The 255,930-nt window shown below is 41.4% G+C and overlaps 6 protein-coding genes and 1 long non-coding RNA gene across 15 annotated transcripts in view; 3 read left to right on the top strand and 4 right to left on the bottom strand.

Annotated features, from left to right (window-relative positions):
• Positions 1-7,409, top strand: part of cdkn3 (cyclin dependent kinase inhibitor 3) — a 9,767-nt gene extending 2,358 nt beyond the window's left edge. Inside the window, 3 exon segments of the mRNA XM_033026450.1 lie at positions 4,546-4,768; positions 4,947-4,975; positions 6,268-7,409. Of these exon segments, the coding sequence (XP_032882341.1) occupies positions 4,546-4,768; positions 4,947-4,975; positions 6,268-6,434 (419 nt within the window). The 3' untranslated portion in view covers positions 6,435-7,409.
• Positions 7,410-8,559: 1,150 nt separating this feature from the next.
• cnih1 (cornichon family AMPA receptor auxiliary protein 1) lies at positions 8,560-29,042 on the bottom strand. The gene is made up of 5 exons (XM_033027258.1): positions 28,870-29,042; positions 27,945-28,013; positions 21,006-21,118; positions 12,662-12,805; positions 8,560-9,517 (listed from the first exon to the last, which is right to left on the bottom strand). Exons 1-5 carry the CDS (start codon positions 28,948-28,950, stop codon positions 9,490-9,492), a joined length of 435 nt encoding a protein of 144 aa, XP_032883149.1. The 5' UTR covers positions 28,951-29,042; the 3' UTR covers positions 8,560-9,489.
• Positions 29,043-34,947: 5,905 nt separating this feature from the next.
• Positions 34,948-54,933, bottom strand: gmfb (glia maturation factor beta). The gene is made up of 7 exons (XM_033027260.1): positions 54,805-54,933; positions 54,409-54,505; positions 46,995-47,044; positions 45,720-45,769; positions 41,637-41,719; positions 38,271-38,344; positions 34,948-37,019 (listed from the first exon to the last, which is right to left on the bottom strand). The coding sequence occupies exons 1-7, from the start codon at positions 54,805-54,807 to the stop codon at positions 36,948-36,950; spliced, it is 429 nt and encodes a 142-aa protein (XP_032883151.1). The 5' UTR covers positions 54,808-54,933; the 3' UTR covers positions 34,948-36,947.
• A 4-nt stretch (positions 54,934-54,937) lies between these two features.
• On the top strand, positions 54,938-67,966 carry cgrrf1 (cell growth regulator with ring finger domain 1). Of its 4 annotated transcripts, none has more exons than XM_033027252.1 (7): positions 54,938-55,154; positions 59,058-59,194; positions 61,679-61,856; positions 62,572-62,719; positions 64,001-64,108; positions 66,416-66,930; positions 67,333-67,966. In XM_033027252.1, coding segments are annotated over exons 1-6 (972 nt in total). In that variant the 5' UTR covers positions 54,938-55,152; the 3' UTR covers positions 66,815-66,930; positions 67,333-67,966. The 4 variants fall into 4 exon arrangements, with proteins under 4 accessions (XP_032883143.1, XP_032883142.1, XP_032883144.1 ...); XM_033027251.1 differs by having other exon boundaries at positions 55,148-55,273; XM_033027249.1 differs by lacking the exon at positions 54,938-55,154 and adding an exon at positions 56,883-57,041.
• Positions 67,967-79,073: 11,107 nt separating this feature from the next.
• On the top strand, positions 79,074-196,683 carry samd4a (sterile alpha motif domain containing 4A). Of its 4 annotated transcripts, none has more exons than XM_033027242.1 (13): positions 79,074-79,350; positions 80,149-80,671; positions 119,290-119,805; positions 137,343-137,606; positions 155,896-156,005; positions 163,191-163,277; positions 169,003-169,303; positions 174,959-175,044; positions 180,182-180,300; positions 184,479-184,680; positions 185,798-185,924; positions 190,128-190,211; positions 193,767-196,683. In XM_033027242.1, the coding sequence occupies exons 2-13, from the start codon at positions 80,476-80,478 to the stop codon at positions 193,793-193,795; spliced, it is 2,121 nt and encodes a 706-aa protein (XP_032883133.1). In that variant the 5' UTR covers positions 79,074-79,350; positions 80,149-80,475; the 3' UTR covers positions 193,796-196,683. The 4 variants fall into 4 exon arrangements, with proteins under 4 accessions (XP_032883133.1, XP_032883136.1, XP_032883134.1 ...); XM_033027243.1 differs by lacking the exon at positions 79,074-79,350 and adding an exon at positions 79,389-79,711; XM_033027245.1 differs by lacking the exon at positions 137,343-137,606 and having other exon boundaries at positions 79,075-79,350; positions 193,767-196,672.
• On the bottom strand, positions 85,905-106,229 carry LOC116977051. The gene is made up of 3 exons (XR_004413109.1): positions 106,058-106,229; positions 96,031-96,033; positions 85,905-85,924 (listed from the first exon to the last, which is right to left on the bottom strand). It is a non-coding gene; the product is annotated as an uncharacterized LOC116977051 (long non-coding RNA).
• Positions 196,684-211,462: 14,779 nt separating the features above from the next.
• Positions 211,463-239,983, bottom strand: gch1 (GTP cyclohydrolase 1). 3 transcript variants are annotated; one of them, XM_033027256.1, is made up of 6 exons: positions 239,480-239,983; positions 224,690-224,799; positions 222,130-222,185; positions 219,464-219,495; positions 215,118-215,202; positions 211,463-214,301 (listed from the first exon to the last, which is right to left on the bottom strand). In XM_033027256.1, exons 1-6 carry the CDS (start codon positions 239,820-239,822, stop codon positions 214,175-214,177), a joined length of 753 nt encoding a protein of 250 aa, XP_032883147.1. In that variant the 5' UTR covers positions 239,823-239,983; the 3' UTR covers positions 211,463-214,174. The 3 variants fall into 3 exon arrangements, with proteins under 3 accessions (XP_032883147.1, XP_032883146.1, XP_032883148.1); XM_033027255.1 differs by lacking the exon at positions 222,130-222,185 and adding an exon at positions 221,375-221,430; XM_033027257.1 differs by lacking the exons at positions 211,463-214,301; positions 222,130-222,185 and adding an exon at positions 221,375-221,430 and having other exon boundaries at positions 215,114-215,202.
• Positions 239,984-255,930: the final 15,947 nt, after the last annotated feature.

The raw sequence follows: 255,930 nt of genomic DNA, 5'->3' as shown, positions 1-255,930 counted from the left end.
GTGTGTGGGGGGAGGGTGAAACAGAGCTTTCTGTCTCTCCCTTCGGGGGAATGCGACTTTTTGTCGTATCCCCCTTCTCTTCCCCCGTCTGCGCTGAGGCCTAATGGCGGAGCTGGCGGCCTCCAACCTGCGACCGACCTCGAGGCTCCGGAGGTAGAGCCAGCCAGGACTCACCAACGCGAGGCTGGCCGTCTTCGAGCTGTGGCGACGTCCGGGTAGCGGCACGACTCGGCGCTCCGGTGAGGGTGGACGGTGCGGAGCTGAGACACTCCTGTGCGGCCGGCACGGCTACCGGCTGGAAGGTGCTCTCGTGGGGGCAGCCCGGTGCGGGGCTGAGACGCTGCCTTGTGGGCAGCCCGGTGCGGAGCGGAGACGGCGGCGTTCTGGCGGCGGCGACCTGGATCCGGGGCTCGGCCGCGGGCCAATGGAGGACACAACAGCTGCGGGCATCTTCGACCATCCCCCGGGCCGCGGAGCTTGAACCGGCCCGTTCGCGGAGCTCGGTTGAGCCGCGGGACTGACTTACCATCGCCCGGTGGGGTATCGCCTCGGCGCAGAGGGAGAAGAGGAGGGAAGAGACAGTAACTCTAAGACTTTTGCCTCCATCACAGTGAGGAGGTGTTTGGTGAACTCACTGTGGTGGATGTTAATTTGTGTTTATTGTGTTTTGTTATTATTACATGTATGGCTGCAGGCAACAGCATTTCGTTCAGACCGAAAGGTCTGAATGACAAATAAAGGATTCAAATTCAATTCAACCACATCCTTCCCATAGTGTGGCGATCAGAACTGAACCCAATACTCTGTGGTGCAACCAGCGTTTAGAAAGGTTGCAACAAAGCCTCCCAACTTATATGTTGGATGAAGCCAAGAATGCCTTTTTAGGTTTCCCAGTTAGAATACACCATCAAATGGAGAAGCAAGGAATTGCAAATGCTGGAATCTTGAGTAAAATACAATGTGAATTGAATTGAATACTTTATTGTCACATGCGACAAGTCAGTGAAATTCTTTGTTTGCATACCCAAGATATTGCAAATAACCGCCCATAAAGGACGCTTAGTTACAAATCCACCCCGGTGCCAGTTCCCCTTTTGTTGTCTTTCCCCCTTCCTTATGGCCGGGTCCTCCATTGTCCATTGTTCTTCTCCCTCCCTTATGGCAGTCCCCCCATGCTGGATCCTCATTCTTCTTCCCCCCCCCCCCCCCACGCCGGGTCCCTGTTGCTCTTCCCCCTCCCTCACCCCTCACGGCAGTGCCCCCACGCCGTGTCCTTTGTTCCTTCCCTCGGCAGCTATGTTCTCACTTCCACATGTCCGTCCTCGTCCGGCGCCATCATCAATCACCGCACCAACCTCTCCACTAACGCTGCTGGGTCCTCTCCAGATGCCTCCACGGCACCAACCCAGGCCCCAGCCACAGGTTCCGTCAACCCAGGCACCGACGGTAGTGAACTCGTCGACCCGCGAGGCCTAGACCACGAGGCTCCACCGCTGGCCTGGGCCACGAGACACCTCCGGAAGCCGTTCGTTGCACCAGTACCTCCAGAAGGCGTAACTGGAGTAACGCAGTAGGTCAGGCAGCATCTTTGGTGGGAATGAACAGGCAACATTTCAGTTTAGTCAGAATACGCCATAGTGTGCAAGAAGCAAGCAGGCACTTAACATTGATTTGAGAAAATAAATTGGTGGCCTTGAACTCATAATTTCACATTTAAATTAAATGCATATAGACCTGCAGCAAGTAGCTGTTCCCAGTCCCTATCTACCTACAACAGCTCCTGTCTTATGAAGAGTCATGAGTGTTTAATTGTCATGTGTACTGACAACAGTGGATTAATCTTTACTATTTTAATTAAACAGGTTGTAAATTTAAAGATATCAGAAGAAACCTTCAGAGAGATTTAGGTAATGTTTTCAGTATCTAATTTTCAGGTGGTGATTTGTGAATTCTTTAAGTGCAAATTTCCGTTACCCGACTGGTTGTATCGTGGGGGTCGCTTGTATTGTTTTTAACCTGTTATTGGGGAATGCAGGTGGAATTCGTATCAGACTTGGTTTCCTCCCCTTTCCCAACTGTGGAAGGTAAAATGAGAACCTGTGGAAACAGCAATTACAAGTGCATGTTTGTTGTATCAGTTTTCTCTTTCTTTTTCCAGACAGATTCTGCAATCTGCACAGTTGTTGAAATCCTGTTGTTAACACAAATGCCTTGAGATTTAGCAGTGCATAGAATATAATCGTATGAATTAGGAACAGGGCAGGTACTCGATCCCTCAGCCTTTTGCGGCTAATCTGACAGTAACCTCAACTCACATTCCTGTTAACTTAGTCACCCCTCACCCTCTAAAGTATCATTGTACCTCCGGCTTTACTGTATTTAAAGACCACCTTTGAAGAGTACCAGAGACTTGTGACACAGGAAAAAAATTGCCTCCTCTGGCTTAAACAGGATCTTAAATGTTTCAATCAAGTGCCCTCGCAATCAGCGTTAAAAGATACATCCAGTTGTAAACACTGCCCAGTCCATCATCGGCTCTGACCTTCGTACCATCGAGGGGATCTACCACACCTGAATCTAGCCTGCCCAACATTTCATCAGGAGACTACCCAACCATTTCTAGGAATTAGTAAACTTTCTTGGAACTTCAACAGATTAACACCTTCCTTAAATTAGGAGGCCATACTACACATAGTATTCTAAATGTGGTCTCAACAGTGCTCTATATATTTGAATCTCAACCTTTTCACTCGTTCAGTTCTCCAAGCAATCAATGATAATACTGCCCATGATAACATTGCTATTGTTAACTTTATTTGTTGTACTTGTATACAAGGAAACCCAGATTCCCTGAACTTAAATTTCTCGCCATTTAGATAAGCATTTATTTTTCCAGTCAAACTAGACAAATCTGACATTTTCTTCCAGATCTTTGCCCACTCGTGTAACCTACCTCCATCTCTTGGCTGCTTCATGAAGCTCTCTTCACACTTTATTTGTGGGCTTTGGTCCCATAGCATAGAAACAGGCCCTTCAGCCAAACCTGCCCACGCTGATCAAGATGCCCATCCTATAGTCTCACCTCCCTGCGTTTGACCCATATCGCTCTAAACCTTTCCTATCCATGTATCTTTTATATGTTGTTATTGTACCTGCCTCAACTACCTCCTCTGGCAACTCGTTCCATATGCCCATCTCCTTTTGTGTGAAACAGTTATCCCTCAAGTTCCTATAAAATCTTTTCTCTCACCTTAAACCTATGCCCTCAGATTCTTACCTACTCTGGATAAAAAGCTCTGTGCATTTACCCTATCTATTCCCGACATGATCTTATATAGAAAAAGACCCCCCCCCCCCCATCCTCCAGCGCTACAAGGAATCAAGCCTGCTCAACCTCTCCCTATAGCTCAGGCCTTTGAGTCAAGGCAACATTTTCATAAATATTCTCTGCACCCTTTCCAACATCTTTCCTATTACTGTGACCAAAACTGAACATAATACTCCAAATGTGGCCTCACCAATGTCTTATATAACATGTAAGATACGATACGATAGAACTTTATTTATCCCAGGAGGGAAATTGATCTGCCAACAGTCATAAAACGCAAAATACATGAAACATGAAATTAAAGTGGAAAGGATTGGGGATGTGCAAAGATTGGGGAGGAGTCAGTCTACCCCACGACAGAAGGGGAAATTGTAGTTTGATAGCCACAGGGAAGAAGGATCTCCTGTGGCATTCCATACTGCATCTTGGTGGAACCAGTCTGTTGCTGAAGGTACTCCTGAGGTTGACCAGTGTGTCATGGAGGGGGTGAGCTGTACTGTCCAAGATGCTCCGCAGCTTGAGGATTGCGGTAATATAACATATAATATGTAACATAACATGTAATATAACATAGCAACTTCTATATTCAATATTCTGACTGATGAAGGCCAATGTACCAAAAGCTTTCTTGACCACCCAGTCTACCTGTGACTCCATTTTCAAGGTACTATATACCGGCACCCCTAGATCTCTCTACAACACACCCCAGAATCCTTCCATTCACTATGAAGGTCCTACCCTGGTTTGACTTCCCAAAATGCAATACCTTGCACTAATTTGTTTTAAACTCCATTAACCATTCCTCAGCACACCTGCCCAAATGTTGCAATTTTTCATAACCATCTTCGCTATTTATGATGCCACTCACTTCCGTGTCATCTGCAAACTTACTAAACATGACTTGTACATTCTTAGCCAAATCGTTGACATAAATCACAAACAGCAAAGGGCCCAGCACTGATCCATGAGACACCTTTGTGTCATTAACAAATTTAGAAATAAATCATTGCTTCCTTCATCTAAGCCACTTGCAAAAATTGTTCAAAAGACCTCAGCACCGATCGCCTATGCCTACCAGAAAAAAGTCCAATCATGCTTAGTCTTTCCTGATGGCCAGCTAATCTTTCATACACATCCTACCCCAGAATATGTATTTTTCTGAACTAATCTTGATGCGGCAATAATTCATAACATCCAACTTCTTCAACTATTGACAGAGGACCTCAGGAGCTACAATGTGCAAAATGTGTTTGTGCTCTGCACCAAGGGAGAAATGGTGAAGTACAGGGTTCCAGGCTTGTTAGAATCCTACCGGCAGAAGGGATTCACGGTGAATCACTATCCTTTTCCTGATGGAAGTGTTCCAGATATTGCTAGCTGTTGGAAAATTCTGGAAGAGTTGAGAATCTGCTTGGAAAATGACAAGACGACCCTTATCCAGTAGGTGGTATTTCAGTCACTTGCAATAGTTCAATGTAAAAGACATTTCAGTCAGAAACTAGCACTGCAGTGATTGCCATTGCTGCAATTATTGTTTCCAGAAACAAATCATTTACATTATTCTGGTATGATATTGCAAGTCCACTTATGTTGGAAATGACACCGTGTTATGAAGCAGAGCTGTAGATGTTGTGTACATGGACTTCAGTAAAGCGTTCGACACGATTCCGCATGATATGCTGCTCTGGAAGGTTAGATCGCATTGGATCCAAGAACAGATAGCAGAATGGATAGCAAATTGGCTCCATGGAAGGAAGTAAAGGGTGATGGTGGAAGGTTGCTTCTCAGACTGCAGACCTGTGACTAGTGGTGTGTCTCAGGGTACTGTGCGGGGCCCGTTACTGTTTGTCAACTTCATCAATGATTTGGATGAGAACATACAGGGCAAGATTAGCAAGTTTGCTGATGATACCAAAGTTAGTGGTTTTGCAGATAGAGAAAATGGTTGTGAACGATTGCAACAGGATCTGGATCGATTGGCCAGGTGGGCGGAGGAATGGTTGATGCAGAAAATTGTGAGGTGTTGCATTTTGGGACGTCGAACAAGGGCAGGACCTACACAGTAAATGGTAGGCCTCTGGGCAGTGTTGTGGAGCAGAGGAATCTAGGAGTACAGGTGCATGGTTCCTTGACCCCAGAATATGTATTTTTCTGAACTAGGTAACTTGCGAGTCGCAGGTAGATAAGGTGGTCAAAAAAGCTTTTGGCACTTTGGCCTTCATCAGTCAGAGTATAGAGCAGGAGTCGGCAAGCTACGGCCCCCGGGCTGAATGTGGCCTGAAACCCGAAATCATCCGGCCCGCAGGCTGATTTTTTTTCCCCGTAATCATCCGGCCCACAGGCTGATTTTTTTTTCCCATAATCATCCGGCCCGCAGACTTCCTTCGAGCTCGGGTCTCTGAGATGCGGTACAGCTGAGCTCTGGCTGTACCGCATCCTGTGCAAAGCCGCCAATTTATAGAGGCCAATTAACTTACAAACCCGCACATCTTTGGGATGTGGGAGGAAATCCAGGGTCACAGGAAGAAAGTGCAAACTCCATACGCACAGCACCCGAGGTCATGATAGAACCCGGGTCTCTTGCGCCGTGAGGGACCAGCTCTACCACAGCGCTACCCTTGTTCTCACAACTTCATTCCAGAACCAGCTGCTCTCTCCATGCTATTTCACACCTCTCCTCATCACATCCTTTTATCTTTTCATTTCTGGCCTTTGTTCTACTATTTCCAATCCAAACTCCCCCTTGCCTGTATCCACCTATCACTTGCCTGACTTTGTCCTGTACCACCTCTCTTCCAGCTATCTCTCCCACTACACTCCCAACCTAAATCTCTGCCTATCCATGTCCTCCAGAAATGTTGTTGGATCCAGAGTTACTCCAGCACTTTGTGTCACCATTGATCAGGCTTGTATGAGAAAATTAGACACAAAGTGATTAGAGCTTGTGTGTAAGGATTTACTGTGTTTTATTAGAGAGCTGCAAAATAAATCAGGTTCTTATTTGTTTGTTTGATAGCAATACAACTACTTACATGATTTTCGGGATAATGTGGCAACGTACTTGGCAACAAAGGAAGACTCAGCAGGCCGCTCAGTGTCGAGATAAAATGCTGACATTTCAGGCTATATTTTCCAATCATTTGTAAATACTATACATCCAACTTCAAGCTTTAAAACAAATGATGTTCAAACATATTCAATACTTAAGGTTTCAAATTATTGTACACTGAAATTGATTATCCACATACATAAACCAGTGCAAATAATTATTTATTGTCATCAACGATAAACTCTGTTCCATTAGCAGTGTTATTCTTTGCCGTTTGTGAGTTAATAGATGTGAAATAGGTCACTCTGAATCTCCCAAAACAAGTTGTTGCTTGTACTTAGCTAATAAATTAGTCTACTGGCAAGTCATGAAAGTAAATTACTTTACTGGTATGACAAGTTTCCAACATTGAGGTTTAATGTATAGGGTGCTATACTATTTTCTGCCCAAGTGTATGTGCATTCCTCTTTGCTGAAACATGCATCTTCTCAACATTGCTAATGCTTTAGTTGGACTTTCCAACAATTAATAGAAAGAAAACTGGACACTTGAAATGGGATATTAAAGTAGAAAGCGAAAAATATGGTAGCGTCTTTTTGTATGAACCACCATGGGTTCCAAGACACTATTTGACACTCAATCAGGGAATTATTGTTCATAATTGTTACTCAACTAAGTAATCTTTTTCAGTGATATTGGCCATATAATTACTATAACATTTTACTTGAACAATTATTTCATTAATATATCAAGGTGCTTTTTGGCTAAAGAAAAACAATCATGAGGTGTGACACGGGCCAGAAGAGGAGTAATCTCGCTCAGCTACCTTAAAGTACCTGTTCTAAGCGTTAACACATTGTAGTTTGGTTATATGTATTCCTTCCATAACCTCAGCTTATCCAAAGCACAAAATTAGACAATATTCCAAATTAACCCAAAATTATTGGTTTGCAGAGGGTGAGTCTAAGTGCTACCAGATACACTGCAGCAAATCACCAAGACTATTTCAGCAGCACTTCCCAAATCTGTGACTTGTACCATCAAAAAAGACTACAATTACCATCGTAAACGCTGCTCAAACAAATGGTCCAACCTAAAAAAATTCACGTAATGCAAGCCTTGGACGTTATGGAAGTCATTCTTATTTGTTTTGAAAGCACAACCAAATTCATTGAAAAACTTGAACACACAAACGGTTTTAATTTGTCAATTTGATCCCATGCTCCCTGAAGGGCTGTGTACAGTAACTGCGAAGAACTTAGATCTACACGGTGCCTTTCTGCACACCCAAAAAGATTTAACATAGTCCCATAAATGTAGTCAGTATTTTACGGTAGAATATGAAGCCATCAATTTACACATGATCCCATAATCAGGAATAACAACCAGATCACCCATTTTAAACAGAAGTAGATAAACAAGTCTAAGCATAGCCTAGAAATCAAAAACTCAGTTAATATGGCATCAGAGTGTCATAGCACTGAATAAACTAAATTCTACTCAAATCTTACCTCCAGCATGAAGGATACAACACTTGAATGCAAACTTTTCTGCAATAATAAAGTTGCTAGAATGATACATCACAATTTACAGCATACTAACGTTTGTCAGAACCTAATTAAGCAACTGAAATGCAGACACATTATAATACTTTTGATGTGTTAATGAATTTTCTTTAATATATTTGATTCATGAATGGCTGGGGCAACAGAAAGGAGTGTTCTTATTACCGTGTGACCTATTTGCCAATTTATTAGATTCATCTTACTGGCAAAAATATTCAGTTTTCTCATAAAATACACAGCTAAGAAAGTGGGCAACATTGGAAATAAATAAATAGTTCAAAAGATTTGGGAATTCTGTATGTTTTCTGGAGATCACTTAAAAGTATAAAATTAAAGTCCATTATTATCTAGTTCTGCTTAAACAAAATATACTGCATTTTGACATACCAAAATTGGTTGGTAAACTGTCGAAAATCTGTTTTTCCATTTGCATGTATTTTTCAGGATATTAAAGTGTTCCGTCGACCACCCTTACATTTTAAGTCTCATTTTGTTAACCGAGTTATTTCTAACATTGCACAGAACAATATTTAGCCCTTTGTATGTTATCTAAACTAACACCAGGACAACGGCCTATGGTTCAATTAAACATCATTTTTGTATTCTTCAATGCTTAATTTATAATCCAAGCTTTTATTTGCAGGGCTTTGTACTGAAAAAACACACACAGCTGTAATGCACCATCTCATTACGACAAACCAGATATACAGAACTATTCTAAAAGGGAATTTTTGTTGTTTCAACTTCAAAACAAAATCTGAGAAAATAAAGATACGAGACTCAAATTTATTATGTCTTATAGTTCAGCTTTGACTACATAAATTTTTAGCTCAAATCAATGATTTTGGCACTGCCACTGGAGTGAAAACGGCTGAACACCATGTCCAAAAGAAAAAAACCTTTACTTAAAATGACATTTTACAGAATTTTCAAATTAAAGTTTTTACATAAATCGATCCTTTTCCATGCAAATTGACTGTAATTGGTTATACCTATCATTGCCCTTGTGAGTACAATATCAAGCCATTTTAAAATAAATTCTGTTGACAGTGTGAAGAACTAAAAGCTAAAGTCACGAAACCATAAACTGGTATGCTATGAGATTTAACTATTCAAACAGAATAATTGGATATTCAACATAGTTATCTGTTTGAACTGGTCACATTTTTCAAACATTTTGGCCTAGTTACATAATTCTGTATTACAGGATATATCCAGGTTATTTTAAGTTACATCACATAAGTGTGCAATTTCAATTTTATGCTGAAAATATAATCTTGCAATTATTGATTTTCATACACGTTCAAACATAATTCAGATTTTTGGGCCAAGGCAAAATTAAAGAAATCCTGCACAGGCAAAAAATTATAAACTTTGGGGGACAAAAGTCCATGAAAAGTGAGGGAAAGCAATCAATTTGTATATTTTTAAGCACGTCATATCTGGTGAGTTATAAGTTACGCTGACGAACCCGTTCTCGGAAAACCACCATCATCCTTTTGTTTCCTTCGTGGAGTGCATAACTTCATTGAATCGCAGAACTGTATTTAAGAACTCACCAGCACATAGATCATTCTGAAAAACAAAATTGTCAAAAATTCAAAAAATCTGTCAAAGCTGGGGATTGCTCTCAATTTAACTTTAATTTGTATAATCTCATCAGTCATTAAATCCAGCCTTCCTGGAAACTTGTTCGTATTTGGTGAAATAAGTGTTATAGTTCTATCATCTTGTTTGACAGAGGATCTAAAATTATGGAAGCTGCCTTTCATCTTGAAAGTGGCAGCCCCCCCCCCCCAAAGCAGCTAGTTTTTTTTCACCCATATTACTAACCTCCGCAAATCTAGTCTTATATACTCTAGTTACTGTCACATTTCTAAAGCTATTAAATTTTACGGCAATCAACAGATACGGACTTAGTGCAGAAAAATGTCATCGTGCAAACTAATTAACCTTAATCTTGTTGAATGGTGGAGCGAGGCCTGTGTGTACAAGACTCACAGAAACCTTCCACGAGCTATGTTCATTGCTACTCAATTTGTCGGTGCTCTAATGCTGTCAACTTGCGAGTACCCTAGGACTCTGTCCAACTCGTTCACTGTCCAACTAATTCAGTTCTATTTAATATAGAGACACAAGAAACTGCAGATGTTGGTTTACGGGAAAAAAAGTGCTAGAGTACTGGTGCTGTCTGTACGGGGTTTTTCCGTTCTCCCCGTGACTTGCGTGGGTTTTTCTCCGAGATCTTCGGTTTCCTCCCACACTCCAAAGACGTACAGATTTGTAGGTTAATTGGCTTGGTAAATGTAAAAATTGTCCCTAGTGTACGATAGCATTAATGTGCGGGGATCGCTGGTTGCCGCAGACCCGGTGGGCCGAACGGCCTGTTTCCGCCTTGTATCTCTAAATTAAAAACAAAACTAAACTAATCTAAGTTGGTCAGGCAGCATCTCTTGTGGACATGGATAGGCGGCGTTTCAGCTCCGGAATGGGTCCGCAGAAGGGCCCCGAGCTGAAAGTCCGCCCATCCATGCCCAGCTGAGCTGCTGCGTGACGCGCCAAGGCACTCCAGCACTTTGTAGGTTTTTTCCCCAGTTTATTACAGATGTCTTTATTCCTTAGTTCAACAGCTGGATCTCTGCAACTTTCAAGAAGGGTTAATGATAGGTGTGTATTTCAATGCTTCAATAGCAGTATACTAACACATGCAAATCCTTCCAATATTTAAAATACCAGACATAGGAACTGCTTCGTTCCCTCTTATCAGGCTTCTGAACGGTCCTTCCATAAGCAACGGTACTTTCCAATTCACTTATACCGCATTGCGGACATTGGACTTTGTTTATAGAATTGATGCGTTACAATGCTGAGAACTATATTCTGCCCTCTGCATTTCCCCTTTGTTCTTCCTATTGTACTCGAGTTCGACTTGATTTCATTTACGTATAGTATTATCTGATCTGATTGGATGGATGGTGTGCAAAACATATATTTTCTCTGTACCTAAACCAAATCCAAGATTAGTGGTAAAATAACACAAAGAGACAGAAGACACAGCATTGATTATCCAGTTTGACTGACCAACCATGAACAGGTTCCTTAATGTTCAAATGGCGCCCTAACACAAAGTATAGCAGCAGAGACTTCAAACAACATACTGTACATGTCCAACACAGTAAAACAATTTGCAGAAATAAAGCTGTAGTTGTTGTAATTGATTGCTCCCTGAAGTATTTTGATAAATATGACAGTAAATTTCAAATTGTTAAAGCCAACACTTAAAGGTTAAAAACACTGGGCTCATACATTAAACTCGCTTTTTTACATTCACTTTTTTATTATGGGGTATTGTGTGTAGATTGATGATAAAAAAAATGAATTCAATCCATTTTAGAATAAGGCTAAACGTAACAAAATGTGGAAAAAGTGAAGAGGTCAGAATACTTTCTGAATGCACTGTAGCATAAAATAGCTTTGAATTTTACAATATGCTTGAATGCTTTTAAATTGAGCCTCAACCACATTGGAGGACAAAAAACGCATACAAGTACTGAGATTTAAGTTTATGCATGAGTCTTCTGACTAAAACCCTGACAGAATAATCCGACACAGTTTCCTTCCCCATCATCACTGATGCCATCCAACTCTATTCGCATCTGATGAAAGTAGGAAGCAGTTCATAGAAATGTATGCATTTGTTATGAAATGTTATGAGCACCAAGAGCAAGTTAGTTGCAGTACTGAGTGTGTAGGAACAAACTGCAAATGCTGGTTTACACTGAAGATAGACATAAAATGCTGGAGTAACTCAGTGGGACAGGCAACATCTCTGGAGAGAAGGAATGGGTGACGTTTTGGGTCGAGACCCTTCTTCAGTACTGAGTACCAGACATCAGAATTAACTACTCCAGAGCAAAAATGTGCCCGTAAAATTACAATACTATCATCGTACCAAATCTTGAAAGTTAACAGAAACATTCCACCACAAAAACATTCAAACCAAACATTCACCGCTCCAACTTCTAAATTATAAGCAATATAAAGAGTCATCCATTATGTGCAGAATAACACCTTTACTGATGGCAGAGACAAAAGACTGCAGATGCTGGAATCCTCAGCAAAAAACAAAATATTTGAGGAACGCTGTGAGGGAGCTCTTTACCAGTCCTCATTTTAGATTCACTAAGACTTTGGGCTCTACCCCAAAGACGTGAAATGCAAAATTATCCCCGATATATTATGGAGCCTCACAGCTAAAGAATTCTATTATTTCTGTCTGTTGGCTTTTATCATCTGCAGGGTTTCAAAACCCAAGATTAATATTAGGTTTTGTTTATTATTATCACGTAAAGTAAGGTGCAGTGAAAAAATTTGTTTTGCATGCTACACAAACAGATCAAACATACCATATATAGATACAATCAGTTTAAACAATTGCAATAGATAAACCAAAGGGGAAGAAACAGAGTGCAGAATTTAGTTTTCAGCATTGTAGCATATCGGTTCCTTAGACATTATCAATTAACTACGTCTCATTTCTTCAAATTGCAGACTGGTTTAGTGCTTTGCTAAATTATGCAAAATTATGCAAAATGTCAAGTTTAAAACTTAAAAATTGTGCAAATCATTCTTAAACCATTTAAAGCATTCTGGTGGTGCAGAAATAGAAAATTGTTAAGAAAATATTTAAAGATGTAATTCACCTTTGCATTAACTTACCCATACAGGTAGTAAAAAAAGGATAAGAGGTAAAATGCTAGCTTGCACCACCCTTCCTTCTGACAGTATGCTAGTATATCAGCATTCATAATAGTGGTTGGATCATAGAGACCTGGAACACTCATCACGGGCCTTGTCATGTACCTGCAAAGAGACATTTTCTAATTAAAAAGAAAGCATCATTAAGTAATATATATTTTTAAAATCACTATTTATTATTAAAGGCAAAATCGATAAGCAGCCAGATACCTATTTATTAATCATTTATAAAACATATATTTTACAGAATATAACCACTATCTGCTGGCATTTATACCCCACGAGTTCCTCCTGACTTTCCTCAATTAAATGTATTGCTTAATTCTTTATTCCCTCCTCCAATGAAAGGATCAGTTATTCCTTTTCAAGATATTATGTGCATATGATTGCATCTAACGCAAAAAAAAGTCACTCCATTTTGGTTGTATACATCATGCGTGCAATGAGCTGTGGAAGAGGTAGCTGAGGCAGGTACCATAACAGCATGTAAAAGACATTTGGACAGGGACATGGATAGAAAAGGATTAGGGGAATATGGGGCCCAATGCAGACAGGTGGGACTAGCATAGAATGGGGCCTCTTGGTCAGCAGGGGCAAGTTGGGCCGAAGGGCCTGTTTCCATGTTGCACGACTGTAACTACAGATAACCTGGATAGTAGTGCAAAATACTGGATAATGGAGTTGGCTTCCTGAAAGGCAAAATTAATTTTAAAAATGCAGACTTAAGAGATCTTCAGATAATCATTAAAGATTTAGAGAATCTAATATGCTTCTATAAATTCACAAATAAAAAAAACTACGATTCTTGTAACGTAGGATAATAGTAGTAGGCCCATCGACCCCTTATGCAACTCTGCCATTCAATAAGATCAAGGCCAATCCAATCGCAACGCTCTTCCTCTCCTTAAACTTCTTTGTAGTTTAAATGTTATTAATAATAATTTAATATTCAATGATTTTATCTCCAAACACCCTAGGGTAGAGAATTTCAGTCACAATCCTCAAATAAGTTTCTCCATCTGAAATAGGTGACCATGTATTCTAAAACTTTGCTTTCTATAATAGCAAAATAATGTGCAATATCTGATATTGGAGGATTTTTAGGATACATTGGCCAAATCTCTACAGTGTTTTGAGGTGCATTCTGTCGGTAGCCCAAGTTGCAGAAGCATGCCTCAAAGCTGACAAGCTGTGTGCCAGATTTGATCAAGCAAAATCCAAGATTTTCCTACCCCCACCCCCTTGGACCACAAGATAGAAAGGGCCTTGGTGAGACCACACCTGGATTATTGTGAGCAGTTTTAGTATCCTAATTTGAGGAAAGAAATTCTTGGTGAGCATTTTCCAATGTTCTATAGATTCTGGATCAGTTCCTGTGAATTGGAGGGTAGATAATGTTATCCCACTTTTCAAGAAAGGAGGTAGAGAGAAAGCAGGGAATTATACACCAGTTAGCCTGAAATTGGTGGTGGGGAAGATGCTGGAGTCGATTATCAAAGATGGAAGAGCGGCGCATTTGGATAGCAGTAACAGGATCGGTCCAAGTCACCATGGATTTACGAAGGGGAAATCATGCTTGACAAATCTTCTGGAATTTTTTGAGGATGTAACAAGTAAAATGGACAAGGGAGAGCCAGTGGATGTAGTGTACCTGGACTTTCAGAAAGCGTTTGATACGGTCCCACACAGGAGATTAGTGGACAAAATTAGAGCACTTAACTTTATTTCTCCGTTTCCAGCCGGGCAACGTAGGCAGCTTTTTAGGTTGCCAAATGACAGTTTAGGTGGTCATTTAAGACGCGTGCATGATGCGCACGCATGATGGGTGCGATAATGTGCTTGGACGAAGTGCGTAGTTACCAGTCGGAATTATGCTCAATGAAGCATTCACATATTATTTCTGCTTCAAATAAAGTCACAAACTAAACATATTCACCAATCAAGACATGATATATACCACAATGACATGCAGCAAAATTATAATACAGTATATACAGTATCTCAACTCCTTTTACACGTTGCAATGAATGCAATTTCTATTATTTCTTTCCACTTCCAAATAAAAATGTGGTTGGATTATTCAGCGTATGATCAACCTCAGTGAGACCAAGCGCAGGCGATCGCTTCGTACAACACCTCCACTCAGTTAGCAATAACCAACCTGATCTCCCGGTGGCTCAGCACTTCAACTCCCCCTCCCATTCCGAATCCGACCTTTTTGGGCCTAACTCTGGGCCTCTCCTCCATGGCCAGTGAGGCCCAGCGCAAATTGGAGGAACAGTACCTCATATTTCGCTTGGGTGGGCGGCGCGACTCACCCGTTGCAGCGGCCCCTACAGCCTGTCTGTCTTTTTTTTAATTTTTTGTCTAGTTAAAATGTAGTTTGGTGTTTTTTAATACTAGTTTTAAATGTGTATATGTGGGGGGCGGGGCAGGGGGAAACTGTTTAAATCTCTTCCGTCTGGGAGACCCGACCTTTTCCCTGTCGGGTCTCCGTTGTCGTTGGGGCCTAGCACCGTGGAGCGGCCTCCAACCTGAACGACCCGGGGGCTCAGGAGACTGCGGAGCTGCGGACTACTCACCATCGTGGGGCTGGCCGGCCTCAGAACGTGGGGAGCGGTGGTGACTCGCTGCTGCGACTCGACTCCTGGGGCTCGGAGGCTCCAGCAACGCAGCCGCAGGTCCAGTGGACTGGGACATCGGGAGCTCGCGGGTCCGGGGGGAGAGAGAGACCGCTTCCCGGAGCTCCCGCAACGCGACTTCACCAGCCCGTGTCGCGGGGTTGGAACGACCCGGACCGGACCCGTACATCACCTGGCGCGGCTTCATGGCCGTGGGACTCACCATCGCCCGTGGGGGCTCCAACCTTATACTCTCAGACCGGGAGCGGGGCCGTAAATCGCCCCGCGCGGCCTAAAATGGCCGTGGGACTTATCATCACCCGCCTGGGGCTTGGACATCGGTAGAGACATGGAGAGCAGGGGAGAGAAAAGACTTTGCCTTCCATCACAGTGGGTTCACTGTGATGGATGTTTGTGTGAATTTAATTGTGTATATGTCTGTAGGACATTGTCTTTGTTTGTATGGCTGTGTAAACGAAATTTCGTTTGAGTCTCACTGAGGCTCAAATGACAATAAATTTGTAATGTATTGTATTGTATTGTATTGGGTAGTTTACACCCCAGCGGTATGAACATTGGCTTCTCCAATTTCAGGTAGTCATTGCTTTCTCCCTCCTTCCCCTCCCATTCCCAGCTCTCCCACGGCCTACTGTCTCCGCCTTTTCCTTTCTTTTTCCCGCCTCCCCCCCGACATCAGTCTGAAGAAGGGTCTCGACCCGAAACGTCGCCTATTCCTTCACTCCAAAGATGCTGCCTCACCCGCTGATTTTTTCCCAGCTTTCTTATCTACAAACGGGATCCCACCACTGCCCACATCTTCCCATCTCCTCCCCTGTCGGCATTCCGCAGAGACCGCTCCCTCCATAACTCCCTGGTCAATTCATCCCTTCACACCCAAACCACCCCTTCTCCTGGCACTTTCCCTTGCAACCACAAGAAATGCTACACTTGTCGCTTTACCTCCCCCTTTACTCCATTCAAGGTCCCAAGCAGTCTTTCCAGGTGCAGCAGAGGTTCACCTGCACCTCCTCCAACCTCATCTATTGCATCCGCTGCTCTAGGTGTCAGCTGCTCTACATCGGTGAGACCAAGCGTACGCTTGGAGATCGCTTCGACCAACACCTCCGCTCGATTCGCACTAACCAACTGCTGCAAGTAAGGCTTTCATTGTTCTAACAGGGACGTGAGAGAATAAAACATTCTTGACTTACATCGCTAATATGTGGGATAGAACTAGTGTACGGGTGATCGGTGGTCGGCATGGACTCGGTGGGCTGAAGGGCCTGTTTCCACGCTGTATCTTTAATTTAAACTAAAAACACTAAAACCAGAGGAAATCTAAAGAAGGATAGCTACCCGAAACGTCACCCAATTTCTTCTATCCAGAGATGCTGGCTGCTCCATGGAGTTCCCCCCACACAATTAAAGCATGGAATAGTCTTCACCCTACCATCGTTACCCTACCAAACGCAACTAAATTCAATGTAGCTCTTTTTTCCCCAAGAACCCTTTTTTGCTTGTCCAAGTTGGCGATATGCAGAGTACTGCCCTGCTGACTACAAATTCAGATGGTTCAGAAGTCAAGAGTCAAGAGAGTTTTATTGTCATGTGTCTCAGATAGGACAATGAAATTCTTGCTTGCTGCAGCAGAACAGAATATGTAAACATAATACAGAACAGGAGATAAAAGTTCAGTGTGTCTATATACCATAGACCATATATATACACACAATAAATAAACAGATAAAGTGCAATAGGCTGTTATTTTTCAGAGTTTGGAGTTTGGTGGTGGAGGGTCCACTCCAGTTTAAATTCCATTTGGAATATTTTTGGAGGACCAGGAAACCAAGAAGCAAGAGTCACTCCAGGGAGTTACTCCAGCTTCAGGGAGTGATTCTGCGTTGGTTTTCAGCAGTCGCGGCGACTGGTCAGCTCTCCCACAATGCAAAGGTAGGGAGAAAATGTCCGGCGCCGACCAGTTGCCGTGGCAGTGTGCATGTGCAGGGCGGCAATTGCGCACAACCAGCGGAGAACCATCGGCTCGAACATGGATGGCGGGCAGAGACGGAGAGGGACAGAGAGAGAGAGAGAGAGATAGAGAGGGGAGCCCGCTCAGAGTTGAACGATAGGTGTCCCGGGTACTTGCCAAGCCGGGCAAAATGGCACGGCTTTTAGGTTGCCCGGCGGGACTTTAGGTCGCCATTGGCTCCAGGGCAACCGTTAATTTCGAGCCCTGCATGGCATCGGGGGAGGGTATTGACATGGATAGAAAATTGGTTGGCAGACAGGAAACAAAGAGTAGGGATTAACGGGTCCCTTTCAGAATGGCAGGCAGTGACTAGTGGGGTGCTGAGACCGCAGCTATTTACAATATACATTCATGATTTAGATGAAGGAATTAAAAGTAACATTAGAAAATTTACAGATGACACAAAGCTGGGTGGCAGTGAGAACTGTGAAGAGGATGCTATTAGGATGCAGAGTGACTTGGACTGGTTGGGGGAGTGGGCAGATGCAGTATAATGTGGATAAATGTGAGGTTATCCACTTTGGAGGCAAGAACGGGAAGGCAGATAATTATCTGAATGGTACACAAAATTGCTGGGGAAACTCAGCAGGTGCAGCAGCATCCATGGAGCGAAGGAAATAGGCGACGTTTCGGGCCGAAACCCTTCTTCAGACTCTGTCAGATTAGGAAAAGGGAAAGTACAACAAGACCTGGGTGTCCTAGTACATCAGTCACTGAAAGTAAGAATACAGGTACAACATGCAGTGAAGAAAGCTAATGGCATGTTGGCCTTCATAAAGAGAGGAGTTGCGTAAAGGAGCAAAGAGGTCCTTCTGCAGTTGTACAGGGCCCTGGTGAGGGCACACCGGGAGTATTGTGTGCAGTTTTGGTCTCCTAATTTGAAGGAGGACATTCTTGCTATTGAAGGAGTGCAGCGTAGGTTCACGAGGTTAATTCCCAGGATGGCGGGACTATCATATAATGAAAGAATGGAGCGACTGGCCTTGTATTCACTGGAATTTAGGATGAGGGGATTTATAGAAACATATAAAATTATTAAGTTATTAGACACGCTAGATGCAGGAAACATGTTCCGGATATTGGGGGGAGTCCAGAACCAGGGGCCACAGTTTAAGAATAAGGGGTAGGCCATTTAGAACTGAGATGAGGAAAATCTTTTACACACAGAGAGTTGCGAATTTGTGGAATTGTCTGCCTCAGAAGGCAGTGGAGGCCTATTCACTAGGTGCATTCAAAAGAGTTAGGTAGAGCTCTTAGGGCCAGCGGAATCAAGGGGTATGGGTAGAAAGCAGGAACGGGGTGCTGATTTTGGATGATCAGCCATGATCATATTGAATGATGGTGCTGGCTTGAAGGGCCGAAAGGCCTACTCCTGCACCTATTTTCTATGTTTTTATCTATGTTTCCATGGACTGCCAAAGGCTGATTTGGTGCGCCAAAGATGATGGTGGATATCAACATTGATGTTGGCTTTCTTTAAGAGGAAGTGCTCATGAAAAGGGAAGTGGACTATGCAGGATATCATTGCAGATCTTCGTCATCAATGAGTTAAGGGGAATGGTGACTCATGATGGGGCAGATTGGCGGAGTTCCTTTGTCTTGCAGCAGATTACTGAAAGGTCCTTTCTATCATATGCTTCAATTAATAAATCAAGGGTGACTTGGAGTTTGTGAAAAGAAACATTAATTACAAAGCAGCTACAAAAACAAAGACATAAAAATGAGTCAAACCCATTTACTGCTCTGGTCCTTTCTTGCATATGGCGTGCACAGCCTAAAGTTGTAGGACATCTTGTTCTATTTGATCTTATTTGATTGTGCATTCGTCGAAACAGGGTGGACCACGTGAAGGTTGCAATCTCCCACCCCACTGCACTGCAACATTTTATATTTCTGCTGTACATTTCTGTTGATTCTACCCAGAAAAGATAGTAGTTACAGTAGTTGTAGATTTTGCACGCTACTCTACTTTTATCTTCAAAAACACACAGCAATCAAGTCAACTGGATTGGTACAGTTTAATGAATAGAGTGCCAAGTCATATTTTGCAATCCAATCTTGTTTCAATATTGATTTTTTCCCCTTGTATACAAACAAGCCACAACAGAACCTAGATCTGCTGTGCAGAAGGGTTTCGACCCGAAACGTTGCCTATTTCCTTCGCTCCATAGATGCTGCCTCACCCGCTGAGTTTCTCCAGCATTTTTGTCTACCTTCTGCTGTGCCAATGTTTAGTTTAGTTGAGTGATACAGCGCAGAAACAGGCCATTCGGCCCACGGAGTCCTACACACACTAGGTACATCTTTACAGTGTGGGAGGAAACTGGAGCAACCAGGGAAAACCCACGCAGGTCACAGGGAGAAAGTACAAACTCCGTGCAGACAAGCACACGCAGTCAGGGTCGAACCCGGGTCTCTGGTGCTGTAAGGCAGCAATTCTACCACTGCGCCACCCAATGTTAATGAGAGGGCATGTACTCACTTAATTTGTGAATAATCTATCATTGTTATGTTTAAAACATTACCTCATTGTTTTTAAATATAAGAAAGGTCAGTTGGTTACAAAATGCCTTATTTATTCAGACATTTTCATTTCTCCTCTATCTATACCTATAGAGCATTATCTGGAAGGAGAGGTTAGCTATACCTGGATTATTTTCTCCGGAACATTGAAGGCTGAAGGAAGATATGATAGAAGTATATAAGATTATGAGAGGCATAATTAGGGTCAACAGTCAGACCCTTTTCCCAGAATGGAAATGTCAAAGACTAGATGTCACAGCTTTAAGGTGAAAGGGGCAAAGTTTAAAGCAGATGAGTGGGGCAAGTTTTTAAAAAAAACAGCATTAGTGCCTGGGACATGCTGCCATGGGTAGGGTGGAGGCAGATATGATAGTGGCTTTTAAGACACTTTTAGATGGGTACGTGGATATACAGGGAATGAATTGATTAAGAATCATATGCAGGAAGAGGAGATTAGTTTAAGTTGGCGTCATGTTCAGCGTGGACATTGTGGGCCAAAGGGCCTCATCCTATGCTGTCCTGTTTTATGTTCCATGCTCTATCAGTAAATCAAATCAGTTTTGGCATTGCAAATTAAATGAAGTTTGGCAGGAGCATTAATATATCCATATAACATAGCTGAGCCACCATTTGGCCCATCAAGTCAACGCTAGCTTAGAGCAATTTTATTTCCCTAGTAATTTTCCCCTGTAACCTATTCTCCACACATTCCCATAAGTGTTCAATCAGATAAAATTTTAACCACTGACATTTATCAATTAAGCCCACAACAAGGTTTGCACAACCACAGCAATCTTAAAATGAACTAGAATGCCAGGAATAACTGCAAGATTTGACTCAAATTTAAATAATTTGATATTAATGATTCGTTTATCACATCTTGGTGAATTAAACTTTTTATTCTATTATGTACTGCGCATTCAAGTTACCCAAATGTTGATGTTTAAATCTGCCTAAAAATTGAAAAGATTATCAATCATTGGTGGGCTTGAGGCAAAAACATATGGAACGAAGACGCAGAGTAAAAGTGGCAAATAAGCTAACAAATGATGGGCAACAAACATGGTAAATTCAATTATCGATACAACACAAAAGTCATAGCAGAAGAAACATACAGACAACAGTAACCTACCTCCAAATATGATAGCCCAGCAATGGCATATTGAGAGCAAGTGTAATCCATTCAGATGCACAGAGAAACATGACACAGAAGAAGGCATGGATGAGATACTCGGGAAGTACCAGCTGAAAAGAAAACCTTAAAATGAGTATGCTTCTTTTTAGATTTGCTTTTAGTTTTAAAACCAGAGCCAAAAAAATCCTAATAAACTTTATGTTTTGCATGGCTATCCTATGGTATAAAAGTTCAAATGTTACAAAGCAATAGATTTTTGCAGTGGAGTTTATTTTGAATCTAATGCATCAATTTATCAAAGCCGCTCATCTTGTACTCAATAACACAGCAGAGTAAAATACTGGAGACACAAGGAATTGCAGATGCTGGAATCTCGAGCAAAATACAAAGTACTCAGTAGGTCATACAACATTCATGGAGGGAATGGATAGGCGACATTTCAGGTAAGGACCTTTCTTGCGACTGACTGTCATGGTGGAAGAATGCTGAAAAAGAGGCGGGATGGAACATAGTGGGAGAAATGGTAGTGGAATGAGAGAGGGGGAAGGGATGAGTTGTTACTTAAAATTGGAGAATTCAATGTTCACGCTGTTGGGTTGCAAGCTACCCAAGTGGAACACAAGTAGCAGTTACTCCAGTTAAATATTGCTTTTATCTCTGGGCACCATAGTTCATCCAGCCAGTGTAAAGAAACTAGAAGTATATTTTCTTTGCCAGTTTTTAACAGTTCCAGAAGTCTCATTCAGTTCCTAACAGATGCAAACCTTAATACTAACCATGAACAATGTTAAAAAAAAAAGTGCTGGACAAACTCAGCAGGTCAGGCAGCTTCTCTGGTAGACATGTTATAGTGAACATTTCAGACTGAAGGACGGTCCCGACTCAAAACTTCACCTGCCCTTGTTTACCAGAGAAACTGCCTGGCCTACTGAGTTACTCCACCATTTTGTGCTTTTTTTGTAAACCAGCATCTGCTATTCCTTATGTCAGCATTGGAGTTAGGGTTAACCAACATGGCACTTCCAAAAACCACCGGGAAATACAGAGAATTTATAAAAGACCTATCCATCCTATGCTAAATATGCTAAAATGTGCTATTTCCCAGTAGCAGTTTAAAATATGGAAAAAACAAGTTAGATCATATCCAATACAGGTAAAAAATAAGGTAGAGATAAAATGTAGTCGGAGACAGTAAGACTGGTAAAACTGGGGAGGGAATGGAGAGAGAGGGAAAGCAAGGGCTTTATCTTCAAGTAGCCCTTGCTTTCCCTCTCTCTCCATCCCTTCCCAGTTCTTCTACCAGTCTTACTGTCTCAGACTACATTTTATCTCTGTATCGCCCACTCCCTTGACATCAGCCTGAAGGGTCTCGACCCGAAACATCATCCATTCCTTCTTTCCAGAAACATCACCCATTCCTTCTTGCCTGTTCTGCTGAGATACTCAAGCATTTTATGTCTACCTTCTATTTAAACCAGCATCTGCAGTTCTTTCCTACACCGATAAAAAATAAACTGTGTGGAATTGAAAGGAAATAACATTTTAACCGAATATTGAAATCTTTGAATTGAAAATGGAACAAAAATCTAATTTTCGAAAATAGCATTTACCTACCCCTTCAAGGTTTTAGATCTTATGAGAGGCAAGCATAGCGGAGCAACAGAAGCAATACATGGAACAGAATGATTCCAACAAATATCATTCAAATTACTTAAATGCTAGAAAGCATGTACAGAGGTACAGCAGTATGGAATGAAACACCACATGGGGCATCTATACAACATGCAAGGCTATGGAAACTGCTGATTTTTGTCAGCATTTCAGAAAAATCATTCCTCAAGAACTTTAATCCCCAAAACATAACCAACGAGGTCTCATCCAAACATAATCATGAGGCAAACAAGACCTCAGCGGCCCCACTTTAAATTTCATATCTACAATCATGTAAATCTTCAAACTTCTGCACTTCGATTGGTGAGAATGTGTGAACTGGTTAAAGAGTCAAAACATTTCTAATTTGTTTCATCAGGCCACATTTGGGGTGTTGTGTGCAGTTCTGGTCGCTCCTTTACAGGAAGGAGGAGACGACTTTGAAAAGGGTGCAGAAGATTTTAGCAGAATGCTGCTTGGATTAGACAGTATTAACTGGTTGGACAAACCTGGATTATTTTCTTTGGAGCATCAGAGGTTCAGGGGAGACATAGATAGGGTGGATAATCAGAACTTATACCTCTGGTTGGAAATGTAAAAAACTTGAGAGCAAAGCTTGAAGGTCAGAGGGGGAAGTTAAAAGGAGATGTGCAGGCAGGTTTTCTTCTTTTTTTCCACACACACAGAATAGTGAATGCCCAGAATACACTGGCAGGGATGGATATGCAGGGAATGGAGGGATATGAATTGTGTGCGGGCAGATGAGATTAACTTGGCATCATTTTGGCACAGATAATGCGGGCAGATGAGCCTGATCCTCTGCTGTACTGTTATGTGTTACAAGTTCTTAAGATTTTGGCCAGCACTTTCAGGAAATGTGAAAGCTCTAAACAGATTAAAGAGATTCCCTGAAATAACTTTGGTGCGAGATACTTTGAGTAATTGGATAGTTACCCACAGGACATAGTGGGCTGTGAGGATATCTGCTAAAGGAACTCAACAAATTGAGAAATCTTTTCAGGATTTCAAAATACCTCTAGCAGATATAGAGAATTCCACATGCTGGAATATCGAGCAAAATACAGAGAAGAATCACAACCCGAAATGTTGTCTGTCCCTCCATGGAGATTTGAAATTCTGAAGGGTATAGACACAGACTGAACCATTGGCAGATGGGTTTCGGAGCCATTCCCTGCAGTTAAATTGGTCACTGCCTCTGGAGATTTCTCCTTCAAGTTGTCGGTGGCAACATTGCAGTAAGAGAACGTTGGCAGTGTGCATGCTGTGCGCTTATCTCCCACATCCTATGAGATGCTCTGGGTGTTCCGAGATCCAGTGTGGGAGCTGGGCGGGGCATTGGGCAAGAGAGGTGTCAGTACGCACTTGACATGCTTCAGGGCGGTACTGTTTTGCTAAATAATATTTCTGGAACTTTTCCAAAGTCATTTACGTGAATATTATGTAGTGATTCATGCAGTTATTGGGGTAATAGTCTAAGAGTATTGCTAGCGCACTCACACTTGTAATTGTCACTAAATCAGTATTTTATTTAATTAGAAATGTTAGTAAATAGTGCTGTGCATGAGTCACTATTAGTGATCAAAGCGAGTCGCACACACTACTATTCAGAATAATGCTTTAGGTAGGATGTGAGGCACTAGGATGAGTTTATGGAGCCGCAGGGGTGGTGTTCCAAAAAAGTCTGCGAACCATTGCTTTAAACCCCCCCTACCTATATATATATCTCTCCAAATGTCCTTTAAAGGGTGTAATTTTATCTGATCCTATAGTTAACTTGCTTGGCTACCCATTTATTTTTAAATCATCAGCAAATCATCTTTTCATCCACCTATAAACCTATACAATCAAAAATATATCTCAATCTTTCTCAGTTTTTGTTGTAATTCATTTGTTCATATTATTAAAATCTTTTTGGTATGATGAAAATATTCTGTTACAATTTAATTTCACATTCTTATCAGTAAGCACTCAATAAGAGAACCATCAAACAAATGTTATTTTCAACTATCAAGTTCCGGGTGACAGCATTCAGCCTTGGTTGTTAAGTAGAATCCTGTTCAGAGAATGATCAAGCATTGCCAAAAATAAAATGTAAATGGGCAAAAAATGAAAGTAAGCATGCAGGTACAGCAGGCAGTGAAGAAAGCGAATGGCATGTTGGCCTTTATAACAAGAGGAGTAGAGTATAGGAGCAAAGAGGTCCTTCTGCAGTTGTACAGGGCCCTAGTGAGACCACACCTGGAGTATTGTGTGCAGTTTTGGTCCCCTAATTTGAGGAAGGACATTCTTGCTATTGAGGGACTGCAGCAAAGATTTACAAGGTTAATTCCGGGGATGGCGGGACTGTCATATGCTGAGAGAATGGAGCGGCTGGGCTTGTACACGCTGGAGTTTAGAAGGATGAGAGGATATCTTATTGAAGCATATAAGATTGTTAAGGGTTTGGACACGCTAGAGGCAGGAAACATGTTCCCGATGTTGGGTAAGTCCAGAACCAGGGGCCACAGTTTAAGAATAAGGGGCAAGCCATTTAGAACGGAGACGAGGAAACACCTTTTCTCTCAGAGAGTTGTGAGTCTGTGGAATTCTCTGCCTGTGGAGGCCGGTTCTCTGGATACTTTCAAGAGAGCTAGATAGAGCTCTTAAAGATAGCGGAATCATGGGATATGGGGAGAAGGCAGGAACGGGGTACTGATTGGGGATGATCAGCCATGATCACATTGAATTGCGGTACTGGCTCGAAGGGCCGAATGGCCTGCTCCTGCAGCTATTGCCTAGTCTATTGTCCAAAATTGCAATGATGAGTACAAATCTTAATCACTGACATGCCAATTGAATCAATCCCTGAACAGCATTGATTACCTGGCTTTGATTTATGAGGAAATTAAATACTTCTGCACTACCATTATATCAGTCCTATTGATTGGCATCTTTCTTTTAAAATATGTTTCAAGTTCCCTGCTTTTCCGCCTGTCTTTATCCATCTTCTACAGTTACCCATACTGTATTGCTCTACATAGACTTGCTATAGTTTTCATTTCATTTAAAAAATCACCCTAATACAGCCTATAATTAATATAATAGAGTACATACTGAATGAATACCATGAAACATTTTACTAATATTACTGTCTTGAAAAATACTGTAAAAAGATAACAGGAGAATTTGCATTGTCAGCTCATTCGCAACCTGGAGAGCGAGTCCCCATACTTCAGACATCATTGCTCAAAGCACAATCCTGTTGGTATTAAAAGTGAGCTGGAAGTACATCTCAGTTCTGCTCAAAGATGTGTTAACTTATGTAACAACCCGGTCAAATTTCCATATTAACATTAATTTTAGATGAATTAATGAAAAACTTGAATGTTGAAGAAAATAATCAGTTCAACAGAATTACAAAAAGAAACAGTAAAGGCAAGTCATGTACCACTCGACTAAAACAAACATGAGTCACACACATATCTAATGACGGCTAAAAAAGATCCAAAGGACTCACAATGCACTCACCCAAAGCAGAATAGTAATCCAAGCAATAGAATGCTGGATTATATTATTAGAAAAAGTTAAAGAAAGTTTTGAATTAAACAGACCCACCCCACCTCATAGAGTTTCTAACTCTAAACCCATAGAGTTTCTAACTCTGACTGCAGAGTGTAATAGATGCAGTCTTGTTAAATTCAAGACTTGTCAGCATTCATTTCCCACATGAATCCACACCTGACTAATTTATCAAAGACCCATGACACCCACTTTACTGGAGACCACCACTGTAGCCTTTCTGCGGAACACAAGTGGCAACAAGGTCTAGGGGGATGCAATCCAGGGCCAGTTTCAATAGCTTGTGACAGCTAGTTGCTATCAAAAGCAACTTTCACCATTGAATAGACCATAACATTTAGAGAGATTTAAAATGTAGAAGTTTTTTTTAAATAACCAAGTTAAATTAAAGTAAAAATAGATGGAACTAAAATAAATTTAATATAAATGTGAAGTGAAATGGAAAATGTGTTATTTTGGACTTAAAATCTCCACTCAAATGGTGCTTGAACACAATCAATAGCTAGAAAAAGCTAGAACGCAAAGTGAATAGTTCTGACTCATCAGATCATAGCAGTCTGGAATGAATAACAGATTTAATGATGAGTAGAGTGCAGTCTGCAGTGGGAGCAGTGCAGCAGGAGGTCAGATGCACTGGCATCTGACCACGAAAGCAACTCCATCTTCCTGGCTGCTCTCCAAACCGAAAATGTACTAAACGCAAGATGTAAGAGCAAGAGAAGAAAAAAATGGCTCAATCTAAAAGAGTATTGGACTTGGTAGGAACCCCCAGATAAAATAGGACACGTGGTAAATATAAATGATTTAAAAAACAATACAACACACGGAGAAGTGAGGAACTTGACCACATTTCTGTGAAGAGTGAAAAATATGCCAAATAGTGTCCATCATCCATAATCAGCTGAAGGTTGTGTAAATATTTCAGCTAGTAATAAATTAAAAGATTGACATTTTGTCAAACAATTGATTAAAAAGGTACATATTTGGCAGTTCCAGAAGTAAATGTCTTCTGAAACTAACTCCCCATTTCTTGAAAGCCTGAACATCAATATAAAGATGAATATTTATTAGCAACAATTAAATGCTTCACCAGATGCACAGTAATGGGTTATGTTGGATGATGCTGGGCCATTTACAATAGTCTTTCAGTTATATGGCCTTCACAATATTATAATGCATTAATCTTTAATACTTCTTGATATTTACAATTAAATATCAAACTTATTTCATTCCACACTACATGCGACAATTTCAAAAAGTTCCAACTGCTATCGTAATTGGTCCAGGTGGACATGGCACTGATTTTAATTTAATCCATAATTCAAGTTTTATTAATATAGCATTCAATTCATATCCTGCAAATTTTGAATTACGACCTGAAAGACATTCACATATGACCCCAGGATAAAAATTAAAATGAAAGGCATTTAACTAGAAATTAGTACAAACCTTTAATGCCATTTTGACTCTTTTAAACTTTTTGACCTTTACAACTGTCTTTGGCCGAAAAAAATGACAAAAGCAGATTGAAAGAATGTTAGTACGACAGCTGACAAGATCATTGTAGATTAGCAACAGTCAGAATACAACAGTTAAGGCAGCACAAATCAATAGACTTAAAGACATGCCAAAGAGAAATAGAAAGAGAAAGACATAGAAAGAGAAATAGAATATTTGTAAATATTCAAAATCATTCCATTAACTTACAGGATTGAGTGTATTACATTGGTCTATAGGATTCTTGTAGTCAGTCTTCAATTCGTCAAATGCTATAATCTGAGGGGAAAAAAGCATATAAAATATAATTTACTAGTATTCACAAATGCATTTTCACAAACAAATCTAAATGACACAGTGAATCAACAGCAAATCCAATTTAAATCTATTCTGCACTCACCTCCTCTCGTCAGGGCTTTCATGGGGAAATATTGACTATATCATCATTAGATCCACTCAATAAAGATACAATTAGTCTGACCAAGAAAACAATCTACAGGTCTCAACCCAAAACATCATCCATCCATGTTCTCCAGATATGTTGTCTGACTCGCTGAGTTACTCTGTGTCTTTTTTTGTAAACCACTATCTGTAGCTCTTTGCATCTATAATTTGCATGCCAGCCTAGCAATAAGGATGTTGAATGAGATGATGGCAATACACTGATTGATTCCATTCTGTATCTGCCATTCAAAAAACGACCAAACCAAAATACTGGGATTCTTTAAACATGGGTTGGACGATAATATGATCCAGAATTTAGGTTTAATATTGTCACGTGTACCGAGGCACAGTGAAATGTTTTGCTTTGTATGCTGTCCAATCAGATCAGATAATACTATACATAAATACAATCAAGTCAAATGCAAGTACGATTGAGCGAAAGATAGGAGCTGAATACAGTTTACATCATTGCAGCGCATCAGTTCCAGAGTCAAAGTCCGCAATGAGGTAGAAATAGAGAACCATTATCTTGGTTTGAAGTCATTGCCCTCAGGCCTGACAACGGGCGCAACCCACCCAGGCCAACGCGACCACCCCTCCCACGTTCATCCATGATAAAAAACGCATAAATGCAACTTATCGCCCCGCATAAACTGCGCACGAAGCAAGATTAACATAGTGCGATACTCACATGCCAAATTGCGAAGAATATGAGCGCGGCAGTGAGCAGCAACGCCAACATATAACAAAAGGCCGCGAATGTAAACGCCATCTTGGAGGAGGCCAGGCGGCGCGGCTGGCCGAGTGGGCGCAGTGACTGACCGAGCGCCGGCTGACGTCAGAGCCGACCGGTCACGTGATCAGCGCGGCTGGATGGGCGGAGTGAGCGTGCCGACGTCAACGCGGTGGGGACACGTGACCCGGTAGAGCGGCCGTCGCAGTGACTGAAAGTAGCCTTATGTCAACCAAAGATTATAAATGTCACGGGCTGTGGGTCGGCAGCGCCCACACACGGGGCCGGGTGTAGCGGGGCCGGGGGGAAGAAGGGCCGGGGGGAAGAAGGGCCGGGGCCGCGGCTCTAGGCAACATCAGCTGCAGCAGAGTTGGGGACGGTCTGCTCCCTCCGCCCACCCAGCGGCACCCCGACCTCTTCCATCCTCCCCCACCCCACCCCCGGCCGCGGGGATAGACGGCCCGGGGTCCGCGGGTGTGCAGCCAGTCCGGATGCTGGGCCAGAAGAAGGGCCAGCTGTGCTGACAGCCATAGTAAATGCTTATCTGTAGTTCACCGCGTGTCCTCCAGTTGCCGTTGCGCGGCAACAATACGGGTCACGGGTCGTGACCTCAACTCCGTGCAACCTCCCTATAGAAAAAGGATGGGTGGCGTTTCAGAATAAAACCCTATTTCAGACTGAAAGTATGGGAGGGGGTGGAAGAGCTGTAGGCAAGATAAAAACATGACAAATCAGGGCAGACAACAGATGACTTCAGGCAAGGTGGTGCCTTGGTAGGCCAATTATCAGCTTTGGAATGTGTGGTCTCAAGCTGGATACACTGAGACAAACTGTGGAACTGGTTAAGCAACTGAGGTGGAGGAAAGATGCAAGGGAGAAGGGCGGGGTAGTGTTAGAGGTTAGATAATTCAACGATCATACCAAAAGTGTTACAAACTACCCAAGTGAAATATAAGATGCTTTTCCTCCAAATTGCGTGTGGCCTCAATTGAAATATGAGGTGTTTTTCCTACAAATGCAGTGAGGCAATGCAGGAGGCCCAGGACAGAAATGTCAGTATGGGAAGAGGAGCTTAAATAGAAAGTAACCAGGAGATCCCATTTTGGTGGACCGAGCGTAAGTGTTCAGGGAAACAGTTGCCAAGTCTACGTTTGGTCTTGCCAATGTACAGGACCCCACATCGAGAACACATGATGTAGCAATGTTACAAAATTTTGAGATTTTAAAAATCAAGTCTTTAATTTATCCCATCAGATAAAGCATAAAAAGAAGTTTAATTTGACACCTAATTCACTTTCATATCTTCAGTATTAAAAAAGTTATGGCCATTTTCATACTCGGAAATTGGCATCTTGCTCCCAATTGCTGTTTCATTGACTTAACACAAAAGCTGTGATCGAGAACATTTAAAAGCCGATAACTTTCTTAAAACTTAAGAGAACTGAAATAAATTTTATTATAGATTGAAGCATTCTGAAACAAATATGAAACAATCTTACTTAGATGACTTGAAATTAAAGCATATAATTAGTTAGTTACATAATTGTAGCTAATTACAAAATACAATTACTTGATCTAAACATTTATCCATTTCTTAAGAATAGATTAACATTTTTAAATAGCCTAAGTGTCCAAATAACATTCACACAAGAATTCAGAATATAACATAATCTTTAAATCTCATTGTCATTGGGTTTATAGGCCAAATGGAAGGAATTTAATGTTTAATAACTGTAAATTAATGGCCATTTAAATCAGCTTGCGAGTGGAATTTTCTGGAACGGGACCATTTGGAACATTCAGGATGCGGTGAATTTAGTCCCCCATATCGGCAGCAAATACACTGCCGGTTCTTCGGGGGGAAAAATCACCGTTTCGCAACTTAAAATGTGAATTAAATACATCTTAAGAAACACTTTTATACATAAAAATAAACTACTTTCTTTTACCTGTCCCCTACAGAAAATCCGGCCCCGTTGTCGGCATTGGCGGCTTCAGAAGCTGATTTTAAAATTACTCCAGCGATTAACTTGTCGGGTGAATTTTTTTTAAAAACACACAGAACGGCCGTCGGAACGATTCTTTAGCAACATCTTGCACTCCAACAAATATAATTCAGGACCAGGTCGGGAAAAAACCCCGTTTTAACCACCCCCCCCCAAACGCGTCAAAATCGCGCACACGGCCAGTGGCAGAATTGCAGCGCCGCTGGAGGTAAGTATTGTAACATACCTACATGATGCAGTAGATGAGTTTAGAGGAGGTACATGTGAACCTCTCCGTCTCACCTGAAAGGACTGTCATGGTCTCAGAATGGAGTTGATGGAGGATGTTTAAGGACAGGTGTTGCATCCCCTGCGATTGCAGGGGGAAATACCTGGTAAGGCATTGGTTTGGGTGGGAAGGGATGAGTGACAAAGGAGCAGTCAGCATCTGCAAGAGCTGTAGGAGCGGTCTCTGCGGAAGGTGGAAAGGGGTGGAGATGGGAAGATGTGATTAGTGGTGGGATCCCGTTGGAGGTGATGAAAATGTTAGAGGATGATGTGTGGAATGCAGAGGCTGGTGGGGTGAAAGGATAAGGACCAGGGGAACTCTGTCCTTGTTGCTTCTGGTTGGGGAGGGGGAAGCAAGAGCTGAACTATGGGATACAGCAGAGACACATTTGAGGGCCAATCTGTGACGGAAAGGGGGAATCCACGTTCGCTGAGGACATCTCGTGTGGGAAGAAGTGTAATCCAGATAACTGGGAATCAGTAGGTTTGTAATAGCCGTCAGTTCATAGTCTGTATCCTGCTGTGGAGAGACTTGTCTGAGGTAGTGCAGATTAATTTAAAGTCAGGGTGAAATTAGTGGTGAAGTCCATAAGTTCTGCACCTGTACAGGAGGTAGCTCCAATGCAGTCATCGATGTAGCGAAGAAAGAGTTGGGGCCAGTGTACGGAAAGAAAAAGGACTGTCTGACATAACCAACAAAAAGGCAGGCATGGCTGGGGCCCACGTGAGTGCCCAAGGCTATACCTTTGATTTGTAGAAAGTGAGTGGAGTCAAAGGAGAAGTTGTTCAACGCGAGGACAAGTTCCGCTAGGTGGAGGAGTGTTAGTTGAGGGTCTTTGTTCAAGGAAGTAACGGAGGGCCTTAAAGCCCTCCTAGTGGTTATGGAGGTGTCAAGATGCTGCCTGACCCGTCGAGTTTCTCCAGCATTTTGTCTTTTATTTGTAAACTAGCATCTGTAATTCCTGGTTTCTACTTACATCAATGTAGCAGATCACACGACTGACCGCTCGGCGCAGTTTGCCCAATGGACGCGGCAACTGGCATGGGCTAACGTCAAAGCCGCAATGTCACACGATGCACGGGAGGGACTTAGTGCGATATCAAGATGTGTGGGCTGAACAACCCGCGCAGATGAGTGTCGTCTCATGCTTTCTTTCACACCATGATACAATTAGTTACTGCAAAATCAGTGCTACTCTAATCCTTTGGGATTAAATTAGGTTAATGGATTAGGTCTCTGGCTCTCACAATTTCAGATCTCACCTCCAGCCTGATCCAGTCAGCCCTGCTCCTCCTTAAGGTCCACAAACGTCCCCACTGAACATATCGCATAACTCCATGGCCAATCCTTCACCAACATCAGGGGCACCTCAGCAAGTCACAAAGTGCTGGAGGAACTCAGCAGGTCAGGCAGCATCTATGGTGGAAATGACAATGATTTCTCTCAGTCTGAAGAAGGCCCCATTCCCTCAAGTTCTTCCAGCACTTTGTGTTTTGCTCAAGATTCCAACAGCTGCAGTTCCTTGTGTCGCCAGTTCTCTCAACCTTTTTGACAACTTCCAATACCCCAGCCCTATCGCTTAATCTTAGCACATAGAAAAGAGGAACAGGCCCTTTGACCCATAATGTCTGTACTAATCATGATGCCAAGGTAACCTAATCTCCTCTCCCTGCACATGATCCATATCCCCCCATTCCGTAGATACCTATCTGCCTATCTAAAAGCCTCTTAAATGGCAGTGTCATATCTGCCTCCTCTGCCCCCCTGCCAGGCACCCACCACCCTCCGTGGAAAAAAAACCTGCCCTGCAAATCTCCTTTAAACTTCGCCTCTCTCACCTTAAAACTATGCCCTCTAATGTTTGATAATTCAACCCTGGGTAAAAGGTTCCAACTGTCTACTTTATCTACATGTCTCATAATTTTATATTCTTCTATAAGGTCTCCCATCAGCCTCCAGCGTTCCTGAAGAAATAAATCCAAACAACTTTGAGTAGGGAAGAAAGAAGGAAAAGGGGAGGAGGAGGAGGAGCCCGAGGGCGGGCGGATGGGAGGGTGGGAGGAGACAGCTAGAGGGTTAAGGAAGGGGAGGGATAAGGATATTTCCTCCCCTTCCTTAACCCTCTAGCTGTCTCCTCCCACCCTCCCATCCGCCCGCCCTCGGGCTCCTCCTCCTCCTCCCCTTTTCCTTCTTTCTTCCCCCCCCCACCCCCCATCAGTCTGAAGAAGGGTTTCGGCCCGAAACGTCGCCTATTTCCTTCGCTCCATAGATGCTGCTGCACCCGCTGAGTTTCCCCAGCAATTTTGTGTACCTTCGATATTCCAGCATCTGCAGTTCCCTTTTGGACAACTTTGAGTAGCAAGTTGGTGCACAAATTCACTTGAGAGTCACACCTTCCAACTATGTTGAACAGGACTGGATCCTGTTCAGGCACAGTAATTTGTAATTTACCATAAGGTCCTGGTTCTCTTAAACATGCCATTATCTGTTTTAGGGCTCATAATATAAACTATAAAATATGAACTGAATGACTGGCATACTCCAAATAGAAAGTTTATTTTTGTAAACATTTTAAACACTGCTGGAAGTCACCACCAAAAGGCATTTTTGGATTGAGAGTGGCAATGTATTTGCTCTTCTCAGCTAATTTAAAAATTACAAAATATTACATTCCTTTTCCATTCCATCTCCATGCAGATTGCCTCATTGCTCCTATGCCAAGGTGCAGACTTACACCTTCAAGAACCAACAAGCTGCCTTTCATAAAATGAACTGTGCAGCTCAAATTATTTATGCAGTGGTGGAACAATTTTTAAATGGTTTAAGATTATTATGGTTGTATGGTTTAAGAAAAATGCTTAAATGGTTTAAGATTATTATTTTATATGGTTTCAAATTATACAAAGGCAATTTAGTTACATCAGTATTTTAAGTTTTCTTAATTCTCCCACCTGTAATGCGAGAACAGGATTGGATACAACATCAGAGATGGAAACTATTGCATATTTTAAATCCTTAAAATGTTTGTTATCTGCTAGCGTTTGGTTATCCAGACTCATTCTAAAAGCATAGGGAGGGGTAAAGAGAGACATCACACTTGTGTACATATGAATCTTTATTTTGTACCCACAGAAAAAGACCCATGAAAATCAATAATTGCACCACAAACTTCTGTTACTATTAATCTTGTCACTTACTGCTAGCATCACGCATAAGCATACTGAAGTGTCATGCCTCATTTCAGAATAAAGCATTCAATGAGCAGTACAATAATCGGGGAAAAAAGGACTTAAAACAGTACAAAAGATTTGTCGTTAATTTTATGCATTTGTAGACCCAATAACCATATAACCATATAACAATTACAGCACGGAAACAGGCCATCTCGGCCCTACAAGTCCGTGCCGAACAACTTTTTTCCCCTTAGTCCCACCCGCCTGCACATCCAGAGAATAACAAATGTACATTTAGTGTTATCATGGTAAAGCACCCCAAGGCACTTCACAGCTTCTAAGGAAAAGAAAATTGAGAGTCACGTGATAGATTAGCACTGATGGTCAAAGAGCTGCTCTTTAAAGTTGTCAGTAAGGAGCAGAGATACATTGAGAGTTTAAGGAAGGAATTAAACAGTCTGGAGGCTGACAGATAAGACATAGGCACCAATGCTGCTGCTTACAAGAGTCCACATCCAGAGAAGTACAGATATTTAGGTGGGATAAGGGGAGCAGCTCGCCATAGAAACAGAAGGGTGAGACCAGAGTATTTTTAAAACAAGGAAGATAATTGTAATATTGTAGTGTTGCTATATTGGAAGCCAATATAGGTCAGCTGTGAATGGTACTTTAAGAGAATTGGGATAGGGCTTGCAGAGTTCTACAAACCTAATTTCATAGAGGTGGCAGGTTACATTACCATGGCAAAATCCTGATGCAATAAAGGCATGAATGGATAACTAATATGATTAATCAATGAAAAATGCTCAAATTTGCTACAATATAAAAGGCCATCATGCAAGTGCATTCGACATTTAACAATAGTTTGAGTATTAGTTTTAGGAAAGCATTGCAAGGAGTGAGCAGTCATTAATTCTATTTTCATATGTTATGAATTAGTCATGCAACGACAAAATGCATCAGGTGTATCAAAAAAAGTATCTTAAAAATATGCTGTGCAAAATAAAAACAGCACCACAAGTGTTAAAATCGCCAGTGTGGATTTAGAACAAGGCATACATTTTTCAGCTGTGTGCATTTTGGAATACTCATTAGAAAAAAGTAAGAAAGAGATTGTGTGAAAGTTACTTGCCAAGATTCAGATGTTAATTGTAGTTTGAACATTTTTGCAAGTCTCCAAATTGCTTTTAACCAAATATAATGAAATTATATTTGCAGCTTCCATGGGAAGCATGCCATAGCATCATAACAATTGCTATTGCAATACATGAGGTACAGGCACATGCCTAATCAACTCAAGCACTGAAAGCATAAACTTTATAATTTACGCTGCATATAACAAATGGAATTTAAGATTTCATTGTAAAAACAAAACCCAATTAACCAATTACAAATTATTCAAATCAAGATGCAACTAGAATTATCTGAAACTCAAACAAGAGATTAAATCAATACTAGTACCCTAATGTAGACAATCTTTTTAAATTGTATTCATCAGATAACAGAAGGAGCAGAATGTTAAGTTAAAAAGGTGAACATTTAGTAACATCTTTAGAACATATATCAACAGGAATATGACCGGTGATGGTCTCAAACATGAACTAAACATCCACTGAAAACATTTATTCTTGCAACTATTATTTTCCATTCAGTAGAATTTGACTAAATTTAACATTTTAAAACATGCTAATAAGAATTGGAGATGTGTTCCAGAAGGGATTATAATCTTAAACAAATTGTCTTTTTTTTTTTAAAGTGCTCCTTTAAGAGAAAACCAATTGGCAATACAGCAAACACTTTACTTTCATAATTAAGTTCCAGAAGCAGACACAAATACCTTTCATTCTTCTCTGGGAAAATTAATTTGTTCGCAATGCTGAATGGGACTTTTGTTGGGAGAAGCACCTTAAATTTCCCTCAAATATTAAATCACTAGACACTGACAGAGGCACCGGCCATGGTCATTTTGAGGGACTTTTAATGCTTTACTACAGTGCAGTGAAACACCAGGTGGGTTTAGATTGTGTTTTGTCACTTTGCTCAAACATTTCAATCTTTTTAAAAACAACAGGAGAAACTGTTAGGATAACTGCTGGTTATAAAAAGTCTTGTGAAGTCATATAAGGGAATACAAAAACTATGGAAAATGGGTGGTGATGGAGAAAAGCCACAAAAGGTAAATGCACAAAAAGTTAAGGGCTTACAGTGAAACCAATACAATTAATCAATTTAGGGGGGTACGTTTACATAGCAGGCTTTTCAATATTCTTCAAGTTTTGAAATGAACCAAATCAAACCAGCAGTTATGAAATTTGCACGCACATAATCAAGCCAAAAGTAATAAAATAATATACAAGACCCCATGTCTTGTCTAACTTTGCTGGTTTACGCCACAAACAGAAAAAGGTTCAATGCTTGATAAGTTCATTTTCTTGGACAACCGCATTCAACATTTTCACAGTGCTTAAATCTGATACAGCTTGGAACGAAGAGTATAAAAGTCATTTAATTTTCCAGTTTATATGTATATTTGAAATTTGAGCTCATGTTATTAATTCATAAAGTAAAATGCAATACTGTCACATTTTGCTAATGGAAAAATCCAAGTTTTTTGCAAAGCCACTCTTCAGTGAAATCTTCTGTATTTCGAATTTCAAACACCTGAAAGAAAAATATAGGCTACAATCAAATTGGCCTGAACATTTGATAACAAGTGTTTGTGAAGCAATTCAACAAGGATTATCAGCAAATATTGCTACAGACCAAATGTATACAAGTTAGAAAAAACTTTACAAGGTTATTTTAAAATATACCAAAAAAAGCTCTCAAGTTGTGCTCAAGTTTAAACTTCAATGGGAAAGTGTTCCTAGAATCTAAGGGTTCAGGAGAAGACAAAGAGGAATGATCATTGTCCCATCACTACTGAATGAATACATATTAATATTAAATCTTCAGACTCACGGGCCAACGTTAGTAGACAACACTTTTTACTTGTTTTTAATAATTGTTATTGTATACAATTAGAACGTTAAAAAAAAATCTGGACTGCAGGAACCTTGAAATGAAAAGATGAGCCAAGATTACTTTTGGACTCACCACCTTGCCTCCATCAGAGAAGCAGGTTCAAAATGTGTTCAGAGACAAATGTGCATTCAAGCAATCAGCAACAGAGACAGGAAATGCTTGTGTACTTGAATTTATCAGCTGTCATGGATGCTGGCTCAATTGCTCCACAGACTGGCCACACGAATACTGACCTACACTGATGCTTCCGTTTGTTGGGCTTCAAGATTCTAATAGAGTATTTTTCCCCCATTGGAGATGAGTAACATACATTGCTAACCGGATCACAGATATTTTGCATCGTAAATTGCATTAACACTCATCAAAGGAAAAACAACATCTCTTTTACACCACTTGACAATTATTTTGGAGTTAACCTGAGCTTACTGAACGGAGCTTCCAAAGAACTTAACTTGCGTTTTAGTTTAGTTTCGAGATACAGCGCGGAAAGAGGCCCATCGGCCATCGGGTCCGTGCCGACCAGCGATCCCCGCGCATTAACACTATCCTTTCTACCAAGTCAATTAACCTACAAACCTGTACGTCTTTGGAGTGCGAGGAAACTGAAGATCTCGGAGAAAATCCACGTAGGTCACGGGGAGAACGTACAAACTCCGTACAGACAGCACCTGTAGTCGGGATCGAACCCGGGTCTCCGGCGCTACATTCGCTGTAACAGCAACTCTACGGCTGCGCCACCGTGACTTTTACTAAAAGTCACCAAGAGTGAATGAAAATCTGAAGATGATCTTACCCCAGATAATCAACCAAGAGACAGATTTCTATCATCTTCCAAGATAAAAGCTGTGTAATTTAGTACTTATTTTTAAAAAAATTATAAACTCTCACCTTGCTAAAATCTGCTACCTTCACCAGTCCAATTTTGCTACCAGCATAGATCATCTGCTGTTCTGGCTTGCATCCTAAAATGAAAGACACAAACCACAGTTTTGACTGGAACCTGCTCACCTTTAAATCACAAACAGACTGTCGCACACATGGAAATAAATTGATGAATTTTGTTGGAGCCGTGCAGGAGTCCAGAGTAGGGACAGAAAAATAAAGAAACAGGTAATTGGAAGCACAGAATCACAGTCGCAGATATTTTAATAAAATAAAATGAATTTTGTTGGAGCCGTGCAGGAGTCCAGAGTAGGGACAGAAAAATAAAGAAACAGGTAATTGGAAGCACAGAATCACAGTCGCAGATATTTTAATTTTACAATTCGTCCATGACCTGAGTATTTCCAGCATTTTTAATAAACGTGATACATTCTTCACTTCAATTCAAGCATTGTTAATTTCTCTCTGTACTGCTCTCATTCGTCCCTTTCTACTTGCACTCTCCCACACTGAGCAGCTATTCATTAATAAGCAAATATCACTCTCTGCCCCATCACTGACTTTCCCAATGTGTTTTCACCCTCTCTTTCCTGCAATTTAAAACTCAATAACTCCTTTTGCCAGTTCTGATGCAAAGTCATTGACCCAAAATATTAGGTCAATGCACTCCGACATACTGACTCTGGTACTGTGGGGCAGCAGTTCTACCAGCTGCACCACTCTGATTACACAATTCCCAGATGAGGAGAGATTAGGTCAATCAGGTTTGATCTAAATGAAACTTTATAAGTTCTGACGGTATGATAGACTGGATACAATGAGAATGATTCACCTAGCTGAGAGATCACATTCTCAAGTTGCAGGGCAAGATTTAGGACCAAGACTAGGAACATTTCTCTTTGGAATGATGAATTTTCTACCACAGAGAGTTGTGGTCACCAAGTTCATCTAGAAATAGAGATAAACCTCTGGTGCAAAAGACCAGGAGGAAAGGGTGCAGGAATAAAAGGGCCACACCATCCACTCTTGGTCCTATTATACATTTCTGATTACTTGCACAGATACTGCAAAGTAAAAAAATATCTTAATGCTGATTACACTGGAACCCCGCTTGGCGCCAATTTGTTACACTTATGATCCACCAATACCAACATTCACAGAAACATATTCCCCTGTAATTGGGGAGGAATACAAAATCTAGTCAGGCCGTGCACTGCTGTATTAGGAACCTGGGTGCTGGTATCTTAGTTCAATGACCATCTTTGTAGGGTGCATGCCTCATGGTAATGTGTGGAGAGAATGAATGAGAGGGCAATACTAGCGAGGCAGATAACTCCGTTCAGTGATGCATGGCTCAGGGCTTCAGACTGCCCAGTGTGTTGTTGAGGACCAGCAGCATCACCTCCAATTTAACAGATGGTCCAGATGATATATCAGTCATTAGGACCTTAACAGCCATGGTTGGGATAGCAACGCAGCCCAGAGTGGGTGATAACTTCCATCAAATCACTGCTTGATGAGTGGTATAGGATTCAAGAGGGAAACAGCTGTAATCTTATTGATTGGCGAAGCAGGCTTAAAAGCCCTTACTCTTCTCTTATAAAGGAGATAAGTCGTGGGAAGATTGGATAAAACGTGCGTCAGCTGCCTTGGTTCACAGCAGAAATGCCTGGGTGTGAAGAGAGAATATCTATTTTGACGGTCCATAGTGGGACATCGGAAGTACAGTTCAGATATATTTCATTGAATTAGATGTTTGGAAATTCAGAAGGTTCCAAAAACGATTGTTCCATTTGCAAGAATAACCATTGGCATCACATATACAAATACACAGCTAAGCACTTATACTGTTGGATACATGGTACTGATTTTATACACTGTAGGACTCCCACTCCAAATCCAAATATCTTCCATACAAGGGAGAGAAGGAAAGCTTCCGAGTACTTTGCAACATCACAGCTCTTTCAGGATTTCTACTTAATTACACAATAATATTTTAAGTGAACATCATGCAAAGCCAGAGGTGCAGACACTGGAAACTTGTTTTAAATATAAAATAATTAATTTGCAGTTGCATGTAGTTTGCCTTCCGCAGAACATAAACCTCCAACAATTTTAAATATGAAAACAATTCAGCATGTCCAAATTTGCCCTGAATAACTTCAGCAAATAATAATAATGCAATAATTTCAAATTAGAATTTTTTGATTCTCTACAAGCCCAGGCACAATTATTTTAGGTCTGTACAAGTTGTGTTTTCATCAAGTATTACTTCAGAATACTGAAATCTTTAGAAATAACTAGTCCAAGTTCCCCCTACTCAATATTCGGCCACTCACCTGTTCCCCCAACGCAATATTCCACCACTCACCCATATCCCCCAACTGCGCAGACGCGGCTCATTTCCACTCATCCCCAACATTCCCTCCCCCTCCACCCTCTCTCTTCTTTCTCCTCTCATCCTCCTCTCCCCACTCCCTCTCTCACCTCTCCGTCCCTCTCCTTTCCCCTATCCTCAGTCACTACCTCCCTCCCTCCCTTCATAACCCCTCTCCCCTCCTCTCCCTCTATCTCCCAGCTCCCGCACTCCTCACCTCCCCCCTATCCCACTCCCCCACTAAACACAATGTTTAAATAACATTAAACAACAATCCTCGCCCTCTCCTCCTCCCCTCCCCCCCCTCTCCTTACAAGAATGTAACACATCTCTCATTGCACTGGGAGTCCTGTCATTTGTTAACATTGTAACAGGCTTCCCATTGTGACATCATACTCTGCTAATGAGCAGTGCAGATGAAAGTGAAGTACTTTTTGTAAAGTTTAACTTGCAAAATATACCATCAACCTGAACGAAAGTCGATACAGCACACCACAGGACAATGGTGAGTAAGGTGGGGCAGAAATTGCAGCGCTATTGTGTACCGTTTTGGTGTAATTTCAGGATCACTCACAGACGGATCACGGACATACTAACAAACAAGATTGGAGTTTTAGTAACATACTAGACCAAATGGGACTCGAAGCCCCCACGGGAGGCTTGGTCCTCCAACTCAGCCCGTTGCCGAACGCAAGATGCCAACACTCCCCAGCCTCCCCAGCATTGGACTTTAGAAAAAAATTACAATTCACCCTCCCCTTCCTGTCCTGCCAGGAGCTGGAGTAAGTGTTGTATAATGGCAACATTGTTGCAAATGTTGGGTGGAGGACTGTGATATCCCATTCAGGTTAAAATGTTGGTGGAAGCAATTTTGAAATTAAAAAAATTACCAAATATAGAAAAGTTAAGACAAAAAACAGGATATAAAGATATAACAATAATACTAATTGATGTGTTGACAAATTGAAAGAAAACTTGAGAAATTGACTACTTACCCACAGGACTGAAGAATATAAAGCACATTGGATAGGAAATCCTTCCATCACTGTGTTTGTATCTGTAGCTATAAACTACATATGTACCAAGTTAAGAAAATTATTATTTAAAGAAGTATTTATCCACAAAGAGAGAAAAGTATTACTATATTTAAGATAGTGAAGCAATCCCTTCCAAATTAAAATGGGCCATGGGCCTTCCTTGCACATAATTGCTTTAGAATTATAATTAGGAAAATATCTTGTGGAAATGGATCACACACCAAGAACATTGGGATCATCAAATCTATCTGAAGGGAAATAAATAGACTTGCATATACTTGTTGATTTAGTTAAGCAACTTATGCACATTAATCCATTGCAATTCAAATGAAGAAATACTTGTAACCATTTCATAGGTTTTAATTTTATCCAACTACAGTGCCTTCCATCATGTTTGGTACAAAGACCCATAATTTATTTATTTGCCTCTGTACTCCACAATTTGAGATTTGTAATAGGAAAAAAAAAAAATCACATGTGGTTAAAGTGCACATCGTCAGATTTTAATGAAGGGTACTTTCATACATTTTGGACTCGCCATGTAGAAATTACAGCAGTGTTAATATTATATATTTCAGGGCACCATAATGTTTGGGACACTGCAGTGTCATGTAAATGAAAATAGTCATGTTTAATATTTTGTTGCATATCCTTTGCATGCATTGACTGCTTGAAGTCTGCGTTTCATGGACATCACCAGTTGCTGGGTGTCTTCTCTGGTGATGCTCTACCAGGCCTGTATTGCAGCCATCTTTAGCTTATGCTTGTTTTGGGGGCTGGTACCATTCAGTTTTCTCTTCAGCATATAAAAGGCATGCTCAATTGGGTTCAGATCGGGTGATTGACTTGACCACTCAAGAATTGACCATTTTTAGCTTTGAAAAACTCCTTTATTGCTTTAACAGTATGTTTGGGATCATTGTCTTGCTATAGAATGAACCGCCGGCCAATGAGTTTTTAGGTATTTGTTTGAACTTGAGCAGATAGGATGTGTCTATACACTTCAGAATTCTTTATGCTATTACCATCAACGGTTGTATCATCAATGAAGATAAGTGAGCCAGTACCTTCAGCAGCCATACATGCCCAGGCTATTACACCGCCACCACTGTGTTTCACATGAGGTGGTATGCTTTGGATCTTGGGCAGTTCCTTCTCTCCTCCATACTTTGCTCTTGCCATAATTCTGATATGTTAATCTTCGTCTCATCTACCCACAAGACCTTTTTCCAGAACTGTGGTTGTTCTTTTACAATACAATACAATACAATACGGTTTATTTGTCACATTGCACATAAGTGCAAGTGAAATGAATATGTTTTAAGTACTTCTTGGCAAACTAACCAGTCCATCCTATTTTTGCAGCTAACCAGTGGTTTGCATCTTGCAGTGTAGCCTCTGTATTTCTGTTCATGAAGTCTTGTGTGGACAGTGGTCATTGACAAATCCACACCTGACTCCTGAAGAGTGTTTCTGATCTGTCGGACAGGTGTTTGGGGATTTTTCTTTATTATCGAGAGAACTCTTCTGTCATCAGTTATGGAGGTCTTCCTTGGCCTGCCAGTCCCTTTGCAATTAGTAAGCTCACCAGTGCTCTCTTTCTTCTTAATGATGTTCCAAACAGTTGCTTTTGGTAAGCCTAAAGTTTGGCTGATGTCTCTAACAGTTTCATTCTTGTTTCTCAGTCTCAATAGCTTCTTTGACTTTCATTTGCATGTTGATAAACAGCAATAAAAGTTTCCAAAGGTGATGGAAAGACTGGAGGAAAGACTAGGTGCTGAGAGCTTTCTTATACTTGCATTAAGGAGGCAATTAAACACACCTGAGCAATTACAAACACCTGTGAAGCCATGTGTCCCAAACATTATGGTGCCCTGAAATAGGGAGGAGGGGGGGGGGAGGGGGAGGTGTATAAACACTGCTGTAATTTCTACATGGTGAAACCAAAATGTATAAAAATGGCTTTCATTAAAATCTAACAATGTGCACTTTAACCACATGTGATTTTTTTCTATTACAAATCGCAAATTGTGGAGTACAGAGGCAAATAAATAAATGATGGGTCTTTGTCCCAAACATTATGGAGGGCACTGTATGCTATTGGGATTGGTTTACTATTGTCACATGTACTGCTTTACAGTAAAAAAAACAGTTTTGTATGCTATCAAGGCAGATCATACCATACATGAGTGCAATCATACCATGCACAAGTACAACAGTTAGTCCAAAAATAGAAAGGGAACAGAATGCAGAATATTGTGCTACATTTACAGAGAAAGTACAGGTTAAAGTACAAGGGCTAAAATGAGGTGTACAATTGTACGATTGGTAATACAGGTACACAACCTTTTATCCGAAATTCCGGAAACCGAAAAGCTCTGAAAACCGGACATTTTTTCCAGGATGTCGTCTGCACATCAAAGCTCGCGTTTGGCGCCAAACTTGACCCGAAACGACCCACGGTCAACCTAGGTCTGTACTACTGTAGCTACTTAACATCTGTAAATCATTGCTTAAATGTTAGTCAGTTAGTTTGGAGGTCTTTTATGTGGTGTGGGGGGGAGGGGGTGGTGTGGTGTGTGGTGTGTGGGGGTGGGGGGTGTGGTGGGGTGTGGTGTGGTGGGGGGTGGTGGGGGGGGGTGGGGTGGTGTGTGGGGGGGGGGGGGGGTGGGAGAAGGGGGAAACTTTAATTCTTAGTCCCCTACCTGGTCGGAGAGGCAGCATCCCTCCAAGTTGCTTCTTCGCCACGTCCTCGCAGCCTGCCATCGAGAGTGGAGCGGCGTTTCCTGTCGGGGCCGGCTGGGACTACAGTTTTGGCGGCGGCTGGGATACCAGCGGGGAGTGGGCGATGCCTTACCGGGTCGCCGTGCGGTAAGCTCCGGAGCGTTGTGGCCGCCGACTCCTAACATCGCGGAGCTGGGGCTGCGGGCTTCCAGCCGTGGGCGGCGCTGGATTTGGAGTGCCGCAGAGCCAGGGATCGAGTTCGCCGGGGTCGGTGCTCCAACCGCCCCGCGGCCTGAGGGCTACGAGTGCCCCGGTCTCCGGTCTCCGGGGAGGAGGCAGCCGCTCCAGACTTTCCCAGCCGCTGAGGAATTGTTTCACCCGACGCTGGAGTTCACGGCAAGAGGGCGCTGAAAATCATCGGACTGGCTACTGCATGTAAGTATATTTTCATGTGTTTAGCTTAGTTTGGGCCAGTTTATGTTTAAAGTTTTACTTAATGTTTTATCTTTTTTTTTTTAATTATTTATTCGGGGGATTCAAGAATCCCCGAGCTAGGCCACCTAAGGCCATGTAGCCCCGCTAGGGTGACAAGAGAGCGCTACCTCCCTCACCAAGTAACTTCCGGGATCGAGGCGCAAACTCGCGACCTTGTGGCCACGAGCCGAGCACTCTACCACTGAGCCACCCGGTCCCCTGTAATGTTTTATCTAAAAAACGTTAAAATCTACGCTAAAAATCTTCCATTCCGAAATCCGGCTGGCATCTACTAATTCTTGTTAAAGTGAATAAATGGGTAATGTAAAAGCAATCAGAGATGGCTGCAAACAGCATTGCAAGTTATTACTTGTTTAGGATTATTGTCGTTTGCCAAGGTAGAATGAAAATAATTTGTTTGTGAGGTATACAATCAAATCAGATATTACTATTCTGGTAGAAGGTATAAAACCATAGACTATTTTCTAAATGGGGGGAAAATTCTGAAATCGGAGGTGCAAATGGATTTTGAAGTGCTGGAACAGGACTCCCAAACGTTTTACTTGCAGGTAGTGTTGGGAACATAAGAAATGCTAAGACAATAATAGCTTTCATTTTGTGATGACTAGAAAATAAAAGCAAGGATGTAATGCTGAGGCATTATAAGGTGCTTACTCTTTAACTTAAAATCTGTTTCACTTCTAACTTAACTCCAATTCAGTGAAAGTTCATTGAACTGAAACATTAACTGTTCCTTTCTCCACGCCTAACCTGCTGAGTTTTTAGAGAATTTCCTCCTTTTATCTACAATATCCAGCATATACACATCTTTCAAAAGGATATCTAGGTTGTTGGTCAGGTAGTTCATTCTGGAGTTCTTCTGGAGAAATATCCTAAATGAATGCACAGCATAAATTATATACACCAGACTTACAATATTATTTGCTGCAACAAGCACTTAACTTCAAAATCCTATATGCACACAGTTTAATGACTCCCCTCCTCATTCAAGATGCATTTGTTCAAACCCGGATGCGGCTTCAGTCACGACACCCATCGTCCTGTCATTTCCATTATTAGTCAGATAAATTCATGACAACCAGTCTTTCTCAATGTGTTGCACTTTAGGATACTAAATACATGAGGAAAGTACCCAATTAATGACAAGCCCCTTAACAGCATTGATATAGAGTCATGCAGGGTGGAAACATGCCCTTCGGCCCAACCTCCTCACTCCGACCAACATGTCCCATCTACACTGGTCCCATCTGCCTGCATTTGGCCCATATCGCTGCAAACCTGTTCTATCATATACAGAGGGATCTTGGGTCTAAGTCCGTAGCTCCCTGAAAGTGGCAACACAAGTAGATAGTGCAGTAAAGAAGGGGGTATGACATGCTTGTCTTCACTCGTCAGGCATTGAGTATAAGAGTCAGGAATTCATGATGCAATTCCATAAGACTTTGGTTAGGCCGCGGTTAGGTGCAGTTCCAGTCAGGAAGAATGTGGAGGCTTTAGAGAGAGGTTTACCAGTTAGTTGCCTGGATTTGGGGATATTAGCTATAAGGAAAGCTTGGATAGACTTGGATTGTTTGCTCTGGATCACCAGTGGTTGAGGAAAGTTCTGTTAGGATATAACATTAAGAGAGGGGTAGAAAGGGTAGAACGTTTCTCCCTACCACCCCCCCTCCTCCTCCATCCCAAGGTGCAATGTCAAAGACTATAGCGCATGTCTTTAATATGAGAGGGACAACGTTTAATGGCGATGTGAGAGGCAATTGTTTTCACACAGAAGGTGGTGAGTGCCTGGAATGCATTGCCGGGGTGGTGGTGGAGGAGGAGACATTTAGGAACCTTTTGGATAGGCACAGGGATACACAGGGGATGGAGGGATATGGATCACATGCAAGCTCAGGAGATATGTTCATCTTGGCATCATGTTCGGCATTGACTGAGTGAATAAGCCTGTTCCTGCGCTGTACTGTTCCATTCTCTAAGTAATCAGTCTGCAGTAAATATGAGCAGCTTTTAACCAATTCCCACCTCCTCTCCCACATTATGGTCGAAATTTGAATTAAAAACACCTCCTACTCAAAATAATGATGAAAAGATGCTGACCTCATGCTCTTCATCCAGTATCACCATCTGTTGCTCACGATCGATCTTCACTGTGACAAAAAGTATCAAGTTAGAAATGCTTTCTCTGTAAAACAACAAAACAAATGAAAGCTAATCTTCCATGGAGTTTAGTCCATCGTAGCCTGCAGTCGCATCTTGTGATGGAATAATGCTTCTTTGGCTACAGAAGGTGGAATTATGTGTGACCAAAAAGTAATGTGGTGATGAAGTGTGATCATAGGATTAAACAGTTTCAGCAACCATCTGCCCCCCAATCCACTCCAAAGCGAAGGGTGACCAGGACGTGCTCACTTTAAGCAGGCAGCTAAAGATTGTCCTAAGGTCAGCTAGAGGAGTGTGGGCAAGCCTGCATCTCTGTGGCTAAGGGGACCATGGGAGTGAAAAGCAATCAGGAAGCAGCTCTAGAGTGGGCAACGGGTCGTCTGAGACCTTGTAGTGGTGGAGGAAGGGGGTGCAGGGAACTGGCCAACAAAAGGAATGGAACGAGGGGGGCATCAAGGTATTTTGGAGATGCACCAAGGACCAGATGATACATGTGCTTGTCCACTGTGTTTCTCACCCATCTATGTTTTTGTATTCATTCAGCATGGATAGGCTTGAGTGCGTATCCACAGATGTATGAAAGCCATGCCTGGGCAACAGAGCCTGCACTCCAATGGTCTTGGACCTCATAACAATTGAGCCAAGACTTCATCTTGTCGAATCTGTCCTGTAGTCAACCTGTAACAACCTCTCCATTCAGAGGAAATTATGCACTGCATTGTCCATTCATCAGAACCAGAATAAAATAAAAAACATTTGTGACACCAAGAACAAAAATGTGTACAAACAACTATTTTAGCACACAGAATAAATGCGGCTACAAGGTCCCTTTTTCTCTGCCTAAAGTCATCAATAAAAATAGGCCATAATCAGAATGGCATACTAAAAATATTATTGCTCAACTCAGATCCCTTTGATGATTTGTCAGTTTTATTCTATTATGGGCCTTTTGTAATATAGTGGAAACTTTTGCCGCTAGTATGCATGTAATTAAAATACTATTCCCATCAAGTTTACATTCTCCATCATGTGCTGTTCACCATTTCTGAAGCATGTTCAGTGAAAAAAATCTCCATTGAAGTGTCATGAACAAAGCTCACTGACATTAGTGAGGAATTTGCTCTTAAACAGTACATTCTCCACCCAGTCACGTCTCTAAAGGGCATCTCTTCATTAGAGAAGGTCCCCGGAGCGGAACCCGAATAACAGACAATCAAAAATGAAGCAAACAAATTAATCAGGCACATTACCGCCTACTGCTATATTCACTAAATGTTAATTGGTATTTCAACAGATTGCACTATAACTCTCAAATTCAAGATACATGACTTGCCACATTAAGCATATGAACAAACTTAAAAGTAATGTTTACATATCATTTCATGGTTTGTTGCTGAAAATCATAGAGCACCTCAATTTTCAGTTGGGTTCAAAACCAAAGAAAAATACCAATCTGGATGGCACGCATAAAGAAATTGGCAAGAATGTACAAAATAGTAGCAATTAGCTTTGTCATAATTCTTAAGAAATATGAAGCTTGCTTAAAAAACTGACTGCAACGTATCATGGCATTATTTGAGAACGGAACACAATATAAATTTGTTTTTATATATTGGCTTGCAAGGATTCGCAGATTTTTGTAAATGTTTTTTTTTGCTTTTATAATAATTGAAATATCGATGCACTTGCAACCACAAGTTGAACTTTGTGCAAATGACAAAAGGAGATAGATTTTTGAGAGCATTTGAGACATAGCCCCCAATAGTGGCATCACTAAATTAGACAATGACCTAAAGAGCAGAATAAGAATAGCACCAATCTGAAGAGTGGAATGGCAGGACTGGAGGAGTAAGAGTCCAAGGATTTTTTGATTTTTTTTAATAGCAGAGAGCACACAAAGTTTTCTACCCAAACTAACATATCCAACATCCATTGATTTATGTGGGAAAGGAGATCATAGTATAAAAATAATTTGAACATGAGCACAAGAGATACAATCAAATGGAAACATACCACATCAGGATCACATTAAATAAGTGTGTACAAGAGGTTGTGGGCAAAATAACAATTTGGAGGAGAGAGGAACAAGGTTCATGTTATTTCTTCGAAATAGGTATCATTCATCGCAAAGGAAAAGGGAGCAATACTTTTTTGAAAAAAGGAGATTCATAAGAGTGGGATCAACAGGTAGAAATATAGTTTTGGTTTAAAAAGTCAAATTATAAAGATTCTTACTTAAAACCTGGTTTCCTATAAAATAAAAATACACGGTTTGCCAAATTGGGAATGCATTGGTCCAATCTACACTATGAATAATCTAAAGTTCTATTAAACCCAATTCTGGAGATCACTCAAGTCTTGAAGCATGCAAGGCTTATTTCACCACGGTCAGGGGGCTGAACCCCAAGAATATTAGAAAATAATGCATCAGTCTTCCTAACTGTTAAAGTTGTTTTGAGCATCTCCCGTTGTTTAAAAAAGATGGCCAATATTGGTCATTTTATTTTCTCAAGTTCCATCTCCAACTTTGGCTTTTCTTCAGTCAGTCACCCTAGTTTTAATCAAACATATGCCCTAGATTATAATAAAAGCAGACACTACACTTGTGCTTGGTCAACCAAACCATATATATAACCATATAACAATTACAGCACGGAAACAGGCCAACTCGGCCCTTCTAGTCCGTGCCGAACACTTATTCTCCCCTAGTCCCATCTACCTGCACTCAGACCACAACCCTCCATTCCTTTCCCGTCCATATACCTATCCAATTTATTTTTAAATGATAAAATCGAACCTGCCTCCACCACTTCCACTGGAAGCTCATTCCACACAGCTACCACTCTCTGAGTAAAGAAGTTCCCCCTCATGTTACCCCTAAATTTCTGTCCCTTAATTCTCAAGTCATGTTCTCTTGTTTGAATCTTCCCTACTCTCAATGGGAAAAGCTTATCCACGTCAACTCTGTCTATCCCTCTCATCATTTTAAAGACCTCTATCAAGTCCCCCCTTAACCTTCTGCGCTCCAAAGAATAAAGACCTAACTTGTTCAACCTTTCTCTGTAACTTAGTTGCTGAAACCCAGGCAATATTCTAGTAAATCTCGTATGTACTCTCTCTATTTTGTTGACATCCTTCCTATAATTAGGCGACCAAAATTGTACACCATACTCCAGAATTGGCCTCACCAATGCCTTGTGCAATTTTAACATTACATCCCAACTTCTATACTCAATGCTCTGATTTATAAAGGCCAGCACACCAAAAGCTTTCTTTACCACCCTATCTACATGAGATTCCACCTTCAGGGAACTGTGCACAGTTATTCCTAGATCCCTCTGTTCAACTGCATTCCTCAACTACCATTTACCATGTACGTCCTATTTTGATTTGTCCTGCCAAGATGTAGTACCTCACACTTATCAGCATTAAACTCCATCTGCCATCTTTCAGCCCACTCTTCCAAATGGCCTAAATCTCTCTGTAGACTTTGAAAATCTACTTCATTATCCACAACACCAAAGCCTGCTGGCTCCCCGGTTGAGAACAGTTTTAACCCCTCTTCCCATTCTGACAGGGCCGGCCTTATGCCGATTGGACCGATTTTTCCAAATTGCCCGCGTTAATTTTCCGTATATCATATGGAAATACAAATTTGCTTTGTTCAATAAAGAATTTAAAAAAATAATTCGCCATACGGATTTTTTTACAAAACGAACATGGATAACAACCGCTGCACGGCCATCAGACACAAACGATGTGTTAACTACTACTGTAACACTTGTTAACAGCCAGTAGTTAACAAGTAGTTATACAACGTGTCATCAATGCTCTGATCCACATTCCTCAGTAAATGTAATTGTGTTTTGAACAAGTATTAATGACGCTGCGTTCCTTTGAATACAATTCACGCGGCGTCATTAACACTTGTTCAAAACAGAATTACATTTACTGAGGAATGTAGATCGATGCATTGATGACATTGAGAATTTCTTAAAACTCACCATCATGATTGAGGACTTCTTCTTGGTGAGCTTCTTAGTCTGCAGCAGGTTAGTCATTCAATTTACCTACCGACCCACGTTGTGTCTCTCTGTCTGTCTCTCTGTCTTTCTCTCTGTCTTTCGCTCTCTCTCTCCCTCCCTCTTCCGCTCCATCTCATCTCTCTCTAGCTCTCTCGGCATTCCCGGAATCATAGATGTTTTGCGGTAGACAAAAATGCTGGAGAAACTTAGCGGGTGAGGCAGCATTTATGGAGCGAAGGAAATATGTAACGTTTCGGGTCGAAACCCTTCTTCAGACCTGGCCCAAAACGTTGGTTATTTCCTTTGCTCCATAGATGCTGCCTCAAGCCCTGTGCCACTGTGCGAGTTCACCCAAGAGCTCTCCCGAGTTTAAAATCTCTGTGTAGCATCTCTGTCCCTATCTTCAAATTCCCACTTTGAAATAAAATACAACTTTCGACTTAAAAATTTCGCAGCAGGATCGCGATTAGTCGATTCCCACGCATTTTCAATCATCGTTCGATTCAGTGTAATTTTCACACCTAGTTGATGTAGTTTTTTTTAAAGATACAGTGCATTACAATAAATTGTTTCAAGCATACCCGGTACTAAACGCACGAACATTAAGGTGGTTACTGGTGTTACAAACGGTTATAAATGAATATAATTTCAAAGTGAAATAGGAGGTATCCGTGGAAAGAATATTTAACCAGAATACAAGGTGAGGTCGCTGCAAAATGCTCACTTAAAACAATACGCCATCAGCTCAGGATTGTTTCTTAGCCCTCTGACAGGTGTTTCAATCTAACCTCGTAGCTCGCTGTTAATCGATTCATAGCTATTAATTTTCATTCCTGGTCCGTATCGAACTTCTCCAAATTCAAACGCTTCAAGTTACGCTTCTTGTGTGGTGGTGAGGGGGGAGGGGGATGCTAGGATATAATACCATATATTTGCATTTATATAGCAATCCTGCTGCGAAAACTTCAAGTCGAAAGTTGTATTTTATTTCAGTGGGAATTGGAAGATAGGGACAGAGATGCTACAGAGATTTTGATAGGAAGGAAACGTTACAGCAGCTGAGTAAAAGATTGGTCAAATGGTAGGTTCAATGAAGATCTGGCAAGGGGGATTGGGGGTGGGGGAAAAGTATCTATAGCTTGGGACTTGCCTAAATGAGTACTGAGGGATTAGCATTCCACCGAATTTCTTAGACAATAATACCTTTTATGCAATTATCACAACATTTTGCTGGATCAACGGACTATGTATGGTACATGCTCGTAAATTTGTGAAACAAATGTTTGTTTCTGGGATGGGGTGACTGATAATAAATAACCTACATTCTATATTTTGTCATAATGCGGCTGAAAATTTTGCATATTTTGTGATATTTATTGACATAGAAAGATACAACTGAGTTTGGGCAAGGTATTACCTTGCGGTTCTAAAGTGGGAAGCGGCTGTAAAAGGACAGCCGGGGGTCGGCCGGGGATCATCCAGCTCAAGAGCGGGTCAGCGGGCGATGGATAACAGGACAGCGGGCGGTGGAGCTTACTCCATATGTCAGTGCGAGTAACCTCAATTGATCCCTTGTTCGTGCTGACACAGGAATAAGCTCCACCGCCCTCTGTAATGTTATCCATCACCCACTGACCCGCTCCACTCTATGATCTTTGCTCTTGAGCTGGTCCCCTCACTGTTCAGACGGAGAGCACTGCTAGAGAAGGCAGGTATGGGATACTGAGTTGGATGATCAGCCATGATCATATTGAATGGCGGTGCAGGCTCGAAGGGCCGAATGGCCTACTCCTGCACCTAATTTCTATGTTTCTAGAGGTGAGCGGGCCGGCAGAAGGCGCTGAGATGGCAGTCGGTTCCGCTGTCCGGTGATGGAGGCTGCTCGTAGCAACGCGAGCTGCTTCCCTCCCTGGCCACAATGCGGTAGCTCCGCACCCGGAGCGCCGCGGAAGCGGTGAGTGAGTTACTGGCATGAACCCGACCCCCTCCTTCTCAACGTTCCTGCCTTCCCCGCAACCTTAACCCTGTCTAGACTCCCCACATGCTGTGAAAGGAACTCTCCCCCCAATTGGTCCCTTGATTAGTTGAACTAATATTGTCATTCAATAAGATGTCAACTGATTCATGTTGTCCCGGTGTGCTCCCGTTTTTCCCACCATCTTTCCACCTGCCGTCACCCTCCACCCCTTCAGTAATTCAGAAAGAGGGAGACTTGGAAGCCGTGGGAAAATTGAATTGTTACTTTATTTATTTTTATTTTTACGGAGAGAACAATCTGCGCATGCGCGGTTTAAGAATTCTTTTTAAGCCTACAGACTGTCATATTACTCACGACACGTGACTCATTTATAATTATTTATTTATATTGCTATGGAATTTTTTCCCCAATTGGGCCCCGCACCTCCTAAGGCCAGCCCTGCATTCTGACCTTCTCTATCCTGGCCCACCTCCACTGCCAAAGTGAGGCCATATACAAAGTGAAGGAACAGCTCCTCATATTCTGTGTGGGTAATTTATTTATCCAATTCTAGGTAATTAATCTACACACACCCACCCCCACTCTTTCCTGTGGCCCATCTGGAGTTGCACACAGTTCTCCCTTTCCCCTTCCACCAATATTCCTTCCTGATTCACATTTCATGCCACTTATATCCTTATCTCTGTCTCACACTTCTTGTCTTTTCATCTCTGGCCTTTGCCCTACCATCTGCCGATCAGCCAGCGCCAGCACCCCCCCCCCCCACACCTGTATCCACCAATCACGTGTAAGAAGGAACTGCAGATGCTGGTTTAAACTGAAGAAAGACACAAAAAGCTGGAGTAACTCAGCGGGACAGGCAGCATCTCTGGAGAAGGAATGGGTGATGGGTCCCGCTGAGTTACCCCAGCTTTTTGTGTCTATCCATCAATCACTGCCCAGGCTTAGTCTTGTCCCCACCTCTGTCTTCCTACTAGTCAGACTGAAGGTTGCCGACCTGAAATGTCACCTATCCATATTCTCCAGCATTTTGTGCCTTTTTCTACAATGATCCACGTGATACTCTCCATCTGTCCAGTCCAGTCCGCATTACTAGGTTCAGCAGCAAATTATTCCACTGGCATGTTAAATGTTGGATTTAAAAGAATCCCATCCTTCATCCATACTACATCTCTTTCAAAGGATACATTCAATGGATGGTGGATTATAAATTCGATGTCACCTCTAAATTTCCGTAGTATTTTTAATGTTGTATGAGGTTGGATTAGGGCGTGGCAGGGCTGAATTTCTAACCCCGAGGCAGGGTGCAGCACTTTACAGAATTAACTGTGTAACACGTGGTACTTACTGACGAGGGCCGCATTTGTTGTCTCTTTGCGAAAACGGAATTTTTTAATCTTTTCCAACAGCTGTTCGTCGACTCCGCACAAACTCACTGGGCAGCTCTGCGGTGGGAGGAGGGGTGGGAAGAGGGATGGGGAGAAGGATGGGGAGAAGAGTGGGGAAAACAAGCGCGGCACATTACACATATAAAAAGGTAAATGTTTCCAGAATTAACCACAATCCAGTCGTTTGAAATAATTTTCGAGCTGGCTTCCATGAATACGATTAAAACCAGGGGACGTAACAAGAATATAATTGTTGGATTCCAAGCCCTGTAAACGTTGTTCTGCCAGTCGGCGGGTGAGAAACTGCCTAGCCGGGGGTTGCCACACATTATCCCCCAATAGTATCCAGTTCTCACCATTTTCCTGTTCTCTTCCCGACACTTTCTTGATCCCGATTCCTGCTCTCCCTTCTGGTCTCTGCAACCTCGTGATGAGCACAGGAAACCAATCAGCAACTGGGTTCATGTCCCTCCTTTCAATGACATCATCTGGAGATCTGGGATGAGAGGAAAGGAAGGAGCTACCAAAACTTCTCTTGGACACAGATGGGTGGTCTGTTCAAGTGACTCTTAGAGACGCTGGAGACTCAATGGTCTCTTTAACATAAATCAGAATCCTTCGTAGTGGAGACAGAAGGAATTGCAAATGCTGGAATATTGAGCAAAACACAAAGTGCTGCTGTAGGCATAAGGAGAACTTCTTCAATGTAGGCATATGGGTCATGTAAGCATGTGTGGAAGGAATGAAAAGACGACAACGTTTCGGGTCGAGACCTTTCTTCAGCACTTTGTGAGACGCGTTTTAGATGAGCCAAAGGTCTTTGAGGTGAATTTAAACATTCCATGGAAACACAAGAAACTACACATGTTGGAATCTTGAGCCAAACACAAAATGCTGGAGGAACTCATTGGGCCAGGCAGCATCTGTGAGGCAGTTCCTGCTTCTGTCCATTTGGAAGATGACTTTTCGGCTTCCTCAGACTAATTCAATCCATTCATCTATTAATTTTCATCCAAAGATGCTGCCTGACTGTCTTAGTTCCGCTCGATTTTGCGTTTTGCTCCGTCACAGTGGATGTGCTTTTCACAGAGGCATCCAATAGCAAAATGTGGTTCAGGCGCACAGGCATACAATGATAAATGGCTGGCTGCTGAGCTTTAAATTAGCTTATTCCTTAAATCAAGTGGAATTTAATGAGAATCCCTGCATCTGAAATGCTCGCCATCAGGATGGAATGACAAAGAAACTAAATTGCCCTAGACGGGACAATTTATCCTAGACATTGTGAGCATTGTGGTAGTTTTAGTTTTGAGCCACATATCTGAGGAGGGATGTGTTGGCATTGGAGAGGGTCCAGAAGATGTTTGCAAGAATGATCCAGGGATGATTGGGTTAACATACGATGAGTGTTTGACAGCACTGGGTCTGTACTCACTGGAGTTTAGAAGGATGAGGAGAAATTACAAAAAAAACTTACCGTATAATGAAAGTCCTGGATCGAGTGGATGTGGAGAGGATCTTTCCACTAGTGGGAAAGTCTAGGACCAGAGGGCACAGGCTCAGAATAAGGACGTACCTTTAGAATAGAAATAAGGAGGAATTTCTTTAGTCAGAAGGTGGTGAATCTGTGGAATTCATTTCCACGAATGGCTGTGAAGGCCAAGTCATTGGGTATTTTTAAGGTGGAGATTGACAGGTTTTTGATTAGTAAGGGTGTCAAAGGTTATGGGAAAAAGGTAGGAGAATAGGGTTGAGGGATAGATCAGCCATGATTGAATGGTGGAGTAGACCCAATGGGTCGACTGGCGCAATTTGCTCCTATGACATGTACATTGACCTGAGGAATATAGCACAAGGAAAAAAATCAAAGGCATTATGCATTTTGATCTTTAAAAAAATATTTTAAAATATGTTTATTGGTTAGGTATTTATGGTATAGATCTACGAATAAATAAGAAATTAGTGGACATTTAGGAAACCAAGTACACCTTGGAATTTAAATTGGAATGGAGTGAAATTATCAGATGGCCTACCTCAGAAGTATTGTTAAGGTGGTAATGGGGGGTCTTGCATCGTGAAACGGTTAAACACTTGACAGAATCTGCAGTTCTTTGTATCTCTCAACACCCATGACCCTTGTCTGAAGCATCGCCTATTCATTTCCTCCTGAAATACACCCTGACCCGTTGAGTTACTCCAGCACCTTGGGTCTTTTTTTTTGTAAACCACCATTTGCAGTTCCTTGTGTCTACCTTGTACTTTTGGTTTGAAACTGAGCTAATTTTGAATTGAGACAAGAGGATGCTGGAGTATTGCGTAGAACACAAAGTGCTGGAGTAACTGGGGGTCGGTGAAGGGTCTGGTGAGGTTACGGCTTGGGACTCTTGTTTTGGAATGAATCCAATATCGAGCTGTGGGTGTCAGCAGCGCATGGACGTGGTACGCCGCGGCGCTCGCCGTAGCTGGGGCCGGCGGTTGCTGGGAGGCCGATGGCCGCCGTGTTCCTGGTCATGTTGTACGAATACTCGCCGCTTTTCTACATCGCCCTCGTCTTCCTCTGTTTCCTTGTGACCACGGCTGTAATCTTCGGATGGTGAGTGCGGGAGGGAGGGGCCAGGAGTGACAACAAAGTGCAGGCCGCGCCGACATTGACAGATAAACATTGCCAGAAACGTTGCCAGATTGAAATTTTAATTTAAAGCCAAACAACACCAGGAAAACGCCATAAATAACCCAAACAATACTAGAAAAACACAAAAAAACAGCCAAACAATCTTTAATATATTTTTCATACACACATCCCACGAAAAGTTCCAGATCCAGGTCATTACTATCCTCCCCACTGGAATGAGTGGAACATACGGCATAAATCTTGTCCGATGTGATGTTTTTCAGCATTTCTGGAGATGCAGTGAAGTCTTTGCACCATTTGCTTGAAAGCAATAGTTCTGCCCAGATTCTCACAATAACATCAAGAAGATTCAGCTGCATTCTGTTTCTTGCCTTCGTTTTAACGGAGGATACAAGAGACAACATTCACTCAATTACTGTATTAGGCAATTAAGGGCAAAGGTGGCGAGCAATACCGGATGCTGAAGTACACCAATCCAAAACTGTTCAGTGCCTCTAGGGAGTCTTTCTTAAATGGAGCATCTTCTTTCCAATCAACAAAAGGCATTTGCCTGTATTATTCTTCTTCAATTGTGTTGAACTTGTTTCCTGCATGGTGTATAACGGATAGCTCGGAAAACCTAGGCCTCGAAAGTTTACGTGTAACTTGACAGAGAGCTTCTTCTAGCATAGACATACATCTTTCTTTGACATTTTTTTATTTCCAGATGAGCTTCAGTACTGTTGTTCTGCTGTAGGAACTTATTACATGCTGTTAAGAATTTGATACCAAAATCTTGATGAGATTCTTTTCTGTCCTTTGGCATCATACAGTCTGTTCTGAAGACTCTTCTGGTGTAAGAATAGTTGTTGGTACAATTCATGAGGATCAGCTTTGGTTTGCTGAAAAAGGCTGTTCAGTCTTTCGAATTCCTGCACAACAGGTGTTGTAAACTCAAAGAACAAGTTGTTTTTGTAGTCTGACAACATTTCCTTTAGGAGTCTTGCTTTGAATTTTGTATCTAACTTTGATTGGGCTAGTTCAGCAGAAGTGAAATAAGCCTTCAGGTCTTCCCAGTTCATCAAAATATTAAACATAATCTTTCCACGCACAAGCCACCGCATAAATGTTATTAATTTATTGTATTATTGATTATTATAAATTTAGCTGTGTGTTATTGTGTGAATGAGCCTGTAAAGCTGCAGCAAGTAAGAATTTAATTGTTCTAGTGCCAGTACACATAACAATCAAACTTTGTTGACTGTTGCTTCCCAGTCATGGAGTCGCACAGCACGGAATCAGGACCTTCGGCCCAAATCATCATGCCAACCAAGATGCCCCATCTAAGCTAGTTGCATTTTCCTGCTTTTGGACCATACCCCTCTAAACCTTTTGTATCCATTCATATGAATGAAATTTTCAGGACCTAAGAATTTGGTTCCTTGACCAGCCCCTCTGATGCCAATTTTGCCAGCATGTTTCCTTCCTGTCTGAAGCTGCCAGGGAATGGTTTCATTGGAATTGGTTGCCTCTCATACCACACATTTGTGCATTTCGCTGAGAGTGGTAGACACTGCCTCGGTCCATCTCAGTTTCTATGATGGATCTGCAACGTTTTCCCCACCATCCAAGGGATCTTTGGAAGGCGATGGTTCAAAAAGGCACCCAATATCATTAAAGATCCACGTCACGCTCTCATCTTGCTACAACTATCAGTAAGCTACGGGTGCGTGAGAACCCTGTCCACCAAGTTCAAGAGCAGCTTCTTCCCAGCAACCATCAGGCTGTTGTACACTACAACACCAACCTCATCTATGATCTGTCGACTACTTGGCACTTAGGACTTTGGGGATTTTTTGCACCAGTATTGGTTATTTTTTTGTTTATTCCCATTTATCTATGCATATCGTGTTTGCAGGCCTGTAATGCTGTTGGAAATAAGAATTTCATTGTTCCGTTGTCGGTACATATGACAATTAAACACTGTTGACTCTCCAGGTTTGTTTGGGACATCCCCGTCATTGTCCGACAATCGGAGTCTGGATCGGGGCCTGTGGTCCAGACGAAGCGGATGGTGCAAGTGAAGAACCCATTCGCCCTGGAAATTGTCCATCCCTTTGCAGCCTCTGTTGCAGGTAAGCTACATGATTCACATTTGAGTAAATGTACGGTACTCCAAATGTAGGAAAGCATAATCAAAGACCTTTCCCATCCCAGTCATTAATTCTTCTCCCTGCTCCTGTTGTGCAGAAGATACTGAAGTTTGAAAGCACAAGCCATCAGACTCGGGAACAGGTCTTCCCCCCCTATTATCAGGCTGCTGAATAGTCTTTCCATAACCTAGGACCTCTGATTCTCTTCTACCCCATTGTGGACATTGGACTTTGTTTCAGAAACTGTTACACTGTACTGTTGGGAACTATATGTGCCCTGTATGTCCCCCTTTGCTCTAGCTGTTGTACTTGAGTTTGGTTTGATTGTAAGGTCTCAGATAAGAAAAGACGAGGTGATATGTAAAACTAGATGCAGTGATATACTGTAGGTGGAAAGGAATGGATGGTGGGGGAGGGGGAGGTTGTAAAGAGGAGTGGGATAGTGGGAGAAATGGAGGTGCACCTTGTTGCTACCTGGTAGTTGTTGGAATGGTTCATGTTGCAACAATGAAGGTAGAGCATGAGAGCAGTCAACCACAGAAAAGTGAGAGAGACACAAATAGAAATGAAGATGCTGAAATCTTGAGGGAAAAATACAAAGTGCTTCAAGACTCAGTGGGTTGGGCAGTATCTGGGGAGAGAATTTAAAAATAAACTATTATTTAAATAAAAAGTATATTTAAAAAAGTACAAAAAACTTTTCTTACAATCTCAATGTCTATACATTTATTAGTACCATACTCAATAATGTTCTACCTGTCTTTACACAAAACACCCTTGTCACTCATGTGGCCCCAGGGCATGAATTCCCTACTCTTGATTGAAGGTGTCCTCACTGGACTCAGCCCCTCAATGACCAGCAGCGGAAGGACCTTAGGCTGTCGTCAGACAGTGTTTCACGATGGAATCCTTATTTTGGCTGATAGATTGAGGGGGGTGAGCTGGAAAGTGCAATGGGGGTGAAGGAAAGCCTGGCAAGTGATGGGTTGATTGGCAGGTTGGTGAAGTGACAAAGGCCAGAGGTGAAAAGGAGACAAAAGGGTGCCAGGGAAGCGGCGGAGTGCATATTAAAGCGAGAGAGAGTAGAAAGGGGCGGGATAGAGGTAGAAATGTGTGCACACCTTGTCGCTGCCAAGTATTTAGACCTTGTTAGAATGGTTCATGTCGCAGTAACGTTGCAGCAAATGTAGGACATTCCTGATGTAGAAAAACATTATAAAGCAACAGCAGTCAATCATAGGGAAGAGTCAAGCTCCTGAACACCGATTTTCTGGCAACTGATGGTGCACCCTTCCTCCTATAATCAGACAAAATTACGAGCACATGTGAAATTCCCTGTGGGGCCACAGTTGGTATAGTAAACTGAATGTGAATGGATTGACCTGCTGACCCATCACCAGCTCCCACCGTCTCCCTGGCCGTTTACACTCCAAGCTCAAAGTGATCTACTGCCATCTTAAGTGAACTATGAATTTGAACTCCAAATCCATCTGCACATCAGTGCTGTTAAGGGAGTGGCCATTAACTGTATACTCTCCCCTTGCATTCAACATCCCAAAGTGTAACACCTCACACTTGCTTTAATTAAGCTCCAAGTGCCATTTCTGCGGCCGTTTCGAAATGTCACCTATCCAAGTTCTTCAGCGATGCAGTCTGACCCGCTGAGTTACTTCAGCACTTTGTGTTTTGCTGAAAATTCCAGCATTTGCAGTTCCTTGTGTCCAGTCATAATTCATAGATAGTTGAACAGAAATGTAGTTTATCACGAGACTTTGTGGTGCTGGATTTCTTTGAACTTTTGGCTAATGGCAAACGTAGTTTACATTTTCACTGAAGAAGGGTTTCGGCCCGAAACGTTGCCTATTTCCTTCGCTCCATAGATGCTGCTGCACCCGCTGAGTTTCTCCAGCATTTTTGTGTACATGCCATAAATAAGACGTTTGGTTGTTCAAACAATTTTCTTGCACTATTTTCTTATTTTTGGAAAATGAAATACTTTCCATGCACTCATTTGTACTTCCCTATCAGCTTAATTTTACTGAAAAACACATTATTTATCTTCTTACTAATGCTAATGTTTTAAAACTGTTTTAAATCTCTTAGATAGATGTAATTAAATAGATAACTTAGTTTGCCACTTGCATTCCATGTTAATATTTGACCATTTCTTCCTCCCATTTCTGTTCTCTAATTTCATTACCTGTCAAGCTTTCCTTTTATATCGCTGAGAACCTACTGGTTAACTTGCTCTTTATTTGGTTAAAATGGTAGGGTAAAAGTATCATACTTGTGACTGCATTGTAACTTGTAAGTGTTCCAGTTCCAGTGTTAATTTGGATGTCATTTTTATTTATGCTGTGTCTTCAGACAGCTTTTGAAGAAATTACTTTTCAACTAACTCAGTAGAATATTTTGAACTTGAATTGTGTATTAAGCCCAGAAATAGAAATCTGTTTTGTCTTGCAGGTGGAATAACCCTCAAATCTCACTGCACAGAGAAATGCACTCTGACCATCTATTGGGGATGCAGTGTTCATAAACTCCATGAAGGATTACAAAAGCATGTTTATTGCTTCAGATTAAAGATGCCACAGAAACTCGAGGAAGCAATAGACAAAGAATATCTCCATCGAGAAGAATTTCTGTATCTTTTTTTCATTTCTGTCGAACGTCAACAGTTCTGTTATATCTAAGTCTTTTAAATTATAGCACCTTTTTTTCAAATGGTATACAATAACTTGTTCATTTATTAATCTAATCAGAGCATAAGTAGATTCATTAGGAAAAAAAATGCATTGTATCAAAAGATATTTATGAATCAAGAATATTATCAGTTTGATATGTGTGAATAATTAAAGCACTGAGAAAATATATTTTCTGGCATATCAAAGCATTCAGCTTATAGCCACTAACCTCCCTCAACAAACTAATGACGATGGATGGTGCAATGATATTTCTCATGAAACTAAAAATAAGTTCATGTTTATTATCATATGCAAAGAAACAGTATTATTATAATCCCAGATAATGCTGAATGGAATATAATCGACCCATTTGCTAACTACATCATGATGTGATCAAAGGGCACTTTTTAATACGATTGTCAATAATTTTTTTTTTCACATCGTGGCTCATTTTCAGTCTTTCGGCATGGTTCAGAGGTGGCTTGTTCTGTAACTATTGGAGAGTTGATAAAATGAATGAATTATCAATGGTTCAAGTCTTGTACAATACTTTCTTCAGCAAGTGCTAAGAACCAACAACTAATAACTTTGGTAATATAATCAGGGAGAGAGCATTTTCTTTGGTGCACACTATTGTCTCAGGATATTGTTATTTTCTTTAACACTTTGGTCTAGTATAGAGAAAGAAAGCGATGATGAAAATTTCTCTCGGCTTCCTGAATATTTATCAATTAAAGATTTTGGAAATCTCCCTCGAGCACGATATCCATTAGTAGTGCTGTTAACATTAACAGAAGAAGAAAATCGGGACATTTATGAAATTGTAAGTGGATCATTTTGAGTGGTTATTAGCATTTCTTTAAATGGAAGAGCTGTGTTTTGAATTGTGGAGCTAGAGAAAGCAATTTAACATTTTAGGTCGATGTGAAACATTAATTTTGTTTCTCTCTTGCCTCTCCCCGCAAGTGCTCAGCCTGCTTTGTATTTAATGTTTTTTGCAATTTCATATTCTAGCAACTGCAGTATACATGGAACATTGAACATTACAGGAATAAGCCCTTCAGCACACAATGCCTGTGCCCAACATGGTACAAAGACCAACTCTGTTCTGCCTGCACATAATCCATATCCCTCCATATCCATGTGCCTTTCCAAAAGTCTCATAAACTCCACTATCGTATGCCTCAACCATCATCCCTGACAGTGTGCTCCAGACAGCCTCCCCCCCCCCCCCCCCCCCCCCCCCCAACACTCTAGATTAAAAAAAGATATCCCGAACAACTTCTTTAAACTTTGCCTCTTACCTCAAAGCTATGTCGTCTCGTATTTGATATTTCCATCCTGGGAAAACGGTTCTGAATGTCGACCATATCTAAGCCTCTCATCATTTCATACACATCTATCCGGTCTCTCCTCCAGCTCCAGTGTTCCAGATAAAACAATCCAAGTTTGTCCAACCTCTCCCTGCAGCTAATATCCCCTAATACAGGCAACATTTTTGGTAAACCCCCTCTGGAGCCTTTCCAAAACCTCTACATCCATCCTGTCAAGGGAAACCAATATTGGAATAATTTGTCTTCTAAACACATCCTAGCGTGTGGTGCATGAACCCAAGATGCTTTGCTCTGGTTGTAAATTCTAAACCATGATTCCAAATAATTTTGAAGACTATTCAACTAAAGAAAGCAAAAAGCAGTCTGAGGCTATAATTATTATACTTGCATGTTTTTCAAGAGGAGTTACTGGGTAGCTTTTCCTTCTCTATTCTCATCGGTTATTGATTCAATCAATTGTGTTCTTCTGTGGCCATGTTAAAAATGATTTTTTTTAAATGGCTGTGTTATAATCGTTTTTTAATAATCTGGTATTCAAAGTAAAATAAGAAACAATAAAATATTCTGTGCCAGTATGGTATTTTTCAGACCTGGATTTAATGAAATTGGGTGGAAAGAATGGTGATGTTAGTACAAGACTATATTTCACAAACTGTAGATACTGAAACTTAGCAGGTCAGGCAGCATCTAGGCAGCGTGTCCAACTGAGACTCATTTTTCTGTTCCTTTTCTAAGCATAATCATTGAATGCTTATGATTTGTATCACCAGGTTTCAATGGTAACAGTAATCCATGTTCCTGATGAGAAGTACAAACTTGCATGTCGAATCTTATACCAATATCTACTGACTGCCCAGGGTCATGTATATGACCTTAAGGTAAGATTTGCTTTCCACCAGTTATTGTGACTGTAGATGGATGATGTCAGCTACAGTGCCCTCCATAATGTTTGGGACAAAGACCCATCATTTATTTATTTGCTTCAGTACTCCACAATTTGAGATTTGTAATATAAAAAGTCACATGTGGTTAAAGTGCACATTGTCAGATTTTAATAAAGGGCATTTTTATACATTTTGGTTTCTCATGTAGAAATTACAGCTGTATTTATACGTAGTCCCGTCCCCCCCCCCCCCCCACCATTTCAGGGCACATGGTTTCACAGGTGTGTTTAATTGCAGTTTACAGTTTGCCAAGAAGTACTTAAAAGAGCAACCACAGTTCTGGAAAAAGGTCTTGTGGACAGACGAGATGTAGATTAACTGATATTAGAGTGATGGCAAGGGCAAAGTATGGGGGAGAGAAGGAACTGCCCAAGATCCAAAGCATACCACCTCATCTGTGAAACACTGTGGTGGGGTTGTAATGGCCTGGGCATGTATGGCTGCTGAAGGTACTGGCTCACTTATCTTCATTGATGCTGATGGTAGTAGCTAATGAATTCTGAAGTGTATAAACATATCCTATCTGCTCAAGTTTAAACAAATGCCTCAAAACTCATCGGCCAGCGGTTCATGCTACAGCAAGCCAATGATCCCAAACATACTGCTAAAGCAACAAAGGAGTTTTTCATAGCTACAAAATTGTAAATTCTTGAGTGGCCAAATCAATCACCTGATCAGAACGCAATTGAGCATGCCTTTTATATGCTGAAGAGAAAATTGAAGGGGACTAGCCCCCAAAACAAGCATAAGCCATACCGCATGGCTGCAATACCGGCCTGGCAGAGCATTACCAGAGAAGACACCCAGCAGCTGGTGATGTCCATGAATCGCAGACTTCAAGCAGTCAATGCATGAAAAGGATATGCAACAAAATACTAAACATGACTACTTTCATTTACATGACATTGCTGTGTCCCAAACATTATGGTTCCCTGAAATAGGGGGACTATGTATAAACATTGCTGTAATTTCAACATGGTGAAACCAATGTGTATAAAAATGGCCTTTATTAAAATCTGACAACGTGCACTTTAACCACATGTGATTTTTACAAATCTCAAATTGTGTACAGAGGCAAATAAATAAATAAATGAATGGTCTTAAATATTATGAAGGGCACTGTATTTCACCTGTTACAACGAATAGAACTTTGATGGATTAAAAAAAATTAAACTTTTGGGTGTGCATTCTCTACACACTCAGGTCCAAAGTGATAAGGAATTGGATAACATAGCAATCAAGAATAGAATTCCTTTCTTCCAAAATATTACCCTACAGTTGCGGAAAAGTGCATAAACATTGGAGCTATGGAGTGATAGGGCAGTACATTGAAGGTAGTTTATGATAACTTCATAAAGAACCGCGCATAGATGGTGAGCAAAATGGCTTGCGTTTCAAGAGGGTGGGGTTTTAGGATATTTTCTTTTTACTGCGGCCCCAAATGTGCAAAGGTTGATGAGGGCAAAGCCATAGACATTGCCTACATGGACCTCAGCAAGGCATTTGATATGGTTCCGTATGGTAGGATGGGAGGTTAGATTGCCTTGATCCAATGAGAGCTCGCTGGCGAGATGGAGCAATAGTTTCATGGAAAGAAGCAGTATGTGATAGTTATTTTTCAGACTGGAGGCCGGCGCCCAGTAGTGTGCCTCAGGGATCGGTGCTAGGCCCATTAATATTTGGTTACTATACCATTACTATATATCAGTGATTTGGATGAGAATGTAAAAGTCATGATTAGTAAGTTTGCAGATGACACAAGAAATCAAAAGTTTAAAATAAACTTTGTATCAACAGGAAAATTAAGTAATAGATTATTAAACATTATAAGAAATTGATCATCCTGACGTGTTGCCTTAACTTGCTTTTTCCAAATGCACGACTCTGAACAAACTGATCCTTTGCATTTGAAAGGCACAAGTGAGCCTGCCTGAACACTTATTGAGACATTATACAGTATCCTTCAACCTCCCCCCCACCAAAAAAAAAAATCAAAATAGCAGCTGCCAGCTTGCTAGTTGTCAAAGAGTTGTGAATTGTTCTAACCTGTCTGTTAACAGTCAAGGCCAATGAAAAATTAATCAAACAGACCTGGGAAGAAAAGGGAGTGGTGGTAAAAGGGGGGAGGGGGAGGAAAAATATGAAAGGTTTATTAGCTGATTTAAATTAATTGCTAGATTAAATAAATTCCTAACAAACAGTATCCTCTGAAATTTAAATTTTCCAATATTTATTGGCTAGAGACTTTTTATATCTGCTGAGGATGGCAGCTTACCTGAGGGGATCCCTACAGAAACCGATGCTGTGGACAAAAAGCTTCTGGAGAAGTTTGGCACTGCAGAAGGGGAGTTTGACTCATGGAAGGAAAGCAGCAAAGATTGCGTTGTGTGCCAGAATGCTCCTGTGAACTGGGTCCTGCTGCCTTGCAGACATGCTTGCCTGTGTGACTGTTGCATTACTTATTTCAAGCAATGTCCTATGTGTAGAGAATTTATCAGTGAATCCTTTGCTCTTATAAGTTCTGGAGCACGAACTGAGGACTGTGTTGAAAATAAGGCTGATCCAATATTCGAAGAAATCTGGGAGGATCCAGATGAAGGAAACATTCAAGAAGGTGTAAATGCAAGGATGGATTTTTAAATGGAAAACTGTAAACAAGGCAGATTTTGCTTTTACTATTCTGAATGTTTATGTGCAATCTAGAGACAATGTGATGAAGGATTTAAGTAAGGTGTGCTGTAATGGAGTAATGCGAGATAACATATAACATATAACAATTACAGCACGGAAACAGGCCATCTCGACCCTTCTAGTCCATGCCGAACACGTATTCTCCCCTCGTCCCATACACCTGCGTTCAGACCATAACCCTCCATTCCTTTCCCGTCCATATAACTATCCAATTTATTTTTAAATGATAAAAACGAACCTGCCTCCTCCACCTTCACTGGAAGCTCATTCCACACAGCCACCACTCTCTGAGTAAAGAAGTTCCCCCTCATGTTACCCCTAAACTTCTGTCCCTTAATTCTCAAGTCATGTCCCCTTGTTTGAATCTTCCCTACTCTCAGTGGGAAAAGCTTATCCACGTCAACTCTGTCTATCCCTCTCATCATTTTAAAGACCTCTATCAAGTCCCCCCTTAACCTTCTACAGAGATACATCAAACAATGTTGGCATCCAGATGAGTTTACAGGACAGCTTATCTTTCATGCTTTGAGAAGGAGGGAAAAAGAAGATTTAAATTATCTGGTATGCCAACTGTACTACATTTGTAACAAAACACACAAATGCTGCTTCGTTCAAATAAATTTGTATTGGACTAGTTTTTAAACATTTATTTGGTCTTTCAAGTATATCACACCATAAATGATTTGGGTTCTTAGAAATTTCAGTAATATTAATGTTCAAAGAGTCGCATCTCAAACTTTAGACTGTTTGTTGGGATGGTCAGGGGAGAAAAAGATTAATACAAAATTTTAAAATGACCACCGTGAAGAGAAAACATTACATCAACACTCAAGTTTCTGTATTTCTAGATTATTTTGTTCTGTATAGCTAATTTAGATGGAAGCACTCAATCTAAAACTAATTATGTTGTATAGTGTGTATATAAGAACTTTTTACAAAAAAAATTCCTTGTATTTATAAACAATGATTACCTAATGAATTATAATCAGTCTAATTATTATTAATGTCTAAGAATGAAGATTATTTGAAATTGTTTCCCAAGTCAACAGTTTTACGTCACAGTTTGACAAAATAAAGTAACACTGTATATTTATTTCAAAATCTGTAATGCTATGGATTTTTTGTACTGTTTTTTCCCTCAAGAGGTTTCATAGAAAACAAAGAACAAAAGTCCAAAATTAAATTACAACATTACCTGGAAAGTTCCAAGAGCATTTAAATTTCCTTCTAACTGTTGGAGGCCCCCTTTCACCAGATTTCAATTTACGAAGTGGAAAATTGCTGCCTAGTGTGCTCACAAACATGAAAGAGATAACCATCATTTGTTTTGTTGGTTTAGTTCAGCAATATCTCCATTTCCTCAACAAATATTCAGGGCACGATGTGAAATAAATCCAGCTCTGGTTCCCAATCACTACCATACCTTTTCGAATGTAAATTGTGTCATGAAGAAACAAAAATTCTCATTGATTTGTTCTTTCAAGTATATCACATCATAAATGTTTTGGGTTCTTACAAAACATTGTGTGATCCCATTGTTATTAATCTTTAAGTGTTGGGTTTAAAAAAAATGAAAATTACTTTGTTATATTTATCAAAATACTTTGGGAAGCAATCAATTCCATCGTCTACAGTTGAATTCCTGCAAAATTGTTTTATTGAGTTGGACCATGTATAATATAGTGTTTGAGATTCCTTGCTACTTTGTTTTAGGGCAATATTTGAACATTAAGGAATCTCTGACGGTAACTCTAAATTTGGTTGGTTAGTCAAAATAGATAATCCATACTGTTTCTTCTGTTTCTTCATTTTATTTTGCCACTGATGCTGGTTTAGGTTTAAGTTTATTATTGTCACATGTACTGAGGTACAGTGAAAATCTGTTTTGCATGCTATCTAAATGGATCAGATAATGCTATATGTGATACAATCAATTCAAACTCAAGTACAATAGGTAGAGCAAAGGAGAAGCTACAGAGTGCAGAATATAGTTCTCAGTATTGTAGTACATCAGTTCCAGAGACAAAGTCCAATTTCCACGATAGGTTAGAGGTGAATTAGGCAGTACTCTAGTTTATGGAGGGACATTCAGAAGTGTGGTAAGAGAGGGGAACAAGCTGTTCCTGAATCTGTTGGTGGATGCTTTCAAGCTTCTGTATCTCATAGATTCTGTGAAATCTCAGACATATGTAATTTTCATCTTTACAGATCCACTCCTGAGATTTGTATAAGTATTGTATATTGATGCTCCAAGACTGCACTGATGAAATAGGGCATGATCAGGAATTGAGAGATCAATTAAAGGCTACCTGAGTCTCTGGTGCACATAAAAGATCTTGTGACGTGACAAAATGGTAGTCTGGCAAATGTTTATTCTTCAATGAAATCTGGTCATTATCATATTATGGAACTTGCTGTGGACATTTATTTTGCATTATAATGACTCCACTTAAAAGTACTTGATTGGCTACAAACTACTTCAAGAGTTTTTCGAAGTTATGAAGGATGCCGTTGTAATACCTTCTTTCCATCATGTTTGACATTTCATTTTGTTGTGTTGAAGGGTAATACCTGCCACTTACTGCAGCCATATTTCCGCCTTTTGCCTAAACAAAGCCAATTGGCTGACATTTCAATTGTGTGAGAGAGGAGAATGTTTAAATGCTACATATAATCCGTAACTAGTTTTGTACTTACAATTAGTTCCAACCTATGCTAAAAAATGCATTCCATTTTTGTTGTGCTATTTTTCCAATTACAATTGACTTTCTTAAGCTATATTTTCAGCCTCATTAAATCTATACAATTATATCTGCAGTAATGTTGCATAACTACTTTTATGTTTTCTATTTATTCCTTTGATTTTTTCCCCATCCTAACACTGATGGGGGAATGAAAGCTTTCCACCATCTAAGCCTTGTGACTGGTATATAAGCACCTGGGACGAGTTATAGTCAGCCCTTTGGCCTCACTTGCTAGTCCCATTTGCTCTCAAGGGGCCCATATCCTTCTAAATCTTTCCGATCCATGCACCTATCTAAATGCCTTTTAAATGTTGTTATATTACCTGCCTCAACTATTCTTTGCCTTTTTCCCTTTACAAGGACCATTTCATGCTATTCGGAATGCAATATTTTAGACATTTTATTCATTGTGCAGTGAAACACTGTTTCAACGGGGAAGTGTTCCCTGCTGAGTTTGTAGATTGCCATTTATATAGTAATCCAGTTTATAAAATAATTTTGGAAGCAATTTCATGGATTGCATCAACAGTTTGATTTGTATTTCCATCTTAAGCTAAGATTCAATATAAATAAAATATCAATTGTTTTCCCAATGGAGTTGCAGTCCAGATACAAGGCCACAACCCAAAAGTCAACCATCCTTTTGCTTTCACAGATGTTGCTTGACCCACTGAGTTTCTCCAGCAATTTGTTTTTGTTTCTGATTTTAGCATCAGCAGTCCTTTGCGATGTGAAGGTAAGAATTATCGTTTTTTAACCACTCATCAGGAACTACCGCTTTGTTGTCTTCATTGCAGTAGAGCATTTGAAAATGGACTATTTACAGTTGATTCAGTATTCTTTCCAAAAATTCTTGATTTTTTTTTGTGGGGGTGGGGGGTTGGGGGTTCTGGTCATTATGGCAAGTCCAACTTTCATTGTATTTCCTGATCTGTCCCCAAGAAGATGGTCAGTTTATTTGTTGACGCGCTCACTTGACATTTCCCTGCCCATGTCTGAATGCTATCTCGGCCTTGCTAAATGTCGGCATGGACTCTTAAATTTGCTGAGGAGTTGTGAATAGGATTGAACATTTGGGCAATCATCATTGTATGTCCCATCTTTGATTGATTGAAAGATACAGCATGGAAACAAGCCCTTTGCCCACAGAGTCCATAGTTCTGTGTTATCCACTTTTGCATCCACTACCTACACACCGCATTATAGGATTGGTCAAGTTTGAAAATGACTTAATTGTTTCAATAGTACATTTTACAAGCTGAATGATATGTGTAATTAAGTTGTATTTCCTTGCTGTTTTATTCCTTGTATTTGCCTGTGCTTTGCTTTGGACATTTCTTTGCAAATTGTTTGTTACATTTAACACATTTTTTATTTACTTTCCTCTCTAACATTTGTTTTCTTTTCAGGCTAATATGACTTCTTAAAGTAAACGATTCATAAATTATCAATGCTTTGAAAATAATTTCTGAAGAAGGATCCTGACCCGAAATGCCTTCTGTACATTTCCCTCCACAGATGCTGCCTGACCCACGGAGTTCCTCCAGTGTTTTAAATGGGATACTTAGCCTGGTATATAACTTCTTAAAAAATCACGTGTTTAAAAGATACGTTTTTATTTACATTAAATGTTATATGCTGCTAATATAAATTCCAGTAGAGGGCACTGAATGCTTTAAGTTTGGAGAAGGCGGGAAGAAGAAATACAAATTCATAATATACTGTACACGTTTTCATTGTAAGGTTCATGTCAGAAGATTTAATAAGATTAATCATTGCAATAATATGAATTGTGGTAGGCATAACATTTTTAAATTGTTATCGACACTACGTCCCAATTGTTTTCAGTGCTTTATTGTAGTTATTTCCAGTATCATCTTTGTAAATCAGTTTTAGACCATATGCTGTCTTAAATTTTGTTTAATATTCTGAGAAACTGAATTACACAGAATGTTAAGTGCAGGTTAACCCATCCTATATAAATTTAACACTTGAATTTAAAATGCATGCATGGAACAATAGTTCAGAACTCTCAATCCGCATTGCTTTTTCTGCTTATTCAAATATCATGAGCAAAACAGCCCAGCTACTTTAATCTAATTATCCTCGATCTTTACTCTGCTTTCTTTAAACTTGCAAATAGGAAGAACTCAAAAAAAATTGAGTGTTGTATTGCTTCTGCAGTTTTCCACTTTTGAGCATCCACTTAATTCACATCCAGCGAACATAGGGCAGTGTAGCACAGGAACAGGGCCTTCGGCCCACAATGTCTGTTCCAAACATGTTGCCAAGACCAATCATTATCTGCCTGCACATAATCCATATCCCTCCATTCCATGTATGTCCATATACCTATCCAAAAGTCACTGAAATGCCACTATCCTATCTGCCTCCACCACCACCCCCAGCAGCGTGTTCCAGGCACGCACCACACTCAGTGGGAGGGAAAAACATAACTTGTACTGCACATCTCCTCTAAACTTTGCTCTTCTGACCTTAAAGCTATGCCCTCTAGTATTTGATATTTCCATCCTGGGAAGTAGATTCTGACAATCTACCCACTCAATGCCTTTCTATCTGGTCTCCTCGCAATGTCCTATGTTCCAAGTCAGTCCAACCTCTCCCTGTGACTAACACCCTCGTATCCAGGCATTGTTCTGGTAAATCTCCTCTCCAAAGTTTCCACATACTTGTAATAGGGTGCCCAGAACTGCACGCAATCCTTTTGCTCAAGAAGTAACCAGGCCACTTATTGCAACAATATGCAGTATTTTACTCTGATTCCTCTCTACCCTTCTAGCAAATTTCCATTCTATCTGCATGCTTGCGATGGTACAAGAGACTTTTCTTATCCTGGTTGTATTTTTACATGTATGTTACCTCCTGGCAGCATCAGGTGACATTGGTATCTGTCATATAGTAAAGAATAAAAGCAATGAGATATTTTAGAAAGTGAAGTTTAAAGTGAAAATTAAGTCAAAATTGGATGGCCAAGTTGTGGTTCCTTTCACTTTGGTTCGCCTTGAAACAATATTTGGTGCATTCACAAATGACACATGGAATAGATTTAACTTCATTATCCACACAAATTAACGCTTTATCATATATACTGATCTCAATCCAATTTTGCACTATTCCTAACCCCTCCTACTGCTATAATTATTGGTCTTGGATAAATTACTTCCCGAAGTTATAGATCAGGAGGACCAAACATCACCCTTGGCCTATAGCCCAAATTTCATAGACTCACAGCAGTTTATTCCCCTCAGCCATGACTTACGTTAAACCAGTTTTTAACCATGTCTTTCTGGTCATTCTAGAGCTAAGTTTATAACATCATAATCATGTGGATATGGTTCTCTTGCAAACAGATGTGATTAGTTCAACTTGGCATCATGTTTGCCACAGACATTCTGTGCTGAAGGCCCTGTTCCTGTGCCATACTATTCTATGTTTATAACATGTGCTACACCAAAATTGCCTATTTCCATGAGAAACTGTGTCTACAACTGCATCAGGGCTACCTCTTGCACCCATGCTGAACTCATATATGTCATTAACTTCACTACCAATTTCCATCCTGCACTCAAATTCACTTGGATCATACCCGACACCTCCCTCTCCATCTCACCATCACAGCAGTTAGACTATCGACTAACGTCTATCACAAACCTACTGACTCCCACAGCTATCTTGACAACACTTCTTCCCTCCTTGTCTCCTGCAAAGACTCTATCCCCTACTCCCAGTTCCCACGTCTCCGCCGCATCTGCGCCCAAGACAAGGTATTTCATACCAGGACACCCGAGATGTCCTCATTCTTCAGGGAATGGGGGTTCACCTCTTCTATCATAGATAAGGCCCTCACATGTTTCTACTTGGTATCCCATAGCTCCGATCTTGCTCCCCCTCCCCCCAGTCGCCACAGGAACAATGTCTCTCTGGTCCTCACCTTTCACCCCGCATTCAGCACGTAATACGCCAACATTTTTGCCACTTCCAACGGGATCCCACCACTAATTACATATTTTCATTCCCAACCCTTTCCGCTTTCCATAGAGAATGTTCCCTCCGCAACTCACTGGTTCATTCATCCCATCCCACCCAAACCACCCCCTCCCCGGGTACTTTCCCCTGCAATCGCAGGTGATTGAACATCTGTCCTTTTACTTCCTCCCTTCCATCCAGGGACCCCGAAATTCCTTTCAGATGAGGCAGAAGTTCACTTGCACCTCCTCCAATCTCATCTGGTGTATCCATTGTTCTTTGGTGTGGACTCTTCTATATTGGCGTGAACAAGCGGCAGACTGGGCAATCTTTTCATTGAACACCTATGCTCAGTCTGCCTTGGTCTACACGATCTCCTGGTTGTCAAACATTTTAACTCCCCTTCCCATACTGATGTTTCTTTCCTGGACCTCCACTGTCAGTGAGGCCACATGCAAATTGGAGGAACAGAGCCTCATATTTAGCCTGGGAAGCTTACAACACAGCAGTATGAATATTGATTTTAAGTAGCCGCGGCATTCTCTTTCTCTCCGTCCCAGATGTCCTGCTATTTCCACTGTTCGCATCCATCTATTCTTTCGTTATCACCTCTTCCACAGCCAACAATAGACCATCGTGGACTCAACCTCTTCATAGTCATCAATGCCGGCTCTGATTGGTTGTGAATCTTTCCATACATCTAGTCTTCCTCTCCCCTGACTTGGTCTGAAGAAGGGTTTCGACCAGAAATGTCACCTATTCCTTTTCTGCAGGGATGCTGCCTGACCCACTGAGTTGCTCCAGCATTTTGTGTCTATCTTCTATGCCCAATACCTCAGTTTCCCTGCAGTTAAAGCCCTCATCCATGTTTTTTAATCCTCTTTTTCTGTGCTCTGCTGATGATACTCCCATGTTATGACCTTTGTAAACATTAGGATTATCATAAATTGCTGCTTGTAATCTGTCAGAGTTTATCAATTCTGGTCCATATTGATTTTCAATCTCTGAATTATACATTTTAAAATTATCTTTGTGCTTGAAAACCTTTAAGACTTTGCCTTTCTGTGTCTGTTTAACTACTTCTTGCAACCACCACCCTACTTCTCTGAAACTTGTGTAACCTCCCCACCCTGTATCTCTATTACTGGTGTTGACACATTCACTATCTTGGCTTCCAGGAATTATCTCTGAAATTCAGAACTCTCCAAAATCATCTCCAAGAAAATTCTTCATGTCAGTCTTGTTGAAAGGTTTTATTGAACTACTGATTTATCATTATAAATCTTGAGCTCTGTCTATAGATGCAAGAGGAAAATACTACAGATGCTGAAAATCCAGAATATTAGTATTCCTCAACGTCAGGCAACATCTGTGGCACAGAGTTAATGGTGGGTTAATGATTGTACTTCAGATCAGGGTAATTTAGAGTGAAAAAAAGCTTTTATTTGCAGAGAAAGGGGAAGGTTTGTGTTTGGAGATGAGGTCTTTTAAATTAGGTTATTTTTCTATACGAAAAGTATTGTAAAATTACAAACCGTGGTTGTTAGACATTTTCCAGTTTGTCTTTTTTCGTTTTGATTCTCAATTCTGGCATACATTCCTGTTGCTCGGCGTTCTATTCTGTCTGGCCTGTTTTCTATGTTGCTTGTTCTTTCACTGTCGTGATGAGGATCATGACCGATTCTGTCAACATGTTTGGACGACGTCAGAAGCCAACAGCGAGCTATACGTCGTCTGACACACGAGCGAACGAACGAACTGCCGTGACTATTGTTTTCTCTCTTGCAATGGACATCTTTTACATTCCAACTGTCTCCTTGCTTCACTTTTCCTCAAATACACTAATATACGACAGCAAGTTTGCTACCAGTGATGAAATACAACACATTTGAAAACTTTTTAAATTATCAATTTTTAATACAGTTAAAAGTGAGCTTATGCAATAAAACGATCTGTAAAATGTAATTTAGCATTTAATTCAGCTGACCACTTAATTTCTACTTAAATCTTAGATAGGAAAAGTGTTGTCTGAACTGTAAAAAAGAACAGGGCTATGGATAATTACTCATTTAACTCATTTACTCATGGGGCTGGGAAACTAAGTAAGTCAAAGGATGTGGAGATTGGACATTGGACAGCAAAGTGTACTGGATGTAAGGATTACCCATGATCATACTGAGTGGCACAGTAGGTTTGAAGGGCTGCTTTCATTCATGCTTTTTGAGATTTTGGTAAGAGTTCAGTGGAAAGTTGGGCATGTTGCCAGCAGAATTGGAGAAATTTAGTCAGGGGTGAAGTGGGCTCGGTTATTTCATCAGGGGAGGCTATCAGCGTATTTGCTTTAAGGTATATAATAATGGTATGGTTTATTACTGTCACGTACTGAGGTACAGAGAAAGACTTTTGTTTGTGTGCTATCAAATTAAATTAGATCATACAGTGCATGAGTACAATCAAGCCATACACAAGTACAACAGAACTAACTGTTCAATAGTTTGATAACGGGAAGAAGCTGTTCCTGGATCGGGTGGAATGTACTTTCGTACTTTTGTATCTTCTGCCTGGTGGGAGGGGAGAAGAGGGAATGATAGGGGTGAAAAATGTATAAGCGGCTTACAAAGACAATTTATTTGTATTAGCAGTGAAGCAGTAATCTGGGCATAAATTTATGCCGAAAGGTACAACGACTAAAGAAAAATTACAGAATTTAATTTCTCCTAGGGGAGGAGATTGGTTGGAAATCTGAAAGAATGATTGTGCCAGAAACTGGGCTTATATCCAAAGGAGGACCTGATGGGGCCTTTGCATACAAGGTTATGCACTGCAAGCTGCAGAATGAAATAAGCTTTGTAACTCTGTTTGACTGCTATCATTGAGATAGGCCAATCACCCTGCTTTTATGAAAAAGATTCTACAGTTCTAAGATTACCCTTTGTCAACTTAAAGTAATTACCACTTGGACACAAAATGCTGGAGTAACTCAGCGGGACAGGCAGCATCTCTAGAGAGAAGGAATGGGTGATGTTTTGGGTCGAGATCTTTTTTCGGACTTTGGAATTGCCACTTTCTGTTGCTGTTGACAAAATGGGTTGAACTGAATTATATATAAAGAAAATGAATCAAAAGGATGGGATACTATACTGCAACCTTTGACTAAAATCTGCTCTCATTATTTGTAAAAATGTGTATTTATTCATGAAAAATTACTGCGGTAGTCAGAGGGTTATCCATTAAAGAAGAATGAACAATGTGAACACCTTTAATATGTATTTGGAGGTTGCCATGAAGAAATATGGTTAATGGTTCGGGAGGTTCTCTTAGAATGTTAAGAAATTAAATACAAGGAGAGTCACAATTATTTTAATTGAAGGGGTGAGTCTCCAGCATTGATTGATCGGGAATAGTTTTCAAATGCCAGCAGTGTTAGATTAATTTATTGTCACGTGTATCGAGATATAGTGAAAAGCTTTTGTTGTGTGTCAGCAGAATGTTTACAGTCAGCAGAAAGTTTACAGTCAAGCCATACACAGTATATAGAAACATGATAAAGGAAATAATGTCCAGTAAAGTTCGATTAAAGCTAGTCCAAAAGTCTCCAATGAGGTAGATAGATTAGGACCACTCTCTAGTGTTGATAGAATGGTTCAGTTGCCTGTTAACAGTTGGGAAGAAACTGTCCCTAAATCTGAAGATTTTCACACTTTTATACCTCTTACCTGATGGTGGTGGGGAAGAGGAAGTGACCAGGGTGAGACTCGTCCTTGATTATGCTGGTGTCCTTGCTGAGGTAGCGTGAGGTGTAAATTGAGTCAATGGAAGAGAGTTCGGTTTGTGTGATGGCCTAGGCTGCATCCACAATTCTCTGCAATTTCTTGTGGTCTTGAATAGAGCTTGAATGCTGTGATGCTTCCCGATAAAATGTTTTCTGCGGTGTATCTGTAGAAGTTGGTGAGAGTTGGGGACATGCCAAACCTCCGAAGCCTTCTAATGAAGTGGGGGTGTTGATGTGCATTCTTGGCCCTTGCTTTGATATGGGTGATCCAGGACAAGTTCCCGGTGATATCTACCCTAAGGAATTTGAAGCTTTCAACCATCTCTACTTTGGCGCCATCACTGCATATTGGGGTACGAGTACAACTTTGCTTCCTGGTCGATCGCTATCTCCTTTGTCTTGCTGACATTGAGAGAAGAGTTGTTGTCTTGACACCAGGTCACAAGGTTCCCAATCTCCTTCTTGTACTCCGTCTTATCATCATTTGTTATCCAGCCCACAATAATGGTAACATTTGCAAATTTGTAAATTGAATTGGATTTGAACTTGGCTGGAGTCGTGGGTGTACAATGAATACAATGGCAATTCAAACTTGGAGAGATAAGTGTTACCACAGGCTGGAATCAAACTGCCACTAGGTACAGGATAATGCTCAATATAGAATTCACTGTTGTATATAATCCATGTGGTACACTACCTTAGTGAACAAATTCCACATGTCTAGGTTAAGTTCCTCAATTACATTCTACTCCCCATATAACATCATTCACCTCATATTCACATTGAACATTTATCATGACCATGAGAATTAGATGTTCATGACATGTTATCATATCTGGTTTAACGATGGATTTAAACAGTGGCGAAATATTGTTTAGCTTCTAACTGCTGAAACCCTCCCCAATCTTTGCACATCCCCAATCCTTTCCACTTATCACTTTAATTTCATGTTTCATGTATTTTGTGTTTTTATGACTGTTGGCAGATCAATTGCCCTCCTGGAATAAATAAAGTGCTATCATATCGTATTGTAAATCCTGAGCAAAAACACAAAAGGTGGATCTCAGGGGGGTCAGGTGCCATCTGTGGAAGGAATGGACAGACACACAGATGCTGCCTGAGTTACTCCAGCACTGTGTGTTGAACTATATTTATTATTTGGAGACACAAGAAACTGCAATCTTCAGCGAACAAAAAGTGTCGGAGTGGGGTAAGACAGTATCTGCGAAATGATTTGCCTAATTAAAGCTTAAATGTACTTGGAAACTGTTTTAGGAATGTTAAAATGTAAACGTAGCAATTTTTCACTGTGATGAGCAATAGGGGAGGGTGTTAATTAGGTTTGTTTTGTATTGTTTTGAAGTACAGTGTGCAACCCTGGGACAAATCTGCAACTGTGGGTCACTCACATCAGAGGGACAGCGGCAGTACGCGCCCGCGGGAACGGCGCCGACGAGCAACAGGCTACGTCCATTCACCATTAAAGTTGCTGCTGTCGGAGACCAAGTCCATAACGCCCTCCCACTTGTTGCCGGGACCCGTTGTCCCAGGGAGGTTGCCTCAATCAAAAACTACACACATTTCACGAGGCTTCTTGTTTATCTTTAAATAAATCGACATCTCTCCCAGAGTTGGTGTGTTTGTATCAAAGGTTTGTATGTTGGGGAGGCGCGGAGGGAGCTCGAGGACGAACGCGCAGCGTGAGAGATGGCGCGCGACTGGAGGGAGAGACGGACGTGAGTCGGGTCGCGCGCGCGCGTGCGGCGTTGATCGGATCGGCCCGGGCCGCTCTCCATGACGTAATGCGGCGCTCGCGCTCGAGCTCGCTCGGCGGCCGGCAGCGGGCGTCGGGAACGTGGCTTCATAAAAATAAACTAAAATCCAGCTGCGGAGCCAGCGACTCCGGCCCCCTCCGCCAGACACAGACACAGACACACCGACAGACCGCCAGTTGGAGCTGGGCCTGAGCTGGCTGCGCCCAGGTTAGTAAGCGGGCAGGCGACCGGCCGGCAGGCAGCAGTCCAACGGCACATTGATTAATAATCTTCACACATGCTGCGTCTTTCATGTTATTTTTAGAGCAGGGGAGGGAAGGGGTGTGAACGTGTGGGATTAAAAGGCTTTTTATAAAATGACCCAGCCGCAGATATGCCTTCTCGAGTCCTAGTTTGGAGTTAACTTTCCCAATGGTTTAATTGCCTTAAAATAAACTGGGTCTGGAGACTGGCCTGTGGTGTGGATGGAAACTGTCCCAGCTCTCGCCCCGCAACCGCCTGTGGAGTTGCCGAGTTTCCGCAGTGTTATATTAACACGTTTAAGGCTGTAGACGTTCGACTGTCTGAGGTTTGTGTGGATAGTTTATTTTAGTCTCAAATTAATCTGCATTGGGCCTAAACCGATCCCGTTGCCCTGCAATGTTTTAAACACTCGTCTAGTCGCCCTACATTGGTTTAAATGCCTGTCTAGTTCCCCTATATTGTTTTAATGACCGTCTGTTATTCCAGTCTCTTGGACCCTTTAATATCTTCGTTTGGGGACCAACAATAGACGCTTTCTTTCGTTATAACCCGAAAAGAATTATTGTATTACATTTTTTTCCTTGCATGCCTTTTCGTTTGGGTACCATTTGTACACGCTTTCCTTCGTTATGACCCGAAAGGAATTGCTGCATTAGATATTTTTTTATGATTAGTTGTTGCAGGAATGGTGCAGCGTAAAGTTTGAGCAATTTGACGATGGTTAATTTAAAACAGTTTTTTTCCCCCTAAATTCCTTTCTAGCTTTGGTCATGTATGGAAATGTAAGCGTTGAGGAGTAACATTGACATCGTGGGGAAAGGAGCCAAAGATTTGTTAATACCGACAGGTGATATACTTCTGGAGTCTACTAGATTTTTATCCCGCTGGTTTCCTCGGAGGAAGAGGGAACGTGTCAACGGTGACGTTATTCTACAGAATTGGAAAAAATCGCAACTGGATCCACACACAAAAATGTGACAACCCCTCCTCTACATGTTTCAGAGCATAATTTTATTTTTTTGCGAGGGGGCGGCTCGTGTCGAATAATCACCGACGAAGTAATCCGGCAAAGTGCTGAGGTTCTTAATCATGATGTTTCGAGATCAAGTCGGCGTTCTCGCAGGATGGTTTAAAGGTTGGAATGAATGTGAACAAACTGTAGCTTTGTTGTCCTTGTTGAAACGGGTGAGCCGGACCCAGGCTCGTTTCCTTCAGATCTGCCTAGAGCATTCTTTGTCCGATTGTACCGAGCTTCACATTCTCGAGGGAGAGGCAAATGATGCCGGTAAGTTTAACGCAACCAATTTATTTTTGTGTAAGAGTGTGAATTTTGTGAATTTTCTTATCTCTTATTTGTGGTATGTAAAATAGTATTCCGATATCCGCATGTGGTTTATAATTGATAATTGGTGTATTCAATCGTGGTGTACAACGGCACCATATCGATGTGAAGAGTAAAACGGTATGATGCATCTTGTTCTGCAATTTCCTGTGCAATAATCCAGTCATGTCACGTAGAGTCTGGGTATCCTGTGTTCTCTGGACAACGTGGCTTGATTCCTTTTCTGATCCTATTAGTTACACGCAGCCTTTTGCTATGAATCCAGAAGCTGGTTAAATGTTGACCATTTTTTAATTGAATGATATAATATTGCCTTTTCTCTATTTAACCATCAATGCAAAAGGTTAAGGTGGGTCTTTAAATCCCTACTGGGAACTCGTTGAGGAAAAAAATCCATTTTCCTTGCAAGAGTTGAGACAATTTCTGACTCTACGTCATATTTGCAGAAGCTGTAACTGAAAACGGTATGTTAAGAATGAAAATCCATATGTTTTACTCTACTCTTTGTGACCGGATTAACTTGTGTAACATTGGAACCTGGAAAAATTGCATCCCTATAATTGTTTAAAATTGCTCAAAAGTTGCAGCACTAGATCAAATTATGTGTGTCTTAAGTTTTTTTTCCTAGGAATACAAAGGGTGTATTGGGGAAAAGTAATAGTAGGCTGTGCTCACAGATTGGTGGAAATCTTTAAGCTTGATTGCAGTTGGATATTGAACAGAGCCTTTAGTGTTTACTCAGAGAAAAGAATGCACAGTCCTCTTCCAGCTGTTCCATATTAGAGCAGGGAGCCTGCAAGACTTGGCAGCTGTCTGTACAGCCATTTGCTGACAGCCCCCAGTACTATGCTCTGCAAGGATATTTATGCATTCAGCATGCACTCGAGTCTGAATCAGATCATATTGGGGGATGGGGAGGTAGACTTTGAATACTGTAGTGGTTGTGCTTTGATTTGGGATATAGAAGTGTCAAAAATAGAGGAAAGCACTTGATAATCATCTCCCAAATATGCAGTAGTTGGATCAAATTGGAGTCAGATATTTAGTGCTGAGTATGATCAGAACAATCCATGATGCTCAGCGTATTGTCTCAATTTGATTTTTATTCTATGACTAATACATATTTCCATATAAAGGATAAGACATTTTATAAAAGTTTGTGGTTGGGACCTAAATAGATTTTGCATTAGTTACCAGTGGATCTGGTATTTGTGAACTTTGGTTTGCAGCCTGCACTGAGAGGGTGGAACTTTGCCAAGAAGGATTACAAATTTGTTACCTCATACATTTTCCTGTTTTATTCATAATGAATTGGATTATATTTTGAGGAAAAGTGACACTTTGCTGTTTAGTTAAGAACAAACATGTGTTTTTACTCAAATTTACTAGACAGCAAATTTCTATGTTCAGAATGCTCATTTGAGTACAATGTGCAGTGTTACAAACTTATAAGCCTTTAAGGGCCCGTCCCCTTGGCGATTTTTTTTTCAGCGACTGCTGGCATCATATCAGTGTCGCCAAAAGATTGTGAACATTTCAAAATCCAGCTGCAACAAAAAAAATATTGTAACACTTGAAAAAACACCGCAGGTCATACGTCGTCATGCCACAAATCTTTCGGTGACCTGATACGTCAGTCAATGATGCCGGCAGTCAAGTGGGACAGGCCCTTTACGTCAAACTGTATAAACTCTATGGGATCCTGAAAAATGAATAAGCATAGGTACCCATAATTTTCAGTAGCCATATTATGGTAGTATTACGTTTATAAAAAAAAATAAAAAAAATAAAAACCCTGTACAGATATTGTAAATAGTAACTGGCGGAGCAAGTAATTGTGGAGAAAATGGCAAATCGATTGCGGTAGTAATTAGGACCTTAAGTAACTCTGAAGGTATATAGTAAAGTGGAACAAATTTGGGACTACATTGATTATTTAGTTCTGAATTGATGGGTAAAATCCGTTCTTTTGGAGGGGTACCATACTGGCACCTTTCAGAACAACTAAGTCAGTTTTATGTGCGGACGTTCGAGTTTATTTCCTTGAAATTGTACAGCAGTGAAACAGGCCCTTTGGCCACTGTGTCAATGCCAACCATTAGAAACCAATCTGTACCCCTCCTATTTGCAAAACCCTTGGTCCGTAGTCGTTTATGCCTTGGCAATTTCAAGTGTTTGTGTAGATACATAAATGTTGTTGGAGTACTCGCCTCCACCACCTATTATAGTATTATAATATTATAGAGTCCAACTCAATGGAAAAGGTTTTTATGTTGCCACCAGACGCCTACTAGCCTAAACCCGACTCCTCTGCTTCCACCACAGTTGTAGATAACAAGTTTCAAGTCGCATTTGTACTCTCCATAAGGGCAAGCAAAAAAAAAGTTATCTGCACCCTTTTATTTAGTTTTGCTATATATTTTGATATTCATCTCCATACCCAGTACAATTTTCAGAAGCTTCACCTTTACTATCAATTGGCCAAATGTCATTAGTCTTTGGGGGACAGTTCTGTATTACCATTGATTCTTTTTTAAATGATAAAGGCAATTGCTTTGTCCATTGTGTAATATTTATGCTTTCTCCTTCTGGAGTTGTGCTACAAAGAAAACCCAGTCAAATCTCTATTGAGATTTGAAACGTGCATAGATTAGCCCTCAACCATGTACATTAAAGGCAAATAATCCCAAATCGATGCAATCTGTTCTCATAATTTTAACTTTTTAATCCCTGAATTCTATCATCCTTTCAACTGCAAGTGTTATCTCCCTTTGTTATTACATTGTTTAACCAATAGCAACTTTAGGTTTTCCATGGTTTTATTCTTACCTTCACAACAACTTTGGCACTTGCATGTTAAAGATTTGGTCTCATCAGCAGGCTGTTCTGTCTGCAGTTATTTCAAACTAAATGAAGTGAAATTGCTGAAAGTAATGCGAATTAAAGGTATTTACATAATTTCCCATTGATACATTGAAAATTAATGGACTTGAAGAATTGAAGTGAGATTTTCATTGTATTGAGTGATGTTTTAAACCTGTGTCAGACTTTGGGTATGAGTGTTGTCATTTCCATGAATACTTTTAAATTTAAAAGATGTTTAGAAATATTTATTTCAGCCTCCTCGTGTAAGTGTTCCAATCGTTACTTGGCACTCTGTAAATCGTTTGAATAAAACTTTTCCTTTCTGCTTTGGAGTCTAAGAATTCCTTTAATGTGATTGACTGTATGCACAGTTTGACACTAGAATTAAGGGATCTGTTGGAATTGACCCCCAGATAACAAAAAAATGGCATTGGTTTATTATTGTTGTGTCTATCGAGATGAAGTGTAAAACTTTGCTTGCTATCCAGTCAAATCATACTATACACGAGTGCAATTAAGTCGTACACAAACACAAGTAGTGTAACCAGAAAAATACTAGAGAGCAGAATATAGTGCAACTGGACCAATGCAGGTTCTCACCATACATGGTTAGATCTTTCTGCAAGCTCGGTGACAATTGACATTTCTTAAGAACTTTCCACAAATTCAAATTTAAATATCCCTACAATTACGCAAAATGGAGGGAATATTTAATATAGACCCAATTTGGAGAATGATGCATCGTCCTATTTGCAGAAGCTACATTCCAAGCTTTCTACAACGCACAATTCTCATTCCAGTCATCTTAAGGTAAAGTGTAAAATATTCAAATAGTTCAGCATAAGTTCATGTTTGATTACATTTTACACCTAAGCATTAGTTTTCTGATAAAATTAGCTCCTGCCTCTTCCATCCAAACACCTCATGACTTTCATCTGATGAATTGTTTTCATAGCTAATAAACCTTACAACCTATATTTAAATAGGTTCAATACCCCCAAAACAATTTGTCACAGAATCAGAGATATTGGGGACGATGATGTTTGATCAAAGAGTTAGGTGGCCTGAATTATCAGAAAAATGATTGCCAGATTTGGGACCTTGGTAGCTGAAGCTTTTGCCAGCCACAGTGGAGCAGTTAAATTGGGAAATGGAGAAGCACTTGGATCACCGGGCCAATATGGCTGTTGAACAAGATTGGGTTGATGGGATGACTGTAGATGGGTATTGGTGGTCAGATGAAATTAGTGAGCTGAAGGGATCATTTCTATGCAAGTATGATAAGGGAATTATAGTACTAGAGTAAAATGGCGATGGAATAAATAGAGTAAAAAAGCTATGGATAGAATTAAAAAGGAGTAGAAATGATGGGCCAAATGGCCTAATTCTTCTCCTATAACATGAAATTAGACAGGCTTTATTCCTGGAACTTCAAGCATGCCCTGAGTGTATTGGTATAAATGGGAGCAGAGGTAGCAAAAGCACGAGTGATTGTCTGAGCAACCAATGGTCTTGGAGTAATGGGTGAAGTCAAGAGATGACAGGGATGTGGAAGTAAATGGTCTTGGTGATTGGCGTGAGTATGAGTTTTTAAGTTTCCTTCTGTGTTACAAATTACATTAAGGTTGCATCTATTCTGATTTTGTTTCAGTCACCAGGGAGGCAGATCGCACAATTGTCTAGTGTATAATCTTGATGGGTACTTATTTTATCAGAGGAAACTTTTGCTTGGGCAATACTAGGGCCACCAAGACACTTTCTGCCTTGTTGTAGATGAAGTACCAGTGTGAGGTTAAATTGACATGCATGTGAAAATTAACACACTGATATCGCTGAGAGGCTCCATGCAGCTGTAGTGGAGAATCTAAGTCCTTGAGGACTCCAGAAGTAAAATAAACTACAGATGTGGAATCATGAGCAACTCATTAGGTGCTGGAGGGGTTCAGCGGGTCAGGCACCATCTGTGGAAGGTCAGTAGAATTAGGCCATTCGGCCCATCAAGTACTCCGCCATTCAATCATGGCTGATCTATCTCTCCAATCCCATTCTCCTGCCTTCTCCCCTTAACCCCTGGCACCTGTACTAATCAAGAATGTATCTATCTCTACCTTAAAAATATCAATTGACAGCCTCCACAGCCTTCTGTGGCAAATAATTCCACAGATTCACCACCCTCTGACTCATGAAATTTCTCCTCATCTTCCTAAAATAACGTCCTTTCATTCTGAGGCTACGACCTCTTGTTCTAGACTCTCACACTAGTGGAAACATCCTCTCCACATGCACTCTATCCAAGTCTTTCACTATTCTGTATGTTTCAATGAGGTCCCCCTTCATTCTTCTAAACTCCAGCGAGTACAGGCCCAGTGCCGACAAATGCTCATTCGTGGGATTATTCTTGCAAACCTCCTCTGGATCCTCTCCAGAGCCAGCACATCCTTCCTCGGATATATGGTGCCCAAAATTGCTCTCAATATTTCAGATGCTGCCTTACCAGCGCCTTATAGAGCCTCAACATTACATCCCTGTTTTTGTATTCAAGCTCTCTTGAAATAAATGCTCGCATTGAGTTTGCTTTCTTTTCTCTTTGGCCTTTATTCCTACTACCAAAATGCATGACTCCACACTTTGCTACACTATATCTCATCTGCCACTTCTCTGTCCACTCTCCCAACCTGTCCAAGCCCTTCTGCAGAGTCCCTGGTTTTTCTCTGCCTCAGAGGGTAGTGGAGGCTGGTTCTCTGGATGCTTTCAAGAGAGAGCTAGACAGAGCTCTTAAAGATAGCAGAGTCAAGGGATATGGGGAGAAGGCAGGAACGGGGTACTGATTGTGTATGATCAGCCATGATCACAGTGAATAGCGGTGCTGACTGGCCTGCTCCTCCACCTATTGTCTATTGTCTACCCCTCCACCTACTTTTGTATCATCTGAACTTCCGCAGCGAGACTCCTGACGGGCACCCGAAAAAGGGACTCTCTCCACTGGCTCCCTGTGCGGTTCCGTATACATTTCAAGACCCTCCTCTATGTCTACAAAGCCCTCAATGGGCTTGCCCCCTTCTACATTCAAAGTCTTCTCACCCACCACTCCACCTCCAGGTCCCTCAGATCGGTCGAATTGGGGTTGCTGAATATCCCGCGGTCTAGGCATAGGGGCGACCGCGCCTTTGCGGTTGCAGCTCCTAGACTGTGGAACAGCATCCTCCTTCCCATCAGAACTGCCCCCTCCATCGACTCCTTTAAGTCAAGACTAAAAACTTATCTATACTCCCAAGCCTTTCCTGACGTCCACTGAGCGAGGGCTATATGTATGTAGTTTGTTTGTTTATACTATTCTTATAGCAAATGTAAAGCACTTTGGCCAACGAGAGTTGTTTTTTAAATGTGCTATATAAATAAATGTGACTTGACTTCACTTGACTTGAACTTTAGTTTCTCATGTATTAGATTGTTTACAGTGTACTATGTTTACATATTCTGCTGAGCTGTTGCAAGTAAGAATTTCATTGTTCTCTCTGGGACATATGACAATAAAACACTCTTATTGAAGCAAAAAAATCATTAACGATCTTCTGTGTGGGAAGTTATCTTAGGCATCTTAGTTCAATGGTGATGCTTCCGTCACAGTAAATGGGGGGGGGGGCGGGGGGATAGCTGTGCACAATGTCATTAATAGGGGATAGCTGTTGCACAACACCTACCTTGGATGAAAATTTACATCAAGCAAAGCGTAGTAAATCTTAAGAATTCTCTACCAAGACGCCAGTGGATGCTTAGCCAACAAATATTGAATGCTGATGACATCAATACATTTTTGGACATGATAAATAGAGGATATACATTGATCAGACAGGCAGGTGAGTAAGAGCCAGGACTGTCAATGGTCTTATTGAATGGCAAGTCAGGTTAATAGAGCTGTTTGGGCATGACATGCTTTTACCTTTTATTCTTGTCTTGTGTAGCGAGTCATCAGCAGTAACTCATAATGAGTCCATGTGACCAGAATAACTTGGATTTTATAATCAGTATGGCTCTATACACTGGGTATAATTCCTTGAAACGAGAAGCAAAAGTGTGTTTAGATGGATATTTAAAATTCCATTCGTGGATTTGCCCTGGTGCAGTTACCAACCGACGCATTAGCATGCAACAAAAGTTTTTCACTGTATCTTGGTAACTCAAACTAAAATGTTGTCAACTGCCGCATGTGTCTCATTGCTTTCTATGGGGAAAACAATGTTTGCAATGTTTCTCCTTTATCAGTTTGAGGGTAGGGGTGCAAATTGGAATATTCTAGCTAGAAATTTAATATATGGTGAATTGAGACTATGTTGGAATTAAACAAAAATAGTGAGTATCTTAGCAGCTTTGGAATACAGTACAGTGAACCCTCGTTATAATGGAGCATGGAGGGGGGGGTGGGAGAGAAAGGGGCTTTGGCGGCTCTGGCTCCAGCGGCTCGCGTTCGGGCCCCGTGGGCTCGGTGCTGGGTCTGCCCGGCGGGGCCCTGGCTCTGAGCTGTGGCTCTGGCTCCATGCCTGTGTTGTCGCACTCGGGCTAAGTGCCCCGGCGCTCTCCAACTCGGCGGCCATCCGCGCCGAGATCCAGCACTTCTACGGCCTGATCGAGAGGGTCAAGGACGTGGGGCTACAGAAGCTGATCCGAGAGCCTCAAATCAGCATCAAAGGTAGGAGTCGACCGTGGAGCCGCTGCCCTTCGTGCTGGGTACCCCCTCCCGATTGTTGCTCCGATACCCCTTCACCGTTGGGCATCAGAAATTAAAATACGTAAACTCACCAGTGGCGCCGTCGGGTTGGGTCGCCGTTGTGATGGGGTAAAAAAAAGATGGCGATTTGGAATTTCTGGAAAGGCCCCAACTGCGCAGGCGTCCTTTGTGATGCCAGTAAAATGAGAACGCTACCCCAACTGTGCATACGCGAGTGGGGGTGCTGTTTTAAATTATGTCATCAATCTGAACGAAACATTGCATTTACATCACAGGACAATGGTGAGTAAGGTGGTGCAAAAATTGTACTGCTGTCGTGTACGGTTTTTGTGCAAATACAAACCAGGCAAACAAGATGAGAGTTTTAGTAATGTATGTATAGATAGATTGCACAAGTAGTAGAAACAAAGATGCTGGTTAATACACAAAGTGGTGGAGTAACTCAATGGGTCAGGCATCATCTCTGGAGAATATGGAATGGTGACGTTTTGGGTCGAGACCCTTCTTCAGACTCAGTCTAGAACTTGCCCTAGAATCCAGGTGAGTTGATGGCCCTGGCCTACTGGGGCCGGGGGAGAGGCAAGGGTTGGCGGAGTCATTGATCGCTGGCAGTAGGTCTGGCCATGAAATGGCTGAAAAGGCAGTACGGTCCGGAGCCCAGCCTGGCAGTGTAGGTCATTATGGGTGGTCTGGAAGCATGCTGCAGGGTGAGGGCAGCTTCAGTGGTCCCGGCCTCCAGAGAGACCGGGGAGGCAATGAGCTTTTTCTGCTGCATCTCCCGGCGCTGCTGTGGATCTCTGCATCTTGGGGGTCGAGTGCGCAGCGCGATCCATCCGTGGGTCTCGACCCTAAAAGTCATCTATCTATGTTCTCCGGAGCTGCTACTTGACCTGATTTATTACAGCACTTTGTGTAATTCATCATGGCACAAAGTGTGGTTCGAAGCAATTGCTTGTCAATTTCAATGTCCTCCCGCAGTGTAACTAACAGCCTCTGTTCTTAAAGACAGTGATGTTTGATTATGGTGGGGACGCTCCATATGCTATAACCAAAATCTATATTACAAAATCTCTGATCTTGACCACTTTTGGCCGACTGTGCTGCGATTTCCGAGAGAACGCCGCCACCTACGGCCGTATGAGAGCGGAGGATTTCTTCCGTCTATGAAAAATGAGAGAGATATTAATGTTTTTACAAAATTCCCCATTCTCTCTGCTGCCCCCGCTGGCGGCAGGGTGAGGGACTATAAAACCAGGAAGTGTCGTGCCTCACTCAGTCACTGCCAGACCAGGAAGCGAGAGGGTCACTGCTCTCTGAGCTGCGAATAACACTGAACGCACATCTACTCCACGGTGAGTCCCCTCGATGTGGCTGTAAAGTGGCTGCAGCCCTTTTTTAAAAGTTTGTGTTCACAAAATGAATTTTGGTTGTCGGGTGTCTGCAGCCCAATTGTTTGCCTCGCCTTTTTGACAAGTTTGTGTTCACAAAATGAATATTGGTTGTCGGGTGGCTGCAGCCCAATTGTTTGCCTCGCCTTTTTGACAAGTTTGTGTTCGCAAGATGAATTTTGGTTGTCGGGTCTTTGCAGCCCAATTGTTTGCCTTGGCTTGGCTTTTAAAATCGTTGCAATAGTTGGATGCCTGCCCAAGCATCCATACGGCCGACAATGTCTATACTAGCCCTCTGGAAACCAGTACCTTCAGCCCGCAACACACATACTAGCGCAACAGACCCCCCCCCACTGGCGAGCAGTATTGGAATTGGTGGAGTGGTGGAATATTGCGTTGGTGACCAGCCCTTCCATGTGATGCTGGGACCCAACGGGTCCCACTTAGTCTAGTATATTATAAAAGTTCTTAATCTTCTTCCTCTTACATTTGAGGCAGCAGAAGTCTGCAGCAGTGATGCCATCTGGTTCTACATCCATAGGTGCCCACCCTAAAAAGGAGGCATGCTCCGGATTGGCGCCAAGCTGCTGTCTCTGTTTGTTGTCGTTCACCTGACTGAGGTCAGTTGACAGGGCACACCACGGGGAGGTCGACAACATGAGCCCCAATGTTCGTAATGACGAGGGTAGATTGCATATGTGAACACAAATACGGTAATTCAGAACTTGCTGTCATTGATTCCTATACATTTTGGTGCTTTATCATCATCTCCCATGTAACATTTAGAATTAGGTGAACAGATGATGACTTTAGGAATTTCTGAGCCATTAGCACAGAGAACAAAAACCTTGTAACTGCACAGGTGAATTTTTAATAGTGTATTATGCATAATGGATGTTTACCAATCTGTTGCAACCCTCCCAAAATTATGTGAAATTTCCATCGCTACCTAATTATTTTAAAATTAAAGATGATTAATCAGGTTCTCCCTTGATCTCAGGAAAAATATTCTGCCAAATGAAAAACAAAAAGGTTACCATCTGGTTTGCAATCTCCAAATTCTTCAATAAGAGTAGCTACTGAGCAGGTTCAAATTGCTGGATATCAATTTGACGTGAAAACTCTCGCTAAATGTCAGACGTCCTTCAGAACTGCACAGTCAAAATGGTGTCTGAAAGTTGAGAACCATGCTACTGAAACAGCTATCTTTGAAGAAAGCTTCCTCAATATCAACAATGAGTAAAGCATCACTGCAGTGATGTGTTTGCATTAGAGAGGATACAGAGAAGATTCTGTAGGGCCGGGGACCCATTTCAGACTCTGAGGAAACGCATGTGGCTGTAGAAGCCAGACGGGTCAGAACATGGTTAAAGAGCAGGAGAGCAACAGGAACCACTGAAGGGTGTAATGAGAGAAAGTCTCACTGAACTCTCGTCAGATAGAAGAGGAGAATTCCTTCAAAGTAGGCGTACTTTGAGGAGATTTTGCAGTGGAAAAATGAAAAGGCAAGGAACTGCAGATGGTGGAATCTTGAATGAAACACGAAGTGCTGGAGTAACTCAGCGGGTCAGGCAGCTTCAATGGATGGAATGGGTAGGTGACATTTCGTGTCAAAAACCTTTTTCAAACTGAAGAAGGGTCCCAACCAGTAACATTGTCTGTCCATTCCTTACATAGATGCTGAGTTACTCCAGCATGTTGTGTTTTATTCTTATCCCATGGTGTCTGAACGGCACCCAAACCTTTAAGATAGACACAAAATGCTGGAGGAACTCAGCGGGCCAGGCAGCATATCTAGAGAAAAGGAATGGGTGACTTGACGGACGTCATCAGACTGCCCTTAACTGAACCCTTAACATCAGCAAGATGACAAGTTAGTTGTTGACTTAAAGAAGCCAGGGGGTGAACTCTGACCTTATCAGTGGAGTTGACGTAGAGATGGCTGACAGCCACAAGTTTGATATCACCAGCAACCTAACCCATTTCCTGCACACTGATCCAGTGATCAAGAAAGCACATCCTCATATTTATTTAGGTGCTTAAGAAGATTTTGCATGTCCACAGCATTCTCTTTAACTTCCACAGTTACTTTATAGGAAGTATTCCATCAGGGTACATCTCTTCTTGGTATGGCAACTGCTCTGTTCTTGATTGCTTGAACCTGCAGAGAGTGGTGAACACAGCCCAGTCTATCACAGGCTCGTCGCTTTCTTCCATGAGGTTAATCTTCATAAGGCATTGCAATAGGAATGCGCATAGTCTTTTCAATGATGCTTGCCACACTGGCCATTCCCTTTTCTATGTTCTACCTTCTGGGAGAAGATACAAGAGCTTGAGTGGTCCTCCACTGTCGGAGTGAGGCCACATGCAAATTGGAGGAACAGCATCTCGTATTTCACTTGGGCAGCTTACACCCCAGCGGCATGAATTTAGATTTCTCAAACATCAAGTAACCCTTGCATTCCCCCTCTCTCCGTCCCTCCCACACCCTAGTCCTCTTGCTAATTTCACAGTTTGTATCCCTTTGTTATCACCTCGTCCCCATCCAACAATAGGACATTGTGGGCTCCACCTTTCCTGAGTCATCAATGCAGACTCTGCTTTGTTCTGTACCTTCTCACACCTCTAGTTTCCCTCTCCCTGACACTCCGTCTGATGATTGGTCTCGACCCGAAATGTCAATTATTCCTTTTGTCCCAGTGAGGTTTCTCCTTTGTGTCGGTTTGCTACTATGTAGTGCAACCCTCTATGGTAGCTGATGTTCAGGAGTTGGACAGCTTTTTCACAAGCCATACTCAGTAGTGGACATTGAGATCTTTTACCTATTTTATGCTATTTTTTTGTTCCAAGCGTTGTTGAGCATGGAACTACTAGTTTGTCAGCTGAAGGACAGAGGTTAGTAAAACATAGAAACATAGAAAATAGGTGCAGGAGTAGGCCATTCGGCCCTTCGAGCCTGCACCGCCATTTAATATGATCATGGCTGATCATCCAACTCGGTATCCTGTACCTGCCTTCTCTCCATACCCCCTGATCCCTTTAGCCACAAGGGCCACATCTAACTCCCTCTTAAATATAGCCAATCAACTGGCCTCAACTACATTCTGTGGCAGAGAATTCCAGAGATTCACCACTCTCTGTGTGAAAAATGTTTTTCTCATCTCGGTCCTAAAAGATTTCCCCCTTATCCTTAAACTGGATAGACTCGGCTTGTACTCGCTAGAATTTAGAAGATTGAGGGGGGGATCTTATAGAAACGTTCAAAATTCTTAAGGGGTTGGACAGGCTAGATGCACGAAGATTGTTCCCGATGTTGGGGAAGTCCAGAACAAGGGGTAACAGATTAAACCTGTCTTCCTTGGCACTTGTTATATTTCCTGTTTGTCATTTAATTTTAAAAGTTTTTAAGAAATTTACATATTTATGATTATGTGTGAGTGTTGGAAATCACTGAGAAATGTCAGCAGTTCTTTATAGAATGTGATTTCCACCAAACTTACAATTCCATGCAAATATGGGAATCTTCAACTTTCTTGCGTTGACTTGCACCAGTCTTCTGTTGGATTCCACGATCAGGTCAGAAATGGAGAATACGTTTGCTGCAAACATCCAGCAAATTATATTGCAGAAATAAAAAGGAAATGCTGGAAATACTCAGGAGTTCATTGACCTGACATTTACTTGCTATACTTCAATTTTCTACACTGGAGAGACTGCTTACACTTTGTTGAATGCTTTTGTACACTTTTGTTGAAAGTGTAACACTGAGTTTCTGACAATTTATTTTGTTTTTTTTGCTTTCTTTCCATTCTGTTCCCTGTTCTTGGCCCCTTAGAGCAGTTCTAATGAAATTCTGCAGACTTTTGATGAACTCTACCTCATCTTTCAATATGAAAGTTTACAATTTTCCAGACTAGGTTCATCAATCTGGGGATATAACTGCTGTTCCCTTGTTTTCGACAGTAACTGTCATGATTCATCTCGTGGTTGTCCCATTACTGTCTCATTTTGCCTTCATCATTATTTCATCTCTCCAACCTAGTTTCTCACAAACCGTCATTTATTCTTACCTCTGCCTCCCTCAGTACTCTCTCTATTTGCCTGATGTTACATCTCTAACTTTCTCCAATTTGGATGAAGGTCATCAACTCAAAATGTTGGGAAAAATCGAGCTGGCTGTGGCTTTCAGTTCTGAAGGAAACCTGTGGCATTCTGTCGCTTGTAGGTAAGTACAGCCCAAACTTGTGTAGCGCTGCTTTAAGTGCCAAATAAGCCAAGTTACAGATGCTAGAACATCTATCATTCCACCGTGTGGCACAACTCCATGAGGACACACTTTCCATTTGAACGAGGATGCCTTACCTGGAGATAAGGAAAAGATGAATCCAATTGTATTTAATTTACTTTTGTGTATTTTAGTGAAAACTTTATTTTGGTTTATTTATTTGTTTAAATGTTTTATTAGCTTTCTTATTATTTTTGTAGTTATTGAAACATAGAAAATACAGCTGGGCCAATCATTGGACTACAAATTTGAAAGAAGAACATTCTCTTTGCTGACAGCTATATATCCTAATGTCTTAATCATTGTCACATGCTTAAATGTATATATATATATATATATATATTAAGATCTTGTAATTTATTTAATAGCAATAAATATATATATATGAGACATTTTAAAATGGCCTACAAAGTTTCTCAGAAATCGAGCCTGACTTCCTGTCAAAGTATGTCAGAACATTCCAGGATTGGAGTCTTACTGACTGAGGCCTCGCTGCACTTTGCTAACCAACCACTTTGGAATTAAATATTTTGGGATAATTGGAACCTTGGATCCATACAAAGTTACTTTGGGCATGGAATCTTTGGGTAGGTTTTTGTTGGTGAGATATTGGGCTGAATTGGTAATTGGTTTATTTTGTCTTGTGTACCAAGATACAGTGAAAAATGCTTTGCATGATATCCAGACAAATCGTGCCATACATAAGTACAAATCAAGCAATACACAAGTACCACAGGTAGTGCAAAGACCAAAATGCCTACAGTGCAGAGTATAGAGTAACAGCTACAGAGAAAGTGCTGAATTTTTAAAAAGTGCAGACGGCACATCGAGATAGGTTGGGAGATCAGGACTATACTTTTAGCTTATGAGAGTCAGCGGTCTAAAAACAGCAAGGAAGAATCTGTTACTGAATCTGGTGGTACATGCTTCCAAGCTTTTGTGTCTTTTGGCCGATGTTAGAGGGGAGAAAAGAGAATAATCGGGGTGCAAGCGGTCTTTGCTTACGCTGTCTGCTTTCCTGGGCAGCATGAAATATAGATGGAGTTAATGGGGCAGAGACTGGTTGAGCATGACTTGGACAAACAGTTCCAGCGACCATAGGTTATTGTTTAACTTGCTGAGTACTTTCTGCAAGAATCGTTTTTTATTTCGGGCTTCTAACATCTGCAGAATTTTGCTTTTATGGTATTGGTATTTATTATTGTCATGTATACTGAGACACAGTGGAAAACGTGTGTGTGCTATCCAGTGAAATCATACTATGCATGAGTACAATCAAGCTATATGTGGGTATAATAGGTTGTGCAAAGAGAGAATTACCAGAGTGCAGAATATTGTATTACAGCATTATGATGTTATAGTTATTAAAAAAGTGCAGATTTTTAAAAGGTTGAAGGGTCTCGATGAGGTAGGCTGGGAGATCAGGACTACACCCTTAGCTTATGAGAGGACCATTTAGTAGTCCACGAAAAGAATGGCAGAAGCTGTTCCTGATTCTGGTGGCAAGTGCTTTCAAGCTTTTGTGCATGAGATTAAATTATTAATTGCCCAGTAATTTACATGGAATTTCACATGTACCATTACTTTTACTAAATTTAGAATGTTTCATTTAAACAGCTCCCTAGTGGCCCTTTTATGTATATGATTGATCTGAGCTATTGGGAAAATCAAGTTTGAGAAAATTATTCAGTTACTACTTAACTGGAAAATGGCCTTTCATAATTGAAATAAAGTAAGTGAGCTAAATAAGGATGCATGCTCTCTTTTCAGAAGTTAGCTTTATTTTAAAAAAATGCAGTTGATATTTTGGCGCGTGTTCCAGGAGGGTGAAATAATTTTGCTTTGATGTTCCTCAGTTGTTATGGACTGAACTGTTTAGTTCCACTCAGTTCAATTGATTTGCACAGATGCACAAACATTGGGCCAGATCTTATGAGCAAATGACTGGCAGCCATTGATGAAAGCTGCTCCAGGTGCAAGTCGGCCAAGTTGCTGAAAATCCAAATGGAATCAAGTAGTCTATCTTCTGACTGGCCACTCACTGGTGGCGAAGCCCCCTTGCCAGAGTACTGGGACTTGCTCTCTGGACATGTAGTTTAGCATTTCATCTCCCTTTTGACAATCTGGGCTCCACTGAAACAAGAGAAAGAGAAAGGTGACAAGAGTGATGGGCAATGTACTAGAGGGCCAGCCTGCTAACTCAGCTGGGAATTCAGTAGGCCCTTTGGTAAATAGTGAGTGTTACATGTTTTGCCATAATTGTGGTTAGTTCATTAGCATATGTTCAAGTTAACACTGACCTATTGAGGGCGTTCTAATGGTAAATCTATGGATAATTTGCTACTACATGCACTGCAGTTGTTGCTCTGAATAGCATATCTGGATTTAGAAGGATGTGGAAGTTGAATGTCCAATCTTTATCTTTTACTCTGTGAGTTTACACAGCATATGGCTTCAGAATGATCTCAACTGAAAAGAATGTGGCTAACCAGTGTCATTTGGGATCTTCAGCAACGCTACGGAAACTCCACATTCTTTGGGCAAACTTATGGCATACTGCACATTCCAGAGTCATGAGGTGTAATGAATTTTGGTACTGGATACACTGATCTGTGCCTCATGAGGTTTAGGAAATGTATTCATTACATTCAACTGCACAAAAGTTCATTGTGGTAATGTTTTCCAGTAATGGATGGAGCATTTAGACCAAATGTTCAAAACAATTCCAATTTTAACTTTGACTTCCAAAAGTTCTTAAAACTGATTGTTTGTCTAAAGCAGTTTGACTGAAACAGCAGGTTATAATGGAGCAATTTGCAAATTTTGTTTTTAAAATTCCATTATTTCCAATAAATGGTTTTAAGCAATTTCTAACACTGTGTTGACCTCAGTTTGTAAATTTGTTTAAAAAAAAAAAACAGTTGTACTATTCTGTCTGTGGGTGTTTTTTTTAAACAATCGAATGAACTAAATTTGAAAGTAGTGAGTGCTTGGCGAACTCATTTTCGTCAGTTCAGCCATTTAGTTTTCCTGAACGGTACGCTGAAAATAGCGGCAAAGTTAACATGTCCAAATGTGTTACATAAATACACCATGAAATCCACTTTGATATGTAGTAATGTGTATATCTGTAGAACACAGTGCAACACAGCTAGGAATGTGAACACGGCCTTTTATTTAAAAGTTGCATCAGATGCCTGTGTAATTAGTACATTGAACTGAATTTTAAGTTTAATTGAAAAAGTGCAATCTTTTCATTTCGGAACATACTATTCTTTCCTGGATTTTGTGTTCTCTGTGATCTGAATCAAAAGAAAGTGAATTCAAGCCCCAATACAGTACTTAAGCATTGTTTCTTTGGAGTATCTTTTAAATAATTCATTTTTGATCTGCACCCGTTGCAATAGAAACATTCCACTGGTCAATCTTGATGCCCTGTTTGCAACAAGAAGCTCTAGAACTGAAAACAAGGTTCACTTCATCTCGGGTAACAGGTAACATTTAGTGTAAGGTACAGAGTGCAGGTTGCTTAACAAATGGACACGTGGAGATAAGAGACGTGTTAGTGGAATTGAGACGGGGAGGTGATGGGGAGCGAGAAAATGCAGCGGGAAGGAGACAGCAAGACGGTGGTGGTAAAGGAGAAAAGAGAGAAGAAACAGTGAGAGGGAAAGACTGGAAAAACAGTGTTCCTGATAGTTTGAGGCAACAGGCATGATGGACTATATTTCAATTTCACCAAGGCTCATTCACTCATCTGAGGTGATCAGTCATAACATTCTCATTCTCGTTTTTATGTCCCTCCATGGTCTCCCTCTATTCCTGGCCACTCAACAGTGATCAAGGCTGATCATCCACACTCAGTACCCAGTTCCTCCCTTCTCACCATATCCCTGACTCTGCTATCTTTAAGAGCTCTATCTAACTCTCTCTTGAAAGCATCCAGAAAATTGGCCTCCACTACCTTCTGATGCAGAGAATTCCACAGATTCACAACTCTCTGGGTGAAAAAGTTCTTCGTTATCTCCGTTCTAAATGGCCTACTCGTTCTAAATGGCCTACCCCTTTTTCTGTGGCGCCTGGTTCTGGACTCCCCCAACATCGGGAACGTTTCCTGCCTCCAGCGTGTCCAATCCCTTAATCTTATGTTTCAATAAGATCCCCACTCATTCTTATAAATTCCAGAGTATACAAGCCCAGCTACTCCATTCTATCAACATATGATAGTCCTGCTATCCCGGGAATTAACCTTGTGAACCTACGCTGCACTCCCTCAACAGCAAGAATGTCCTTCCTCAAATTTGGAAACCAAAACTGCACACAATACTCCAGATGTCTCACTGAGGTCCTGTACAACTGCAGAAGGACCTCTTTGCTCCTATACTCCTCTTGATATGAAGGCCAACATGCCATTAGCTTTATTAATTGCCTGCTGTACCTGCATGCTTACTTTCAGTGACTGATGAACAAGGACCCCCAGATCTCTTTGTACTTCCCCCTTTCCCAACTTGACACCATTCAGATAATCTGCCTTCGTGTTTTTGCCATCAAAGTGGATAACCTCACATTTAACCACATTAAACTGCATCTGCCATGCATCTGCCCACTCGCCCAAACTGTCCAAGTCGCCCTGCATCCTCATAGCATCCTCCTCATAGTTCACACTGCCACCCAGCTTTGTGTCATCTGCAAATTTGCTAATGTTACTTTGAATCCCTTCATATAAATCATTGATGTTTATTGTAAATAGCTGCGGTCCTAGCACCGAGCCTTGCGGTACCCCACTAGTCACTGCCTGCCATTCTGAAAGGGACCCGTTAATCCCTACTCTTTGTTTCCTGTCTGGCAACCAATTTTCTATCCATGTCAGTACCCTACCCCCAATACCATGTGCTCTAATTTTGCCGACTAATCTCCTATGTGGGACCTTATCAAATGCTTTCTGAAAGTCCAGGTACACTACATCCACTGGCTCGCCCTGTCCATTTTCCTTGTTACATCCTCAAAAACTTCCTGAAGATTAGTCAAGCATGATTTCCCCTTCGTAAATTCATGCTGACTCGGACCGATCCTGTTACTGCTATCCAAATGTGCCGCTATTTCATCTTTTATAATTGACTCCAGCATCTTCCCCACCACTGATGTCGGGCTAACTGGTCTATAATTCCCTGTTTTCTCTCTCACGCCTTTCTTAAAAAGTGGGATAACATTAGCTACCCTCCAATCCACAAGAACTGATCCTGAATCTATAGAACATTGGAAAATGATCACCAATGCATCCACGATTTCTATAGCCACTTTCTTAAGTACCCTGGGATGCAGACCATCAGGCTTGTTGTGTAATGAGACTCGGACACAGGAGTAATAACTCATAGTCGTTATTGTAACACAAGCAGAGGAAATATTACATGCTATCGTCTCCATGGTCAGTATCTAGTCTGGCAGTGAGACAGTGACGTGCTATATTAATAGTCCAGGGTAGGGATGAAGATCTGGACTGCACTAAATATGGAATGTGCAACATGCATAATATGTGTGGTGATAGATATAGTAAAGGCAGACTAATATGATTAATCTACACCCTTCCTCTTAAGGAATTAACCCATAATAAAATAGATATGGTAATCGCATGCAAAATATATGTACCACTGATTACATGTCGTAAGTATATGTAAGCTGAATGGAATAACACCAAAGACCATTCAAACGTAATCCTAATACTTTGGGTTAGGCATACAGGTGCGACCTGCACGTGTACGGTACAGTCCTGCATTTCCTCCCTTCACCAGAGATGAGATCGGTGGTAGAACAGGTGCAGGAGAATGAAGCAGCATCGCCGGCGGCAAAACTGGAGACCTTGGCAGGGGTCGAGGTGGCGTGGTTGCGGGCGAGACAATCGGATCAGGAGCGGCTGGCAATGGTGGTATAATCGGGCCGGTACCGTTGGATGGGGATGGAAGTCTACTTGTGCGGTTGGGATGGTACGGAGGTGGTGCTGGTTCATTCACAGGCAGGATGTGCTGTCTATTACATCTGTAGGTGCCGCCGTCAGCATTGACCAGGTATTGTTTGCCATGCCAATCAAAAATGTCAGTTGCCACTGTGGACCATGGGAGGTCAGGAACCGGCTATGAGAGAAGTGGCAACTTTTGTTGGTGTGGTGCCAAACTGTTGCACACCGCACAGGACTCTACCTTCTCACGTATATAATCAGTCATTCCAGGCCAGAAAAACATGCTTTTCTCTCGTAGAATAGTTGCCTCTGCGCCTGGGCGTCCCCCATAGACCGGCATCAAAGTACTTGTTGTGTAGGGAGGCAGAAATACAGCTTTGTGGCCCTTCACGATAATGTCATCTTGTAGTACTAGTTCATCTCGAACGGAGAAGAAGGGCCGATTTGTATCAATCCCAAAGATTTAAACACTGCCATTAAACAACCACGCGATCCCACGTCTGACACCATGTTGTGTAATAAGACCCATACACAGGAGTAATACCCAGAGTTGGTCGTGGGGGAGCTGCGAGTCGGCTGCCCTGCCAGCAGCGTATTTGTTATCTCGATTTTTTTTGGGTTTGTTTTAGTGTGTCCAAATGTTTGTTTTGGTGTCTCTTGGTGTGTCTTGTGTGGGGAGGGGAAAGGGGGGGACCGCTTTCGGTCGCCTCCTCGACGGAGAGGTGACTTTTTCCATGTCGCCTCCCTCGCGGCCTAACACCATGGATTGGAGCGGCCTTTCCCGGAGTCGGGCCCGGAGTTTCAGCAGCAGGTGCAGAGTGGACTTTTCCATCGGGCGAAACCTTGCCGGGTTTCGCCAGAGAGGAGTGCTCCGATCGCTGGCCTGGTGACATTGGCATCATGGGGCTGTGGTCTGCGGAGCTTCTAACCACGGGCGCAGTGTGGACTTACCATCCCTCGCCCTCGGGCTGTCTGTAGCGGCGACTATGGTGGGTTCATGGCCCGACCACGGGTGAACAAGGAGGAGGACTGACTGAACTTTGTGCCTTCCACCACAGTGAAGAATGCTTTGGTGGATGTTTGTGTTAAATATTATTGTGTATTGTGTGTTCTTTTTAATTGTATCACTGCTGGCAAATTCATTTTACTGCACTTTCCGATGTATGTCACGAATAAAATTGACTTTGACTTTAGACTTTGACTTTAATAACTCATAGTCTTTATTGTAACACAAGCGGAGGAAACATCACATGCTATCGTCTCCGTGGTCAGCATCAAGTCTGGCAGTGAGATAGTGACGTGCTATATTAATAGTCCAGGAAAGGGATGAATATCTGGACTGGACTAAATATGGAATGTGCAGCATGCATAATATGTGTGGTGATAGATATAGTAAAGGCAGACGAATATGGTTAACCTACAAGGCCTTGGGGATTTATCAGCCTTCAGTCCCATCAGTCTACCCAACACCATTTCCTGCGTAATGTGAATTTCCTTCAGTTCCTCCGTCACCCTAGATCGTCTGGCCAGTAGTACATCAGGGAGATTGTTTGGGTCTTCCTTAGCGAACATGGATCCAAAGTACCTGTTCAACCCGTCTGCCATTTCCTTGTACCCGATAATAAATTCACCTGGTTCAGTCTTCAAGAGTCCAACTTTGGTCTTAACTAATTTTGGCCTCTTCACATACCTAAAGAAGCTTTTACTATCCCCCTTTACATTCTTGGCTAGCTTACCTTCGTACCTCATCTTTTCTCCCCTATTGCCTTTTTAGTTATATTCTGTTGCTCTTTAAAAGTTACCCAATCCTCTGGCTTCCAGCTCATCTTTGCTATTATACTTCTCTTTTATTTTTATACTGTCCTTGACTTCCCTTGTCAGCCACGGATGCCCCTTACTCCCCTTGGAATCGTTAATACCGGTGCCCAAGAGGAGCAAGGTGACGTGCCTCAATGACTATCGACCAGTGGCACTATGGTGATGAAGTGCTTTGAGAGACTGATCATGGCTCAAATCAACTCGTACCTCGACAAAAACCTGTACCCACTGCAGTTTGCTTACTGCCACAACAGATCAATGGTGGATGCGATCTCACTGGCTCTCCACTCCACTCTGGACCACTTGGACAACAATAACTCATATGTCAGGCTGTTATTCATTGACTACAGCTCGGGAATTAATACCATCATCCCCTCCAAGCTGGTTACCAAGCTCTCAGATCTGGGTCTCTGTGTATCCCTCTGCAATTGGATCCTCGACTTCCTCATTCACAGACCACATTCTGTCCGTATTGGTGGAAATGTGTTATCCTTGAGAACAATCAGCATGGGATCACCTCAAGGCTGCGTGCTCAGCCCCCTGCTGTACTCTCTCTATACTCATGACTGTGTAGCCAGACATAGTGCGAACTCCATCAAGTTCGCCGACGACACCACTGTTGTGGGACGTATCACTGATGGTGATGAGTCAGAGTATAGAAGTGAGATTGACCAAATGGTGCCAGCACAATAACCTGGCTCTCAACACCAGCAAAATCAAGGAACTGATTGTGGACCGGAAGGGGTAGGATGGGGACCTACAATCCCGTTTATGTCGATGGTGGAAATGGTCCAGAACTTCAAATTCTTGGGCATGCATATTTCCGAAGATTTCTCCTGGTCCCAGAACACTGATGCAATCATAAAGAAAGCACATCAGCGCCTCTACTTCCTATCTGGGACAATAAACTCTCTTGACTTGACTTCATCCTCTTTGGAATGAACTGATCCTGCACCATCTGTATTATTCCCAGAAATACCTGCCATTGTTGTTCCACTGTCATCCCTGCTAGGGTATCTTTCCAGTCAACTTTGGCCAGCTCCTCCCTCATGGCTCCATAGTCCCCATTGTTTAACTGTAATACTGACACTTCCGATTTTCCCTTCTCCCTCTCAAATTGTAGCTTAAAACTTATCATATTATGGTCACTACCTCCAAATGGCTCCTTTACCTCGAGTTCCCTTATCAAATCCAGTTCATTACACAACACAAAATCCAGAATTGCCTTCTCCCTAGTAGGCTCGAATACAAGCTGTTCTAAGAATCCATCACGGAGGCACTCCACAAACTCCTTTTCTTGGGGTCCAGTACCAACCTGATTTTCCCAGTCTACCTGCATGTTGAAATCTCCCATAACAATCGTAGCATTACGTTTGCAACGTGCCAATTTTAATCCTTGATTCAACTTGCACCCTACTGTTTGAGGGGCCTGTAGGTAACTCCCATTAGGGTCTTTTTACCCTTACAATCCTCAGTTCTATCCTTACTGACTCTACATCTCCTGATTCTATGTCACCCCTCGCAAGGGACTGAATTTCATTCCTCACCAACAAAGCTACCCCACCCCCTCTGCTCACCTGTCTGTGTTCAATAGGACGTATATCCTTGAATATTCAATTCCCAGCCCTGGTCCTCTTGCACCCATGTCTCTGTAATTCCCACAACATCATACTTGCCAATTTCCAACCGAGCCTCAAGCTCATCCACTTTATTTCTTAGACTTCGTGCATTCATATATAATACTTTTAATCCATTACTCCCCTCACCCTTCACATCGATTCCTATTTCACGTGGCCATACTCTCCTATCCCTTCCTGAGATAACCACCCTGGAGGTCCTGCTTTTCAGCCTTCTTCCGAGTTTTCTGAAGTCACGCTGCAGAATGTCTTTCCTCTTCGTCCCGACGACATGCACTACCACTTCCAGCTGAAGTCGGGCTAACTGGTCTGTATTTCCCCATTTTCTCTCTCGCTCCTTTCTTGAAAAGTGAGATAACATTAGCTATCCTCCAATCCACAGGAACTGATCCTGAATCTATTGAACATTGGAAAATGATCACCAATGTGTCCACTATTTCTAGAGCCACCACCCTGAGGACCCTGGAATACAGACCATCCGGCCCAGGGGATTTATCATCCTTCAGTCCCATTAGCCTACCCAATACTATTTCATGCCTAATAAAAATTTATTTTAGTTCCTCTACCCCCTTAGATCCTCTGTCCTCCAGTACATCTGGGAGATTGTTTGGGTCTTCCTTAGTGAAGACAGATCCGAAGTACCTGTTCAACTCTTCTGCCATTTCCTTGTTACCCATAATAATTTCACCCGTTTCTATCTTCAAGGGACCCACATATGACTTTGCTACTCTTTTTCCCTTAACATATCTAAAGAAGCTTTTACTGTCCTTCTTTATATTCCTGACCAGCTTCCCATTTTTACTTCATCTTTTCAGCCCGTATTACCCGTTTTGTTTCCTTCTGTTGTCCTATGAAAGTTTCCCAAACCTCTGACTTCCGGCTACTCTTTGCTGTGTTACACATCTTTTCTTTTAATTTTATTCTATCCCTAACTTCTCTTGTCAGCCACGGTTGCCTCCTACTCCCCTTAGAATCTTTCTTCCTTTTTGGAATGAAATGATCTTGTGTCTTCCAGATTATGCCCAGAAATTCCTGCCATTGCTGTTCCACCGTCATTCCTGCTAGGATCCCTTTCCAGTCTACCTTGGCCAGCTCCTCTCTGATGCCTTCATAGACCCCTTTGTTCAACTGCATCACTGACACTTCCGATTTAACCTTCTTCTCAAATTGCAGATTAAAACTAATCATATTATGATCACTACCTCCAAGCGATTCCTTTACCTCGAGTTCTCTTATCAAATCTGGTTCATTAGACAACACTATATCCAGAATTGCCTTTTCTCTGGTTGGCCCCATTATAAGCTGCTTTAAGAATCCATCTCGGAGGCATTCTACAAACTCTCTTTCTCGGGGTCCTGAAACAATCTGATTTTCCCAGTCTACCTGCATATTGAAATCCCCCATCACCTCAGTGGCATTACCTTTATTACATGCCAGTTTTAACTGCTGCTGCAACTTACACCCTACATCTGGGCTACTATTTGGGGGTCTGTAGATAACACCAATTAGTGTCTTCTTGCCTTTACAATTCCTCAACTCAATCCACGGGACTCTACCTCGTCAGTCCCTATGTCTTCCTTCGCAAGGGACTGAATTCCATCCCTCACCAGCAGAGCTACCCCCCCTCCTCTGCCCACCTGCCTGTCCTTTCTATAGGATGTACAACCCTGAATATTAAGTTCCCAGGCCCGATCCTCCTGCTGCCACGTCTCAGTAATCCCCACAATGTCATATCTACCAACCTCTAACTGAGCCTCAAGCTCATCTACTTTACTTCTTATACTTCGCGCATTCATATACAATACTTTTAATTCCTTACGCATCTCACCTTTCACATTGATCCCTATTACATTTGGCCATATACTCCTATCCCTTTGTGAGCTTTCTTTCCCATTAATTCAATCAATCCAATCAATCAATCAACCTTTATTGTCATCTTGCAAGCAACAGTTGTACAGTGCAAAATGAAAAGACGTTTCCCAGGGAATACCGGAGCATCGCACATGAAATTTAAAACATTTCACACATAATAACACTAAAAACAATCCAGTCCCTGATGGAACAGTATAAATAGTTAAAAGTTAAAAAATAAATAGTTAATTCTGGGGTAATTTACTATCCCTTTACTCTCTTTCCCTTTAACTCCGTCCTTGACTATCCCATTTGACACACCCCCCCTCTCCCCCCCCCTTAGTTTAAAGCCACCCGTGTAGCAGTGGCAAACCTGCCTGCCAGAATGTTGGTCCCCCACCTGTTAAGGTGCAATCCGTCCCTTTTGTACAGTTCCCCCCTACTCCAAAACAGATCCCAGTGGTCTAAGAATCTAAATCCCTGCACCAGTTACTCAGCCACACATTCAGGTCCTGTATCTCCCTGTTCCTGCTCTCGCCAGCAGAAGGAACTGGAAGGAAACCGGAGATAACCACCCCGGAGGTCCTGATTTTCAGCATTTTTCCGAGCTCTCCAAAGTCACACTGCAGAATATTCATCCCCTTTCCGACATCGTTTGTGCCGAAATGCACTACCACATCCGGCTGTTCTCCTTCGCCCTTGAGGATTTCCTGGATCCTGGCACCAGGGAGGCAGCACACCATCCTCGAATCCCGTCTGTTGCCGCAGAAACCCCTGTCCGTACCTCTCAAAATGGAGTCTCCAACTGTTAAACTGAGTTCTTTTGTCCGTCCAATTCAAGAAAACGTGATTCAAACCATTGCTGCTAAAATCAATTCTTTATTCTGACAGCGCTGGATAATTCTTTAAACCTTCCACCACAGAGCTAGAAACTCTGGAGCAGGTCGAAAGAACTACTGCTTTGATACAAACAGAACACATTATATAGGTATTGGACAATTATGATCCAAAAGGAGTGGAAAACTATTAACCAATCATTATGGTTTACCATATATTTAGCTTATTTGCATTAACCAATCAACTAAATCCTTTCCAGCGATTGACAACACGTATAGTCACATGATTTTCCCTTTTCTGGCCCCTTTACAACCTTTTCCCCTCTGGTTTTCTTTAACCTCTTTGCTCAAAATCATTTTATTTCAATTAAGTAAAACCACAGAAATATAAAACTAATTCTCAGAGACCACCTCTCCGAATATAAAATACACATCATACAGCAATCACACAATACATACACACAAAACATATATTTTCACTTTTGGAAAAGAAAGTTATTTCTAAAACTTCAGATTTAAACAAAGTCTAATACTCACAATCCTAATTAAACACATTATACTTCACAAATAATTTCCCTACTTCATAGTTAAAATACAGTTACTTATGGATTAAATATGAGTTTTGCCCCTTTCTTACAAAGTGGTAAGGACTTAAGTTATTTCTACAATCCCCAACCACACAAAGGCCATTAATTGTCACACTTGATTGCTTCTTCCCACGCTCGGGTCTAGTTTAATTACAACCTCCCCCTTCTATCTCTGGACAAAAGGAATGTAAGGCCTCCTCACTGATAGCATTCCACACAGCAAATGGAAGATTATCAAAACAGAGTTACTTTCTCAGTTTTCTATTAACATAAGAAACCACCCTTATACAAAGGTCACACAACAATCACCTATGCCTTATCTCTTATCTCAACACAAATACATTTAAACAGCACAAACCAGATCACAGACTGTTATCTAGCCTTGGTGCCCACGACCCAATATAGACAACCATGAATCCCCTTTATTGCACACCCGAGCTCAAAGATGTGCCATAAAGAAAGAACACATGATGCTCATGTCTTGAGAAGAAACCCATCAATAACCTATACTCTAAACACCAAACTAAACCAAATACAACTTCTGACAGAGTCATAGCCGCTTCAAAGCAAACAAAGCTATGCCTATTTACATCACCATCTCCATGTTATAAGCCATCTGTTCTCCTATGTGTGTGTTCTTTATTTCTTTGTGGGCCATGTATTTCTGAAAACCTCAGCTCCAAGTCCTTCTCTTGCAACTTAACATAAGTTCCTCACACAGAGGTTATCATTTGAGCAATTCTATTGAATAATATTTCCTCACAACTACCATGGCGTTGCCTGACGTCGGCCTCTTTGGTTTTGGCTCAACAACACTTTTTGCTTCACAAGCCAGTCCGCCGCTCAGTGTGTTAACGTCTTCTGGCCCGACAGCTTCTAAGTGGGTTCTCAACACCCGGGGACCTTTGCATTCCATGTTTCCTTCCCTTTCTCACCGTCACCCACCTTCTCTCTTCCAGTAGCTTAGGTGTAACAATCTTACTGTAGGACTTGTCGAGGAACGACTCCGTTTCTCGGACGAACCTGAGGTTATCCACTTGCTTCTCCAGTTCCCCAACACTGTCCTTCAGGAGCTGTACCTGGATGCACTTCTCACATTTGTAGCAGCCAGAGGCACCAGTGGTGTCCTTGACCTCCCGTATCCTGCAAGCATCACACTGAAATGCACCTGTTAATTTCTAATTTATTTCATGGTGATCCTTTTGGAGAAAGTTCATAGTTTGGAATGCAAGCATTTGTTTTTAGTTACTATGGATTTTGATAAATAAATGTGTAAACTGCTTGTCAATTAGAATTAGGTGTATTGTTTTGTCCTGAAAAGCCAAAGCTGGTGGCAAGTTTTCATGTACAAAAGAACATTATCATTTAAGGAAGGCCAGCCAATAGTGCGTTGGAATTGTCAAGCCCTGTAGTTGAAATGGCATGTCTAAGGGTTTCAGTATATGAATGAGGATAGTCAATGTGTTGAAATCATGAGCCGCGGAGCTGGGGGTCTGTAGCCCCCCCACTTTTTTGGCTAGAAATGTTTCAATGTCTCGGGCTTTGGACGAGGCGCTGCTGTGCTCCTTCTTTTTTCGTGTGGCGTGCACAGCCTAAAGTTGGTGGACAACTATTTGATCTTCCGTTTGTGCACGTCGAGTTGATTGCATTAGTCGAAACAGGGCGGACCATGTGAAGGTTGCAATCTTCCACCCTACTGCTGTGCTCTGAACAACCCGGTCGTGGGTGTTGGAGAGCCGGGGTGGAGGGAGGGATGGAAGCAGGAGCAGCGGCTGGGGCAGATGCGGACTGGGAGCCGGGGCTGGCAACTGTTTGCCGGGCTGGCGAGTAGCTCGCTGCAGCACCAGCCATGGAGCAGCCTCAGTGCAATAGTCCCGGGTCATCGGAGGTGTCGGAAGCGTTGCGCTGCTGCCGTTAGAGTCTCTACGCCGAATTCGCCCTGGTGACCGGCATGGAGCAGGCTGCGGTTCAGTGCATCCTGGAAGACAATCAATGGCTGCTGGAAGTAGGTACCAAGCACTGGGTAGAAGCGGTGGGACATAGTGGCCTTCAAACGGGGGTGGGTGGAGAAAGCATCCTGCTTGCCTGCTAGATTTTCACTTACTGTAACTGCAGGGGAAATGTTCCCGATGTTGGGGGAGTCAAGAACCAGGGGTCACAGTTTAAGAATAAGGGGTAGGCCATTTAGGACTGAGATGAGGACAAACTTTCTTCACCCAGAAAGTTGTGAATCTGTGGAATTCTCTGCCACAGAAAGCAGTGGAGGCCAATTCACTAGATGATTTCAAGAGAGAGTTACATTTATTTACAAACTATTTACCTCAATCATTTGCAAAAGACTCGAGACTTTTGTACCAGATCTGATTAATGAAGACCAAACTGGATTTATTCGGGGGCGTCCAACACAGGATAATATTAGAAGAACCCTCCACATTGTGGATAATGCTCAAAAAAAGGATACAAATATGGTCCTGGTCAGTTTAGATGCAGAAAAAGCCTTTGATAGTGTTAGTTGGGTATTTTTATATGAAGTACTGAGGAGATTTGGTTTCAATGAAGATGCAATTCGGAGTATTACAACAATATATCAGGAGCCTACAGCTAGGATTAAGGTAAATGGAAACATATCAAAAAGGATCCAGTTAGAGAGGGGCACAAGGCAAGGATGCTGTCTTTCTCCTACACTCTTCGTTTTGTATATTGAACCCTTAGCACAAGCAATAAGGCAGAGAGAAGACCTGCAGGGGGTCAAAATAGGCGGGAAAGAACATATACTTGGTCTTTTCGCTGATGATATCATTATTTTTCTTGAACGACCAGATATATGTCTCCCAAAGCTAATGAACCTATTTGAAACATATGGATACTACTCAGGGTATAAACTGAATATAACAAAAACACAAATTCTTTCATTCAATTATTCTCCATCCCAACAAATCAGAGATGCATATAATCTGAAATGGAATTCTAAAACAATGCAGTATCTTGGTGTAACTATAACCAAAATACTTTCCAACTTGTTTGAAACTAATTATAACAAAATTGAAGAAAACATCAAAAAGGATGTTGAAAGGTGGTCGACCCTTCCTCTAGACTTCAGTGCCAGAATACAAACGGTAAAAATGAATATCCTACCTAAACTACTATATTTATTCCAATCTCTCCCAATAAATGTCCCCCAAGATAAATTCATAGCCTGGGAATTCATTTGGAATAGCAAAAAACCAAGAATAAAACTAGCAATACTTCAACTGCCGAAAAGCAAGGGTGGAATGGCTTTACCAAATCTGAGGAAATACTTTTATGCAGCTCAACTCAGACCTCTGGCTTGTTGGTGTAGACCTGATTATGAATCTCGATGGAAAGAAATGGAAAGGGAGATACAGGGTTACCAGACCCATATTTTGGTGGGAGACAAATATCTGAGAGTGGCTTTGAGACATGCTATGGATCCAATAGTAGCATTTACGTTAGAAATATGGAATGTTATAGTGGAAAAATACAAATTAAAAAGAGGGGTTCACTCATTGAAGTGGTTCGCATATGACTCAAAGTTTAAGCCAGGGGTGTATGATTCAAAATTCAAAGAATGGGCACAAAAAGGCATAACGGCAATGTATACAGTTTCAGAAAATGGCGAGTTTATGAGCTTCCAAAATTGAAAGTCAAAGTATGGTCTCGAAAACAAATATTTTTTTAGATACTTGCAATTAATAATAATAATAATAATAATATCTTTTATTGTCATTGCACGTCAGTGCAACGAGATTTAGTATGCAAAAGAGACTACTTTTCAAAAGAGATAAGGCCAGAACTAGATGAAACTTCAAATAATGTGATCAAGGTGATTGTGGATGCATACAAACAGAAGGGGTCTCGGGTCATCTCTGCTTTCTACCAAGCTTTGGTGGGAAGCGGGGGAGAATCAACGCTCTACATAAAAACAAAATGGGAAGCAGAATTAAAGATTCAAATAACAGAAGAACAATGGTATCAAGTGTGTGAAACACAATGTTCATCCACAAGCTCACTAGAATGGAGAGAATTTTGCTGGAAGAATCTATCTCGCTTTTTTATAACACCCAAAATAAAAAGCAGACAACTTGCTGTCCAACAACACTGTTGGAGGCTGTGTGGGAGGACGGAGGCAGACCACTCGCATATTTTCTGGAACTGTGTAAAGATAAGGCCATACTGGGAAAATGTTAATGCAGCTGTAAAAAATATCTTGGGTTATAAAATCCCAAATACCTGCCCTGTGATGTATCTGGGGCGTATTAAAGATATTGTAAAATTAGAAGATACATATTTGATTAAAGTTTTGCTTGCAGCAAGTAAGAAGGCCATTACCAGGCAGTGGCTTAATGAAAAAAGTCCAAAACAGGAACAGTGGTTAGAAATTGTGCAAGACATCTTTAATATGGAGAAATTGACATATTCCTTGAGAGTCAAGGAGAATTCATTTGAGAAGATCTGGGAAAAATGGACTGTTTATTTGAGCCATGACACCAATTAGATAAATGCCGAGCTAGATATGGGAAGATTGCGTTATATAGAACTAGATGGTATATTTGTATGAATATTGAATTATCTCCAGATAACTAATCAATGTAATGTTTTTTCTTTTTTTAATTTGGTAAGTGAACCACACAGTCTTATTCCAATTTTTTTATTTATTCACTTCTTTTTTTTTCCGCCTATCTACTTATTTTTTTGTTTTAATTGCTGTTTTTCTTACTTTGTTTTATTTATGGTGATGATGTTGCACTGTTTTGTATATATCTCTGAAAAATCAATAAAAATTTAAGTGAAAAAAAGAAGAAAAAAACAGAGTTACATTTAACTCTTGGGGCTAGCGAAATCAAGGGGCAAAAAACAGGAAAGGGGTACGATCAGGAAAGGGCCATGATCAATTGAATGACAGTACTGGCTCGAAGGGCCAAATGGCCTATTCCTGCACTTATTTTCTATGTTTCTATGCTTGAGTATATGGTAATAAAACTCGACCATGTGGCGGCACCCAGTGGTTGGGCCACTAGCTATACGAACCCTCAGCAGTCGGTCACGTGACTGGGCAATGGCGGGGAGGAGTTATCACGGGGTACAGGGATGTGTCCTGAGATATATAACGAACCCTGGGACAACCTTCTCTCTCTCTTACTTCGAGCTGACCAGCTCTCTTCTCTCTAGGGTTGAGTGTCCTTCCACCTCAGCAGGGGCTCAGCTTGAGCCCACGAGGCAACAGCCTTGCAGCAGCAACAACAACTTTGTTAGAGGACCAACGTGCATGTATAACAAACCTTTTGTGCCTGAATAAAGTAACCCATTCTCCACATTTGGTGCCTGTATATAGGTGGCCCCGACGTTCCAAAACGAATATTTTGGATTTCCCGACGCAGGCAGCCGACCATCTACCCTGATGACATGATGTCTGCAGCCGTTAGTCCAACTCTATGATAATGACCGCAATGGATGCAACCGTCAACTCTGCGCTGCACCCTGATGCCGCCTTGGGCCCCACCGCCGCTGTCGGGCCGCTCGACTCCCGCCTGTGCCTGGTCTAGCCGATAGCAGGCCGCCTGGCTTGGCCGCCCGCATTCCGGGCCCACCGCAGCAGACAGCGGCGCAGCAGTCTCGGCCCTCGCTTTCTCTCCCGCATGACCTGCCCGGAGCTGCCCCCCGGGGCTGAGAGGCCGCGCCTGCCGCCGCTCCCCCACCAGCATCAGCCCACCGGGGCTGAGAGGCCGCGGCTGCCGCTGCTCCCCCACCAGCGTCAGCCCCCCGCACACAGCATCACCGACGCCCGCCCGATGGTCCCTGGGAGCGGGGAGAGAGCTGGCCCGCTCATTACCCCACCGGCCACTGCTCAAGGCCTAGCCACCCAATAGGGCGGGCCTACCTGGGGCGGCTGCCCGAAGACGTCCTCACCGGCGCGGACCCCGAAGATTCCTGGGCGCTGACTGCCCTTCCAATTCAGATTCAGATTCAACTTTAGTGTCATTGTGCAGTGTACAGTACAGAGACAACGAAATGCCTTCCAGCCCAGCAGCGGGGTGGAGCCTCGTCCAGTCGTGAGTCAGCAGTCCTGCGACGGATTCCCCGGCAGCTTCCAGCCTCAGCTGCGGGCGCGTCCGGTCTCCGACGACACCGTCGACTGTGGGTGGAGTCCCTACCAGCAGCGGTGGGGCGAGGCCCGTCGCTGCCGGCTGCCCTGCACTCATCTGGAAACGCCTAGGTTGGCCGCCTGTTAAGGCCGCCTCAGCTGGCCGCCAAAATGTCCACCGCGGCCTACTCCCACATGGCCACCACGGCGACTACAAAAATGGCTACCGCGGCCAGCCGGCCCGAAGCAATGCTCGACCTCATGACGCCGTCAACAGCGTCACTTCTGGTCGAGTGGCGGCTCTGCAGCCCGACCGCCGCCAACAGCGCCACCTCTGGTCGAGTGGCATCTCTTCAGCCTGACCAACATCTACAGCGCCACCCCTGGTCGGTTGGTGTTACTACAGCCTCCAGTTTCAAGAACAGCTAATCCAACCACTTTGGACTTTGCTGTATCCTTGCTGTTTGCTCACTGCAGGTTTTTTTTCCACTGTACATTGTAATCACCTAGCTTAATATTACTATTCGTTGTGGTATTTGCATTGTTGCCGACATCTTTCTCAGGACACGATCCCCTGCTGGTCGACTTGACTGGTCTATATCTTGTCCGTCCTGTGACTTTTGCGTTGGTCTCCTTGCACCCCTCGGCATACCTCGGGATGGCAAACAGCCGGACGTCGACTGTGCCTGCGGGCCCCACCGTCCCAATCCACAGCCGGGGTGCCCCCAACCTACAGCAAGAGCCGCCCTCGAACATGCTCGCGCACCTTCCGGTAGAAGGTGAGCGTGCTCCATCCCTTTTCGACATCTGCCCTCACGGTCTGCCTGTTAATTAACGAGTCAGGCTGCCGCGTTTTGTCGGCCTGCTCGTTTTCCTGCCACTGGTTCTGGGGGGGTCCTGTGGCGGCACCTGGTAGTTGGGCCACTAGCTACACGAACCCTCAGCAGTCGGTCACGTGACTGGGCAATGGCAGGGAGGAGTTGACACGGGGTACAGGGATGTTTCCTGGGATATATAACGAACCATGGGACAACCCTCTCTCTCTCTCTCTCTCTCTCTCTCTCTCTCTCTCTCTCTCTCTCTCTCTCTCTCTTACTTTGAGCTGACCAGCTCTCTTCTCTCTCAGGGTGAGTGTCCTTCCACCTCAGCAGGGGCTCAGCTTTAGCCCACGAGGCAACAGCTTCACAGCAGCAACAACAACTTTATGTTCAAGGATCAACGTGCATGTATAACAAACCTTTTATGCCTGAATCAAGTAACCCATTTGTTCACCACATTTGGTGCCTCTACAACCACTTGATTTTGATGCATTCATGCATGGTGGAGGTATAATGTAGTCATAGAGTTATACAGTGTGAAAATAGGCCCTTCGGGCTAACTTTCCTACACCCGCCAATATGTCCCAGCTCCATATCCCTCCAAACCTGTCCAATCCAGGTATCAGTCTAACTGTTTCTTAAATGTTGGGATAGTCTCTGCCTCAACTACCTCCTCTGGCTGCTTGTTCCATACACCCACCACCCCCTTTGTGTGGAAAGCGTTACCCCTTAAAAAGTTACCTCTTAAAAATACTTAATACAAAAAATTGAAATCATACTTCTACAATGCACTAAAACATGATTTTAATACATCAGATTTCAAAAAGTCCCTACCCTGGGAGGGGGGACACCCCCCTTCCACACCCTCTCCCCTCTCGGTTGCTCCATTCCCTCACTGGGTACCCCCAAGGCCAGTGATCAGTGATCGCTCAGCCTCCCCACTTTAAAAAATGCTCCACGGCCCCTGGTTTAGACGGAGAACACTGCCAGATGTGAGCGGGGAACTGATGCCAGGATCCCAATGCTCAGCACTTCATGTTTCGGAGTTGGCTAATGTTATTGATTTGTAATTACCCTGATTTGTAATTAGTTGACAAAACCTTAATTTATTAATCCAGAATATCCAGGGGGATGGGATAAGTGTAATATTAAAATGACATGCAAGGTGTCAGGCTGTCTGTCACAACATACAGCCCCGATAACCCATTATTTCCTTCAGTTAAATATTGGGAAGGTAGCACTATTGTCATTTGCCACTCAACTATTATGTTTGTTTACCTCACTGACTATTTCTAAACCCCCCCCCCCCCAATTCCTTTGACAGGATGAATAGAAATGTCCCCAATCTCGTTTTATTTATTGAACACGTAGATGAACATCCTCATGGAGTGTAATCAGGTGGAAACTGATTCAGATGCGATATTTAAGAGCTTGTTCAAAGAAGGGGAATATTTTAAAGGAGTGACGGAGATGCTTGCAGGGGAATGTGTGAGGAGATTACTATTTGTGTTTAGTTTTAGCTTGAACCAGGACATCTGAAGATTCAAAGTTTAATATAGTAATTGTGCTGATACTGACCCCAACCAACCACATAATGAATATCATCCATTCCGGAGGTTTTACTTTTATGATGCCGTTTAAACTTCACTTGGATTTCAATCACTTCAATGTAAAAGTAATTGGGAATGGGGAGCATTGGAACAAAAATTTGCCCTAGGTACATATTAACTGTAATATAATAATGTATGCATGTTGCTAGGTGCAATCAAAACAAAGATGTTTTTATCATTGTTGTGTTATGAATACCACAGAAAATATTATGTACTCTCAAGATCACATTTAATAGAATAATATTGCTTAAATATATAGTTATTGGACTTTGCATCTCGGAAAAGTCCCAGCTGAGAGGAAGACAGCAAAATACTGAAAATATTGGGGGTGAAAATGACTTCAGGACAGTTTGTTAGGAAAATGAAAGAAATGGTAACAGAATACATACAGCTCAGTGAGTATAATTTTATGGATGAGAAATTGTGTTCAGCCAATTGATGACTTCTTTGACAAAGTAACTAGCATGTTAGATAACAAGGAAGCCAATGGATGTAGCAAATTTTGTTATACATAATTTGGTCTGTGAAGTGCCCCATAAAAGATTACCGCATTAGATAAGCACCTGTGGACTTGAACATAATAGATTAAGTCCAGGGGGTCAGATATGGTGCTTTATGTGTGGGCCAGATATATTGTTAGTGCAGAGGGGCTAGGAGTAAGACCAACTGGGAATCTAAGCAGGTAAGCAGCTCTGATCAGGGTAGAATAGGGGGCCAGGTGTAAGGCTGGACTCAGGGTCAGGAATGAGAGAAGGTATGCAACTGGAGGCAGGGTCAGGAGTAGTACCAGGTGTGCAGTGAGACCCAGGTTGGTCAACATGGGCCAAGTGTTTGATTATAATCTGATTTCCATACATCAATATACTAAGATCATTCATGTGCTGCACGTGTTGATCAGAGCCTGGGCTCTACTGTGGAATGTAATTTAGTCCAACCTTATTCATAGCTAATCCAATTTAAAGCATAAATATTGCATTCAAGTGTAAGTTAAAAGACTCATTACAGTATGCGCCATATTGCACAATTTCAAGCTGAAAAATGCAGAAGCTCCGTACCAATGTAAATTCCACACAGAGAGCTCCTGAGGTTAGGATCAACCCAGGTTGCTGCAGTTGTGAGGCAACAGTTTTACTAGCTCCGCCACTGTTGTTTGTCCATTTAATAGCTACAAGTTACTTGTGTAGTGTGATTACAATAGGTCAGTGTTAATGACCACCTTGTCATAAACACATAATTAATTAAGCTTTCCTTTGAAAGAAACTTCAGTGTGGGGTTGCTTACAGAAACTCCACTTTATTTCCAAAGTTCCTATAAACACCTTACAATGTGTTTACTGTGATTTTGTTATCAGATTGGTCTTTGAAAATCCAGTCCTTGAAAAGGTACATTAATATTCTATTAAATAATGAAACCAATTATTTTAGTCCCTACCACAAGCTATTCACTTACTATTGATTCTTTCCTACTTCCTGACCATTGTCTAACAATTCTGTTTGAAATCATGGCATCCCATTTTGCTCTCCTTACTCATTTTGATGCGGGGAGAGTATACTTAAACACTATTTCTGCCGGTTTTATTTTATCTGCTAACGTAATCCCCATCCACACTTGCATTGCTATTAGATTTAACTTAGATTTAAATACAAACTCCCAAATTCTTTATTTCACCAGCTCTTAATCTTCCTGTAAGACTTGCCCTTTTGACCAAGCCTTCGGTTACTTGTTCTAATGTCTAATTTTTTTGTCTGCAGTGATTTAAAAAATATTAATACACCTTTGTAAGCCAGCTCGATATTTTCCTATATTAGACACTCTATGACAAACTAACTGTTACAAGTGAGTTTGAAGTAACCCATAGATGTTGATGAAACACTTTCTTTAGGCTTTGATTTTCACCAAAGACTCAACTGTATTTTGATGTTAATAATAAAAAATAATTAACTTGGCATTGTGGGATTAACAAATGCATTTGTGACAGATGATTTGCTTTCTCATGTGATTATTCTGATCTTAGAATGTATAGCACTGAATTTATTTTTGTATGAATAACCGCACCCATATCTTAAAACATGGCCCACATTTTACCAACTCTTTTCTGAAATTGAATTTGTATCCATTATCTTAGGTTTTCTCACAAATCATGGAGGTTTCGTTTTTTGTAGTGATGGTACTAGAATGGCCACACGGGGGTGGTCTTTTGCTTTGTTTAGTATTGAATGTTAATGGCAGTTTTTCATGTTTGTTGCTGTCAATTTTGGCTGTCTTGGAAACTAATTGTGGCAAATGACAGTGAGGCTGGGCACATCGTTGTCTGACAGCACGTCACGTTGGTCACATTCTGCAGGACGAGTCTTCCTCGGGTAAAGGTTAGGTGAAGGATAATCCAATGTGATTAATTCAAAATTGAATTGGATGATATGAGGCTATTTACAGAGTAATGTCATACATTGTTTCCAAGCAGCTGATGGCCAAGTTGTTGATATTCTTGCATTCTGTGCAATTACACCTGATGAATATTTTGGCTACCGGAGGCTTTAGTTTGAAATATCATAATGAATTGTACTAGAACCTGCTGATCAATATTAAAACTTCCAAGTTAAATTAGAAAGTTTGGAAAATATGTTTCAGCTACATTCCTTCATTATTGCTATGCTATAATTCTGCAGAATTATTGAACTTTTTTCTGATATCCAACAACCCACCAATTTTTTTTATCATTGTAAGAATTATTATGAAATATTATTTTGTCATTGAATTAAACAACAGTACTTTTAAGTTTGATGGTGGACAAGAAAGAACTGCAGATGCTGGAAAAATCAAAGGTAGACAAAAATGCTGGAGAAACTCAGCGGGTAAGGCAGCACGATAGATGATGCTTCACCCGCTGAGTTTCTCCAGCATTTTTGTTTACTTTCGATTTTTCCAGCATCTGCAGTTCTTTCTTAAGCATTGTATTTTTAAGTTTAATGCATCAGTGTGTGTTAAGGCAAACAATATCAGAATTATTGTGCTTTGCGGTCACTTTAGTTTCAGAAGCTTAATACAATCTAAGCCCTCTGATTATCTTTTACTGTTGCAATAATTTGGAGGATATTGTTTTTTAAATGTGAATTATCTAGTTTCCCTCCAATTGTACAGATAAACCTGCTGTAAGTGAAGTGCGAATAGATTTCTCTCCAAACAACATGAAACTATATTCCAATTTGATGAAAAGTAACTTGGGGTTCAAATGGTTATTTCATTATTTTAGATATCTGTTGCCTATGGAGCACTATAAAATAATGATAATCAACTATCCTATTATTTGGAAATCCCATTGGTTTGGTATCATTGAGTCCAGTTGATATTTCCTATGCTTGCATGAAACCCACTAGGTCCCCATTACCCATGGTCTCTTGTAAACCACTGGAGCGCCATTTCGCATGCTCACTTGAAACCCACTAGGAACCCATTTACTGCACGCTCTTGAATCCCACTGATCCCCATTTCCTGCACTCTCTTGAAATCCACCAGGGCCCAATTTCTGATGCGCCCTCCAAACCTATCGTTTTCACTGGAAAACATATGTAACTTATTAAAGAGGGATGAAATGTGTGTTGAGGGTATTAACAGGAATAAAATCCATCAGTATGGAAATTCTGCCAGGCCTTCACCACAAACTCAAATGTGTTGGATTAACATAGTTTTATTGTACTGTATGACATGTTGTCAACAATAAACAAGCATCACTTGGAGCGAGTTATCATTACTGCAAACATGCCTCAATGCAGGCAAAATTTGGGTGAGTTCTTTAGTGCACTGAGAGGCACGGGATGCAATTACAAGTCACATGTTCTGCATTACATTAGAATACATTCTTTTTATCCCTTCTTTACTTAGTGTTTAATGTCATAGTGAGATAAATAATCTGAAGTGATTGATATAAGTGTAATGTTTAATGTAATGTATGCAAATAAATAACTAAATAGTCGCAATTAAAACTTGTGGATTGATGGTTGGCATTTTCAAGTTTCTAACTAAACTGGAATGACAGTAAGGACCTAAATAAATTAATGTTTTTGTGCTTTCAACTTTGTTTTTACAGTATTCATTAATCAATGGCATCAAGAATCCAAGGACAAAGTAATGATGTTGTTGCTGACCCATCTTCCATTGCTGAAGCCAGGCAATATTGAAGCAAAAATAGAGTATATGAAGCTATTACCTAAAATTCTGGCTCATTCTATTGAGAACAATCAGCACATAGAAGAAAGTAGACAACTCTTATCCTATGCTTTGATTCATCCTGCCACCTCACTGGAGGACCGAAATGCACTAGCAATGTGGCTCAACCATTTAGAGGATCGCACCTCTGGTTATGGAAACCAGAGCAGAGGACGCCATGACTCGATGGATTTTGGGCAAACTCTTTATTATCACCAAAGACAGAACTCTGATGACAAGCTCAATGGTTGGCAGAGCTTACGTGATTCGGGGATTTGTGTGTCTGCTTCGAACTGGCCAGAGAAGAGCCAGGCCTGTGAGAATGGACATTTACCACTTTATTCTTCTACATCTGTACCTACAACTATCAACACTATTGGGACTAGCACATCCACAAGTAAGTACATATACCTTGTGATGTAATAGTTTTCAGTTTTTTAAAAACTGCTAGTGTACTCTGTAAAACAAAAGGTCAGACAAATCATCAGTATTAGGTTACTTGTTCTTAAAAGAAAATGATAATTTGCAAAATATGCAGAGTAATTACATCAAATGCAGTTTTACCATTATGGTGGAAGATTAATTTAAAAAAGACTGAAACACCTTGGATGGCAACATTAAAATTTTAATTGGAAGATGGTTGTACAAAACACAAAGTGTTAGAGGAACTCAGAGTCAGGCAGCATCAGGGGAAGGAATAGGCAGGCAGTGTTTCAGGCTGGGGCCTTTTATTTGCCTGAAGAAGTGTCCAAACCCGAAAGGTCGACTGTGCATTCTATTCACTGATGTTGCCTGGCCAGCTGAGTTCCTCCAGCACTTTGGAGTTTTTTTGGCTCACGATTGCAGCATCTGCAGTTCCTTGCATCTCTGGAAGATGGTCGGCATTTTATTATTTCCTGGTTTGGGATGTGGTTTAGAATTATAGGACTTTCACTTCCATAGTTGAAATTCCAACAATTTGAAAGCCACCTTGCCCACAAAATAATTAATCATACACTTGGATTTCCTGAGTAAGAAGCTGCCAAGGATTTATTGGGTTCATTGCATCTAAAGTTATAGTTGCCCTTTCCAAAACGTTACAGGAAAAGTACAAAGATAAATATTTGGATTTTGATATTTTTCTCGCCCAGCAAATGGAATGTTCTGGTTATTGCAAAGAAAAAAGCACGAATATTGTATTTTTCACTCTTTCACACCTTTCCACCAATGATTAATTTGTGGAATGGAAATCGAGTGTCATAGCCTAAATAGATTCTTAAATGCCTTGCTCCTCTAAAGTGCCATGGTTTTCTCTACTATATCCTGCATCATTTGCGTTAAGCACCACAGTTTACAAAATATAACACTGATGCTTGTGTGAAACTAAATGTTGGTACTGCTTGGACTGTAATAATGTAAATACGTTAATAGACATTTATTCCATTTTTAATTGCAGCAAGATTGATAATTTTGCAGTCAATTGTGTGGAAGTTCAGTTCGGATAAATGCGAAATAAGAAGAAGCCAAGGTTTTATCAAAACTGCAGAAGTAATGTTGGGAGAATCTAATCTGTAGAAAAGGTTGCCAAAAATGATGATAGAAGCAGTTGGCATTGATTACTTCTAAAGTAAATTGGATTTGCCCAAACATTTTGGAATATATGATGAATTTGTGACAGGATCCTTGATTGCGAAAGTAGATTTAAGGACAGGTGACTGTATAAATGGTTCTGCAAGTGCTCTTTCACCAGGGGTAAGTTTGTGCCATGTCCAGCTCTACTGTTCCATATAATGATTGAGTTTCATTTCCAAGATTGTTTTACATCAAGCAACCAGCTGGATGTTAGAGGGTGAATTATGTCCCAAATAAATTAAACATGTCCATCCCAACGTTCTCTTAATTTGACTTTTATAATCATATAATAATATTTATTATGACAATCTCGTTGCAGCTGAACATTTCAGTAATTGGCATAAACGGTCACAAAACATGAAACATTCAATTATAAGACTTATTTCAATTGTGATTACAGAGCCTTAAGGCATTGCTTATTGGCAGGTTATCCCCAAAACAGTTTTCATCCTCTTCCATCAGATGGCTTCAAAATCTACACCTTCCCCATCTGTATCTCTTGCTCCTTTTTCTAACTTAAGTCGCTGCCCTATCAAATTTTCTTTTCTCTCCTTTGATTAACTAAATCAGCACTAAACTGGAGATTTTTGGATTCATTTACTAACATATTATTTCAATAAATGTGCTAAGCCTTGAAAGAGTTCTTGAGAACAATAAATGGAACAAGTTCATATGTAGGCTTGTTCTCCATCCATTTTGCTCCTCAGTCCCAGTCTTTTCTGAACAACGCCTTTAAGGAACTGAGGGGTCAGGTATGGTTGCTACACATTACCATAAGGGTCAAAGGAAGAATAAATCTAAAACTCTGGATAACAAAAGAGATGTAGAAGAAAGTAAGTCAAAGAAAGGCTATGTCTGACAAATGCTGGGTTGTAAATACCAGTAATTAATCGGTGGGAAAGTGAAAATTTAAGTCAGGAAAAGGCAGCATATGAGAAGCTTTGTTGTCAAGATAAATGGGAAACAAAAATGTTCATGTGGCATATAAATAGTAAACAGATAGTACATGGAGGACTGGGGCTCATTTAGAAAAAAAATGTGAACTTGCATGTGGTCAGTGAAGGAGTATTAAAGTACTAAATGAGTACTTTGCATTTGCCATAACTGGAAAAGAGGGTGTTTCCAAAGTAACTGTGACGGAGACGGTAGTTGAAACATTGAATACATTAAAAAAATGATAGCACAGAGGAATTGGAAGTAGGCTCAATTTAGAGTGGGTTGTCATCAGGATACAGAGATGGTGCCATAGAACAGAAAAGCTTTAAAAAAAAAAAAATTGTACTCCTATGTACAAAAAAAGCCAACAAGACACATCAAACAGTTTTGCCTCAATGGGGATACAAACATTTAGAAACATTAATCCAGGACAACATTAATAGTCATTTGGCAGAAAACTATATTGAAATCTGATAGAATGTATTGGTGCAGTAAGAACTGATGAGTGTAATGTAGTTGATTATAGAAACATAGAAACATAGAAAATAGGTGCAGGAGTAGGCCATTCGGCCCTTCGAGCCTGCACCGCCATTCAATATGATCATGGCTGATCATCCAACTCAGTATCCTGTACCTGCCTTCTCTCCATACCCCCTGATCCCTTTAGCCACAAGGGCCACATCTAACTCCCTCTTAAATATAGCCAACGAACTGGCCTCAACTACCTTCTGTGGCAGAGAATTCCAGAGATTCACCACTCTCTGTGTGAAAAATGTTTTCCTCATCTCGGTCCTAAAAGATTTCCCCCTTATCCTTAAACTGTGACCCCTTGTTCTGGACTTCCCCAACATCGGAAACAATCTTCCTGCATCTAGCCCAGTGGTTCCCAACCTTTTTTTGGCCATGCCCCACCTAATCACCTCTAAAATCCTGATGCCCCCCCCCCCCCCATATTTTAGCACGAGCAGACAAAGAAATAATTATCAGAAAATGGAATTTACTCAAAATAACATCTGAAACATAAACTACATATGTTTACCTGATGCCCCCCTTAAAAATCAAATTGCCCCCCTGTGAGGCGTACGCCCCACGTTGGGAACCACTGATCTAGCCTGTCCAACCCCTTAAGAATTTTGTAAGTTTCTATAAGATCCCCCCTCAATCTTCTAAATTCTAGCGAGTACAAACCGAGTCTATCCAGTCTTTCTTCATATGAAAGTCCTGACATCCCAGGAATCAGTCTGGTGAACCTTCTCTGTACTCCCTCTATGGCAAGAATGTCTTTCCTCAGATTAGGAGACCAAAACTGTACACAATACTCCAGGTGTGGTCTCACCAAGGCCCTGTACAACTGCAGTAGAACCTCCCTGCTCCTATACTCAAATCCTTTTGCTATGAATGCTAACATACCATTCGCCTTCTTCACTGCCTGCTGCACCTGCATGCCTACTTTTAATGACTGGTGTACCATGACACTCAGGTCTCGTTGCATCTCCCTCTTTCCTAATCGGCCACCATTCAGATAATAGTCTACTTTCCTGTTTTTGCCACCAAAGTGGATAACCTCACATTTATCCACATTATACTGCATCTGCCATGCATTTGCTCACTCACCCAGCCTATCCAAGTCACCTTGCAACCTCCTAGCATCCTCCTCACAGCTAACACTGCCCCCCAGCTTCGTGTCATCCGCAAACTTGGAGATGTTGCATTCAATTCCCTCGTCCAAACCATTAATATATATCGTAAATAGCTGGGGTCCCAGCACTGAGCCTTGCGGTACCCCACTAGTCACTGCCTGCCATTGTGAAAAGGACCAGTTTACTCCTACTCTTTGCTTCCTGTCTGCCAGCCAGTTCTCTATCCACATCAATACTGAACCCCCAATACCGTGTGATTTAAGTTTGTATACTAATCTCTTATGTGGGACCTTGTCGAAAGCCTTCTGAAAGTCCAGATATAACACATCCACTGGTTCTCCCTTATCCACTCTACTAGTTACATCCTCGAAAAATTCTATAAGATTCGTCAGACATGATTTACCTTTCATAAATCCATGCTGACTTTGTCCAATGATTTCACCACTTTCCAAATGTGCTGCTATCCCATCTTTAATAACTGATTCTAGCAGTTTCCCCACTACCGACGTTAGACTAACTGGTCTGTAATTCCCCGTTTTATCTCTCCCTCCCTTTTTAAAAAGTGGGGTTACATTAGCTACCCTCCAATCCTCAGGAACTACTCCAGAATCTAAAGAGTTTTGAAAAATTATCACTAATGCATCCACAAGACAGAACCAAAGTAGTTATTCAATTGGTCTGCCATGTCCTTGTTTCCCATGATCAATTCACCTGTTTCTGACTGCAAGGGACCTACATTTGTTTTAACTAATCTTTTTCTCTTCACATATCTATAAAAGCTTTTGCAGTCAGTTTTTATGTTCCCTGCCAGTTTTCTTTCATAATCTATTTTCCCTTTCCTAATTAAGCCCTTTGTCCTCCTCTGCTGGACTCTGAATTTCTCCCAGTCCTCTGGTAGGCTGCTTTATCTGGCTAATTTGTACGCTTCATCTTTTGTTTTGATACTATCCCTGATTTCCCTTGTTATCCACGGATGCACTACCTTCCCTGATTTATTTTTTTGCCAAACTGGGATGAACAATTGTTGTAGTTCATCCATGCAGTCTTTAAATGCCTTCCATTGCATATCCACCGTCAACCCATTAAGAATCAATTGCCAGTCTATCTTGGCCAATTCACGTCTCATACCCTCAAAGTTCCTTTCTTTAAGTTCAGGACCCTTGTTTCTGACTTAACAATGTCACTCTCCATCCTAATGGAGAACTCAACCATATTATGGTCACTCTTGCCCAAGGGGCCACGCACAACAAGACTGCTAACTAACCCTTCCTCATTACTCAATACCCAATCTAGAATAGCCTGCTCTCTCGTTGGTTCCTCTACTTGTTGGTTTAGAAACCTATCCCGCATACATTCCAAGAAATCCACTTCTTCAGCACCCTTGCCAATTTGATTCACCCAATCTATATGTAGATTGAAGTCACCCATTATAACTGTTTTACCTTTGATGCACGCATTTCTAATTTCCTGTTTGATGCCATCCCCAACTCCACTACTACTGTTAGGTGGCCTGTACACAACTCCCACACCCCCCATCAGTCTGAAGAAGGGTTTCGGCCCGAAACGTCGCCTATTTCCTTCGCTCCATAGATGCTGCTGCACCCGCTGAGTTTCCCCAGCAATTTTGTGTACCTCCCACTAGAGTTTTCTGCCCCTTAGTGTTTCGCAGATCTACCCATATCGATTCCACATCCTCCAAGCTAATGTCCTTCCTTTCTATTGCGTTAATCTTCTCTCTAACCAGCAACGCTACCCCACCTCCTTTCCCTTTCTGTCTATCCCTCCTGAATATTGAATATCCCTGGATGTTCAGCTCCCAGCCTTGGTCACCCTGGAGCCATGTCTCCGTGATCCCAACTATATCATAGTCATTATCTGCACATTCAACTCATCCACCTTATTACAAATTCTCCTTGCATTGAGACACAAAGCCTTCAGGCTTGTTTTTACAACACTCTTACCCCTTATACTATTATGTTGAAAAGTGGCCCTTTTTGATTTTTGCCCTGGATTTGTCTGCCTGCCACATTTCACCTTGCTACCTATTGCTTCTACCCTTATTTTACACCCCTCTGTCTCTACGCTCACACATTTAAGAAACCCTTTCCCTTTAACTCCATCCTCAACTATCCCATTCGACACCCCACCCCCCTTATTCAGTTTAAAACCACCCGTGTAGCAGTGGCAAACCTGCCTGCCAGAATGCTGGTCCCCCACCTGTTAAGATGCAATCCGTCCCTTTTGTACAGTTCCCCCTTACCCCAAAACAGATCCCAGTTTTAAGAATCTAAGAATCTAAATCCCTGCCCCGTGCACCAGTTCCTCTGCCACACGTTCAGGTCCCGTATCTCCCTGTTCCTGCTCTCGCCAGCACGAGGAACTGGAAGCAAACCGGAGATAACAACCCTGGAGGTCCTGCTTTTCAGCATTTTTCCGAGCTCTCTAAAGTCACGCTGCAGAATATTCATCCCTTTCTTTCCGACATCGTTTGTACCGACATGCACTACCACTTCCGGCTGTTCACCTTCGCCCTTGAGGATTTTCTGCACCCTGTCCGTGACATCCTGGATCCTGCCCTCGAATCCCGTCTGTTGCTGCAGAAACCCCTGTCCGTACCTCTCACAATGGAGTCTCCCACTACAATGGCGTTGCCTGACTTAGGCCTTTTTGGTTTTGGCTCAACAGCCCTATTCGCATCGCAAGCCAGTCCGCCGCTCAGTGTAAAAACGTCTTCTGTCCCGACAGCTTCTAAGTGGGTGAACCTGTTCACAAGAGGTACAACACCCGGGGACGTTGGCATTCCATGCTTCCCTCCCTTTCCCACTGTCTCCCACCTTCTCTCTTCCAGTACCTTAGGTGTAACAATCTTACTGTAGAACTTGTCGAGGAACGACTCCGTTTCTCGGACGAACCTGAGGTCATCCACTTGCTTCTCCAGTTCCCCAACACGGTCCTTCAGGAGCTCTACCTGGATGCACTTGCCGCATTTGTAGCAGCCAGAGGCACCAGCGATGTCCTTGACCTCCCACATACTGCAAGCATTGCACTGAATCAGCTTGCCTGACATTTCCTTCTTTCGTCTCTCCCTCTCAAGCGTATTGCGTAGTCTCCTCCCCTCAGCTTCCTCGCCGAAGACTCTCGAGACAAAGACTCACACTTTACTCACAGGGCACTCCCTCACAAGGCCACTCCCCAAGAGCAGTCTTGCTTATATTGACTGATAAATTGCCTAATTTACCAATTTACAAACCAAATTCCTCAGTTTTCAACTGTTTTCCCTGCATGGTGTGTGGACTTCCACAAGGCCCCAGGTGTCGAAATACTGAGTTGTTGCTCTGGACAATGATTCTCCTCCCAAATAAAAAATGGGTTCATTAACATGAGAAAGCAGCTTCTCAGCATTAATTCTGTACATTGTTCTTATGATTTCATGCACTCAAGATTGTCTTGCACTCTTCAAAACCCAAGTGAGTTTAGCCCAGTCTTTATCTTCGGGACAAATCTTCATCCCGAATTCAGTCTAGTGTTCCGGTTGTCATCTTAGTCATAGAGTTATAGAGTAGAACACAAAGTGCTGGAGTAACTCTGTGGATCAGGCAGCATCTCTGGAGGACATGGACAGCCAATGTATCCATGTCCTCCAGAGATGCTGCGTGACCAGCTTAGTTACTACAGCAGTTTGCGTTCTATGCAAGATTTCAGCAGCTGCAGTTCCTTGTGTCACGAAAGAGTCAGCGAGCTTATCCAGCACAGAAACAGGCTCTTCAAACCAAATTCGCTCATGCCGACAAGTTGCCTAACGAAGTCTGTCCCACTTGCCTGTACTTGGCGCATATTCCTCCAATCTTTTCCTCATATCATGACATAGCCTTTCAGAAATGAAAATGCGCTTTTGTACTCTAAACCCGTGGAAATTTTTGCCAAATAATAGCTTGTTATTTTTCATAAACCAGTACCCCATTACTATTTGTCTTTTGTTAATCAGCACCCAATACACCTCTGAACATCAGAATTTATAGCTTTCAGTTTCTAATTTTCCAAAGTGAATAAGCACACACTCACCAATATTGCATTATAATGCCACCCATCTTCACAGTTAATCTACAACTCATTGCAAAGTCTTTTATATCCTCCTCACAGCTCACTTTTTCACTGAATTATTTGCAAACTTGCACATCTTTTATCAAAGTGATCAATATAAATTGTTGATCGCCAAGGGTCCAGAACATTGCCATGTGGTGTTCTACTATCTAACCTGCCAACCTGATAATGATCTGTGTTTACATACAGTTTATTATCTTTCAATCAATTGTCTATCCATCTGAGGCCATATCTTCATGTATGGTATGTTATAGGTCAAGATAGCACATATAAGATTGGTACATCGGTACGGACATAAGGAATTCCAGATATGGAATGTATTAGCATGGATAAATAATTGTCTCAAATGCAGAAAACTGTACAGGCCTTTATCAGGTTGGCGGGCTGATATCATTGTTATGTCACTTGGGTTTGTCCTCATTGTTTCCCCCTTGGTAATTCAGATAATACTGTGCCCACTTGATCTCCCCCTCAGCTCTGATAGTTATTTTCTCAAGCAAATAGATTTCTCTGTTATAACCCATATTGACTGCTTGGTCACGTCATGAATTTCTGATGCCCTAGAAACATATTGATGTTAATGCACATCAGGATGTTTCCAGCAGCTGTTCAGTTAGTTTACTGTTACCTGCTTTTTCGTTTCCTTTCTAATTTTTTGGATTTATTATTTACATTAAGGTCGTTCTTTTTTGCAAATTTAAATTGACATTTGCTTTTAAAGTAAGATTAATATATGTGATATAAAGTATTGTTTTTGTTGGATTGTGGCAAATCAGAATGCCAAGTTTTAATATCAATATTGTGAAGTGTTTGAAAATGGTAATTTTTTACTGCCACTGTAGAATAGATCGGATGCATTAATCTCTCTGAAGTGACTATTTAAATAATCCATGCAGTGACTTGTTTGAAGCAGTCTGGCACACCTAGAGCGACTGGTACCAATGTTGAAATGGAAAAAAGTGTTCTAATACAAATATCTGAAAGATCATCACTGTTTGACCAAAATATTTTAACAATAATTTTTTTTAATGACTTGTTAGAATTGCTCAGCATTTGCTCTTTATTTTTGGAGAGGATGGAATTTGCATCTGAGAAATGTTGGCACTATTTACTTAAAATGTGTACTGTTATGAAGAGATTTGTGTTCATCATTTTAATACTTGAGTACAGTGTGTACATTGGAAATGATCATATGTAGCATTGATTTGCTGAGATTCTCGATGCCTGAAGTAAACTGACTTTTTTGGTTCCAAGGACAGTAACAAGAAAAAAACATTGAATTTGTCAAGGCAATTTTCTATGCGAGAAAATACTCTGTACAGACTGTTTATTAGTTTGTTCTGAACAAAAAGTGTAATTATTTACAGGACTTCTGTCAATAATAAAACTGATATTCATCTATTAGCAAAATCGGAAAATCCCCAGGTATTTCACATCTGCATCTTGTCTCCATGCAAAATGTTTATTTTATATAAACATATTTTGTTTTCCTGTGTCTCTGACATGTTAAACATAGTTCCAAATGCCCCAAAATATTACATTTGCTCTTGATATAAATTAAATTCTGTATTTGTAACACGTTGAGGAATCACTGAATTTATCAAAGAACTGACTGTTAATTAGAATTTAAGCTATTGATGTAAAACAATGTAAATAAGAAGCAAAAAGCAAGTTACTGGAGGTACTCAGTGGGTTGGGCATCATCAGTGGATGGAAATGGATAGATGGTGATTTATGTCAGGACCTTCAAGACTTGATGAAGGATCCTGACCCAAACCATCGCCTGTCCATTTCCCTCCACATATGCTGTGTGACCTGCTGAGACCTTTCAGTAACTTGTTTTTTGCTCAAGATTACAGCGTTGTTTCTCCGGTTTAAATAAGAAGTTCACCAATTGTAGAACGTATTCTGTGAAACGGGAACAAGAAACACGAGCAACTGCAGAATGCTGGAATCTGGAACAAATAATCTGCTGGAGGAATTCACCAGGTCAAGCAGCTTCCAAGCGAGGAAAGGTATTGTCAACGTTGTGCGTCGCAACCCTGAATCAACTGAGAGGAGAGTGAAAATAGCCAATATAAAGGGAGGACCAGTGGCGAGACGGGCCAATGAGTGATTGGTGGACAGTGGAAGGGTGACAGGCAGCTGGAGCCAGGTCGAGGCAGAAGTAAGGGGGGGAAATGGATTTGGGAGACAGAAACAGGTGGATGATATTGGAGGAAGAAAATGAAATAAGGCAAGTGGAGCCATAGAGGCGAGGGTGAAGGTGAAGAAAGCTGCTGGAGAGAGATAATCAGAAACATAAAAAGCTAAAAATAAATTGCTGGAGTAACTAACTCTGCGGGACAGGCAACATCTGTGGAGGGAATTAATTTGTCTGAAGAGGAGGCGGAACCTGAAACATCACCTATCCATTCCCTCCACAGCAGCCTGATCTGCAGAGTTACTCCAGATTGCCCAAGATTCCAGCATCTGCAGATCCTTGGATCTACATAAAATACTACTATTGAATTCTGAGAAATGAGGAAGATGATAACGGGAACCTTTTGGGGAGAGATGGGCAGATGGAAGCAGAACCAGATGGGGAGGTGGGAGAAGTATGGATGGTACCACGACGGGGACGAAAGTGTTGATGAGGCGGTAGGGATGAGAAAGTAGACAAAAATGGGAGGCAGGAGGAGGATCGGAAGGAGAGTGGGTGAGGGGAGGGAGCGGAAATCACACAGGAGGTGAGGGGTACCTGCAATTGGAAAATTGAAGTTGTTGGTCAAGCTTTGTGAGAGGTCTCCCAGCTGTCCAGTGGCAATGGATTTCACACAAATCCAACAGCAGAGCACAAACTGGCTGCAACTCCCCAATGGTTAAGCTAGGAACAGGAAGTCTATTCATTTGAATTGGGATAAAAGGCATATCTATTTTCCTTGACCACTTTGCATAAATGTTTTTTGCTTTGTTTTTATATATAGCAACATAAAAACTGTTAAAATTATATTAATAACTTCTGAATGTTACTGAATGGCAACTGACAAAGCCAGTAGGCATGACTCAGCCTGCTGTCAGTTTTTCCAGTTAATTTGGGAGCAGCACTTGTTCCAGCCTCTCAACTCAATGATATTACAGCACCAGAGATCCGGGTTAAATCCTGATTACGGGTGCTGTCTGAACAGAGTTTGTACATTCTCCCTTTGACCGTGTGGGTTTTCTCCGGGTGTTCCGGTTTTCTCCTCTCCAAAGATGCACAGATTTGTAGGTTAATTGGCTTCAGTAAAATTCTAAATTATCCCCAGTGTGCAGGATAGTGCTGGTGTACTGTTGCTGGTCGGCGTGGAGTTGCTAGGCTGAAGGGCCTGTTCTGTGCTGTATCTCTAACGTCTCTACATCAGAATAGGCCCTGCCATTGTATAAGGCCTCTTGATGCAATAAACAACCTGTCTGTTTCCCCCACCAAATGCTGCCTGACCACAAACCCCCACCCCCGAGTTTCTCCAGCATTTTGCATTTTTCCTCAAGATTACAACATCTGCACTCTCTTTGTCCCTTAATTTTGTTTTAGAATAATTTTGAGCAGAAAATTTGCATTTGATGATCTGAGCAAGGCAGTCCTAAATTAGTATGAATAAATGTATTGAGCAACGGTAGTTCACCACACACGCCCAAATGGTTAGCTTCAAAATATTGCTGTGATGTTTATTATACTACGAGTCTGTTTAGCATGCATATTATTTTCCAAATAAAAATTTATTCTAATGGGGAAAATTATTTTTTTGCTGTATCCACCATATTGTTGCTTTGTTTCTCTCAATCTTTTCGTCAACTGCACTTGTGCAAACCTTTTAAAGATTGAAACTAAGTTTAAAAAGCAGTCGAATTGAAGAAAGAGGTTTTATTTTTTGATTGGAAGCCAGGGCCTCTTTTTTTTACACCGTGCGGTCTCTTTCTACAAAGGGTCATCCTTAATTATATCCGAAGAGTTACTTGACTTGATTGTCGTTGCTCAGAAACATACTGGCAAATTTGATACCGTAATTTTTAAGATAAGCAGGTATGGGAACAATATTGTTTTGAAGATATTGTAAACAAATGGTTCTGGGGTTTGTTTGGTTGATATAAGACCTCATTGGCAATAAATAGTAAATTAAAAAGGAAAGCAGGACTTTTCAAAAAATTTCCAAATTATATATTTGAATATGATTATAATTTTTATTTCGGCTTGCTCTTGTGTTTAGTTCTTGTACATATGATTTTGATGATCGACTAAAATATTTTCAATTGAAGTACAATGATTTATGTGATAGACCTCTATTAAATACAAGATTTTAATATGTATTGAATCCAAGAATGTGAGGGGTGTGAACTTTTATTTTTATTTACTAATCGATGCTTCTCACATTTGTAAGCTGTCTACTTGGAATTAAATTGATATTGAGAATTAATTTGAAACGATACTGAAGGAAACAAGCTGGGACTGAAGGATTTATTCATCATCTCATTCAAACAGGTACATGAATAGGAAAGGTTTTAATGGGATGGCAGCAGGGACTATTGGAGATGGGGCATCTTGATTGGCGTTGACAAGTTGGGCCAAAAGGTCTGTTTCAGTGCTGTATGACTCTATCTTGGGTCTAATAGTACAATAGCCACGGTATCACCGGACAAAATATACGCGGTCGGCAAGTCTCAAAACAGCGAACTCTGCCCTATTCATCATCGCCGGTGACTTAAATCAAGCTATATTCAGGAACACTATAAACATGTCTCCAGCCCCATGCTGGGTGTTAACACATTTGATCACTGCCACACTACCATTCCTCGCGCTCATTTCACCAGGCTGATCATTTATCTGTGCTGCTTCTGAAGAGAAACTGAAATGTGAGGCACTAATGAAAAGAGCAATACAGTAGTGGTCTGTGGAGGCCAGTGGTTCGCTTCAGGTTTGCCTTGAGTTGGTAACCTGGAACCTGTTCTAGACCGTTTCATTCAGCCTGAATGCGTATACTTTAGTCTTCACGGTTTTAATCAAGAAAAGCATGTACGATAACATTCTGACAAAGATAATAAGGGCCTACCTATATAACCAGAAACCTTGGATGAAAACGGAGACATTCTGCTGAAATCTAGATTTGGGGCGTTCAAGAGGGAAGATTCCTCCTTGTCAAAGGAGGCCAGGAATGATCTATCAAGGATGCCAATCTATGTCATTCGTGCCAATATTGACCACGACCACTTGCTGCTCACCATCCCCTCTCGGATCCTACATTCACTCCACAAATTCTTGCAACAATTCTCCTTCTATGCCCTGTGTTCTATACTCCATATGCCGGCCCATGCAGCTCCAGGTCTGACCGCAGCTCCAGGTCTCACTCGCCCACACCTGCTATGGACCTCAATTTCACATTATCTTGTGCCAGATTGACCTATATTCCTTCCTCTAGCTTCACAATTCAGAACTCTTCTATCCTTATCTCACTTTTTTTTTCCGTCTCTGTCTTTTGTCCTACCATCTGACAATCAATTCCTCCCCCACCTGTATCCATTTACCATTTAGAAACCAAGATATGCAAGTGCTGGTCTACAAAAAAAGACACAAAGTACAGCAGTAACAGCTGGTGGGGAAGTCAAAGCCTGGCAGGTATTAGGTGGAATGGATACAGATAAGCAGGGGGTTTTGATTGGCAGATGATTGGTAAAGCACCTCGTATTCCTCTTGGGTAGCTTAGAACCTCATAGTATAAACATTGAATTCTCTAATTTCAGGCAACCCCCCCATTCTCTGTGTCACACCTAGACTCGCAACCATTTATTCCCTCCTCCTTACCTTTCACCTACATTCCTTTCTCTCGCTTCACAATTTGCAATTCTTCAACGTGTGTTTTCATTTCTGACCTTTGTCGAACCATTTGCATATCAAAACTCCCCTTCACCTATATCCATCTACCTGCCAGGCTTTCTTCCAACATTCTTTCCCCACCTACAATCAATCTGAAGAAGGTTCCCGAACTGAAACATCACCTATCCATGTTCTCCAGATATGCTGCCTGCCTGTCATCTGCAGTTCCTTCTTACACATGCTGCCTGACCTACTGAGTTACTCTAGCACTATCTCTTTTTATTCCATCTATCACTTGCTAGGATTTGTCCGCCCCCACCTCTCTTCCAGTTTCCTCACCACCGCAATCCGTCTGCAGGTGAGTCCTGACCCGAAACATCGCCTATCCATAATCTCCACAGATGTTGCCCAACCCGCTGAGTTACTCCAGCACTTTGTGCCTTTTTTATACACCAGCATTTGCAGTTCCTTGTGCATTCGTCAAAAATGTCCATCATCCTGGTCCTCTCCTTTCACCCTACTTCTGGGAGAAGAAAGAGGAGCTTCTTCCCCATTGCTTCCGACTCCTGAACTAATCATTTCTTGCACACCTAGTTCCTTACCCTTAACTCTACCTTATTCAGTTATTCCATTATTATACTTAACTTTTCCACATGCACCGTCCTGCTGTTATATTATTATTTAATGCAGTATTTATCAAGACTATGTATACTGTGAGCTTCATATGAACAAAGATTTTCATTGTACCCTGGTGTACTAATAAACGAATCTATGAATGGCATAGGTTTCTCAAATCACAAATGAGGATTGCTTATCTATATACTATTAAAACTCTGTGCCTGCCTCCTGCCGTCTGGCTGCCGTCCGGCTGCCTTTCTGCCTTTTGATTCGTTCCATCGTGTGATGTCACAATGCCCAATACTCGCAGATGTCCAATCGGAATGGCCGATGCTCGCAGATGTCCAATCGGAATGGATCCATTTACATGTACGGCTGCCGGGGGCATTTTTTCCCCCCCCCCCCCCCAATATTTCAAAAATAAACTGGCTTCTCACCCATAGAAGCAGCCATTTCGGTAGACATTTCACTTTCCATTCGAACTATCCACTCCTCATTAGATTTTGTTATGTTTATGTCCACATTTTTCATTAAAACATTCTCCCCCCCCCTTCCCCCCCCCCCCCCCCCACTCACTCATTTTGTCGCCTCCTGCTGGCCAGCGACCATAACGGCTGCTGGCGCCCGCATCTCGCCTCAAAGACGCCATTTAAAACCAGCCGCACTCCTCATTCCTGGGCCGCTTGAGTTGGAGGACCACGTCTCCCGTGGGGGCTACGGGTAGGGAACGGCTGCTTTGGGGGAGCAGACCCACTGCCCTTGGTCTAGTTTTCCATAAAATTAAAAGTAGCAAAGAAATGCTGTCTGATGTAATCCTGTTGATAGGCTTGGCAATTAAAAGATTTTTAATAAAATTAAAAATATAAGGCGTTGGTTGGCAACCACATGCTGAGAACACATCTAGGCATGAAAATGCACTAGTACCAAGGAAAGTAGCTTTTAGATGGCGCAAGCATGAAGAAATTGAAAATAATAATATTTTTAAATTCTGTATTCTATGAATAAGGAAAAGTATGGAAGAAATTCAGCAAAGAAAATTGGACAGGGTGGTGTAGAAAGTATTTGGCATGCTGGTCTTCATCAGTCAGGGCTTTTAGTATTTGAGTATGTTGCAGTTGTGCAAAATGTTGAGCACAAAGCGTGATTTTATACTGCTGTATAAAGTCATAAGGGACGTAAATAACGTGAATGCCTAGTCTTTTTCCCAGGGAAGGGGAGTCAAAAACGAAAGGGGATAGGTTTATGGTGAAAAGGAAGGATTTAAAAAGGACGAGGGGGCATCGTCTTCATACAAGGGGTGGTGCGTATATGATACGAGCTGTCGGAAGAAATGGTTGTGGCAGGTACATCGCCAAGTTTAAAAGATATTTAGACAGGTACATGGATAGGAAATATTTGGAGGGATATGAGCCAAACACTGGAAAATGGAACTATCTTAGATAGGCATCTTGATTGACATGGATGAGTTGGTGCTGTGCTGTACAGTTTTTACTTTTAATTCTCTCTTTGGTACATGTATTTATTAGACTTTAGCATTTTTCTTGCCAATAATGATTATCTGAAAAATAAGTCTTACTCCTTACTCCATTTTTGCAGATTAAGTTTGGTATATGTGCATTCAATATTCTTTAATGGAAAACAACCAATAGCACAGATATTAGTAAAAGACAACAGAATTGCATAGATTTCAGTTGTGGATGACCACTTGGCTTATTTGCTGAAATAATGATGAATGCTGCTTTGTTCAAACTGAAAGCTAATAAAATGTTCTAGCTCCTTCTCAGCAGCTGGAAATAAAAGCTCTTCATTTCACTGCCATGTTTATTCACTTAACATTTTGGCCACAAGATAGAGAGTAATGGAAAAGGATATGTGTATTAACCCATATGTTATTTTAGCCAATTGTGTTGTTTTCATTTTAAAATACAACTCTTAACTGTTCATCGTTTCCATTTTCTAATATCTGGAAATTGACATAAAAGTACTGATGTTTTATGTCGGTGTTATTTTCAGTTCAATGTTTCCAAAAATTGGCTGTGAACTTGAAACAGATCTTGGACTCTCTTTTACATTGCTTTGTTTATCTTAAGGAGGGTAGGGGGGGGGGGGGGGTGTTTAGGGATAGAGGAGGGTGGTGGAAGTATGAGGGAGGGAGGGAGTGGAGGTTGGGGGACTTATTGGAGAGATAATTTGTGTCTGCAAGAAAGCAGAAAGGGGGATCTGGAGATATGAGGATAAGAGGTAGCAAGGAGACCAAGGTTGGGACCAATTTAATATTTGGTGGGGAAGTAGGATCTTCATCAGGATTTACCTGGACTTGCAGGCTTTGAGTTACAAGGATAGGCCTGGACATCTTTCTTTGAAGCTTAAGGGTCTGAGGAATGATCTTGTTGAGGTGTACAAGATCATGAGGAAAATGAATAAAGTGAACTTTCAGTCTTCTAAGGGTATAGGATTCTAAAACAAAGGACGTAGGCTGAACGTGAGGTGACTAAAGGGGCTATCTTTTCAATCAGGGAGTAGTCCTTATCTGGAATTAACTGCCATAGGAAGCTTTTAGAAGTGGAAACATTTATGAATTTCAAAAGATCTTTGTACTGTATAAATGGTTCAGAGGGCTATGAGCCAAATGCAGGCAAATGGGACTATCCCAGAATGATAATTTAGTTGGCATGATGGCTGAAGGGCCTGTGTCCATGCCGTACAGCTTTATGTTGATCAATTTTGCCATCTTCAACCTGATAGAAAGCACTTTTTTTAGACTTTGAATGCACGTGGAACATATAAGAGTTTGGCATGGACTGAAATATCGCAGCAACAGTTAGGGTTCTATTATCTCTGTGCAAGTGGTAGTTTATTTTTATTTACTGTTCAACTATATAAATGATTCTTAAGTAAATTGATTTACAGTTTTTAAATAATATGGCTTTAGACCTGGTACGTCCAAAACCAAGAATAGTTTATATAATTTTAAAACTATCCAATTTGTGGGCTTAGGATGTCACGTGTATATGAAATTGTAAATAAGACAATAAAAACCTAGATCTAAATGTGAGATAGTTTCAACAATGGAACTTAATAACAATCATAATGATGACAAGAAAACATGTTTAATGCTGCCCTATTTGGTAGGTTTTGGATAACTTTGACACGTGATTGCCTTCAATAAATAACTATTATATGTTATAATATGTTTTCTAGTTCTCTCAGGCCAGACACACCACAGTCTTCTGAAGCGTTCAGTATCTCTTACCCCACCAATCAATGTGCCAAATCAGCCTCTAGGTCATGGATGGATGTCTCATGAAGACCTGCGAGCAAGAGGACCTCAGTATATTCCATCAGACCATGCCCCTCTCTCCCCACAGAGTAGTGTTGCTTCTTCTGGTAGCGGTGGGAGTGAACATCTTGAAGATCAAGCAGTGACACGTAACACATTCCAAGAAGAGAGCAGTGGCATGAAAGGTGGGTAACTGTTCTTAGAATGGTGTTCCTGAAAGCAGCATATAGCTGCAAATAAAATCCAAAATGGAGAGGTAATGTTCTTATTTCATCATCATCGCTGATCTATTGTATTTGTTGATGCAATGGGGAATTCTGAATACTAAGTTTTTTTCACTGTAATATTCATTTGGATATCTATGAAGTACATATAATCTGTGGCCATATTTTGGTAATTTGCTGGACATTTGTCTTGAGCTCAATTTAAGATAGCTAAAGAGATGTCGGTGAAGAACATGCCAAGCAAAGCATTTTTTAAGTAACTTATGGTGACTGTCTTTTGATTCATTAATAATATTTATTTTTCAAGCAGCTCCATAGTATCAGATAACAACATGAGATTATTTTAGTGGCCAAAGTGTTTAATAGATCTCAAAATTCTAACAGATGGGATAGAACAAAGAGAGAGCATTTTATACACATAACTATGCAAAAGTAACATTATGAAATCAATAGAGGATCTATTGTTGTCTAATTCAGCAAGTCTAGAAAAGCAAGTTTATGGGCGTTAAACTTTTATTCTTGAGGACAAGATCTCCAGTTTATGATAAAATCCAGAACAAAATTGAGGGCAGACTGGAATTTAAAAAATGAGGAGAATCCTTCTGGTGGTGGAAACTATCTCAACAAAATAGCTGAAAGCAACTTGATGTAATTGTATTCATTGTGCAAACTTGTGTTAAAATGAAAACTATCTCTGTTTTGAATGCACTCTATAACGTACAGGTGCACAGGATTCCAGAGATTTGCTACCCTCCGATTACAAAAAGTTATGCCTGTGGCAGTCCTGAATGGCCTGCCCCATATTCTGAAACGGTGAAAGCTCATTCTCGGCTCATCAGGCAGAACAAACAATCCTTGCATAGACTCTTTTGATGACACTAGGATTTTGTTAAAGTTTCAAAGAGAAAATTCCTCGTTCTAAACTCTGGTGAATACAGGCCTATTTAATTCAGTCTTAACTTATGCAACTAAGTTGTCATTTAGTGAATCTTCGTTACATTCACTCTGTGACTAGAATTCACCTGTTCAGAAAAAAGACGGTCTTCTCCAGGTACGGTCTTGTAACAACTTTTATTTATTTACTCAAATCTCTTAATACCATTGGCATTGTTGCATTGCTGCATCTACTACATTCTTGCTGCATCTACTTTGAGCTCACAGACATGTGTACAAGGACACCTAGGTCCCTTTGAACATCAACATTTTCCAATTTGTCACCATTATAAAAAATAATACCCTGATATTCAGTCTGTGTTGTGCACTAGACTTGATGACGTTTCATTTATTCACATTTATTTCATCTGTCTTGCTCTCCAACTCGTGCAGCTTTTCTATGTCTCTTGAAACCTCTTCACAACCTCCTCCTCCTTTGCAATACAACTTTGTTTTGGGTCATCAGCGAACATGGAAATATAACATATTGTCCTCATACTCGGATCATTGATAGAAAACGTGAATAGCTGGGGCCCAAGCACTGATATGTGTGATGCCCCACTAATAACAACCTAGCTATCTGAGAAATTTATTTCCAGTTATATAGCTTTGGCTTTTAACCCATTTTCAGTCCATGTAAATATGCTACCCCCAAATTTGGGTGCTATAACCTTGTTGCCAATATCTGGTGCTCACAAGTGTAAGCTAAACAAACAATTGCAGAGTATCTGCACTTTGTCTGCAACAGCCTTCCTGAGCATCGAAACACCCCTTCCCATTTCCACATCAACCTATCTGTTCATTGCCACATTGAGGCTAAATACAAAATAGATTAGTACCATGTGTTCCACTTGGGTAGCCTATAGCCCAATGGGATGATCTTTGAATTTTACATTATCAGCTAATCCACTCCTCCTGTGTTTCCTGTCCACATTAACAAGTCCACTCATGGTCTCTCTCTCTCTCTCTCTCTCTCTCTCTCTTTGTTTATTCTTTCACATTCATGTGGCGTATTTACTTTGGCATCTGCGAAGATTGAGCATATCCAGGAGGATTCTCTCGAACTTCTACTGATGAGCTATAGAAAGTATAGCTGGGATGCATCTCAGCCTGATGTGGCAACTACTTTGCTCTTGACTGCCTGAACTTGTAGAGAGTTGTTGACATAGCCCAGTGCATCACAGACTCGTCATTTCCTTCAATTCAGTCCACCTTCTGGAAGGCTGGATGTATCACCAGGGTTGTCTGCCACCCTGGCCATTCACTCTCCCTTTTCTCCTATCGACCTGGAAGAAGATGTAGGGGCTTGAAAGCCTGATGCCCAGACTTAAGAATAGCTTCTTCCCCACTGCTATCAGATTCCTGAATCAAACAGTTCTTTCACACTCCTTTCCTGGAGGTGCTGCCATGTACTCTTGCATTTAATTTTATCTAATTCGGTTATACTTTAATATCGTTTTGAACTACTTTCAGATTGCATTACATTCTTGCACCATTTTGTTGTTTTGCACTCATTGTTATATTTTGTATTTATCATTTCTCTATATGTGAGCCATATGTGAACAATAAAATTCAGTGCACCCTGGTGTTTGTGGCAATAACTTAATCGGTGTCTCTTGTGACTGCTGGTAAGTTATTCTTGGCAAGCAGTGGCTAAACAACCATGACAACTGAAAGTTTGTCAGGAACATTGTTCTTGGTACATTTATCTTTTCAGGTTTAAATATTATACTTTGATGGCCCAGTTTTGGTTTTTGGAATAAAATGTCATCAGCTTTTTTATTGTCAGGTCTTGTCTTATTTTATTGTTATGTTATGTCACATTTTGTTGCCATGTCGTATTTCATGTGCAGCCCACCTCAAATCGACTAGGGGCAATTCTGAGTTGAACAAAATCAATAAGTCAACAAACCAAATGGATCTTGTTCTGTATAGTAATAAAACTGAAACAAACTAGCAATAATCAAGTCTGAAGCCTGCATTGTTTTTTTACTTTTGATGAATAGAAGTTTGTCTTTTTAATGATTTATCTTGTGTCTGGAAGACTAAATAATTATTTTTTAAATGCTGCTGTTATTCAATAGTGTAACAGAAGAATAGAATCAGAGAAATTTCAAGCACAGGGGGTCCATTTTATCTATATTGCCATGAAAGATTATTCAGACTACTACTTTCGAACCCATGATCTATGATCCTGAAATTTATGGCAATTCAAGAACTGAGCAAAATATATTTTAAATGGTCGACACGGTGGTGCAGCGGTCAAATTACTGCCTTAAAGCGCCAGGGACCTGGGTTTAATCCTGACTACAGGTGCTTGTTTGTACTGCGTTTGTACGTTCTCCATGTGACCTGCGTGGGTTTTCTCTGGAATCTCCAGTTTCCTCCCACACTCCAATGACGTATAGGTTTGTAAGTTATTTAGCTTGGTATAATTGTAATTTGTCGCTAGTGTGTGTAGGATAGTATAAGTGTGCGGGGATTGCTGGTCAGCATGGATGCGGTGGGATGAAGGGCCTGTTTCCATGTTCTCACAAAACGATATGGGATGCTTTCACCATATTTTCAGTTAATGAGTTCTAAACCACCATTTTTGAGGGGCAGAGGAGTAAGCTTTATGTAATTTGATTTTTTTGCTTCAATATTGAAACACTTGCCCTGTACAGCTCAGGGAATTGGGCAATTTGTGTCCATGCTGTCTAGGACTTTCAATTTTCTACACCTCAATTTATTTTCTAAAGAAGAAAAAATACAGTTAAACCATTTTGTTATGACTAAAATTCTCCATTTATGACAATATCCTCATAAAATTCCTTTGCACATTATCTTGTTGTATCTTATCCTTCCTGTGATGTGTTGGTCAGCAGTGCAGAATATTCCAACTGTGGCCTAACAGATGTTTTAGTCAGTTTTAAATGACTTTCCTCCTTGCATAATCCAGAAAATGGCCAGGAGAATAAATTGTCTCAATTTTTTGCATGTGCATTTACGAATTGTTTACCTAATTGAACTTGGAAAAAGTTATGGCAAGCTATTTGAATCACTGCAGTGCCATTGGTGAAGATTCGCTCAAGACTTTTGTATGGTGAGTTACATGGTTTAGATTTGGTAATGGTGAAGGAATAACAATGTATTGCCAGTGTGCTGACTGAGAGGATAATTTGAAGTGATGTTGTTTCATGGGCTCACGGCACTTTTCTTGGTTGATGTCATGGAATTGGGAGTTGTTCTTGAAGAACATTTCACAAAATTCAACTGAGTTACAGAAAGATAATATTCACTTTCATTATTTATGATTGTTTGCAAAAGTGAGCTGCCATTTCTGTACCTGGTGGGAAATTGAAAGTAAAAACACTTAAACATTTAAATCCTGCAATTAAGTCATATCTGTGAAGAATTTCACTTTTCTTCTACCACTTTTACCTGTGTACTGCAGTTCATTGCTTTAATTGAGGTGTGCACTTAATTTGATTCATGGGCTTTGCTGTCAAAATAGGGCCCCGGGAGTGGCGTTCACTGTCATGAGACGCAAGTCTAGGAATGGGTAGGCTGTGGAGGCCAAGGACATGGGAATGTCTCGGGTGGGGGTATCTCTGAGAATATCTCAGACCATCTAGCTCACAACAGAATTACCAATTTATATCATGACAATTGAATAAAACCTCTAAAAGCAAAGGATCTAACTCTGAGCCTCTTGCCCCTCAGTCTTCTGGTCATTACATTTCGGTCACTTTTACCCTTGACTTTCAGGCATTGAGTCAATTTTAAATACAATGTGCCAATTTCCTTTGAATTCCAAATGCTTTAATGTTTCAGATCAGTACTTCATGTGGGGCCTAGTCATAACCTTTCTGAAAATCCATGTAGATTACAAATTTGCTCCTGTTGATATTCCTTTAATCTTCTCAGATTCAAGCATGTTAATCAGGAATGATGTTGCCTTAAACTGGTGGTAGTTTTATTAAACTGCCCATCTAAATTAATTTTAATCCCTATTTATACATTTGCTGTTGGAATCAAGTCAAAAGTGTTTAATTGTTATATGTACCAAAACAAAACAATGAAATTCTTAAGGGCCTGTCCCACGAGCATGCGACTCCATGCGGCAAGCGCGACCTAAAGGGCCTGTCAAACGAGCATGCGACTCCATGCGGCAAGTGCGACCTAACATGGTCGTTTGAGCCGTACGGCCTCACGGGGCCGGTCCCACTTCGATCGCCGGAGCCGTATGGAGTTGTGCGGAGCTGGTCCCGACATCGCGCGGGGCTCCGAAAAACTGACCGTGTTCAAAAATTCCGCGCGGCAACGGCCTGCCGACCCGCAGCCGCCTCGACGTCGTACGCACCGCCTCGACGCCGTACGTCACACGCGAACTTCCCGCGGACATCGCTCGAACTTCATGTCACTCACTCGACCTCCGCGCGGCCCCCGCTTCTGGTTTGGTCGCGCTTGCCGCATGGAGTCGCATGCTCGTGGGACAGGCCCATTACTTGCATCAGCGCAACAGGTTTGGAAATACAGCGCTCAATGGATAACATAAATAAACAAACAAAAAAGCCAAAAAGGTAGTTCAATCATGTTATTTAAATAATGTAAATACTTCTCCAAACATGTATCTGTACTCAGTTTATTTTTCGATCATATCTGCATTGTCATACGCCTGTGTAGAGTCCACATTTACATACAAATTGATTTATTTTCACTGTAAAAATCTTGTCAGATATTGTGTATTTTAATTGTATTCCCCCTTTAAACCTAATTGTTAATGTGTTGATAACAAATCCTTCTCTTCATATGGATATTAATAAATTGATTATGACATTTTAATTTTGATTATTACTTGTCTGCCATCTAATCAGTATACTCCAAAATCTTGATTAGAAGCTCTTTGTGGAAAGAATAATTCAAAAAATATTGCTCCCTCAGAGGAACTATTAATGTAGCTAATGCTTACTTTGTTCTTTTTAACTTTATTTCCCAAATTTGAAGATGTGAATGCTCATTGACAGTACTGCTTCCTACCTCAAGCACCTGTTCAGGTTACAAATTCAGTGGTTTCTTTATGGTTTCATTATTATCACGTGTACCAGGTACAGTGAAATACATTTTCATTGGGATCTACAGAACTTCAGATCTCAGCTCTGAAACCATAACTCGGTAAATGACAATCACAATGATGTGTACTGTTGTTTGCTGAAGATTGTAATATATGATGTTTGTTGTTAGCACGAGCTGTTCACAAATATTCATAGCAGGAGTTGACTTTGAGAGAGCCTGCAAATTATTGTCGTTGAAGTTATAGGGCAAAGTTTTAATGTAGTCGTATGACTAATCCTTTTTTTCAGACAAATGGAAGACAATAGCGCATTTATTTGCAATTTCTATAGTCAAAAGAGCATAGTGGTTCTCATACAGGATCTTGAAGAATCAGAATTTTACTTTCAATCCTTGAGAGCTGATAGAAGTCTCATATTAATGTGGAATTGGAAGAGTCCATGCCAGGTGAATTCAAGACAAAATAATTGACAAATCTTCTCTTGTCATTGGTTAAACAAACTTGAATATAAATTCGTCAGCATAAAGGTATGAGATTCTCAGCACAGAATTCACATAATATTTTTATTATATTTACAGAATACTTTATTGATTTGGCTTCAATTCCCATTAACAAGTATGCCATGTTATTTTTGTACGTTTTTACTCTGGGACCTAGAAAATACTTTGTTCGTTGTAAAAACTAGAGAATGATGAAATAAATCACAGAAACTGGTCCTTCAGAATACGTCTACCAATCCAAACTACTCCCATTTTCAGACGCTCCGCCATTGCCTTCTGTGCCATGTCATTTCAGGTGCTTGTCTAAATGCTGAAATATTGTGGCATTATCCACTTCTTACCAGGCTGCATGTTACCACCCACTAAATCCTTCAAGTCCCTTCTAAATCTCGTGTGCCTAACCTTCAATTTATTCCCTCTGGTTAAACTCTTCTGCTTAAAAAAATGTGTTTTACAATCTGTGTTCTTCATAATATACTTCAATTCGATGTCTCCTCTGAATCTTCTCTGCTTCAGCAATCCAGCCTTTCCAGTATTTCCACACATTGAACCTCTCCATTCCAGGCTAATGAAGGTGAATCTCTTTTGCACCCTCTCCAGTGAAGTCAAATCCTTTTTGTAATATGGTAGCCAGAGTTGCACAACACTCCAGGTATGGCCTAGCTAATATTTTATATTATTGTCCAATAACTTCCTTGCTGAAATATTCTGTGCCCTGCCAAATTAATTAAGGCAAGCATCTCTTGACGCTTATCTATATGTCACCCATCACGCTTCATGACACTCTACATGTTACTTATCTACCTGTGCTGCTGCTTTCAGGGGCACATATCTTGCAGCAGCTATTCAAAAAAATTCCATCCATTTTTTCAGATGGTATCTCCTGCTAACATAACTATGCTGACTCCATAATGAAGCTCTGCCTTTTCAAGTATACATTCATCCTATCCCTCAGAACCTCTCCAATGAATTCCTTACCACTGATTCACTGGCATGTAATTACCTGGCTTTTCCCTTCTGCCCTTCTTGAAGTCGTCAAGAGTTTTATTGTTATGTGTCGCAGAGAGGACCATGAAATTCTTGCTTGCTGCAGCACAACAGAATATGTAAACATAATACAGAACGGGAGATAAAAGTTCAGTGTGTCCATAGATCATATATACACAATAAATAAACATAAACTGCAATAATAATAATAGACTGTTATTGTTCAGAGCTTATTTGATGTTGTGTTTAATAGCCTGATGGCTGTGGGGAAGAAGCTGTTCCTGAACCTGGATGTTACAGATTTCAGGCTCCTGTACCTTCTTCCCGATGGCAACGGAGAGATGAGTGTGTGACCAGGATGGTGTGGGTCTTTGATGATATTGGCAGCTTTTTTGAGGCAGCGACTGCGATAGATCCCTTCGATGGTGGGGAGGTCAGAGCCGATGATGGACTGGGCAGTGGTCACAACTTTCTGCATTCTTTTCCTCTCCTGGACGTTCAAGTTGCTGAACCAAGCCACGATGCAGCCAGTCAGTATGCTCTCTACTGTGCACCTGTAGCAGTTTGAGAGAGTCCTCCTTGACATACCGACTCTCCGTAAACTTCTCAGGAAGTAGAGGCGCTGATGTGCCTTCTTTATAATTGTATCAGTGTGCTGGGACCAGGAAAGATCTTCGGAAATATGCACGCCAAGGAATTTGACATTTTTTACCCTTTCCACTATGGTCCCGTTGATATAAATGGGATTGTGGGTCCCTATCCTACCCCTTCCAAAGTCCATAATCAGTTCCTTGGTTTTGCTGGTGTTGAGAGCCAGGTTATTGTGCTGGCACCATTTGGTCAATCGGTCGATCTCACTTCTATACTCTGACTCATCACCATCTGTGGTCGGCAAACTTGATGATGGAGTTTGCACTATGTCCGACTACACAGTCATGAGTATAGAGTAAGGACCAACATCTGGAAAGATGAATGGAACCAGCTCAACACACGAGCCCACGACTGGATGGAGAGAGGAATCACTCCGACTAAATGCCTCGCCAGCGGGCACGACCTCCCATGGCCAACCTGGATTACGATTAACAGATTACGAGTGGAGCAGGGGAGGTGCAAAGCACTTATGAAAGCATGGAACTACCAGGCAGAAGACACATGCAGCTGTGGAGCAGTACAGACAATGTCCCACCTACTGGAGTGTGACGACGCCCCCCAGTGCAGCCCCCAGGACCTGGCTGAACCGACCCGACCAGCTGTGACCTGCGCCAGATACTGGCAGAACGACATCTGAGATTGCAACGGACTCGAAGAAGAAGAAGTATAGAGTGAGTACAGCAGGGGGCTGAGCACGCAGCCTTGAGGTGCGCCCATGCTGATTGTTATCGAGGATGACATATTTCCACCAATACGAACAGACTGTGATCTGTGGATGAGGAAGTCGAGAATCCAATTGCAGAGGGATGCGCAGAGACCCAGATCCATGAGCTTGGTAACCAGCTTGGAGGGGATGATGGTATTAAACGCCGAGCTGTAGTCTATGAACATACGAGTGTAGCCTGACATACGAGTTTTTGTTGTCCAAGTGATCCAGAGCGGAGTGGAGAGCCAGTGAGATCGCATCCACCGTTGACCTGTTGTGGCGGTAAGCGAACTGCAGTGGGTCAAGGTTCTTGTCGAGATAGGAGTTGATATGCGCCATAATCAACATCTTAAAGCACTTCATCACCACAGACTTTAGTGCCACTGGTCGATGGTGGTTGAGGCAAGTCACCTTGCTCTTCTTGGGCACCGGTTTTATTGATGCCCTTTTAAAGCAGGTGGGAACCTCAGACCTCAGAAGTGAGAGGTTGAAAATGACCGCAAAAACTCCAGCCAGTTGGTCTGCACAGGTTTTGAGAACACGACGGGGTATACCGTCGTGGTACAGCCATCAACCTGACATCTCTATTGTAGCCAGAAAGGATATGATGTTGCCAGGACAAGAGGTCTGAGCTATAGGGAGAAGTTGAGTAGACTGGGACTCTATTCCTTGGATCGCAGGAGGATGAGGGGTGATCTTATAGAGGTGTATAAAATCATGAGAGGAATGGATCGGGAGGGATGCACTTCCGAGTCTCTTGCCCAGAGTAGATGAATCGAGGACCAGAGGACATAGGTTTAAGGTTAAGAGGAAAAGATTTAATAGGAATCCGAGGGGTAACATTTTCACACCAAGGGTGGTGGGCACATGGAACAAGCTGCCAGATGAAGTAGTTGAGGCAGGGTGTATCCCAACATTTAAGAAACAGACAGGTATATGGATCGGACCTGTTTGGAGGGATATGGACCAAGCGCGGAGAGGTGGGACTAGTGTAGCTGGGACATGTTGGCCGGTGTGGGCAAGTTGGGTCGAAGGGCCTGTTTCCACACTGTATCGCTCTATGACTCTATAGCATTTTGGCCAGAGCCCCAGCAGTCTCAACCTTGCTTCTCATTTCACCCTGAGTTGCATTTCTTCAGGTTGCAGTGGGATGTAAGGTTGTATTCCTTGTGAAGTTCTCTTGTGTTGGAGCGACACAGTGGCCAGCTGGTAGAGCTACTGCCTCACATAGGCCAGAGACCAAGGTTCAATCTTGATCTCCTGTCTATGTGGAATCTGCACATTTTCTTGTGAGCATGTGTGTTTCCTCCTACATCCCAAAGACATGTGGATTTGCAGGTTAATTGGCCTCTGTAAATTGCCCCTGGTGTGTAGGGAGTTGATGAGAAAGTGGGATAACATGGAACTGGTGTCAACCGTTGATCGATGGTTGGCATGGACTAGGAGGAACGAAGGGCCTGGTTCAATGCAGTATCTTTAAATCTTCAATCTTTTGTTTGTATTCTTTGCCTCCACGCACAGATTGGCACCTTGGTTTCTGGTGAGCACTATTCTTTCCCTGGTTAACCTCGTGCCCTTAATATACTTAAAAACCTTTGGGATCTTCCATAATCTCACTTGTCAATGCTAGTTAATGGCCCTTTTTGGTCTTCCTAGTTACTTTTTAGGTATGCCCTACAATCTCTACTCCAGCAGGGCATCTTCGTTTAGTTCTCTAAACCTGCCATAAGCTGATTTTCTTTTCTTTATCTATCCCATGATATCTAGGGTTGCTTGGAGTTGTCAGTCATACCTTTTACCATTATTATAGAACATAATATCCATGAGCTCTGTGTTTCATTTTTCATTGACTCCCATTTTGAGTTTACCCGTCTTTATAATGTAAAAAACAACATGAGCAGGAATAAATTGTTCATTTTCATAATTATCACCAGTTAACCAGCATACTTTCTAAATAGAGATGTTTCAATGAGAAAAGGGAGAGTTGCTAATTAACAGCTGTAAAATGTCTGTTCTATGAGATCAGGTGTATCACAGATCACAAAACAGACCTCCAGGTTATCATCATTGCTAATTGTGGGGCATTATTGTGCAGAAATCCCACAGTGATTTCACTTCTAAAATCCATATTTGGCTGTAAAGTCCCATGAGTAATGCTGAAATTTTGAGAAATGCAATGTGAATGCAATCCTATCCCTGAAATTATAAAGATTTATCAGATCTTCTGAAGTGTATCCAGGGTGCAGGTACCAGAAGTCTTGGTTTGGTGTTTATCACAGGAATGCCTTGAAAGCGTATCACCAAATACAGATTATGTTCCATTTGGAGAGAACCCATTATGAAAGCTTTGTTAGTGAATTAAGGCATTTATTTTTTAATGGCTGATACATTATTGTGTTAACTGATATTTCTCAAAGTAATTTCTCAATGCACTATTTTTATGAAAAAGAGTAGGCATGGATTTGAAATGAGTTTAACCCAAGCCTAGTTGTTAACACAAGACATTAACAATGTTCTCGTTGTACCCAATGAAAGATTTATGACTTGTATGCCGGGATTACTATTTCAATATATTAAAGATGTCCAACTATTCAATTACTGAATTCATAATGGAGTATGCTGTTTATGCGCAACAATATAATAGCTTTTATTGTTTTCGGGGTACCTGAAAAATTATTGAAGATGGGCAAGCATTCGCATGTTTCTGACATATGCCTATGTCAAATCTTTCAGACTGGTTTGGTCAAAATCATCCGATGCTTCTTTTGACTGCGGCATAATGTTCTGTGTCTATCCTTTCTAACTTTTGAATTGGCTGATCACATATTCTCACTGTATCTCTGTTTGAATGGGACTACTTTAACCTGGTTCTACTTTCAACTGTTCTTAATCAGAGTACTAAGTGATGATCACAGTTTACATTTTTCCAGGATTATCCCTGCTGAAATCTACCAGGAATTTAATTTTGGTGGTACTTATCTAAAAGCTCACTTTTGCAATATCACCCCGTCACATGATTAGTTGCTGCAATTGTTCCCTTAAAATCTTCCCCTGTTGCCTTGTTAAATCCGCAGAATTGGCATGGATTCACAAAAGTACACTTAAATAAAATTTTCTGAAATAAATCATTTTTGCTCAAGCATTTTTTGCCCGTATCATCCTTCTCTTGTCGCTGTTCTTGAACGTGCCTCATGAAGTTTTGTGCTTTGAAAGCAACATGTTACTTGTAATTGTGTCTGCAGAGAATTGACTTTACTAGATAGGATTGAAGCATATATTTGAGTAGGTTAAGTTGTGTACAATCTAAATAATCCAAAAACAGTCAAACCTTAATACGGGAATACTATTGCACTGTCAGAGAGGTCGTCTTTCAAGTGAGACATCAAATCAAGACAATCACTTTGAAGTTGCAAATAAAATTTCCTAGCACATTTTGAGGAAGAATAGACGATTTAATTCTGGTGTCCAAGACAATTCTACTCTTGATCTACTTCTTGAAAGAATTTGTTATGTTATTGTCATGCCATTTAGTGGGAACTCACTTTGTACATCACATTTCCTTGGACTAAACTTTAAAAGTACTTCATTAGCTATACTTTGGGACACCTTGAGAGAAAATAAGACTCCACATAAATGCAACTCCATCGGATACAAAATCAGAAAATATATTTAAAAATCCAGGCCGGGCAACATCTGTGGAAAGTGAAACAGTCCACATTTCAAGTCTGAGACTTTTTGCCTACCTGATGTATTTCTAAAGCTCTGGAATAAATGTTGTTAGCTTTGTGCTTTTTGTCATATATTGGTTTTGGAATAATTCCTGCATGCATTCTCCAGAGTAATACTTGTAGTGAGGATGTAAAATATGAAGATAAATTGCAGACACTAGATTTATATTCCCTTTATTATCTCATTGAATTGTTTATGAAAATAATAGAACTGAGGGTGAAAAAATATTTTTCTGGTGTAGGCACAAAATTGGAACTATGAGGTGCAGAATTGATGTCTGAAATCTCCATGCACAAGGAAATGAACATTTTTGTGTTCTTTCTCCCATTCGGTTTAAAATTCGGAACTTAAAGTTTTCACTTGGCAGTTTCAAATTAGTATCCATATGGATGCAGACTGGATTCATCTTTGTTCATAATCTTTCCAATTAACAACGTCTGGATTATCTCCTTTGCTATTTATAAAATCAAAAACTCTAATTATATTTAATAGAAAGAGTGATGGAGAAGGTGACATGAATGGTTCGCTTAAAAAGACAAGTAGTGGGGGAGTATCGCTGCAGGTGGGGCTGCATCTCTGGAGACGATGGATAGGTGACATTTTGAGTAATCTTTTTCACTCTTGAATATGTACATTTTTAGTTTTGCATTTTGTTATCTCGTGCTATATGTCATTTCCATAAGTCCTATGTTAGACACAGCGATGGTTAATAAAAAAGCAGGCTTTCGTAACAGTATTGCTGACAAAGGTAAGCAGGAGCAAGATTCATGAGGCATTGCACATTTAAAACAACTCTTCAAAATTATGCTTGAGAGAACCTTGCTATCAAGTCGACTTATGTATTGTAGAAACTTCATTTTGTTACGGCAGTGCATTGCACTGAAAACAAATAAAAAGAGAAGTATAAGAGAAAGTGACTTTCTCCTTTGACTTTAAATGGAGCTGATTTTTGCTACTTAATGTTTTACCAACATCTGCAAATATTACTTCAGAAACTATTAAATAGGTAACTGACACTGAAAGTGAATGCATTTGAAATCCCACCTATTTCATTTAAATTAAATTGTTCAATACAAAATACAAGTGTTATGTAATGAACCGGATTTGATAAAGGACCTCGAGGTTAATGAGGCATTAGGAGGCAGTGACCATAACATGGTTAGGTTTAATCTACAATTGGAGAGGGAGAAGAGTAGATCGGAGGTGTCAGTGTTGCAGTTGAATAAAGGGGACTATGGGTCCATGAGGGAGGAGCTGGCCAAAGTTGACTGGAAAGATACACTAGCAGGGATGACAGTGGAACAAAAATGGCAGGTGTTTCTAGGAATAATACAAAAGTTGCAGGATCAGTTCATTCCTAGGAGGAAGAAAGATTCCAAGGGGAGAAAGGGATGACCATGGCTGACAAGGGACATCAGGGACAGTATAAAAATTAAAGCAAAGAAGTACACGTAGCAAAGATGAGCGGGAAGCATCTTTAATGTTTAAAGAACAACAGAAGATAACCAAAAAAACAATACGGGGAGAAAAGATTAGGTACGAAGATAAGCTAGCCAAGAATATAAAGCAGGATAGTAAAAGCTTCTTTAGGTATGTGAAGAGGAGAAAATTAGTTAGACCCTTGAAGACCGAAAAAGGTGAATTTATTATGGGGAACAAGGAAATGGCAGATGAGTTGAACAGGTACTTAGGATCTGTCTTCACTGAGGAGGACACAAACAATCTTCCTGATATAGTAGTGGCCAGAGGATCTGGGGTGACAGAGGAACTGAAGGAAATCCACATTAGGCAGGAAATGTTGTTGGATAGACTGATGGGACTGAAGGCTGATAAATCCCCAGGGCCTGATGGTCTGCATCCCAGGGTACATAAGGAAGTGGCTCTAGAAATCATGGATACATTGGTGATAATTTTCCAATGTTCTATAGACTCAGGATCAGTTCCTGTGGATTGGAGGGTGAGAGAGAAAACGGGGAATTATAGACCAGTTAGCCTGACATCGGTGTTGGGGAAGATGCTGGAGTCAATTATAAAAGATGAGATGGCCGCAAATTTGGATAGCAGTAACAGGATCGGTCCGAGTCAGCATGGATTTAAGAAGGGGAAATCATGCTTGACTAATCTTCTGGAATTTTTTGAAGACGTAACTTGGAAAATGGACAAGGGAGAGCCAATGGGTGTAGTGTACCTGGATTTTCAGAAAGCATTTGATAAGGTCCCACATAGGGGATTAGTGGGAAAAATTAGGGCTCATGGTAATGGGGGTAGACTGCTGACGTGGATAGAGAAATGGTTGGCAGACAGGAAACAAAGAGTAGGGATTAACGGGTCCCTTTCAGAATGGCAGGCAGTGACTAGTAGGGTACCGCAAGGCTCGGTGCTGGGACTGCAGCTATTTACAATATACATCAATGATTTGGATGAAGGGATTCAAAGTAACATTAGCAAATTTGCAGATGACACAAAGCTGGGTGGCAGTGTGAACCGTGAGGAGGATGCTATGAGAATGCAGGGTGACTTGGACAGGTTGGGGGAGGGGGCAGATGCATGGCAGATGAAGTTTAATGCGGATAAATGTGAAGTTATCCACTTTGGTAGCAAAAACAGGAAGGCAGATTGCTATCTGAATGGCGTCAAGTTGGGAAAAGGTGAAGTACAACGGGATCTGGGGGTCCTTGTACATCAGTCTATGAAGGTAAGCATGCAGGTACAGCAGGCAGTGATAAAAGCGAATGGCATGTTGGCCTTTATAACAAGAAGAATCGAATATAGGAGCAAAGAGGTCCTTCTGCAGTTGTACAGAGCCCTAGTGAGACCACACCTGGAGTATTGTGTGCAGTTTTGGTCCCCTAATTTGAGGAAGGACATTCTTGCTATTGAGGGAGTGCAGCGTAGGTTTACAAGGTTAATTCCCGGGATGGCGGGACTGTTGTATGCTGAGAGAATGGAGCAACTGGGCTTGTACACTCTGAAGTTTAAAAGGATGAGAAGGAATCTCATTGAAACATATGATTGTTAAGGGCTTGGACACGCTAGAGGCAGGAAATATGTTCCCTATGTTGGGGGGAGTCCAGAACCAGGGGCCACAGTTTAAGAATAAGGAGTAAGCCATTTAGAACGGAGACGAGGAAACACTTTTTTCTCACAGAGAGTTGTGAATCTGTGGAATTCTCTGCCTCAGTGGCAGGTGGAGGCAGGTTCTCTGGATGCTTTCAAGAGAGAGCTAGACAGGGCTCTTAAAAATAGCAGAGTCAAGGGATATGGGGAGAAGGCAGGAACGGGGTACTGATTGGGGATGATCAGCCATGATCACATTGAATGGCGGTGCTAGCTCAAAGGGCCAAATGGCCTACTCCTGCACCTATTGTCTATTGTTAAACCCACAGATCATTTGAAAAGTATTTTGGTGCAACTCAAGATAAAATGGATTTGCATTTATTATCATTACATGATGGAAATCCAAAACAGTTTGTTCACACCCAATATTAGGTTGTCAGACATAACTATGGAATTTATAAATGTGAAAAAATGACAACTTTTGTAATATCAGAGAATGTCGATATGACTACATGAATAAACATCCAGTTATGAATGTCAAAATAACACCATCCAGCTTTAAATTAGTTATTCCACATCTGCAAACTTCATTGAAGCAAGGGGAAAAAATCGTAACTTTAAAATGCTCGCAAAATGAATTTACTTTCAAGTCAATACAGCCATGGTAGCAATTAACGGCTGAGCCAAGGGCCTAGACAATTATGTATAACACAAAGTGTACAAAAAAATAAAGAGAAAAATAGGGGCACAAGAAATTGAAATAAATAAACAATGTTAGAAATAGTTTGGTTTGGCGGCATCTATGGAAAGAGAAAAAGAGTTGACATAAGGTCAACATTTAGTCACCATTCGGTAACTTGTTCTTAATTTGTATGAGCAATTTGTTATAGATTTCTATCATGTAACGATAATAAATACATATCCATTTTATTCTGGGTTGCACCAAAGTACTTTTCAAATTATCTGTGGGTTTGTATTGGACAATTTAAATTAAATGAAATGGGAGACATTTCAAATTAAGCAATTTAGATTTTAAATTGGCCTATATAACCCAAAGTTTTCACTATCCTGTCAAATTCCCAAAAATGTGAATACATTGACATTTTTATTTATATAGTTTCAAACAAGTTCTTTTATTGTGCCATGTACTGGAGATTATGTTTGAGGTGATTCACTTTTGTTCAATTGTTTACAATAGTTTGAGTTTGAGTTTGCAGTTTATGATTAGATTTCCTCTGAAAATGAATTTAAATTGTTTAGGGTTTTTTGAATATAATGGTCTGTTCCAGGTAGCTAATTATTTTCAGGCTGTGTTTGGTTTAATTGATTTGAATGGTTTATTATCATTGATTTGAATTTCCAGCTCCACACCAGTGCAAACATTGAGACTTAACAAGTTTTCTCATGAATGTCCTGGTTTCAAGTGCTGGTATGGGCATGTCAGTGGCACATTCTCCCCTAAATAAACAAATGTAACCTGTTTAAAAAAAAACAAACTTCCATATATTTGGTGTTCTGTTTTTCTGCAAGAGATATTTATAACATTATATGAAATCTTTCTAATAATAGTGAAATGTGATTATTGGCCGGGCACTACTTTTCATACTTCAAGAAGTGTACTTTATATTTTTTCCCCTTCTGAAATCTCCACATGCAACATCAACGGGTGTTCCATTTTAATTGGCCAATAATTGATTGCTTACTTTACAATAATAGTGGGCCAACTTCAGACGTGGTTCATGTGGTTAAGAGACAGAAATGTTCTTGGTTTTTCTCAATTTCTTGATGGCAAGGAATTAAAAAGTCAATATAATTGATGAAATATTCTTCTGTCTTTATATAGAATAGCTCTGAAGGCTATTATTACTCTTAAAATGGATTTTAAAATAATTATACATGGTAATTAAGTATCTACATTTGCAAAACATGATATAGTAATTTTGATTGATTAAAAGATGCAGCATGGTAACAGGTCCATCAGCCCACGGAGTCGACGCCAACCATCGATCACCCAATCACCTAGTTCTATGTTATCCCACTTTAGCATCCCTACACACCAGGGCCATTTTGTATCAGCCAATTAACTTGAAACACCCACACGTCTTTGGAATGTGGGAAGAAATCAGAGCACCTGGAGGAACTCTATGGTATCAGAGGGAGAACATACAAACTCCACGCAGATAGCACCCGAGGTCAGGATTTAACCCGGGTTCTGGCGCTGTGAGGCAGTAACTCTACCACCTATGCCACTGTGCTGGTTATTTATGTACAGACCACTCATATAGCATAGTGTTGCCTTCTGTGAAAGGTGTGATTTAAAAAAAAATGTTTATTGAGAACAGATTAGAACATTTTGTGCAAAAGTGCATCAAATCCTCGAAATTTTGAAAGTGTGTGACATAGACGAGTTGGGTCAGCTCAACTGGTCATGATTCAGAGGTAATTTGGCCAGTGATAAAATATGCAGTCGGATTTGGAGGCCTTTATGCTTAAATGTTAAAAAGATTCTACTTTGTATTTAAAATGGAAGGTTTGGAAGAGGGGAAAAGGTAACATTAAAAATAATTAATGTACTTTTATTTTAACGTGCATGTAGATTCTAATATAGCCGTTAATATTTTTTAATTACAGATGTTCCAGCCTGGCTAAAAAGTTTGCGTCTGCATAAATATGCAGGTCTCTTCTCCCAACTCGCGTATGAAGAAATGATGGCACTCACAGAAGTTCAACTTGAAGCACAGGTATGTTCTTCTACATGAATTATCATTTATCTCTTTGTTTGCAGTTCCCTGTCATTCCTTTTATTAATTCATAGGATGTGAATATCACTTCCAGAGCCAGCATTAATAATCCCTCTCCGGTAAGTAAGGGTTAATTGGCATTAATAATCCCTCCTTCGTGGCTCTTGAGTATATATTGAAGACACCATCTTGAACAATTTTAGTATTGATGTTGGAGGTGCCTCACCACCTTTGTTGGTTCGGTATTCTTGATTTTTGATACAAAAGTTATGAAGAAAGGATGTTTTGTGGCTTGGGTGGAAATGTGCAGAGCTAAAATATTCAGGTGTCTGACGTTATTGTTTAATGTTTTCATCTGCAAATGTCCCTGTGTTATTAAGTGTCAAGCTAAAGCAAGTGCACGAGTCTCTAAAGTAGGTTCTCAACCAATAAGATGCTTAACAGGTGAGATTACCAATTTCTAGAGGGAAAATCATGGACTACTATTTATTATGTGGAAGTTTTCATGCTACTTTATCTCAATATATTGCTTTTTCATAATTAAAATCAAATCACAGATCAGATCAACACCTATTTTTGCCTTCTGATTCAACTATGGTGCATTGCCGGTTTCAGATTTGACCCCAAAATCTGAGCAGAAGCTACTTGTGAAATATGCAACTAGTCCTTTTTCCAGTCAAATTTAGGGCGATTATACGACGCTATTTAAAAAAGAGCAAAGGTCCTTTGGTATAATGCCCAATAGTTCTTGTCCACCATCTTCACCAATATGTCAATGTTTGGAATTATTTCTGAGGATGCCATTACTGTACGCAAAATTCTAATTGCCTCCAGTCTTGGTGACTATCTCTACCTTTCTCTTCCTCCACCTGATTCATCTTTCATTCAACCCCTCTTCTGAGTCAATCTATTACCTGCTAGCTCTTGCCACATCCCTTACCTTCACATCTTTCTTCCAGCTTTCTCCCTTCTACTCCATCAGTCCAAAGAAGGGTCATGACCCAAAACATTGTCCATTTTACTGCACTGTAAAGTTCCTCCAGCAGTTCGTTTCTCTTTAATTTTTGTCCTATTTTGATCCATACCTTAATGTGAAATTCTCATTTCAAAATGTATTGCAAAAATTGATCTCCACGCTCCCATTCATCCATTCAATTGTGTTCTAAAATTTTAGAATGTACCTTTTTCAAATGTTTCCAGAATTTCTTTTTTACTATGGCATTAAGACTGTATAAAAGGGATTTGTAAAATCACATCTTGGAGTATCATCTTTCCTTTTAATATTTTAAATCAATTAAGAGATTTTCATTTGGTCAACAGCCATGGTTGAGAGCAGAAAGTAACGGACATTGTATGTGCCATATAGAGCTCACTAGGTTTGCTAACAAATTTGAATGTTTATCTTGGTGAATCGGCTGAAGTGTTTGCCATCTGTTTTGATGTAAGCAAGCATATTCAACTTCACAAAAAATATATTGGGGTAAAATGGAATTGATATTTTCACTCTTTGACAAAGTTTTCAAGATTGGTCATGAATTGAAAATCAGTTTTTGACAGGGTTGGCAATACATTACATCAAGCTCTCTTTTAGACCCTTAACAATTTTGGCTTTTGCAATTGCATCTTCTGAAAATAGATTTCGAGCTTGAACATAATCCTGCAATTCATTAATCTGGTCTTTTGGGGGAGAATATGCACATTTTGAAGAAAACTGGGATGCGTTTTCCAGAGTTATGGGCCTGTCCCACAGGTGACTTTTTAGGCGACTGCAGGAGAATATGCAGTCGCCACATGTTCGCGGGTGGTTGCCGGGGAGTGGTCTTCATGGTCGTGAGGAGTTCCCGCATTCTGGAAACTAGTCGCGGCCTCATAATGGTCGCCGTGAATTTTTCAACATGTTGAAAAATTAGCGGCGACTAGAATTAAGCCGCCATGGAGAGTAGCGAGAATTCTCGAGGCTTGGATGGGTCGCCAGGAGGTCCTAATGGGTTCCCAGGAGGTTCTCGTAGGTTGTAGCTGGTGCTGACCGGTGAATTTCATGGGCTCATTGGGAAAAAAAAGGTAAGCAGTAGTTTTCAGAACCAAGGATAACCGACCAGTAATGTTAAATGTCTGCCGAGCTTCACAGCCGTGTATCTCTGGCTTCTTAAAAGTTGTCTCCACTCCTTTTCCCCCCTCTCCCCCCCTCTTTTAAAGGACTTACCGTATACTTTGCTTTAGCCGTCTGTTTCACCTTGGCTTTGCACCGTGTGAATTGCACTCTGACAGTTGCCGTTCCAGTTGCCGGTTTTTCAAGTGACTGCCGGCAACTTGACAGTCGCCGGCAGTCCGCTGAAAAATCGCCTAAGTGGGACAGGCCCATAAGTTCATCGTTGGGAGTGATATGTCAGTGAATTAGTTATTGGCTAGACTTGGCCTGTATGTGATGCAAATATATATATATTTTTTTGCATTACAGAGAAGCCGGTGATGTGTATTAGGAAACAGCCGAATATACCACACCAGATAAAATTTGATTATTGTTTTACTAATTTGAACCCATGATCTTCAATTGTACTTCTATGTAGAAGTTGGAACAGATTTCCAATGGGCATTGTAGATTTCCAATGGGCATTTAGTGAAATGCCACTAAAGAGACTAGAGTATAAGCTAAAAGCCCTAGATACTAGCATAGATTGAAAACTGGCTGTCACAGAAAACAGAGTTGGAAAAAATTAGTCTCTTTGTGAAGAATGGATGAAAGTAATGGAGTACAGTTGTACAATTATGTTATCTAGTTGAGCTGTGCACTGCTGTATCTGCTGGACAATGAGAAATGGGTAGACTTAGGTTTTTTGCTCTTCCAATTTCTCATCCTTACATTCTGCTGGTGACACGATTATTTGCACTTGTCATCCCTGCTGACCCCCGGCAATTTTGTACCTTTAAGCAGAGAAAAGGTACTGCCTTGTTTGTAGGAAAGAAAAGGGCAACCTGGCAATTTCTTATTTTTGTCTGTGTTCCTCACTTGGTTATCATGGCTCACAGGGGAAGTCAGGCTACTCATGAGCTCAAAGACTTAAATACTTTGTGTAGGAGGGAACTGCAGATGTAGGTTTAAATCGAAGATAGACACAAAATGCTGGAGTAACTCAGCGGGACAAACAGCGTCTCTGGAGAGAAGGAATGGGTGATATTTCGGGTCGAGACCCTTCTTCAGGCCTAAATACTTTGTTAGGCTGTCACATAATTAGTTTGTCCTCAAAACATATCTATCGGCTCTTGAGAGAAAAATGCTATGATGTGTCTTAGAATTTATAATTTCCCACCTCAGTCATTGTGCAACATTGATAGAGATTATTGCATGCAGGTTGGTTAAAGACAGTTTTAGTTGATGTTTAACGTTGTGAAGCATATTTCTCTCATTATATGTTTTACAGGTTTGTAATCGGGCAAATGTGCTTCCAAGCCTCATTCAGCTGTTAGGTCCGATGCTTTTCAGAGAGGTGGTGTTTGAAGAGAGATTTAGTGAGGGAATTCCTTTCCTACACAAGTCTCCGTTAGTTAAGCGAAGGTAGGATGCTACTGTAGGCCAGGCACCCCTGCTCCACCTTTCCATAAGATCAAAGCCACTCTAATCTTTGCCTCAACATCACTCTCCTGCCTCCACACCCCGTGTCACATCCGCAGTTTAACTTTCTGCTGATGTTTGCCATGAATATATTCAACGACTGAGCTTCAACTGTTTCCTGGGGAAGGTCAAACTCTTTGTGAGATGAAATTGTTCATTGGCTTGCAACCCCTTATTCTGTATCTATGCCTATAAATAAACATTTTCTCAAACCCCCTCTCAACCTGAGAATTTTCAATGAGATCACTCCTCATACCACTATGCTCCAATAACGATAGGTCCAAGCTGTTTATTTTTTTGTAATTTGTCATCCCACGAGCCACCTCATGAGCATTCCCTGCACTATCAACAATGCAAGCACCTTTTTCTTTAAATCTAGAGCACAAAGCTGTGTGCAGGAACTTAGTGCAGTCTGTCTGTGTCCCATAAATTTGCATCCAAACTCTCCTTTTAAAACGCACTTCTTTTAGTAAAGACCAACATTCCAGGGTGTAAAAGAGGCTTACCAGAATGTTGCCTGGATTAGAGCTGCAAGGAGAGGTTGGACAAACTTGGATTGTTTTCTCTGGAATGTTGGAGGTTGAGGGGTAACCTAATAGTGTGTAAAATTATGAGAAGCGTAGATGGGACTGACAGTGAGAACCTTTTTCCAAGGGTGGAAATGTTAAGACCAGCAGGGACAGCTTTAAAGGTGAGAGGAGCAGTTTAAAGGTGATGTGGGGGGATATTTTTTTATGCAGAAAGGTGGGTGCCAGGAATGCATTGCCAGGGGTGGTGCTGGAGACAGATGCGATTGTGGTGTTTAAGTGTCTTTTAAATGGGCACATGGAGATACAGGAATGAAGGGATATGGATCACATGCAGGAAGAGATCAGTTCAACTTGGCAACATGTTCAGCACTGACATTGTGGACCGTAGGGCCTGTTCCTGTGGTGTACTATTCTATGTTCTTTTAACAACCAAATTGTTTGCTGTATCTACCTGTTAACGTACTGTTTCATGTACTAGGACCATCTGATCTCTCTGTACTGCAAAATGTTATTGTGTAGCCCTGTTTAATTAATAATTTGTTTTCTCCTTCCATTGAAAGTGGACAACCATGTACTGTTCCACATCATAATCCATCTCCAAACTTCAAGCACTCAACCCATCTAAATCCTGTTTTGCTCTCTTCATAACTTGACCACCCATCATTTATTATCATCAGCAGATTTGCCCACAGCATACTTGCTCCTTTCGATACGGATTATAAATAGTTGAACCCCAGCACTGATGCTTTTAGACTCCACCCATTACTGATGCCAATCCAAATATTCCCGTTTTATTTCAACTCTGTTATGAACCAGACATCTTTTGTTCTCCCCTACTGATGGTGAATCTCTGGAACTCTCTGCCACAGAAGGTAGTTGAGGCCAGTTCATTGGCTATATTTAAGAGGGAGTTAGATGTGGCCCTTGTGGCTAAAGGGATCAGGGGGTATGAGAGAAGGCAGGTACAGGATACTGAGTTGGATGATCAGCCATGATCATATTGAATGGCGGTGCAGGCTCGAAGGGCCGAATGGCCGGCTACTGCACCTATTTTCTATGTCTCTATGCTAATATATTACCACAACTCCCTACATTAACATTTTGTGCCTTCGCAATCTTTTATAAGGAACCTTACGAGTCTCGGGCAATCAAAATAGGTTGCATCTACTAATTCCTCTTTAACCACCCTGTTTCCTGCCTCTTCAAAGAACTCCAGAAGATTTGTCTACCTCATAGTTTCCTTCCATAAATCCAGAATGACACTGTTTGTCATGGTTTTCTGTATTTTTTTTGCTATTGCTTCCTTTATTGCTATTCATAAAGATGGTTTCCACTGCCAAAATGTAGATCCCCTAGATGCTGGAGTGGTCAGTACCCATAATGGACCCAATGTTAACCTCAATATGTGGCTTGTTGCAATCTTAGCAAAGGGATTTGTATTTTGGCAACAGAATTTTTGATGCTTTATTTTTTTTACTCCCAGCAATGTAAGTTTGAATGAATGAAATTCCACAGGCATTTGTTAATTTTTAGTGCCCAGCAATGGTTAATTATTCCCACAGCACTAATATCAGCACAACTACTGAGGGAGGAATAGGGAAGGCCTAATCTTTTGTGATATGTCTGGTTCATAACAATATTCAAATTGATTTAGCTGTGAAACATTTAGAAAACTGGTGTTTTTGCCAATCTGTCTTTGTTGATGCCACTCAACACCTGTTTTTCACTATTTGAGTGAAATGGAGTATCTTTCTCTTACTATAGCTGATATGTATTTGCACAAATCATTTTAGCATGTTTCTATCAGCAAAATTTGCCCCATTGTTTTGAAAATGAGCATGCTCTTCTTATAGATTTGAATTAAAAAGATAGCATGTCATTTTTGCGAAAGTAATTCCTTGTACATCAGTGAATAACTATCATGAGCATATGGAAGTCAATGGTGTTTTTATTGTAACAAAGTGCTAACACAGTGAAAGTCTTTTTCTTACAAACAGTCCAATAGAGCATTGCAATCTCCCCCAATCCTCGATTAGTAAGTGTACAGAAATAGTCTACTGAGCACACATGCAAGAGGCGCCATGTTTTGATGCATGTTTCAAAGTCCACGCTCCAGTTCTTATCAGCGTTGCGTGTCCCAGGCTGTTGCGGGCACATCCAACCATCACCCTCCTTGGATGCCACGTCCCCCTCCTCGCCCATCCACCTTTGTCACCCGTGGATGCCTCCTGCTGCTGACCACGAGGGTGAGGTGGGCTGGACCCTGGTTCCCTCTCTTCCCCTACCAGGCTCGCTCCTCGTCCGTTGTCATGATCACCGGATCCCCCCTCCTGGTCTTCGGAGGACGAGTAGGGGCCAGCTCATCGGACTCCCTCTTCCAGGCCGGTGGTTCGCCGGGTCCAACAAGTTGGGGACCAGCTCGGCGGGATCTCCCGAAGCCGCGATCTGTCAATCTGGGTCTTGAGTTCGGCCGCGCAAAGGCCACGCTTCCTGGGAGCCTTTAACCTGTTATGTATAATTTGATGGCTTAGTTAGATAACGTTTTATAATTCAGTATGCCAAATCCTAAAGGCAGTTCAAGCAATCCCAATCATCAAAATATATAAACTATATCCACCGTGTTTTCAAATTTTTTTTCTGGGTTCACATGCAATATCTTCCAATCATTAAAGTCGTTGAAGTCATTTTTTATTTTTCTAAAAATTACCTCTCTACCACCATCAAGGTAAGTCTCTTCTGACTACCAAATTCTGGTCTTCATTTTCAGAAAACTGAATAAAACAAGTGGATTGGCGTCAAGGGAATAGCGCTGATTGATAAGATATGGAGGACTTTGATTTGCAGTAGTTGGAAGCTTGTTCCCATTTGGAAATTTAATCTCTCAATTTGCTTCCTTAAATATTTTTCATGCATATACATTTTACAGCAACATTTTTATGAAGCATGTTAGTTTAATGTGATTAAACTTTTTATGAGAGACTTTTTTAATTAGTTATAATTATAATTGAATATTTGTGGTCTCATTTTGTTTTATTCTTGCTGCAGAATGTTACCAAAGGTGCAAGGCACAAAATTGTTCTCAGTATACAAAAGCTGAAGGAGAGACAGAATGTACTCAGAATGTTGGAAAAGGTAAGAAATACAAGCAAATATGTATTCCTGTTCGATGGCTCCATTTACCTAAACAGTCTTTTTACTTTAGTTTGCTACTGCAAAACTTACTGGCTAAAAATATGTGGTTAGAAACTTAAGGTAAGAATATTATTTAATGGCCTTGGTTATTGTATTGTTACACTTTATACGTTCAACAGCATCTCTGGATGACATGGATAGTCGACATTTCGGGTTGGAACCTTTCTTCGGACTGTATGAAGAAAGGGTCCTGACCCCAAACATTGCCTCTCAATGTCCTCCAGAGAATTACTCACAATATTATTTGATCGAAGGGAAACCGCATGATGTAGTCTTGAAGGAACAACCATGGACTGTTCCATCATCCAAGCATCACCTCACCACAGGGAGATTGACCTATGGATTTATTTTTTGAGATCTCTCGTTCTCTGAGAAATTAAGAGAAGCACGGGCTTTTGAGTCACTCTTCACATTGCCTCCCATGAAAAGCAAGGGCATTTTTGTAGTCAAAGTCCTTAAACTATGGAGAAATTTTCTTGTCCTATTGATGTGAACCATAATTACCTCAGTTTTTCTAGATCATTTTTAAACTTAGAATCATTTGCAGTTGATTCTGATCATCTAATAATATGCAACTCTTTTTCCATTCACTCCATTATAATATCTCTGCCAGAGCATGTTTTAGGCAAGAACTTTTATTTTGTTTGCATTGTAAAAGGATTTGTTACACTGCCTTGCTGCAAGATTTGATGAACAGCTAATGTGCTTTGAATTCAGATTTTTTTTCACTTAATAATAATAATAATAATAATAATATCTTTTATTGTCATTGTACATATGTGCAACGAGATTTGGTATGCAGCTTCCATCCGATGTCATAACTTAAACAACTAATAAAATTTAGATTTAAATACCCCGAGAAACATGGTTTATAAAAAGAACAGTAAAACAGTCAAAACAGTCTAAAGTGCAAATGTGTCTGTGCCGGGTCAATGTGTGACGTGACCATCCGAGGGAGACAGTTCATGGGGGTGGGGGGCACTACTGTTCATGGGGGTGGGGGGCACTTCTGTTCATTACACCTAACTTAGTATCAGCTTGAAGGTTATCCCTTCAATCGTGTAATCCTCGAACTAGCTGGAGCATTTTTAGGCCATCTCAAGAGATGCACAGAATAAATTGTGATGGATTCAGATAACAAGCAGAGTGCTGCACCTCGAGGGTTTTGAAAGAGCCAAAATGACCTTGAAAGAAGCATGAAATGTGCAACACAAAAATTGATAGTGTTGCAGACCGTGAAGAAGGCTGTCAAAGACGATGAAGTAAAATATAGATCAGTGGCATATACAGGCGGCGAAATGTCAGATGGAGTTTGATCCAGACAACTTTGGGAAGTTAGATGCAGGGGGAAGTAATTGGCAGTTAAATGCAGTTGTCAGGAAGCCATTTTACAACTTTTATAATTTTATTTAGGCCACATTTGTAGTCTTGTATGTGGTTCTGGGCACCCCATTACCGGAAGGATGTGGAGACTTTGGAGAGGGTGCAAAAAAGATTTACCAGAATGCTGCCTGGATTTGAGAGTATTAGCTGTAAGGAGAGATTGGACAGTCTTGGATTGTTTTCTCTGGAGCATTGGAGATTCAGAGAAAATCTGATAGAAGTATTTAAAATTAGGTGAGGCATAGAAAGGGAGGACAGTCAGAACCTTTTTCTCAGGTAGGAAATGTCAAAGAGTAGAAGTCATATCCTTTAGGTGAGTGGGAGATAGTTTAAAGGAGATATGTGGAGCAAGTTTTTTTACAGAGTGGTGGGTGTCTGGAACACGCTGCCAGTAGTGATGGTAGAAGCGCAATAGTGATGTTTAAGAGGCTTTTAAATATAATGAATATGCAGAAAATGGAGAGATATGGATCATGTGCAGGCAGAAGGTAATTTAGAAAGGCACAAAATGCTGGAGTAACTGCGGGTCAGGCAACATCTCTGGAAAACATGGACTGGTGACATTTTGGGTCAGGCTGATTCAGACCGATTACAGGGGGGTGGGAAAGAAAGTTGGACGAGAGAATGGACAGGGCAAAGCATTGCTGGTAATGGGTTAATACAGGAAAGGGGTTTTTTGATGGGCAGATTGTCAGACAAAAGCCAAGATGAAAAGACATGATTGAGCCCAAATGGATGGAGTTGTGAATTGTGAAGCTCAAGGATCGAAAAGTTGCAAATTGTGAAGCCGGTGGAAGGAATGTGGGTGGGGGAGGGCAGAAACCAGAGGAAAGGTAGGGGGTAGGGGGGGGGGGGGGGTTCTTGGAGGGGGAAAGAGGTTGTTTGTGGGTTAGTTAGTTTAGGCTGAAGAGCCTGTTCCTGTGTTCCGTTCCATATTCATCATGGGTGGAGATTGATGTACTTTTCGTCACAGTGAAAAAAGCTTTGGCAGTCACCTGGCTAGGCTTACTTCCCAACAAAAGGTCCAGTATGCTCCCTTCTCGGTTTGGATTATCCACATACTGTTTCAACAAACCCTCTTGGATAAACCTCGTAAATTCTGCCCCATCTAAGCATTGAGCAAGGCCCAGTCACTATTGGGGAAATTAAAGTCACCCACTAAGACAATCCTGTTGCTTTGGTATTTTTTAGTAACCTGTCCACATATCTGTTCCTCTAATTCCTGCTTGCTATTGGGGGGGCTTTAGTACAATCCCATTAGTGTGCTTGCAACTTTCATATTTCTAAGTTCTACCCATATCACCTTGATGGACAAATCCTCCAGCATGTCCTCAGTGCCACTGTGACAGTTTCTTGATTAGTAGTGCAACTCCTCCACCCTTTGGCCTCCCTCTCGATTACATCTGAAACATCGAAACTGTGGAACATTAAACTGCCAGTCACGTCCCTCTTGCAACCACATTTTAGCAATAGCCACACATCACTGTCCCAAGCACTGATCCAGGCTCTAAATTCATCTGCTTTCTTCGCAATACTCCTTGCATTGTAATAAACACACTTCAACCCATCAGCGTCACCATATTCCTTCACTTCTCCCAGCCTTTCCTTCCTTTGAGATTTGCTGGTCCTAACCTCTACCTTCCAATCATTCCTTCCAATTTCTGATCTACTACACATGGTTACCACCTCCTTGCCTGTCTAATTTAAACCCTTCCAAATCTCCCTGCAAGGATATTGGTTCCCCTCCAGTTCAGATGCAACCCGTCCATCTTGTGCAGGTCACCTCTTGCTCAGAAGAGATCACAATGATCTAACAATCTGAATCTCTGCCCCCTGAACCAATCCCGAGCCACACATTCATCAGCCTTATCTGCCTACTCCTGCCCTACTAGCACGTGGCACTGTATGTAATCTGGAGATTACTATCATCGGGGTCCTGGTTTTGACTCTTCTGCTTGGCTCCCTATATTCACTTCACAGGACCTCATCCTTTTTTCTACCTATGTTATTTGTACTAATGTGCACAATGACTTCCGGCTGCTCGCTCTCCCCCTTGAGAATGTTCAACAACTGCTCGGAAACTTACCGGTTCCAGGGAAGCAACACACCATCCTGGAGTCTTGTTTGCTGCCACAGAATCTCCTGTCTGTCCCCTAACTAATGCGTCTCCTATTGCAATGGCTCTGTCTGACTTTTCCCTTCCCCGCTGTGTCTCAGAGCCAGGCCCCACCACAAATCAGATTGCTGCTGCTGCTGCTCTCCCCGACCAGTCATCCCCACAACAGTATCCAAAAGAGCGTACCCGTTATGGAGGGGAATGACCGTAGGGGATTCCTGCACTCACTGCCTTTCCTGGTGGACACCCATCTACTTCCTCCCTGTATCTTACGTGTGATCACCTGACTAATTCCTATCTATGGCACTCTCATACCCCTGACTAATCCCAAGGTCATCTAACTGCAGCTCCAATTCCTTAATGTTGTCTGTAAGGAGCTGCAGCTGAATGCGTTTACGACAGGTGAAGTCCTCTTATTTAGACTTAGTTCCTCCCACACTGTTGAGTGCATTGGGCAGCAAGCTTTCGTCATTCTGTTTGGTTATGTACGACGTCTTCCACCCTCGATAGGCTAGCGTACCGTCCTTTCAAATCCTTCTGGAATGTTCGCCTCCATGTGAGTTTTGGTCGGCCTCTTTTCCTTCTTCCGTCAGGTTGCCATGTCATTGCTATCTTAGGTGCACGCTCTGGTGACATTCTGAGTACATGTCCTGCAAATTTAATCCTGCGTACCTCTACATCCCGGCTGGGAGGCTTTGTTGCATTTTCACGGGAGATCTCCGCGTTTGTGAGGTGGTTTCTGTGGCTAGTCTTCGGGATCTTCCTCAAGCAGCATTGTTGGAATGCATCCAATTTCTTTTTCATCTTCACATTGATTTTTTTGCATGTCTCACTGGCATAGAGGGCTGTAGGGAGGACTACGGACTGGAAGGGCTTGACTTTTAGTATCTTGGCTATCCCGCCACTAGACCATATTGGCTGCATTCGTCTGAAGACTGATGCAGCTTTACCAATTCGGGAGTTGATGTCGACCTCTACATCTCCATCGACTGTGAACATGCTGCCAAGATAGGTAAATCTTGTGGCATTTTCCACAGGTTCCCCATTGGTCTATTGGCTGCCGGTCTCCAGTCTGCATGGTCTTAGTCTTCTGGCAGCTGATCTTTAATCCAACATTTGATGCATTCTCCTCCAGAGCGGTTGTCAGCTCTTGAAGGGTGTGTCTCGACTTTGCAGGTAGTGCAATGTCATCGGCAAAATCTAGGTCTGAGGCATTTTCCTGTTCTCCACGGTATTCCAAAGTCAGGTTTGTTCGTTGTCTTCCGCATGACATTGTCGATCGTGACAATAAACAGTACGGGGGATAGAAGGCAACCTTTTCTTACCCCTGTGGCAATGTCAAAGAATTCTGTGTTTCCTGAATCAACCTTGACGCAGCAACTGAATCCCTCGTAAAGGTTCTTGAAGATGTTTATGAAAGCCTCTGGGATGCCATACACTTTAAGAATTTGCCAAAGGGTGTCTCTGTGTACACTATGGAATGCCTTTTTGAAAGTAGTCCTTCGGCACACTGAAATCCCCCTGACTTCCAACATCTTGCACGAGGAGCATTCCACTATCCTAACTGCCATTTTAACAACACCAAAAACCTAGGAAGATTTACACAGAAAAATAGTTGTAATATATTATTGTTTACTGCGGTGCACTATTATCATATCCAAAGTAAGCATAAAAGTGCATGTTTGTTCTCTATTCATTCTTCGTCTATTCATTCAAGCTGTATTTTGTAGTGAACACAGTCAAAAACATTAAGGGAACAAAGTTGCCTCCTGACCTACAGCATGTTTGGCCTACAAAGTCAGAATAGGATATTGTAGAATTTAGTGAAATGTAGTGAAAGTTTATTAAAAAGAATGTTGATTTGATTACAAATGTTTTGCTACTGTTGGATATCTAAAACCCATTGAATTTGATACTGGGTCTTAATTGTTTAAAAAATACAGTAAGTAACCATAATGCAGGGAGGAAGATTATTCAAATATACAGTTCAATCATTTTTGTTTGTTACTGGATTTAAATTGTATTTGTTTACCAGAGTGCAGATCATCTGAGATACCTTAAATGTTTTTTTGTGACAGCACTATATAAAACATGGATTCACCAATGCAGACAAAAAAAATTGATACTTGTTAATACTGTGTTAATGGTTTGTCTTCTGTTGCATAGGACATTCTTGAAGGTGGCAATCTACGTAATGCACTCCAGGAGCTGCACCAAATGATTCTTACCCCAATCAAGCCCTACAGTTTCTCTCACAGCCAGAACACAAGTGAGCGCAACCAAACCTTTGACTCTCAGTCCAGTATCATGAGCCCGGACAGCAACTTAGGTCGGCTGTCTGACGTGAAGGATTCTGCTGCAGGGGGCATTCAGCAGCACAACATTACAGGGTGCGAGAGCGAATCGGGAGGTGCTGTGGTTCCAGAGGGAGATTTGCCTGGACAGTTTACAAGAGTCATGGGCAAAGGTAAGCCTTTATTCTAAAGATTTCTCAAATAGAAATATGAGTGCAATAATAAATTAAGCAGTGAATGAAGATCTAATTGATCAGTGCATTCAACTCCCTGGTTCTTTGAAAGTTTTCTTTTATTTCCAAACGTAAACTTTATACAGAATTTTTAAAAAATATGTTAAAAAACTCTTCAGACATTTCAACACCTATACATTAATTTATGTCATACTCGGTGGTGTTTGCACCTATATTTAAACAAAGCACCCATGCAGACCCCTGGGTTGATAACACTTCCCTTTTTTGAGGGGTGTCCCCACCAGACTCAGCCCTTTAATGTCCATCAGCATAAGGTCCCGAGATCGCGGTCCTCCCCCACCGAGCGTAGGTGTTGGCTGCACTAGGCTTCAATGAGCACATGCAATCTAGAATGGTCCAGTCAGCCATATTCCCTGACTGACATTATACTGTGCTGGGAGGACAACAAGTTACGGGCAGACCTATGAGCTGTTTTCATCCGAGTTGATGATCGTCCAGGAACACTTGATGGCTGTCTCCGAATGTGTCCCTGAGAACAGCCCTTAAATCAGAGAGCCCTCTTTTAAGGAACCACGACAAGGACCTGTGCATTATTCTCCAGACCTACTTTGCAAATTCACACTCGATGAAGAGGTGGGCAACCGTCTCTCTGTAGCAGCCGTCGAGAGGGTAGTGTGCATCGGTCGTAAGATACAGATAGTACAGGAAGGATCTGACTGGGTGGGCCCCTCTCACTGCCAGCCAAGTGCGATCCTGGTGCTTGTTGATGAGTTCTGGCAATGAGGCATTTCGCCAGACAAGCTGAGCAGTCTGCTCGGGCAACCACGCCACAAGATCCATCGAGTCCTTGTCCCTCAGTGGCTGCAGGATGTTCCATGCTAACCACTGCCTGATGGACCTGGTGTTGGTCTGGAAGATTATTTCCACAATGGACAAGTGGTGTGTCGATGTCCTGCTGACTGGCATATTGTGCAACATCGCTGCAGACCCTTTCTTCGCAGCACTGGGAACGGACTCTTTTAAAGTTACAAATCAGGTAGAGTAGAGAGAAATTTACTGCTCTGGTAACGATGTACTCACTGATCCAGGATTGCATAAGAGGCGTCATGTTTAATCTACGGTGGCACTTCTCGCATTGAGTCAAAAGGTCATGTGTTCAAGCTGCACTTCAGAAATATGAGAGCATGATCCAGGCTGATACTCTCTACAGCATTGTTAGTGGTGGACAATTTCAAATGAAGCATTGCGCATCCTGCCCTCAACTGGCATAAAGGAGCACTTTTGGTCCCGTGTAGAAAAAGTGCTGGGATGTTCTCTCAATGTTTGAACTAATACAGTGGCCGCCAGGTTCCAAACCACCTAATTTACGGAAATCAATGTCACACATTCTCCCATACATTTTGAAAGCATTTTCAAGCTAGTGATAATAAAATGTTTCATGGTATTCATTAATGATTGGACACATTATATTTTCCATTATTTTAATTATGGATAGTGTTAGGGTGATATTAATGACATGAAAAAATTATAGCTAGTGTATACATGGCAATACATTAAGGTTGATTATAGAAAATCACATTTCGGACTTAGAAATTGGCGTGCAGACTATTCCCAGAATGGAACCCATATGTAACCCGAGGACTGCCTGTATTTAGCTCTCAACTAATTTCACTAAAACAGATTGGCTTGTCAACTTGTTGTCCTGTAAAATTGATCATGGTATTTCCCTGCATTATTAAAGTGAATACAAGATTTAATCATCTGTAAATTGCTTTGTGGCATGTAATTAAATACAAATTCTTCCTTATTATTTTAGTTATTAAAAGATAGAATTGTAAAAAATCTGCAGCCCTGAGTTGTTGGCCTTGTGAGCGCAGGCCTTTTAATATCTATTATGAACAGTCAAGCAATGTATTGGCTTACATGAGCATTTAATGTCACTGCTGTCAAGTTCTAATTACAGCTGACATTCAAGCTTAGAAATCTTTTCGATGTAAGCTAAAATGTCTCTGTCAGATGTGAAAGTGGAACATCTTGGTAGGAAATATCTGTGAATCCATAATGAATGATGCCTGCTTACCTGACTAGTTATTAGGGCATTAATCGTTTTTTAAGGTGATACATCAGGATTTCCTGATATATTGACCAGCTCTGCCAACTGAAAAAGATAGCAATGGACAGATGAAACCTCAAATGTTGACAAAGAACTGCAGGTGCTGATATACCAAAAAAGAGACAGTGTGGGAGGAACAGTTTGGGACCTTCCTTTAGACTGATTGTGGTGGGGGGAGAAAGCTGAAGGAGAGATGAGTAGGAGATTAAGCCTGGCAAGTGACAGGTTGATACAAATGAGGAGGGTTTTGATTGGCAGATGATTGGACAAAGGCCAGAGTTGAAAAGACAAAAGCTGTGAGATAAGGATAGAAGAGGAGAGAAATGTAAAGCAGAAGGAAGGAATATTAGGTGGGAGGGGAAGGGAAAAAGAAGAAACGGGTGCACACCTAGGTCGGGGGAGGGGTGGGGCTTGTTTGTAGGTTTGTAACCTAAAATTTGGGAATTCAATATTCATACCATTAGATTGTAAACTACCCAAGCAGAATACAAGGAATAATCTCAAATGTTGTCGTATTGTATGCAGAAGCATTAGTGCTTAAATACAAATCACCGACATTTATCTTTGAAACTGATATCAGTTTCAGTGGCAGACTGAAACTTGGCCTCGTAATCACGCCAACAGTATTTCTTTCAAATAATGTCCTAAATGCTTTGTCGTTTTTTTTCCTGATAGGCTTTAGTTATATCCCCCCCCCCCCCCCCCCCCCCCCCCCCCCCCCCCCCCCCCCCCGCACTCTTTGCCTCTTGTGAAATTACATAACCTGTGGGGAATGTATTATGGTGCAAATGGATTTAATTTTGTGGGGACAGATTGAAGAAGGTGTATGATATGCATTCCATCATTGGTTGGTGCAATGAGTATGAGGTCAGGAATTCCTTTTGCAGCTTCATAAAACTTTGGTAAGTCCGCATTTGGTGTATTGCATGCAGATCTGGTTGCCTAATCACAGAAAGGATGTGGAGAGTTTTACCAGAATGCTGCCTGGATGAGATGGTATTAGCTATCAGGAGAAATTGAACAAACCTGAATAGTTTTCTCCATAGGGAGGGGGGCAGAGACCCTTAGTACATCCCTAGAGTATCTGGACAAAGCCCTGAAGCACAGTAGGAAGTAGGAATTTTTGGCCTCCTGACAAAAACATTGTAAGATCCAATGTGAAATAATTTGTGAAATGCACATTGCATTTGAATAACCATTGAATTTATCAAAATGAGTAGATACAAAGAAATGATGGAGTAAATGTTTGAACCTTCAAGTAATATTTAATGAAATCTATTGCTGTGGACCTATTAAACAGACTTCCTACAATATAAAATTAAGAAAGAGTAAGTTCTTGAAGAGGTTTTCCTCCTCTTTCTGTCCGAAGTTCTGTGCGACCTTCTCCCATGGCTTCCCCTTTATGATTCCTGGTGTTCAAACATGTTCTGACCCAGACTCACTTCCACACCTTTTTGTCTCCTTTTCATTTCCAGCCATCTTTTCATCACCAATCTACTCCATTCATCTGGCAATCAAACTCCATTCACATGTATCCACCTAACACTTGCCAGGCTTTGTCGAACGCCCATCTCTCTTTTCTAGCTCCCCATCCCCACCTGCAATCGGTCTGACAAAGGGTTCCAAACTAAAATGTTTCCTGTCCACTCTTTCCACAGATGATGCCTAACCCGCTGAGTTTCTTCAGCACTTTGTGTTTTGCTCAAGATTCCATAATCTGCAGTTTCTTGTGTCTCCAAATTATTAATCTGATGTACATGGGAATTTGCGTGCAGAACTTTGACTGAAGTTTTTCGGCTTTATTTCGTAATATGGGTGTTGCTAACATTGCCAATCGTAGGAGCAGGATCAGAGTGCTACCATACCTTTATAATGGCCAGATATGTGGTGAATGTGATAAAAATGATATGTGAAATATAAATGAACCTGGCATTTAGTATGAACACATTTTGTTGAAGATTGGTGGTAAGGTCAGTATAGAATAAAAATGGGAATACTGTATAATGCCTTTTAAGTAGTAAAAATGTTTAATAAATTGGAAGAACTGAGATGTTGAGATACAAATGCTTATCCTTAGAAGTGGAATTGGGAATGGTAAATTATATCTGAATTGTCATAATGATATTGAAAAGCAACTGGTGTGAATTTGAACATAGTTAAGTTGTTTACCATTTTAAAAAGATTGGTACCATGTAGATTCACAGACAAATTACCCAGCGTAATTTATAATACATTTGAATATCTGATCTTGTGATTAGTACAGTGAGGACTGTTCAATGCTTTAGGTTATGAAGGATGAAGAGGATATCAGTGAATCATTAAATGAGCCACAAAAATGTTAAACGTATAAAGCAGGAACTTTTTCATGCAATAGAATATAGAAACCATACTGTATTTAAGAGATTCAATTATACTTTGTTATCACATGTACCTAGGTACAGTGAAATTCTTCGTTTTTGAACACAAACAGTTAACATACAGCATACCTCACCTAGGTGATACATAAAGAGTCGCCACATTTCTGGCGCCGACAAAGTTTAAATAGTTCATCGAACAGTCTTATCTCGCAGCAGCAAACCAGGCCTGCCGCCGCACATGGTCACAGGCAGCACCCCGCCAGGTCCCCCTTCAACCTCGGCGGCTTCCCACCGGATCCCCACCACACTCTCGGTGGCCCCCCGCTGGTGGTCCTTCGTTCCCGGTGGTCCTATGCCGGGTTGCTTGCGGCAGCCCTCCTTGCTCGGGGCAAGACTATTTAAATCAAAATTATGTTAAAAATACCAAGGAACTGTAACCAGAGTAGTTCAGAGCTGGTGAAAGGCCTCCTGACAGAATATTTCTCCTGCTATATTCTTGAACTCCATTTACTTTGTCTCATTATTGACTCTTGTGCTGCTTGTTCCCAGCCAATGTTTGTAATGAATTTTATATGACTTTAAAATCTGTTCCAAATCTGTGTTATTTTTCTTTGATTTGTCATGAGGGATCATTCTTCTCCCCTTAATCCTTTGTATATTCCTATATCAAACTTTACTTCCCGTAACATTTGTCCCACTATGTATATTTGTATATCTACATGCCGCTGTTTTCCTGTGTTAGTCTGTGCTATCTGTCTATCTATCTGCCGTGGGTTCTATAATTCATATACTTCTGTCCGCTTGTTCCTTGCTCTCCAAGTCTCTCTCTCTCTCTCTTTTTAATGTTTGAGCACGAATAAAAGTTGTAATACATGCATGTTGCTCAATCTGTCCATAGTTGTATGACTAAATCTTCTCACTGCTTTCATTTTCATTAATCTCATTCTTCATTGTTTTATTTCACTGTCCTTCTCTATCCCTCTGAGGTTGTGCAATTATGTCTTCTGTAAAGTTTTATAACCTGAGAGTTTATCAACAAAGCTGAATTCAATCAGGCTTCACAACTAAGTTTCGTTGTGCATTTTTCAAAGATGTGTTGAATGTCGTTTCTTTTATCAGTACCAGTACAGTACCTTTGTAATGTTTGACTATTCTATTTTGCAGTTTGTACACAACTCCTTGTATCCAGACCAGATGAAGAAAACATAAGCTCCTACCTGCAACTAATAGACAAATGCGTAGGTCATGAGGTGAGAATGAATACAAAATTAAATGGGATAAACAATCTGCTCAATTTAATCTGTTTGGTAAAACCTACAATTTGAGGCTTAACAAATTTTTACCTGTCTGCTTACTTACTTCTTGCAATTTAATTTGAAATTTCAAGACTAATTTATTTATTTGCCGTTTACTATCATATAAAATGAACATCAGAGAGGGGAAAATTAGGTGCAAGTTTAGACAAACACAGAGTGAATATATAGCCTTTGATAATGTTCTGCATAGTAGGCTGCTCTGGAAGGTTAGATCTTAGAGGATCCAGGGAGAGATAGATAACTGGATAGAGAATTGACTTCAGGGAAGAAAGCCGAGAGTGATGGTGGAAGGTTGTTTATCGAACAAGAGGGCAGTGACTAATGGTGTGCCACAGGGATTGGTGCTGAGCCCAGTGCTGTTGTTTAGATCAACTATTTCAATGAGAATGAACAAGACATGTTAAGTCAGTTTGCAGATGGCATTAAAGTAACTGATAATGTAGATAGTGAAGAGGAGAAGTCTGAAGAAGGATCTCGACCCGAAACGTCGCCTATTTCCTTTGCTCCATAGATGCTGCCTCACCCGCTAAGTTTCTCCAGCATGGTTAAAGTAAATTAAAGTAGTTTGTAATTGTATACCCATTGGGCAGAAGGCACAGAATCTTCAATGCACGCATCACCAGAATCATGAGCAGCTTCTTCCCCTTTTTTTTATCAGGCTTGTGAATGGTCCTTCCACAAGCTAGTGTACTGTCTGATTCACCTCCACCACATTGCTGACTTTGTCTCTGGAACTGTTGCTCGACAATGCTGAAAACTATTTTCTGCATTCTGAAATTTTCCCTTTGCTCTACCTATTGTACTTCAGTTTGGCCTGATTCAAATGTTTCAAAGGTTTCATTTATAGTATTACAGGTTGATCACCAAATTTGTCACTGTACCTCAGTACACTTGGCAATAATAAACCTGAACCTAAAATATATTAGATGAGGAGTATTGCAGATTTAAACACGAGTATCTCAAAAATTGAGTCCAGGGGAATTATTTTTTATTAAAGAAAATGGCCAAGACATTAAATGCACACTAAGTATATTCACAGCTGAAGACATATAGGCTCAGCAAAACTAATGGGTGACTAGGAACCAAAAGAAAGAGTGGGTGGGAAGGTGCCCAAGGAAAATTAGTGTGTTAAAAGATGACAGATTTATGGACTTGTTTCGGCCCGAAACGTTGCCTATTTCTTTCGCTCCATAGATGCTGCTGCACCCGCTGAGTTTCTCCAGCTTTTTTGTGTACCTCAGATTTCTGGACTTGATGGCTTAAGACCTTTGAATTTAAAAGAGGTGGTTGCAGATAAGTTGGATATGTTGGTTGTCATCTTCCAATATTTCCTGGATCCTTGAAAAAATTTGGAAAACAGCGAATGACACACCATTATTCAAAAAACGAAATATAAAGAAAATAGAAAACGACAAGTTAATTAGCCAAATATCAGATGCTGGTAACATTTCTGGTATCCATTATCAACGAGCAGAAATATGTGATAAGTGTAACATGCTCAGAGTAGAAACTATGTACTTCAGATGCTCGTTTACAAAAAAAGACACAAAGTGCTGGAGTAACTCAGCAGGTCAGGCTGCATCTCTGGAGAACATAGATAGGTGATGTTTCTAGTCGGGACCCTTCTTCAGACCTGCTCAGTCTGAGTGTGTGGCTTTCATGAAAAGGCAATCATGTTTAACAGTCTGATTTGATCTTTTGAGGATATAAATGGCAGGATAGATAAAGATATTATATAAGCATTCTTCGCAGCATTCATGAATAAACCACATAATTGGTAATTGTACGAGTCTTTTGGGCTTGAGGTCATATTTCATCATAGATATTAGATAAATACAGAGAAAATAAATGACGTGAAAGCTTGGCTCATATTCAACCTGCCAAGCTGTAACAAATGAGTTGTCTCAGAGATCATAGCTGGCAACTCATAGTATGACTTGGGTGCAGTGTAAATTATCCAAGCTTGCTGATGATACAAATATGTGAAGGTATATTCAGGAGGATTGTGTGTCTGGCACAGGAGCATCAACAGTTAATGGGGAAAAAAGGCTAAGGAAGATCGTTAATAATGTGAAAATTGCAGTTATCTACTCTGGCTGGAAGAGTAGAAAAACAGGATATTATTAAATGTCAATGTTGACAGGCATCTGAGTGCCTATATGCAAACCCACAGAGTTAGCAAGCAGATAATTAAGAAGGGCAATGATATGAATGGCCTACATTCCACAGGGAATGGAGCATAAGAGCACCAGACTTGCTGAATCCCTTCAGGGCTTTGGTGAGACACATAAACAAAATGCATTTGGATCTTTTATTATAGATATACTCGCCATGGGTGGTGATGTAGCAATATTGAGATGATGGGTTTGTTCATAGTGGGAAGGTTGAGCCAAATGGGCCAATAATTGCAGAATGTTTGAAGATGTGAGGTAATTGAAATTGGATGTGAGGTTATTGAAACAGGTGAGAGGCTGATGGGGATTGTCTTTATGTATGCTGTCAAGATGCTTCTAAGGATTAGGATAATCAATGCTGAGTTGAGGTATTCTTTACTATGAAGAACTGTAGATGCCAAGTATGTTTAATCCTGAGAGATATTTTTGGACAACAAGGGAATCATGATATGGAGAATGGAGGCCAAAGATCAGATAAGCCACAATCATACTGAATTACGAAGCAGAATAGTGAGGACGTGTAACCTTTTTCTGCTAAACTTTGTAACTTAGTTATCAAAGTATTAATACCTTATCTATGCAAGCTTTTCAAGGTACAGCTCTGCCCTGGAGCTGCTGATCAAATAATTTCCTATTTGATATTTTGCAGCCTCAAAATTGTTGCATTCGTAAATAAAGGCATCTTTATCCTGTATCCTGCTGCAAATAAATATTTTCATTAGAGCTCTGAAAGTCCCACCATTTAATTAGGAAATAAAGGTTTTGAGCCTAATTTTAGAACAGTTTAACCTCTGGCAATAGACCAATAACCAATGAGCAAAATAACTCTTAATTCATCCACCTGCTATCTTAGAAAGATATTTAATTCACGCCTATAAAAATATCCCCTCCTCTGAGCAGTATATCTTTTGCAATATATATTTGCAAATATAATTATATGTTTATGCTCTAATATAGTGTAGAAAAATACTAGATTCAATTACCACAGAGATATGTTTTAAATGTGGCTTGTTCAGCTGCATTAAAAAAAATTTAAAAAATGTCTTTAACTTGTCAGGACCTTTATTTTATTCTGGAAGAACAATTAAAGGTGATTGTAAATCTGCCAAATTAAGTTCCACCAAGACAATTTGCTATTTGGTGTACTTTAATATTCAATAATGCAAAAATAGTATACTCCAATTCCTACCAAATGGTCTAAAGATGTTATGAAAAGAGCATCCTGCCAATATTAGTCCATCAACCAACTCTGCCTAAGGAGATTTGCTGTTACTTTATATCTTTCCAATCTGTGGGCTTGGTGTGCACATTGGGCTGCGGTGATTGCTTGTCAAACGATAGGTTTTTGAAAGAGACTATTCCGATTTAAGGATATACATTATGCACTTTTTATAATTTATCAATTATTTTTTTATTTGATATCTTTCCATCCAATGTATAGAAATTACATTTTTCTTTGTAAAGTATAGTGTGAATGTACTTTTTCAGTCCAGGAGAATATTGTGCTAATCCTTCAATGGAAGTGCTTATTATATTATACTTTGCATCCTTATTTAAGAAATCCATAAAAATATATAAACGTCTAGAACTGTGAAACCTGATATAATGAATGAATGAATAAGTTTATTGGTCAAGTATATTCACATACAAGGAATTTGCCTTGATGCTCCGCCCGCAAGTGACAACACGACATAGTGACACATAAAACATTAAACATTAATAATAAAACATTATTGATTAAACATGTGAATTAAATAAAATATCAGAGCAAAAGGAGGCTACAGATTTTTGGTTATTGAGTACTCGTGGAAAAAAGCTGTTTTTATGTCTAGCTGTGGTAGCTTTGACAGTCCGGAGTCACCTTCCAGAGGGAAGTGATTCAAAGAGTTTGTGGCCAGAGTGAGAGGGGTCAGAAATGATTTTACCCGCTCGCTTCCTGGCCCTTGCAGTGTACAGTCGTCAATGGAGGGAAGGTTGCAGCCAATAATCTTTTCAGCTGATCAGACGATTCGCTGCAGCCTCCAGATGTCGTGCTTGGTGGCTGAGCCAAACCAGACCATGATGGAGAAGGTGAGGGCAGACTCTACAATGGTCGTATAGAATTGGACCATCATTGCCTGTGGCAGATTGTGCTTCCTCTGCTGCCACAGGAAGTACATCCTCTGTTGTGCCTTTTTGACTGTGGCGTCAATGGTGGCCCCCCATTTAAGGTCCTTGGAGATGATAGTTCCCAGGAACTTAAAAGACTCCATAGATGTGACTGTGATGTTATTGATTGTGAGAGGAGGGGGAGCTCTCCTAAAGTCTACTATCAGTTCCACTGTCTTAAGAGCATTGAGCTCCAGGTTATTGCGATGGCACCAGGACGCCAACTGTGTCACTTCCTGTCTGTAGGCAGATTCCTCCCCATCCTGGATCAGTCCAATCAGGGTTGTGTCATCCGCAAATTTGAAAAGCTTGACAGAGGAGTCAGTGGAGGTGCAGTCATTGGTATAGAGAGAATAGAGGAGAGGGGAGAGTACGCAGCCTTGCGGTGCTCCTATGCTGAGGGTTTGCGGGTTCGAGATGTGCTTTCCCAGCCTCACATGCTGCTTCCTGTCTGTCAGGAAGCTGGTGATCCACCGACAGAAGGGTTCAGGCACAGTCAACTCGGAAAGTTTGGAGTGTAGTAGCTCTGGCACAATATATAATATTACTGAAGCAGGGAAACCTTGCATCTTACTACTAATTTATGTGGAATAAAAATTTCCAGTCTTTAAAAAAAACAACCTGTAATTATAAAATGATGTTTAATTAGTTCTGGTTGCCTGAGTGAAAACATTAATATTAGATATTAAATAACATAACATGTAATGACATTTTACAGATTTAATTACAACTGTTTGCTCTTATCTTAGGCTTTTACAGAAACACAGAAGAAAAGATTATTGTCCTGGAAACAGCAGGTTCAGAAGCTCTTTAGATCTTTCCCCCGGAAATCTCTCTTGGATATGCCAGGCTATCGACAGCAAAGAAAGTGTGTTTTAATATTTACCTTCTTAATTCAGAATTTTTCTGCATTATTGAAATATTTATAATTTATTTCCATTTCTAACAGGCAATGTGTTTTATCTAATTAAATTATGAATTATAAATTTCCATTTCCTTAGTTTTGTGGTAATTTCTCCAGACAATTTAAACAATTTTCCCTTTAAAAATGTAATTCAGACAACATTCAGTTGATTGCTGTTTCTGATTACTTTTCCATGATATCCAAAACCTTTTTGGGCACACCTTTCGGGTGAGGAGAAAGAGGCTGACAGGGTATCTGAGGAAGAATTTTATTCCACCCACAAGCTGTTGTCATCTAGAACACCCTGTCTAAGATGATGATGACGACTAGTACTAGAAATAAATGGAGCACTTAATGTTAAAACATGCGAGGCTCAGGACCAGTGGTGGAAAATGGGTATTTGATAGTTGGTGTAGACAGTTTGGGCTGAAGGTACTGTTTCTGTGCCGTATGACTCCAGGGATCCCTGGTACCACTGAAGCCCTTGTGTGGAGTTGTGTCTTATGCAAAAGGAAGTGAAGGGGTTGGTGTTGGAGGTCAATTATCTCTGCCCCGGGCATTACTGCAGGAATTCCTTTAAACCCAGCATTATCCTACTTGCAATTATTTTCAAATGCTTTGTCAATGATCTTCGTTCCATTACAAAGTCTAAAGTGGTGATTTGTACCCCAAAACCACTAGACAATGACCATCAACAACAACAGTGTCCAAGTTTGCCTTACAATGAGCCCCCCATTATCAACGCACATGGGGAAATTCGCAGCTGAACAAGTTGCTTAAATACTGCGGCTACGCTGGTATTGTGCTACCCCAAAGTCCTTCAGTCATTGACACGGCACTTGATGAAATACTCTCCAATTGTCAAGGTGAATGCAATTCCAGCAAAGTTCCAGAAACTCAACGTCCTTCAGGACAACGTGTCCTACTCTCTCAGCACCAATCTACACCCTGACTGTTATTCCACTACTGGTATACCATGGCCACAGTGTTTATTTACAAAATGCCATGTAATGGGGAATTACCTTTGCTAGTCCCAACAACCAAACCCACAAAACATAGACACAAAATGCTGGAGTAACTCAGACTGAAGAAGGGTCTCGACCCGAAACGTCACCCATTCCTTCTCTCCAGAGAAGCTGTCTGCCCGCTGAATTACTCCAGTATTTTGTGTCTATCCGAACCAAACCCACAGCCTCTACCACCAAGAACAATTGCATGGAAATATCAATTGCTGCCCGTTTTCTTCCGAGTGTCGCACCATGTTGACTTGAAATTATTTTGTATTCCTTCATCACTGGGTCTCAGTCCTGCAGCTCCCAACCCAACTGCCTTAGTACTTTCCCCACAGTAGTTTAAGGTAATGGATTACCACCAACTGGTTGAGGGCAATTGGGGATTAGCAATAAATGGAGCCAATGGTGCCCAAACCCAGAAAACATATAAATAAAAAGTTGTTTTTAATTTTTGAAAAATATCAAAATTATTACTGTCATAGCTATAACTCTCTCTAAAGTACATTTTTCTTTTCCTATTGATAGTCTAATCTGTGTAATGACTCGATGTACTTTCACTGCTAATTTAAAAGAAATTCAGGAGCACAACAAAAATAGTGTTTAAAACAACTAAATTAATTGAACAAAACTGGTTTAATATTTGTCATGGTGTACAAATGGGATGCCAACCAAAAGTAATAATTAATAGCTGACGTTTTGTTGAGCAGCACTTAGGTTCCTACCAATATGTACTGAACCAAATATGGATCTTGTCGTCCAAGTAAACCCTATTCGGAATTCTTTTCGGACCATCTTGTACTAGTTGTTCATGTTCTCGCATTAAATTCATGAAAATTCTCTTCATAAACTTTAGATAATTTATTTTTAGATTGCAATATGTTTAAAATATAAACTCAGTCCATTTTCTTATAACATAAGCAAATATGGAGAGTTGTCTTATCCACTCATTCCAAATCTGTGCCTCCCATATATTAGATTCCATAGCCAGGGGAAATATGTTCCACATCTATCCTGTAAAGCTTTCTTAGTATTTCATATGTTTCAAATGAGACACACATATTCTATCGTGTTATAGAGGATGATTGCTTAGAAATCTTTCCTAGAGGTCACATGTTTTTAACAATAAGTGTATGTGTATGTACCAGCCATGTTTCTCTGCATATACATGCATATATTATCTTATATTACATATTACTCTTCCCTTTTCATCTTGAGCAATAATAGTAAAAATGTTTAGGAAGAAACTGCAGATGCTGGTTTAAACCAAAGATAGACACAAAATGCTGGAGTAACTCAGCAAGATGGGCAGCATGTCTGGAGAGAAGGAATGGGTGACATTTCGGGTCAAGACCCTTCTTCAGACTGAAAGTCACGGGAAAGGGAAACGGGGGATATAGACGATGATGTAAAGTGATATAGAACAAATGAATGAAAGATATGCAAAAAAGTAACAATGATAAAGGAAACAGGCCATTGTTAGCTGTTTGCTAGGTGAGAATGAAAAGCTGGTGATACTTCGGTGGGGAAGGGATGGAGAGAGGGAATGTAGAGGTTACTTGAAGTTAGAGAAATCAATATTCATACCCCTGGTATATAAGCTGCCTAAGCAAACTGAGATGCTGTTCCTCCAATTTGCATTTAACCTCACTCTGATAATGGAGGAGGCCTAGGACAGAAAGGTCAGTGTAATCGTTTCGCTGAACACCTTCGCTCAGTCCGCCTGGACCTACCTGATCTCCCGGTTGCTAAAAAAAACCACTTTAATTTAATTGTTTGTCATGTACATCAATGATCTGGATGATGGTGTGGTAAATTGGATTAGTAAGTATGCAGATGATACTAAGATAGGTGGGGTTGTGGATAATGAAGTAGATTTTCAAAGTCTACAGAGAGATTTATGCCAGTTGGAAGAGTGGGCTGAAAGATGGCAGATGGAGTTTAATGCTGATAAGTGTGAGGTGCTACATCTTGGCAGGACAAATCAAAATAGGACGTACATGGTAAATGGTAGGGAATTGAAGAATGCAGGTGAACAGAGGGATCTGGGAATAACTGTGCACAGTTCCCTGAAAGTGGAATCTCATGTAGATAGGGTGGTAAAGAAAGCTTTTGGTGTGCTGGCCTTTATAAATCAGAGCATTGAGTATAGAAGTTGGGATGTAATGTTAAAATTGTACAAGGCATTGGTGAGGCCAATTCTAGGAGTATGGTGTACAATTTTGGTCGCCTAATTATAGGAAGGATGTCAACAAAATAGAGAGAGTACAGAGAAGATTTACTAGAATGTTGCCTGGGTTTCAGCAGCTAAGTTACAGGGAAAGGTTGAACAAGTTAGGGCTTTATTCTTTGGAGCGCAGAAGGTTAAGGGGGGACTTGATAGAGGTCTTTAAAATGATGAGAGGGATAGACAGAGTTGACGTGGATAAGCTTTTCCCACTGAGAGTAGGGAAGATTCAAACAAGGGGACATGACTTGAGAATTAAGGGACAGATGTTTAGGGGTAACATGAGGGGGAACTTCTTTACTCAGAGAGTGGTGGCTGTGTGGAATGAGCTTCCAGTGAAGGTGGTGGAGGCAGGTTCGTTTTAATCATTAAAAAATAAATTGGATAGTTATATGGACAGGAAAGGAATGGATGGTTATGGTCTGAGCGCAGGTATATGGGACTAGGGGAGAGTACGTGTTCGGCACGGACTAGAAGGGTCGAGTTGGCCTGTTTCCATGATATAATTGTTATATGGTTATATGGTAATTCCCCTTCCCATTCTCACACTGACCTTTCTGTCCGAAAGCTTGCCTCCATTGTCAGAGTGGGGTTATTCATTAATTACATTTTCATATATTTTATATTCATGTGTATTGTGTTTACAGGCATGTTATTCTGCTGCAATTAAGAATTTCATTGTTCCGTTCTTGGTACATTTGACAATCAAACACTCTTGACTTGACTAATTGTATTACAGTAAAGAACAATTAAATGCAAATAGCACACAAAGTACATATTATGAACACATTTATCTGTATTAGCGCGCGCGCGCGCTCACACACACACACACACATTTCAAATTTGCCATGATTGTTTCTAAGAATTTAAATTAAATATAGTTGTCTATTGTTTTCTTTCCACAGCTGGGGTTTCGGTCAGTCCAACTCCCTACCAGCAGCTGGATCTGTAGGTGGAGGAATTGGTCGACGAACTCAACGCCAATTCCAGATGCCCCCTCGAAACCTTCCCATTGCCCGCCTGGGTCTGATGAGTCCAAGCGGACTCATGAGTGCCTCACAGCGAAGCACAGCCAGCAATCCAGCCATATTAAAACAAGGAAGGCAGGTTGGTTGAGGCATTTGTCTTTTTATACTGCTTGTTAAAAGATTTGTAATCAAATGCTTTTGTAAATGCGCAGCTTATGAATGTGATTCCTGTTTGTCAAGAAGGTACAGGTATTACATTCCTGACAATGATAAATGAGCCAGTTAAAATAAGTACTCTAAGTCCATTTTAAAGACCCTGTGTAGGCATTTTCCCATCTTAGTATTTATTTTAGTGCAGAGACTCGGCATGGAAACAGGCCCATCAAGTCCACGTCGACGATGATCACCCATTCACACTCGTTCTCTATTATCCTTTTTTCCATCCACTCCATACACGCTAAGACCAATTTATGAAGGTGAATTAACTTACAAGCCTGCACTTCTTTAAAATGTCAGAGGAAACCCGTGGTCACAGGGAGAACGTGCAAACTTCACAAGTAAAGTTCCCAAGGTCAGGATCATACTCTTATCTCTGGTACTGTGAGACAGCAGCTCGGCCAGCTGAACAACTGTGCTGCCCACTAGTGTCTGAAAATACATAATGAAAATATTGAAGAGTACTGACTTCCCTTCTGACAATTCGGGAAGCCCTAGAATTTTATGTACAGTACAGCGCAAAACTTATTTCGGCAGAATCTGGATGTAAAACAATGTATACAACATGTAAGTATAATTATACCTCTCGCATAGTTAACGCATCGGCTGTTTTTAGAATAGTGCATGCAGTACTGGTTGTCACATGATCACAGAAAGGATGTGGAGGCTTTGGAAAGGGTGCAGAGGAGGTTTACCAGAATTCCGCCTGATTCGGAGGGTATTAGCTACAAAGTGAAGCTGGACAGACTTGGATTGTTTTCACAGAAATGCCCGAGGTTGAGGGGAGATCTGGTGGAAATATATAAGGACCCTTCTTCAGACTGATATGAATATAGATTCAGAGGGATATGGATGATGTGCAGGCAGATAAGAGTTGGTCTTGGCATCATGTTTGGCACAGACATTGTGGGCTGAAGGGCTTGTTCCTGTGCAGTACTAATCAATGGTCTATGGTGAAATGTATATAACTGCTGTTTTCATATATTTGAAGTAATATTTTTGAAGTTATTCTGCTACATATACAGTTTATGCTTCCACAGAACCTATGGTTTGCTAACCCTGGAGGAAGTAACAGTATGCCAAGCCGAACTCATAGTTCAGTCCAGCGTACACGCTCTCTGCCTGTTCATACATCACCGCAAACCATGTTGATGTTTCAGCAACAAGGTGAGTTGAAGAGTAACATAAGACAATGCCTTTATTTAGATGGGTAAAAATTAGCATCAGTTCTGATACACTCTTGGAAAATATTATGCTTCAATTGTGACTCTGCATTCCTTTGAAATTGTGAGGATATTTCTACCCAGCAAGGCCAGCATCTGCAGAGGCTGGCTGGCCAAAGGCCAAAGTATGCAAACCAGAATCTATTATGGCTGGACCAAGAAAAGTATGTGATGCTATTCAGATTACTGAATTGATTAAACCACAGGCATCCCTTGTGGGATCTATCTATAAATAATAGGTTGACTCTACTGGTTCTTAAGTTAGCTTTGGCTTTGTAGCTTAGGCTGAAATTATATTGCTTTAGTCCAACAAAAACAAAGTTTTCTATTTTTAAATGCTGTAGCACATCACATGCATCATGGAAGGTATGCAGCTCATAGATATTGAATGAATTTATTATTCTCAACTGAAAAATATGCTATGAAATAGATGTTTTCTGTACATGGTAAATACTTGAGAGTGAGACTCACTTTTTTCTGAATTTCTTTGCACAATAAGTCGAAAATTAAAGGAAACCCTGCTAAATAGTTGGCCTTGAAGTTATGTAATCTTTGCAAATAAAGTATGAAGGCAAAAAGGGGCCAGGAGATAGGTCTGGCGGGTACCATAAAAGACAATCCCAAAAGATTTTATAAATAGATTAGGGGGAAATGGATAACGAAAGAGAGTGGGACCTCCCAGGAATCAAAGCGGTCACCTCTGTGTGGAGCCACAGGAGATGGACAAGATCCTCAATGAGCATTTCTCCTCTGTATTTACCGAGGAGAAACAGTAGGACGGAGGAAATTGGAGCAGTGACTGGAAGTGTCTTGAGAGCAGTCAGAGTTACCGTCGAGGAAGTACTGAAGGTACTGTCGTGTTTGAAGGTAGACAAATCTCCGGGGCCTGATCAGATATATCTGAGGACATTGTTGAAAACTAGAGAGGAAATTGTGGGAGCCCTGGGTGAAATTTATGAGTCGTTGTTAAATACAGGAGAGGTGCCAGAGGATTAGAGGGTGGCAAATATTATACCTCTTTTCAAGATGGGCTGCAGAGAAAATGCTGGGAACTTTAGGCCGGTGAGCTTCACATCTGTAGTTGAGAAGTTGCTGGAGAGTATTCTGAGGGATAGGATATACAGGCATTTGGATGGGCAAGGGCTGATTAGGGACAGTCAGCATGGTTTTGTACGTGAGCGGTCGTGTCTCACAAATCTGATCGATTTTTTTTAAGACGTGACAAAAAAAGGTTGATGAAGGCAGAGCTGTAGACGTTCGACAAGGTGCCGCATTGTAGGCTGCTCTGGAAGGTTAGATCTCATGGGATCCAAGGAGAGATAGCTGAATGGATCGCAAAGTGGCTCCATGGAAGGAAGCAGAGGGTGATGGTGGAAGGTTGCTTCTCAGAATGGAGGCCTGTGACTAGTGGTGTGCCACAGGGTTCGGTGCTGGACCCGTTAACGCTTGTCATCTACATCAATGATTTGGATGAGAACATACAGGGCAAGATTAGCATTACCTAAAGCAAAGTTTGTAACTTTGTTTCAAAATTATTTTGCCATTACAATGGTCCCTGGGGTTTGCAAATAATATAATTGCAGGCATTTCTACTAGAATGCAATAGTTGCGTTCATAAGAAACCTTGCTTCATGGTGAACCTCATTATAAATATCATGGGGAAAATGGATGAAAGGCTAGTGAGCTTCAGACTCAGAATGACATATTTTTCTCATAGGATTTTCACCAATAGAGACTTTTTAACAGGTAGAAGTTTATTTTTGTTACTCCAAGCTAAAAATACTAAAGGCTGTATATTTCTTGGTAATCTATACATAATTTCACTCGTCTTGTTATCTTCCGGTTTGCGTTTTTACATTTGCGCAAAAATGGTACGCAATAGCGCTACCATTTTTCATCACCTTATGGGCCTGTCCCACTTAGGCAATTTTTTAGGCGACTAGGCTGACGCCACATGGTGTCGCCTGCATGGTTGTGAGTAGTCCCCTTTGTCGCCCAAAGCGTCATAGTGTCTTTCTGGTCGCCGCTGGATTTTCAACATGTTCAAAAATTTTCGCCGTCAGTGGGCTTGACGCCAATGAGCGTAACTTAACTTCTCCTGTCATAGGTTGTCGACAGGATGGCGTAGGTTGTCGGCAGGATGGCGTAGGTTGTCGCCAGGATGACGTAGGTTGTCGTAGCTTGTCGCGGGTGGACATAGGTTGTCGTAGGTGGACGTCCTAATGGGTCGCCGGTTGTCGGTAGCTTGCTGTACCTTGACGTCGAGTAGGTGGTAGGTTGTTGTAGCTTGTTGTAGACATTGTCGTAAGGGGTCCAGTAGCCGGTTTTTCGGCAACATGCTACAACTCAGTGGGACAGGCCCATTACTCACCATTGTCTGCAAATGCACCAAGTTTTGTTCCGATCAGCGGTATTTTAAAAAAGTTATTAAGGTTTAAAAACCTCCGCTCTTAGTCACTGGCCGCGGCCCACCTTCCTGCCGGCGCGGCGTTCCTGCCGGGGATACAGAGGCCTGGGCGCTGAGGGCGCTGACTCCTCCGGGTTGATGCTCCTCCGGGGCACGCAAGAAGGGAGAGGAGCGGCAACCTCAAAATCCTGGGGGAGGTGAGGAGGGAGAGTGATGGGGATTGAGGGGGTAGGAAGGGAGAGGGAGTGGAAAGTGGGGGAGGTGAGGAGAGGGAGTGGGGGATAGAGGGAGAGGTGGGGGACGTAGGGAGTGGGTAATAGAGGGAGAGGAGGGCAGTGGTGGAGTTGAGGAGCGATAGTTAGGGGGATTGGTGGAGGTGGGGGGGGGATAGAGGGATAGTAGGGGGGTAGGGAGGAGAGAGGAGTTATGGAGGGAGGGAGTGACTGAGGTAGGGGAAAGGATGAAGGAACGGTGAGGGAGGGATTGGGGAGGAGAGGGGAAAGAAGGAGGAAGGTGGGGGAGGGGGATGGAGTGCTTGGGATGAGGGGAAATGAGCCGCGCCTGCGCAGTTGGGGGCTCCTGGTGAGTGATAGAATATTGCGTTGGGGGAACGGATTGCGTTGGGGGACCAGGCCTCCCATGTGACAGGGACCCAACGAGTCCCACTTAGACTAGTATAGTTTAATAGTAGATTCTGGTTTGCATACTTTGGTCTTACTAGCCACACAGCCACTGCAGATACTGAACTGAAAAGTTGCCTGTCCATTACCTCCAGAGATGCTACCTGACCCACTGCTACTTGACCCCAGCACTTTGGGTTTTACTGAAAATTACAGCATCTGCAGTTCCTTGTGTCTCTTTAAAAACTGTACATGGTACAGTTATATTACATTGTTTCATAGAATATCATTGCACGCGTCAATAGAAGTAATCTGAAGAAGGCCTCAACCCGAGACGATGCTTGTCCATTCCATCCACAGATGCTGTGCATTCCCTCCACAGACCCACTGAATTCTTTCAGCATTTTCAGCTTTCAGTTTTTTTTGTCAATAGAAGTGATTGCTCTTCAATTTCAATGGCCACTTGGGGCAAAACTGACAGACTGTTTTATTCAGAGACAACGCTGTCTGATTACTGCAGAGTGGTTACATGGAAATATTTTTGCCCAAAACAGATTTTTTCAATTAGGCCTGGGAGATTGATCTACCAACATACATTTTAAGTTGTCCAGCACCTATTCTATGTTCTCCTCAGAAATTACAGAGGAGAAATATTCATTGAAGACCTTGCCCATTTCCTGCACATCCAAACACAGATGTCCACATTAGTCTTTGAGGGGGCCTATTCTCTCCCAAAAAGAATAGGACGATAGATGTAGTCAGCTGAACAAAGATGTGCAATTAAATTAGGAGATGACCTTGAAGGCAGATCTGAGGAGATCAAAATATTCCAGAGGGTTTTAGGTCTGGAGGGTATTAGAGATGCGCAAGAATATGGATACCAATAAGGATACAGATTTGTATACCAAGTAGCGATTTTAAAATGAACACACTACTTGAGCATGAAATAACTGAATTTCATTCAGAATTCAAGTTGGATACTTTTTTTTTTATTACCTGTGAAACCTTTCGATGCTGAAAGGTCTTTTTAACAATTTTCAAATGTGAAATTATTGTTAATGTTCAGTGTCAAAATAGTAATTATCTATGAATGCTGACAGAAAGACTATTTTCCTTTTAGAGTTCCAAGTGCCAGTGACTGAACCTGATATAAACAACAGACTGGAATCGTTGTGCCTCAGTATGACTGAACATGCCTTGGGTGGTAAGCGTAAAGCATTGAAAATAGAATGTTATGCATGTAAACCTGAATCAGTTGTAAAATTAGAATGCTTCGGAATTATGTGAAAGGACAACATGCTTTTAATTGGTTTGATCTGGTAAACCAAATTTATTATAAAGACCCTGAGAGGATGAATAATCTCATAGCATTTTTGTTTCTGTTTTACAAGTGTAAAGGTCGCTATTTGTCAGCTGCAATCTATAATTACTGTTAATGCCTTCATTCTTTGATCTGTCACTTACAAAAAAAGGTGAGGATTCTTGATAGAAAATTGCCCTGATCTGAAAAAAGATCCCAAACCAATTGGCCTATTTTGAATCCTCTAATTTTTCTGTGGAATTCCCTAAATGTTCCCTTTTATCTCAAAGTTAAATTGAACTGCTTTAACATCACCTCACCATATATAAAACTGTAAACATTTGCAGCATTGGAGTCCACTTGGATCATATCTATCTTTTTAATGAGAATCATTATGTCTTCTAATTTTGTTCCATAATTTGGTGTCATGCTATCCTTAAACTATATTGAACTCTCCTTTCAAAAGATGACATGATGAGCATCCCATGTTCTAACAAATTGCAGGAAGGAATTCCAGCTGATACTTTCACTCTGACAATAATAAATGCTCAAACTAGAAGAAATAATCCTTCTTTCAAATCTTTATTCATTTTCAAGAAAACTTACTTTCCACCTTCTAGTATCACCTTGATCAATATGTATCATGATTATCAATGGATTTAATTTCCTTTCTTTCATGCAACAACCAGAAATCTTTTCAATACTAATGTATTGTAGTGATATATGATAGTAATTCTGAAATCCAGAAAGGTTGTTGCCCTTTTATTATACCTTGGTTTACTTGCATTGTTAGACTATTTCCAACTTCGTGTTTCCATTAAATGCCAACACATACTGCCTGCTTTCAGTTCTTAGTGTATTGTCCGTCAGCTTCATACATTGTAAATACATTCATGGCTTGTCTATCCAATGTGCTCATCCTCTTACCCAAATGTCTTTGGTCATCTTCTCTGTTTTCTGAAGTACGTATTTGGTGTTGGGAGCAAATGTTATGAATAGGTTCTCTCCATTTTATTCCAAGACACAATTGCAGGATAAATACCTGAGTTGCCTTCTCTTCACCCACTCTTAAGAACAATTCAGACATGGCCCAGACACCACCTCCACTCTGCTGTAGAATTTGTAAAGTCCATGGCTATTCTTTCACAACTCATCTTTCCCATCCAGTCACTGGATTTTGTAATCTTGAATTTGAATGTCCTCAATGCCTGACCTTCTAGAAAGATTTACAACTCTGTTCCTCCTGACCCCAGATTCAAGAGTTTATTGCTCAATAGGAAACAGTTTTCTGTTAGAAGCCACAGTCGCTGAGCAGGTCATAGAGTCATAGGGTGATACTGTGTGGAAACAGGCTCTTCGGCCCAGCTTGCCCACACCGGCCAACAATGTCCCAGCTGCACTAGTCCCACTTGCCTGCGCTTGGTCCATATCCCTCCAAACCTGTCTAATTGTTTATTAAACAATGGGATAGTCCCAGCCTCAACGACCTCCTCTGGCAGCTTGTTCCATACACCCACCATCCTTTGTGTGAAAAAGTTACCCCTCGGATTCCTATTAAATCTTTTCCCCTTCACCTTGAACCTTTGTCCTCTGGTCCTCGATTCCCCTACTCTGGGCAAGAGACTGTGCATCTACCCGATCTATTCCTCTCATGATTTTGTACACCTCTATAAGATCCCCCCTCATCTTCCTGCGCTCCATGGAATAGAGACCCAGCTTACACAACCTCTTCCTATAGCTCACACCCTCTCGTCCTGGCAACACCCTCATTAATTTTTTCTGAACCCTTTCAAGCTTAACAATATCTTTCCTTTAACATGGTGCCCAGTACTGAACACAATATTCTAATACGGTCTCACCAACATCTTATACAACTGCAACATGACCTTCCAACTTCTATACTCAATACTCAGACTGATGAAGGCCAAAGTGCCAAAAGCCTTTTTGACCACCTTATCTACCTGCGACTCGACCTTCAAGGAACCATGCACTTGTACTCCTAGATCCTTCTGCTCTACAACACTACCCAAAGGCCTACCATTTACTGTGTAGGTCCTGCCCTGGTTCGATGTCCCAAAATGCAACACCTCACACTTCTCTGTATTAAATTCCATCAACCATTCCTCCGCCCACCTAGCCAATCGATACAGATCCTGCTGCAATCGTTCACAACCATCTACACTATCTGCAAAACCACTCACTTTTGTACAATCAGCAAACTTGCTAATCTTGCCCTGTATGTTCTCATCCAAAACATTGATGTAGATGACAAACAGTAACGGGCCCAACACCAAACCCTGAGGCACACCACTACTCACAGGCCTCCAGTCCGAGAAGCAACCTTCCACCATCACCCTCTGCTTCCTTCCAGCATCTCAGAAAAACATGGATTGGTGAAGTTTCAGGTCAGGACCTTTCTTCAGACCCAGTGATGTTTCGGGTCTGGGCCCTTCTTCAGACTCCTTTATCCTTCTCCTGAGATGCTGCCTGACCTGATGAGCTGCTCCAGCATTCTGTGTCTTTTGTGAACCAGCAACTGATATTGCTAGTTTCTACAACATTTTCTGTTATATTTGTACTTGAAGTTTTATCAGCCTTTCCTTTGACCTTGGAATCCTTTCTGAAAATCCACTTCAGTATTTTCTGTATTTGATTGATTCATCCTATTGGTCACATAAACACTTGCCTTCAATACATTTGTTTGGCTGTTACTTAGTAGTTTGTGCTTTTAGCTATACAATTAATTTACTACAATATGAATGTTTAAAAAAGGAAATGGGTATACCTTTCACTCCCCATTCAGTTCCATACTTTAACTTCCTTTGCATCAGAGTCTGCATCTTTTTGTTCTCCACCTATCACCTCCTAGCCTTTTGCTATCCCCACCCTTCATTCCCCCATCTAACTGTAATCTGCCAATCAACACCTCCTAATCTGTATCCACCAATTGCTTGCAAACTCTTGCCCACTCTTCCCTCCACCTCTTTATATAAACTACTTCCCCCTCTTTCAGTCTAGATGAAGGGTCTCTTCATTTCCCTCCACAGATGCTACCTGATCCACTGTTTAGTTTAGTTTAGAGACACAGCGCAGAAAGAGGCCATTCAATCCACCAGGTCAGTGGCGACCAGCCATCCCAGCACTCTAACACTATCCGACACATGCTGAAACTAAAATGGTAATTCCAAATAATCTTGATTAGTTCCCCTTTAAATAAGTTTAGAGCGGGAACATATGAAATGAATCAACCTGTGATTTTGGAGTTTTACAATGGAATACCATTTAAATTGTCACTTTGAATGGAATTTATTATCTGCACTGTTGTCAAAACTTAAAGTGAAGTTTCAAGCACTCTCTGAGGCAGATCAAATAAAAATGCTAGATTATACATCGATGTACATCACAGTATATGAGAATATTTCAATAAAACCATAGCACTGACTTTGGTTTAATTTTCAGATGGTGCTGACAGAACCTCAACCATCTAGAAGGATAAACTACACCAGTTGGTGCTGGCTCTGAATCTTATAAGGGATCGTGGGTTCAGACCACGTTCACAAGTTCCAGTCACGAGCCCTGGTCAGGGTCAATTGAAATCTTGTTTCTGCAAGGTGTAACGAACATTTTATTTTTTTGCTCAAGTGTTTGGATTGTCACTGTGTCATCAAGTCCTGAAGCATTGTCAGGCCAAATAAAAGTACTTCAGTCCATGAAAAGGATTTGGCTGTGAAACAACCTCAGAGAAGTCCCAATTCGTGTGAGCAGAGTAATCAGTGCAGAAGTGGCCAATGAGTGGAGTAATCTTTTGCCATAGCAAGAGTTGGATTTCAAGTGTGGTTGGTTACTTTTCTGTACTTAGAAACATTTGTTTTAAAAATATCTATAAACTTGGATTAAAAATGTATCACCAAAAGAAACAGTGAGACACATATGATGTCTTTCATCTTGATTGTACCGGATATGGTTGTTGAGCTATTTTCAGGATTGAAGTGCTGTCGTCATGAAAAGGACTCTGAGGATAATAATTTAAGTGCAACTAAAATTAACTTCTTGTTTACATAAATATAAAGGGTACGTAAATATTTTCAGGTATGCCATTGTTATATGTATTGTCATTGTTAAAGCATTTTTATCCCCTCTGCAGTAGCAGCAGGTTTGCTCTTTTTGATTAGCAGCAAAGCTATGCTTCCATGGGATAGTTGCTTATTCTAAAATAAAATGTAAGTGCTCAGTCTGAGTAAGTACAGATGTTGAAGATGATGAAAAAGAGAAAGGATGTTCTGGAATGTTGGTGAATGTGGGAGAGTTGTGATACCATATGAGTTAGTCAATCAGTTTTGCAGTCAGTCTAACTGTTGGCAAGTATGCTCTGCTCTTGTTTTGCTTCAGATTTTTGCCCCCCCCCCTCCATTCCCTCCCATCCTCATTGCAAAAAGACCCAATGTTTACAGTTAAATTAAGTTGGTACTTCATTAAAATTATCAGGTCCTAAATATTCTCTACATCCTCTCCCTAGCCACTTACCCAAAGTGTTCAAAAATCTGCTGTCTAGAGATTAAGCATTGAATAGAGATGGAGAGAGCAAGTTTATATAATATACAAGGCAAAGGAAGGGCAAGGTCTAAGAAAAATCGGAGAGAAACTGGGTGAGGTTGAATAAATATGGACATTTTGTAAGAAATTGAGTTGGAATTGCAGTATTATAGGATAGCAGAGTATGAAACTATTTTCAGAATAAGTGCATTTATGTTTATACAGTGAATGCAAGTTCAAACATTTTATGTGACTCCATTCATACTAACACAAAAACCTGTTTAATGAGAGTCATTAAAAGTATTTACAAATCAGAATTGATATTTATTCCTCCACTGATTTATAGATGCAGAGGTTATCTATTAATTAGATGTATTATTTTAGATATGTTAAGTATTAACTTGCTATGGCTGGTAACCATGAGTATGTCTCAAAATATTAACATCCATTTAGTTAATTTTTAATATTATTGCTTATTTCTATTGATAAGGTATAGTTGAAATATTTACATTGATAAAAAAATGTTTTGCTAAGAAGTGCTGCCTAGTGAATTAATTTTAACATGTGGCTTTGTCTTGAGAACACTGATGCCATTTTTTTTTCTGTTGAGTCCTGTATTGACTGCAGGTGTAGAGCTTGATTAATACTATCCTATGTAAATTGAATTATTTATGAAATGAATGCATGCTATAAGGCTGTGAAGTCAAATATCTAGAAATAAAGCGGCAGTGCCTTTCCTTTTGTATCTTCCACATACCCCAAAACATTAACTGTTTTATACAGAACAAATAGCACCATCAATTCAAAAACAAAGGTGATAAAGATGTATTCTTGATATTTATGGTCTTTGTTTTTGTTTGCACACTGAATATCCTTGCAAGCTCTGCACAGTAACTGTTTTGAAATGCTTAATTGTTTGTGGACATTGGATAAACTTAGTCGTGGAACGGTATAGAACAACTTACTGTGGTAAGCTGTGGCAGATACTGACTGACATTTTTCAAACTTCTACCAGGTTACTGCAATGCCTTTACGAGATTATGGCTGGAAAAAATACCTAGTAGTGGGGATATTTTAAAGTTCAGAGCAAGGGCTTGCTATGGATGTGTGTGCACTATATATGAGAAACTAGATCAAACAAATTTTTTAAAATTGTTTTGTACAAGCTATCAGGATTTGATGAGATGGCTTTTATTTTTTGTATTTCTTTAACGATTCAGAAAATAGTGAATGTTTATTCCTCTGAGAGGAATAGGAAGCTAATAATAAGTAGTAACTTCCTCCCTCTTTTTTTTATATATTATATTATTCCCTAAGTATTTATGGACAGTTTTGTTGAACAGTGTAGAACCTTTTTCTGTCTTTAAAATACACCATCCCATATTATTTTATTTCCTTTGTTGCATGTCAGACAGAGGTAATCCCCACCTGGTAGGTGCATGCATGCTATTGTTCTTGTTTTCCTGGACAAGAAATATGTTTCTTGCATAGTTACTGCTGCACATAAATGCATATTTTTAGTTTGTCACCTTATGGAAAAAGCACGTTTGTTACATGTTAAAGCTTTATGACAAACACTCGTATGTTTTACTTGCTGTTCTTTGCAAGTGGATAGTTTTCAAATGTTCTTGTTTAAAGTTACCAATGAATTACTCTTGTGACTTAAAACAGCAAATGCAACAATGTATTTATTTACTCCCAGTTCTGTCACTTAACTAAAATGACGGTTATCTCATATCAGCATTATATTGAAAGTGAAGGGAGATAATACAAGTTTTTGTAACATTGTGGTGTATGTGTTTGTTTTTTGCAAAATAAAAATTACACATCCAGTTTGAACATTCATGCTACGCCAAAGAAAGCTTCTGTATCTAAGCACTAAAGATGAGTAATCAGGCCATTCTCTTGAAGAGCAAAGTGGTCAGAGAACAGTTGTCTGCATTTTCCTCTTACTCCGTCAGTGTTATCATGTTCTGTGCCATTTTCTGCTCAGGAAAGTGGCATTAAATGTTAAATCTCTTGTGCCTGAGCAAGCAGGTGTAAAGAATAATCTATGTTGGTTGACCTATCATATGGTTCTTTTTTTTATTAGCTTTCTCTTTGACTTTCACTTTGGGGCAATCTTTTTCACTGAGCACAACTGTTTAACTACTTAACACAATTCAAGCCAACTAATAAGCCACTGGTTTGGTGAAAGAGTGTGAGACAATGTTGTAGGCAGTGGTCACATTCACAGTACAGTAATATCTTGATTCAGTGTTTCCACTTTGAAGGAAATTACCCGAAATTCGGGGAATTCTGGTTGTCTTCGGGTAATTTTATGGGAAATTTAATAATTTCCGGAAATTTCCACATCCGGCCCGCGAACGGGTGTAAAGGTAAAACATACAGCACTGCCGATTTGGTGCTCAAGGGATTAAACAGAGCGCTGTCAATTTAATGCGTGGGAATTTAAACTAAGAACTACTACGCTATGGATTCTAACGGCCCTGTCCCACTTAGGAAACCTGAACGGAAACCTCTGGAGACTTTGCGCCCCACCCAAGGTTTCCGTGCGGTTCCCGGAGGTTTTTGTCAGTCTCTCTACCTGCTTTGACTACCTGCAACCTCCGGCAACCAGCTGCAACCTCTGGGAACCGCACGGAAACCTTGGGTGGGGCGCAAAGTCTCCAGAGGTTTCCGTTCAGGCTTCCTAAGTGGGACAGGGGCATAAATATAGCGCTACCGGCTGTAGCGCTATGGGCTTTAAACATAGCGCTATGGGCCACGGGTCACAGACTGTTCGGGAAAATTCTCGTATAACAATGAGTCTTTGGAATTCTCTTTCTCAGTGGAAGTTGAGCCTTTGATTATTTTTCAGGCAGTGGTAGAATTCTGGATAAGCCGAGTGGTGAAAAGTTACCAGTGGGCGGTGGGATTGCAGATACATTGGGATTGGCCTTGATTTTGCAGAAAGGTTGGTGGGCTCAAGGGGCCGAGAGGGAGGGGAGGGAGGGAGAAGGAGGGAGGGAGATAGGGAGAAGGAGGGAGAGAGGGAGGGAATAAGAGAGGGAGGGAGATAAAAAAGGGAGATGGAGGGAGGGACGGAGAGAAAGAGGGAGGGGGGGGAGAGGGAGGGATCGAGAGAGGGGGGAGAGGGTGGGAGGGAGAGAGAGCAGAGACTGAGATGAGAGCAGGTTGAAAAAAAGAAGACAATGACAGCTGTTGGAGGCATCGAAAGCTGCCTTGCATAACACTACAAGTGAGTAACAGAAGCAAGCAGATACGGTGTAGTTACATAGATCTGTTTTGCCTTGTTCTTCTTTGTGTTGTTAACGTGTGCCCGCGAAAATAACCCAACAACAAATAGCATGCAGGAAGCATTTTTGAAAATTTCAGGAAATACCATCAAATTCCAGGAAATTTGGGATTCTATTTAAGGAAAAAAAATTTTTGATGTGTGGAAGCTGCACTTTAGATACTTTCCTAGAAAATGGAGCTCTGAATAAAACAACTCGTTATTTTGAACTCGCTTATTGCTGAAGGTACACAAAAATGCTGGAGAAACTCAGCGGGTGCAACAGCATCTATGGAGCGAAGGAAATAGGCAACATTTCGGGCCGAAACCCTTCTTCAGACTGGCTTATTGCTGACTCCAGCTAACTCACTGGTAAGTCTGTACACTTTTCCACATGTTTACTCTGGATGTTTACCTTTTTATTCCACTTCCATTCTTGGCTCCAGTATAAAACGATTCACCCACTGGAGCTTTGATTCCCCTGCGCAGAGTTATAGTGTTGTACTTGTGTTGGCCGTATGAGATATATCTGACCTGAACACCATGCTCCCCTATCTACTTCTGACTGGAGCTTTGATTCCCGCGCACAGACTTATCGCATTAGATTTATTTTAAAAAGAACTGCAGATGCTGGAAAAATGGAAGGTAGACAAAAATGCTGGAGAAGCTCAGCGGGTGAGGCAGCATCTATGGAGCGAAGGAATAGGTGATGTTTCAGGTCGAGACCCTTCTTCTGGCTGATGTGGGGGGGGGAATATAGACAATAGGTGCAGGAGTAGACCATTCGGCCCTTCGAGCCAGCACCGCCATTCAATGTGATCATGGCTGATCATCCACAATCAGTGCCCCGTTCCTGCCTTCACCCCATATCCCCTGACTCCGCTATCTTTAAGAGCCCTATCTAGCTCTCTCTTGAAAGTATCCAGGGAACCGGCCTCCACTGCCCTCTGAGGCAGAGAATTCCACAGACTCACAACTCTGTGTGAAAAAGTATTTCCTCATCTCCGTTCTAAATGGCTTACCCCTTATTCTTAAACTGTAGCCCCTGCTGGACTCCCCCAACATCGGGAACATGGTTCCTGCCTCTAGCGTGTCCAAACCCTTAATAATCTAATATGTTTCAATAAGATCCCCCTCATCCTTCTAAATTCCAGAGTATACAAGCCCAGCCGCTCCATTCTCTCAGCATATGACAGTCCCGCCATCCTGTGAATTAACCTTGTGAACCTACGCTGCACTCCCTCAATATAATGAGCACAAGAGGAGGTGTGAGGATTGCTATTCACTTCCCATTTTCCCACAAAGCTTTTATTTGTATTGCAGGTCACCAGTTAAAAGTTATGGAATACTTTCCATTTGCTGAGATGAGATCAGCTCCAACAATGTTCCAGTATTGAGTGTTCCAGAAACTCAACACCATTAAAAAGGCATTTGGACAGGTATACGGATGTGAACGGTTCAGAGGGATATAGGCCAAATTCAGGCAAATGGGACCAGCTTAGATGTGGCATCTTGGTTGGCACGGACAAGTTGGGCTGAAGGGCGTGTTTCTGTGCTGTATCACTCTGACTCTAAGTTTGCCAGCAGAGCCTTTTATTGAATTTGTAGAAATATTATTTATCTATTTAATTGAAAGAAATATGCTTCATTTTGTGGTTGAATTTTGCTGACTCATATTGTTTGTGTAATACATGGCCTTTTTACTCAATTGCTTTAGCCACCTAGAGCAGACATAAAGCTTAAATTCCCTTAAAAGATCAGACCGTGTTATGGTCAATTGAACAAAACATTTACAATAAGCTAAAGTGAGTATTTTAAGAAATGTTAAAGTGGTCTATCATTTCCAAAGTTAGGAAAGACTGAGGGGAAATAAAGGGATTTTCCAGACTTGGAGAATGTGTGAAACCTTAGATGTTCATAGTACAACAATCAAAGGTTGGTGAGTCCCAACCTGCAGAATGATAGTTTAAGATCACCATAGGAACAAGGAAGGAGGTTAAGGGGATTTTTTTCCCAAAAAGGTACTGTTTAGGGTGTGGGAATGAATTCGGAGAAAATCTGTTCAACTTGTGATTCACCGTGGCTCAAAGTAGATCAGGAATTTCAAAACTTTCTGGGTGGAGGAGAATTGGGAGTCTCTTTATTCTAAAGATCTGATACGATAATTTGCAGCATCTGCAGTATTTTACACTTTAATGCAAATAACTGCAGATTTTTGTTTAACTGTTTTTCATTAATATCTTGTTGATAGTGCATTATTTTCTTTGAGTTTAGCATGATTAATTTGGTGATAAAACTTCTCCAATCTATTGCTGAATATATATAAACAAAAATCTAAGTGCTGAAATAACTCAGTGGGTCAGGCAGCATCTATGGGGGGAATGGATAGGTGATGTTTCTGATTGTGTCAGATCCTAATCTAATCAGTCTGAAGAAGGGTTCCAACCTGAAACAACATCGATCTATTCCCTCCAGAGATGCTGCCTGACCCACTGAGTTACTCCAGCATTTTGTTTTGTTCAAGATTCCAGCATCTCCAGTTCCTTGTCTCCAAAAAAAAATCTAGGTTTTCATCTGCTCAGGACAGATCTGTTTTTGGTGACTGTAAAATGAAACTAACAACTTAATGCCCAACTAACTCCTGAAGCAGATATTTAGGGGACAGACCAAAGGTAATCATTTATTTTAAATGTTTTTTTAAATCAATTGGCCAATGCAGTAGGCACATTCAGTCAGTCCAGAATAAATGCATGTTCAGAAAGCCCAAGTTGGTAAATCAGAGATACTGTTAGTTTAGTTTTGGTTTAGTTAATTATTATCATGTACAGTGAAAAGCTTTTTGTTGCCTTCTATTCAGTTAAAGAAAAGATTATACATGATAATGAAGCCATTCACAGTGTACAGATAAAGGATACAGTATTAAATGCAAGATAAAAGCTGAGAAAATATAGTTCAATAGTCTCCAATGAAGGTGATGGGTGCGCACTCCAGCTGGTGTGAGGATGGTTCAGTTGCCTGATAACATCTGGGAAGAAACTGTCCCTGAAACTGGGAATATACGCAAGACAAGACAAGAGACATTTATTGGTACAGTGAAATTTGAGGACACCAGACAGCCATACGAATAATAAAGAACACAACACACGATAGACTTTAACACAACCTTACGTAAGTTTCAAACTTGCGTTTTAAAACTTACGTACAGAAGATACTTAACTGTAATCCTCCTACAAATTCCTTTTAACTGGACTTCCTGCTTGAAGCAAACATTCATTAAGTATCTATACAAACTTCAGCTATCACGATGGATTGAGGATATCTACTTACACTCCAGATGGAATTATTAGCTCCTTTGTGTGTTGTAATTTATGATCAATGTATTATCCGCTAGACATTACTGACTAGCTTTCGTGCATGGAACACAGTTGTTAGTCCATGTTCAGGAATACATTAGAATGAGACTTATACCAGTTTATAAGGCCTCTTGATGAAGATCTTTATATCTTTAGCCACAGGCCAGGTCCAGAGGACTGGAGAGGAGTTAATGTTCCTTTGTTTAAGAAAGTGTGGGGAGAATACAGGGAACTATACTGAGAATACACTGAGCTTCATGTAAGTGGTTAGGTAAGCTGTTGGAGAGGATCTTTGGAATAGGATCTCCTCATATGGGCTAATTAGTGACAGTTGTCATGGCTTTGTCTTGAATTTTGTTCAGTTTGAGCAGGTGTCGAAGGTGATTGATGAGGTGAGGGCAGCAGATATTGTCCACGTTGATTTTAGTAAGGCATTTGATGTTCTCCCTTGGTAGGCTGATCCAGAAGATTAAGGTGCATAGGATCCACATTGTCTTGGTCATTTGGATTCAGAACTGGCTTACTCAGAAGAGCTTTGGTGGAAGGGTAATATTCAGGTTGGAGGTCTGGAATCTCTATTATTTGTGATATATAAAAATGACTTGGATGTAAATGTAGATGAGTTGGTTAGTAAATTTGCAGCCAACACAAAAGTTAGTGGAGTTGCGGACAGTAAGGAAGACTATCAAAGGTACCGCGAGATATAGATCAACTACAGAATTGGGCAGGGAAATGGTAGACTGAGTTTAACCTGAACAAGTGTGAGAAGTTGCACTTGGGGAGGTTGAATGTAAGGAGAGCGTACAAAGTTAACAGCAAGAGTCTTTACAGCATTGATGTTCAGAGGGATCTTGGGATTCAAGTCCATAGCTCCCTGAAAGTAGCTACCCAAATAGATAGTGATTAAAAAAAAAAGACATATGGTATGTTTGCCTTCATCAATCAGGATACTGAATATGTCAATAAGCCAGGTTGCAGCTTTATAGGACTTTGGTTCAGCTGCATTTGTAGTATACTGTGCTGCTCTGGCTGTCCCATTACAGGCTTTGGAGAGGGTGCAGGATATTTACCAAAGTACGGCCTAGATTAGAAGGTATTAGCTACAAAGCGAGGTTGGACAAACCTGAATTGTTTTCTCTGGAATGTTGGAAGTTGAGGGGAGAGCTGATAAAAGTATATAAAATTATGACAATGGGGCAGATAGTCGTAATCTTTTTCCAAAGGTGGAAAGGTCAAATACTGGAGGGCATAGCTTTAAGGTAGAGGAGTAAAATTTAAAGGAGATGTGTGGAGCAAGTTTTTTTTTTTACACAGAGTAGTGCAGACCTGGTGCATGCTGGTGGTGGAGGCAGATGTAATAGTAGCATTTAAGAAACTTGAACAGGCACATGGATATGCAGGGAATGGAGGCATACGAGTCATGTGCAGGCAGAGATGAGTTTAAGCTGCCATTAAGTTCAGGGCCGAAAGTTTGTTCCTGCATTGTACGCTTCTATGTTCTAATTGTATGTTGTCACTGGATTTCCTGACAGTTGAGAACGTGAAGATTGGATTAGTCTTGATCTTGTTAAATGATGCATCTGTCTAGAGGGGCTACGTGACCAACATCTGCTTCACGTTGTGCCCTCCCACGCATAAATGTAAAAGCCCTGCTCACTAATCTGGTGAATAAAAATCTTAAACGGACCCATTCCTCACATCTAGCGAGTTGACACCCGTGAAAATTGTAGTGAGTGTGAATATTACTGAAAATCTGGAATTTGCAATGGGTTTTTAATTTCATTTTGAGTCAACAAATGGAAGTAAAATAAAAAACATTACTTTCTACTTGTTTACTTTTTGTGGAATCCAGTTCTTTAACATATTTAGCTAGTGATCTTTATTTGCCTCCCCACTTCTTTGCCTGAGGCACTCCTTGAACGATATCAGCACCACTCCACCATGATTCTGGTGCAGTTGCAATACAAACTATTCATCTTTGTCATTGTTATTTCATTAAAGTGGAAAACAGTTTCAGGATTTCTCTCTGAGTAGAATAAATGTTTCCTGACACACAAGACCACTTGGTCCACTGAGTGAAGGCCTGGTCTCTAATCGATCCCAATCACCCACCAATCTCGTGCACTTTGCCTTCCACACAGAAATCCCGAAGATGCTGTCAGTGATTCAGCTCCCAAAATCCAAGAAAAACCTGTATTTCAAGTATTTAAAGTCTCAACATGTTATAAATTGCACTGGAAAATAGTGCTAAAGCATAAGAGTTGGTAAATATTTTAAAATGTAATAAATTATATTGTTTTAGCTTTAATTTAATTTTGGACATTTTATAATCTTTACATAATGCTCCAGAGAAAGCCTAAAACTAGCCTAAAATTGGTTCTTTTTTTGTGTGATTGGCTACACAATCAGCTCCTGGAACAACAGCACTACCCGCTGCACCATTGTCAACACTCTGGACTTCCTTCTGCTCACTGAGACCTGGCAACAACCCAATGTCTTCTTCTCCCTCAATCAAGCATCCCCACCTGGATTTAATTACATTTCCAAACCCCGCCCCTCCCGCCATGGAGGTGGCCTCGCTGTTATTTTTCACCAGAATTTTCGTATCACTGAACTCACCTTCCCCCCAGTAGCATCATTTGAATTCCTCGCCTTCAAAGCCCTTTCCTCCATGACAGTCATCCTCATTTACCGGCCACCTAAACCAAACCCCTCCTTCCTATCTGACTTCACTGAACTCCTCACACTTGCCTCATCCCTCTCCTCATGTCTGCTGCTACTTGGTGACTTAAATATTCACATGGACTCCCCCACCTGCAAGCTTGCATCTGAATTCGCCTTTTTACTGGACAACTTCTCTCTCGCTCAGCACGTCACCTTTCCCACCCATGACAAAGGTCACATCCTTGACCTGGTCTGCTCCACAAATCAACCGGTACTCGACCTCCATCCTTGCCTCTTCCCCCTCTCTGATCATAAGCTTATACGGTTCACCATCTCTTCTCCGACACCTCGCCCCCGCTTCCTCCGAGAAATCACCTTCCGTAATCTAAAATCCATTGATTCCCACCATCTCTCTGACCTGCTCTCCACCACTCTCCCCCTGGACTCAACCCCCATCTCACCTGATGATCTCACAAACCATCTCAACTCCACCTTGTCTACCTCCCTCAACACTCTGGCCCCCCTCAAAACAAGAACTGTAACTTTCAACACATCCTCACCCTGGTACACACCTGCACTTCGTAAACTGAAACAGACTGGTCGCCAACTCGAACGACTTATAAATAAATCATCTCTCACAGTCCACCTTGAAGCTTACAAACTCCACCTCACTGACTACAAAGATGCCCTCATTGCTGCAAAATCTGCCTACCTCTCCTCCATATTCACCGATCCCTGCCTAAACCACAGAACCCTCTTCTCCACAGTGGGCAACCTCCTCAAGCCTCGAGCCAACACTCTCCCTACCTCTACTCCGGATCTCTACAACTCATTCCTCCACTTTTTCGCTGATAAAATCAGCACCATCTATCAATCTTTATCCCCTGTACCCGACTCCCCAGCATCTACTCCACCACCTACCAAGGCCCCTCCTTTAGTCTGAAGAAGGGTTTCGGCCCGAAACGTCGCCTATTTCCTTCGCTCCATAGATGCTGCTGCACCCGCTGAGTTTCCCCAGCAATTTTGTGTGCCCCTCCTTTCAACATCTCCACTGACCTCCTTACCCTTCCTCCACACTGCTTCCTCTCCCAGTTTGACCTGGTCACCCCTATTGAAATCTCCAAACTCATCAGCTCTTCCAAACCCACTACCTGCTCCCTCGACCCTCTCCCCACTCCCCTGTTGAAGTCCTGCCTCCCCGTTCTCTGCCCCTACCTCACTAATCTCTTCAACTCCTCATTGTCCCAAGGAATTGTCCCCTCCGCTTTCAAAACTGCTGCCGTTACACCAATCTTAAAGAAACCTGGTCTTGATCCCTCCTCTCTCATTAACTACCGCCCAATCTCAAACCTCCCCTTTCTTTCAAAAACCCTGGAGCGTATCGTTGCATCGCAACTTCATTCCCACCTCCTTGCATATAACCTACTTGAACCCCTCCAATCTGGCTTTCGCCCCCTCCATAGCACAGAAACTGCTCTCCTCAAAGTCCTCAACGACCTCCTCACCTCTGCTGACACTGGTTCCCTCAACATCCTCATCCTCCTCGACCTGAGCGCAGCCTTCGATACAGTGAACCATAACATCCTGCTCACCAGACTCAAAGACCTCGGCATTGAAGGCTCTGCACTCAGCTGGCTCCGTTCCTACCTTTCCAACAGATCCCACTTCATCTCTCTCCACAACCACACCTCTGCTACAGCCGCAGTCACTCAAGGCGTTCCCCAAGGCTCCGTACTCGGCCCCCTCCTCTTCATCATCTACATCCTCCCCCTTGGTCAGATACTCCGCCACTTCAATCTGGACTTCCAGTGTTATGCTGATGACACCCAGATTTACCTTGGCACCAAATCCCCCCACAACCCCCCCCTCTCCCATATCAACTCCTTGTTTGTCAGCTATAAAAACCTGGATGCAACATAATTTCCTCAAACTCAACAGCGATAAGACAGAATTCCTCCTCATAGGCTCCAAAGCCACACTCAGCAAAATCAATAACCCCACTCTCACCATCGACGGCACCACTGTCTCCCCATCTCCCCAGGCCCGCAACCTTAGCGTGATCTTTGATTCCACCCTCTCCCTTGAGCCTCACATCCGCCATGTCATTAAAACCTCCTTCTTTCATCTCCGCAACATCGCCAAACTCAGACCCTCTCTCACACCGCCTGCTGCTGAAAGACTCATCCATGCCTTCATCTCCTCCCGACTGGACTATTGCAACTCACTTCTCCTTGGCACCAGCTCCACCTACATCAACCGACTCCAACTGGTCCAGAACGCAGCCGCCCGACTCATCACCCACACCAAATCCTGGCATCACATCACTCCAGTCCTCAAAAAACTTCACTGGCTTCCCATCACCCACCGGATCACCTACAAAATCCTGGTCCTCACCTACAAAGCCCTCCACCATCTGCCCCCCCCCCCATATCTCACTGACCTCCTCTCCCCCTACCAACCCTCACGGTCCCTCAGATCCACATCTGCCGGTCTCCTCTCCATCCACAAGTCCAACCTCCGCAGTTTTGGGGACAGAGCCTTCTCCAGGGCAGCTCCCAGGCTCTGGAACTCCCTCCCCCAACTGATCCGCAATTCCGTGTCCCTCACCATCTTCCAGTCTCGCCTCAAGACCCATCTCTTCACCACTGCCTATCCTTAGCCCCACGTCCCCGTCCCTTTTCATCTGTGCAATAATTGCCTCATACTGTGTTTTGTATTGAATTCTGTCTTTACTTTGTGTACTAGTCATGTCTCTACTATTTATTTCATTCCCCTTACATGTTTTTCCTCTACATGCTCAATTTTTGTAAGGTGTCCTTGAGACTTGAAAGGCGCCCATAAATAAAATTTATTATTATTATTATTATTATTATTGTGCTGTCAATCCCAAGGTTGCAGAGTGCCTGGCCCTCCAGTGCCAGACAACAGTTTTCACAGATGCCCGATAGTAATCAATATTAGAGAAAAATGGAACCATGTGCTGCAGCTTATCAGATGTTTGTGGCGATGTTTCATAGAGGTCAGCCTTAGAAGACTGCAAAAATCCAGACGAATTTGTTGTGGCTTGCAACAGTTCAATGCCTTATCCAGTCTCTGCTGGACTAAATTAATGCTTGAATGAGATGTAATTGGATTAGTTCTGAACCAGCTGGCTTATTTGCACCTCAAAGCACCTGTCAAGTTCGGTAAGAAGGCCTGTCCCACTATGGCGACCTAATTTGCGAGTTTAGAAGAGTTTGTGTTTGCCACAAACTCGCAGCATGGGCGACACATGGTCGTAGGAGGTCACTGTAACTCTACTTCATGCTCGAGAGAAGTTCCCCCATACTCACGGCCTCTGTTTGGTCGAGGAAACATTTTTCAGCATGGTTCTTTTGACTCGTAGTGCAGTGGTAGTGGGGTGGCCATGTAGTTAGAGGTAGCCGAGGGCAATCTCCTTTGCTGAATGGGCATTTTAATTGGCTCATTGGAGTTTCAGAACCAAGGAAAACCGACCGGTAATGTTAAATGCCCGTTAAACTTTATTAAAAGTTTTCTGGTTTCTTAAAAGTGTCTCCACTCCTCTCCTGCATCTAGCTTGTCCAGTCCTTTTATAATTTTATATGTTTCTATAAGATTTTGCCCTCATCCTTCTAAACTCCAGTGAATACAAGCCTAGTCTTTTCAATCTTTCCTCATATGACAGTCCCGCCATCCCAGGGATCAATCTTGTGAACATACGCTGCACTGCCTCAATCACAAGGATGTTCTTACTCAAATAAGGAGACCAAAACTGTACGTAATAATCCAGATGTGGTCTCACCAGAGCCCTATACAACTGCAGAAGAACCTCTCTACTCCTATACTGAAATCCCCTTGTTATGAAGGCCAACATTCCATTAGCTTTCTTCACTGCCTGCTATACCTGCACACCAACTTTCAGTGGACACCCAGGACTCGCTGTACCTCCCCCTTATCTAACCTAACCCCATTAAGATAATAATCTGCCCCATTATTTTTGCCACCAAAGTGGTAACCTCACATTTATCTATATTATACTGCATCTGCCATGCATCTGCCCACTTACTCAACCTTTAGATTAGATTAGATTCCTTTATTTGTCATTCAGACCTTTTGGTCTGAACGAAATGTCGTTGCCTGCAGTCATACATATAATAATAAATAACAAAACACACAATAAACACAAATTAACATCCACCACAGTGAGTTCACCAGGCACCTCCTCACTGTGATGGAGGCAAAAGTCTTAAAGTCTCTGTCTCTTCCCTCCTTATTCTCCCACTGCACTGAGGCGATATGTTGTTACCCCACCGGGCGATTGTAAGTCAGTCCCGCAGCTCAACCGAGCTCCGCGAACGGGCCGGTTCAAGCTCCGCGGCCCGGGGTGGTCGAAGCTGCCGAAGATGCCGCCCTCCAGTACAGCGGACGCAGCTGTTGCCGCGGGAGCTCTGTAAAAACAGGTCACCAACCTGTGACCTGCGAGCTCCCAACGATGTTGTCCACTGGCCCGTGGCCCAGCCCCGGATTCAGGTCGCCGCCGCAGGAACCGCTGGAACGCCGCCTCAGCCACCGGTACGCCGCCTCAGCCCCAAGTCGGGCCAGTCCAAGTCACCCTGCAACCTCCTAACATCCTCTTCACAATTCACACTACCACCCAGGTTTGTGTCATCCGCAAACTTGCTAGTGTTGCTCCTAATTCCCTCTTCCAAATCATTAATATATATGGTAAACAGTTGCGGGCCCAACACCGAGCCTTGCGGCACTCCACTCGCCACTGCCATTCTGAAAAGGACCCGTTCCCTCCTACTCTTTGCTTCCTGTCTGCCAACCAATTTTCTATCCATGTCAACACCCTACCCCCAATACTATATACTCTAATTTTAGTCACCAGTCTCCCGTGCGGGACCTTATCAAAGGCTTTCTGAAAGTCTGGATACACTACATCCACTGGCTCCCCTTCCATTTTACTTGTCACACCCTCAAAAAATTCCAGAAGATTAGTCAAGCATGATTTCTCTTTCATAAATCCATGTTGACTTGGACTAATCCTTTTACTGCTATCTAAATCCCCCATTATTACCTCTTCAATAAGTGACTCCAGCATCTTTCCCACCACTGAAGTCAGGTTAACTGGTCTGTAATTCCCCGTTTTCTCTCTCGCTCCTTTCTTGAAAAGCAGGATAACATTAGCTATCCTCCAATCCACAGGAACTGATCCTGAATCTATTGAACATTGGAAAATGATCACCAATGCGTCCACTATTTCTAGAGCCACCTCCCTGAGGACACTGGGATGCAGACCATCAGGCCCAGGGGATTTATCATCCTTCAGTCCCATTAGCCTACCCAATACTATTTCTCACCTAATGAAAATTTCTTTCAGTTCCTCTACCTCCTTAGATCCTCTGTCCTCCAGTACATCTGGGAGATTGTTTGTGTCTTCCTTAGTGAAGACAGATCCGAAGTACCTATTCAACTCTTCTGCCATTTCCTTGTTCCCCATAATAATTTCACCCGTGTCTGCCTTCAAGGGACGCACATTTGGCTTTGCTACTCTTTTTCCCTTAACATATCTAAAGAAGCTTTTACTGTCCTTCTTTACATTCCTGGCCAGCTTCCGCTTGTACTTCATCTTTTCAGCCCGTATTGCCCGTTTTGTTTCCTTCTGTTGTCCTATCAAAGTTTCCCAATCCTCTGGCTTCCGGCTACTCTTTGTTGTGTTATACATCTTTTCTTTTAGTTTTATTCTATCCCTAACTTCTCTTGTCAGCCACGGTTGTCTCCTACTCCCCTTAGAATCTTTCTTCCTTTTTGGAATGAAATGATCCTGCGTCTTCCGGATTATGGCCAGAAATTCCTGCCATTGCTGTTCCACCGTCATTCCTGCTAGGATCCCTTTCCAGTCTACCTTGGCCATCCCCCCTCTCATGCCTTCATAGTCCCCTTTGTTCAACTGCATCACTGCCACTTCCGATTTAACCATCTCCTTCTCAAATTGCAGATTAAAACTAATCATATTATGATCACTACCTCCAAGCGGTTCCTTTACCTCGAGTTCTCTTATCAAATTTGGTTCATTGGACAACACTAAATCCAGAATTGCCTTTTTTCTGGTCGGCTCCATTACAAGCTGCTCTAAGAATCCATCTCGGAGGCATTCTGCAAACTCTCTTTCTTGGGGTCCTGAACCAACCTGATTTTCCCAGTCTACCTGCCTATTGAAATCCCCCATCACCACAGTGGCATTACCTTTGTTACATGCCAGTTTTAACTCGTGCTGCAACTTACACCCTACATCCGGGCTACTATTTGGGGGTCTGTAGATAACACCAATTAGTGTCTTCTTGCCTTTGCAATTCCTCAACTCAATCCACAGTGGCTCTACCTCGTCAGTCCCTATGTCTTCCCTCGCAAGGGACTGAATTCCATTCCTCACCAGAAGAGCTACCCCCTCCTCTGCTTACCTAGAAGGGACCACCGGTACCATCGCCCGGTGGGGAATCTCCTCAGCGCAGAGGGAGAAGAGGAGGGAAGAGACAGTAACCCTAAGATTTTTGCCTCCACCACAGTGAGGAGGTGCTTGGAGGATACACTGTGGTGGTGTTAATTTGTGTTTATTGTTGTTTATTATTGTATGATTGTATGTATGACTGCAGGCACGAAATTTCGTTCAGACCGTAAGGTCTGAATGACAATAAAGGTATTCTATTCTATCTATTCTATTCTATAACCCTGAATATTAAGTTCCCAGACCCAATCCTCCTGCAGCCTCGGTAATCCCCACAATGTCATATCTACGGATTCATGGATGTGAATTTCAGACGGCGCTCACCTGCTTTCCCTGGCCCCCGACTTTGTGATGTGTGTGTGATGTGTGTGTGTATGCGCTGACGGTTGATCCAGCTCGCGATTTCTTCGCTGACGGTTGATCCAGCTCGAGGTTTTTCAGGCGAGTGCCCTCGAACTTGAAGGTCGAAGACAGTTGCGCTGAAAAGTCGAGTAAGTGGGACAGGCCCTTAAACCATCTTATTAGCTCAGGTGAGACAGGCAAGTCTTCTTCTTCTTGCTTATGGCGTGCACAGCCTAAAGTTGTCGGACAACTTGTTCTAATTGATTTTATTTGATTGAGCACGTCGGGTTGACTTCATTAGTCGAAACAGAGCGGACCACGTGAAGGTTGCAATCTCCCACCCCACAGGCAAGTCAAACTCATGACTATCCCACATTTACCCGGCAGGGAAAAACAAGATGTCAGGTGACAATGAAATGTTACTCAAATTCATGAAATATCTGCTGTTTGCATTTTTAAGAAATAATTCAAAGATCAATTAAAGTTTAAGTATAATTTAGTGGATATAAATTGATAACCAATATAAATTAATATACAAGACATTCATTAGATGTGAATATTACAGTGTCTCAATTCAGTAAAACGACAGCACAAGTACAATATCCATCATTAAAGCAAACAACTCTATTTGCCGCTGAGCATACAACAGAGTCCAAGGCCACATGTTTGTGCGATAAAACTCTCGGCTAATACATCTCACAAGGATACTCAGAATAATAGTGTGTGAGTGTAGAACTTCACGTGCGTGAATGAGTTCACAGTAAACTTGAATACTGTGAAGGTAACTGTTACAGCAAAACTGGTCAAGTAGTGACATTTAATGTTCCTTGTACAAAACTGCACAATATCACTTCAGCAATTATTCATTAGAGTACAGTAGTCCTGGAATGTCATAGAATTGGAATGTGAGAACATTGTCAACAGTGCAATAATCATTATTTTTGGAGCACAAGCTTCAAAGATTTATTAATTCATATTACAGAGAATAATGCACTTAAAGTCTTGTATTAGTAATTTACAACAAAAAAACTAATGATTGTACAAAGTTTGTGCAATCAATGTCATCTTGGTCAATGACACAGAGTTTTTAGTAGATTAACCAAATTCCTGCTAGCTTCTGGCCGGAATCAAATATAGATCCGATCCACTTTCAAAACTGGTTTAATAGAAATAGAATAGCGACCAACTATTTAATTGAATGAAATCCTGAACCCAATGTTCAACCTTGAAACTGAATTAACATGCTGCTACCTACAGATTATTATTTTTTGTTAAAAAAAGATTCAACGGCCTAAAAGAGAAAAATGACCATCACAACTCATTTTAGACCTTCCTCATTGTATAAATATACTTCAATTAATTGGTTCCTAAATTGACAATTTTTCTTCATAGCTTAATAATGAATTGGATCCATTTTAAAAAGTAATATATTTTTTACATAAATGCTAATTATCCAATGATACACTCACGCTTACACAGTATTGTACTCTGACTCCAAGAAATTAGTTTATGCTCAAGTATAGTTTGTATATTAAAAATAACTATAATCAAAAAGTTGATTTGCAAGTATTTGGTTTTAAATTATACTGATAAAATGTTCATCTTTATACTTTGACATAATTTTCCTGTTTTATAAATAGCATTTAAAGTCTTCATTATCATATGGATTTGGAATCTTAATATATACATCTGCTTAATGTATTTCTATATTTTTCCTGCTTTTTAAGAGGCATGATCAATATTTTAAAATGTTTAGCACTACCATTAAAGCCAGGCATCAAAATAATTTCATTCTATTTCATTAAGCTTGTTAATATCCTTAACATGTGATTTCATAACCCAAATTTGTATGATTGCTTCTGTTGTGCCTTGTTCAGAATATCACATTTAATTACTGCAAGATAAATATGCTTCATTAGAATTGCCTTGCAAACTAAATTGCCTTGTCTGGTTGGTCCTTAGATCAAAACAGGAAATTTGTAATTATTTAAATATCTCAATTTTCTTGAATTTTGGTCATCCATGTTCTTATTCACATTATGGTAGATGGCAAAGTTAAATCTCTCAATGTTAATAACAGATCATCGTCCACCATTTCTTGTTTTTTTTTTCTCCAAGTCAACTGTACCTTCCCCATTTTTATCTCTTCCCTCTCTCAAAGAAGATATTCTCTTTTTTCCACCGATCACAACCCCTTTTTCTAACCGTGATCTCATTGAGGATATTGAAAACATTGTCCAGTCCATCGCATGTTACTTTATCAACGTGCTGTTCAAGGCTATCATTTGTCCTCAGGGTCGGCTTGCAATGGAGTAAGGAATAGGAATGATAGACTTTATTGCAAGAGTGTAATTAAGGATATTGAGGTTGGAGTACAGATTTAAGGAATTCTGATATAAATTGGATAGGGCTTTGGAAAAAGTACATTTGGAGTAGCATTTTGGTCCCTACTCTTGGAAAGATGTATAATAGAGAGTGGTATTGAAAATAAGGTAGATTCCTGGGATGAAAGGGTTGTTGCTGAGGACAAATGGCTTGGACTATATTCAGTGGGGATGAGTAGAATAAGAGGCAATCTTATTCCAGTGTTTAAAAATTCTCATAGGACCAAAGAAAAGGTATGTGAATTGTGCAGGGAAGAAAGGATTAACTGATGTTGAATACATTTAACATATTTAGTTTGTACTCGTGTAGGAATGAACTGCAGATGCTGGTTTACACCGAATATAAACACAAAATGCTGGAGTAACTCAGGCAGCAATTATGGAGAGAAGGAATAGGTGACGTTTTGGATCGAGACCCTTATCCAAACATCTGAAGGGTCTCGCCCCGAAACATCACCCATTCATTAATCCAGCATTTTGTGTTTATCTTCTAGTTTGTACTTGTGATTATTTGTCCATTGGATTATTATATATGGCAGGATAAACTATTTAAAATTGTTAAACTAGAATTACAGTTATAAATCTTTATTTAATTGCATCAGATGCAAAGCTGTTTTGTTTTTGAAAGTCTTAGTTATAAAACTAAAATGTTATCGATTCGAGTTTTTGATACAGGTACATTATTCAATGAATGTGATTAAAAGAACATCTGAATCCCACATTTAGACCTCTTACAATACAAAGCATTTACCGAACATCTATAAACATCCAAAATATTTAATTAAGTTCGATTGAGGATGTGAATTTCAATTCCTGATAAGAGTCAGAAACTCTTCTCTGGTCTTTGGGTCCTCTCGAAAAACACCTAACATCGTGCTGGTTACCGTTTTACTGTTTATCTTTTGTACTCCCCTCATCACCATGCACATGTGCCTGCAAAGTAAAGTTGCATTATCAATTGCTGATGATGCTATTTCCTCACTGTCCCCATATAATTCTCTTTTGGAAGGATTTGCATGTTCAGTGAGTTTAGTTCAACATCATCCCATCAGAACTTTTAAATTTGTAACTGGTCCACCCCATTTTCCAAAACTGTTCCCATTGTTATTCCAATATCAAATCCTACGTATACACTGAGCAATCATCTCTTCACTGCAACATTGCCATGGCTTTTATATGTACATTAAAAACAAGAGGTTAACCAGGGAGAGGGTAGGAATGCTCAAGGATATGAGGGAATTTGTGTTTGGAGTCAGAGGATGAAAGGCGAGGAACGGAACAAGTACTTTTCATCTGTATTTACCATGGAAGACGGTGAGATCAATGTAAGGGGAAATTGAAAGGAGGTTGTGGGAGCCTTAATGATCCTTCTATCTTCTCCAGCCACTGGAGTGTATGTAAAGTCGTTTCTTTGTTTAAGAAAGTAAGTAGAGAGAATCCAAGGTGAAAAAGGCCAGCGAGCTTCACTTCAGTAGTGCAAAATATTCTTCACAATAGGATTTACTCAAATTTGGAAGAGAATGGACTATTTAGACAGCATAGCTTTGTACACAAAAGGACTCTCCGTTTCCCACCATTTCACCTCCCACTGGTCTGATTATTCTGCCCAAACATTAATGTCACCAGGGCTGATCTCATCACCACTTATTTAATGTCAGAGTCGTACAACATTTAAAAAAATTGTACAAACAATTATAGAAATTAAAAACAGCTTGGCTTTTCCCAGCAAATTCCGTGCTCAACACTTACGTTGCTTCAACTACAACTCCTACTCCTGCAGGCTGCAAAGCTTCTGTGATTGCAACAGCAATCTGTTTGGTGAGACGCTCTTGGACTGCAAATGGACAGAACAACGTACCCGTAAGAACGAAATCAAAGTAGAGATGTATTTAACGATGCTTTTTCAATATTACATTAATACAATTAAATTCCTAATTTATATTAACGTGATCAGTTCCATGCAAAATATAATTTTAATAATGTATCACCACACGTATATTAAATTCTTATTTAAATGTGTGTATTTAATCATTTAAACATGTCCTTCACCACTCATACAAAAAAGGAATAATCCTTTGTTAAGTTGACAAAAATGCTGGAGAAACTCAGCGGGTGAGGCAGCATCTATGAGCGAAGGAAATAGGCAATGTTTCGGGTCAAAACTCTTCTTCAGACTGATGTGAGGTGGGGGGGGGGGGGGGGGGGGGGGGGGGGGAAAGAAGAAAGGAAGAGGTGGAGCCAGAGGGCTGAGGGAGAGCTGAGAAGGGAAGGAGAAAGTAAGGTCTACCTGAAATTAGAGAAGTCCAATGTTCATACCACTGGGGTGCAAACTGCCCAAGCGAAATATGAGGTGCTGCTCCTCCAATTTATGGTGGTCCTCACTCTGGCCATGGACGAGGCCCAGGACAGAAAGGTCAGATTTGGAATGGGAGGGGGTGTTGAAGTGCTGAGCCACCGGGAGATCAGGTTGGTTATTGTGAACCGAGTCGAGGTGTTCAGGGAAGCGATCGCCAAGCCTACACTTGGTCTCACTGATGTAGAGCTACTGACATCTAGAGCAGCGGATGCAATAGATGAGGTTGGAGGAGGTGCAGGTGAACCTCTGCTGCACCTGGAAAGATTGCTTGGGTCCTTGGATGGAGTTAAGGGGGGGGGGGGGGGGGGGGGGGGGGGGGGGGGAGGTAAAGCGACAAGTGTAGCATTTCTTGCGGTTGCAAGGGAAAGTGCCCGGAGAGGGGGTGGTTTGGGTGGGAAGGGACAAATTGACCAGGGAGTTACGGAGGGAGCGGTCTCTACGGAAAGCAGACAGGGGAGGAGATGGGAAGATGTGGCAAGTGGTGGGATCACGTTGGAGGTGGCGAAAATGTCGAAGGATTATTTGTTGTATGCGATGGCTGGTAGGGTGGAAGGTGAGGACAAGGGAGACTCTGCCCTTGTTACGAGTGGGGGGGGGGGATGGGGAGTGAGAGCAGAGTCACGGGCTACAGAAGAGACCCTGGTGAGAGCCTCATCTATGGTAGAAGAGGGGAACCCCTGTTCTCTGAAGAATGAGGACCTCTCTGATGCCCTGGTATGGAACACCTCATCCTGGGTGCAGATACGGTGTGGATGGAGGAATTGGAAGTAAATCCTTTGTTAGATTGTATTACATTTATTTCTATCTATTACTAGACTAAGTGGGACCCGTTGGGTCCCAGCATCACACAGAAGGGCTGGTCATCCAATGCAATATTCCACCTTTCCACCAATTCTAATATTGGTGGCCAGTTGGGTGGGGGGGGGGGCTTTCTGGAGCGCTAGTATGGGTGTTGTGGGCTGAAGGGACTGGTTTCCAGAGGGCTAGTATGCAAATTGTGCGCCAAATGGATTATTGGGCTGGCGTCTCAGTCAATCAAGCCTGTTGTGCTGGCAGCTCACTCACTCACGGCTGGTGGGCTGGTAGTTGACTCACGGCTAATCCTTGAAATTCTATTTCAAGCAGGGTATAAGGCCACCAAATTCAAGTGCAGTTTCTTACCACTTCTAGCAGGGTGCAAGGCCACCAAATTCAAGTGCAGTTTCATACCATTTGAAGTAGGGTGCAAAGCCACTAAAGACAGCGAGTCGTGACCTCTCCCTCCTCCATCTTGCAGAGACTGAGCCACACCCACATTTCCGGGTTTTATAACCCCTTCCCCTCCCCCACCGGAAAAGGTGTGGCATTCATGGAGTGATTGACAGGAGAGAGATTCTCAACGTTTAAAAAAAAACTAATAACACTTTTATTTTTCATTGATGGGAAGAATTATCTGCACCTGCTCAGCGGAGGGGGACTGAGTAAGATGGCCAGAAATCACAGCCGTAAGTGGTAGTGTTTTATCTAAAATCAATATACAGTGCAAACAGGAAGTAAATGCATTTACAGTAGTGCCTTTCAACTTCAAGCCAAACCACCCACGCCACCATTTGCAGTAAGTTGTGCATTTCAACTTCATGCCACCATTTGCAGTAAGTAGTGCCTTTCAACTTCATGCCACCATTTGCAGTAAGTAGTGCCTTTCAACTTCAAGCCAATGCACCCACGCCCCCATTTGCAGTAAGTAATGCATTTTAACTTCAAGCCATTGCACCCAAGCCACCATCTACAGTAAGTAGTGCCTTTCAACTTCAAGCCACACCCATGCCACCATTTGCAGTAAGTAGTGCCTTTTAACTTCAAGCCACACCCAAGCCAACATTTGCAGTAATTAGTGCCTTTCAACTTCAAGCCAAAGCTCCCAAGCCTCCATTTGCAGTAAGTAGTGCCTTTCAATTTCAAGCCAAAGCAACCAAGCCTCCATTTGCAGGAAGTAGTGCCTTTCAACTTCAAGTCAAAGCTCCCAAGCCATCATTTGCAGTTAGTGCCTTTCAACTTCAAAGCTCCCCAGCCACCATTTGCAGTAAGTAGTGCCTTTCAATTTCAAGACACACCCAAGCCAACCAGGGGGAGGGGGGGCTTTCTGGAGCGCTAGTATGAACCATTTTAGAACCAATAGACATTTTTTTGCAAGCTTTAGAACCAATAGACATTTTTTTGCAAGCTTTAGAACCAATAGACATTTTTTTGCAAGCTTTAGAACCAAGAGACATTTTTTTTTGCAAGCTTTAGAACCAAAAGACACATTCTGCAAGCATTTTAGAACCACTAAGGGCGCTTACATTTGAGTAGACATGTGTTGTGTTATTCACATCTCAGAGAAACGTGACCCTCTGACTTCCTCCAGCTTGCAGACACTGATTGAGGCACACCACTTCCTGGTTTTATAGTCCCTCCCCCCTGCCGCCAGCGGGGGCAGCAGAGAGAATGGGGAATTTTGTAAAAACATTCATATCTCTGTCACTTTTAATCGACGGGAAAAATCCTCGGCACACATGCGGCGGAGGGGGGCTCTGAGCGAGGTGGCCAAAAATGATGGCCGTAGGTGGCAGCGTTCTCTCAGAAATCGCAGCACAGATTGCCAAAACCGATCAAGAACAGAGTTCTAGTAATATAGATAGATAGACAATGTAGCACACGTATTAAGCAATTTATTAATTAATTAAGCAGTTTGAAGAACTCAAGTCTGGCAAGAACAGAACCTCCTTCACACAGAGTGCTCGTCTTAGCTCACCCCAAATCTGCACTTTTGCCCATTTTCACTTTCTGTAAATTCTTTACAACTTTCCTTCACTGCTGCATGTTACCCACATCAGACGCTCTTGATTTTGATGTCTCACGCTACCTCATTTCTATCTTAGGTTTCCTCTCATCTCCTTGGTGATGAATCCTCTATTATGTGTGCTATTCACACTCGCTCTCCTGCTCCATTGGGTCTCGATCTTTCTGGCGTTTTCCTCCAACTACTGAAATTAGCTAAACAAGTGCATTCATTGAGATATAACTTTCCTGCATGTGCCATACAATGAGCCATCCTGCAAGTCCTTCAATATTTCCTTGTGTTTCTGAATGGAATACAGCCAGTGATGACAGCAATAGACTGTTTGAGGAATATGCAAAAGAGGATGAGAGTAAAGAACTTTGGAAAACAAAATATGACACAAAGGGGCAAGTCCCGTGAAACCAATTGCGTCTCATAGAATAAGATAACATATCGTGAGCTTGAGATTACAGGCCAGCAATTGTTTTATTTTCAATATTAAAAAATCAAGATAGATCTGAAACCTGTCCCTCCTCTCTCATCTCTAGTCTGTCACTTACTCTACCACATGCCAATCAAACCCCCTTCACCTGTGTCCATTTATCATTAGCCAGGTTTTGTCTGCCCCAACCTATCTTTTCCAACTTTCTCCCCCTAACCAGTCTGAAGGTCTTATCCTAAAATGTCGTCTCTCATTCCCAGATAATGTGTGACCCAGTAAGCTCCTCCAGCACTTTCGTATCTGCACCCTTGTGTCTCTGAAATTGCTTCTCATCTGCCTTAAAGGTGCTTCTGTGAACACCTCTCTCCTTGTGATATTTAACAAGATTTCCCATGTTAGAAACCACCTATTGCCATCTACCCTGGCAAATTATTTCAGAATCTCATGATTTAAGACAAGTTGAATTAAAATGTTTTGACTATTAATTAACCACTTACCCTGAAGTCTCCTACTGTAAATCTCAACAATTCTGGAAAATCAAAATTCAGGATGAGTACATGATTTAAACAAGTACGCAGGTGCAATAGCAATGCTTCAGTAACTTTTGACAAACAAACATTTCATTCTACTCAATTCATGAACTATTTAAAAAAAAAATCTAAGGGCAGCCTAACAAATCTTAATGTTATCATTTATCTATATTTGTTGATTAATATCACTATACATGAGAAAATATGATATCTGTATTTAGAATGCAAAACTATCAGGTAAATGCATTAGAGAAAAAGCTTACTAATAATATTTGTGTAACTTGCTTTGATTGCATGTGGACAAAATAAATATCCTAGCAACAGACAAGATGAGGTAAATTGAGTTAATTTGCATTATTTTAGTTTTATAAATTGTATCTTTATTTCATATTTATGGGGTTAATGCAAGATAGGTTGGTGCTCCATGGATGATCGATATGAATTAAAATATCACTGAAATAGTAACAGCAAATTATGATACTTTATGTGGATTGCATAAAAAGATTAGCTTGAACTGCAGATGCTGGTTTAAACCGAAGATAGACACAAAAAGCTGGAGCAACTGAGAAGGACAGTTCTGAAGAGAAGGAATGGGTGACAATTTGGGAAATCTTGTCAAATCTCACAAGGAGAGCGGTGTTCACAGAAGCACCTTTAAGGCAGATGAGGAACAATCTTGGGAGACCCAAGATTACAGATGTTGGAATCCTGAGCAAAATACGAAAGGTCTCCATCCGAAACGTCACACATCCATCTCCCCAGAGATGTTGCCTGTCCTGCTGAGTTACTCTAGCTTTTTGTGTCTATCTTCAGCTTGAACTGCTGGTATGGTTTAATCACTGATAATCAGCTTTTGGTTACTTAGCACAGGTCATTTTGGAGTCATCTTTGGAATCTATTGTACCAGGTGCTTTTCAATGGTTAAAATGGGAGCTGCAACATAAGGGAGATTTCAATTTGTCCTTCTTTCCTGCATGATGTTTCTGCTGACTACAGGCCCCATAGCAGAAGCATCCACATCGTGGGGCTGGAAACTGGAAGTATCCTGAGCTAATTCTGCTACCACCATCATCTATTGCGACAAGTGATGGCTCCCACTGATTGTCGCCGGAAGCTTGCGTCCTTTGCAGGACGGACGATGACAGCGAGGTCAACATTTGTAACAAGATGGGCACGAAAAGAAGACTGTTGACTACATAGAATTCTGGATCAAAATATTTTCATTACGGGTGGGAGTGGCAAATATTACCATCGAAACTTTATCAATTTAAATCTTGGTTAAGATAAGGGAGAAGCCAATATCCAGGAAAAAGATATTCAGTGGGAATCATCAAATAAACTATAATTAATTCATTACAAAATGTCGATAATCACAGATCATCAATAATCACGATGTATGTATAGATCTCCCTCTTTCCCTGAGGGGTAAATATCAAAAACATCTGACATACAAATCAAATGTCAAACTCCTGTAAAAATGAATGGCCAGCGAAAGATTTTAGATATACGTGAAAGTAATGGAAATAAAAGTGTTTTGTTCACTACGACCCTGGCTCATCCTCTAACACAACACTTTCCTGACAATTTTTTAACATCTGAAAATCTATTGATCACAGGCTTGAATCTTCTCAATAACTTAGCATTCATATATATCTTAAGGTTGGCAAGAATCCTAAGTGGGTCATGGATTGCTCCCGATTTTAAACAATACATATATAATTTAATATGTTATTTTACTGTCTGATGTATTTAACATTTATTTTGCTCCACTTAAGGAAAGTGTAAGATTAAAATTGAAGAAGCAAAGCAAAATTGAAGGCAATGATTTGGAACCAAGGTGTCCTTATTGATCCTCATTCACGGCTAATCACGACTTACCTGGCTAGCTTGCTAAGGCCAAGGAGCCGTCTTTCTGGTAGATAACCTATATGTACCTACAGAACGGAAAGAAGACATTGACTACATCTGACCACACACAGAAGGGACCGAGAACTTTCTCAGCCAGGTCAAAATTGAAATATCTATACACAAAAGAGATGCTGACATTTTCTGATGGGTCCTGAATCAGTATGAGGCCAAATGTGTGCAATGGGATGACCATGCAATCATAAGCAGCCTTTTGGAATACATAGCAAGCTGTGAGTAATACTGCTCCAGGGGAAAGTGCTCATTCAACTACAAGACATTGAACTAAACTATAAGGAACTCTGATTTTCTAAAGCTAGTAACAGCCATATCTCTCAAGTCTTTGGCAGAACATACATTACAAAAGATTTCCAGTAATGCATTGGCCATGCATATCTACAGCAGTGACATCTGGGAGCATTTTGATTACACCAATGATTACACCACTGTTAAATATGATTAAACTGTTTAATTAAGAAAATTTACAGATACATGCAGTATATTACAGTAGTTATATTATCATCTATCTTCTGTCAAACCAAAGACTTAGGGTATTGCCACAGATAACAACAATTGGAGAATTGCAGCTTTTGTTTCAATATATGCCGGCTCCAATTGACTGGAATAGCAAGCACCCAACTGAAACCAGAGTTTCTACAAAGTCCCATTTGTTGCATCTTTCACTCTCTCTCTCTCTCTCTCTCACATAAGCCCTCAGGCCTAGTTACCTGGCTAACTTGCTCACTCCTACAACTTTTCTGTTTGGTATATAACCAATTGAAACCTGGAAAAAAAGGAGAGAGATTCAAAGGTAGAGAATCTTACATGTAATAGATTATATTGGTAACTGGTTAATGAGCAGCAAAAATAAATATAAAACACAACCCTGCATGGGTTTTCTCCAGGTGCTCTGGTTTCCTCCCACACTCCAAAGACATTTGTAGGTTAATTGACAATCTAGTAAATTAGTTTGCATTATAGCAGTAGTGATCTTTGCCTAAACCTTGACTGGCAAAGAAACCACACAGCTTATTGTTGCATTGTGTGCTACATCTTCCCTGTTTAATGTTAGGTTTTGTAACAGTAAGTCCAGCTCTAAGCATCCACAGTGAAAGCAGATTTTCTTAAATTTTGCCTTGTGCTTGCAACTTCCAGGAAGAGCTGAACTTGACAAAATCCAAATCCAACTTCAGAATATCATTATAATTCTGCACAGGAATAAGAGTTTAACTACAATCACATAAGAAATACACAGCAACTGCTGTGGCCTGAATAATTAAGTCTAGAGTTTAAAAAAAAGGGAACAACAAATAATAGAGCAGTTACGATTCATTAGCCCAGAAAGCAAAATTCTGCAGATACTGGGATTCTTTAAAAAAAAAACAAATTATGGGGGTCTGAAGAAGGGTCCCATGACAAATGTTGCCTATCCATTCGCTCCACAGATGCTGCCTGACCTACTGAGTTCCTCCAGCACTTTGTGTTTTGCTGCAAGTGGTTAGTAGGTCAGGTTTTCCTGGAGAGAGAAACAGAACACGTCTGAAGAATTTTTCATCTTATTTACCCTCAAGGTATCTGAACAGGGCCAGCCAATGTAAGCGAATGTTGTAATTTTTTTAAATATTCTTCTACCAGGCCACCCCTGATCCTCCGGCATTCCAGAGAAATCAATCCAAATGTATCTAACGTCTCCTTGTAGCTAATAGCCTCTAATCCAGGGATTATGTCCATTCTGGTAAATTGTACATAAACACAACATATCATCTCCACAAATCAATGACCAGTACCGTTTCACATGACAGAAAATCATGATACACATGTGCAGTTATATAAGACGTTGGTGAGGCTGCATTTAGAGTATTGTGTTCAGTTCTGGGCACCATGTTATGGAAAAGATATTGTCAAGCTGGAAAGGGCGCAGAGAGGATTTACAAGAATGTTGCCAGGACTCAAGGGCCTGAGCTTTTGGGTCAGGTTGAGCAGATTAGGACTCTATTCCTTGGAACGCAGGAGGATGAGGGGTGATATTATAGTGGTGTATAAAATCACAATCTCTTGCCCAGAGAAGGGGAATCGAGAAACAGAGGACATAGGTTAAAGATAAGGGCGTGAAAAAGATTTAATAGGAGCCCGAGGGGTAACATTTTCCACACATTTGGTGGTGGGTATATAGAATGGGTGGCCGGAGGAGGTTGTTGAAGCAGGTACTATCGCAACTTTAAGAAACATTTAGACAGGTACATGGATGGGACAGGCTTAGAGGGATATGGCCCAAACACAGGCAGGTGGAACTAATGTAGATGGGACATGTTGGTCGGTCGGGGCAGGTTGGGCCAAAGAGCTTCTGAGGGAAACTCCAGCAAATGCAGGTCAGTCATTGACTTTCATGCCTGATTGTTGCAATACAAGCCTTAGACGATGAAGGTGCTGGTACACTCTCTCAAGAGTATCAGCATCAAGGCCAGAGTGCAGCAGAAGAGATCTTTGCTGAGAGGCTCGATACTATCAGCCCATTACATTTCATTCCTCCTTTAGAAATGCAAGTACCAGCAATTGGATGGTTTTCTTTAATAATAAAATAATTAATTTATTTTACATTTATTGGACGTTAAAAATAAAAATGGACACTCCCTAGCCTGAGGGCATGTTCTAACTTTAAATAAAAATGGACACTCCCTAGCCTGTGTGATGGACACTCCCTAGCCTGTGTGATGTTCTAACTTTAATGTCAAAGACAGTCATCATTTGTTACAAAACATCTCAATTAAGTGTGCTGCTCAACACAAAATTAAGATTCCATCCCAGGATAATACATATTTTGCTGGAGTTATTCTCAAGATTTAAAAGGAAGAGAACTAAAATAACATTTCACGATCCAGGATAGATGTAAACACAATCCCTTTTGCAAATACATATAATCCGTTCATGCAGCTTACTGCTGCAATGTTCAGGTTATATAAGGTTACAGTATGTCTATTGTGATCTGGTTTATTTAAGTGATGTCCACCCTGAAGCATTCCTTGTTCTCAGCAAAGTATTTTGAAATAAATGTCAAGAACTTTTCAAATTTTCTGGAAATAGAGGAGTGAATTAACATTATTTCCATTGAAAAGTAACCTTTTACATTTTTTCTAAACAAAAACAAGAGTTCAAAAGCTATGATCACGTCACGTTTCCTATGTTTATGCGTTATCTCACAACAAGCTACAGAGTGACATAATACTGAGATCAGCCACTCAGTTAAGGGTGTAATTAATATCAATTTAAAATGGATTTTGCATTGCTTACCTTTCCAATAAATGGGACTAAATGGTGTTCGCACATGGAAAACATGTCAATGTCCTTGACTATTACCATCTCATCATGGTCCTCATCAAATATGGCATTGTTTACAATATCTAGAGATGAAAAGACATGTCATCTGTCAAACATCCAGAAACACACTTTTTATGAATTAATTACCAGTCACTTGGTGTGAATGGGAAGTGTTTCAAGTTGCTTAAGGTTACACAGAAGCTGCAGAACCAGTCTTTCAATCTGCTGTCGATACAGAAATGAAGACAAAGAACTGAAAGAATATAAAAATGACACCATGTTCAAATAAAGGGGAGCATGTATAAAGCAGGCAATGTAAGTATTGAACTTATATGAACTTCCAAGGACAAATTAAGTTGGAATGAATAGCTATTAAAGGCAAATGTGAAAAACCAAACTGTTACTACTTTAAACCAGGTACAACATATGGAGGTGCCGTGGTAGACGTTGTGTTTGGACTTTCCAAAAGCATTTGCCAAAGCATCACATGGCAGTCAGCAAGAAAAAAAATAACTTTCATCGTAGTAACGGGGCAGTGACACCTCAGGTACTGAATTAGTTAAGTTTCCCCAGAGTAGACATTTTGTTTTGCAAGAACTGATGCAGCAATTATTGCATCAGCATATTGATGTCATAATATGTGGGAATTTACCTTACACAAAAATGTGATATGTTTTTGTTTTTAAACCATGGCACCTTTAAGGTTACAATCTAGTCTAATTTTAATTCTTAAACTGTTGTTTTATCCCATTACTGCTTCTGTTCCTCAGTCTTTCTTGCAAAATAAATACAAAATACTAACGATGTCAACGACCCAAGAAAACTTAACATACTGCTCTAGAGGTTTGAAAATCTAAACGATTGTGTAAGTGGGAAATGTTTTTAAATAGGCCACTACAATTTCACAATAGTATATCATATTTTCCCAGCGAGGATGTGATGCAGATGTGGATATAGACTGTTTGTAATCTCTTACTTCTACCTACGGGACTTTAACATCGTGGAGCCTGCGATCCCTTTGCCAGGGATCAACCTCGGAGCACCAGCTGTGGGTGCTTGCGGAATTAACATTACGGAGCTCGCGGTCTCTCGTCTCCAAGCTGCAGGTCTTCGGGAAGCTTCGACCGCCCTGACGCGGGGGCTCCGATCGCCCCGACGGATGGTTCTACTGCCCTAACCGCAGGAGAAGAGGAAGAAGATTGGACTTTTTTTGCCTTCCATCACAGTGAGGAATGTGGGGAATCCACTGTGGTGGATGTTTATGTTAACTTTCATGTAGTTGTGCGTCTTGGTGCTTTTTTTCCATATGGCTGTATGGTAATTTGCATATTACTGTACGTTAATTGGTACATGTGACAATAAAAGACCTTTAAAACCTTTGAAGCCTAAATAACATGCCTCTTATGCAGTCTGTTTCTCTTAATTGACCAAGTGGCTGAATGGTGATCCAGGCAGCGACATATTGCAATACCTCGCCGGAGATAAGTGAGCATGAAATGGTGGCTGATACCAATGGCAACTGAACATTGATCTGTCACTGAAACTGGACTTCAAAATACCAGCAGAGGGGTCATAATTTCCTGAGAAGACATTTTGTTGGCTGGAGATGACACAGATATTATTGCACTGGAATATTGATCAGAATTTTTTTTTTAAATCCATGGTAACTTTAATGTTAAATCCAGTTTCACTTAAATTTTTTTTTTTTTTAAATTGGTATTCATAATTTAGAATCAGATCCTGGTGACTAGGCGATCTGCTGAGAACACGCAAGAAGTCAGACTGTTAAGATGGATTTGTACTGGCAAAAGAAAATAATCATTCCACTCCTCAAAATGTAAACTCATAACTCACTGAGAGCATCTTTCAATGCAGTAATTTATTCTTCTGACAAAGGAACAATCTAATAGGAAATTAAAAGCTGCAGAATTCCCATTTTAACGACAGAAATCCTTGATGCTAGTCAGAAATGTTTCCACCTTCACCACACTCCTCAACTCCACTATTACGTAAAAGTTAAAGTTTATTATTTATCACGATACCAGAAATCAGAATATTTGTTTGGATAGAATCCAAATACTATCATTATACAATCAGGGTCAAACTCCATTATAATAGGTAGAGAGAAGGAAGAGGTACAGAATGCAGATTATAGTTCTCAACATTGCAGCACACCAGTTCCAGAGACAAAGTCCAATGTCTTCATGAGGTAGAGGAGAAATGGACTGCAAGCTAGCCTATGGAGGGACAGTCTGATAACACAGGGGATCAAGCTGTTCATGAGCCTGGTCGTATGCTCTTTCAATATTCTGCCCAACAGGATTGTGGAGAAGGGATAACCATGGTGAAAACTTGTCTGCTTTCCTGTGATGGCGTGAAGTATAGATGGAGTCAATTGTGGGAAATCTGGTCTGTATAATTGACTGGGCTACATGCACAATTCTCTCCAATATATCTTCACCAGCTCCTATCTGAAACTCGTCAGCATCCTCCATAAATTCTAAAGGCCTGTCCCACTTGGGCGACCTAATCCGCGAGTTCTGGCGAATTTGCCCTCGTACTAGCAGCATGGTTGACACGAGGTCGTAGGAGGTCTTCGTAACTCTTTCATGCTCGAGAGTGGTCTCCGCATACTCGAGGTCTCAGCTAGTGCGCGGCGTTTTTTAAAAATATGTTAAAAAAATGCCCGTGAGTACAAAAAGGTCGCCATGGAAAAAAATCGATACTTTTTTTACTCGTAGGTTTAGTCGTAGCAAGTCGTAGTAGGTCGGCATGTTAGTCGTAGGTAATCGAGGGTAGTCGAAGGTAGTCATAGATAGTCTTCATCATAATCGAAGGGAGGTTGAAGGAGGTCGTCTTCACTCTACACTATTCGGTGTCCAATTTTCCCTTAGTTAGTCGTAGCTAGTCAAAGCTGGTCTTCAACATAGTCGATGGAGGTCGAAGGAGGTCTTCAACATGTCATTTTTTCAAACTCTTCTAAACTCACCAATTAGGTCGCCCAAGTGGGACAGCCCCTTTAGTATCTGGACTGTGATACCATTGCTATTGATCTACATTGCTTTTCCAATAGCACTTGAACTCAAATCCAAATTGTTCTCATATCATATACTTACTATTCCTCAGGCTCCTGTCTCTTTCACATTCTGCCTCTCACGAAAAAAAATCCTTGCACTTCTTTCAATTTAGTGTATTGCCAAAACACTCCCCAAAAATGAAGCACATAACTAATTGGCAACATCTCACTTTCCTTGACTTTACTGACACGGACAATATAACAAGAGCATTGGAATCAGTGGCAGAAAACCTACTTTAGCCACAAAAGCCAATGCAATATTCAATAGAATTTAAAATATTTTAAGAGAACTACTATTAATAAATGCCTCTGAATTTTAAATACAATGGTAACAACGTACTACACATTTTCTTGAAGCAAAACTTCTAATTCCCTCAATTAGATTTGTAGAAAATTAATATCTTGAGCAAAACACCTGAATTATTTAATAAAAGTGCAGGTTAAATAAACGGTTAAATGTTGGGAAATTTAATTAACTGATTTTCAATGTTTTCAAACCATTCGCCTTTAGTATCTTGGAAAATCTCTTTAGCAACGACATTGCAAAGATTATTCTCTTCCGGCTCCATCCATTTTTCACAAATGCATTATCATTTCTTGCTCACAACAACAAAGCAGATGCCAATTTCCTGTCTATAAATCCATTCATTTAGGCCGTAATTACAGCAACTATTAAGTGCACAGTTTTTTTTTTATTGTCAGCCACAGACTTCAAACAAAACAGCTGTTTATCGGCTCTGTAAGTTACATTTCAAAAAGAGTATACAATATTACTACAATATATTCACTCATTTATATAAATTCGTAGCCATAATCATGCCATTTCAAAATATATTAATGAAAATAATGTGAATGCATGGTTTATTTGTACAAATAAAGGCTCAGCTTGTTTTCATTTCTGCTGTAGTTTCCAATTACTTAATAAATTAATTTTATTGTTACATTAAAATAGAAAAAGCTCACCAAATGCATCATGAAAGTATCTCAAGCCAGCATGTCTGTCATAACATTTTTTTTAAAATCTCTTCTTTCATCCACTTCATCACCTTTGCTATCAGATTCCTGATTGTACCATAACTTTCCACAACCAAAATTGAAAAGACTGATAACATTATTTTCAGTTGCACCACAAACTCCATCCTTTTGCCTTCCCGAACAGTGGATCTGTTCTGTGACCTTAGTTTTCAATTTGAGGTGCTTGCCCATCTTTCCTTGAACATTGCCATCTCTGCCCCAACACAATCCATTTGCTACCAAAACCTTTGTTCAAGTTTTTAACTTCCAAACTTGATTTTTGCCAAGATATTTGTGGCTGTACTTCTGATATACCCATTCTCCAAGAGTCCTCTAGAATGACAATTCAGCCTACTTTACTATAGTACCCAAACTTGGAGCCAAACTGATTACTTTAAAAGCTCTACTGCAAACCCACTGACTCCCATGGCTATCTGGACTACACTTCTTCCCACCCTGCTTCATGTAAGGACTCCATCCCCTACTCCCAATTCCTCCGTCTGCGCCGCATCTGCACCCAGGATGAGGTGTTCAACACCAGGGCATCGGAGATGTCCTCATTCTTTAGGGAACAGGGGTTCCCCTCTTCGACTATAGATGAGGCTCTCACCAGAGTCTCTTCTATATCCCGTAGCTCCGCTCTCACTCTCCATCCCCCCACTCGTAACAAGGACAGAGTCCCCCCCTTGTCAATAGACAATTAGTGATGGAGTAGACCCTTCGAGCCAGCACCGCCATTCAATGTGATCATGGCTGACCATCCCCAATCAGTACTCCGTTCCTGCCTTCTCCCCATATCTCCTGACTCCGCTATCTTAAGAGTCGTATCTAGCTCTCTCTTGCAAGTATCCAGAGAACCGGCCTCAAACGTCCTCTGAGGCAGAGAATTCCACAGACTCACAACTCTGTGAGAAAAAGTGTTTCCTCATCTCCGTTCTAAATGGCTTACCCCTTACTCTAAAACTGTGGCCCCTGGTTCTGGACTCCCCCAATATCGGGAACATGTTTCCTGCCTCTAGCGTGTACAAACCCTTAATAATCTTAGTGTTTAAGAAGGAACTGCAGATGCTGGAATCAGTCTGATGAAGGGTTTCGGTCCGAAACGTTGTCCATTTCCTTCGCTCCATAGATGCTGCTGCACCCGCTGAGTTTCTCCAGCATTTTTGTGTACCCTTAATAATCTTATATGTTTCAATAAGATTCCCTCTCATCCTTCTAAACTCCAGAGTATACAAGCCCAGCCGCTCCATTCTCTCAGCATATGACAGTCCCGCCATCCCGGGAATTAACCTTGTAAACCTACGCTGCACTCCCTCAATAGCAAGAATGTCCTTCCTCAAATTAGGGACCAAAATTGCACACAATACTCCAGGCGTGGTGTCACTAGGGCCCTATACAACTGCAGAAGGACCTATTTGCTCCTATACTCATCTCATCTTGTTACAAAGGCCAACATGCCATTTGCTTTCTTCACTGCCTGCTGTACCTGCATGCTTACTTTCATTGACTGATGAACAAGGACCACATATCCCAGTGTACTTCCCCTTTTCCCAACTTGACACCATTTAGATAGTAATCTGCCTTCCTGTTTTTGCTACCAAAGTGGATAACCTCACATTTATCCACATTAAACTGCATCTGCCATGCATCTGCCCACTCACCCAACCTGTCCAAGTCACCCTGCATTCTCATAGCATCCTGCTCACAGTTCACACTGCCACCCAGCTTTGTGTCATCTGCAAATTTGCTAATGTTACTTTGAAACACTTCATCTAAATCATTGATGGATATTGTAAATAGCTGCAGTCCCAGCACCGAGCCTTGCGGTACCCCACTAGTCACTGCCTGCCATTCTGAAAGGGACCCGTTAGTCCGTACTCTTTGTTTCCTGTCTGCCAACCAATTTTCTATCATGCCAGCACTCTACCCACACCTTGTCCTCACCTTCCACCCTACAAGCCACCACATACAACAGATAATCCTCCGACATTTTCGCCACCTCCAACGGGATCCCACCATTGGCCACATCTTCCCATCTCCTCCCCTTTCGGCTTTCCACAGAGACCGCTCCCTCCGCAACTCCCTGGTCAATTTGCCCCTTCCCACACAAACCACCCCCTCCCCTGGTACTTTCCCTTGCAACCGAAGGAAATGCTATACCTGTCGCTTTACCTCCCCCCTCGACTCCATCCAAGGACCCAAGCAGTCTTTCCAGGTGAGGCAGAGGTTCACCTGCACACCTCCTCCAACCTCATCTATTGCATCTGCTGCTCTAGGTGTCAACTGCTCTACATTGGTGAGACCAAGCGCAGGCTTGGCGATCGCTTTGCCCAACACCTCGCACAGTTCGCATTTTTTAAATTTCAAAATACATTTTATTCGAGAAATAAATATATACAATACATGATCCTTACAAAAGGGTATACATACGTACAATAGTTTCCTCAAATCACAATTTTACCCCACACACTTGCCACTCATGTGGCCCACTGGTGTGGAATCCCTTCCCTTATTTTGAGGGGCGTCTCCACCACACCCTGCCCCACATGTCCAGCAGCGGAAGGAACCTAGACTGTGGTCCTCCCCCACCGAGCCTTGTGTTGGCTGCACCGAGCTTCAATGTGTCCCTCTCACTTGGCTAACACCTTATTCTAATACTCTAATAGTTTAGTTTATTGTCATGAGGTACAGTGAAAAGCTTTTTTGTTGCGTGCTATTCAGTCAGCGACAAGACTATACATGATTACAATCAACCCATCCACAGTGCATTGAAACAGGACATAATTTGTGCATATTTATTAATAATCACACTTGGGTGTCACTGACACCTTTAGTTGGTTTGAGAACGTGATGTTGGTTTAGGTTTATTGTCCTGTGTACCCAGGTACAATACAAAGCTTTGTTTTGCATGTTACCCAATCAAAGAAGATGTTACTATGCATAAATACAATCAAGTCAAACTCAAGTACAATAGGAACAGTGAAGGGAGAGATACAGAGCACAGAAGAGAGTTCTCAGCTTTGTAGCAGAACAGTCCCAGAGAAAGGGTCCAATGTCTACAAGGAGGTAGAGGAGAATTAGACAGTATCCTAGCTTATGGAAGAATAATTCAGAAGTCTGGTAACAAAGGGGTAGATGTTGTTTCCGAGTCTTTTAGCTCGCATACATAAGTGTTTTACCAGGTGAATTAACTGTCAATGTTGTTGTTGTGGGATTAGAGTTTTAAACAGATCAGTCAGGTGGAGACATTAATGAAGATGGATGTATATAACAATTGTAGAGGTTTATTAACACTTTAAATGTTAGCAGTATTTTATATCCCTGATAGCAAACACTGTTTATCCACGGCTGGAAACACCATGATACATTACTTAATCATGTGGTATTGTTGGATTATTTATAATGTGATAGTTGGAATTAACAAAGACAAGATTTTTAGTCATTTGGGTTAGTGGTGAAGCTGCCAAATAAATCATCTAACTCATCAACTGGAGATTTTTCATATCTTTCTTGCAGTTAATGGTGAATGAACGCATCAATTGTCACACAAGGAGATCAGTTTAGCCGGAGCTAAAACGATTACAAGCCTGTAAATATTTCCACAGCGTGATGTTCACAAACAGAATGTCAATCATCTCTGGATATGAAACAAACATGATGACACCATACCTTTCAAGAAATTGTGATTAAGTTTGACTTTACCAGTTATTTTCAGAAACTGCATCACAGAAAGACAACGGGGTTGATATGGCAACTGTCTGGCAAACAACTCAGTGTACACCCCGGTTACAGAAGAAACGGATAAAGCCGTGCGAGTAGCTTATCAACGCTATTGTGGACCCAAGAGTGGAAACACTAAATGAAGGATATTACACTAATACATCATTACACAGAACTGGGTGAAAGCTGCATGATACGTGTATTCCTAGACTTTGCAAACATTCACAGCTCCGTTTTTTTTTACTTACCCCTCCAGTTCAGTGGGATATTCATTTTGTTTTCAATTCTAATCTCACAAGCAGAAGACGATGTGTTGAAATGAAAACTCACACCTACAAGAAAATAGACACAAAATGCTGGAGTAACTCAGGCAACATCTCTGGACAGGAATGGGTGACCCTGAAGAAGGGTCTTGACAGACACGTTACCCATTCCTTCTATCCAGAGATGCTGCCTGTCCCGCTGAGTAACTCCGGCATTTTGTGTTTATCTTCGGTATAAACCAGTATCTGCAGTTCCTTCCTACTCACTTCTACAAGGCTTTCCCTGCGGATCAGTTGGTTAGGACAGTGAATAAAGCATTTGCCATTTGCTGAATTAGTGATTGAAAAATGAGCTTCCACTTGGGACAAGTATGAGGGCCATCAACGCCGATGGAACTTTTGATAATAAAATGAGCAAAGAGACGTTGAAGAACCATAGAAACATAGAAAATAGGTGCAGGAGGAGGTCATTTGGACCTTCGAGCCAGCACCGCCATTCATTGTGATCATCCACAATCAGTAACCCGTGCCTGCCTTCTCCCTATATCCCTTGATTCTGCCAGCCCCTAAAGCTTTATCTAATTCCCTTTTAAATTCATCCAGTGAATTGCCCTCCAAGACCTTCTGTGGCTGACAATTTTGCAAATTCACAACTCTCTGGGTGAAAAAGTTTCTCATCTCAGTTTTAAATGGCCTCCCCTTTGCTCTTAGACTGTGGCCACCTGGTTCTGGACTCCTCCAACATTGGGAACATTTTTCCTGCATCTTGCTTGTCCAGTCCTTTTATAGGTAAGATAAGATCCACTCTCATCCTTCTAAATTCCAGTAAATGCAACCAGTCTTTCCAATCTTCCCTCATATGACAGTCCCGCCATTCCAGTGATTAACCTTGTGAACCTACGCTGCACTGCCTCAATAGCAAGAATGTCCTTCCTCAAATTAGGAGACCAAAACTGTGCATAATACTCCAGATGTGGTCTCACCAGGGCCCTGTACAACTACAGAAGGACCTCTTTACTCCTATACGCAAATCCTCTAATTTTGAAGGCCAACATGCCATTAGCTTTCTTCACCTGCTGCTGTACCTGCATGTTTACTTTCAGTGACTGGTGCACAAGAACACCCAGGTCTCGTTGCACTTCCCTTTTTTCTAATCTGACACCATTGAGATAATAATCTGCCTCCTTGTTCTTGCCGCCAAATTGGATAACCTCACATTTATCTACATTATACTGCATCTGCCATGCATCTACCCCCTCACTCAACCTGTCCAAGTCACCCTGCAACCTCCTAGCATCCTCTTTGCAGTTCACACTGCCACCCAGCTTTGTGTTATCTGCAAATTTGCCAGTGTTACTTTTATTTCCATCATCTAAATCATTAATATATTGTAAATAGTTGCGGCCCCAGCACCGAGTCTTGCGGCACTCCACTTGCCACTGCCTGCCATTCTGACAGGGACCCGTTTATTCCTACTCTTTGTTTCCTGTCTGCTAAGCAATACTCTATCCATGTCAACACCCTACCCCCAATACCATGCGTTCTAATTTTACCCACTAATCTCCTGTGTGGGACCTTATCAAAGGCTTTCTGAAAGTCCAGATGGCTCTCCTTCATCCATTTTACTTGTCACATCCTCAAAAAATTCCAGATTAGTCAAGCAGGATTTTCCTTTCATAAATCCATGCTGACTTGGACTAATCCTTTTACTGCTATCCAAATTCGCCATTATTACTTCTTTAATAATTGACTCCAGCAACTTCCCCACCACTGATGTCAGGCTAACTGGTCTGTAATTCCCCGTTTCTCTCGCTCCTTTCTTGAAAACCAGGAATGTTAGGGAGATCTCCCAAGTGGCAGCTCAGTCTGCGATCCTCAATACAGCAAATGTATCTGTTTTATTCCCTTCTTTAACCTAGTGAAAGCCTCGTGGGTTTGATTCTTTGAGTTCAAGGTACAGAAGGGAACAATGATCATGGAATGTTTCTTGAACGTGCATCTAATAACGCACTTGTTGAAATGTGATCACAATGATGATGTGGAAAGTGCGGCGTGCAGCGTTTATCATCACTATGAGTTTGTGCAGACTGACAAACAAAAAACAAGCTGAAAATCTGCGATTACGCACAAGAGAAAGCAGAATAAATCGGAAGTGAATCACCTCACCTGCGCTCAAACCCAAGAATACGTTAGAGGGAATACGTTAGAGAGACATATACAGAAAAGCAAGGGGGAGTCAGCAAACAGTTGACAGTGAGAGGCCACGTCCATGGAGTGGACACCAAGTGTGTTCCCACCTCATCTCAAAGGAAAATACAGTCAAGAAACAGCAGACAATTCGCCCTCTTGCTCCGCCATTCAAAAAGTCAGCGGTCGATCTTTTACTTTTCTGGAACCAACGAGTCTCCCATCCGTGGCACTAATTGGGTCAATAATCACTGCACCCCTGCTGGCACAAATATGTCCTGCCTTGGGTAGCAAGGCCACATCCAATATATAAATCCAATAATCTGGCATTCAACTGGGAATCTTGGTGAATTGGCAACTGGAAAGTGAGGCAGGAGTGTGGCGCATTGTGAGGATCACAGCCGGGGGTGTGGGGCGCGGTGTAGGTTTGTAGCCAAAGACAGGGGCCAGACTGCTCCCTCCAAACTCATTGGAACATCATGCATCATATTTACTGTCACATTTAAACAATAGGCGACGTTTCGGGTCGAGACCCTTCTTCAGGTCTGAAGAAGGGTCTCGACTAGAAACGTCGCCCATTTCCTTCGCTCCATAGATGCTGCCTCACCTGCTGAGTTTCTCCAGCATTTTTGTCTACCTTTTATTAATATGTTTTTGTTCGTCTTTTATTATTTTTATTTTAGTCTTCAAATGAACATATTTAAAATACCAAAGAGTAAAAGAAGATTCAATGAAATAATCCTCCCCGACTGACGGCCACAATTAAAACATTAGTAAGTCATGAGGGCAATTTTAACAAAATAATGTACATTTTGAAGTCCATCTAATTGAAGTTTGCTGGATGCGGCCTTATTAGATTACAGCTAACTTAATGCGTCATTCCAACATGAATTTAATGCGTCATTCCAACATGAATAGGTTCCCCACCCCTGCTCCAGATCCAAACACTTATCTTTGTCTCTTAGCTGTTTCCTTACTGTTGGAATTACTTAACTCACGTCCAAAGACTTTTATTAGCAATACAGCATAGGTAACTTCATCTTAACACACTTCTCAAGACTGCAGAAGGGAAAAGGGCTTTCTATTAAACCAGTGGGTGGAGCCACAGAATGACTCCAAGCATGAATGACACCGATCTACACTTACTTAATGAACTAGAGCGATAGACAATAAATCTCATCCCAGCAAATCCAGCGACATCCACATATCATGAATAATTCTCTTTATGAGATTCTAGTGTGCACAAAAGCAGTGTGATCCTTGCTGGAAAGGGAGAGCACATTCTCAAGAGTGTGCCTCAATAAAGCACAAGGGTATGGGAAGCAAGGCACACACCGCTCTTTATCCACATTGAGGAAATGCAAGGAGATGCAAACCACAATCTGCAGAGGATACAGACCACAAATTCTGTAATATTGGTCACAAGGCGAAGATTAACTATGCACCCTTTCTTGCAAAGTGTAATCATATTAAATATTGTTGAAAGCAACCATTGTAATACATTAGATTCCAATCCTTTGGTTTAGCAGACTTAAAATAAATTACTTGGGTTGGACTTGATTTAACATTACATCAGCATGTTTAAACCACTATATACACAATCACTATGCTATTCCATTGAGTAGGTTTTGCAAAGAAGAAACGATTCAGAATCCTTCATACCAATATAAGATTTACTTTAACTGTTACCTCTACTTCCAGTTTTGAATTCGTTCTTAGCCTTACCCCACTCACTTCCAACTTCACTTCACTCCAATAGACAATGACACAAATGTTCGGTTATGGTACAAATCTTAATGGATGACAACAATTACGACAAAGTAATTTCTCACTTCTTGTAAATGAGAGCATTACTTTTTTCTCTTATTGAAGCAATGAGATTGCAAAATCTGTTGCAACATTACTCATCGTATGACTCACAGGCCGAGATCAAAGTTCTTTATGCATTTAAAGTAACAGAATAATATTTGGAAATGTATTTTGTGTGTTACTGACAGCAACACATTTCTCCAACAAATTGATGTATTAGTTCATGTAACAAAAGAGCATCTATATCACTGGAATAGAAGATTTAAAATGATTACGATTGTAATATGCATAGATCTCTTTAGATTGGCAGGCTAGGGTTATCAAACGAGCTGTGAGATAATATGTCTAAAACCATATCTCATCAATGTCTTATGCACTCATAGACATTTTTCACAACAGGGTCTTATTATTTTGCCTTTGACATTAGGTTAGAATACGTATTAGAAAGTGCAAAGCACTTAAAAATGCAAACAAGGAACTGCAGATGGTGGAATATTGAGAAAAACACTAAGTGCTGGAGTGACTCAGAGGGTCAGGCAGCCTCTGTGGAGGGAATGCATAGGAAAAGTTTCACACCTGAAGAAGAGTCCCAACCCAAAATGCCCATAGATATTGCCTGACCTGCTGGGCTATACTATCACTTTGCATTTTATCTAAAAATGCGCACTTGGCCTGAATGAGAAAGATCATGTTCAGGCCCTTCTCCAGTTAGCCCAACAGTCTGAAGCAAGAATGCTGACGCCATACACCAACCTGGAGCTGTACAAGTCCTCACCCTACGCAGTTGGTTCATGCCAGATTACCAAAACAGCTTTGACGGTAGTAAAAGCTCACAGCGAAACACACATGCAGAGATAAAGATCATACAAATGACAATAAATTTGCAACTATCAACATTAAAAATATCGGAAACACAAAATGTTAAATTCTTTCAAAGTTCCTCTTTGCTCTCAATTGTTATAATGAGATAAAATCAATCCTATAATCGTTCATATGCAAACATGACATAAATGAGCCAAAATCTAGAACGAGATCATTAAACCAATTTAATGTCTGAAATAAAACCCCACTTTATTTTGCAGGAGTGCTAGAAACTAGTAAAAAACTCTTGGAAATGACTAACCAAACAAAAAGTAATGTTGTTTTAAAAATACAAACACTGGGGTTAGTTTTGATGAGTCATCCTGCCTACAAATGCACAATCACACTACAGTAGTGAACAGAGATCCAACTAATGAAAAAGGCATCAGAAATTAACTTAACAAATGTAAGGCTAGGCAATGACAAATATGCATTTTCTTACAATGTATGTCCTCACGACCACGTAAAATTATCCTAAAGGGACATTCTTTTAAATTAATCCAGCCGTCGCTATGGATCAGTAGATATCTCTAGAGAGACTTAAAGCCGCTTACAAGCACAAAACAAAAATTTAAGGGCACACATTTTTCACATCTCCTGCAATTGAGGGGAACTTGCAAAACAATTAAAAATTCCCAGATTTGTCATCATGTTGTAACATTAGATTCACATTTCTGGAGCTGGGCATCATCTGCTGAAACAAAAGTCAGACAAAGATACCTTCAATAGGGAATGGTATTTAAGAATTAAATTAACATTTATGGTAATTTGAGTCAGGTATGAACTTTCAGGTTTGTTGAGTTTCATCCAAGGGATATCATCATTTACAGTCAAATTGTTAGACAGCTGGAACCACCTCACCCAACACTTAAATTACAAGATGTAAAGTGCTAGAGCAGCTCAGATAACATCTCTGGAGAACATGGATAGGTGATGTTTTAGATCAGGGCCTTTTTCAGACTGAATGTGTGGTTGGGAAAGAAAGTTAGAAGAGGTGGACAAAGCCTGGCAGTTGATGGGTGGATACAGGTGAGAGGAGAGGGCTGGTTTCTAGGCAACAATAAGTGTGAGGAAACATCTCTTGAGGACATGGATAGGCAATGTTTCAGTGTGGGACCTTTCTTAGACTGATTGTGGTGGGGGGAGAAAGCTGGAAGAGAGATGGGCATGGGACTAAGCCTGGCAAGTGATCGGTCGATACAAATGAGGGGGGGGGGGTGTTTGATCGGCAAAATCCAAGATAATGGCAAGATAATTGGACAAAGGCCAGAGATGAAAAGGCTGAAGATGCAAGACAAAAGGTTTGAAGCGTTGTGAAATGTGAAGCTAGAGGAAGGAATGCAGGTGGAAGTGGGGGGGGGAGGCAAAGAAATTAGAGCTTCGAGGTACAGGTCGGGGGGGTGGGGTGCTGATAGTTCCCCTCCCCCTCGTGTCTTCACCCATCACCTGACAGGATTTGTCCTGACCCTCCGCTCTTCATAAACATTAGAACAAAAGTTCAATATATTAAAAAGCATACATTCAACACATTAAAAAAACAATATTGTGGTTAACGTGGGGAATGGATAGGCGATGTTTCGGGTCGGGCCCCTTCGGAAACATCATCTGTCCATTCCCTCCCCAGATGATTCCTGACCCGCTGTGTTACTCAACACTTTGTGTTTTACTCAAGATTGCAGCATCTGCAATTCCTTGCGACGATGTTACAACCAGTCAATCAACGCCACCAACTTTGCAAGAAAGCAGAGCTCGGGAAATTCCCGCAAATTAATGATATTGTTAGTTGGTGGCGAGAGAAGCTGGACTCGCCACTTCCTCGTATGTAATGCTTACCCGAGATATTTTCCTGGTAGCCCTTGGTGAAGAACTGCATGGCGGTGGCCGCTCTCCACGGCGTCCGCAGCAGCCCCTGCCTGTCCGGATCCTCGCCCAATCCTCTCAGGATAGCCGAGTAAGCGGCTTGCAGGCTGGGCAGGTTCATCTGATTGTCCTCAATGCTGCGAGTCCGCTCTTCTTTCCAGGGAGCCGCCGCTGCCGCCGCCGCCGCCGCTGGTCCCGGGTGCCCGTTCATCCAGACGCCCGCTTCTCCGCCGGCAGAGCCGGGGACCCTACCCGGTCCGGCCCCGCTCGGTACCACGGCCTTGCTTCCCCCGGCCAGCTGCTGTGGGCAATCCATGAACGCGAGCGGGGGATACAGCAACACCTTGTGAAGAGATGAATCTGTGTTTCAAATGCAAGTCTGCGGCTCCTTTAATAAGAGTGACTTCCTGGTAGTAACCTGTCATTGGTTGGGCACAACTCATTCTTTGAACACAGATCAGCAGCAGCACTGTTGTGCAAGCGCAGGCTTTAAAGGAGATATTTAAAGAAGATCAGAGGGGGAGGGTTCTCTCCGCCCCACATAGTGGGTGATGAAAACGTGGAATAAGCAATAAATTCACCCAAACGACAGCCTGATAAATTAAAGAAGATTATAGACACAAGATAGGCGCAGTTGTAACTCCGCGGGACAGACCAGCATCTGAGGAGAAAAGGAATAGGTGACGTTTCGGATCGAGACCTTTTTTCAGATTCACCCATCCTGAAATCACTCACCCATAAATTAAGACGAAGGTACAATAAATTATAGATGCTAGTTTTCCACCCCCGTCCAAAAAAAATAAAAGTGCTTGTGGAACTCAGCGGGTCAGATGGAGGGAATGCACTAAGGACCGGGTTGGGACCCTTCCTCACGGGTATCAACCATTGCCTGGCTTCCTCCAGATTAATCCATTGGAGATGGATATCGTATTTTAGGATGGCAGTGAAGGACGTCTAAAGAGATTGCAGGACCTAGAGCTGGAGACACAAGGAACTGCAGATGCTGAAAACCTGAGCTAAAAACAAAGTGCTGCAGGAACTCATTGTCAGAGAACAGATTGTGAAGAAGGGGTACATCCTGTCTGTCCATTCTCTTTATAAATATCACCTTACCCGCTGAGTTCCTCCAACACTTTTATTTAAAAAATCCTAGATAAAAAATAGTTGGCCAGAGCAGCGACAGATACAATTTAATCCAGGCAAGTGTGAGGTGATGCACTTTGAGGGGTCAAATTCTGGTGGGATATACAGAGTAGAGGGCAGGGACCTTAGGAGCATTGATGTACAAATAGATCTTGGGGTACAGGTCCATTGCTCCCTGACAGTGTAGCACTGGCGGATCAAGTAGTGAAAATGGCATTTACATAGAAACATTGAAAATTGGTGCAGGAGTAGGCCATTCGGCCCTTCGAGCCTGCACCGCCATTCAATATGATCATGGCTGATCATCCAACTCAGTATCCAGTACCTGCCTTCTCTCCATACCCCTTGATCCCTTTAGCCACAAGGGCCACATCTAACTCCCTCTTAAATATAGCCAATCAACTGGCCTCAACTACATTCTGTGGCAGAGAATTACAGAGATTCACCACTCTCTGTGTGAAAAATGTTTTTCTCATCTCGGTCCTAAAAGATTTCCCCCTTATCCTTAAACTGTGACCCCTTATTCTGGACTTCCCCAACATCGGGAACAATCTTCCTGCATCTAGCCGGTCCAACCCCTTAAGAATTTTGTAAGTTTCTATAAGATCCCCCCTCAATCTTCTAAATTCTAGCGAGTACAAGCCGAGTCTATCCAGTCTTTCTTCATATGAAAGTCCTGACATCCCAGGAATCAGTCTGGTGAACCTTCTCTGTACTCCCTCTATGGCAAGAATGTCCTTCCTCAGATTAGGAGACCAAAACTGTACCCAATACTCCAGGTGTGGTCTCACCAAAACCCTGTACAACTGCAGTAGAACCTCCCTGCTCCTATACTCAAATCCTATTTGGCACACTTGGCTTAATTGGCTGAGGCATTGAGTACAAAAGCTGAGATGTCAATCTGCATTTGTACTAAATACTGGTTAGACTGCACTGAAAAGTATTGTGTACGGTTCTGGTCGTCAAACAACAGGAAGGATGGGGGTGGTAATAGAGAGAGCGCAGAAGTGATGCACCAGGATGTTGACTGGAATGGTTAAGGGGGGAAGAGAGTGACTGCAGTTATAAGGCAACATTGGATTGGGTTTAAGTTCATTCTCACTGGTTCATTTCACACATAGGAGGATGAGGGTTGCCCTTACTGAGGTTTGCAATATTATGTCAGGCTTAGATTGGCTAGATAGCAATCCCCCCCATTGGTTGCATGTCCTTCCAGAATTAGAATGCATTAGAAGGTTTAAGGAGAGAAATTTAAAGGACAAAAATTTACAATGAGATCTGAAGGGAATTATTTTTCCACACAGAAGATGGTGAATATCTGGAACGAGCTGCTAGAGGCAGACATAACTACAATGCTTAAAAGACATTTGGACAGGTACTAGGGTAGGAACAGTGCAAAGGGTTTTGGGCTTAATGAAGGCAAATAGACTTAGCATCGATGGATTTCACAGCATGGATGAAACACCCCAAACACAGCATGATACACTCCAGCGAGAGTAAATGGGCATTTTCTGTCCTGTATGATGCTAGTTGCTAAACATTCTTCACACCACACATAGGAAGGAGTTCAGGTAATCTGTGTAAGAAAAATACCAATAAAAACCCCAATGGGAAAGGTGTGAAAAAAGTTGTGCAAGATCAAGGAATGTGAAAAACAAGTGCTTGCAGCAAAGTCCAATCATAACAACTTGTTGTACAATCAAAGAATATTTTTAACTGTTACATTGACTGCATCGTAACAATCTATCAAATTTCAGTTTTTGAACAATGTGCAACATGACACTCCCTTTCGCATTTTTCAACAACTGGTTCTGCATTACCGCCTTCCATGGTTTCACCTCCCAATTCTCGGTCGGCTTGGAGCTATATTTCCAGGACAGCCTTTGATCACAAATTCTAACTAAGATTATTTGCACAGTTGTTAAATTTAATTTCTTGCTTCTCAGCAACAACTTGAACGTATGCAGTACTTTGGTAAATTCTGCTGAGAAGCACCCTGCTCGTCTGCCACCAACAAGATCTACAACCCATCCTGGTGTTGCTCTGGGCACTGCAGCTCAATCCAAATCTGTTAAACACTGCACCTTTTAAAACATCCGGAATTATGTTTTTTTCTCACGTTCTCTGCATGAAATTTAGAAAAATTAAGTGAACCAGAAGGAGAAATCGGCACATACAGTAGAGTAAAATTATGAAAAGATGATACAAGATAGTAGTGAACAGTTACCTGTAGTAAAAAGCTTCAAAGGGCAGCAACAGATGCAAGATTAAATACAAGAAATTAAGGAAGCAAGCCAAATTTTGTCTGTAGAGGCCAAGGATTAAAAAGCAAAAAAGATCGTTATCATTCTGGATTGAAACTATATATTTGCCTGGAGGGTAATTCCAACGTGATCAGTTTCTGTGTTGAAATGTTCTTAGTCCTATATTAGTCCTATATATATTTCTTCTGCAGTTGTATAGGGCTCTGATAAGACCACATCTGGAGTATTGTGTACAGTTTTGGTCTCCAAATTTGAGGAAGGGCATCCTTGTGATTGAGGCAGTGCAGCTTATGTTCACGAGATTGATCCCTGGGAAGGCGGGACTGTCATATGAGGAAAGATTGAAAAGACTTGGCTTGTATTCACTGGAGTTTAGAAGGATGAGGGGGATTCTTATAGAAGAAACATATAAAATTATAAAAGGACTGGACAAGCTAGATGCAGGAAAAATGTTCCCAATGCTGGGCGAGTCCAGAACCAGGAGCCACAGTTTTAAAATAAAGGGGAGGTCATTTAAGACTGAGGCGAGAAAAAACGTTTTCACCCAGAGAGTTGTGAAATAGTGGAATCCCCTGCCACAGTGGAGGCCAAATCACTGGATGGATTTAAGAGAGAGTTAGATAGAGCTCTAGGGGCTAGTGGAATCAAGGGATATGGGGAGAAGGCAGGCACGGGTTATTGATTAGGGATGATCAGCCATGATCACAATGAATGGCGGTGCTGGCTCGAAGGGCCGAATGGCCTCCTCCTGCACCTATTTTCTATGTTTCTATCTATATTACTAAAAGTCTGATCTTGACCACTTCACGTTGTTCTGTATATTAATTTTAGAAAAAAAACTGCCACTTACGGCTGTGATTTTTGGCCATCTTACTCAGAGTTCCCCTCCGCTGCGCAGGACAAGAGGGTTTTTCCCATCGATGAAAAATAAAAGAGTTATTAGTGTTTAAAAAATGTTGAGATTCTCTCTCCTGAAGGCCATGCCCCTTCTGGAGGGACTATAAAACCCGGAAGTGTTGAGTGCCTCAGTCAGTCTCTGCAAGATGGGGGAGCGAGAAGGTCACGTCTCTCAGTCTGAGCTGTGAATAACACTGAACACATGTTCACTAAACTGTGAGTGGTTTTACTGACCATTTCAGTGCCCTTAATGTGGTTTGAAAATATAGTTTGGAAATGCTAAAGCTGTGTTACCTTTGGTTTGGAAATGCTAAAGCTGTGTTGCCTTTGGTTTGGAAATGCTAAAGCTGTGTTGCCTTTGGTTTGGAAATGCTAAAGCTGTGTTGCCTTAGGTCTGGAAATGCTAAAGCTGTTTAATTGAAGTTGCCTTGCCTAATTAAAGTTGCCTTGCCCAATTAAAGTTGCCTTGCCCAATTAAAGTTGCCTTGCCCAATTAAAATTGCCTTGCTTAATTAAAGTTGCCTTGCCTTCTATATAATTAAAAGACTAATCTTGACCACTTCCTGTTTGCGCTTTATATTGATTTTAGAATAAACGCTATCGCGTACGGTGGTGATTTTTGGCCATCTTACTCAGAGTCTCCCTCCGCTCATCAGGTGCCGAGGATTTTTGCCATAGATGAAAAATAAAAGTTATTAGTGTTTAAAAAATGTTGAGATTCGCTCTCCTGTCAATCATGCATGAAGGCCACGCCCCTTCTGGTAGGAGGGGGAGGTACTATAAAACCCAGAAGTGTGGGCGTGGCTCAGTCTCTGCAAGATGGAGGAGGGAGAGGTCACGACTCGCTGTCTTTTGTGGCCTTGTATCCTGCTTGAAATGGTATGAAACTGCACTTGAATTTGGTGGCCTTGCACCCTGCTTGAAATGGAATTTCAAGGAATAGCCGTGAGTCAACTGCCAGCCCACCAGCCGTGAGTGAGTGAGCTGCCAGCACAACAGGCTTGAGTGACTGAGCCGCCAGCCCAAGAATCCATTCAGCCCATAATGTCCATACCAGCCCTCTGGAAACCAGTCCCTTCAGCCCACAACACCCATACTAGCGCTCCAGAAAGCCCCCCCCCCCCCCACTGGCCACCAATATTGGAATTGATGGAGAGGTGGAATATTGCGTTGGGGGACCAGCCCTCCCGTGGATGCTGGGACCCAACGGGTCCCACTTAGTCTAGTGTTTCTATGTTTCTAAAAGACAAAGGATTCTATGCTCATAAATGGAGGCCATGAAAACAAGAGCACATAACAGGAAACCTTTACAAAACACAACTTGGGTTGCATCTGAAGTTAGCAGGACATTTTAGGCAAGGGTACAGTGATGATTTAGCTAAATTATTCCAGTGAAGAGAAATTTTAGTTAGGTGGAGAAAGTAAAGTTGATCGCCTTAGAACAGGAATGTTTGCAAGGGGAGATGTAAAGAGGAAGTACATCCTCTGTTGGGGCTTTTTGACTGTGGAGTCGATGGTGGTCTCCCATTTAAAGTCCCTGGAGATGATGGTTCCAAGGAACTTAAATGACTCCACGGATGTGACTGTGGTGTTGTTGATGGTGAGTGGGGTGAGGGGAGGGGGAGCTCTCCTAAAGTCTACAATCAATTCCACTGTCATAAGAGCATTGAGCTCCAGGTTGTTGCAATGGCACCAGGACGCCAGCTGTGCCACTTCCTGTCTGTAGGCAGATTCCTCCCCATCCTGGATCAGTCCAATCAGGGTTGTGTCATCCGCAAACTTGAGAAGCTTGACAGAGTAGTCTGTGGAGGTGCAGTTGTTGGTGTAGAGTGAGTAAAGGAGAGGCGAGAGTACGCAGCCTTGCGGTGCTCCTATGCTGAGGGTCTGAAGGTCCGAGATGTGCTTTCCCAGCCTCACATGCTGCTTCCTGTCTGCCAGGAAGTTGGTGATCCACTGACAGATGGGTTCAGGCACAGTCAACTGGGAGAGTTTGAAGTGTAGTAGCTCTGGCACAATGGTGTTGAATGCTGAGCTAAAATCCACAAACAAAATCCTTGCATAAGTCCCCTGGCGGTCTAGGTGCAGGAGGATGAAGTACAGGCCTAGGTTGACTGCGTCATCCACTGATCTATTTGCCTGGTATACAAATTGCAGAGAGTCCAGTTCGTGATATTTTTCAGCTGGGCCAGCACTAGTCTTTCAAGGGTCTTCATGATTACAGTGGTCAGTGCGACAGGCCTGTAGTCCTTAAGACCAATAATCCTTAGCTTTTTGGGTACGGGAACAATAGTGGAGACTGTGAAGCAGGCAAGGACAGTGCAGGTTTGCAGGGACAGATTGAAAATGTAGGTGGTTCCTCTTGTAGGTGGTGATTTCTTGCAAGCCCTTCAACACTGAAGAAGAGTCATTAGCTGAGCACCTGCGCCACAACTTCTCAGAGTACCTTTCCTTGGCAGCTCTGATTCCTCTTCTCAGCTTGTCCACTGCAATTCTACTCAATTAGAAACATAGAAAATAGGTGCAGGAGTAGGCCATTCAATCCTTCGAGCCAACACTGCCATTCAATATGATCATGGCTGATCATCCAAAATCAGTACCCTGTTCATGCTTTCTCCCCATATCCCTTGATTCCGTTAGCCCTAAGAGCTGCTGTAACTCTAATTAGGGCTGTCTGTATTATGTTGCAGATCCTCTGCAAGACGTGCAAGCAACAGTCTAACAGGATTTTCATGCTTAATCTGGCCACTATTTCCATCTAGCATGGCATGTTGGTGCAAGATAATACTATATATTATATTTTCAATACAAATCATTTGAAGTTTTTGTTAAGTTTAATTTTGCTGCTTACTATCCAAAACTGCATATAGAAACTTAACTTCATCAGATCAATTTGTAAATAAGGGGTGTTGCAGGGTGATGTAGGCAATGGAATTAAACTGGTAATTAAAAACACACGCAAGATGAAGGCAGCAACAATAGTGCCGTTTAAGAGGCTTTTAGATTAGCACATGAATATGTAGGGAGTGGATGGATATGGATCACATGCCGGTAGAGATTAGTTTACCTTGGCATCATGTTCAGCAGACATTGTGGGCCAAAGTGTCTGTTCCTGGGCTGTTCTATGTGCTGAGGGTACCTGGAACTATAATCATACGCGAGTAACCTATACATAGACTGTCCGAACCAAATTATCAAAAATATTGTGGAGAAGATATTCCTGCAGTTTGTTTTTAATATAATGTGTTAATAATATGTTGATGAACTGACTACAGATGAAGATTTGATATTGACACGCAGAAACATGATATTAATGTTCAGAATCTGAATTAAGGAAATTACAAAGGTATGAGGCAGGAGTTTGCTACAATTGGGTCATTGGTGGCTAGCAAAGAAGTAAGTTGGGATCAAACCATAGTTTCAAAGGAAATTGGGGATTTGACTCAAAAAAGGGGTAAATAAAAATTGATAGTGAAAGCAGCACATATGAGGATTGAGATCAGTTTAGAATACAGCCACTGATTAAAAAGCTTGATTTAGATGGAGAAGATGGAGAACGAGAGTAAACTTCCAAGGAACATAAAGAACTATTAAAGCTTCTAAAAATGTGAAGAGAAACTGGTCATCAAAAACAAAAATGCTGGAAGAAATCAACCAGTCAAGCAGCATCTGTGGAAAGGGAAACAGTCATTGAAAGTGGGCATGCAGGTGCAGCAGGCAGTGAAGAAAGCGAATGGTATGTTAGCTTTCATAGCAAAAGGATTTGAGTATAGGAGCAGGGAGGTTCTACTGCAGTTGTACAGGGTCTTGGTGAGACCACACCTGGAGTATTGCGTACAGTTTTGGTCTCCAAATCTGAGGAAGGACATTATTGCCATAGAGGGAGTGCAGAGAAGGTTCACCAGACTGATTCCTGGGATGTCAGGACTGTCTTATGAAGAAAGACTGGATAGACTTGGTTTATACTCTCTAGAATTTAGGAGATTGAGAGGGGATCTTATAGAAACTTACAAAATTCTTAAGGGGTTGGACAGGCTAGATGCAGGAAGATTGCTCCCGATGTTGGGGAAGTCCAGGACAAGGGGTCACAGCTTAAGGATAAGGGGGAAATCCTTTAAAACTGAGATGAGAAGAACTTTTTTCACACAGAGAGTGGTGAATCTCTGGAACTCCCTGCCACAGAGGGTAGTCGAGGCCAGTTCATTGGCTATATTTAAGAGGGAGTTAGATGTGGCCCTTGTGGCTAAGGGGATCAGAGGGTATGGAGGGAAGGCAGGTACGGGATACTGAGTTGGATGATCAGCCATGATCATATTGAATGGCGGTGCAGGCTCGAAGGGCCGAATGGCCTACTCCTGCACCTAATTTCTATGTTTCTATGTTTCTATGTTTCTAAACTAGTTAGTTTTACAAGGCAGCGATCCAAAACATGGGAAAAGAGGGAAGAGAGAAGTGCAAGACGAAAGAGTAAATGGAGAATGGTTAAGAAAGATCAGTGGTGTAACGAGCATGGGACTGATTGTTAGCAGGGCATTATAATAGTAGGAGTAAGAAAATTATACAAATATGGGAAAAGATGAGGGGGTAGTTTACCTGAAGTTAGAACATTCAACGTTCATTCCAGAGGATGAAAAAGTAGCTAGATGGAAGATAAAATGTATTTTTACCAGTGCAGGGTTGGCCTCACTATGACAGTGGGGGAAGCCGCAGTTAGACAGCCATATCGGAATGATTTTTTTCCCTCTCTTGTTTATCATATTGTTTACAGTGTACTATGTTTACATATTCTGCTGTGCTGCAGCAAGTAAGAATTTCATTGTTCTATCTGGACCACACTCTTGACTCTTGAGATATAATATGGCAGGGAAGCTCAGGATCACTCCTGCAGACTGAGCGTGGGTGCGCCGCAAACCGATCTCTCAATATGGGTCTGGTTTAACCGATGTGATGGAAGCCACATTGCGAACTGCAATATTGCACTAGAGATTAGGAATGCAACAGAATTATTGCTTTGCCTGGGATACTTGTGCGGGTGCCTGGATGGTGGGAAGGGAAGAGATGAATGGACAGGTGTTTTCTCTCCTGCAATGGCATGGAAAGAGGATGGAAGGACAGACCAATGAGTTATTCAGTGAGTGAACCCTACAAAATGTAGAAAGGGGAGGACAGAGGAAGATATGACTGGTGGTGGGATCATTTGCAGTTGATGGAAATTGGAACAGATTATGTGTTGAATGGGGTGAAGGAGAGTATGAGGGAAATTCCATCCTTATTCTGCCCTGGCAGAGAATGGGTGAGAACAGGCGTGCTGAAAAATAGAAGTGCCTTCGAGAATCTCATTCACTTTGGCAGTAGGAAGCCATATTTCAGGAAGGAGGACATTTCAGATGTACCAGAGCAGAAGGCCTTATTGTTGGAACAAACGCAACAGGGGGAAAATATAGTTAAAGGAATGGCATCTTTATAGGAGATGATGTACAGTCAAAGCAGCTGTGGGAGTTTGTGGGCTTGTAAACAGTGTTAATGATTGGACTATCTTCCGAATGGCAGACAGAGAGATCCTGAACAAAAAGGGAAGTGTCAGAGATGGATCACGGAAAACAAAAACAAATGTAGGTCCTCCAACCATCAGAAATAGGAGGAAATTGGGTTTAAAGGGCTTATCAGCAATTTTTCCCTCTCATTGGGTAGTCCATATCTGGAATAATCTGCCAAAGCTATAAAAGTGAGTATAATTACAATTTTTACTATATTCAGAGAAGTATTCCTAAGTAAAAATAGTTAGTCTTTTGGTTCCTATTTTTCAAGACGAACTATTACCCAATTTCCTAGTTTTGAAGATGAAGTAATCTGCTGTTGGATCACAGGAACAGAAATTGAATCATCAACAGCAGTAAATTGACCACACAAGATTGCAGACGAGGGAATCTTGAGCAAAACACAAAGTGCTGGAGAAACATGGGTCCGACCAAAAATGGCACCTGTCTATTTCCTTTCCAGATGCTAACTGACTTGCTGTGTTCCTTCAGTGCTTTGTGTTTTGCTCTGACGAATTGCCTTAAAGGCTGAATTCAGAGGATAATAGTAAACGGCTCCTTTCCCCCAAGTGGATGTTTATAGACGGCCGAAGAAGGGTCTCGACCCGAAAAAAAGTCTGAAGAAGGGTCTCGACCTGAAATGTCACCCATTCCTTCTCTCCAGAGATGCTGCCTGTCCCACTGAGTTACTCCAGCATTTTGTGTCCACCTAGTGTTTCCTGGGTGTCAGGTCTTTGGCCACTAAATTTTTAAATGTATAAATGACTTGAGACATGGATGCAAAAGGTAAGATGTGCATATCTGCAGAGGAATCTAATTTAAATGTGGATTAAGCAGCAATGTAATAGATTGCAAAAAGATACAGATTTATTGGACAAACTTGGATCATTTTCTCTGGAGCCACGGGGCTGAGTGGAGATCTGTTAGAAGTAAATAAAATTATGTGAGGTATAGATGGGGTAGATAGTCAGAACACTTTTGTCAATGACTGGAGGGTATGGCTTTAAATTGAGTGGGATAAAGTTTAAAGGGGATGTATGGGGCAGTTTTTTTTTTAACATAGAGGTGGGTGTCTGGAACGCTTTGCCAGGAGTGGCATTTAAGGGGCTTTTAGATAGGCACATGGATATGGAGAAAGTGGAGCGATATGGATCACGTGCAGGCAGATATTAGTTCAACCTGGCACCAAGTTCAGCGCAGACATTGTGGGCCGGATGGCCGGTTCCTGTGCTGTACTATTCTATATTATTCTACCAGTTTGTATAAAGTCCAGAAAGATGAGGAGACAATACGAATAAAATAGCATTATTCTAAATGGAGAAACAAGGAACTGCAGATGCTGGTTTACAAAAAGAAACACAAATGTTGGAACAACTCAGCAGGTCAGGCAGCATCACTGGAGAACTTGGATTGGTGATATTTTGGGTTGGCTTTCTCAGACCGATTGTAGTGAGGGAGGGGGGAGGGAAGAGAAGGGGCGGGACAAAGCCTGGCAAAAAAACTACTACTTGCCAGGCTTTGTCCCAATTGAAGCCATTGAGTGCTGTTTCAAGCAAATGTTTGAAGGGAGATGAAGAGAGTTTGAGAGGAGCATTGGAGATGGATATCTTCATGAATAGTTTCAAATGGTAAAATACAAGGAAGCAGTTGGCACTGGCATGTGGTTTGAGGATGAGGAGTCACAGATTTAATCTTGGCCAAAATGTAAAAGAGAATAAGAGGAATAAACATTATTCCACCCAGTTACAATCTGGAATTCACTGCTATTGGAGTGGTGAAAACTAAATCAAGTCAGTGCTTTCAAACGGAAATTGGTGTTTGAGAGAAGAAAGCTTGCAGAGCCATGGAAAAAACAGGAAGGTAAATTGACACTAGAGTCATAGTCTTACAGCATGGAAACAGGCCCTGCTGCACAACTTGCCCACATCGGCCAACATGTCCCATCTACACTAATCCTACCTGCCAGTGTTTGGCCCAAATCCCTCTAAACCTGTCCAATTGCTTCTTAAACGTTGCAAGAGTACATGCCTCAACTACCTCCTCCAGCAGTTTGTTCCATACACCCGCCACCCTTTGTGTGAAAAAGTTACCCCTCAGGTTCCCATTAAATCTACCTTCCCCCCCCCCCCCCCCACTTCCTTCCCTATGTCCTCTGGTTCTCGATTCCCCTACTTTGGGCAAGAGACTCTGTGCGTCTACTCGATCTACTCCTCATGATTTTATACTCCTCTGTAAGATCACCATTCATTTTCCTGCGCACCAAGGAATAGAGTCCTAGCCTGCTCAACCTCTCCTTATTGCTCAGATCTTAAAGTCCTGGCAACATCCTCGTAAATCTTCTCTGCACCCTTTTTAGCTTGACAACATCTTTCCTATAACATGGTTTCCAACACCGAACACGCTACTCTAAACGTGGCCTCACCAACGTCTTATACAACTGCAACATAATTCTATACTCATTACTCTGCCTGATGAAAGCCAATGTGCCAAAAACATTTCTGACAACCTGCGAGGCCACTTTCAACAAACTATGTACCTGTACTCCTAGATCCTTCTGTTCTACAACACTCCCCAAGTTCTCTACCATTCACTGCGTCGGTCCTGCCTACGTTAGTGCTCCCAAAATGCAATGCCTTACATCTCTCTGTATTAAATTCCATCAACCATTCCTCAGCCAACCTGCCCAAACAATCAAGATCCTGCTGCATTTTTTGACAACCATCTGCACTATCTCCAATACCAGGCACTTTGGTGTCATTTACAAACTCGCTAATCATGCCATGTACATTCTCATCCAAATCAGTGCTAGTGATGACAAACAACCATGGGCCCAGCACTGAACTCTGAAGCACATCACTAGTCACAGGCCTCCAGTCCAAAATGCAACCTTCCAGCCAACAAATGCAAAATTCCTTTCCATGAAGTCAATTTTCTATCCAATCAGCTATCTCTCCTCGAATCCCATGGGTTCTACCCTTCCACAGCAGCCTACCATGCGGAAGGTTGTCAAATGTCTGACTGAAATCCATGTATACAACATCGACAGCTCTGTCTTCATCGACCTTTTTGGTCATATCCTCGAAAAACAGATTCATGAGACACGAACCTCCCCTGTACAAAACCATGTTGACTATCCCTGATCAGCCCATGTCCTATCCCTACCTATATAATTTGTGCTAACATGCACAATGACTTCCGGCTGCAACTCCTCCCCCACCCGTTGAAGATGTCATACAGCCATTCAAGGACGTCCTGGACCCTGGCACCAGGGAGGCAGGAAACCATCCTGGAGTCTAAACTACTGTTGCAGAATCTCCTGTCCGTACCCCTAACTATAGAGTCACCTACCACTATGGCTCTGCCTGATGTTGCTCTTCCCTGCTGATCCTCAGTGCCAGGTTTGTGTCACCTGCAGGGAGTCGAGTGTATTGTAGATAAAGTTGGCAATATTTTTATTTGATAACTGTTTGATTGCAAACTGCCATTAGCAGTCTTGATTTGTTACTACTCTGTATTTGTGTTTGTTTGAATAAAAGCATTGAAAAAAAGCATTTTGCATTTTTTCCACAGCACTTCAGCCACACACAGCCTCTCACCCAACATAGCCACTCCCAATAGGCCACTCCGCTGCACCTTGCCTTATTTTCATTTGCTATTTAATTAACCAATCTGGATGTTCTAGCCAATCCAGGGACTTGCTGCTCAAAGCTGCCGCTCATGTTCCGACTTCCGATTTAAGTGTTCAAACCTGTACCTGGGCGGGCTTTTTAAAGTTCCCGCGCTGTAACTAACCTGGGATTCCCTTGCTGTAGCCAATCCACAAACTTGCAGCTCAAAGCTGCGCTCCTGTTCCGAACTCTGATAGCGCTGCTGCACAAGGAGCCAAAACTGCCTTGATGGACCAAATGGCCTCTTGTGCACATTTGCACCATTCAATTTTAAGTCTGCATGGTTGTAAATACATAAACAATTATTACTGGAAATCATATCAGACATTACCAAGCATCATAAAAACATATAAGGTGGGGAAACATATACTAACTCTTCAATTCTTAGAACTTTCTATCCAAGGCAAGAAAATATATTTACCATTTACTGAGTTTTAATACATCACCTTTTTGACAGACAGCTAATCCTTGCTGGCGGTGAATGCATTCCAAAGAAAATATTGAAGAACTCAAGAGAGGCTGCCATTTGGCCCATTCCTGACAAAAACAGAGCTGTTAGGCTACCCCCACATTTCTTGGCCCACTGCTCTTCAAGCACTTCCAGAAATTGGATGAATGTTTCTGACATCACCATCAATTTAGGCTGTGAATTCCAGATCTCCTCTGCTCCGTGGAAATATTCTTACTCTTTTGCTTCAACCTATTTGAGTTAATGCTTTGCGTCAACCTGAATTGTTAACACCATTCTCCCTCCACCGATGCTGCTGTACAGGCCGAATCTTCTGGCATTGTTTCCATTTGCCGAGTTAACAAATTGTTTTCCAAATGAAGTATCTCCTACCTACTCACCATGTTTAAGCCTCTCAATTTTACACACCTTGATTAAATCTCTCCCAGTCCTTTATTGCAAACAAAACAAGCCTGGTAAGTAGTTTCTCACAGCATTTATTCACCAGCTTCCTGGAGCATTTGTATAAACCTCCTCTGCACTCAATTACTATCACCCCAGGCCTTTGACATGTGAGCAGAAACACAGTAATCTCACTGCAGCTGAATTAGTGTATGCCACAAATTAGGATGTCCAACTACAAACCAGACAAAACACTCCCTCACATAAATTCTGTCAGGCCATCTGCTACCTGATGCCATAAATTTTACTTATTCGTAATCACTCCAGCTGATCATTTCCCTGTTTGAACATGCTAACCCCATTTGAAAGTCTTCTGATAACTCATCCTTTCCAAAATATTCCACTCCACAAAAAACCCCCAAACCTCTGATAATTTTCAGTACAATACTTCCCCAGCTCCTTCCCGAACAATTTTGCCCCATTCTCTCTCCTGTTCCTGCTGCAAACTGGCTACCTGATACACTCTGTATGGTTCTATCAAGCAGCCAGTTTGGGATGGATTGCATCTTAACAGGTGGGGGAACCAGCATTCTGGCAGGCAGGTTTGCCACTGCTATACGGGTGGTTTTAAACTGAATAAGGGGGGTGGGATGTCAAATGGGATAGTTGAGGACGGAGTTAAAGGGAAAGAGAGTAAAGGGATGGTTAATGACCCCAGAATTAAGGGGAAAGGAAGCTCACAAAGGGATAGGAGAGTATGGCCAAATGTAATAGGGATCGATGTGAAAGGTGAGATGCGTAAGGAATTAAAAATATTGTGTATGAATGAGCGAAGTATAAGAAGTAAAGTAGATGAGCTTGAGGCTCAGAGTTTGGTAGATATGACATTGTGGGGATTACAGAGACGTGGCTGCAGGAGGATCGGGCCTGGGAGGTTAATATTCAAATCCCCCATCACCACAGTGGCATCAATTATTAAAGAGGTAATAATGGGGCATTTGGATAGCAGTAAAAAGATTAGTCCAAGTCAACATGGATTTATGAAAGGGAAATCATGCTTGACTAATCTTCTGGAATATTTTGAGGATGTGACAAGTAAAATGGATGAAGGGGTTTGCCAGTGGATGTAGTGTATCTAGACTTTCAGAAAGTCTTTGATAAGGTCCCACACAGGAGACTGGTGACTAAAATTAGAGCACATGGTATTGTGGGTAGGGTGTTGACTTGGATAGAAAATTGGTTGGCAGACCGGAAGCAAAGAGTAGGAGTGAACGGGTCCTTTTCAGAATGGCAGGCAGTGGCGAGTGGAGTGCCGCAAGGCTCGGTGTTGGGGCCGCAACTGTTTACCATATATATTAATGATTTGGAAGAGGGAATTAGGAGCAACACTAGCAAGTTTGCGGATGACACAAAGCTGGATAGCAGTGTGAACTGTGAAGAGAATGTTAGGAGGTTGCAGGGTGACCTGGACAGGTTGAGTGAGTGGGCAGATGCGTGGCAGATGCAGTATAATATAGATAAATGTGAGGTTATCCACTTTGGCAGCAAAAACAAGGGGGCAGATTATTATCTCAATGGGGTTAGGTTAGGTAAGGGGGAGGTACAGCGAGTCCTGGGTGTCCTTGTACATCAGTCACTGGAAGTTGGCGTGCAGGTACAGCAGGCAGTGAAGAAAGCTAATGGAATGTTGGCCTTCATAACAAGAGGATTTCAGTATAGGGGTAAAGAGGTTCTTCTGCAGTTCTATAGGGCTCTGTGAGACCACATCTGGAATATTGTGTACAGTTTTGGTCTCCTAATTTGAGGAAGGACATCCTTGTGATGAGGCAGTGCAGCATAGGTTCACGAGATTGATCCCTGGGATGGCGGACTGTCATGAGGAAAGATTGAAAAGACTAGGCATGTATTCACTGGAGTTTAGAAGGATGAGGGGATATCTTATAGAAATATATAAATTATAAAAGGACTGGACAAGCTAGATGCAGGAAAAATGTTCCCAATGTTGGGTGAGTCCAGAACCAGGGGCCACAGTCTTAGAATGAAGGGGAGGTCATTTAAGACTGAGGTG

Source organism: Amblyraja radiata, chromosome 9 (genome assembly GCF_010909765.2).
Source record: "Amblyraja radiata isolate CabotCenter1 chromosome 9, sAmbRad1.1.pri, whole genome shotgun sequence".
Classification (NCBI taxonomy): Eukaryota; Metazoa; Chordata; class Chondrichthyes; order Rajiformes; family Rajidae; genus Amblyraja; species Amblyraja radiata.
Note: the sequence above shows the minus strand (reverse complement) of the source record. Positions and strands in the feature narration are given on the sequence as shown.

What these genes read in the sequence shown, in the direction of transcription:
- cnih1 (XM_033027258.1), bottom strand. Translation starts at nt 28,950, where the DNA reads ATGGCGTTTACATTCGCGGCCTTTTGTTATATGTTGGCGTTGCTGCTC. An exon ending in CTGGGCTATCATATTTGGAG is followed by an intron (nt 12,806 to 21,005) that starts GTAGGTTACTGT and finishes GTCTCTTTGCAG; the next exon opens with GTACATGACAAGGCCCGTGA. An exon ending in TTTTTTTACTACCTGTATGG is followed by an intron (nt 9,518 to 12,661) that starts GTAAGTTAATGC and finishes TTTGTTTTTCAG; the next exon opens with AATGATCTATGTGCTGGTGA.
- gmfb (XM_033027260.1), bottom strand. An exon ending in TACTGGATGAAGAGCATGAG is followed by an intron (nt 45,770 to 46,994) that starts GTCAGCATCTTT and finishes GCATTCATTTAG; the next exon opens with GATATTTCTCCAGAAGAACT. An exon ending in CTACCTGACCAACAACCTAG is followed by an intron (nt 41,720 to 45,719) that starts ATATCCTTTTGA and finishes TTAACTTGGTAC; the next exon opens with ATATGTAGTTTATAGCTACA.
- cgrrf1 (XM_033027249.1), top strand. Translation starts at nt 56,938, where the DNA reads ATGGCCGCCGTGTTCCTGGTCATGTTGTACGAATACTCGCCGCTTTTC. An exon ending in ACGGCTGTAATCTTCGGATG is followed by an intron (nt 57,042 to 59,057) that starts GTGAGTGCGGGA and finishes TTGACTCTCCAG; the next exon opens with GTTTGTTTGGGACATCCCCG. An exon ending in CTTTGCAGCCTCTGTTGCAG is followed by an intron (nt 59,195 to 61,678) that starts GTAAGCTACATG and finishes TTTGTCTTGCAG; the next exon opens with GTGGAATAACCCTCAAATCT.
- samd4a (XM_033027242.1), top strand. Translation starts at nt 80,476, where the DNA reads ATGATGTTTCGAGATCAAGTCGGCGTTCTCGCAGGATGGTTTAAAGGT. An exon ending in AGAGAGCAGTGGCATGAAAG is followed by an intron (nt 137,607 to 155,895) that starts GTGGGTAACTGT and finishes TTTTAATTACAG; the next exon opens with ATGTTCCAGCCTGGCTAAAA. An exon ending in TATTAAAACAAGGAAGGCAG is followed by an intron (nt 184,681 to 185,797) that starts GTTGGTTGAGGC and finishes ATGCTTCCACAG; the next exon opens with AACCTATGGTTTGCTAACCC.
- gch1 (XM_033027256.1), bottom strand. Translation starts at nt 239,822, where the DNA reads ATGGATTGCCCACAGCAGCTGGCCGGGGGAAGCAAGGCCGTGGTACCG. An exon ending in GGAGTGAGCAAGTTAGCCAG is followed by an intron (nt 219,496 to 222,129) that starts GTAACTAGGCCT and finishes TTGATTTTCCAG; the next exon opens with AATTGTTGAGATTTACAGTA. An exon ending in TTACAGTAGGAGACTTCAGG is followed by an intron (nt 215,203 to 219,463) that starts GTAAGTGGTTAA and finishes GTCCATTTGCAG; the next exon opens with TCCAAGAGCGTCTCACCAAA.